Source organism: Nomascus leucogenys, chromosome 2 (genome assembly GCF_006542625.1).
Source record: "Nomascus leucogenys isolate Asia chromosome 2, Asia_NLE_v1, whole genome shotgun sequence".
NCBI lineage: Eukaryota > Metazoa > Chordata > Mammalia > Primates > Hylobatidae > Nomascus > Nomascus leucogenys.
The window spans coordinates 101,316,965-101,605,322 of NC_044382.1; the positions used below are offsets into that span (position 1 = coordinate 101,316,965).

General features: G+C 36.0%; 1 pseudogene; it reads right to left on the reverse strand.

Moving 5' to 3' along the window:
• Positions 1 to 150,772: 150,772 nt before the first annotated feature.
• LOC100597628 lies at positions 150,773 to 155,710 on the reverse strand (annotated as a pseudogene).
• Between the last annotated feature and the right edge of the window lie 132,648 nt (positions 155,711 to 288,358).

Here is a 288,358-nt window from a genome sequence, read left to right on the forward strand (position 1 = left end):
AGTGCTATAAATTTTCCTCTAAACACTGCTTTAGCTATGTCCCAGAGATTCTGGTAGGTTGTGTCTCTGTTCTCATTGGTTTTAAATAACTTATTTATTTCTGCTTTAATTTCATTATTTACCCAGTAGTAACTCAGGAGCAGGTTGTTCAGTTTCCATGTAGTTGTGCGGTTTTGAGTGAGTTTCTTAATCCTGAGTTCTAATTTGATTGCACTGTGGTCTGAGAGACTGTTATGATTTCTGTCCTTTTGCATTTGCTGAGGAGTGTTTTACTTCCAATTATGTGGTCGATTTTAGAATAAGGGCTATGTGATGCTAAGAAGAATGTATATTCTATTGATTTGGGGTGGAGAGTTCTGTAGATGTCTATTAGGTCCACTTGGTCCAGAGCTGAGTTCAAGCCCTGAATGTCCTTAATTTTCTGTCTCATTGATCTGTCTAATATCGACAGTGGGGTGTTAAAATCTCCCACTATTATTGTGTGAGAGTCTCAGTCTCTTTGTAGGTCTCTAAGAACTTGCTTTGTGAATCTGGGTGCTCCTGTATTGGGTGCATATATATTTAGAATAATTAGCTCTTCTTGTTGCATTGATACCTTTACCATTATCTAATGCCCTTCTTTGTCTCTTTTGATCTTTGTTGATTTAAAGTCTGTTTTATCAGAGACTAGGATTGCAACCCTTGCTCTTTTTGCTTTCCAGTTGCTCAGTAAATATTCTGCCATCCCTTTATTTTGAGCCTTTGTGTGTCTTTGCACGTGAGATGGGTCTCCTGAATACAGCACACCATTGGGTCTTGATTCTTTATCCAATTTGCCAGTCTGTGTCTTTTTATTGGGGCATTTAGCCTGTTTTGTATGTATATGGCTAGCTAGGTACCCTGAAAAATTGAATGAATATTATATTTTCCCCCAGGTAGTTTAAATGCTATTCTTATCATATATTTATTCCCCATATTTCTTTTGTCTATATTTTTCCAAGGGCCAGAGTTTTATGGATTAAATTTTATTACTTTTTGGTTACTCCTCCTTCAATATTCTCACTTATTGAAATTGTCTTATATATTTCTTCATGTTTATTCATATATGCTCTATATATTAGAACATACATTCATATATTATCTAGCAGTTTTCTAATTGCTAAAAAATTTTCATTGATGTTTTCATTCATAAACATTGAATTTGTGTACTAATTTAGAGATTATTGCTATGTTTATAGTATTTTTGTCTTGCTATTCTCAAATAAGGTAACATTTCCATCTATTTAAGTCCCCTTATTTTCAAATGTTTATTTCATACACATTCTCTACTAATTTTACTCCTAAATGTTCTGTATGAGCCTGTTTAGGCTTTCATTAAAAATAGCATAAACCAGGTGGCTTCAATAAAGAAAATGTATTTTGTCATAATTCTGGAGGCTAGAAACTTCAACAGCAAGGATTCAGCAAGGTTTGGTTTCTAGTGAGGACACTATTCCCAACTTTCAGACAGCTGCTTTCTTGCTGTATCCTCACATGGTAGACAGAGAGAAAGCAAGGTTTCTGTTGTCTCTTCTTATAAGGACACTAATTCTATAGGACTAGGCCCTAATCCTTATGATCCATTTTAATTTCTTTCTTACACCAAATAAAGTCACACTGGAGTTAGAGCTTCAACATATGACTTTTGAAGGAAGACAATACAGTCCATAGCATATTCATCTTTCATGTTACTATTATAAATGGAATATTTTTCCATTTTGTTTATATAAGAAAGCCATAAACTTTTTGTATCGGTTTTGTAATGAGAAACCCTGCTCTGATGTCTTAATGTTTGTAATAGTTTTGGGGTAAAATATATTGGCTATTCAGGTATAAAGTCCTAAAATCAGATGATAATATTTCTTTCTTATTCAGCATTTTTACCTTATATATTTTCCTTGTCTAATTGCATTGCTTAGTACTCCAAGACCATTATTAAAACATAGTGATGGAAATTGATACATTATTCATTATTCATAATGAAAATATTAATTCATTATTTTTTACATGAGAAGAAAATTAGGGCTGGGGGTGGTGGCTCACGCCTGTAATCCCAGCACTTTAGGAGGCCAAGGCAGGTGGATCACTTGAGGTCAGCAGTTTGAGACCAGCCTGGCCAACATGGCAAAACTCCATCTCTACTAAAAATAAAAAAATTAGTTGGGTGTGATGATTCATGCCTGTAATCCCAGCTACTCAGGAGGCTAAGGGAGGAGAACTGCTTGAACCCGGGAGGTGGAGATTGCAGTCAGCCAAGATTGCTCCACTGAACTCCAGCCCTGATGACAGAACGAGACTGTACCTCAAAAAGAAAGAAAAGAAACAAAGAAAGAAAGAAAGAGAAAGAGAGAGACAGAGAAAGAAGAAAGAAGAAAGAGAAAGAAAAAGGAAGAAAGAAAGAAAGAAAGAAAGAAAGAAAGAAAGAAAGAAAGAAAGAAAGAAAGGAGGGAGGGAGGGAGGGAGGGAGGGAGGGAGGGAGGGAGGGAGGGAGGGAGGAAGGAAGGAAATTAGATCCAGACAAATTATTGTATGGTAAAGAAAATATATAAAGCTATTTTCAATAAAGAAAAAATACTGCGTTATTGGACACAACTTATTAAATACTTTGTTGTTAATATTATATTATACTTGGAAGAAAAATAATGAGTAGAAAGCAAATACACATAGATTTTGATGATATTTGTAGATGCAGGGTTTTGGACTTTCAGTTTTAAAACCAGATTTTTAGAAGCAAATATACTTTACAGATTAAGAGAATCAGAACTACTAAAACAGTTCTTCCTCACTCATGAGAACAGTAAATATGGAAAATGCTTAGGTTAGACCTCTATTCAAAATCCATTTTATACAAAGTGGTTTTTTTTCCCCTGTATAATAATTATCTCTCAATTCTTTCAACAAATAAAAGTTAAGGGGATAAAAATCCCACTGGGGTACTAATTCTCCATTGCAGAACAATTCTTGTACCAACCCAGTTCTCTCCCCTTTCTCGCTTGTAGTTCTCAAGAATAGCTTTAGATTGTGGTGAGAATGCAACATCCTGAGATGAGGCAAGCTGGTCAGAACAACTCAGGCTCTCTTCCAGTCCCCACCCTGGAATCAGTATGTCCCTCAAGGCTTTAACTCAGCATATCTTGTGACCCCCAAGGTAAAAAACCAGAGTGGACAACTTTCCAGCACCCCTCAGCTTCAGTACCTGTAGGGTATGCACAAATGAAACTCCATCTGCCTTGTAAGACTGGTTCATAATGTATCCTATGATTCTATTGTTCCTTGCCACCTATCTGTAAATAATAAACCTTCTTTAGGTAACTTACGTATGTGGGTGTTCTGTCTTACTGGATTCAGACAAGTTAATAACCAGTGCACACTAAAACTGCTTAACACCCATTAATCCCTCTATTCAGCATCAGTACTATTCTTTTCAGGCAACATTTTGTAAATCTATCTATAATTCATTCAACAAATAAATGACACTTGATTCTTGCTGTGTGCTAGGCACTTGGACCAGGTACTAGATATATCGATAAAAATAAAAAGTGGTCCACAAACAACAAGAGTAGTTGTCTGAGCAGTGGGAGTAGCCATGACGACAGGGAAAAAAAAAACAAAAAGTGTATTACATTTCTCATAGCCTGTTAGTGGACACTGTGAGTATTTGAAATTGTTAAATCCAAATAAAGAGAGGTCTTCATGTACTGTAGAAATGTGGGAAACCACTCAACCTTTCTATAACTCAAAAACAAAGACACTTGTGAAATAGTCTGTAACATGATTCCCTTTCATGTTTAATCTTTATCCATTGTTGAATCTTATTATTTGTTTCATCTTACCCTGTGAATTTCAATAGTCTTTGGTTGGCTTGGCTTGGCTTGGCTTTTGGTAATGCCCATTTGATCACTTAATACATATAACTGGAGGAAGAAAAAGAAGTAGTTGTATAATCAAATAAAGGGTTATAGGAGAAACGTTTTTGTTGTTGCTGCTGCAGTTTAGTTTTCTTTGTTTTCTTGTATATATTATTTAGTGCTTCCTTTGTAAAGCCAGATAAAGATGGAAAATGTATTAACCTCACCTATTCCTTCTTTGTCATTCTCCTTTACCCCCCAGGCAACTAGTTGCCAGCACCACCTATCTCAGCTATCTTCTCTGCCAATGTACTGGACAGTCATAATTAAAATGTTATTAGTTTTCCAGATTGTGTGGGTTTGTAGTTTTTCTACTAATTCTCAAAGCCAATTGCCCATATAACCCAAGTTCTAGCTTTGTGAAATACTTGCAGGTCTCCTGACTGTTTTCTATGCCTAACTATTTATCTGCTAGACTTTCTCTGCTTAGTATGTTTTCTCTACACTTAACCTTTTCTCACTTGAATCACCTTACATCCTCCAATCCCTTTGGCTACCCTAAAGTTTTTCTCTTTTGCTGTCAAATAAAAGTTACTCATTATATAATATTAAATTCAAGTGCCACTTCATCATTAAGCCTTTGCTGATGACAATATCTCTCAGTAACAAATATTGACCACCCTTTCCTTCACATCTTACCTGTTAGTATTCCATCCCTCTTGTATCACAATGCCTATATTTTTCATTTACCCACTAGAGTGTATACTACACTAAGGCAGAAATTTTTCTGTTTCGTTTATTGTCGTATTTTCTAAAACTATGCCTGATATTTAGCAAGTGCCTAACAAATATTTGTTGGATATTGCTCTGATTTGTTTACATGTTTATATCCTATTCAACTACAAGTAACCTGAGTCCAGAAGCCTAATCAGAATATAAATAAGTGATTAATTAATGCTTATTGAAGTTATTTTCTTAAAATAACCTAAAATTATTTCATAATATTTTGGAAACCCTACCTAATTTGCATTGAGACTGTAAGACAAAGAGATTCTGTTACCAAAAAGGAGTCCAGATCCACCCCAAGAGAGGGCTCTTGGATCTCATGTAAGAAAGAATTCAGGGAGAGTCCATAGAGTAAAGTGAAAACAAGTGTATTAAGAAAGTAGAGGAAAAAAAGAATGGCTATTCCGTAGACAGAGCAGACTCAAGGGCTGCTGGTTGCCCATTTTTATGGTTATTTCTTGATGATATGCTGAACAAGGGATAGATGATTCATGCCTCCCCTTTTTAGACCATATAGGGTGAATTCCTGATGATGCTATGGCATTTGTAAACTGTCATGGCACTGGTAGGAGGGCAGCAGTGAGGATGACCAGAGGTCACTCTTGTGGCCATCTTGGTTTTGCTGGATTTTAGCTGGGTTTCTTACTGCAAACTGTTTTGACAGCAAGGTATTTATTACCTGTATCTTGTGTTGACTTCCTATCTCATCCTGTAACTGAGAATCACTAACCATCTGGGAATGCAGCCCAGTAGATTTCAGCCTTATTTTACCCAGCTCCTATTCAAGATGGAGTTGCTATGGTTCAAATGCCTCTGACATTTCCAATGAATTTTTAAGCCTCATTAGCCTTTAAAATTATTATTTTCCCCTGTTCTGCCAGGAAACACTAGAAATGCTCCAGAAATAGCCTATGCTTCCTTCTGATAAGTTACCAAGAGCCCTTTCAAGAGGCTACTCAATGCTCCATAAAGGTACCATGCTCAACAACTCAGACTCGAGGATACAATGAGAGTTTATTATGGAGACAGACTATAATGAAACTAAAGAAATTTCTCTTTTTTATTTCTTCCTCAATCCACTAGCTCTCTGAAAAAAAACATATATATATGTTTTTTCATTGCATATATATATATATATATATATATATATATATATATAATGAAATCTCTACCTGCCATATGGGGTTATTACCCAGCTATGTTAAACCAACAGAATATGACATAAAAATAAATTGTTCTTGATTAAATGCAACATCAGACATACACAAGTCAAGCAAAAGCTTTTTTACTCTTAACCTGATTTACTTGCTATGTGAATTGCTGTGTCCTTTGCATTTAAAGTTTCCTCATTTGTAAAAGGAGATAATGATGCAGACCTCTTCACAAGATCACTGTGTCACTTAACTAATTAATACTGTAATTATAAAATACTTAGGAAATATAGTGCACTGTACAAATGCCAAGTGTTGCTATTAGAATCATTTGAGTGCTCAGCTCATCTAGATTTACTACTTTAGCAAGGCAAATAATTCTAAACAGTAAGAAAGCCTCAACTATACATACTAATTAATCTAATTTAAACATTTATTATGCACTGTAAATATGCCTTGTTAAAATATGCATTTTAGTAAAGGCCACCATTAAAATCATGCTTCAGAAATTAAGTTGAGTTGCTTGAAGTCTACATAAAATGAATTCTACTTCAGCCTTTTTACAGTGACAGTTTAGATCACATTTATTTTACAAATAATTTCTCTGTTGGTTGTTTGATTAAGTGTTGATTGCCAGGTACTCAGCTAATATGAATTTTTAAGTGAGACTAAAAGGAGGGAAATTAGCACGCTCCCTTTGTCTCTGTATTGAAACATTTGTAAAGAAACAATACATTTAGCTGCTATGCTATTATTTTAGTCTAATATCCATTAGGGGATCTTTTCTGGAAAGGAAATGCCCTAGAGTGAAAGACGGAAGTTTGATGTGTGCTTTAGGGAAAACTTGATTTTGGCAGTGAAAGCTACATTCTCTCTATAGGTTAAATCTGCAGGTCCCAGAGTTGATAGAACATTAGCAAAGCTTAATAGAATCTATGTGTGGATCCTTATTGCAACAGTACGTCAACAGGCAAAACACAATGACTAATTCTCCAGATAAAACAGAGATCCTGTGAGGGTTGTTTTTTTCTTAAATGAATCCACTATCGAGAAAAAAAAAAAGATTAGATGGTTCCCGGTAACATTTTAGTCACTGCAGTCAAAAGCTGAATTCTTATTTAGCTTTCTCAATTCCTTCCAAAAACTACAAGCTAACTGGTCCATTCGATCAATACCTAAACCTTTTTCCTCATAGAACTCAAAGTAGAATTGCTATTGCTAAGTATAAAATACATTGCCCCCTATGGTATACTACTTTCCAATCCTTGTAAGAGTCCACCTTTTGTCAGAGACCCAAAGACCATATCAACAGCTGTAAATAATAATAATAACAAAATATAAAAAGGAATGACATGAGGCTGTTCTGCCTTACTTTATACTCACAAATAACATCAATGAGAATTTCCTTAAGCCTCTAATTACTCTACATTTCCTAGGGCAGATTAAACAACTGCCTACACATTTCTTTCCATTGAAAATTGCAAATAGGCCAATAAATGAAACCATCTCCCCACCTACAGACTCTTTTATAGCAAATACTCTCCTGTCACAAAACAGCTTGCTTTAGCAAATGACCACCCACTAGATATGGCCCACCCCTCTATAACCGTAAAATGAACTTTTGACTAGAGGAATCAGAATACATAGCTGGAAAGCAAATTTTAAGAAATGAAACTTTGATCATATTTAATTCTTTGTCTCTTAGTCACCAGACCCATCAGGTAATTTCTAGTTTCTGAATAATCACAATGAAAGAAAAGCAATCTCTGTCACCATTTTGATTTACAAATAAAATGCATTTTTGAGATTAAAAGACAATGTACTGGAAAATGTATTACAAGAAAAAGTACATTTTAGAAATATTAATTGTAGTTCCTAAATAATAGAATAAACATATAGATGTAATTCTTTCTGAATATTTCATAGGCACAGTAATCATAAAATAATCTGAAACATATTTACATATTTCTCTTTCCAGCTCCTCCCTATCATTTTATCTTCCGTTTAAAAGTAAAAGAATAGAATATGTCAAAAGATATTGCTCTTGTGTCATTAAAATGGGCAGAAGCTATGGTCATCCATGCATTGTTAAGTAAATTTTGAAGCCTAGCTGCAACAGTGACAATATTAGTTATGAAAGCAGTTAAGCCCTAAAATCACTGAATTTTTTAAATATTTAATTTATTTTTAAAACACAGACTTATATATCAACCTTCCTTACAGTTCCAGCTCATTCTTACAGTCTTTTATACAAGCTTTTAGTTTCATACAAGAAGATATTAAATTATTTGTATTTTTTAGCAACCTAGCATCTCCATTAATAGTCACACTCCTTTTATCAAAAGTAGTATCTGAGGCATTTAAGGAAGAATTTATCATCGAATTCAACTGGGAATTTGAAACATATTCTTTAACAAAAAACAAATTTTCAGTCAATAATAAATATTACACTTCTGTTTTATTTGTCTCTATCAGTATCTGTATTTTATTTCTATTGTGATGGCTTATGATTGGTGATAGAGATTTTAGTGTTACTGTATAGTGATATCTTGATTTACAAATTACCCGTAAGAAATCAACAGTGTCAAAAATCAAGAAGCCAAAACAATGATGTTATGTAAAATGTTACTATTTGCAATTACAGCTGTATGACAAAAATACTTCTAAGCATAGATTGGTTGAGATAAACAGGGTAGGCCATAAAGAATCATGATGTCTAATAATTTGTCTCTAGTTCAAAGCATTTTTTACCTGAAGGCTTAACTCATCTAGGAATAATCCTTATTTTATTTTCAAAATCCTATTACTCAATTAAAACAGGAATGATCTGGTCATTTTTCAAGCATTATGTTGATTGGACTCATTACTCAATGATTTTCTTCTACAGTGATTGATTAAACTGAGAACTATGTGGTATGTGACTTCCCATGAGAACTATGTGGTATGTGACTTCCCAAGGTCTTGGAGAGATCACAGCTGGGCTTGAACCCACAATTTTTTGATTCCCCCATAATAAAGTTCAGGGCATCCTCAAGTAGAGGGGCAGAAATGTTTTCGTTTGATTGGTTACATTGTTTGACAGTGGTTCTGTGGGCATTTGGAAGAGAACCTAAGGGCAAATGTGATTAAAGTTTCAGGATCATTTGCTGTAGTGGAGAACGAGTTTTAATCTTTGATGAACTTCTCCTCTTATCTATTTTACCGTTTCTCAAAACATATGTATCATGCACCTCCAATCCTACTCCTCTCTTCCCATGCCAATTCCCTGTTGAAATGACCAGAGTGATGGTACTTGGGCTGATTCTGGGGCTAACAGATATCCCCTTTTTCTGCTCCTTCAGCATTGCTGATATCTTGGCAGACATACTCACATTTTTATTTCTGTTAAGTGTCCCCTAGAAAAGAAATTTATCATTAATAATCCTCTTTGCTGAAAAAAACCATTACTCTACTGGCATTTGTTTCTACCTTCCTAGGTATCCTCCTCAAGATTAATAAAATATATTGTACAACTTTTGTAGCAGTGAGATTGTATTCTACACACTGAAATGGAAAAAAAATAATTAGAAAAGGCAGCAGCTATGGACAGAGGGGTAACACACTCAAAACATCAAAATGAAAGAAAAAAATCTATAACATATACTGAGAGTATAGACACTAGAATCTAGTTCTGATTTTCATTTCTGACGCATTTCCAAGGCAGTCAAAAATCAACGAATTATAGGCTGGTTGAGTTGGTGCACAGGTGGCTGAGGCAGGAGGACTGCTGGAGCCCAGGAGTTCGAGGCCAGCCTGCGGAGCATGGTGAGACCCAGTTTCTTTAAAGAAACAAAACAAAACAAATTCTAGAGGTTTATCCTTAATTTCCCTAAGCCATTTTTAGGCCTGGTTTAAATTACTCTTAATTAAATCTATCTCATATACCTCTATAAATCTCAGAAGAGCACATGGCAGGTGATATAACAGGAGAAAAAGACAACATGTGAAAGTGGGCTGGGAAGTAAGGAAGACTGAAAATGTCTCAACCTTCTGGAAACGTATTTAGCAAAGCTAAGACAACAGTATATTCTGCATAGCATGATCACTCTTCAAAATAGAATATTGTGAAACTATAAGGAAGTGGAAATCAGTCTAATGGTTTCTCTTCATCTTTTACACAGAGTCAGCTACAAATATCAAATACTGAACAGAACTTTGATTTTTCAAAAGTACATCAGAAGCCTGTGAAAGTCATGGAAGAGATGGCAAAATGTCCTTGGGCAAACACCCTGTAGACTGCTGACACAGCCTAATACTATTTAGGATGCAACCAACTCTTAAATTTCAAGGATGTACTTTTCCTCCAGGCGTGTTTTTGTAAAGGGGAGATAACTACTGCCTTTTGGATGGCTTTCACTTTGACTTTGTGGCCTTCTTTTTCTCAATGAAAACTTTACAATGTAAAAATATCTTTGTCTTCCTCCTTACATGTATTCGTGTATAATCCACTAAATCCAAGTTGTTAGTCTTTCTCCAAAAACCAATAGGAATGATTATATAGTTACTCAGATACAATAGTCAAGAGCTATAAAGAGTGTAGGATCAGTCAGTCCCATTGCCATAAGAAGTAAACAAGCTGGTTTTGAGAGACTTAATTCAACTTCATCCTGTATACTTAGTGTACCCAAAGCATAAACAGATATTTATTCTGTTAAAATCAGATTCCTTGCAAGTAATGAAAAATAGAGTAGTAATAACAACATCAACAATAATATTAAATATCATTTCGCAGTTCTTTACAATATGCTCATTTAACATAAGAATTTGTCTAATCTTCCAACCACCCTGTATGTCATTATTATCTTCTTTTTAAATAAAAAATACAATTTTATTTTTAAATAAAATAAGAAAACTGAGGTTTGGAGAAATTGATAGCCTGAATTCATGTACTAAATGGCAAAACCAGGATTCAAATTTATACCCTGTGTCTTCAATTTTCTAGCTTGTGCTGCTCCATCATTTTCTTCTATACTCCTAGCTTAGTAAAGATTGCTTTGGTGTCTTACAGTGATAGATACGTTGGTGTCTCTAGAAGTCAGCATCATTTCCTTTATAAATTTATTTTAAACAAATTCTATGCCAGATATGTACACAAATATAAACAGTTTATCAATGTTCGATAAATTCAATATTTGTTGAGCGCTTGTTGAATTTACATACATTGTACTTTGGATTTGGAGTTATGTAAAATTGCAGGGAGCATGAAGATGTTCAAGCTCAAGATTCAGACTTAAGAGATATTTATTGATAAATGATTATTAAATATAAGCAGGCAGATAACATCTTCAACTGAGGGAATGTAGCAGAAGAGCAAAGAGGCCAAACACCCTGAGGAGCCACAAATAATGGACAAGGGAAGAAGAGGAGCCAAGGATAGGAAGTAGCTAATAAATTAGCCAACTAATCTTCATTGGAATTTCTGTGTGTAAGTAGCTGACCATGATAGTAAGAAGAAAAGTAATAAAACTCATAGTCAGCTTGATTCATTTTCTAGTAGAAATTATCATCTATAATAGAAAATGCTATCAAAAACATTAAGTGAAAATTAGCTTTTAATAAGTATTTATAAAATATGAGTGAAGATCAATAAATAAATCTAGTACAGTTGTCGCAAACATGCACAAGAATTTGAATAAGCTAGGGTACTTAAATAGTTTCCTAAGCTCCAATCCAGATTTATAGAATCCAAATATCTACTTAAAGATTTTTCTGTCTTTCCTTCTCTTCTTTTCTCTTTTTCTTTCTTTCTCTTTCCCTTTCCTTTCCTTTTTCCCTTCCCTCCCCTCCCCTTCCCTTCCTTTCCTTTCCTTTCTCCTTCTTTCTACTTTCCCATATAATTCTGATGATGAGACAAGTTTGGGAAATGCCAGTTTAGTGACATATACAGACACATATTTTGACAGGAATGGAATTTAAAATATTTTTAATATTATCTAAAGTATTCATATAGCTTGTTGGAAGAAATGGAATTTCACAGTTCTGGAAATTAATTGTTAGGGAAATAGATGAGTGAGCTTAAGTGAGAGGAAAAAAGAAGAAAGTTTTACAAATATAAGCATGCAATTAGGTTTCCAGTTTCCAATGCATTATTGATGGCATGCTATCTAGTGCTTACCTAAAAGAAGAAACACAGATGATAGACTGACAGACTGGTAAGTCCTAATGATTATGTATCCAAACGTAGAAGATGAGTTCATTGTGTGCTCATGCTCCCTGTTCTGATACCTGAGGAAGTCCACCATTTTTTAAGTTGAAGTTTCCAGAATACTTGGCCTTTAACTGAAAGCATTTAGGGAACATGGTTGTTGTTTTTGTTTAAAATAATTTTACCAGTGGTTCAATTTGAGATATTCTAATACCTTTTCTGATAAAATTCAATACCTATGTCAGAAAATGTCACTGTGAGACCTATGCAGAACCCCAGAAACTGACTAATTTTGTGCAGAAAACTTGACTTGCTGTATGGTTGCCAAATAGTGTCTTATAAAGTATTAGATGAAGCAAAAGACAAATAAATTTCTTTATATATTCTTGCTTTTAGAACTTATATAAATACTGAAAAGAAGGTGTAAATGTTCGTGATACAATTCAGAGAACTGTATCTCAAAGAGATTACTTATTAATTTCAGAAATATATTTATGTGTAAACCATGGTAGAAAGTGTCAAGTAAAATCCTGTTGAAATGAAAAAAAAAAAAACAAAGTAAAAGTAGAAGATTTACCAGAACTAATACAGGTAAAATAGATGGAGTAATTTTGGGAAGAACATTCATGAACTGTGGAATGTTTAAGATAAAAATGCTATTTAGCAAGAATCTGGTCCTTTTTAAAAAATCATAAATATGAGCATTAACAAGGACTATCCTATAAGTCCCTAGTGGTTAATTGGCTGTGCTTCAGGAATCCATGCATTATTTTTTTGGAAAACCTGTGTCCTATAATGTTGACAGTATAAAAGAATGGGGGACTTAGTAGGTAGAATACTTACTCAGCAGATAGAGTCAAAATGAGAATATTATCCCATTCTATTCCAATCTTCAAAATATCACCCTCCCCAAAAGTTTCTGAACCAAATACTTTTAAATTGGATTAAATAGATTACTATACAGGTTTTTTCATCTTTAATTCTAACAATAGCTATGGATCTTAAAAATAAAGGCTACTGGTTGCTCTTTCTCCAAAATACTGGAAGTCTGGAAGGAGAAAATGGCCAAGTGGAAAGCTGATTCTTTCTGCCCAGATTTGGGACATGAGTGCCCCATGTTTAACTCCTAAAAAAGAGAAAATAAACTTTCTCTACTATAGCCACTCTCATCTCATATTCTGGTGAAAATAAGCAAATAGCCTTCCTTTGGAGACTCGCTGAAGAAAAAACTCTAAAGCTCTCCCCCTACCACTCTTTTGTCTTCCTCAGATTAAGGAGCTCTTTGTGTTTGTTTTAAAGCAAGATGACTCAGAGACTACAAACAGCATTTGAGATAAATTCCTGACAGAAACATCCACCCACCAGTGCGGTCCCTTGATGCTGCCTTAACCTTGCCTCTTTAGGTGAAAGTCACACCAGAATCCCTGTTCTACTACAACTTCTTTAGTTAGATGAAAAGCAAAAAACTAACTAGTTCAGAAATTAAGTCAAAAAAAAAAAAAAACCTGTTTTAACAAGTATATACTTGAGTACATGATGCTGCATGCAGAGATATAAACAAACAAACAAAAAATTATAATGAGACAACTCACGGTGGGATACTGCAAATCCTTGTGGTGGATTGTTTTCCAATCCCATGAAGGAATAATATAACCTCTATTGGTTTTTATTCTTACTTTTGTTCCTGTGTCACACGTATGAAAGTGGAACTTGAAAACAATATGTTTTTTAATTAAAGCAACAAAAACTCTACACTTTTGTTCCCAGTGGTGATTCTAACATTAAGTCAGTATTTAGCACAGCTGTTCACACTCCATAAAATAAAGTTACCTGTCTGATAGAAACAATGCATTTTAAGCTTACATTTTGGGAGATTTAAATGTGTAACTCACAGCTCAAAAGACTTTAAGACATGAAATTAAATATAGTAACTCATGGTAAAAGGTGAAAAGTCCCTAGAAGCTTGAACCATAGAAAGGAAGCGTTAAGCTTTCAACTTACATATTTAGAAATGAAATATCTAGACATATGTATTAGGAGAAGTATAATTATTTCTTAGAAGTTTTAATTATTGGTCACGAAAACAAATTTGATTTCATAAATTAAAAATGTAACAGATTATAAGTAGATACTGCCTAAGTGAGTCTATGCTTATTCTTATAAAACATAAATATAATACTATTTACTTATTCAGAAGTAATTTTCATATAGAATTATACATTGTTAAATTCAATCATCAGAAGTTTTGTGGTGGGTGTTATTTTTGATTATTTGTTTTTATTTTGTTTTGCTTTGCACTAAGTCCAAAACAAGGGTTATGTGAAATTAAAAACATCTGGATACATATTATCATTACTTGCAGAGATTTAAATTAACATTTTATATTACTCTAGATAAAACAATACACATTTTCATTATTTTTTGAATCCAATATTTTTAAGTTTTTGAGCAAATTATAATCCTATTATAAAGTTCAGAACATCTATTTTCTGTAGGATTATCCTAAATGCATTGAAGCAATAGATCTAGAATTTAAAATTTAGAATTAGAATTTACTATATGGATTGCCCATGTAAATTAGATACAAAACAGAGATTAGGTGTCTCCTATCTCTGTTATTCCCATGTTGTACATTATTTTACAAAAACTTAGCTCTCAAAAATATTTGTGAAATTAAATATTTTTCTATTAATATATATTTCATACTTGATGGGATATAGTTTCTTTCCTAATGAGATCTTTAAATTGAGCTCAAGTGTTTTGTGTTGACTTGTTTCCATGAATTGTGTAGCTATAATTTAGTTTTTTGAAAGGAAACAATTTTAAAAACCAAAAACTGCATGACACATAAATTACCAAATGTTTTCATATAATAACTTAAAGTGTAGAGATCAGATATGGACAATTCATCTACCTATCCCACATAAAAATGACTTTAAAAAAATAGATACAAGCCATTTATACAATGTAAGTTTACGACGACTAAGAAAGCAGTCCACATTTTTTGTAGATTTCCATCACAGGTACAAACAGTGAATATTGAATGAGAACAACGAGAAATGTAACGATAACTCTGGAGACTCACAATCTTGTAGTTATTTTATCTAACGTATTATCTTGGCTCCTTATAACCAATATATGTTCAAGATACACTACTATGTAGTATATTTCTCAAACAGGCCATGTGCTTACTTTACCCTAGCATCCATCTGAAACCTCATTTTCATTACCTAACACAATAATCTTTATTTTCTTTTCTGTGGAATCCGTTCTTTCTCCAGCAGCAGGAATAAACTTCCTCGTACACCATTTACAATATGTCAGTCCCTTATCAAGAAATATGCTGCCCCTCATAGTACAATAATATTACCAGGAAAGCCTAAAATTTATAAGAGGCACTGGAGGGTATATAAACTAAAGTCACAAATATTCTGGCATTGATTGATTCATTCACTTACCAAATATTAACTGAGGTCCTGATATGTGCCTGGCAAAGCCAAAGTTGTGAAAGCTTCTAGCAATGAGGAAGTGAGGAAGAAAGCCTAGGTCTTTCCCTCAGGTAGCTTGCACTTCCAAATAAGCAACCTAGATTACAGTTAACTCAGCCCACGATTACCAGGAACACCTGCAGGTAAGCACGTTGTGTGTATCACTTGTTGCAGGGAGGGAGAGTGTACGCATTAGGGAAGTGTAGTGCATCTCAATGAGAACACATGAGAGAAAAACTATTAAGGGATTTGTGCTCTAGTTGGGTAACACTGGGAGGAGGTTACGGGAACAAGATCACTCTAGATTGAGTTCTGTCATAGAGCAGGGGTGATTTTATGTCCTTGAATATGTCAATAAATCTTATCTGCAGAAAGCGCAGATTAGAGCAGGGTTAAAACTGTAACTGGTTTAGAAAAGTAGTAGCCACTCAGTAAGAAAGGGGATTGGTTGTTGTTTTGTGGATTCCCAGTTACCCATTTGTCCAGATGGGAATGTTTTGTGAGAATTTTATGTTCAACAGGAGAACAACATGCCTTAGCTACAGGAGTCAGATCCGTTTGTATTAATAATATTCTAATAATAATATTGAGGCCTAGGTTTGAGTGTCATAGCAGTTCTTAAGCATCAAAAGCTACTGCTTTTTTTCTCTCATAGATTATACAGGAAATGAACAGAAAAAGGTGATAAATATTACTAGGACTAATTTACATAATGTGGCTGAGAAGACCACTTTGTGAAGATAACATTAAACTAAGATCTGAGGGGAGGTGATATGAAGAGCTTAGAAAAGAACCTGTCCGCCGGGCGCAGTGGCTGATGCCTGTAATCCCAGCACTTTGGGATGCTGAGGCAGGCGGATCACGAGGTCAAGAAATCCAGACCATCCTGACCAACATGGTGAAACCCTGTCTCTACTAAAAATACAAAAATTAGCCGGGTGAGATGGCGTGCATCTGTAGTCCCAGCTACTCGGGAGGCTGAGGCAGAAGAATTGCTTGAACCCCGGAGGTGAAGGCTGCAGTGAGCTGAGATCATGCCACTGCACTCCAGCCTGGTGACTCAGAGTGAGGCTCGGTCTTAAAAGAAAAAAGAAAAAAACGAAAGAAAGAAAGAAAAGAAAAGAATCTACCTGACAAAGGTAATTGCAAAGATCCTGAAAGAAAGGGCTGGATTTGTCTGAGAACTTAAAAGGAGGACAGTGTGTCTGGAAAAAAAGCGAGTGGAAGGGATAATGGCACGTGACCAAAGCCAGAGCTGCAGGTCCACGTGGGTTGTAAGAAGGGGTTTACATTTTATTCCAAGAATGGGAAACATTAAAAGGCCATAGTTTGGGTATATAGAATAACTAATAAGCAACATTATGCTAGGCTCAGCCCATGCTTCATGCTAAGCCCTAACCCATGTTAGGCCCAAACTCAGTGCTATGGACTGAATTGCATTGTCACCAAGTTTATATTTTGAAGTTCTAACCCTGAGTACATCAGAATGCCACTGTATTTGGAGATGTGGTCTTTAACTAGGTAATTAGGTTTAAATGAGGTCATTAGGGTGAACCTTAATCCAACAGGACTGATTTTCCAAAGAAAACTAGGACACAGAGATATAAAGGGAAGATCAAATGAAGAAACAGGGAGAAGATGGCCATCTACAAGCCAAGGAGAGAGGCCTCAGAGAAACCACACATACTGTTACTTTGATCTCACACTTTTAGTATCTAGAATTGTGAGAAAATAAAGTTCTGTTGTTTAAGCAACCTGGTCTGTGGTATTTTGTTACGACAGCCTTAGCCAGCTAATACATTGAGATGTCAGTACAGCATCTTTAATGCCCAAACCTATGAAATCAATGCTAAGTATCCACTGAATCAATGTCCATTCTTGCTTGAAAAATAAAAGGCATCACAGTGGCATGCAAAAAGATCACTTCTCTAGGCTTCAAGTCCATGGGGAGCAGTTAGGACAAGAAAGTGACTATAACTCTTCTAGCTCAAAAGTGACAGGACTTATCAGAGGGACTATTGGAATCATACTTTCAAAAATACAACTCTGTATTTATATCTTTCTTCCAAGGAATTCAAAACACTTCAAAGACATTTTCATATCAATTCTCATAGCACCCTGTGAAGGCAAGTAGGTGGGAAATATTATCATTCCTATTTGACATTTCTATACGCCTACTCACTTGATTATAAGATCATTTTAACTGAATATATAATTTTTTTCAGAGAAAAGAATACATGCCCAAGAAAGAAAAGATGTTCATAAGAAAAAATAGTATAATTTTGGACTACAGCTACTATCATGTGCTGAATGACGTGGAAATTTGGTGATACACACAATGACCACGGAGATTTTATTTTTTATTTTTTATTTTTTTTTTTGAGACAGAGTCTCGCTCTGTCGCCCAGGCTGGAGTGCAGTGGCGCAATCTCGGCTCACCGCAAGCTCCGCCTCCCCGGTTCACGCCATTCTCCTGCCTCAGCCTCTCCGAGTAGCTAGGACTACAGGCGCCCGCCACCACGCCCGGCTAATCTTTTGTATTTTTAGTAGAGATGGGGTTTCACCTGGTCTCGATCTCCTGACCTCGTGATCCACCCGCCTCGGCCTCCCAAAGTGCTGGGATTACAAGCGTGAGCCACCGCGCCCGGCGACCACGGAGATTTTAATTTAGATATTATTTCTTCTTCCTTTTTATATTTCCTGAGAAAAAGGTAGAAATACTAGCAAAATGGCAGCTATATTTTTTAAATAGCACCAAACTCAGGATAATTAGTCTATTTTATTCTCATATTCAAAATATAGTGTTTGTTGCACATTTAAGGAGAGTATTAAGACATTCTGAAGTCCAAAAAGCTTAAAATATCCATTATTCATATTTTTTCCTCTATGTAAAGTACCAGGATATATGATGATTTATAATGAAAAATACATTTTTATCAGGAAAGGCAGTTTTAAACAAAAATGTAATTTCAAACTTTCTAACATTGAAAAAATCACTCCAATGTATATCTTCCCTCTTTGAGAGACTAAGGACAAACAGCCCTTATTTGTGTTTCTTTGTAACTTTGACAGCTTTATCTTGTCTCACTCACTCTCATGCTTCCTAGCCTTCAGATTCACTGAACTTCATTATCTTCATTTACTTAATCAATAAATATTGGCTCATACTGTAAGGCATGGAGACAAAGTAGTGAATAAGACTAAATAAGGTCCTTCCCTTCATGAAGCATACTTACAGCAGAGAAATAAATTTTAAAAAGCAAAATAGTTCAATATTATCCTAGATGTATTAGCGATAATAAGCAATAACATGAATGAAAGTGACTGAGTAGATGGAACTTTGATTAAAACCTCTCTGAGAAGGTAAAATTTCTAAGATCTTTTAAAAATGCACCACTGTTTGAAGAGTTGAATTAACAATGGTTAATTTTTAATTAACAACTTCTAATTAATTTTTAATTAACAATTGTAGGCCAAAAAGAATCCCTCAAATCTCAAGAATCTGATTTATCAGTTACAGGGCAGGTAATTGAGACTTTTAGAGAATTATCAGGGTCCAGTGCAAAATGAAAATGTGCGATCCCTTGTTTAAAAATTATTTAAATTTCAAGGGTAAAATATTTAAAATTTCAAGATGGTGGCAGTGAAGCATTAAACTAAGCACTGACCTGTCTACGCGGGGCAGGTTGTATGTTCATGAAGCTAGGCATGAAGAGCCTAGACTACTATAGATTGGAGGTCTTTGTGGATCAGAGCATTGTAGAAGTTGAAGACATTAGGCTGGGGGATGGGCACTGCATGGGATTATCCTGGTAATAAAAGACCGAGAAAACTGGGACTTCCACAAAATGTGTGATGAACAGAAATGTACATTCCAAGGAAGAGTGTGCCCTCAATGAAAACAGGGAGGTAGGTCAGCCTCAAGGCTATATTCCCTCCTGCACCCGCAACTGTATCCATGGCCCTGGAAGTAGTTTTGTAAAAGCATCACTTTCTTCCTTGCTTCAGAACTTTTGCAAATTTGTAATAAACCCCATCCACCACCTGACTCCATCCTGACTATGAACTCCAGGAAGGTAAGAGCTGAGTCTGACTTATTTTCTCCAGCTTTTAACCCACAGTAGATTTTCAATTATTCATTAAATCACCAGTGATTTAATTAATAGATAATTTCATCATACGGTAGGTGACATTGTGGAAATTTTTAGAAGAAAATATAGCTGACACTTTTATATTACAAACTTTTGTTTGGGAAATAGATGATTAAAACATTAAATTCCACCTTCTCACCCTTTTTTGGTTTTGTTTGTTTACCTTGTAATAGTGTGTGAATAAATGTATTTAGCAACTTAAGGACAAATAGCATCAAATATCAAACTTATTGACTAAGTACCAAAACTAATGCCTAGTCTTCATTCCCTTAGTTATTTTTCTCCCACAAATAGGGCAGTTAGTAATTAGCACAAGATTATAAAAATATTCCATTAGTGCCTAAGAGCTATTAAAATGTGATGACAGATCACCGATCCGATTTAACATCTTTCATGTAATTTGGTTGACCAGAGAAATGCAAGTCACTCGGAACATCCGCTAAAAATTACATAGTGAGTCCAAAGAAGGACAAATCATTTTTCTCATAAATTGCACAAATAGTTTAGGTTATTCAGAATTTTTGACCTAAATTATGTTAGTATTCAACAACATAATTATTAACATAGACTGTCACTGTCACCTTCAAGGAATCAGCCCCTACATTGCCTTCAGTATAAAACAAGATTAAATATATTTATCCAATATGTGGAATTCTGACCACTCACAGGTATTAGAAAAAGGTAATAATTTGGGACTTTGTTTCCCTAACTTGTCTCAGAATCCCATTAGGGATTTTTATTTTAAAATATACAGATTCCCGATCAGACGCAGTAGCTCATGCCTGTAATCCCAGCACTTTCGGAGGCTGAGGTGGGTGGATCACCTGAGGTCAGGAGTTCAAGACCAGCCTGGCCAATATAGTGAAACCCTGTCTCCACTAAAAATACAAAAAGTTAGCTGGGAGTGGTGGCATGCACTTGTAGTTCCAGCTACTGGGGAGGCTGAGGCAAGAGAATTGCTTGAACCCAGGAGGTAGAGGTTGCAGTGAGCCAAGATTGGGCATGGCACTCCAGCCTGGGTGACAAAAGCGAATCTCGATCTCAAAAAGAAAAAAAAAAAATACAGATTCCCAACCCCCTTCTTGGAGATACAATTTAAACATGTATAAAATGAGCAGGTTATATGGTTTTCAAACACTAATTTAAAGTGTTGCTTATGACTGGATATTTATGGGAATAATTGAGTTAGGCACTCAAAACGAACAAACAGTTCACATATTGAAAGGGGGCTGATTTGAATACACAGGTCAATCCACTTCTGATTTGAAAAAAAGTAAAAGAAAGAAAAGAAGGAAGGAAAGGAAGGAAGGAAGGAAGGAAGGAAGGAAGGAAGGAAGGAAGGAAGGAAGGAAGGAAGAGAGAGAGAAAGAAAGAAAGAAAGAAGGAAGAAAGAAAGAAAAGAAAGAGACGAAAGAAAGGAAAGAAAGAAAAGAAAAGAAAAGAAAAGAAAGAAAGAAAGAAAGAAAGAAAGAAAGAAAGAAAGAAAGAGAGAGAGAGAGAGAGAGAAAGAAGAGAGGAGAGGAGAAGACCCACTAAAAAGATTGTAGGCAAAAACTTCTGGTTCTTTGACAGAATAACTATACTAATAGTTATGATTAGTTTCTATTTAGAATGTCTTATTTTCTTATACATTATAACTTTTCCCTACCTTCTGTCAAGAGTTAACTGGGTTCAAATTTCCATGAATGTCTGTGTTTCCTGGGTGGACTGCAGCGTATATTCAAAAGTAAATTATCTTGCCTTACCAGGCAGTATTCTCTGGACATGGCAGCCTAGGAAGTCTACGCGGTGCTTTCTAAGCCATATGAGACAATAACTTGTCACTACTCAAAATATGCAGTTGGCATGGATATGCAGGCATAAGTGACTTCTCTCTTCTTTCCATAAATATATTCTAACAACAATGCTTGTTTCCAAACCTTTTCTACCAACTCATATTAACCAGTGAAGAATCTGGTTCAGTTTGTTTGTTTGTTTGTTTGTTTTGAGACGGAGTCTCACTCTGTCGCCCAGGCTGGAGTGCAGTGGCACGATCTCGGCCACTGCAACCTCCACTTCCTGGGTTCAAGTGATTCTCCTGCCTCAGCTTGCTGAGTAGCTGGGACTACAGGTGTGTGCCACAACACTCGGCTAATTTTTTGTATTTTTAATACAGACGAGGTTTCACCATGTTAGCCAGGATGGTCTCCATCTCCTGACCTTGTGATTTGCCCGCCTCGGCCTCCCAAAGTGCTGGGATTACAGGCATGAGCCACCGCGCCTAGCCTCATTATGTTTTTTATATGTATTTGTGAAAGCTTCTAACAGAATTGTATCCTAATATACTTCTCTCAAACTGTCAGCATCCTGGACACCCCTGTTGGACAACACCTTGAAGGGCTATACAGTAAGAATAATTAATTTTCAATTTATAGGCATCTGTTATCAATGAAAAAGGAGCAAGAACAAACCCCAAAACTATAAGCCTCATTCCTGTAATATCATTCCTAGTGCTAGTTTAGGCACTAATCACAAGAATTTCATTAGGTAGATTCAACCAATGTCTAATATTTTATAGAAAATGCTGACAGAAAATAAGTGGTTTGCCATGCAACAGTTATTAGTAAATCTGGTATTTATGACTCAGAGGTCTCAAGTTTCCAGTATATTACTCAGCAACTATACATTTCTTTCTCTTTTTGTACGTGTCAGTCACATGCTGATGTTGTTGTGACTGAACTTCTGCAGTGAAATCAATGTATTTAACCTTCAAGGACTGACAATCATATCCTGCTTCCTCCTAGACTTTTCACTTTTGAAAATATACTATGGGCTTCTCTTACATATTTTCTCTGTACTATAGTAGGCTCTTTTCTGGTAATTTCACTTCTTGGGAATATTAGTGGCATAAAATTATGACAGTCGCTGCCATTTTTTTCTTAAAATGCAGATCGCCAGGTTTAGCAATTGCAGATTGGATTTGAAAGAGAAGAGATTCAAATGCAGTAATCCTGCCAGAAGACATAGCTCCTTCACTGATTTAGAATCAGCGAAATGTGTGACAGGAAAGACTATGTTGGAAATAGGGCTTGATACATGTTTCAAGAGCAAAATTGAAACTACCCTCTCATGGATTGCAGCTATAGATCACTAAAAAGATCTTCACATAAGCAAAAGGCTGCAGGCCCTGCCTTCTCCTTCATCCTTCTCAGGGTGGAAACATCTATTTGAAAATTAGATGTGTCAAATCTTTCACAATTCATTGCTGAAGTACATGCCTAAAACTGTCTCTTATTGAAAAATATATTAATTATATTTCTGCCTTTTTATCATGTAAATTTAGAGCTCATGAAAGGAACCAGATGGACAGCTTTCGGGAATGAATCCTTCCTTTGATTAAAAGACAAGGAGTAAAGTTTCTACATGCTCCATCTCTGAAAAGCTTCCTCCTGAAACTGTTAGCACTGTTGAATTAGTTGGAAATTGTGAACGCCATGTTTTTGTTGTGTGTTTTGAACACCAAGTTTTTGTTGTGTGTGTATATGTGTGTTGGTGGGAGGGGCAGGGACAAAAAGGGAATAATTGTTAGTGCCAACAGCAATCTTAAGTTTTCTTATAAGTATTATCTTGATTGGGTTTCTGGACCTTTAAAGATGAAAGTATTTTAATTAATTAAACAGCATCCCATACATCATGTGGATGTAAAACTATAAAAACTAACAGAATACAACTCTTAACATTTCTTCTTCCTGTTCTGAAATCTCTAACTCATCTTACTAGATTGAATTCACTTTTTCAAAATATTAATCACTAATAACACATCAGACTACTAGGAATATGTATTTATTAAACACTTATTTTATGTCAGCCCCAGTATATGATGATGATGCAATGGTGAGTAAAAAGGCACCAGTTATACTCTGAGGACATTGGTATTCTAGTCCAAAATGCAGACAGGCCAATATCAGGAAAAGCATAAGATACTGAGATACCAAATTAAGGAGTTAACCTCAATCATATTTGGGAGACAGAAAACATGAAAATAGTAGATATGAGAATTGAAGATCTTGGAAGCTGATGACTCAGCTAATCCAGTTTGGATAATGGCTGATGTTGATATTTGGGGGTGTTTTTAAATGAGTTGGTTTTAATATTTCATATTAAAATTCAGAAATTCATAGCTTAACCTTGTTCACTAGATTTTGGTGTTAAGACGTTACTGCTGGGGTATCTAGAAACATACATACATTAATATAGAAATGCATATAAATGAACTACAGTAAGGAAGCCCGTGAGGAGCTAAGAGGACAGACTCCCTACCATGTAGGACATCTCTTAGCAAGATATTAATATTTAAAAGATTACTAACATCTTGCAATTTGTCTTGGAGTATGGTTTCTACTTAGCTTCCTTCCTTTTATGGTCACATTGGTTTTGCAGTACTATCTAGCTAAGCTGACAACTATAAAATAAAACCAAAGACTAGGCTTAGATTAACATCTTCACTTACTGATCTTGCAGTAAAATAGATCTACTGGTATTACAATCCTATTTATCTTACTCGATAGAAGTTCTGTTGTTTTTCCTGGCTAATTATTAAGATTAGTTGAATCTAATATTTTGTTCTCAGGTATTGACAAAATGCTTAATTGGCAATTTGGCTAATTCTGTTGCCTGCTTCCTCCAGAAACAGGAAACTGAAAGTTTTTACTTGGTTACTGCTATCCTTGGTTTATAGTCAGGCTCAAAATCTTAGTTCTGAAGTTATTAGCTTTTAAGCCAGCACTAAAATAGAAAAAATTACACACTGATATTACACAGTATTCAGTCTTGGTTTTGTTGTTAAGAATCTTTTTCTAGAGTGACATAACTTTCATCAATAGTGATTTGAGATGTAGCAGCTTTAAAACATTTTTCCGTGTTAGAGAATTACTCTGCTTTCTAACATGATATGGTTTTAATTTTGAAAAGAATTTCATAAAATTTTTCTCCAGTTGAATTGATTTTCATGGTATTAAGTATAGAAAATTATGCTTCCTTTGGATTAATTTAATCAGCATCATCTTGGAACTCTACATTTCTTAAAATGTTGATTATTTTCTGCAAAGCCCTCCTCTCCTACCCAAACTTCTCGAAAGCTCCATGTGAGAAGGGACTTTTACTATCTTGTTCATCACTATATTTTCAACACTTACAAAGACTGACTCATAATAAGCTCTCTTTTTTTATTACTTGAATGAATGATAGATGAGTAAGTGTGGGATGTATATGTAAGTATAAAGTCTACAGCCATTACTCTGGGCTTTCATTATGAACAGCATAAAATGATTAGGAATTTTTTTTTTTGTAATGCTGATAGAAACTCGTCTTTTGCATTGTGTTTTAACTTATTAAGAGTATGTTCAGCATTTTAATTTGTTTTTTGTATTTATACTGTGAAGAAATCAGTCTGTATATCACCCTTTTGAGTAAAAGCTGAAACTTAAGTCTGCATAAGCGGGTGACATTCCAAGAGCACAAGGCCATTAAGGATGCAGAGCTGGGAATCACTGGAGTCTTTGGAGAGAGGCAAAGTAGTGGTTAAGGACGTGGACTTGAGAGCGGACTGCTTGGAGTTAATCTGGACTCTGCCTTTTATAAGTGTGAGCCCTTGAGCAAGTTACCTAATCTCTGGTGCTTCAATGGACTCATAATAGAGTTATTGTGAGGATCAAAGGAGTCAACCTGTATAAATTGCTTAGAACAGTGCCTACCAACTAGAAAACACTCAATAGATACCAGTGTTTATTATTTCTAGCCAAGGGCCCTTTCTACCCTGGGCTAGAAGGCAAGTGGTTTCTTCACATTTTTCTTTATAATTTGTCTTCAAATACATGTACATATTCTATGATACATCATAAAGCATGGCAACCTGTGCTTGCTCTAAATGCTATACTTTAAGTACCGTATTATTTTATATAAATATAAAATAAAATCTATTATTTTATATAAATATAAAATAAAATCTATTATTTTATATAAATATAAAATAAAATCTATTATTTTATATAAATATAAAATAAAATCTATTATTTTATATAAATATAAAATAAAATCTATTATTTTATATAAATATAAAATAAAATCTATTATTTTATATAAATATAAAATAAAATCTATTATTTTATATTTACAGTTTTATTATATCTACCATAATTCACAGGGATTTGTACATTTTCTTTTAAATTAAAATACCCCCTATCCAGAAAGGAGTAATACACAGAGAGAATTCACTCCAAATCAGTGATGAAGCAGAAGTTTATGTGAAGTAACAAAGGGCATTGCATCTCTCCTATTAGACAACTCACTGTCAAGTGCCAATCTGCATCCCTAGGGACAAGGTTCCCAGTTCATCTCTGAAATAGAAAACATTGCCATAAATTTTTATTGATTTTGGTGACAATAACTAACAGCTGCAAAATTGTCTTCCAGGAATGAGAATACCATGCCAGAGGTTTGTAATACTTGTACTTTCTCAAAATTAGCTGAAACCCATATGCTGACTTCAAACTAACTTAGGGAAGAAATAGATTATTCAGTCACTATTGCTAAGACTGAGTCATAAAGGTAAGAAGTAGAGTTGGATTTTTTTGCATAACACTTATATAGAACTAAATTAAAAATTTCTTTATTTTTTTGAGACAGACTCTCGCTCTTTCACCCAGGCTGGAGTGCAGTCGTGCACTCTCGGCTCATTGTAACCTGCGCCTCCCAGGTTCAAGTGATTCTCATGCCTCAGCCTCCTGAGTAGCCGGGATTACAGGTGTGTGCCACCTCGCCCAGCTAATTTTTGTATTTTTAGTAAAGAAAGCGTTTCACCATGTTGGCCAGGCTGGTCTCAAACTTCTGGCCTGAAGTGATCTGCCCGCCTCAGCCACCCAAAATGCTGGGATTAAAGGCGCAAGCCACCACAAAAACCTTAAGTTATGAATTATTGAAGTTAAAATTAACATGAAAACCAAAGAAGTACTGAAAAAAAATTAGGTGAATGTTTTTATAACCTTGGAAGAGGGAAGATTTCCTAAGCATAACATCAAAAAGAAAAACCAATTCAAAAATTTAATAGATTTGATTACATAAAAATGTAAAACTTTCATATCGCAAATATTTAAAATGTCAAATAGAAAAAATTATAAACAATATTTGAAAACTATATGAAGTGTGTATTATTAATAATGTTAATCAATAAATCTTACCAAGCAATAAATTAAAAACAACTCAATTGAAAAAGTGGTAATGGTAAACCAGTAGGCAATTCACAAAAGAAGAAATGCAAATGAACATGCAATATGTAAAGAGATGTTTAACCTCTCCGTGTAGATACTAGAAATTAATGTAGCACTGCATTAATATTTTAAAGATAGGCTTAGATTTAATAAGATTGACAATATCCATTTCCTTCTAAGGGTAAGGTAAATGGCTATTCCCACTATATAAAGATGAAATAAAAATTGGTACAATGTTTCTGAGGACAATCTGCTAATAGAAAAATAGATATATATATATACAGGAATAATACATAATTTTATATATGAATATGTACATAATTTTGCTACTCAGAATTTCAAATTATAGGATTTTAATTTATGCAAATAAACAATGTGTAAAGATATATAGATGTACATATAAGAAAAATTGAGAAAAATGATTTACGTATATACCTTCACACATTGGTTTGGTTATTTGCATAAATTAAAACATTCTTGTTATTTACAAGAATGTAAAAGATGAAACACTAGAAAAATAATAATTATTGTATACCTGTACAATAGTGTTTTATAGTTCATCAAAAATGGTGATGTAGCACTATGCTAAAGTAGAAAATGTCCATTGTATATGCTCAATAAATATGCGTGTGTGTGTGTGTGTATGTGTGTGTGTGTGTAGTAAACCAGCATATATATTATGGGCCTTTATATGCATTAGAGAAGGCTGAGAAAGTTTTACATCAACACATATATGCTTAACCACTTTATCGGGTATTTATATCATAAAATTTACTGATTTCAAATATACAATGCAATGGTTTCAGTAACTTTACCAGGTAGTGGTAAAGCCATCAGTATACATCAATTTCAGAACATTTTATTACCCCCAATAACCTTCCTCTTGCCCTCTTAAAGTTAGTTACTCCCCTTTCCCATTACCAGTCTTTAGCAACCAACAATCTACTTTCTGTTTCTATAAATATAGCTTTTCTGGACATTTTATATAAATTGAATCATGCAGTATGTGATCTCTAATTCTGGCTTTTTTCACTTAACATGTTATTTTTGAAGTTTGTTTATGACTTAAAATATGTCAGTGTTTGTTCCTTTTAATTGGTGAATAGTATTCCATCATATAGATGTTACATACTTTGTCTAATGGACATTTAGGTTGCTTTTGGTTCGGGATCATTATTTACATGCCAACATGTTAATAGCAATCATCTCTGGGAGTTGGGATTATAAATGCTTTTCACTTTCTTTTACATACATTTCTCTGTGTGTTTATGCCTTAATAATTCAGGAGGGGGAATTAGGATTAAAGCACTATTTTTAACAGGGCTTAATATAAAATGATGAAACAGCAGGTTTGTTTAGAAATTTAGATCCCAATTGAGTTGTTTTGCATGGCAATTATTTTCTGCATCCTTACTCCCCTGCATGTTCAAGACATTCTGCTGATTTTTTGTAGGCTAAAGAACTGAAAAATTTGTAAATTTTCCAAAATTTATCTTAAAAATAGTACCATAATAGTTAATTTACTTGTTGAAGAGGAATTGACCCAAACACCATTTTTTAAACTTAGCTGCTACTTTAACTTTTACTTGTAATTATTCTATTAAAAGTTTTAGTATTTTAAGGAGAATAAGTTGAATGTATATACATAATGAATATATATAACATATATGTACATAAACATATTTATAATGATTTATATCAAATATATAATTCATAACACATTATACCCTATAGAAACATGTAACAATAGAAATATGAAATACAGAATTTTTCTTAATAGTGGCAATTTGAAGAGATATCATGATTCAGTTATTCTCAATGGTTGTGATGTATTACAGCATTTAAAAAAAATCAGCTATACTTCTTATCCACAAATACTAATTCATCACATACTTACTGGTTCTTTTATATGATAGAAATTTACTATGGGAGTGAATTCACACTGTTACTGCTCTCAGAGAACTTTAAAGAGCTAAACTTGTAAAAAATTAAATTTCAAAATGATGAGTTAAGGTTAACAATAATAAGAAATAGCAAGATTTACTTGGCTCTCACATATTTTGTGTTGTGCTGAAATCGACTACAAAAATCTAGTTTATACAGAATCTACATGGTAAGTCAATAAATTCCTCACTAAAAATGAGTGGATCTTTTGTGTATTGTTACATTTTTTATTATATCATCATCATCATCATTTTAAAATTTGAAGAATCTGCATGAAGTTTGGAACAAGTGTTTGTTTTGTTTTGTAAAACCTGCCTTAATTATGCAACATTGAACTGGGAACCTTCTGAAGTCTAGACGAATACAGCACTTTTTATAAATCACGGCAACTGTGCAAGTCTCATTGGGCCCTTACTGTGGAAACAGAAATTTCAACTACTAGATAAGAGACACACCTTTTGGGGTAGCTGATGCTGCCAATAGTACCTCATTCTAGAAATCTGAACTATAAACTGGGCTGAATGCATTAGTTTCATTGATGAGCGGGAAGAACCTCGTTAGTTGAATGTAGTGCTGGAGAACTTTGAAAAGTTGCAGTGTTTTGTGGGCTAGCCTGAGATGATGATGCTGTTTCAAAATAGACAATGCGGACGTTAGATCAAAGTCTACACTTTAGTAGATACAGGTTAATGGCAAACATTTAGAACCCTCAATACAGTGCCTACAAAGACCATGTTTACAAAGAAAACCTCAGCCATATTTATGCCAATCTTGTGTTAAAGTTGAAACATTCTTCAGATTGTGTTGTATTCTATTGCTCCATGAAGAGTACAGTAAAGTTTTCTCTTCTATTTATAACACCATTATTTTTTCTTTAATTGGTTAATCAGTAGGAAAAACATTTTCAATAGAACATCTATAAAATTAACTGAGAAGAGATATGCCCCACATTCTACATGTTTGCTTTATAGACATAATTTTGAACATGAGAATATAGATTTCTTTTATTCTAAAGGTCTCAAAGAGTTTCACCAGGAATTTGGTTATATCCCTTCATAGATGCACCTATAACTGGGCATAAATGTTAGAGTTGGTTAGTGAAGAATGGTGACTTTAAATATTTGCGTCACTGGCTAGATTTGTTTTGCAGACTAGAAAGACCTAGATAGAAGTTCTGACACCACCATTTTTCTAGCTGTTCTGGCTCCGTAATTTAACTAACTGTTTGACCTACAGATTAATCTTTTATACTAACCGTCAGTTTCCTTATTTGTAAAACTAGAATGACAATAACCTATCATCTCGCTGGCTCACTTTGGGTATTAAATGAGATAATTTATAAAGCTTTCAGCACAATCCCTGTTACTACAATGAGTACTCAATAGATGTTACCTATTTATTGTCATAAAGTACATGGAAAAGTTACTGTCGAATATTGATGGGACATTCTCCATAAATTACATCACATACCCTAAGGAGATGTGGAAATAGCCTTTTGAGAATGTGTGGCACAGAGTCTGGATGTTCTTGTAGTTTCTTCAGGAACAATGGTATTACATCTGAAGCAGCCTCACACTCATCTAGATTAAGACATACGTGAATTGGAAACCTTACATTCTGTAACATAGAATAGAATAGAATAGAATAGAATAGAATAGAATAGAATAGAATAGAATAGAATAGAAATTTTTACACAATTATAATATCAGATTAAACTCAAAATGTAGGAAATTGATTTCAAAAATATTTAAACATGGTTCCTTTATGTATTTATTCCTGTTTGACACATAGGTCATTTTCTTTTTGTTATGTATTAGGTCATTGCCTACTGAAAACAAAATCACCAAAACCTACCATACTTTCTCAGCTAACATAATTACTTTAAAAAAAAAAAAACACTTTTTATTTGAAATAATTTAGACTCACAAGAAGTTACAGACATACTTTAAAGAAGTCCTGGGTATTCATTACTCGACTTTCCCCAGTGTTGACATCTTACATAAGTAAAGTGCATTATATAAAGCAGAAAATAATTGGCATAATACAATTAACTAGACTACAGGTCGTACTTCATTTTCACCAATTTTTGAATGCACTTATTTTCATGTATAACTATATGACATGTTACCACATGTATGTATTCTTATAACCATTTCCACAATCAAGATATAGAACCGGCTCATGATCACAAAGGAACTCCTCATGCTGCTCATTGATCATCACAGCGGTCTCGCCTGTCCTAACCTTTGGCAACCATTGTCTGTTCTGCATCTCTATAATGTTAACTACTTGTCATAAAAGAAATTATTTCAGTTTAAGACACAGCGAGGAAAGGTTCAATAATAATTCTTATCCATATTTTACATGCATTAAAAGTATAGTGTAAAAGAGAGTGTAGATTATTTGTTGGAGATGTTTGGAAATGGGTTACATAAGTATAAGGATTTACAATAATAAATTTTAAACTGTCAAAAATACACAGGAATATAACTTGAGTTTATGAAATAGTAAGATGCTAATTGTCACTGTTTTATTTTCAGGGTACAAATTAATTGTTATGGGTCACGATCTCACAATCACTGTCTTGGATGACTGTTACTGTACAAAAGCACAGGGAAACAAAACTTAGGGAATATTATCTATTTTGAATGGCCAAAAAAGGAACTCCCTGCTTTGAAAAACAGATCTTTTTAGGCTTAAATGAAATATATTATGTTTTCAGTTGCAAATTCCTATTGAATTTATATGGTGTTTGAAAGTATGTTTATCATAAAATGTTTGATGCATTAATAAGCATGTATGTGACACAAAACAATGAAATGTCTTTCTTAAAGTTAGTAAACTAATCTTCGAATAACAGATTTGTAATGCTTTTGAAACTCTATATGCTTGTATAGTTTTAGAACTTAGCATTATTTCTCTTTCCCTAAAATGAGAAATTATTCATTTGGGCAAATGTAATATCTCTCCACCACCTTATTTCTATAGTCAAGTGCCAGTCATTTGCAATTTTGAACAGAAATGAAAATAAAATCTGTTTATATTTCACAGCTAAGGTTGTAAGTAAGTTTTAAAGAACTAAAGCGTAACAATCAAATTACAAGACCCAAGACCTAAATTGCATGAGAATTTTGGGAAGCTCATGCTAAATAGGGCTAAATCCATATATATAGTGATATTTCTGAGATACTATGAGTTCAGTTCCAGACAACCAAAATAAAGCAAATATCACAATAAAGTAAGTCACATGATTTTTTGGTTTTCCAGTGTAGATAAAAATTATGTTTATACCATAGTCTATTAAATGCATAATAGCATTATGTCTAAAAAATCTATATACCTTAGTTAAAAAATACATTCTAGCTATAAAATGCTAGTGATTCTCTAAGTATTTAGCAAGTCATATCTTTTTGCTAGTGGACAGTACTGCCTCAATGTTAATGGATGCTGACTGATCAGGGTGATGGTGGTTGTTGTAGGTTGGGATGGCTGTGGCAATTTCTGAAAATTAGACAAAGATAAAGTTTGCCTCATTGATTGGCTCACCCTTTCACAAAAGATTTCACAACGGCATGTGATGCTGTTTGTTAGCATTTTATCCACAGCAGAACTTCTTTCAAAATTAAAGTCAATCTCAAAAATTTCCACTGCTTTATTCACTAAGTCTCTGTAATATTCAAAGTTCTTTGTTGTCATTTCAACAGTGTTCACAGCATCTTCACCAGGGGTAGATTCCATCTCAAGAAACCACTCTCTTTGCTTATCCCCAGGAAGCAGCTCCTCATCTATTTAAGTTTGATCATGAGATTGCAGCAATTCAGTCACATCTTCAGACTCCACCTTCTAATTCTAATTTTCTTGCTGTTTCTAATACATCTACAGTTACTTCCTTCACTGAACCCTTGAACTCCTCAAAGTCATCCATGAAAACTGGAATTAACTTGTTCCAAACTCCTGTTAATGTAGATATTTTGACCTACTCCCATGAATCACAAACATTCCTATGGCATATAGAATGGTGAATTATTTCCAGAAGGTTTTCCATATATTTCACCCAGATCCACCAGAGAAGTTTATGGTAGCTATAGTCTGATGAAATACATTTCTTATATAATAATGCTTGAAAGTCAAATTCCTCTTGATCAATGGGCTGCAGAATAAGTACTGTGTGAGCAGACATGAAAACAACATGAATCTCCTTGTACATCTCCATCAGAGCTCTTGATTAACTAGGTGCATTGTCAATAAGCAGTAATATTTTGAAAGGAACCTTTTTTCCTGAGCAGTTAGGTCTCAACAGTGGGCTTAAAATATTGAGTAACCATCCTGTAAATAGATATTCTGTCAACTGGGCTTTGTTGTTCCATTTATACAGCACAGGCAGAGTAGATTTAGCTTAATTCTTAAGGGCCCTAGGATTTTTAAATGGTCAATGAGCATTGGCTTCAACTTAAAATCACTAGCTGCATTAGCCCCTAACAAGAGACTCACCCTTTCCTTTCAAGCTTTGAAGCCAGGAATTTACTTCTCTAGCTATGAAAGTTCTAGATGATATCTTCTAACAGAAAGCCGTTTCATCTACATTAAAAATCTATCGTTTAGTGTAGCCATCTTCATCAATTATCTTAGCTAGATCTTCTGGATAACTTGCTATTTCACTTTGTGTTATGGAGATGGCTTCTTTCCTTAAGCCTCATGAGCCAGCCTCTGCTAGCTTCCACCTTTTCTTTTGCAGCTTCCTCACTTCTCTCAGCCTTCATAGGTTTGAAAAGAGTTGGGGTCTTATTCTGGATTAAGCTTTGGCTAAAGGGAATGTTGTAGGTGGTTTGATCTTCCATCAAGACCACTCAGACTTTCTACATATAAGAAATAGACTGTTTCACTTTCTTATAATTTGTGTGTTCACTGGAGCAGCATTTTTCATTTTCTTGTACAAGTAGAGGACATTGTAGGGTTATTAATTGGCCTAATTTCAATATTGTGTTTCAGGGAGTAGGGAGGCCAGAGGGGAGAGAGATATGGGGTAATGGCTGATTAATAGAGCAATTAGAACACATATATTTATTTATAAAGTTTACTATATTATAAATATATTTATGGTATGGTCCGTGGCACCTCAGAACGATTACAATAATATCAACAAAGATCACTAATCACAGATCAACATAACAGACATAATAATAATACAAATGTTTGAAAGTGTGAGAATTACCAAAATGTGACACAGGGACACAATGTTGTTGGAAAAATGGTGCCAATAGACTTGCTTGATGCAAGGTTGTCATAAATCTTCAATTTGTAAAACACACAATAATTGTAAAGCACAATACAAAGAGGTATGTCTATGCAAATGGATTTGGGTCAAGGGATTAAGAACCTCAAAAACCCAAGTTCTTATGTCATCATTAATATTTAATGCATTGCATGAGCTTCAAAATCTTAAGCATTCAAATATGTGAAAGTTTACTTGGAACAAGAATTCTCTTTTTTCAATGAAAACATCACTGAAAAAATAGTAGGCATTTTTCTAGCTGATGGTGTATGGCCCAAACATATCTAAAGTGATTGTGCTTGCTTAAAGTCTGGGCCAGGCGCAGTGTCTCACGCCTGTAATCCCAGCACTTTGGGAGGCCTAGGCGGGCAAATCACAAGATCAGGAGTTCAAGACCAGCCTGGACAACACGGTGAAACCCCGTCTCTACTAAAAATACAAAAATTAGCCGGACATGGTGGCGCATGTCAGCAGTCCCAGCTATTGGGGAGGCTGAGGCAGAAGAATCTCTTGAACCCGGGAGGTGGAGGTTGCAGTGAGCTGAGATCACACCACTGCAGTGAGCTGAGATCATGCCACATGGAACAAGACTCCATCTCAAAAAAAAAAAAAAAAAATCTGGATCTGAATTTTCCAACAGTCAAATAAAAATGAAAATCATTGTGTCTAAGTCCATTTTATGCTGCTATATATAACCCAAAACTCAGACTGGATAATTTATAAAATAATAGAAATTTGTTTGTCATGGTTTTGGAAGCTGGGAGGTCCAAGATCAAGGCACGCATCTGGTGTCTAGTGAGGGCCTTCTTGCTGCACCTTCACATGGCAGAAGGTGGAAAGGCAAATGGAGAGGAACATTGTGTCTTCACATAACAAAAGAGTGGAAGAGAGGGAATCCACTCCCAAAAACTTTTTTGTAACAGCATTAATCTATTCATGAGGATGGAGCTTTCATGACCTAAACACCTCCCAGTAGGCCCCACCTCCCAACACTGTTGCACTGGAGATTGTTTTCAACACATAAATTTTGGGGACACATTCAGACCATAGCATATAGTTATGTGATCTTATTAGAAAGGAGGAAGAATTTAAATTTATCAGGGAGAGACAAGGTTTATTCTTGAGATTCATGTCCTCAAAATTTGTACGCCCAATTCAAACAGAAATTTTATTATGAGTTTTTTTAAATATCCTCTAAGAAAACTTAGCAATGTAATATTAAAATACAACTTTATGAATATGATTCCAGGGAATATAGCAAACACAATACTCTCCAAAATGAGTTTATAGCCAGTTCTAGAATCAGTGTGGCCTCAAATAGCAATGTCCTTCTTGACTGGAAGCATGATGAAGCACCCCATATTTATTCTTCCTGACTTGAACTAATTTCACCTAATTAGGTACTCTTTGGTGATTTACAGTAATCAGGTTTTGAGTTAAAAGTATCTTAAGGAGTGACTGAATGCTTCCCTGAATCTAACTTTTGAAAAGAGCCCAACTTCTATGCTTTTGTGTTGCTGTTTAGTTTCAAAATATTTACATCTCTAAAATAGATGCAAAAGCTTTCTCCTTTTAAATCATAATGATTTTAACTAATGTTCTAACCTGATTAGAAGAAACTTTACCACCAAGGAAGGGGCACCTAAGAGCAAAGGCATTAGTTTCTTCCAGATTGGGCACTGAAAATGACACAATTCTGTGTGTTAAAGTAACCAATTACTTCAGCTTTAATAGCTTACTGTGACAGGAAGATACATGGAAGATAACACAGCGTAACTAGAGAGTAACTCATTGGAAATCAAATGAGTTTTCTTTTTCCTTTTAATTCGCAACATATTTTATTAGCTTATGATAGACTTAAAAGTTTATAAATTTATTGCTGGACTTCTCTAGTGCAATTCTTCTGTTTACAATGTTAATCACCTTGATAGTTGTGGATTTACATTCTTCTCATGTCATAGATGTCTGGGACAGAAAAGCACGAATTAATTTATGTCTAGGAAGAAAAATGCATTTATTTATTTCTAAATGAAAAACGAGCAACACCTTTTTTCATAAATAAATTTATCACTTGGTGACAATACAAGATGTTCTTGCTTGATTTAGATACTAGGTCCTGAAAGAAAGTATCGAAAAATACCATCTCATACCAGTCAGAAAGGCCATCATTAAAAAATCAGGAAACAACAGGTGCTGGAGAGGATGTGGAGAAATAGGAACACTTCTACACTGTTGGTGGGACTGTAAACTAGTTCAACCATTGTGGAAGTCAGTGTGGCGATTCCTCAGGGATCTAGAACTAGAAATACCATTTGACCCAGCCATCCCATTACTGGGTATATACCCGAAGGACTATAAATCATGCTGCTATAAAGACACATGCACACGTATGTTTATTGCGGCACTATTCACAATAGCAAAGACTTGGAACCAACCCAAATATCCAACAACGATAGACTGGATTAAGAAAATGTGGCACATATACACCATGGAATACTATGCAGCCATAAAAAATGATGAGTTCGTGTCTTTTGTAGGGACATGGATGAAACTGGAAAACATCATTCTCAGTAAACTATCGCAAGGACAAAAAACCAAACACCGCATGTTCTCACTCATAGGTGGGAATTGAACAATGAGAACTCATGGACACAGGAAGGGGAACATCACACTCTGGGGCCTGTTGTGGGTTAGGGGGAGGGGGGAGGGACAGCATTAGGAGATATACCTAATGCTAAATGACAAGTTAATGGGTGCAGGAAATCAACATGGCACATGGATACATATGTAACAAACCTGCACATTGTGCACATGTACCCTAAAACCTAAAGTATAATAAAAAAAAAAAAGGAGGAAAAATAAGAGGAAAAAAAAAAAAGAAAGTATCAAAAAATAAGTGACTCAGGTTATGTAAGACTATTGAAAACAAAACTTTCTTAAATCTGTTGTTGACAGGAAGGTGAATTCTCTAAATTTCACTGAAAAGATTCACTATGGTTGAGTGCCAATAAAGCTTCTGTTTATGGACTTGTGCAAACAAAGAATGGAGGTCAGGTAAAGAGCTTAGAGAACCTCCTTAAAAAGTTGTCTGTAATGCAAAAACAAAAAAGGATGAAACCTCAGTATTTTAACAATAGCTTCAATTTGTATTTCATAAGAGCTAATATCAATGCAACTTGCCTATACAGAAACTTGTGATTCCTGGACAGATGTGCAGCCAAAGAGGTTTATTTTAATTAATAAAATGGCTATGAGTAGCATAATTGCAGGTTAACAATCTAACATTAAGAAAACACTATATTCCTTTAAGTTTATTTCCTTTTACTTTAAATTTTCTCCACATAGCTTAATTTTTCTCAATGCCCCTTTTTCCTCCTTGATTCACCAAAAAAAAAGAAGTCACTGTGATGTGCTTCAAACAAGTAAAACCATCTGACAATTTTTGCTTGAAATCTTACAAATATCATTTTAAGCTCCTGTTCAACGACAAACTTGCGATTACTTTGAACAAGTTACTTTATTTCTTTGCCCTTTTCTCATCTATTAAAGGAAATTAATACCTATAGGGTAGAATGGTGGTAAAAATTAGACATGTGATCAAATTGCCAAGTGCCTAGTAAATGCTAAATAAGCAGTATTATAATTAGTTTTAGTTTTGATTTTTGTTTGTTGTAAATAAACAAACTTCTACTTCTGGTGATTTACCAGCCAATAGTGCTTAAATGAAGTTGCCCTCTGTTGATGGAGTATTTAACGCCTAAGAAAAAGTTTCAATCAGTCTCTCTTGTTCTAGTTTTTTTTTTTTTCTTTTTTTTTTGAGACAGAGTCTCACAATGTCACCAGGCTGGAGTGCAGTGGCATGATCTCTGCTCACTGCAACCTCTGCCTCCCGGGTTCAAGTGATTCTCCTGCCTCAGCCTCTCAAGTAACTGGGATTACAGGTGATCGCTACTACACCCAGCTAATTTTTTCTATTTTTAGTAGAGACAGGGTTTCACCACGTTGGCCAGGCTGGTCTCGAGCTCCTGACCTCGTGATCTGCCTGCCTTGACCTCCCAAAGTGCTATGATTACAGGCGTGGCCACCAAGCCCAGCCTCTTGTTCTCTTATAGAATCCATGAGAGAATCAAAAGACATATCTGTGACTTTAGTTCATACCACCTAAGCTCCTTTCCATTAGTGAATTTGAGCTGTAAGATTGAAATAATAGCTAGATATGTTGGGAGGCAGGGAGCAGGAACAATAGAGAGCTACAAAGAATGTGAAAGACAATTTAGTGCTTCCCCCTAGCCTGCATTTCATCTTACCCTTTGCTGTCTATGGACTATTCATCAGAATTACCATGAGCTGAAATCTCCTTTGAAATTTTAGTCAATTTGACATTGGTGTGTCTATAGATTAGATGAAATAACTTCTGCTGTCTCTTCTAAGCACCTTTGTCATACGAATGACTCACAGCCCTCATATTTCTCAACATGAATTTCTAGATATCCTTCTATTTCAATCTTGTTTTCAAAGGACAAGGTGGAAGATGACAATGGTAATGAAGAGTAACTGAAAAACTAATTATTTAGTCACTGGTGGGGGGACGAGGCATACAGCTAAATCTTTCTGTCAAGAATATTCATAACTAGTTCAGTTTAAATGCCAGATTTATGAGAGCAAGTGATCCATCTCTATCATGTGCCGGATGCTTTATTTAAGGTAGGTTCAGAAGAATCTTAATTTTTCGTGCAAAGCTATTCACTGTATATCAATCCTAAAACATTGCTCTCTTTCCACTTCTCTATGTGTTATGCCCTACTTATATGTAACCACAGACATTTAGATTGAGTCTTAAATGATTATTATATGTTAGGAATCTATATTTTGGAATACTCACACAGCACTTATTTTTTTCTTTTTAACCTGGCAAGATTCATTTGATTGGTGACAAGTTGTGTGCCATAAACTCAACATGAATAGATTGCCAGTTAGTAGATTTAGGATAGATAAGGGAGAAAAATCACTAATCTGATATTTAACTATGGCCCAACAAACACAATCCAAAGTTCATAATTGTGCCACTTAATCTTCAGTTTTTCTTTGGCCATATGCCTTTTAAGTTTGTGATACTTGGTAGCTACAAAAAGTTGCTGACAGTAGTTTTATCAATGGTAATAATGAGTAAAAAAACTCATGGTTTTGAACAGTCTGTAAGTCTTCTTGAGCCAAAGGGACTCTTATGCATGGATTACAGTCGGCTAGAAACCTTGAAGGCTATGGAAGTCTGTTATTCAAATACACAGTGACATGCACATTCTTAAGCAAGTCATGAGGTCCAGGACATACCATTCCAACTAATCTCTAAGAAAAAATATTTGAAATAAGGCAAGATCTTTCCCTTCGGGTACTTCACTCACCATTTACTCAATACCTCCAAGATTCTTTATAAACTCTAAAAGTTCCCGATGACTCAATTCTCCTTCATTTCTCTAAAGTGGGCCTTCTCACTCTTTCACCTCTGGTTGTGGCATTGTTTCCATCCTCCCGGGCTCATGGCAAATATTTACATTGATAATTGACCACAGTGCTTTTTTCTACTGAACCTCATCACGGCCTCAGAATCTTTCTGAAACTTATACTTCAAGATTACACTAGCATTTGATCATAATCAGCATGGCAACTGAAATGAAAATCCATCTTTTGCCTTAAATGAACTAACACTGAGAACATCAGAGATCAGGGTTGGGGGTAGGGGGTTGGGGTGACAGAACATTGCATGTTTAAAGCATGCAATGCAGTGATTGGTGATTTGATTATCTCTTAAACAGGGTGGCTGGTAATAAAGTTCAGTGAAGTATGCATTGCCCAAACATTCCAAGTCTTTTATAGAATATGGGGCAGGGGAGGAAAAAGGAAGGAAGGAAGGAAGCAAGGAAGGAAGGAAGGAAGAAGAGGAAGGGGAAGGGGAAGGGAAGGAAGGAGGGAGGGAGGGACAGAGGGAGGGAGACTTTCTGGTAAAGATTTTGCTTTGGGCCTATATATTAGTTTTCTATTGCTGCTGTAACAAATTACCAAAAATTTAATGACTTAAAACAACAAATCGGACTGGGCAGGGTGGCTCACACCTGTAATCTCAGCACGTTGGGAGGCTGAGGCGGGCAGATCACAAGGTCAGGAGTTCAAGACCAGCCTGGCCAATATGGTGAAACCCCATCTCTACTAAAAATACAAAAATTAGCTGGGCGTGGTGGTGGGTGCCTGTAGTCCCAGCTACTTGGGAGGCTGAGGCAGGAGAATCACTTGAACCTGGGAGGCAGAGGTTGCAGTGAGCCAAGATTGCACCACTGCACTCCAGCGTGAGCAACAGAGGGAGACTCTGTCTCAAAAAAAAAAAAAAAAAAAAATTATTCTCTTACAGTTTTAGAGGTCAAGAATCTGAAATGGCTTTCATAAGACCAAAATCAAAATGTTGTCAGGATTCTGTTCCTTATGGAGACTCTAGGGCACCGTCTATTTCCCTGCCTTTTCTAGCTTCTAGAGGCTGTCTGAATTCCTTGGCTCATAAACTTTTTCCTCCATCTTCAAAGCCGGCAATGATGGACTGGGTTCTTCCCACATTCCATCATCTGACTCTCTTGCCTCCCTCTTTCACGTGTAAGGATCCTTGTGGTTACACTGGACTCATGAGGATAACCCCGGATAATCTCCTCATCTTAAAATCCTTAATCACATTTTCCAAGTCCCTTTTGCCTTGTAAGGTAAGATATTCACAGATTTGGTAATTAGGACAAAGACATCTTTGGGGAGCTGCTACTCTGCCTACCATACTATATCTACACAGCAGCAACAAAAGAAATAAATCAGGGCGAGGAGACCTAATACTCATAGTGGATGAACTATGTTTCAAATCTCTCCTTAATTACTTTTGCCTCTAGTTATGTTTCTAAGAATATAGCTTATTATATTTGAGAACAGGGCAGAGGGTAAAGTATGCTGGGATTCATCCAAATTCCACCATCCATTTACTAATCATGTGGCCCTAGGGGGCCCAGCAAGTGAGTTAAGCTCTCCGTGCCTTCTCGGTATTTTGCACCTGGAAAGGGGGTGATAAAAATATGTTTTCTCTAGTACTTCTGAAGATTAAGTGCTTTATTCCATGCAAAGTGCTTAGTACCATCTTTGGTATACAATAAATGTTGCCTCCTATCTTTCCTGGAACTTTTTTTTGTATATAACATATTCCATAAAATGCTGTTAAATGAACATTGTAGGAAAGAAGTTGCCAGTGATATAACTTTTGGATGTAATCATTTCATGATGCAACTTCTTTTGATTCTTCATTGTATAGTGTAAAAAATACCTGAAAATGCTTAAGCTCTAGCACTTTAGCCATCACAATAAATTCTATATAGTGAAGACAATTACATATTTAACTCTATTCTAGTCCTCACACATCTGATAGACTAAATAGGAGGTTGCAGATACTTTCAGATCAGTCTGACCGTCTTAATAATGTTAAATTGTTGATGTTTTAGATGTGATAAAACATTGGTAACTGAGACGCAGCCTTCATATTATTAATTGAGATTCTATAAAGTGCTTTTCATTATACGTAGTATTTGCCAGTCAATATTCATTTAGCTAACCAAAGCTTTTAGAGTTCATGTTTCAGTTTCTTTCGGTATGACATTTTTATATGACATCCAGTTCCAGGAGAAATTTTTTGTTTTGACACGTGCAATTAATATTTAAAAACTAGATGGAACAAAATTAATACCTCCATAGCAGCAAAGCAAAGTAAATCAAGAGAGGGAAAAAGGAAGGTATTGCTTGTCCCTAGACATATTAGAGAGATTAGCTCTAGTTTAGTGACTTTTAAAATTGAAATGTTCTTATAATTTTCTTAAGGTAGGTTTTAATGTATCCAATTGCATTAAGGCATTTTAGATCATATAACCAAGTCTAATTTTACTTCATGCTTTACTCTCAGGCCTTAAATGCCAGCCCAAGGAACCAAAACAGACATGATGTAGGAGAAGGTCAGTAAGGGCAGGATATCAAACAATTATATTGAACTACTCTATGGGATAAAAATACTGGAATTTCTAGAGCAGACCTGGATTCAATCCAAATACATCAATGGTATACATCCTATTGTACTTCACTGTGCTTCATCTCTATCTTTCAGCAAATCAAACCTACATTGCTTTCAGATAATACAGGTTTAGTCCCCTGAATTTAACTGTTTTAAGGTTATTTTAGAGTTGTTAATTTTTGAAAATACTACCAGTAATCTGAATTAATTTTAATTCAAAAAAAATATAAAATTATCAAATAATGTAATAATAATAAATATCTCAGTGACAAGAAGCCAGACTACATTGTGTCAAGGCTTTTACAAAGAGAAAAAGTAGCCACCATGTTTCATTCTGCAATTAACGTGTAGTGGAAAAAATTTTCCTAGTACTTTTTAGACTTAAAACTGAAACTTAGAAGCTCTTTGTCCAAATGATTTTACTGATAGTGTTGTACCAATATGAAAAAGAAAATGTTTAAAATATGCTATTCAATACTTCTCCTGTACAAGATACAAAAACCCACCTTCTTATTTTGGGTTGGATATGCTATCTGGTAGGCTTTCCTAAGGATTTAAGTGATTATATTCATAACTTTAGACTGCCAGTTGTTGAAAATTTTTACCATTTAAAATAAAGATGTTAAATTCCAACCACTTGTCTGAATATGAATTCCCAGAAATCACATCTATCTAAATGGTTTTTAAATTGATTGCATTTGATCCTAGTGAATGTAATATTATAGGGCCAATGAAAATATTATTCACATGGAAAAATCTAACATATATAAGCTATTTGAGAATACAAGTTAAATGTAAGTAAGATGAACTAAGATTAATCATATTTATAGAAAGCTCGCTAGTTACTGGAAATTAAAGGTGTTTTCTGAACTGGGCAATGTGGCACACACCTGTAGTCCCAGCTACTGGGGGGCTGAGGTGGGTGGATCACTTAAGCTCAGGAGATTAAGACCTCTGGGCAACAGAGAGAGAGAGAGAGAGACCCTGTCTCAAAAATAATAGTAATAAAATTTTAAAATAAAATAAAAATTAAATAAAGATGTTTTCTTTTGTTGGAAAGAACTAAAATCAAGTTAAAATTATTTGTTTAAATAAGTAATTATATGATATATAATTATATAATAATAGCATTTGATATGTTATTAAAATTATATACACATAGTTGTAGGAATTGACTAATTTAGAAAGTGCACAGCTAAGACAGGCCTATGGAAGCCATGTGCCACCTACTTAAAAATTATTAACTTATGCTTTTGTGCCAGTGGCCAGAGATGGTGCATACAGACCAAGAGAGCTATAACTCTTTCTTCCTATCAAGTAAAACAACAAACCTCATTGACAGTGAAATTTTCAATCTGACTTCATAGCACAGCTTTCTAAGCAATTACTACTAATCTAATAGAATTGGTACATGAGATGAAAATTATTTCTCATCTCTGAAATCAATTATTCCAGAAATGGTTGAATTACCTAAACAACCACCATCCAACCAATTGTTTTTTCATGAATGATCAGGCATTCATCTTGGATTGCTGCCAATAAGTAGAATGTTATAGAGACAGAATGGCATATGAAAGAGATATCAAAAGAAGGAAATGAAAAGGAGATTAAATGAAAGTAGGGTTATTTGACAACTTTAGAGTGTATATATATATGTATTTAAAATAACATAAACTCATTAAATCAATAAACATCATTGAGTAATATTATAAAACAGATACTATTCTAAACTTTAAGGATACAGCAGTAAAAATCTTTTAAAAAGACAAAGTCATGCCTGTACTAAACTTTTTATGCCAATTTGTGGGGGAAAATACTATAAATAAATAAATGGATAAAACCTGTTAGATTGTGATAAATACATAAGCAAATAAGCAGAGAAGGAATATCCAGTTTCAGCTGTGAAACACTGGTAGTGCTTAGAAGTTGTCACTCTCATCTTTAAGATAAAATTTGACAAGCTGAAAATCAATCTTCTTTTTTGCCCCTTCCCAGAACTGATGTCACAAGGCAAGTGGCCACCTTGAAATCTGGTTGAAAAGTCACATCCAGAAGGACAGACCAGCTGAAAGGTGCTGATGTGGAGCAGAAGCCAATTAAGCCTTGAGCTGGTAAAAACACTTAAATGGTAATTTTGATGAATGACTGGAGAATGAAGGTAAAATAGCAAGACAGTAAGAACCCTCCAGGGGCTGCAGTCTCATAAAGAATGCAACACTTTTGTGGGCTTTTCCCCTGAGAACCCCACCAGATTTTCAAAATGAGAATCCAGGAAAGAATCCTTATAGCTCTGGCAAAGGAGAAGAGTAACCATTGGGAAATGTGCCTAGAGTCTTCTCTATAATAAAGGCCTTGCATCCAGGGAAAGGACATTGTCAGAGCTCAACTCCAAAGCATTATCCCAGCAGAGAGAAGATAATTCATCCCAACTACAGCTCTCTCTTATCTTTCTGTGTAACCTATGGGGGATCATCACAGGGACCAGAGCTTCAAGGAAATAGATGGTGAACACTGCAGCCAAGGAAGAGAATAGAGGAAGGAAACTTTTACCAGTGGGGAAACACGTATGAAGGTTACAGCTCCAAAACACAGACTGCGATTTATTCTGAAAAGTATACAAGACTCCCTTTTCCCATACTTTAGGACCATGACAACAAGCTTCCAGCAAAACATCAGTGGGTTACAGCTGAAAGAGCTGCAAGACACAGACAGAATTTGAGGAGCAGAACAAAGGCAAACTCCAAGCAAAGATGGGAGCCAAAAATAAGGATGTTAGGGGAATTTGAAGGTTTTGGCACCTACAGCTACAGCACACATTAAACAGTCAAACTCTTAGCTAGATTACCATAAAATCTCTGTTAGTCCATTCTCACACTGCTATAAAGAACTACCTGAGACTGGGTAATTTATGAAGAAAAGAGGTTTAATTGACTCACAGTTCCACAGACTTAACAGGAAGCAAGTTCCACAGGCTTAACAGGTTAAATTGACTCATAGTTTAAAGTCATGCTTTAAATTCTGAGGCAATTAAAGACTCACAGGTCTTGTGAGGCCACATAAGACCTGAGAAAACTTACAATCATGGCAGAAAGCAATGGGGGAAGCAAGCACCCTCTTCATGGGGCGGCAAGACAGAGAGACAGCAAAGGGGGAGGTGCTACACACTTTTAAACAGCCAACCCTCCTGAGAACTCACTCGCTATCACAAGAACAGCAAGGGGGACATCTGCTCCCGTGATCCAATCACCTCCCACCAGGTCCCTCCCTCAACACTGGGGATTACAGCAGCAAATCATATCAAAATTACACACAAAAGGCTTACTTACTTCAGTTTCTATTACACAATTCAACATTCCAGCTTTAAAAACAAATTACAAGGCATGCTAATTCGGCGCAGAGAAAACTGTGTCCCAAAATATGGCACTTTCTTTAACATGCTGAGCTAAAGAAGCAACCTCAAGGTCTCTCTAACCTCACCCCTACTCCTGTGTCTCAACGCTTTTGTCTCTCCCATAGCACAAGATAAGGCTGTGAACTAACGCTTCCTTATCTACCTAAGTAACAGACCCCCAAAGAACACAATTGCCTTCCATGCCTTCCCTGAAATCTCATTATCTATCTCAGAAAGCAAGACTGAGGAATGCAACCATACCTAGACAGCGTTTTTCAAGCAATGTTTGCCTCTCAGCTCATTCAAAGTCCAAAAGAATCAATTACAAGTTAATTTCTGTCTACTCTGTCTACTGGGTTCCTATTACAATAAGAAAACTGGGTTCCTGGTTTCCTGTTACAATAAGAAAACCCACACCCTTGCTCAGCTCCCTAACAACAGGTGCTATCAACTTGTTTAAACCCAGACCACTACAACACTGATTGGACAAAGGACTGACCTTACATTCTTTCCTGATAAGCTATTACAGTTCTTAAATCAGTTTCAGCCAGCTTATAGAGGCTGCATATACAATTATTAACTATTCCTCAAAAGAATTGCTTACATTCCCCATCTCCTTCTTCCTCTAAGAAGGTAATATAAGCTTCTGTACTACACCAGCTTAGTGGGTGATCATTCCCCCGCAATTCCCCCAGGCTGTGAGTGTTAAAATAAATTTTGTATGGCTTTTGTTCCTATTAATCTGCCTTTTGTAAGTTGATTTTCAGCGAACTTCAGAAGGTAAAGGAGGAAGCTTTCTCTCTTGGTCCCTACAGTTTTGGTCCTGCAAGCAGGGTAACCAAACAGCTCTGCTCTTCTAGAAGCCACAGTCTAGAGAAACTGGGACCTGACAAGTTGGCCAAAAAAACAAAGTAAAATTTTCTTACCAGTCAGACTTCTGCATGTATTTTTGTGGAATCCAGTGAAGCAGACAGTAAAAATTACTGATTTTCTCTTTTTCCTTTCCAAATTTAAGATTCATAGTGAGAGGTGACAGCATGCTGGCAGTCCTCACAGCCCTTGCTCGCTCTTGGCACCTCCTCTGCCTGGGCTCCCACTTTGGTGGCACTTCAGCCCACCGCTGCACTGTGGGAGCCCCTTTCTGGGCTGGCCAAGGCGGGAGCTGGCTCCCTCAGCTTGCAGGGAGTATGGAGGGAGAGACGCGAGCGGGAACCGGGGCTGCGCGCGGCGCTTGCCGGCCAGCTGGAGTTCCGGGTGGGCGTGGCTTGGCGGGCCCCTCACTCAGAGCAGCCGGCCAGCCCTGCCGACCCGGGGCAATGAGGGGCTTAGCACCCAGGCCAGCGGCTGTGGAGGGTGTACTGGGTCCCCCAGCAGTGCCAGCCCACCCGCGCTGCACTCGATTTCTCACTGGGCCTTAGCTGCCTTCCCACGGGGCAGGGCTCGGGACCTGCAGCCCGCCATGCCTGAGCCTCCCACCGCCTCCATGGGCTTCTGTGCGGCCCAAGCCTCCCCGACGAGCGCCACCCCCTGGTCCACAGCGCCCAGTCCCATCAACCACCCAAGGGCTGAGGAGTGCGAGCGTGGGGTGCGGGACTGGCGGGCAGCTCCACCTGCAGCCCTGGTGCAGTATCCACTGGGTGAAGCCAGCTGGGCTCCTGAGTCTGGTGGAGATGTGCTCCACCTGCAGCCCCGGTGTGGGATCCCACTGGGTGAAGCCAGCTGGGCTCCTGAGTCTGGTGGAGATGTGCTCCACCTGCAGCCCCGGTGTGGGATCCCACTGGGTGAAGCCAGCTGGGCTCCTGAGTCTGGTGGAGATGTGGAGAACCTTTATGTCTAGCTCAGGGTTTGCAAACACACCAATCAGCACCCTGTGTCTAGCTCAGGGTCTGTGAATGCACCAATCAACACTCTGTATCTAGCTGCTCTGGTGGGGCCTTGGAGAACCTTTGTGTCGATACTCTGTATCTAACTGATCTGATGGGGACGTGGAGAACCTTTATGTCTAGCTCAGGGATTCTAAACGCACCAATCAGTGCATTGTCAAAACAGACCACTGGGCTCTACCAATCAGCAGGACGTGGCTGGGGCCGGATAAGAGAATTAAAGCAGGCTGCCAGAGCCAGCAGTGGCAACCTGCTCGGGTCCCTGTCCACACTGTGGCAGCTTTGTTCTTTTGCTCTTTGCAATAAATCTTGCTACTGCTCACTCCTTGGGTCCACACTGCATTTATGAGCTGTAACACTCACCGCAAAGGTCTGCAGCTTCACGCCTGAAGCCAGTAAGACCACGAGCCCACCGGGAGGAACGAACAATTCCAGACGCGCCGCCTTAAGAACTGTAACACTCACCGCGAAGGTCTGCAGCTTCACTCCCGAAGCCAGCGAGACCACGAGCCCACCAGGAGAAACGAACAACTCCAGATTCGCTGCCTTAAGAGCTGTAACACTCACCCTGAAGGTCTGCAGCTTCACTCTTGAGCCAGCGGGACCACGAACCCACCAGAAGGAAGAAACTCCAAACACATCCGAACATCAGAAGGAACAAACTCCAGACGCGCCACCTTAAGAGCTGTAACACTCACCGCGAGGGTCCGCGGCTTCATTCTTGAGGTCAGTGAGATCAAGAACCCACCAATTTGGGCACAATAGTAGAAAAGCATTTCTGTGACTAGTCTTAGGTGTAAAAACTCTGGTGTCTTTTTGGTATAAATATTCACACTGTCTGATCCCTTTTCTCCCAGAAATACCTTTGTTTTGTGATCTGAGAGACCAAAATAGATACCCTTTTATCAAGTAAGATGGGCCCTAAATTTAAGGGAAAAAAAGCCATCTACAGGTCGAGGGCTCAGGGACTGGCTGGTATGGCAAATTCTAAGTTCCTATTACAATAAGAAAACCCACACCCTTGCTCAACTCCCTAACAATAGGAGCTATCAACTGGTTTAAACCCAGACCACTACAACTCTGATTGGACAAAAGACTGACCTTACATTCTTTCCCGATAAGCTAATACAGTCCTTAAACCAGTTTCAGCCAGCTTATAGAGGCTGCATATACAAATTGTCTTTGTGTCCTACAGTTTGCCTTTTTTTTTTTTTTTTTTTTTTTTTTTTTTTTTGTGATGGAGTCTTGCTCTGTCACCCAGGCTGAAGTACAGTGGCGTGATCTCGGCTCACTGCAACCTCCGCCTCCCAGGTTCAAGCAATTCTCTTGCCTCAGCCTCCCGAGTAGCTGGGACTATAGGCGTGTGACACCACGCCCAGTTAATTTTTTGTATTTTTAGTAGAGACAGGGTTTCACTGTGTTAGCCAGGATGGTCTCGATCTCCTGACCTAGTGATCTGCCTGCCTTGGCTGGGCCTCCCAAAGTTCTGTGATTACAGGCATGAGCCACCACGCCTGGCCTACAGTTTGCCTTCTAATGTAAGGAGCCAAATTCCACCTCATGTTAATGCTAAAACACTGCCCAAATAAACATGGCGTATATGTTACACACGTGTTTACCCATTGCACATGCATTCAGCTCCCCTCATATACAAAAAACATGTATAACTTTCCCCCCAAACCTGCTAAATAAGTATGATACAGGCCCTGAATGGCATAAAACCCAACCTGTCCTTCCCCTCTTCAAGAAGAGAGCACCTTCAAGTTCATGCTGGAGATTTCCTCTTCCTGGCTTGCAAACCGATATTGCCAGTAATAGCCATCTTATAGCACTTTTTTCTATTTAGCTACTCTAGTGGTCTTTTGGAGGACAGATTTTCCTTTGTCTTTGTCTTCTTTTGTCATTTCATCATAAAGAGGATTACCACAGAATAAAATACAGGCCTAAAATCCCTGCCAGTCTGTTGTTTGAGCCAGCCTCTATAGACTGTGAGCTTTACAGTTCTTATCAGATCAGCACTTGTTTAAGACAAACTGTGCTGTGGGTCACTGAAATAAAAACTGGATAAGTTTCTCCTCTTGTCTTGTTTTACCTCTTGTCTTGTTTTATGTTCTTGAGGGCTTGACTTGTGACCAAGTGGGAGCACTCTGTCCATCTCCACCTTAAAATAGAGGTTTTTTAAATAAAAACCTCTGTTAACAAGGTCCCCAAAGTATCTTGAGGTCCTTGGGCCACTCAAAAAATGACAATTTTTGCTTAAAATCATGGGGCGTGATTTTTGGGTTTCATCCGATGGCCAGTCTGAAAGGACTAAAAACCTCAAGATATTCTGAAAAGACTAAAAACCTCAAGATATGTGCAATTTTAAACAACACTCTCTTTGTTTCATATGTGCGAAGCTCTCAGGGGAGTTTATATTAATAAAAAGTACCATCCATAAAGGGCTTTTGCTGTCTCAACTCTCGTTGCCCGATTAGTACTGGGAAAGTCCATTTCTAGGAGGACCTGCCCATATTACAGATTAACGGGTCTGTAACTGGCACCCCCCCAACAAATTTGTGAGATACTGGAGATATTGTACACAAAAACACTGTTCTCAACCATCTGTGACTGTAACCATCTTTTTGCTCTCTTAGTCTATTTATAGGCATTAATTTTGGGTGATCATGGGCACTGTCTCTTTGACATCCTTTCCAGGAACTCCTTTTGCTTATATGGTAAAACTTATTCTAAGCCTAACAATTACCTCCTGGTCTTTCCATAAAGAGCCTTATTAGATTGAATCACTATTAAAATAAGTACATCATTACATATTCAAGTCATTAGTGGCCAGACAATGGATCTTTAAGTTAAAAAGACTCCTATGTAGGAAAAAAAATAAATTACAGATGTCTCTTTCTAAACAATTACCTTATTTTTATTTATGGAAAGAAAGATCAAGTTAAATAAAAGATACAAAATTAAAGAGCATAAATCTGACCCAGAACAAAAGTTAAAATCCTTTGAAAGCTCAAACTGCCTGTTTTGGATTTTCTGTGGGATTTGCAAGAAAGGCACTGCACTATGTAGCCTCATGGCTAGGATTGGGCACTTTCACCACTGCAACCCAGGTTTGATTCCGGGTCATGAAATCAGTTCCTTGGAAATGTGAATCCTTTGACTCAGGAAAAGAAAAACATTCATACAAATTAGTTTACATTGTTTTTAATTTATATTTGTATGACTCTTGACCTTTGGGGGTATCTATTTGTTTATAATCCTTTTTTCTCCCATAGACAGCTTTTTAATTTCCTGTTGTCAAACCATTTGTCTCCTTAATTTTCTGTCCATAAAGCACATGGGTTGTCAGGCCTTTGTGTACAGATGGTCAGCTGAGACACTGGGGTCCTGGAAAATGAGACCACACAGAGATGTGGGTTGTATCCCATTTGTGGCTAGCAAAATTTTTCTTCCTTTATACTATCATTGGGAGTTATCTGAATTTTGGAACAGCTTTCGCTCCTTCTTTGGAAAACTTGGCTAAGGCCATAAAGGTCTTCTTGATTTTAGTCTCATGTGTGCTTATTTGTTTTGATTTTGATCATTTGTGTAGGTATATCTCTGGTTTAAAATCGGTTTGTATTCAGGCTGTGATACAAGTGGTTCTTCAGGTTTTTTGGTTTTTTGGTTTCATTTGTCTTTCCCTCTGTATTGAGCTGGAGAGACACACCCCGCAGCACCACTGACAGACAAAGTAGTGAGCAAGTGTGGTAGACCCCACTTCAGGCAGTGCAGGGAAACACACGGCTCCTGCTGCTGCCACCACGTCCTCTTGGGTCTAGCAAAAGGCTGGCTGGTTGTGTGACAGAAAGTTTGCTGCTTGTATATTTAATTATTTATTTATTTATTTATTTATTTATTTTTAATAGAGCTCTAAGGTCAAAAGTCAGCTTAATTAAAAGCTTATATTTTTCTCTGTTCTCTTTTAAATACTTTCTTCCCAGGAAGCTTCTTAGGAGATTAGAACCCTTTCTCTTAAACCCTTGCTAACTAGAACTACATTAGCCTTTTGAAATCTTTAAAACTCCCCAAACTGACTTCTAAGACTTGTTCTTCCACTTGCTCTGCCCCTGTTTCTTTTCGCCACTTTTGATACCACGTGAAGGGATCTAGCGGGGACTTCTAACAACTCTGAGATTCCTTGAAAAACACAAAAATGTGCCACTGACCTCCTTATATTGGGACACCCTGTCTTCTTCATGGAACCCCAGGAGTAGTAGGAAGGTTCCTCTTAGCTCTGGTTTGTGTTATCCAGCATCATTATGATTATTATGCTAAATTGTTGAAGGCCACAGAAAATAACCAAATTTCTTTGTCAATTGCATCTTTAACCATGGCCATTTTAAGCTGTGTTGCCCGCAGTCAAATGCATTATTCTGATGCCTTTTTTGTTCTGAAAGCTCTTTGCAAATCCTAAAATGTTGTGTCTTCATGGAGGTTCAGCGAAGGGATAAAAAAAATGACAAATACAGGTTTCTGACAAATTTGAAACCATACAATTGAACTGGCTAAAAATTCTAAAACTCTTTTAAAAAATCCCCTTGGATTGTCTATAGCTTTACAGCAATTTGGTAAATTATAATTTTGTGAGCAGAACTGAAACATTTACCTTTTTCTCTCCTGATTTCTCCAGAATTCAGAAACTGTTTATGCATCTTTTTATTTGATGGCAATATAGTATTTTTACATAAGTTCAGTGAGAATCTGCTCTCTTTTGTAATAGGACACAATTGCAGACACTGTTTATTTCACCAAGGTTATGACTGGAATCATACTTTTAGATATGACCAAACTACTTTGAGGGATTGAGGTTTTCTTTAATGGGGACAATAAAAATCCCCTTGGAAAAACTGATCTAGCACCTTGTCTACATGGTTCCTTTACGGGGTTCCTGCCCTTGCAGTAAGCAAAAATTGCCACTTTTTGAGCGGCCCAAGGACCTCAAGATATTTTGGGGACCTTGTTAACAAAGGTTTTTATTTAATTTGTATAAGTTTTACAGACACGATCTGAGAGCGAGTTTAATCCTAGGCAGGCTTCCTAAATTCAAGAGGCTTTTAATTTCTTATACAAAGTTCCAAAATTGCCACTTAGTATAAATCATTATTCTTACTGCACTTTATGTAAATAATCAGGCTGAGTTAATGAAACTGAACTTATTTATGAACAAATTAGTCTTGCTGAAAACATCTTTGGTAGAAATGAAAGACTGGAGAGAGAAAAATTATGTTACAGAAGACCTATAGTATACATGTTACTCGGTTCTAGTACCATCTATTTTTTAATTAGTTTTCTAATTATCGGGACTGAATCCCAAATTTTTAGTTTCTTCCCATATCTACCTTAGATTCACCAGACTAACATTTCTAATTTTTGTTCCCCCTTTCTCACTTGGAAACACTAAAAATTAAAGCTGCCTTTTTTTCTGAGGCCCTAAAAACTGAAGCTAGTCACCCAGGCTTTAAAGAGAAATCAACACGGAGCTTATATTTGAACAAATTTTGTACATGGAGAGAATAAACCAAAAACTCTGTTAGATTGCCATTAATCTTTTCAACTGACTGCCCTCCAAATGCTAAAGACCCTATAGATTACTCCAGGCATTAATCTTGTTTTTCTTCTGTTCCTATGGAAATGCCATTTATTAAAAATCTGTTTGCCTACTTCATATGGAGGCCTAGCTGTGAGAGCTCATCTGCAATGCCATCTCCTTAAAAGAGACACAACTATTTAACTGAACTGACTTATTCAAAGAAAGGGGAAACTAGTTTAATGGTATCCTTAGCCATTATATTGCTAATTTGGTATTTTTCTCTCCAAAGACACCAACTCAGCTTTACGTGTGTGAAACTTCTAGGAAAGCTTCAGACAGGGAAATGTTGGGGCACAGAAAGCAATGCCCCAAAATATGACACTCTGACATGTTGCACTGAAGAAACAGCCTTAAGCTCTCTCTGACCTTCCCCTGACTCAAATCTCAACCCTTCTGTCTCTCCCAAAGCAGAGGATGAGGCTGTTCTCTAAAGTTTCCTTATTTACCTAAAAACCGGACTCCCAAAGAAGAGCACAACTATCTTCCATTCCCTCCCTGAAACTTCATTATTTACTCCAGAAAACAAGACTGAGAAATGTAGCCACATTTGGATGGATTTTTCAAAAACTAAGGTCTGCCTCTCAGCTTATTTAAAATCCAAAGAGAATAATTTAAAAGTTGACTTCTGTCACCTGGGTCCACTCATTGTCCTTAATAATCATTTACTATCCCTCAAAAAATTGTTGACATTTTTCAACTCCTCCCTCCCCTGTGAAGAAAAGAATATAAGATTCTGTATCCCATTGGATTATTGAGTAATTATTCTCCTGTGATTTTGCCATGCTATGTATCTTAAAATATATTTTGTATGGCTTTTGTTCCTATTAGTCTGCTTTTTGTCAGCTGATTTTCAGTAAACTTCAGAAAGTAAAGAGGGAATGGCAGACACAAAACCACAGATCCAGGAAGCTTAGAGAGCACCAAATAGAGTAAATGCAAAAAGAAAAAAAATACCTAGATATAATAAATTATATATTCAGTCTTCAGAAAACCCAAAAGAAAGAAAACCTTGAAGGAGGCTGAGGGTCAGGAGATAAAGGTAGGATACCTTGCCTGTAGAAGAACAAAGATAAGAATTAAACAATTTCTCATCAGAAACCATGCACACAAGACAGGAAAGTCAAATATTTAAAATGTTGAAAAAAAGAAAACCTAGAATTTTCAGCAAAATTATCTTTTCAAATAGAGAAATAAGGACATCCTCAAACAAACTGGAAAAATTATGTTACCAGATGACCAACCTTATAAGAAAAGTTAAAAGAAGTTCTTCATGCTGAAGCAAAGCTAAATAGGCTAAAAACATGGATCTACATTTAAAGAAATAAAGAGAAGTGTCAGAGAAAAAATGTATTAAGATAAAACAAGATTTTGTTTTTCTTATTTTTAACTGATCTGTAAGACAACTGTATTTTTAATCATGGTAACAATGTATTAGGTAATTATAGGTATGAATAAATGAAATGTAAAACAGCATTGTCACAGGAATTAATTGAGAATGCTCTGCTGTAAGTTACCTGCATTACTTATAAATGAGTATAGTGTTATGTGAAGGTTAAGTTAGATTAATTAAAATGTACATTGTAAACTCTAGAGCAATAACTAAAATCTTTGTTAAACAAGAATAATTGATACACTCTGAAGGAGATAAAATAGAATCATGTAAAATCCTTAATATCAGAGAAGGCATAAAAAGGGGTAGGATAAGCAACAATTAGTATGATTAAATATGTTATAATTATAATACATATTATCACTTATTACATATTAATACATATTAATAATCGCTGTATAATCTAAAAGTACTAATTAAAAGATAGAAGTTTAATGAGTAGATGAAAAAATCATCGAGGCAACTTTATCTCACGTAAAAGAAACTCACTTCAAATATAAAGCCTCAACACTGTTAAAAATTAAAAGAGGATGGGCGTGGTGGCTCATGCCTGTAATCCCAGCACTTTAGGGGGCCAAGGCAGGCAGATCACAAGGTCAGGAGATCGAGACCATCCTGGCCAACATGCTGAAACCCTGTCTCTACTAAAAATACAAAAATTAGCCAGGTGTTGTGGCGCACGCCTGTAGTCCCAGCTACTTGGGAGGCTGAGGCAGAAGAATCACTTGAACCTGGAGGGCCGAGCTTGCAGTGAGCTGAGATCCAGCCACTGCACTGAAAGAGCGAGACTCTGTCTCAAAAAACAAACAAACAAACAAACAAAAAAATTAAAAGAATCCACACCAGGAAAGCTAAACTAAAGAATGCTGGAGTAGCTATATATTAATTTCAGACAGGCCAGGCATGGCAGTTCATGCACAGAATCCCAGCATTTTGGAAGACGAAGTGGGAAGGGTTGCTTAAAACTAGGAGTTTGAGACCAGCCTGGGCAACATAGTGAGACCCTGTCTCTATAAAAAAAAAAAAAAAGGACAAAAAATTCAGACACAGCAGAATTCAGAGCAAGGAAGATTACCAAAGAGAAAAAATAAGTATGTCATAACGATAAATAGGCCATCTTCATAAAAGATTTAAGGATCCTATATATGTATGCATATAACATTGTCAAAATGCATGAAGCAAAAACTAATAGAACTAAAAAGATAAATACACAAATCCAACATTAGAGTTACAGACTTAAACCCTTTCTATCAGTAACTTACATGTCAAGCAGGCAGAATGTTAGTAGGGATATGATATCCAGAACGGAATTATCAATCAACTTGATCTAATTGACATTTATAGGTTGTTTTTACCAAACATAAGCAGAATACGCATTCTTTTCAAGTTCCCATAGAAAGCCCACCAAGATAATCTACATTCTCAGCCATGAAACATATTTAGGCACATTTAAAATAATAGAAATTATTATCTAATAACCTTCAAAAAGCCTATAATTAATAACTTTCCAAAACAGAAATAGATAATAATCTTCAGAAAAGGCTAAGATGGTTTTACTAGTGAATTATATCAAATATTTAAGGAAGAAATAATACTGATTCTTGTTTTTTTGTTTGTTTTTTTACTTGAGACGAGTCTCGCTCTGTCACCCAAGCTGGAGTGCAGTGGCCCGATCTCAGCTCACTGCAAGCTCCGCCTCTAGGATTCACGCCATTCTCCTGCCTCAGCCTCTGGGGTAGCTGGGATTACAGGAGCCTGCCACCACGCCCAGCTAATTTTTTGTATTTTTAGTAGAGATGGGGTTTCACCATGTTAGCCAGGATGGTCTCCATCTCCTGACCTCATGATCCACTCACCTCGGCCTCCCAAAGTGCTGGGATTACAGGTGTGAGCCACCATGTCTGGCCCTATAATACTGATTCTTGACAGTTTTTCCAGAAAATAGAAGCAGAGGGAACACTTCCTAACTCATTTATAAAGTCAGCATTACCCTACTATCAAACCAAGCTATGACATTGTAAGACAAGCAAACCAAAACCAGTATCTTTCATGAACATACATGGAAAAAGCCTCAACAAAACATAAGAAAATATAATCCAAGATTTTATAAAAAGAATTTCATACTATAACCAAGTGAGATTATTCCAGTTAAGCAAGACTGGTTTAACATTCAAAATCAGTACAATTGCTATGGTTTGGGTGTTTGTCTCCTTCAAATTTCATGTTGAAATATAATCCCCGATGATTAGAGGTGGGGCCTGGTAAGAGGTGTTTGGGCCATAGAGGTGGATCCTTCATGAATAGCTTGGTGCCATTCTTATGGCAATGAGTAAGTTCAGGAGAGATCTGGCTGTATGAAAGAGCCTGGGATCTTCCTTGTCTCTCTCACTCCTTCTCTCACATGTGACTCACTGGCTCCCGTTGACCTTCTTACATGATTGTAAGCCTCTGAGGCCCTCAACAGAAGCAGATGCTTGCACCATGCTTACTGCAGAGTCTGCAGAACTGTGAGTCAAAAGAAATCTCTTTTCTTTATGAATTAACCAGCCTCAGGTACTCCTTTATAACAATACAAGTGGGCTGATACGCAATCTACTATATCAACAGGTTACAAAAGAAAAATTATATAATCATATCAGTAGATACAGAAAAAAAGCATTTGACAAAATCCAACATCTACTCGTGATAAAAATTCTCAGAAAAATTGATATAGAGTAACTTCCACAACTTGATTAAAAAAAATACCTACAGAAAACCTACGGCTGACATTATAACCAGTGATGAGATTCAGAAAACTTTCCCCTTAGGATCAGGAACACGAATGACCTCTTTTACCATTCCTATTTAACAATGTAACAGAAATCTTAGCTAATGCAATAAGATAAGAAACAGAAATAAAAGATATACAGGTAGGAAGAAATAAAACTATCATTTTTTTGCATATGGTATGATTTTCTATGTGGAAAGGCCCAAAGAATGTACAAATTAATACCTGGACCTAATGCATACATCAAGGTTGTAGGATACAAGGTCAAATTAAAAAGTTAATTGCTTTCTTATACATCAGCAATGAGCAATTGGAATTTGCATGGAAAAAAAGTAAATAACATCCCAAATTTCCAGGTCCATTTGTTGAAGAACTGTTCATTGAATTTGTATTGCTATTGTCAAGATTCTTGTCTACATGTGTGTGTGTTAGTCTATTTCTGAGCTCTTTATCATGTCCTATTAATCCATGTCTATTCTTTCATTAATACGATACCATCTTGACTATTGTTCTTTATAATAAGTTTTCAAATCAGTAGTGAACGCCCACGGTCCTCAACCTTTTTGGCACCAGGGACCAGTTTCATGAAAGACAATTTTTCAATGGACCGGGGATGGAGTGTGGGTGGGAGTAGAGATGGGGTGGTAGGACTTTGGTTTTGGGATGACACTGTTCCATCTCAGATCATCAATCATACTCATAAGGAGTATGCAACCTAAATCCCTTGAATGCACAGTTCACAATAGGGTTCATGCTCCTATGAGAATCAAATGTGGCTGCCAATCTGACAAGAGGTGGAGCTGAGTTGGTAGCTGCTCACTCACCTGCCACTTACCTCCTGCTATGCTGCCCAGTTCCTAACAGGCCACAGACTGTTAATGGTCAGCCACTTGGGTGTTGGGGACCCCTGATGTAAGCCCTCTATCTTTGTTCTTCTTCAGTACCATATTAGCTATGCTACAAAGTTTTGACTTTCCCTATACATTTAAGAATTTTTTTGTTGTTATTTACATAATATCTTGCTGGGAATTTGACTGGGATTGTACTGTGTCTGTGTATCAACTTGGGAGGCATAGCTGTTTTAACAATTTAGAATCTACTAGCCAATGAAGGTGGAAAAAATATCTCCATTTATTAGTTCTTCCTTGATTGGTATTGTGTAGTTTTCCACACACAAACCTTATACATATGTTGTTGGATTTATACCTATGAATTACATTTTTGGTGCTGTTGTAAATTAATTTTTTCTAAAGGTGCTGCACCGTTTAAAATTTCTACCAACAATATATGAGAATGCCAGTTTCTCCAATCTTCACCATAACTTGTTTTGTCTATCTTTTTCATTATAGCTTTCTTAATGTGTGTGAAGTCGTACCATACTGAGGTTTTGATATGCATTTCCCTATGGCCTAATTGTGTTGAGCATCTTTTCATATGCAGATTGAACATTTGTGTATCTTTTTTGGAGTAATAGCCTACTCAAACCCTTTGACTATTTTTAATTAGGTTATTTGTACTTTTTATTACAGAGTCATAAGGTCTCTTTATATATTGGGTGCAAATTCCACTATGATTTGAATGTTGCCTCCAAGAGTCATGTTGAAAATTAATCTGAAATATGGCAGTATTGAAAAGTAAGGCCTTTAAGAGGTGATTGGATTCACAGATTGATGGACTAAAGGGACTGAGACAGAAAATTGAGACCTAGAAGTGGGGTGTTGCTGATAGTAAATACCTAAAAACATAGAAGAGGCTTTAGAACTGGGTAATGGGCAGAAGCTAAAAGAACTTAGAGAAGCAGCCTAGAAAAAAATTTAGATTCTGGTGCAGACTTAGAATACAAGAAGACTAGGGAAGGTTGGGAACTCTGTAGAGATTGCTTAAGTGGTTATGACCAGCATACTGATAGAAAATATGGACAGGAAACGCCATTCAGACAAGGTTTTAGATGGAACTGAGAAACAAAATTTTAGAAACTGGAGTAAAGACTATCCCTGATATACATGGATAAATAACTTGGCTGCATTGTATCCAGGTCCAATGGCTTTGTGAAAGGCCAAACTTGAGAGGGATGAACTAGGATATCTGGTGGAAGGAATTTCTAAGCAACCAAGTTCTGAGACTGCTGAGTGGTTACTTCTAACTGCTTATGGTGAACCTCTAGAGACAGGAGAAACGGAGGGGGAAAGTCCATATTTTCCATATAATATTCAGTCTGGCCATGAGGTGGGGAATAAAAGAGCATTTTCAGGAGAGAAATCCAAGAGTGAGGCCCAGCTAGTACTTGCTAAAGAGATTAGCATGGCTAAAAGAGAACCAGGTGCTAAAAGTCAAGACCATGGGGAAAAGGCCCCTGAAGGCATTTCAGAAATCTTTGAGAACTAGGAGGACAGAAGGGTTTTAGGGAACAGGCCCAGGCATGGCTGCCATGTGCCAGCTCTGAGCAGTGCTTGCTTCTCCCCACATCACTGTCACTCTGGCTCAAGCAGCCCTAAGTGCAGCTTGTGCCAAAAACTCAGAAGGTACATGTTCTAAAACTTGGTGGCATCCACATGGTGCTAATTCTGCAGACTTACAGAAAGTGAGAGCTGTGGAGACTTGGCAGATTCTACCTAGATTTCAAAAAATGTCATCAAAAGCCTGAGGGCTCAAGCAGAGACTGGTCACAGGGGCTGACACCCCCACTAAAGTTATGCTGAGCGGGTATGTGGGGATGGAACTACTGCAGAGAGTCCCCACTAGGGCAATGCCTAGAAAGCCATGGGAGTGAGACTGTTACTAAGACCCCAGAACTGTGGAGCTATCACTGTGCAACACAAGCATGGTAGAGCTAGGTGGGATGAGCCAAGAAACCATCAGATTGGGGTTGTTTAAGGCCTTGCGGGCTCAACCACCACACCAGTATGCTGAGGATGCCAGACATGTAAAAAGAGATGATTCTGGGGTCTTCAAACCTAATGTCTGCGTCTCTTAGGTTTTAGACTTGCTTGGGGCTTGTTACCCCTTTCTTCTTGGCTGTTTTTCCCTTTTGAAATGGGAATGTGTTCCCTATGACTATGCCACATTTGATCCTCAAAGCAGATACCTTGTTCTGATTTCACAAGTTCACAGATGAAACTTTGGACTTTGGACGTGTCAGTTGGTGCTGAAATGAGATAGCAGTTTGGAACTATAGAGACACAATGAATGTAATTGTATTTGAGAAGGACATAAGTTTGGAAGGAGCAGGAGAAGAATACTGTGGTTTCAGTGTCCCCTCTAAAACTCATGTGAAACTTACTTTTACTTTTATTTTAGGTTCAGGGGTATGTGTGTAGGTTTGCTATACAGGTAAACTTATGTCACAGGGGTTTATTGTACAGATTATTTTGTCACCAAGGTATGAAGCCTAGTACCCAATAGTTATTTTTTCTGATTCTCTCCCTCTTCTCACCCTTCACACACAAGTAGGCCCCAATGTCTATTGTTCCCCTTTTTGTTTCCATGTGTTCTCATAATTTAGATCCCCCTTATAAGTGAGAACATACGTATTTGGTTTTCTGTTCCTGCATGAGTTTGCTAAGGATAATGGCCTCCAGCTCCATCAACATTCCCACAAAGAACGTGATCTCCTTCTTTATTATGGCTGCATAGTATTCCATGGTATGCATGTACCACATTTTCTTCATCCAGTCTTCCGCTGATGGACATTTAGCCTATTCCATGTTTTTGCAATTATGAATAGTGCTGCAATGAACAGATATGTGCATGTGTCTTTGTTGCAATTGCTTTTGGAGTCTTCCTCATGAAATATTTGCCAGTTCCTATGTCCAGAAAGGTATTGCCTAGGTTTTCTTCTGGGGCATTTATAGTTTTGGGTTTTACATTTAAGTCTTTGATCCATCTTGAGTTGATTTTTGTGTATGGTGTAAGGAAGGGTCCAGTTTAAATCTTCTGCAAATGTCTAGTCAGTTATCACAGTACCATTTATTGCATAGGGAGTCCTTTTCATTGCTTGTTTTTATCAGCTTTGTCAAAGATCAGATTGTTGTAGTTGTGCGGCTTATTTCTGGGCTCTCTATTCTGTTCCATTGATCTACTATCTGTTTTTGTACCAGTACCATGCTGTTTTGGTTACCATAGCCTTGTAGTAGAGTTTGAAGTGGTAATGTGATGCCTCTAGCATTGTTCTTTTTGCTTAGGATTGTCTTGGCTGTTTGGGTTTTTGGTTCCATACTAATTCTAAAATAGTTTTTTCTAGTTTTGTGAAGAATGTGATTGGTAGTTTGATAGGAATAGCATTGAATCTGTAAATTGCTTTGGGCAGCATGGCCATTTTAACAATATTGGTTATTTGTATCCATGAGTATGGAATGTTTTTCCATTTGTTCTTGTCATCTCCGATTTCCCTGAACAGCATTCTGTACTTTTGATTGTAGAGATCTTTCACCTCCCTGGCTAGCTGTATTCCTAAGTATTTTATTCCTTTTATGCTAATTGTGAATGGGATTGAGTTCCTGGTTTGGCTCTCCACTTGGCTGTTGTTAGTATATAGAAATATTAGTGATATACGTATGTTAATTTTGTATCCTGAAACTTTACTGAAGTTGTTTAGCAGGATCTTTTGGGCCGAGACTGTGGGTTTTTTAAATACAGAATCATGTCATCTGCAAACATGGATATTTTGACTTCCTCTCTTCCTACTTGGATGCCCCTTATTTTCCTCTCTTTCCTGATTGTTCTGGTGAGAACTTCCAATACTATGTTGAATAGGAGTGGTGAGAGAGGAAATCCTTGTCTTGTGCTGATTTCCAAGGGGAATGCTTCCAGCTTTTGTCCATTCAGCATGATGTTGGTTGTGGGTTTGTCATAGATGGTGCTTATTATTTTGAGGTATGTTCCTTTAATGTCTAGATTATTGTGAATTTTTAACATAAAGCGATGTGTAATTTTATCAAAAGCCTTTTCTGTATCTATTCAGATAATCGTGGTTTTTGTCTTTCATTCTGTTTATATGATGAATCACACTTATTAATTTGCATACGTTGAACCAAACTTGCATACCATGATTTAAAGCCTACTTGATCATGGTAGATTAGCTTTTTAATGTGCTGCTAGATTCAGTTTTCTAGTACTTTGTTGAAGATTTTTGTATCACTGCTCATGAAGGATATTGGCCTGAAGTTGTCCTTTTTTTTTTTTTTTTTTTTTTTTTTATCTCTACCAGGTATTGGTATCAGGATGATGCTGGCCTTATAGAATGAGCTGGGGAGGAGTCCTTCCTCCTAAATTATTTTGGAAATAGTTTCAGTAGAAACAGTACCAGCTCTTCTTTGTAGGTTTTCTGACAGAATTTGGCTGTGAATCTAACTGATCCTGGGCTTTTTTTTGGTTGATGGACTATTTATTACTGATTCATTTTCATAGCTCATAATTGGTCATTCTGTTGAGTTTAATTTCTTCCTGGTTCGGTCTTGGAATGGTATATATGTTTAAGAACTTGTCCATTTCTTCTATATTTTCTACTTTTTGTGCATAGAGGTGTTCATGGTAGGCTCAGATGGTTATTTGTATTTCTGTGGGGTCAGTGGTAACATTCCCTTTGTCATTTCTATTTGTTTACTTAGGACTTCTCTGTTTTCTTTTTTATTAATTAGGCTAGCTAACAGTCTATCTGTACAACTAATTTTTTCAGAGAGACAAACTCCTCAATTCATTGATCTGTGTAATGGTTTTTCATGTCTCAGTCTTCTTCAGTTCAGCTCTGATTCTGGTTATTTCTCATCTTCTGCTAACCTTGGGGATGGTTTGCCCCTGCTTCTCTAGTTCTTTTTGTTATGACATTAGGTTGTTAATTTGAGATCTTTCTAACTTTTTGATGTGGATATTCGGTGCTATAAACTTCCCTCTTAACACTGCCTTAGCCAGAATCCCAGAGATTCTGGTATGTTGTATCTTTGTTCTCATTAGTTTCAAAGAATTTCTTGATTGCTGCCTTAATTTCATTATTACCCAAAAAATTCAAAATGAAGTTAATTTCCATTTAATTGTATGGTTTTGAGCAATTTTCTTAGTCTTGATTTCTATTTTTACCACATTGTGGTCCGTGAGAATGGTTGGTATGACTTTGGTTCTTTTGCATTTGCTGAGGATTGTTTCATGAGGATTGTGTGGTCTATCTTAGAGTATGTGCCATGTGACAATGCAAAGAATGTACATTCTGTTGTTTGGGGATGGAGAGTTCTGCAGATGTCTATCAGGTCCATTTAGTCCAGTGGTGAGTTCAGATTCTGCAAATCTTTGTTAATTTTCTGCCTCATTGATCTGTCTAATACTTTCAGTGGAGTGTAAAGTCTACCATTATTATTGTGTGAGAGTCTAAGTCTCTTTGATGGTCTCTAAGAACTTGCTTTATGAAGCTAGGTGGTCCTGTGTTGGGTACATGTATATTTAGAATATTTAGGTCTTCTTGTTAAATTGCGCCCTTTACCATTATGTAATGCCCTTCTTTGTCTTTTTTGATCTTTGTTGGTTTAATGTTTGTTTTGTCAGAAACTAGGATTGCAACTCCTGTCTTTTTCTGTTTTCCACTTGCTTGGTAGATTTTTCTTCTTCCCTTTATTTTGAGCCTTTTGGTGTCATTGCATGTGAGATGGGTCTCTTGAAGACATTATACCATTGGGTCTCCCTTCTTTATCCAGCTTACCACTCTGTGCCTTTTAATTGAGATATTTAGCCCATTTACATTCAAGGTTAGTATCCATATGTCTGGATTTGATCCTGTTAGCATGTTGTTAACTGCTTATTATACAGATTTGTTTCTATGGTTGCTTTGTAATGTCATTGGTCTGTGTACTTAGATAGGTTTTTGTAAAGGTTGGTAATGGTCTTTCCTTTCCATATTTAGTGTTTCTTTCAGGAACTCTTGTCAGGCAGGTCTGATGGTAACAAATTCCCTCAGCATTTGCTTGTCGGAGAAGGATATTATTTCTCCTTCACTTATGAAGCTTAGCTTGGCCAGATATAAAATTCTTGGTTTGAATTTCTTTTCCTTAAGAATGTTAAATATAGGCCCCCAGTCTCTTCTGGCTTGTAGGGTGTCTGCTGAGAGCTCTGCTGTTAATGTGATGTCCTTCCTTTTGTAGGTGAGTTGTCCTTTTTCTCTAGCTGCCTTTAACATTTTTTTCTTTTATTTCAACATTGGAGAATCTAACAATTATGTGTCTTAGGGATGATCGTCTTGTGAAATATGCAAAGGTTCTCTACATTTCCTGAATTTGAATGTTGGCCTCTCTAGCTAGTTTGGGGAAATTTTCATGGATGATATCCTTAAATATATTTTCCAAGTTGCTTTCATTCTCCTTATCTCTTTCAGGGACATCAGGAGTAAGATTTGGTCTTTTTACAAATCTTGTGTTTCTTGGAGGTTTTGATCATTATTTTTCATTCTTTTTTTTTTTATTCTTGTCTGACTGTCTTATTTCAAAAAGCCAGTCTTCAACTCTGAGATTCTTTCCTCAGCTTGGTCTATTCTGCTATTAATACTTGCAATTGAATTATGAAATTCTCATAGTTGTATTTTCCACTCTTTCAGGTTGGTTTCATTTGTTTCTGTGCTGGCTATTTTGTATGTAAGTTTCTATATGTTTTATTGTGATTCTTAGCTTCTTTGGATTGGGTCTCAACATTCTCCTGAACCTTGATGATCTTCATGCCTATCCATATTTTAAATTATATTTCTGTCATTTCAGCCTCCTCCTGGTTAACAACCCTTGCCGGAGGACTAGCATGGTTGTTTGGAGAAAAGAAGATACTCCAGCTTTTTGAGTTGTCAAAGTTTTTGCACTGGTTCTTTCTCATCTTTGTGGGCTGATGTTTTTTTTTTCTTTTATCTTTTTTTGATGACCTCGGGGGTTTGATTGTGGTATAAAGTGGGTTGAGTGAACTGGCTTTGTTTCTAGAAGATATTAGGGAGCCAAGACACAGCTCAGGACTCCTGACACACGGTGATGGAGAGGGGGAGGCAATGTTTGCCCATGCACACACATGCTGGCAAAGTGATATAGGGGGTGGCCATGGGTGAGGGCATGCAGTCAAAGAGGCTGCAGTTGAGGGGAAGGTACAGGTAGGCTTGTGCATGTACACGGGCCTCCCCTGCTGGACCTCCCAGTGGGTCACTCCACTAGTGTAGGAGCTCGGATGTGGGCCCCAAGGAAGTACTCCCCACAGCAACCGGAACCCAAGGCTGCACTGCAAGCAGGCCTGCCAGGTTGCAGCCCTAGGAGAGACCAGCAGACCTAGGAGTGCTCAGGTTAGACTGGCTGTGTCTCATGGGCAAGACTGCCCTGCAGAGTTCAGGTTGGACAGTTCCCCTAGGGTTCAAGTCTGCTATGGGAGCAAGTGAAGCTTAGAAAAATTGGCATCCCAGGTCATGCTCCACTACAGATGCTGTTGCACCAGACCCTCTGGGCTTTGCACCAGCTGGTGTTCTACCCCTACCATTTCTCTAAGCAGCTCTCCCAGCCAACTCAAATGTCCAAGGTGGTTGTAAAGTCTTCCCCTACCAGGACTTCAGAGGCCTGTGGTGAGAGTGGGTTGCCCTTTACCTGTTCAACTCACCTCTTCACCAGGAATCACTGTGGGCCAGGAACAGTCCTGGTGCGCAGTAGCCCCATGCAGGGTTCCCAGCTTCCTCCCCTACCAGCCCAGCATCTGTGTCTTCCCTCTGTCCACTTTCAATGCCTTCCCTCTGAAGAACTCCTAGGAGTGTGCCAGTCTTCTCATTTTCCCAGTGCCTTTGTGAGAGATGTTTCTTCTGGCTGTATCTAGTCAGTCATCTTAAGGCTCCAACGCATGTGAACCTTAATCTTCCATAAGGCAGTATTGAGAGGTAGGGTCTTTAAGCAGGTCCTGCCATCATCATGGATCAATGAATTAATGGGTTAATGGATTCATGGGCTATTGTGGGAAGGAAATTAGTAGTTTTATAAGAACAAGAGAGGAGACCTGAGCTATCATGTTAGTACATTCATGTGATGCCCTGCACTGTCTCAGGGCTCTACAGAGAGTTCCCCCTAAAAAGAAGGCTCTTTCTTACCAGATGTGCTCCCTCAACTTTTGACTTTCCAGCCTCCATAACTGTAAGAAATGCTATTTTTCATTCTTAATTACCTGGTTTCAACTATTTTCTTATAAGAAAACACATTAAGACAAATCCCTTCTCAGATATATGATTTGACAATATTTTATTTCATTATGCGGGTTGTCTTTCACTTTCTCAACAATGTCATTTGTAGCATAAGTGTTTCAATTTTGATGTAATTTAATTTTTTCTTTTGTCTCATGTGCTTTTTGTGTCATATCCAAGAAAAATTGCCTAACCCAAGCTCATAAAGATTTACTCTGTCTTTGGCTCTATGATTTTTATAAATTTAGCATTTATAGTTGGTCTATAATATATTCTAATTTAATTTTTGTGTATTTTGTGAGATAGGAGTCCAAATGCTTTCTTTCCATGTGGATACCCAGTTTTCCCAGGACCAATTGTAAAAAGACATTCCCCATTGAATTGCATCAGCATTCATGTAAAAACATCAATTCACCATTGATCAAAGAGTTTATGTGGAGATTCTTAATTTTATTCAACTGACTTATGTGTCTATCCCCACTCAAATACCACACTTTCTTGATTACAATAGCTTTGTAGAAAATTTTGAAATTAGAAAGTGAGAATCCTCCAAATTTGTTCTTTTTTCTAAAGTTTGTTTTATCTACTTCAAGTTCCTTGAATTTTGATATAAACATTAGGATCAGCTTTTCAATTTCTGCAGAAAAAGGCAGCTGGGGTTTTGATAGGCTATAATGAATTCATAGATCAATTTGGGAACCAATTTATCTTAGCCATGTAAGTCTTTCACTTCACATACATTGGTTTTTTTTTTTCCTTTTATTTAGATATTCTTTAATTTATTTAAGCAACATTTTGTTTTGGTATGCACATCTTACACTTATTTTGTTTAATACATACCTAATTGTTTTATTATTTTTGATGCTATTGCAAATAGAATTGGTTTCTTAATTTATTTTTGGAATGATTTCTTCTAGTGTATAGAAATACAATTGATTTTGGTATTTATAATTTATCCTGTAATCTCTCTGTGTTCATTTATAAATTGTAATATGTTTTTCATTGCACTCCACAGGAACTTCTGTGTACAAGATCAAGTTATCTATGACTAAATAACAATTTTCCTCTTCCTTTCTAATCTAGATGCCTTTTGTGTTTGTTTGTTTGTTTGTTTTATTTCCCTGCCTAAAATCGTAAATACAATGTAAAATAGAGCAGGTAAGAGCTGACATTCTTGTCTTATTCCTGATTTGGGGGGAAAACAGTCAGTTTTACACCATTAAGTACAATGTTACCTCAGGGTTCTTTAGAGGCCCTTTGGTAGTCTGTGAAAGTTCTCTTTTATTTGTAATTTGTTAAGTGTTCTTACAAGATGGTGTTGAATTTTCTCAAATGTGTTACTTTTATCTATATTTTTCCCCAAATTTCATGACTGTAGTATAACTAATTAATGGATTTTTGGTTGTTAAACCAACTTCACATTGCTGTGATAAATGCTACTTGATCATGCATGTTGTGTAATGCTTTTACATAGGTTGTTGGGTTTGGTTTGCTTGTAATTTTGTTGAGAATTTTTGCATCTATACTCATAAGAGATGTTGGTCTGTAGTTTTCTTGTGATATCTTTGTCTAGTTTTGGTATCAGAGTAATATTAGCCTTATATAATGAGTTAGAATATTTATCCTCCTCTTCTGTTTTTTGGAAGAGTTTATGAAGAATTGATATTAATTATTTTCTAATGTTTGATAGAATTAAACAGTGAAGCTATCTGGGCCTGGGCATTTCTTTGCAGGGAGTTTTTAAATATCCAATTCTATTTTTTTCTTATTATTATAGGAATCCAGGTTTTCTATTTCTTCTTGAATCATTTCTGGTATGTGTCATGCTAGAAATTGTTCATTTTATTTAAGTTATCTAATTTGTTGGCATATAATTATTTATGTATTATTTCCTTATAATAATATTTCATAATATAAGAAAATTTTCATAATCATTTTTTAAATTTCTGTAAGGTCAGTAATGATGTGCCTTCCTTCATTTCATTCCAAAATTTAACAATTTTAGTAGTCTCTCTTTTCTTTCTTAGCCATTCTACCTAAAGATTAGTCAGTATTTTTTATCTTTTCTTTTTTTTTTTTTTTCAGAGACTGTCAGGGGAACTAGCCCCTAATATTTCAACATAGGTTATTTTCTATTTTCCCTAAGTGTTGGCCATTCTGAGAAATAAAGAGAAAGAGTACAAAAGAGAGAAATTTTAAGCTGGGCCTCAACGGGTGACATCACTATTGGTAGTTTCTGTGATGCCCCTTAAGCCACAAAACCAGCAAGCTTTTATTAGGGATTTCAAAAGGGGAGGGGGGTATAAACAGGGAGTAAGTCACAAAGATCACATGCTTCAAAGGGCAATAAAAGATCACAAGGGCTGAAAAGCAGAGCAAGATCACAAGGCCAGGGCGAAATTAGAATTACTGATGAGGTTCTGTGTGCCGCTGGGCATGTATTGTCTTGATAAACATCTTAACAGGAAATAGGATTCCAGAGCAGACAACCAGTCTGACTAGAATTCACCAGTCTGGAATTTCCCAATCCTAGTAAGCCGGAGGGTACTGCAGGAGACCAGGGCGTATTTCATCCCTTATCTTCAAGTGCATCAGACAGATACTCCCAGAGTGGCCATCCATAGACCTACCCCGGAAATGCATTCCTTCCCCAGGGTTATTCCTTGCTGGGAAAAGAATTCAGTGATATTTCTCCTACTCACTTTCCACAAGAAGAAAAATATGGCTCCATTCTGCTGGACCCTGCAGGCAGTCAGACCTTAAGGTTATCTTCCTTTGTTCCCTGAAGATCGCTGTTGTTCTGTTCTTTTTCAGGGTGCCCTGATTTCATATTGTTCAAACACACATGTTTTACAATCTGTACAGTTAACACAATCATCCCAGGATTCCAAGGTGACATACATCCTCAGCTTACTAAAATGATGGGATTAAGAGATTAAAGACAGGCATAGGAAATTATGAGTATTGATTGGGGAAGTGATAAATGTCCGTGAAATCTTCACAATTTATGTTCAGAGATTGCAGTAAAGACAGGCATAAGAAATTATAAAAGTATTAATTTGGGGAACTGACAAATGTCCATGAAATCTTCACAATTTATGTTCTTCTGCCACGGCTTCAGCCGGTCCCTCCATTTGGGGTCCCTGACTTCCCACAACAAGAGACAAAAAAAAAGGTTGCCCAGGTTGGAGTGCAGTGGCATGATCTTGGGTCACTACTGCCTTGAACTCCTGGGCTCAGGTGATTCTCCCACCTCAGCTTCTCAAGTAGCTGGGACTACAGGTGCATACCACTATGCCTGGGTAATTTTTTGATATTTTGAGATAGAGTCTCCCTATGTTGCCCAGGCTAGTCTCGAACTCCTGGGTTCAAGTGGTCTTCCTGCCTCAGCCTCCCAAATTGTTGGGATTATAGGTATGAGCCACTGCACCTGGCTTGTTGAGTTTTTCGAAGTCATCTTTTGTTTTTATTGTTTTTCTTTATCATTTTTCTATCCTCTATTTTATTTATTTCCTCTAATCATTGTTGGTTTCTTTTTTCTTCTTGCTTTGAGTTTAATTTACTCTTCTTTTTCTAGATTCTTCAGATGAAAGATTATTGATTTGAGACGTTTCTTCTTTTTTAATATGCTCATTTATAACTGTAACTATACCTCTAGGCATTGTTTTAACTGTATTCTATAAGTTTTGGTCTGTTGTGGTTTTGTTTTAATTCTTTTCATAGTATTTTTAAATTTCCTTTGCAATTTCTTCTTTGACCCATAAGTCTTTTAGGAGAATGTTCAATTTCCATATATTTGTGGTTTCCCCAATTTCCTTTTATAATTGATTTCTAATTTTATTTCATTGTGATTGGAGAAGAGAACATACTTTGCATTTCAATCATTTTAAGTGTATTGAGGCTTGTATTATGGTTCAGCATATGGTTCATCTCACAAAACATTCCCGGTGCACTTCAGATTATATGTTCTGCAGCTACAGTTTGGTGAAGTACTCCATAGATACATGCTACATCTGGTTGGTTAAAAATGTTTTTCAAGTCTCTTATTTCCTTATGAGACTTCTGCTTAGTTAACTGAGAGCTTAAAAAGTTGACCTCATGGAGGTAGAGAATAGAATGATATTTACTAGAGGCTGGAGAGTGAGGCAGAGTGTGAAGAGAGATTGGTTAAGTTATAAACATACTGTTAGGCAGAAGGAATAAGTTCTAAAAATTGGTAGCAAAGTAAGGTGACTATAATTAGCAACAATATATTGTATATTTCCAAATAGCTAGAAAGCAAAATCTAAAATGTTTCCAACAGAAAGAAATGATCAATGTTCAAGGTGATGGATATCCTAAATACCCTGATTGGATAATTACACATTGCATACATGTATCATTTGATACATGTATCAAAATATTATATGTACCCCATAAATATGTACAATTATTATGTATCAATAAAAAATTTTAAAAAGAAAATGAACTATTAAAGTCTCCCCTTATAACTGTTGGATTGTCTGCTCCTCCTTTCAATTCTGTCCGTTTTTTATTCATTTATTTAGATGCAGATAATTTAGGTTTATACATGTTTATATGATTTCTTTATGTCTTTTATTACTTGCCAACATTTTCTATTTTAATATTTAAGTGTGTTTATAGCTGCCTATTGGATCATTTGTATAATATTGCTTGGAAGTCTTTGTCAGTTAATCCAACATTTCTGTCATCTTGTCATGGGTTTCTCTTAATTTCATTATCCCATATGAATTGAGAGTACTGTGGCTCCTCATGTGCCAAGTGATTTTTGCTTGATTGTGGTCATTTTAAATACCATATTATCATACTTTGGGTTTTACTTATATCCTGTGGAAAATGTTGATAATTTTCCTTTAGCCTTCTATAGGCCATGGTTCCAATGTCAATTCAGTTTTCAAAGCCGTTGAAGTGCATTTTTTTTTTTTTGGTCCTGCATATGCAAGTGGTCAGCCTGAGATCTGACCATAGGTTAGTTCTTCAAATCTTTCATATGCTAATTAGGATCACATTAATGGTCAAATAAGTCAAGAGTTAACCCAGGAGTTCGTAAACAGAATCATTGCTTTTCCTAGCTATTTTCTCTATTATCTCACTGGTACTTTTCAGACCACTGGATTTCAGTCCCCTGGTCAGAAACTGTCCTCTTCTGTGATTGCACTGCCTCTAGAATCAAGTGGCAGGTGGAGAGAAAGACAGGAGAAAATCCAACAGAGTCTGCCCCATCCACTTGGAGACACACACACCTCCACCTAAGGGAAAAGAAATTTCTTATTCCTTAAAGTTTTTGCTGCAGGGCCACCTGGGTGTAGGGTGCAATAGAACAGAAAAATAAGGAGAGGAAAAAATCAAGAGATTTCTCTCACTCTCTCTGAGGTTTCGGAATTGCCATTTTTGCTCCTCAAGCCTGAACTGGACAGTTTCTTTTTGATCTGTCTGAACCACAATGCTGACTTCCAACTTCCAAATTGCATTGTGTTCAGGTCAAGAGATAACTAGGGGAAAAAAAAAAGGCAAACTTATGGTCTATTTAGTGGTACAACAAATTCAGATGCTTTTCCCTTTCTTCCCCACTTATACTTACGTTTCAGTATTTTCAAATGCTATTCATGCAATCTGTGCAGCTTTGATAGTTGCATTCACTGAGAAAAGAAGGATTGGTGTGTATTTTTCCTATTTTTATTGGAAATGGAAGATAATTTTTTAATAATTTGCATATTTGACATTTCAGAACATTTTAAAAGCATCATTAAACTTTAGTCATTTGTTTTCTTACCTTTTGTAAAACTTTTTATGGTGGAGGGGTTTCAGATTGACTTCATTTGGACTGGAATAATCAAGAAGGATGAATTTCCACCTGATAATATGCTTGAAATAATACACCAATCTTATGAACTAATTCCAAACTAATATGAAATATTTTCTATAATAAATTATATCTTCTCAATTTCTTGTTTCAACTCCCCAAGACTGCTGTTCCTTCACATAAGCTCATTTTGAGTATAGTCCAGAGATCTAGCCTTCAAAAATGTCTGCTGGGAAGAGGAAATTTCGTAGGTTTTCATCTCAGAGCATTTCTACTCTTCTTTTTATAAGAATTAAAAAAAATAACACACATCCATTCTTTCCCTCCACCGCAAATTTCACTATTATTTATTTTTAACTATTTTTCTTTCTTTCAAATTTGAAGTTGAGTTTAGATACACTTATCTCCATAAGAAAGAATTCAGGTAGCCACTAATCAAAAATTCTAACTAGCACCTGATAACTATTTCTACTCATATCTGAAATCAGATATATAATAAATTTCTCTGAGAAATTCATTAGAAACTTTAATTCCAGAGATTCAGCCCATTGTTGTCCTTTTTCACATACAGTCATATGCTGCATAATAATGTTTCAATCAATGATGGACTGCACATAAAATGGTGGTCCCATAAGCTTATAACGTTGTATTTTTATACACTTTTTCTATGTTTAGATACACAAATACTTACCATTGTGTTACAATTGCCTGCAGTATTCATTACAGTAACAGCTTTGTAGCCCAGGAGCTGTATCATATAGCCTAGGTGTGTAGTAGGCTATACCATCTAGTTTTTTCTAAGTACATTGTATGACATTTGTACAATGAAGAAATCCCATAATGACCATATATCAAGTTCATATATCAGAGTTTTTGGTTTTGACTGTATATATACTTTTTTGATGTCAGACATTGTCTTACACATTCTATCTAATTTAAACTGAATTTTACAGGAAACTAGATTTTAGAGGGGCACAACAATGTGGCCAAGAGCATATAGATATTAACAAAAGCTGGACTATATTTTAGATCATTTAACATCTGGGACACAAATCTCTCCATGCAACACTGTGTCTTTTAGAAGTTCAGGTTTAAGAAAACTGGCTTATATCATCAGTATATAGTTTCCAGCATCATTTATTTTGTTCCATGAAGAAAATTATGACAATGTATTTATCTATATGATTATGGTTAAATGTATGTTTGATTTATGTTAGAATCAAATATATATGTAGAAAAATGATATGGTGAGCCTGACCCAGGGAAAATGCTAATAGCTGAGGTTTAATCAATAAATACATTAAAGCTTCTCCTGATCCTGCTCTTGCAACAAATTCCAAACATAAAGTTGCTTGACAAATTCATTTGATGAGTTAAATGAGAGTACACCTTCTAATTTGTTTTTATATTTAATTATCCATTTATTCTTTTGATTCATAGGCAGTAATTTCATACTGTTGATTCCCTCTTGACCTTGTGCTTGTAACTGAATCCTGAGATCTGGCTTGTGGCCCAGGAATATGTAGAAAATTGTTTATATTAGCAGCAAGCTGCCTTGAGCTGCAATGCTTTGATTTAACATTATAACTGTACTAAAAGTAGCATAGCTTTCCCATGTACTCTCTATTCTGTTCAAATCCCTTGTCATTATAACAGATGTTTGGATTATTGTTCTGTAAACTATGTCAGAATTTCAATCTCTAGTATCTGTTTATTATTCTCCAAGGGTGATATTACAAATGTTCTCATGCAACAGTTAATACTTATAAAACAGGCTGTCTTATTTCCCATTTAGAAAAAGTCTCAGCAGAAAATATTTTTTAAATCAGAGTAAATATACCTAATTTGGGGAGAGTGTTTAAGTATGTATGAACAAATGATTCCAACTGAAAATGGCCAATATTTCAGAAAGTGTTCCAATCATTTAAAAAGACAAAACTACAGTTTTGTCTTAAGCCTATGCAATACCGAGTTTTAAAAATTTGTTTAAGTACATGTATAGTTAATTTATCTATAAATACTACTTATATTTAAATTTTATATTTAAATACTATATTAAATAATTTTATTCTGATATTGAGATATAACAATTTATACTGAAGTCTGTAAAAGCCATATGTACTGATGAAACCTCATGGATTTGAAGTGTGTAATATTAACAAATGAAACAGTTATTGGAATAAAAGAATGTAAGCCCAAATGCTCATGAAGATACCAGAAATATGTGGTGAGAACACCACTGGTTAAAATTTGTACGTGAGTGGAAAACCTCATTACCTTAAAAAAAAAAAAAGGTCACTGGCAGCTTTTTAACATACATTTTTAAAACATGAACTGTTACTTTCCTTCTGTTGTTTGAATGGGTTATGGCAGCTTTTACAAGGGCATGAAATAAGATTTCCTGAGGTGACTTGGTCCAATTGGATGTTGAGGAAGAGCAAAGTCTCTGAAATATTGTTTCTTCTTTACATTTTTATATTTTAATTATTGCCTTAAAAATTAGTATATTCTAAACTGAGCCTCTGTCAGATATAGGAGCATTATGCCTGAGGAATAATCTTACTGTATCTAGAAAACAAGGTTAGTAGCTAGAACTGTTTGTAGTTAGAACTATTTACATAAAAATAATTTGCTTCTCTCATTTACTGCACATATATTTTTAACTTTCTTGTTATTTCTAATTTTTAGCCTTTTTTTCTTTTGAACATAAAAATGTCATAAAAATCAGAAAATGAGGAAAAAGAGGAAACTATTCTTTTGAAATGATTTAGAAGGAGAGTGACAGAATTCTTCTGGGAAATAAAAGGAGAGGGGAAGGGAGAGTTTAAGGAAAAGGGTCAATTAGCTACTCAATCAGCCCCATAGAAAAAAGGTGCTGTAGCTTTTTCTTCATTCATTTTGCTTTAAAGAGTGGATACAGCTACAACAGGGTTCGGCGGCTGCAAGAATACTAACATGCATTACGTTTGCATGTAGGATTTTAAAAAACGAAGGAAAAAAAGAAAAAAAAAACAAGGTCAGCTTCGGAAATGATGAATGCCTTTTTGCTGAAAGCTGTACCAAACGTCCTTGAGTTTAATCAAAACTATTTGTTTTTAGTCAGCTTTGCTGTTGTCTCTTTTACTCTTGTCCACTGATAGCTTGACATTAATGACATCATAAATCATGTGAAGTGGCGGCTTGGGTTTGGTAGCATTTCAAGTGTATGTTGAGATGTCCTGGACTATCTGAGGGGCTGGTGCAAGGTTGGATATCATCCTGGACTGAGTCTTTAGTTTATGGCATTATTTGGTTGGTAAAAGTATGGAATGCATTATTAGTGTGATGGGCTGTCATTAAAGAGCATCTGGCTCCTTATTAAATACAGACTTTAGAAAGATTATTGAATGGGTGGATTTATCTTTAATTCTGCTTCTTAAATGTTTTAAAACCTAATTTTAAAATCCCACTTTAAAATAAAGACCTGCTTTTCTGGGCTTGTCAATTCCTATCGTCATTCAATGGCTATAAAGTAAAATATCAGAGTCCCTTTGCACAGTTCAAGTTTGCACGCTGTATAGCCAATCGAGACTTGAACAGTATGTACAATTTGAGAAAATCTATCACTTACACTTTGTAAAAGGCTCTTGTTAAGTATAAAGCATCATCCGTACATTGGGAAATGTATTCTTTGAAAAATGCCTAGCTTTTATCAGTTTTTTGTTTTAGAATGATTTCACTGAATCATGCTATGTTTTATGGCTTGTTATCTGTGTGACTGTGTTCTTAGAACATGCTTTTTATTATCATTGTACTTTACCGTTAAGGGAAGAAAACATTTTTCTTTAACTGTTATTTATTTAATGGCATTTTTTATATTACAAACTGATATACATATATACATGTGTGTGTTATGTATATAATAAGAATAATATGTAGATCGTTTACTTTCTTAACAGGTCAATACATAAACAAGTTAAAGAGCTTTCTTTGTTTTATAAGCCAGCTGACAAAAAGAGATGTCTTTTCTTCAGTCATGGCAAAGTACAGCATCTTCAAATGTGCATTGCATATTGTAATAGAGTAGTTCTCATAGTTTTGAGAAAGTTTAGCCAAAATATATAAACAGTTGTCCAGGTTTTATCACAAAATGCAGATTTTCATCTACAAGCAAAGTGGATTAAATTAAATTATTGCCACACAATCCTAGGGCAAAAACTGAATAAAATGACATCAAACAAAACTATTTTACACTTTGGATAATTTAATCCTTTATTTTTAACTGAATTTGAGGGGGAAATGTTGAATATGGGTGCAAATAGATTCCTAAAAACTGTATTTGCAGATATTTGTTACCTATTTTTAAATAAAAGCTAATAGGTTATTTCTCCATATATCAATGAAGTTTTTTTCACAAATTATTTTAGTAAAAATAATCTAACTTGATATAGTATCAGAAGATTTTTTCTTTTCTTCAACTAGATTATATTGACAGCATAAATGAATTCAAACAATATTTTATTCTTCCTTCAAATAGAATTGGTTCCTGTTATAAAAAAGGATTTCTTTTTTTTAATGACTCAAATGTAGGTGTCTCTGACTATATTCTGGAGAATGTACTCAAGGACTAGTTATTTATACACCTTTTCCTACCCAAACTTCTCCTCATCTCCTACCTCTTTGTTGCACATCTGTCTCCCCTTTTCTCCCAAAACAATGATTTTTGTTTGCTTTTTCTCATTGAGTATTTACTCATTTTTGCTTTCATCTGATCTATACATGATAGAATCAGGTAGGCATTATTTCTCTTCAGATTCTATGTGCTATGGTGAAAAGAACTAAGTGTTTCTTGGTCCGTGCAAGTTCTCCTGATTTAGGTACAGCAGATAATTACTTTCCCCACAAAAACAGAAAGACTGAACTTGCTCCAGAAAACAGAATGCACATCCCCAATAAGACACAAAATGTTTTGATATCCTGGTGTGCAAAAGGGATCAATTCCATGATTTGTTCCAGAAAAAGTTATCTTAGACTCGCAAGTGTGCAAGTTTCATTTTTCTCTATCCATTTATCTTGTAAATATTTATAATGCATCAAATATATACTTAGCAGACCCCTTTTGCCTATTAACAAAAATAACATTAGTCATAAGTGGGCAAATAAGGTTTTTCTAGTAAAATAAAAATTTAATAAAGAACAACATCAATGTGATTCATTACTCTTATTTGCTGAAGGGTTGATTCTAAAGAATTTTACTTTCTAGACCATTAGCAAGAAAAAATTGGCACAACAACTTGGAGAATCTACCTCGTGCAGAACCTCTGTTACTACCCCTCTCTGAAACATGGAAACATATGTTTGCACATACCTACACGTGTATGCAGCCTTTATATGTCCAAGTTTATTCATATACAAAATTATACCAAGCTCAGGTAAAATAGCTGGATAAAAAGTTTCATTCTTTCTGCAGATTTTCATTTTAATCTAAGCTCCTGTTAGAAGCCTGATGAAAAACTATAAGCTCTGAGTCTATTCTAAGATGAACCAAACTCCAGGTCATATATAAATAGTGAAAGACAGTAATTACAGTGAAAGATCTGCGGCATTATTTATTTCTAAATAACAGACACCCCTGGCAGCATTGTATATCAAATTATTATTGAAATCCTCTGTCTGGATGTTACGCTAACTTACTTTACAACTAATTGTCTTTTACCACTAAGCATGAAGTATATATAAAGTTTGGTAAGTAAAATCATCTAATTTGGCAAGGGACATATTAAAATGAAAGCATTTGTGTCATAAAATACACTACAGCAGCTTGTTCACGATTGTCAAATGCAATTTCATAAATACATTGCCATAAAGATATTTTGAGTAACTTTTTTCTATGGTAAGATGGGATTTATAGAAGAATGCATCACTCAAAATTTCAAAAATGTGTTTAGAAATGGAAAAATACCCTTATTCTTCGTGTTATGACTCCAGAAAGACAGTGCAGGTTAACAGGAACTGCCATGATGAGGGTCCTTCAGAAGCATTCTTCCTGTACACAAGTGAACCAAGTGCAGATTTCCATTCTCTAAGAGTGACAAAGTCAAGTCTGGCAGATAATCAGCATTTAGACATGTTCCATAGAAAAATTCTCCTTTATCAGAATTTTCTCCATATTGTGTTCCTAAATTTTATTTAAATTCAAGTTGACTTTTAAACAGATACTAAATGTGGTCTAATGGTAACTGATGGAAAGCAAGGCAGATTTTCCATACAGCTTTGGATATTCATAGAAAGCAAGTCTGCCGCATATACTGGTACAAGTTGTTCACCATAGAAGGATACCTAACCGTGAGCATAAGGAGACATGAAATGCACCCTGGCAAGGTGTTTCTTTGTCTATACCTTCGTAAGATAAAATCTTACCAAGCTGGGCATGCAGGGTGTTGTGTTTGTCTAAAGGGCATGCCTTTTCCTAGTTCACATAATTATACACAGGGATTATCAGAGGCCTTTGTAGAAAGATCTATGTTTCATTTGTTAAAACAAAACAAAATTATAGCCAATCTCAAAAGTGAGTTTAAATTTGTTTTAGGTGAGACAAAGCTTGAACTTTAAGTGGCATGGAATTAGGAAATTTTAGAAAGAATGTCTTCTAGGATACCCAACTTCTGAATGAGGCATTACCACTTCCCCAGTACTGAGCACCCTTAACTAAATTGCTTTAAGATTTTGTAATTGTCTTTTCATGATTATTGTAATTCCATTATATTTAAATTGCTTTCAAATGGTCACATATAAATGTGTCAACAGCTTATTCATACCATATTAGAGCTGTTAAAACAAAGACACTCACTTTTTCTCTCATGTTCACGAAGACTAAAAACAAAAACTGAGCTAAGGCTATCTCTGTGGGAAAAGATAACTTCTAGAATATACCAGAATTTTCAAACTGAAGAACTAAAGAACGTAATTTGACCTTATTTCCTTAGGTTATTGATATGCTAATGTTAATATTACACTAGGTCAGGGTTAACCCCAAAGAATAAGTTATTGAGCTTTGCTAATATCTTCATGGTACTTGTCAATAACAGTCTGGCTGTAGCACTGGTCTTCAAGTCTCAATCTCAAATAGTGTTTTCTATAATAATGTAAAACAAATATGAATAGTTTCCCAGGTCTCATATAAAATACTTTTTATTTTATTAATTTAATTAATATTTATTGACCTTCCATGTGAAGCATTTAGAATAAAAAACTGTACGTTGAAATTGATTTTATAGATTTACCGATCCTTTCCCCTTATGCAAAGAGATGTCTAGCACCATTTAATAGAAAATATGCTCAGTTTTAGCTGTATCTTCTTGAGATAATCTTTTATAGCTTCAATGAGATAGTCATAGGACATATTTTTTTCTACGGAAAACATATTGGATATTTTAAAAACATCTTTTTAAAATATGGAAACCTTTTATATGCTTGCTTGTCTTGAGAGTGCTAGTGAGTAACAGAAAGTCACAAGAGGTATATGACGTATGGACTCCAAAGCAGTATTTTACTATAAAAGCATGGAACCCTGCTGGCATATGTAATTTAATGTGCACCATGCCTCCCCTAATTCAATCAGGTCTCTACATCCCTTCTTTTATATTCCAATTGGATTCCATGTGCTAAAGCCATCAAGATTTTCAGGATGAAATGAATGCTTGTATTAATCCTGCAATTTCCATTTAAAACACAGCATCGATTTGATTAATAAGGTTTGATGCTGAATAATTATATGGCAAATATGTAGGCTATAGGAAAACCACAGATGTGACCACCAGCAAAAGCCTTGTGGGAGAAGGGGTCAAAGGAAAGCAATGGCCATGACTGAGGTGATGAATTCTTTGGCTTTTCTTTTATGCAATTAACAAGCAGGGCTTCTATTAATTTGCCACCCCCAGAGCCTTGACTGGTCAGATGCGTCTGGGTCAAGGGTCACAGGGGCAGAGTTGAGGTCAGCATCAGAGCAGACTTGAAACAAAATGGGAAAACTAAAGAAATCCAAATGATATAGCTGAATATACATTCTGTAGTATGAAGGGGATGGGGAGGAAGTGCATCTCCTTAATGTTAAGATTGCTGTTTTAGAATAATAAAAATGTTCTCTGCACATTTAATTCAAAGTAATCAATCTAAGGTGCAGTGGTTGAGCATCCAATAAAAGAAAATCAATGTGGTCTCTACAAGGGAAGACAAACAATGCTCGCTTTCACTAAAGGGATTATAGGTTAACATTTATTCAGTGTATTGTAATCTGATGTCAAGTGGTATAAAATCAAGCCAACAATCCATTACTACCCGTTATAAGCGAGGTGCTGATCTCATGCAAATTGACTTTTCATAGAACTTATTAAATCATTTCTGCATTCTAGCTAGGAAACATTTTTCTACAGTGGCTAAACCTCAATGAATTTTACTTCACATCTTGAATGAAGACATGTCAAAAAGACAAATATTGTTTATCTTAAAATAAATATTTTTCAAAAGTTCATTATGCTTGTAGTCATTAATTTATTATATAAAATACATATTATTTTGTGTTTCTGTTAAAACAAGGAATTTGGTCATGATACTGAATCTCAATATTTTTCCTCCCAAGCCCTTTCATTTCACCACTACAAATGTCATTGTATCAGTTCAATAATAAAATTTTATAATTTTTATAATATATAATATTTTGAGATTTTTATAATACCTTGAGAATAATTGTAATGCATTTTCAAATTTTCATAGAATTTAGATTTCTTTACAATTTAAGAGAAATAATTCTTGCTTTATCAGGAATATGCATGCTCATAATTTTGAGTTTGTTTTATGTAGACTAAAGTCTACATTTTATACTGTAGATATTGTGAGAATAAGATATTTCTTAATCTGTTTCATACAATAGGTTATAAAGATTCCACAGTTTGGGAATTAATAATTGTCAGCATTATAATTATCTTAAATATAGGTAGCCTGGTTCATTAGCTTATTAGCCTAGTGTCCCCATTATTTGCTTGGGCAATAAGGTTTTATCATGATTACAAACACCTCTTCATCAAAATGCAGTGATCTTTTGAAGTATTAGAAAAAGTTAGTGACCTCTCATTAAGCATAACAGAAAAATTGCTAGCAAACCTGTCAAAGTTAACATTTTTTTCTAAAGCACTGTGCTTATTGTTAGAATTGGGGCCACTTTCAAGTGTGAGAAAAATCATTGCCACATGTTTGAAAATATTGGTGATATTTTGCAGATTGCATTACTCCACAGCCTGGTGCTACTTCAAAACATTTCAGAATTAGTTGGTAGTAGAATGGGAAATTGAATTTGACACTATTTTTATTATAAAAGCTAAGTTTAGTTTTACCACCCTTGCTTTGATGGAACCTTTAGCTTTTATTTGTTCTGAAATAGAAGTTTGCCTATTCTGAATGCAAGACATAAAAAAAGGCTTATTATTTTAAATCTTATCTATAAAATCTAATCTATGTATAAAATATTTTATCATATTATTGAACTAGTCATGCATTCATATTTTTTGGAATAGTGAAATTTATGAATTTTATCATGAGAATAACTTCCATTATTATCTTTCTTACATATTGCAAATGTTTTGGTATTTAGATAAAAATAGATTATATAGTTTTGCTGATTCTGCATAATGAAACCTTAAAAAATTTTAAGCCATGTTTGTTATATTATGCTAACCAGTTTGGGCTTCTATTATTGTTGCTTTGTTTTGCATTTTACATAGAAAAAAATGAATGTTTCAAAGAATCCAATGAAATCATCCACAAAGCCCATGGATCAAATGGAAAATAAATGAAAAATGAGTATAAGCCAATTTTGGTGAGTAAGGCAAAGGTAATTATGTAGGCCACTAGCTTGCCTGCCTATCCAAGATCCTATTTGGGTCAAATGTATCTCATTTGCATGAAGCACACAGAACTGATCAAATTGAATCTTAAAGTTTAGCAATATAATTTGATATGACCTTGTAACATAGCTTGAATTGACTAAATGTTCTTGTTTAAATGTTGAATTAACACCGAAACAATAGATTCTTGGTATTTAAAACTAAATTGAAAACCAAATGAAAGCTAGTAAAATAAGGAGATGTAGTTATCCATATTCAGACTGTGAATTCTAAACCTGGATGCTCTCTAGAATGTGGATTTTTACCAGGATTTTTCATGAGCCCTTAATTTCTTGTCTCATTTGCATTAAAAGAGTAAATTAGAAACACTTGCTCGTTTCTACTGTGCATAAACTGCATTTGTTAATCTGCTTTTTATTCTATAGCAAAAAGAATGCTTTAAGGAAATAAAAAGTAACCATATACCCCCCCACAAAAAGCAAGTAGGCCTTGAGAAAAAAAAAAATGGTTTCTTCATTTTTATTTGTAAAAGATTAGCTTGCTTTAGGGCATCTAGATAGCACAAAATCACTTCACAACCAGGACGATGAAAATATGAACTCTAGGCTAACAGTAATGGCAAAAATAATTTCCAACTGAAGGGAAAACCACTTCATTCTGTGCACAATGTCTGAATGTCTTCCACTGGACTTTAAATAAAAAATGGAAAACATTTTAGCAAATATAGGGAAGCACTGAGTATATGGCACTAAGAGGCATTTTTGATGTTTTTGCATTTTTGTGCAGAGAGAGCCATAAAAGGTTGCCAATGGGGTATTGTAAAGCCACAGTTAACAGTGAATTTTAGATAGATATAACCAGTTAAAGGTGATTGAATATCAAGGGTTGAGTAGTGCTTATTATACCTGCTGTTGGGAGACTTCAATTCATTATTGTAACAGAATGAAAACAGCACTGCTGCTGTCCAGGACATGCTTGTAGTATTGATTGGGTTTCTCCAAAGTCTTCTCTTAGGATGCAGACTGCAGTCAAACATGCACAAACATCACTCAGTTCCCCTGATTCTGTCATGTGCTCCTTGTACCTCAAACTAAAGCAGCCTTAAGACACGGGAAAATGCTTTTTTATTTGAAGGCAGACAGGGCTCTAAGCCTGACTCCAGGGGCTATGCAGATGTGGTGACCTTTCTTCCAGAGACCAGATTTTACACTCAAATTGTCATTAAAGCTCGTTTTTCCCTAGAGGTTCCCAGTCAACTTGTGTGCTCTCTCCATTAGGGTTGAAAGTCAGAGTGGCACCATGCCCACTACACATACTAAATGAAATGGAACATAAATAAAAAGGGGACATGACCCTCCCTCCTGGATATATGGCATCATCCACAATCCAGCCTGATGTAATCAGGCTTGATCAGAACTGCACAGATCTAGGGTAAACACTTCAGCCAGAATTTCCTAGGTTCCTAGGTCTCTAGAAATGTATCTCTGAAGTAGAATATCATCCTCTCCGTTTAATTTTCAGAACCAGTAGTAACTACTGACTCAAGCTGTGTAATTCTACTGACTCAACCTGTGTAATTCTACTGACTCAATTGTGTAATTCTGGAAACCCTTTGTTACAACCTCTGGCAATATCTATAAGCTTAAGATAATTAATCTAATAGTTTAGGAAGAAAGAATTTTAAAAGTAAGAAGAGAAAAGAAAAAAATGCATATATAATGCAAACATGAACTTTTGGGGGGGCCTTTAATTATTAGATGATAGAGTAACAGTATACATCATCAGACTGAATGGTTAAAACCTTTTTTTTAGTTTTCCCTATGTAGGTTTCCTGAGAACAAAATGACCTTAAAATATGACATGATTCCTCAATCTCATAATGCAGCTCATTTTAAGGTACCACATAAATGATATTTGGAAACAGGAAATTTTTCTAATGCCCCAAATGAATCCGGTTACTGTCTCAAGGATGGGAAATATTCTTGACCTATTGATATGCTGTTTTCTCCCACAGGTCTATGCCAAAAAAAAAATTCACCAAAGTAGAAGTCTTTCTCCTAATTAAGTACTTTTTGATTTAAAATGCCAATGCAAAGAGTTCTATTTTCTCCTTAAAAGGGTATGGGTTGGGGTTGCAGGGGGGAGCAGAAGCTGAAATTCTTCATAAAAACATTTATTGGGACTTCAGGAAACTCCTTTATTGGGAAATTGAGAACCGAAGTATATCTAGATCATCACAGACCTGTACATTAAAATATAAACAAGAGGTCTGAAACTGGGATATACTGCAACGTCTAAATATAAGATCTAATCCTAGTATCTAAATTTAGCCTGATGTGTTTAGTTTTTCTCCATAGATTTTAGGTAATTCTCTTATTTAAAGTCATGTTTTGTATCTGAGTAGAGATGCAAGCCATATGTTGTATTAGGAAGACTTGGATTGTTTATCAGAAGCCCTGAATTCTAGTCCCCACTTCATTATTTATGATGTGACCTTGTGAGCAAGTCACTGGCTCTCCTTGAACCCTTTATTTTTAACTTGCAAGTTGACTCTAATGACATCTGCTTTATCTACTTCTCAGGATAGTCCTGAGATTAAAATGACATAATTTATATGAAAATTATTAGAAAGTGGTGAAGATAGGTAGGTAGATAGAGAGAAAGAGATAGATGCCATTATTATTATTATTACTATTCCAGTTTGCTTGTAAAAATCTAATCTGCCCAAGATGCACAAAATTCTTCTTGCTAGCCTTTAGACCAATCATGGTTTCCTAGCTCCCTCTGGCCTTTTCCCAAGCTCCAGGTTTTTCAGAAACAGATTTTTCTTACAGGGTACAAAAACCATCTTTAATTAGCTGATTCCCAAGGGGATCAAGTTATTTCCCCCTTGGTTATTTGATTGAAGCCTGACCCTTCATGGGGCTTCATCTCTACATGCTACCCTTCACAATTACTTAATTGCAGGGGGAAGTCCTATATTGTTCAGTTTGAGTAAACACTCTGCTCATTGCATTTTGTGTGTGTTTGTTTTAGTGACACTATGATCTCTACTCTGTCCCAATCTCACCCTTCTAGCTTGCCTTTCATCTGAACCCTTTCTTTTATTGCATAGTAATAGAACAAAAATTGCCCTTTTTCCTTTTAATAATATGAAGAATAATTTAAGGGTTTGTTTGAGTGGGGAGGGGAGTTTTTTTTTTTTTTTTTAAATTCTGTCCCACTAGATTGTAAGCTTATTCCTGTTCAGGTGCTGAGACTGATCAGATGCCACAGTGAACCATTCAAGCCTTATCATTGTGGGGTCTGTGCAGTCCTCGTCTTTACAGCTTGTTTTAAAGATTACTCCATATTTTGCCCATGCCTTCCCAAGACACAGAGAGAGGACCTAATTCAGTTCTCCTTCTCCCCAAATGATTGTTTTGATTTTGTCTTCACGTGACAATTGCAAAGATGATATATAGTGTTTCATTGAACATTACAATCCTGTGACTTACCTCTGTGCACATTCCTGACTTTTCCCACATTTTTATCTGCCCCCACCTCTCCACCTGTCTTTTTAAAGTGGTTAACAGCCTTTGAGAAGAAAGAAGAAAGGAAAGGAAAAAAGAGAAGGAGCAAAAGGAAGAAGGGAGATAGCGAAGAAAGAAAGATAAAGGAAAAGAAAAGAGGAAGGAAGGAAGGAAAGAAGGAAGGAAGGAAAGAAGGAAGGAAGGAAGGAAGGAAGGAAGGAAGGAAGGAAGGAAGGAAGGAAGGAGAAAAAGAGCAAGCTATCATTTATTGGTGATATGCCCAAGTCCCTTAACACTGGTAATTTCTAATCTTTACCATAAATTAATTTTGTAGATGAGTAAGTTCAGACTTAAAAAGGTTAAATAATTTTGTTCTTATTCTGAAGACTAATATATTCACTCACATCTCTGTATATTGACTTCCTTCATTCACTACATATTCACTTCCATACCCCCTTGGGGGAAACTTATTTTGACATAAATCTGCATTCCATGATGCCTGTGAAACTCACCATTGTTCATATTCTAATTCATAATAATTTCCTGTGATCATATTATACTTTGTAGTTTCTCAAAGCATTTTTACATAAACACATTTGATGCTCATAGGAAATCTAAGGTGAGAGTTATAATGCACATCTTCCCATTAAAAAAACACAAGTCTTTAGATTAAAGGATTTACTCAAGCTATCACAATTGTAAGCAGCAAAATCATGACTAGACTTCAAGTCTCCTGACGGTACTTCTAGAGCTTCAAAGCTTAAAGTTTCTTATGTTATTATGTACATCGGTAGTAATAGTTTAAATGTTAATAGCACAAATTTCAGTCAAAAAATTCAGAGGTTCAAAAGTCCAACTTTATTTTGTCATAGTTGAACTTATTTTTTTCCTTGAAACCTAATTTCTGCCTGAGTATAGAAAATGATCTAGTAACATTTAGAAAAATGTAGTCAAATTCCTGATTACTCAAACAACACATTCGGAGTAAACATCTTCCAGCTGTCTCATTTTTCTCTGGGCCTTTTTGTCTTTCATCCCGTGGCGTGGTGGCCTATGTGCTCTCACGACAAGTGTGAAAGTGCTTGGCCCAAAGTCGTTGGGCCCTGTCTGCATTGCACTGGAGAAATGTGGCTTAGCCAGCCTAGGCTTTGGACACTGAGCTTGGTCTCACTGTCTTCATGGCTGATTCCTGAGACTCTTCTGTGGCTTCTAGCCGCACAGTCCACCCTGTACTTGTTGTGTCCCTTTGGTACCTATTTGACTTTTAACCCCTTCTCTGGACGTCTAGGGAGCAAAATAACTATTGGGTGTTCTCTCATGATGCTCATGGCTGCAGGAGACTTGAGAGCTATCTCAGGTCCTCTTCTCAAGACATACTGCATTGTTGTTCCATACTGCTTTAGAGGACCATAGCATCAGGTTTGCTGCTACCCCAGAGTTCCTCTAGGAATCAAACCATGGGTCCCCTGTGCTTCTAAACCCAGTAAACTTACCAGGTGTTACTATTATCAGATGTCCCTCTTCCAGCAAGCTTTTTTCAATATCAATTGCATTCATTAATTGTTTACTTCAATAAACGTTTATATAGTACTTACTATTTTTCAGGCATTGTTCTAAGATATATGTCATTAACATTATTTTACAGATGAGGATATGAGCCAAAGAGAGGCTGAGTCACCTGCCCAGAATCATATAACTAGTAACCAGCAGAGCTAGAATTTGAACCTTGACAATTAATACTGATGGATGGTGAGAGTGATTCACATGCATTATACTGACCACACCAGACTAATGAGGACCTTAACAAGATGACATTTATAAAATTTACCCAAATGGCCTCCATGCCTCATGTCCCTCTTCCAGTGCTTATCTGGACTATTTGATGTCCCTATAAACCTGTTCTTATGGGCATGGCTATACCTGTATGTCAAGAGATATAGATGGCTTTTAAATGGTGAATTTGTTCTGTTCAGAATGATGAATACACTCTAAAATATAATAATATATATAATTATATAATATATAATAATACAGTATCAAGGCCATGTGTATTTCAATAGCAAATATTTTATATTTAAATTAAATGTAGTCATAAAGGTGGTTATAGTATAGATATTTCTTCAATATATTTTACTCATTATTAGTGGGGTTTTGGAAAAAAGAAATAGAATATTCCAGAGAATAGACCAGAAATTTTTATTAAATTAATCTGTAATATCTTAGAAAAAATCAATGTTGTATTATTTCTAACACATTGCGAAATTAAGCTTGGAGTCATAGATACTTCTTGCAATTAAATTCTCTTTCCTCATACATGAAGTAATTTTTCAAGAAAACCAAAATGCTAGAAATATACTTAAATAAGGAAAATCATCCATTATAATATAATTGGAAACTTCATCTTCTCACCAAGATAAAGTAACAGGACCAGATTTACCTTCCCCATGAAATAACAACAACCACCACCAGTGGTTTTTAAGATGAAAAAGGACATTGATCCTTAAGAGACAGGAAACAAATGAGGCAAGCCCTTTGATTGCCCTGAGTCACTGCCTTGAGATAGGTTCTAGCCTAGGGTGCAGAAATGGGGAGCCCAGGAGTAAATCAGCAGACGATCTGACTTGAGATGATGGAGCTGAGAGTCTGCAGTCAATGCAACCAAAGGTCACAGAAAAGAGTACCACAAAGGAGGGAACTGAACAGAGAGAGAACCTTGGAGATATGCAGAGTCTGCCTCACATACTCACTTGGGTTCTGAGCCATACAGCATCGGAGGAAACTACAGTAGGCCAGGGGAAAATACATCCAAGAGTAGAGATAATCGCGCCTGGAACTCCCACAAAACCAGGTGACGGAAAATTCAAAATTCACAAGGCGTTGAGTAGAATAATTAGAAGGGTGCCTCAGTAGTGGAGCTCCTTAAACTTAGCATTATTTGGGTTCTGCTTTAATAAATCTTAAAAGCTGAACCCAAAAGGATCAAACTATTTTTAAGTAATACAAGGCACAAAGATATTTATAGGAATACAAAAATATGCAGCACCTAATATGGTATAATTATGTCTAGCATCTAATTAAAAAATACCAGACATGCAAAAAAGCAGGAAAATAAGACTCATAAAGAGGAAAAAAAATATATAATTGAAGTCAACCCAGAGCTGACAAAGGTGCTAAAATTAGCAGATAGGGATATTAAGATAGTTTATTATAACTGTATTACACATGTTTAAAAAGGTAAGTAGAGATATGATGATATAAAAGACCTAAACTAAACTTACTAAGATGAAAGTACTGAAAAAATAATTTAAAAAATAAACAAAACTTCAATAAGCCATGTGGCAACGTTAATCCACCTAATATGCATGCAGTTAGAGTTCCCAAGGAGAGGAAAGGAACAGAATATTCCAAGTGTTGGCAATAATATACAGGAACTGAAATTTTCATACATGATTGGTGGGAATCTAAAATGGCACATTCACTTTGGAAACCAATTTGATAATGTAATAAAAATTAAAACATATACCTACCATATGATCAAGCCATTCTACTCCTAGGTATTATTTGTGACAAATGAAAGTATATGCCCATGTGAAGACTTGTACACAAATGTTTGGAGAGATTTTATTTGTAACAACCCCAAAATGAAAACAACCCAAATATTCATCAACATATAAATGAATAAAGAAATTATGGTATATCAATGTGGAATACTACTCATCCATCAAAGGGAATTAAATATTCCTTTACATGACATAAATGAATGAAAATAATTATGCCACTGAAAGAAGTTAGACAAAAAATAGTATATACTATATAATTCCATTTAAATAAAATTCAAGGAAATATAAACTAATCTGTAGTGACAGAAAGCCGATCAGTGGTTTTCTGGAGACAATATGGGGGTCAGGGAGAGTTGGAAGGAAAAGATTACCAGGGGGCATGGGAAGAATTTTAGGGGCAATGGAAATGTTCATCATCTTGATTATCATAATAGCTTTATGAGTGTACATATTCATGAGAACTTTTCAAGTTGTTTACCTCAAGTACATTCAGTTTATTGTGTGTCAATTATATATGAATAAAGCTGCTTTAAAAATTGCATATAATTGAAGGATACAAGATATAATTTCCAGTAAGAAAAGATTTTTATAATATGATTTGATAGCACATGATGAGGTCAATTAAATTTGGTTTCACTCTTCACCTCTTTCTCTAACTTGCACTTGCTTCTTTAATAATAAAAAATCAAGATTAATTTAAGGGATTTTTGACAGTGAATATGACACTAATTTCTATTGTATTGGTGCTAAATTTATATAAACTTTCTCCCCATTTATTTTTTTAAGTAAATGATTAACTATGCTCAGAAATAACTCACGCTCAATATTTCACACTTGAGGCTTTTCATCAGAATGTAGTGACCTAAATTATCATTATTGTAATGTGCATTTAATATGTACATCAAAATTTATTGAAAAATAATTTAATTAAATCATACATACATATAAAGAAAAAAGAAAACAAATTCAAAAAATTAGATTTAAAATACAATTATGGCATTTCTGTGATAATTTTGAGATTTAAATATTGCTGTGACAAATTTTTCTCTAAAATACATTAAAGCAATTTAGAGTTGTACATTATCTCAGGACAATTAGCCTAGGCAATTGTAAAATCTTAAGTGTGAGTTGTCCATAGGGACTTTCCCACTCTTTACCAGAAGGTAATAATGTTGTGAAAAATGATCAGCTTTAGACTGTTTCCAATGAACAACAGTCACTTCTACAAGATCAGTAAGAATCTATCATGTGAGAAGAGCCTCCTAATACATTTTTCCTTTCTTTGGTCTCTCCTTCCTCCAGTTCATATTTCACATTGCTTCCAGAGTTTCTGAAGTAAAGATCTGATCATACCACTCCTCTTTTCTAAAACTGTCTGTGATTTTTCAGTGTCTAAGTTCTCATTTAGAATGTGTGCATTACTTTCTACCACTACCTCCCGTGTACTACATCTTTTAACTACAAAAACTCAGAAATATTTTTCTTTAATAAACACTTATGTGTATACATTATTCTCCACAGTTCTTAACCATCACTCCTCTGCTGTGTGGAGCTTGGACTAAAGGAGCATAATGACGGGAAAATGTAGTGTTAGCTTTTGTGAAAGCTGACGGTGACTTGAGGTAATGTGATGGCAATGAGCGTTCAGGGGAACTTTCTGTGGACCCTGCTTTTCTACTTTCTAAATATTATGCAGGGCCCTATGGCAGTCACCACACTGGTAAGTCTTTCTTTTTTCTCCCCACTGTGTTCCCTTATCACTCTGTACATAGTCCTATCATAGTACCTGTCCCAATTCAGAATGATGATTTGTTACTGATGGTGACAGAAGACAGGCAAATTCCTAGGCAGACAGAGGTGGGTTCCTGGTAGAGCTCAACCTTCAACCTGAGGAACAAACTGCCAGTTCCAGAAGAATCCCTGACCAGAGTGAGAACTTCTATCCCCATGTTACCCACTGTCTCTTGATTGGTTCCTTCTGGATGATGTCTTTTAACCAACTGAATGGTGCTTTTTCCAAGATCACCGATGAAACAATCAGCACGCACTCCCCATTCTAAACCCATGAAAACCCTGGACTCAGGCTCACAGACAGCTACCCACTTCAGGTCTCCTCTTTTTGTCAAGAGGTTTTCTGTGGCTCAGTGAAATTCTACTCTGCCTTGCTCACTCTCTGGTGTGGTGTCAGTGTGCCTCATTCCTCTTGGTCACAGGACAAGAACCTGGAACCCACTGAACAGCAGGAGTGAAAAGAACTGTAACACTCTCTCCTGCTTGCTGAACTATGGGAGTGGAAAAGCCACTGGATGCCACTGCCTCCCACTCATTGAACTACAGGAACAAAAAGCCATGACATTACTATCCTTTATTTTCCAAGGCCTTCTCAGAAGCCACTGTAAGGCTACTCAATATGCTGTTCAGGGTCCCATCAAGAAAAACATGTCACACTCGAAATTGGTATCTGAAGAGAGCTTAACCCATGGGACTCTTAACAAGATATGGGCAGAGTTACATAAATGGGGGCAGTGCAGCTCCGTGTTGACAATATTAAGAAGTTGTCAGTCACCTTGGCCTGAAGAGGCAAGATAAGGAAGTGGTTACCAGAATCCAGCATGTGCTATAGCTATAATGCCTCCTACAAAGTATTTAGTAGAGGAATTCAGCCACTGACAAACTGTGGCTAAGTTGGATGGGAGCATGGGAAAATAAAAACCCTGACTTCATGCTCCCCTGGTCTTCTGAGGGCAAGGGATGCTAGCCAATGCAGTCCATTCAGGCTGGCCTCCTGCAGTCCATACAAGGCAGGCCAGAGAAGGTGGAGAGTGGATCTGGAGGGCAAATGCAAAGCCTCCAACAATTCAATGCATGGAAAGGAAATGAGTTATGGACTGAACAGATGGAAACATGAATGATAATCCATGCATGGAAAGAGAATGAACAGTTGGAGTTTTCATGTGGATCTTACTGTCTGAATATAACAGGGCCATGATGGTGACTAAAGCTTAAATTCCAAGTCTCTTTCTAGAAACTTTGTCAGTATTTCTTGAAGTGTTTTTCCTAAGAACATCTGCATGGGAATCATTACATGTTAAAATGCAGATTTCTAGGCACTATGTCAAGTCTACTGAATCAGAATCTCTGAGGGTAAGACCCAGAATTTGAGATATCAACAAGTTTCCTAGTGATTCTGTTTTACTTTTTTTAGAACTACTGACCTAGAAGTTTTTGGAGTCATAAAATTTAGAAAGTTCTAGGCAATTTTCTTCAACTTATCACTGTACACTGGTTTTAACCTTCATGATAAATGCTACTCATAGTTAAGGTGTTAGTTTTCATCTGGAGATAATGTGAGACAAGCAAAATACTCATTGAAAAAAATTGCCAGGCTGTGAGCCCCTTGGGTGTAAACTGTCACTGACACAGAAGGAAATCTGCATTGAGAGGCTTATTCCTCTCCCTCCTCATTTTCTGTGCAGAGTGTGTCTCGGGGAAGTCTCAACTCCCCAGCCCTTTGTCACAGACAGCTGGTTTGGAACCAAACTTAGTCATTACTATGCACCCTAATCCCAGAGGTTCCACAGCCCTTAGACTAACAAAGCAAGCTCATTTTCAAGAAGCTTAATGTTGGTGATACTTCATCAGGTATTAGCAAATGTTCCCCCTAACAAACACATCCTCAGAAGCAACCCTGCTGAAAGCAGCGCATGCCAACAGGAGGATGACAGCCCAGTTCCTAACCAAGCAGCACCAGGGACTCATTACAAGGTGTCGGGGACAAGGATGAAAGCACTCATGGTAGGTCGCATGCATGGTTGCTAAAGCAGCCAGCCTCCCAACCACGGCTCTGCAATCCAGCACATGGAGGAAACATCCAGGCTGGGGATTAGAACCGTGTGACTTTGATATCTGAATATTAAGATCTTTTATTTTCCTTTTTGCCATGTAGATGAAAGAAAAAAAGATATAAGGAAATTGTTTAATATGAGGAAAAATAGTCTATATTATCAAGGAATTAGCAACCTGTGGTGAAAACTGAAGCACCAATAAAATATATTGTGATTTAAAAAACATACTTTTAATATGTTTAATATTATGAAAAATATTTTAGTCAGGAATGTCTTTATTTGCTATCTCAGTGAAGTATTCTGATGACATGTAAAATTAACTGATGCTTGGAAGTATTTAAAACTTTTTAAAAGATAGAAGAATACAATAATAATTTTAATAGTAATAATATTAATACCTGGTTCATATTGAGTAGTTACTATGTTTTAGATGTGCTAAGCATTTTGCATATATTACTTCATTTAATTATTTTAACAGCAACCTAATGGCAAATGTATGATCTTATTTTTTTCCCATTTTCAAATGAAGAAAACTGAGACTCACCAAAACTTTGGCTTAAATTCCTAAGATCCCATCATTTGTAAGTGGGAGAAGAAACTTTTCAGAAGAAGAAAACTGATACTCACCAAAACTTTGACCTAAATTCCTAAGATCTCATCATTTGTAAGTGGCAATGTTAAAGTTCTAACTGAACAACTACGAAGCCAGTATTTTTGGTTAAAACACCTATCTAATACTATTTGATATATATTCGGTTTAAGTTCCCAAAGATTAGTAATGTTCTAGAAATGTTTACACTGTCTTTTAAATAAACATTCCAATGGAATTTTATTTATATATAGAATTATAAGGTAAAAGCCCAATATCTAGAATCAGATCCAGGTGCAAATAATGATTCTGTATTAATTATCTAGATGATTGTGCATCTCTGAGGTGTAATTTTGTTATCTACAAGCAGTACTACTAGGGGGAGCTGACACAATGTGTACTGAATGCCTATTAATTAAAATGGTGACTGTTATTACACTGTAGGTATTTATTAAACATCCAGAGCATTCGCACCTATTAACAGCTATTATTAAAATGGATACTGTAGTCTTCATACTGAAATTCAGGAGAACATTTTTACAAATAACATGCATTCACTTATATTCACCAATCATCTTACTTACATATTGTCATTCAGAAAAAAAGGTGTTGGACTTTTAGATGACCTGTATTGCAGAATAATTATTTTTCTTTTTTTTTTTTTTTTTTTTTTTTTTTTTTTTTTTGAGGCGGAGTCTCGCTCTGCTGCCCAGGCTGGAGTGCAGTGGCGTGATCTCGGCTCACTGCAAGCTCCGCCTCCCAGGTTCACGCCATTCTCCTGCCTCAGCCTCTCCGAGTAGCTGGGACTACAGGCGCCCACCACCACGCCCGGCTGATTTTTTTGTATTTTTAGTAGAGACGGGGTTTCACCGTGGTCTCGATCTCCTGACCTCGTGATCCGCCCACCTCGGCCTCCCAAAGTGCTGGGATTACAAGCGTGAGCCACTGCGCCCGGCCGAATAATTATTTTTCAACTTAAAATATGTGATATCAAATTTCAGTGCCATCTCTTACCCAAAAATTAAAGTATATTTTTACTTCTTAATTGTGACTCTTAAATATGAAGCCACAACTCAAGAGTAGGGTAGAGAAGCAGCTGTGAAAAATGACAGTGATATGTGAGATGTAGGTGTGTTCATAGGTTGCTTGGGTGGAATGAAGATAAAGTTAATTAAAACTGAGGAAGTTAAGGGACTTTGAAGCCAGAGTGTTAGTAATATGGATCATGAAACAGTGGGAGGATGAGGTCAAGATGTAAGGAGAGAAAGACTGAACGACTGTGACCCATTTACTAAAATCACAGAAGCAGATCTGTTGGCATTGGTAGACAAGCACAATAAAGATAAAGAAAATAGTTGAGTTTTTGAAGGTACTGAAAGAAGTTTGGAACCAGCAGTCACTCTGACTGGCATGAGATGGTATCTCATTATGGTTTTGATTTGCATTTCTCTAATGATCAGTGATGTTGAGCTATTTTTCATGTGTTTGTTGGCCACATAAATTTCTTCTTTTGAGAAGTATCTGTTTATGTCCTTTGTCCACTTTTTAGTTGATTGTTTGTTTTTTTCTTGTAAATTTATTTAAGTTCCCTGTAGATTCTGGATATTAGACCTTTGTCAGATGGATAGATTGCAAACATTTTCTCTCACTCTATAGGTTGTTTGTTTGCTCTGATGATAAGTTTCATTTACTGTAATAAGCTCTTTATTTTAATTAGATCCCATTTGTCAATGTTTGCTTTTATTGCAATTGCTTTTGATGTTTTCATTATGAAATCTTTGCCCATATCTATGTCCTGAATGGTATTGCCTAGATTTGCTTCTAGGGTTTTTATAGTTTGAGGTTTTACATTTAAGTCTTTAATCCGTCTTGAGTTAATTTTCATATAAGGTGTAAGGAAGGGATCCAGTTTCAATTTTCTGCATATGGCTAGCCAGTTTTGCATGGTACTGGTGCAAAAACAGACACATAGACCAATGAGACAGAATAGAGAACTCAGAAATAAGACCACACATCTACAACTATCTGATCTTTGACAAATCTGACAAAAATAAGCAATGGGGAAAGGATTCCCTATTCTGTCCCATTGGTCTATGTGTCTGTTTTTGCACCAGTACCATGCCGTTTTGATTACTGTAGCCTTGTAGTATAGTTTGTTATCTGTATTTCTAGGTATTTTATTCTCTTTGTAGCAATTGTGAATGGGAGTTCATTCATGATTTGACACTTAGCTTGTCTGTTGTTGGTGTATAGGAATGCTTGTGATTTTTGCACATTGACTTTCTACCCTCAGACTTTGCCGAAGTTGCTTATCAGCTATAATTTTTTTGCTGAGACGATATGGTTTTCTAGATATAGGATCATTTCATCTGCAAACAGAGACAGTTTGACTTCCTCTCTTCCTATTTGAATACGCTTTATTTCTCTCTCTTGCCTAATTTCTCTGGCCAGAACTTCTAATACTATGCTGAATAGGAGTGGTGTGAGAGGGCATCCTTATCTTGTGCCAGTTTTCAAGAGGAATGCTTCCGGCCTTTGCTCATTTCGTATGATATTGGCTGTGAGACTGTCATAAATGGCTCTTATTATTGTGAGGTGTGTTCCATCAATACCTATGAGAGTTTTTAACATGAAGGGATGTTGAATTTTATTGAAGGCTTTTTCTGCATCTATTGAGATAACCATGTGGTTTTTGTCTTTAGTTCTGTTTATGTGATGAATTACATTTATTGATTTGCATATGTTGAACAAGCCTTGCATCCCAGGGATGAAGCCAACTTAATTGTGGTGGATAAGCTTTTAGGTATGCAGTTGGATTTAGTTTTCCAGCATTTTATTGAGGATTTTTGCATTGATGTTCATCTGGGATATTGGCCTGAAGATTTCTTTTCTTGCCGTATCTCTGATAGGTTTTGGTATCAGGATGATGCTGGCCTCCTAAATTAGGAAGGAGTTCCACCTTTTCAATTGTTCGGAATAGTTTCAGAAGAAATAGTACCAGCTCTTCTTTGGACCTCTGATAAAATTCAGCAGCAAAACCATCTGGTCCATGGCTTTTTTTTGGTTAGTAGGCTATTTATTCTTGCTTCAATTTCAGAACTTGTAATTGGTCTGTTCGGGGATTAAACTTCTTTCTTGCTCAGTCTTGGGACACTGTATGTGTCCAGAAATTTATCTATTTCTGCTATATTTTCTAGTTTATTTGGATAGAGCTGTTTATAGCATTCTCTGATAATTGTATTTTTGTGGGGTCATTGGTGATATCCCCTTTATCATCAAGGGAAGACAGCCCCTTTTTGTTGTGTCTATTTGATCCTTCTCTCCTTTTTTCTTTATCAATCTAGCTAATGGTCAGTTTTATTAATTTTTTTCAGAAAATCAGCTCCTGATTCATTGATTTTTTGAACTGTTTTTATGTCTCCGTCTCCTTCAGTTCTGCTCTGATCTTGGTTATTTCTTGTCTTCTGCTAACTTTGGGGTTTGTTTGCTTTTGGTTCTCTAGTTCTTTTAGTTGTGATATTAGAGTGTCAGTTTTAGATATTTCTAGCTTTTTGATGTGGGAATTTAGTGCTATAAATTTCCCTCTTAACACTGTTCTAGCTGCATCCCAAAGATTCTAGTACATTGTCTCTTTGTTCTCATTGGTTTCAAAACACTTCTTTTTATCTGCCTTGATTTCAGTATTTACTGGAGTCATTCAGGAGCAGGTTGTTCAATTTCCATGTAGTTGTGTTGTTTTAAGTAAGTTTCCTAATCGTGAGTTCTAATTTGATTGCTCTTAGGTCTGAGAGACTCTTTGTTATGATTTAGTTTTTTTGCATTTGCTGACTGGTGTTTTACTTCCAATCATATGATTGATTTTAAAGTGCCATGTGGCACCAAGAGGAATGTATATACTGTTGTTTTGGGGTGTAAAGTTCTACAGATATCTATCAGATCCAATTGATCCAGAGCTGAGTTCAAGTCCTAAATATCCTTATTAATTTTGTCTAGATGATCTAATATTGAAAGTAGGGTGTTGAAGTCTCCCATTATTATATGGGAGTCCAAGACTCTTTGTAGGTCTCTAAGAACTTGTTTTATGAATCTGGGTGATCCTGTATTGTGTGCATATATATTTAGGATACTTAGCTCTTCTTATTGAATTGATCCCTTTACCATCATGTAATGCCCTTCTTTGTCTTTTTTGATCTTTCTTAAAGTCTGTTTTGTTAGAAACTAAGATTGCAACCCCTGCTTTTTTTCTGCTTTCCATTTGCTTGGTAGATTTTTCTTCATCCCTTTATTTTGAGCCTATGTGTGTCTTTGCTTATGAGATAGGTCTCCTGAATAGAGCACACCAATGGGTCTTGACTCTTTATCCAGCTTTCCATTCTGGGTCTTCTAATTGGGACATTTAGCTCATTTACATTTAAGATTAATATTATTATGTGTGAATTTGATCCTATCATCCTGATGCTAGCTGGTTATTTTGCAGACGTGGTGATGTGATTGCTTCATAGCATCATTGGCCATTGTACTTCAGTGTGGTTTTGTAGTGGCTGGTAACAATTTTTCCTTTCCATATTTAGTGCTTCTTTCAGGAGCTCTTGCAATGCAGGGCTGGTGGTAACGAATTCCCTCAGCATTTGCTTGTCTGAAAAGAATTTTACTTCTCTTTCACTTATAAAGCTTAGCTTGGCCGGATATGAAATTCTGGGTTGGAAATTCTTTTCTTTAAGAATGCTGAATATTGGTCCCCAATCTCTTCTAGCTTGTAGAGTTTCTGTTAGGAGGTCTGCTGTTAGTCTGATGGGCTTCACTTTGTAGGTGACCAAGCTGCTAGGTTGGGGAAGTTCTCCTGGATGACATCCTGAAGTATGGTTTCTAACTTGGTTCCATTCTCTCTGTCTCTTTCAGGTACCCCAGTCAGTCATAGGTTCAGTCTTTTTACATAATCCCATAGTTCTCAGTGGTTTTGTTAATTCCTTTTCATTCTTTTTTCTCTAATCTTGTCTGCCTGTCTTGTTTCAGATATATAGTCTTTGAGCTCCAAAATTCTTTCCTCTGCTTGGTCTATTTGGCTATTGATACTTGTAGTTGCATTGTGAAGTTCTTGTGTTGTGTTTTTCAGCTCCTTCAGGTAAATTATCTTCCTCTGTGAACTGGCTATTCTGATTAACAGCTCCTGTAATATTTTATCATGGTTCCTAGCTTATTTGCATTGGGTTAGAACATGCTCCTTTATCTCAGTGCAGTTCGTTATTATCCAACTTCTGAAGTTCACTTCTCTCAGTTCATCCAGCTCAGCCTCAGCCCGGTTCTGTGCCCTTGCTGGAGCAGCGTTGTGATCATTTGGAGGAGAAGAGGCAGTCGGGCTTTTTGAATTTTCAGCATTTTTTGTTGATTTTTTTCTCATCTTCATGAGTTTCTCTAGCTTCAATCTTTGAGGTTGCTAACCTTTGGATGGTGATTTTGTGAGAAAATTTTTGTTCATGCTGTTGTTGTTGTTGTTGCATTCTGTGTGTTTGTTTTTCTTTTAATAGTCAGGACCCTCTTCCCCAGGGCTGCTGCTCTTTGCTGGGGGTCCACTCCAAAACCTATTCTCCTGGGTCCCTCTCGCACCTGGTGGTGTCACCAGTGGGGACTGCAGAACAGCAAAGATGGCTGCCTGCTTCTTCCTCTGGGAGTTCTGTCCCAGAGGGCACCGACCTGATGCCAACGGAAACACTCCTGTATAAGGTGTCTGGTGACCCCTATTGGGGAATCTCACCCAGTCAGAAGGCACAGGATCAGACACCTGCTTAACAAAGCACTCTGGCTGACCCTTGGTGGCACCGGGAAATCCCACTCGTCAGGGACTGCCTTGATTCCTCAGAGCCAGCAGCGGGAAAGACTAAATTCTCTGATCTGTGGAGATCACATCCGCCCCTCCCTCTAGGGACTCCATCTCAAGGAGATCACAGTTCTGTCCCTAAACCCCTGGCTAGAGTTGCTGAAAATCCCACAGGGAGGCCTGGTCTGGGTCCAGCCTAAAGAATCAGTCTGGCCACAATCTGCCACAGCCACTGTGCTGCTCTGTGGGGAATTCTTTCTGACTCCACACCATCCAGTTTCCCCAGCACCACCAGGGGAAAACAGCAGACTGGAGTTGCAGTGATGGCTGCCGCCCCTCGTTCCAGGAGCTCAGTCGTCTTAAGCAGCAGGCAGCTGAAGTGATGGTGGCTGCCTCTCTCCTGGGAAGCCCAGTCGTCTTAAGTAGTTGGCAGCTGTAGTAATGGCAGCTGCCCACCCCCGCCCCCGCCCCCGCCCCCGGCCAGGAACTCAGTAACTCAGTAGTCTTAGGCAATCTCCAGCCCAGCGGCCATAGAGAATTTGCACAGCTCTGTTCTTGGGCCCCAAGGCGCTGGCGGCGTGGGCTCACCAGGGGATCTCCTGATCCACAGGTTGAACAGATTTGTGGAAAAAGCATGGTTTCCCAGGTGGGGTAGCACACTTACTCACCGCCTCTCTTGACTGGGGGTGGGACCTCCCCTTGCCCCTTGCCCCTTGCCCCGTGCAGCTCCCAGGTGCGCTGTCACTCGACCCTGCTTTTCCTCCTTCTCCATGGGTCGTGCCAATCACCTTGTCAGTCCCAGTGAGAGAACCTGGAGACCTCAGTTTCTGGTACAGGATTCACTCACAGTTTTCATTCTTTTCAGTGGGAGCCTCCAACTGCAGGTTTTTCTAGTCAGCCATCCTGGCCCCTCCAACAATACCTTTTATACAGTATTTCTTTAAAGCATATCATTTGATATCTGAATATGGCAAGCAAATTTTTAAAGCTGGAGTTTCTTCATTTCAGCATCCACTCTGAACTCCTTTCCAGTCTCACATGCTGGCCTCACATAAACAGCAAGTTTGCATAAACATGGCAAGGAGAGAACATTATGAAATTCCTGGAAGCTTTTTATTCTTCATCAGTTTGTCAACATTCAGAGACTCTCTTAGACTTTGTGTTACCTTGTGGCTTGCCAGTCTCTCATCTGGGTCTTCCCCCTCTAATCATTTTTCTTTGTTGTTTCTCCAGTCCCTCCTTAAAACTTATTTTTTTCATCATGGCGGTGTGGGAGGAATTTGGGATTTGGAGTCAGAATACACTAATAGCAAATCCCATCTCTGCAACCTACTCACCCTAAGACTTGAGAGAAATGTAATATTACCGTTTGGGGTTGTTCTAGTTTTAGTTTAGTTTAGTTTAGCTTTGCTTTGTTGTTTGCCATGTGTAAAGGGCTGATAACACCTACCTGAGCATGATTGCTAAGGATTAAATGAAATAATACATACAAGGCACATGCCACCCAATGTAAACACTAAAGAAACAGTAGCTGCTTCCAAGTTGATATCAATGTATATTAATGACTAGTACTATTTAAAGGCATCTCTATAGGACTAACATGGTTCTGCAGACAATATCTAGGTGAAGGTAAATACTTGGTGAACACAGCTGGCAGGTAAGAAGCTTCTTCCTACCACCCTTTAAAACAACTCCTACTTTGCTTCATTTTATGTGTCACATCATATAACATATGGAAAACTATCATTATGTTCTAATTTGTTTATCAAAATGTTCTAGTGTGTCATTTTTTCTAACCAGATTAAATGAAGAGTGGGAGCAACTTTGAAAGAATGGCCATGCCATTGAGGTTGGCTGAAAGCTGGAGGGCATGGCCATTGGGTGAGAGATGGCAGTGCTGTTGGACAGATAGTAGGGGAAAATTGAGAGGCACAGAGGATGGGCTGGCAGCTGCAGTACCCCTTTTTCTTAGCCAAGATTCAGGGAGATGTGGGGGTGTTAAGAGGAGGGTAAACTCAGGTGGACAGTCTTTCCTAACTAGCACTAATTAATCAGTCTTGGCTGAAAAACCTCAGTTGTACATGAAAGAACACTACAGATCTGATAGTGTTGTTTGTTCAAAGATTTTGGATTAGGTTTGGCCATTCCGGAACTCCACAGGCACTATATATGCCACTTCATCTCAAAGTTTCTAAGATATGAGCACATGATTCATAACCTAGGAGTTGATAGCCATCAGTAAAACTCTCTTAGCCTAATGTTGATGTTACGGCATTCCAGATCGGTTACATTTCTGTAATTGTAGCTTCACCACTTAATTTTTCCCCCTCACGGTCATGTTCTAAATGTTATCTAGAATAGCAGTTTTTGAAGAATCTTGGGCATAGCGGTCAGGATCATGGACCAATGGTATGAAGCCAGTAACGCTAACTCTAGCACTTACCAGGTGCATAACCTTGAGCACTTCATTTAACCTCTTCTTGCCTCAGTTTTCTCATACGTAAAATAGGAACAATAATGCCAGCCTCATAGCACTATTGAGAAGAGTAAATAAATTAATCTACATTAAGTGGTTAAATAGTGCCTGGAAAATAGTTTTGAGTTAACTATCAGCCTGGCACATAGTAAATGTTATATAAATGTTAGATATTGCTGCTGCTAGATGCTGTTGTAGTAAATTCCACATGCTATAGTATTACTTTAAAACACAGTACACTGATCTATCATCCCAGAAGAATTTATTCAAGTTTGCCAGATAAATGTCTAAATACACTTACTCATCAAACCGAACATGAATTTACCCTGTAAGATGAAGGGAAGCACAGTGAAAACATTTTTAACAGAAAGTTGTTTAAATTTTAGTAACAATATAGAATGTAAATAGTTTATAAAAGCATTTGGCAGACTCTGACATTGATCAAGTTCAGAAGTAATGTGAGAACTAAATAGAATGATTATTTAATGGATTATTGATTCATCCAATAAGCAACTACCATATGCTTTGCCCTGTACAGAGGTTTGAAGGACACACACACACACACACACACACACAATACTAGTTTCCTATATTTATGAAAGTTATAATGCAGTAAAGAGAAGCTGAATAAATAAATACTTTAAATCATGGTACTAAGCACAATAATGAAGTCAAACATGAAATGATATGAAAATATACAGAAGCAAGTGATTTGTATATGGAGAGCATTTGGTGATGGTTTGAGGCAGGCTATACGAAGGCAAAAATTTATCTCTACCCTTAAGTTGGATTGTTGGTGCATAGGGAGAAAAAACTAATGGTATCAATATTCTCTCTGGTTCTCCTACATAAACTTTTTTCAGCTAAGCCCATGAACAAAATATAATAATAAGCATATAGGATTGACCCCAAAACACAAAATAGTCAGTCTTCAGATTTAGTAGGAAACATTAACTATATCAAAGAATATTAGTGCACTGTAAAAATGCAATACTATAGTTAATATTTTGAATGCCTGGAAGAAAAAATGTCTCAAATCTTTACCTGTTAACCTTAGGCAGATCTTTAGGGGAGTTATATGAGAATGCCTCTCCTTGACTCTTGTATTCTCCCTGGGTTAATGTGAACTGTCAGAGCCCCCATGTGGTAATTAGTGTCATGGAAATCCACAGGTAGATACTCAGTAAGACAGAAAGATAGATGGCTCCTGGGGATTGCTCCCACAGTTAACAGTTGATCATACAGCCTCTGACACCCTCCCCAGCCAAGTGCAAAGTTAGAAAGCAAAGCCAGTTTCTCAGTCTTCTTCAGTGTTATCTAGTCATGATGAATCAACCTTTTCTTCTTCTTTAAGTGAAAATCTATGTGGAAATAAATTCAAAAACTATAATACAACTTGGGTAATATTAAGTGAGTGTTTAGAATGTATAAATACAATTTTGAAGTTTATTAATTCTGAGTAGAAACCAAAGACACAAATTAAGGTGTTTGATACAAAGAGTAAGTTTGTTAGTATAATTTCAAGAAATAAGCTATCAAGAGACATAAGCTTTTTGGTCATCAACAGGTTCTCCAACTCTAACACCTCCACACCAAATATGAGCTTAGGAAGTTAGGGAAACAGAGTCCTGGGACTCACAGAAAATTTTCAGTACTGCTCTGTGGTAATTCGCTCACCCTTATGCTAACATTGGAATAATAGCTCAAATTATCAATATCGTACTTGAAAAGTCACTTGCTATAACCAGCTAGGAGACATAATACAAAGAGACCTCACCCAAAAGAAAAAAATTCACAAGAAATGGGCAAGACCTAAATTTGGAAATCTATAAAACTATATATCTATTTAAAATAAAGACTTGACAGGAGTCCAAGACCAGCCTGGCCAACATGGTGAAACCCTGTCTCTATTTAAAATACAAAAACTAGCCATGCGAGGTGGTGGGCATCTGTAATCCCAGCTACTGAGGAGGCTGAGGCAGAAGAATTGTTAACCCAGGAGGCAGAGGTTGCAGTGAGCTGAGATGGCGCAATTGCACTCCAGCCTGAGTGATAGGGCGAGACTCTGTCTCAAAAAATGAAATAAAATAAAATAAAAATAAAGTAGAATAAAGACTTCAGAAACTAGAGAACTTTACCATATTCTGGCCACATTAGTGAAGGCATCATCACACTTTTTATCCCACTATCTAAAATGTCAGATGCAAAGGAATATGTCAGAAACAAAAAAGTCTTGTTTTCTTGTTTGCTTATTTATTTTCTGTCTTTGAATGCTAAAATAAGCTTTTGGAAGTAAGTCCTTTTCCTTTCAGCTTTATTCAGGTCTAGCACACCCATTGTAAGAATCCTTAAATGTAAAGAGTTCTTATAACCCAATACATAATATAAATTCTTGCACAGAAAAATAGGTAAAGGCATTAAGACTCAAAAATAATAAATACGAATTGCTAATAAATAAAAAATTAAACATCAATGAATAGTCAAAAATATAAGTGGAAAATACATCAGATAGCTTTTTGTAAATAATTTAGTAAATATATATCAAAAGAATTTAAGTTGTTTAAGCCCTTTGATCCAGTAATTATACTTCTCATGAAAGAATAAGAGATTCATACACACAAAAAAACAGTATGTAGATCATTCTCAGTACAGTTTTCTCTACTACAAAAATGGAAAAATCACCTAAATATTCACCATTGGGCTAGTGAGTAAATAACATAAGCTATATCCATATGAACTACTCATATGAGACTATTAAAAATGGAGTTTTCAAAGAAAAGAGTTGAGAAAATATAGAGAAAATTGATGACTAAAAACAAAACACAAAACAATACACCACTGCTTCTATAGTCCTGTCATTATTCAGGAGTATACGTTTGTGAACATATTAAAAAAATTGTGAACCAATAGCAGTGGCTCTCATGGTCTTACAAATTTTGTTTCCCTTAGTATGCTTTTCTTTACATGTTTTTTGCTCTACACTAAAAATTACATTACTTTTATGATTTTGAAATTCAACAGTGATTATTTTCATTGAAAATTTGTTTATTTATAAAAAATAACCCAGAACATGCTGTTAAGACCAGAGACACACATTATAAAAGGGAATGTTGTCTGGTGTGCATATTCTGATTGTTTCATTGGAGGGAGTTTACTTTCCTGCATATTTCTACTGAGATTTAGGTTGAACCGTGCAATTTTTAAATTTTCTATATTGTTGTCTTTCTTTTCTTCTTTTTTTCTTTTTTTGGCACATATGCTACCTAGTTTATGTTTTCTTAGGTTAAAATGAAAGTATTTTATTAATGTATTCTATTACCATGGAACCAATCTCTTGCTTTAGAAAGAAATGTGATTCATGAACATGAATGGTAACTGAATGTCCAGTTAGTCACATTAGAGTCCTTACATTTATTCACCAAAAAATGTAGATATTATGGTTGTTTTCGACCTTTCTGGATGTCAAAATATCTTTACCATCAAATTCCTGTTAATAACAAAAGATAATCTTTGAGCATTTAGAACAGAAAAAAGGCTCAGAAGAATTTTTCTCAGTGCCATATAGACCTTTCATTATTATTGATACTAGTTGAACCTGGAAATTGTTTTAAATGTGGCTTCAATTAGCTAAGCCACACTTACATCAATAACAACATTTATGCATTCTTTCTGTTTTAACACCTCATAGGCACTTTCATTCACCAAATTATAGACTATCTCCTAAATTTAATTGTCAATGTTTATACTCATTTCCAACTTCAATTTTTATGGCAAAGTTATTGCCACATTCACTTAACTTCACACAGCCACACTTGAGTTACTGTGATCTTCCCAAATCGATCCAGGGCAGCTACTGGGATTAATGCAAATATTTTCAGATATAAAATATCCCAATGCATAGAATCCAGTTTAAACTTGCTTATAATCACAAAGGTCTTGGGTTGTTAACTGAGTTTCGGACAATATATATAAGATCATCTACTGAGTGGAAAATCTCAATTTTCATGCAATCTAGACTGTGCTATACAATCTTCAAAATAATGAATTTGAAGGCAATAATGTTTCTCTAGGCCATAGTGGGCTAACTCTCTTTTTCTTCCTGGAAGAGTCCTGTGATTACTACCACAACCTGAGAATTGACTGGGACAGAATAATCTTTTCTGTCGCTATTTTCGGTATCTAAAGAAATAAGCTCCTATTCTTCAGATCTTTTATTTTCCCCTTTATCTTCCAAAACAATAGCAAGGGCAAGTTTAGCAGCAAAACTTTTTCTCCAAATGCTGATGGCCCAAGCCATGCCAAGTCTACATGTGGTAGGAGAAATCATCTAAAGGGGAAAGTATCTTAAACTGGTTCTTCAAGAAAGCAAAGCACAAGGCAATGATTAAAACTTTTTGGGAGACGCTAACCCTGATGTCATGTGAAGGTGAGAGAAAAGAAGTAAGACAAAGGAAAATGAAACTAGTTTGCTATGATGTTGTACCACACTCGTTACTGTTTACCAATGAGCTTCAAAAAGACATGGTGACTTACCTAGTCTTGTGTTATTTGGCACTCAGAACTTGTCTCTAACTTCCACAAGAAAAAAGTAAGTATTAGAGGAGCCCATGGCAGAAAGAAAGAAAAAGGAAGAAGTTTATGTACCTTGACTGCTTTCGGTCCCCTGTTACATACTGGTCAAGGTTCACTTCACAGACAGCAAGTTCCTCACACTTCCAAGCTACATCTTCCAACCCTTGCGTAGCCATACAGGAAGACGTGTGGTGAGGATTTTCATTCAGGTCAAAAAGTGAATGGGAGAACAACATAGGCAGAATATTGATCAAGGAAAAAGAAGGAACATGTGGGAATCTGAAAAGTGATCTGAGCTTTGTGTCTCCATACAAAGACAATGCTTTTCTATGCAGTTTTCTCACATGCAACGAGCTGCAACTTTTCATGTTCAAGTACTTGAATTCCAAAACACTGTTCTTCATGTTAGGCATATTAGAAAGGCAGGGATTTAAGATTTGTAGGGAATGAAATATGATGACTGTCTAAAGAACATAATCAACTATCTTAATGTGTAAAATCTTATATATAAAATAATATATCAGTAAAAACACATTTGTTTTTGACTAGAAAAGATTCAAAAGTATTTGAAAACACTTTTTAAGAAACTACAGCAAATCTATGTTTTTTTGGTGAGATCGCTCATCTAAAGCTGTATCATTATATAAAAGTATAGTTTTAAAATAAAGCTTGGAATTAGTGTGATAAAATATATTGAATTATGGAATTTTAGGTGTGTTCTATTATGCTAGCGTTATCAACATGGTAAGTCAAGAAAAATACTGTTGCTTGTTGACTCACCAAAATAAATCACATCATATTTTGTGGCTTCCAATTATTAGAACAATACAATGTTAATTTAATCTGAAAAATTTAGAAAAGTAAAATGAAGTTATTAAATCACCCATTCACACTCCAAACATCAATTTTAACCCTTGTTAATATTTTAATGTTTCAATCTTTTTATCTAAGTATATATATATTTCATATGGCCAGGAATACTTTAAATTGATATTACAGAAAATATATAATTTTGCGTCTTTGTCACTTAACATTTTTTATCATATGACCATATATAATCTCCAGAAATAACAATTTAAATAGTTATGTAGCATCTCTCCAATAACAGATATTCTATAACATATGTAACCATTCTCTTATTAAATACAAGTCATTTATATATATTTATTATTAGAAATAAAATTACAATGCATCCTATTGTCTGAATTTTCATTAGTTTTCTAGGGAGTGGTTTATAGAAAGAAAAATAAAAGGCCAAAGAATACGAGTTTCTGGGGAATCGTTAATGTACATTACCATTTTTCCCCCAGAAAGATTGTTCCCATTTACATTATTGTAAGCAGTATATAGAAATGCCTCAACAAAAGTGTTAGACAGATTCCCCAGATTTTAATATTATGTTTAGATAAAAGTCCATTCAACCAAAAATCACCTAAGTGCAAATTTCTATGAAAATTTACATTTCTCTCTAGCTCACTGAAATCATGAGATAAAGAGAAGGAATAAACACTCTCCATTAGTGAATGAATTCTCCCTTAGTGAATTCTCCACTCTTTCATAAGGAGCTTTGCAGGTTTTGAGAAGCTTCCTGCAGTTGGCTGCCATTGACTCCTCCTCCAAGGACCTCTGTTAGTGTCAATTCAGCCTCTGCATTGTGCCTTGCCCCACAGGTGGTTCTGTGAAACGGTCCAATACCTCGAGAGGGAAAGGCTCCCTTTGTTCCCATTGGCCCTTGTCACCAGATGGAGTTGTAGCTTACTTTCTATTCTGCCCTTTCTCTAGTGCTGTGCTGCCTTCTGAATTCTCCTACAAAAAGCAGTGGCCAGGTCGTATGGTCCTTACATTCCAGGAAATTGTAAAGCTCTTCAATCTCTTCAAATTACAAAACTGTCCTCTTGAAGACAACCCCTTTGCTTGGCAAAGAGGTAAGAGAAAATACCATAAAGAGGAGGGGTGGGATTAGAGGACCATTTGGACCTTACAACTTCTCTTTTGTAACCTAGAGATTAACAACAGGCTAAAGCTTGCAGATCCAGTTTTACAATGTTTTTTTGCACATGCTGTAGAGGTGATGCAGCAGCTTCCTGATGTCCAGGGTTTTGGTGTATATTAAATTGAGACTTCTGTTTAATCTCCAAGACAACAGGAAGGGTAACATTTAGCATAATCTTAAACACCTACATAGTAGTTATTTACGTATGAACGATACCCATATACATCTATACATTTACATACAAGAGCACTCAGAGTTTATTATATCTATTTATCATATTATAGAGATAGATACATTTGGAGGAGAGGAAGAGCCCAGGACAGGGAAAAGTTAACCAATTTCATACAATATTTAAAACCTAAGATATGAATTGGTGCAGTATTAAATCTTCAACTGGTGTTAACTTAATTATATCTTTTACATACATTAATTGTAAGATTTTGAAAGTTTATTCTAGCATCTCTATCTGTTGCCACACTCTCACTTCTCATATAGGACCTAACTGAACGTGTTGAGATCTCCATGAATCTGCTCCTCTGATCACAGTTCTGATGACATGCAAAAACTACCTTGTAAGTATATTTCTTTAGGTAGTGAAACTATTGAGAAAAATTGAAGAAGCATCATGTACTAAAATTACCCTCAAATTCTGGGTAACTCCAGTTCAAATATCTAGTTTTTTAAAATCCATGGATCAAGAGAAGCATCTCCATGAGGGCCTAATGCCTATAAGAAAATATCAGAGCGGGGACATTCTGAAGGTTTGTATCTGACCTATCTTTGGTTTTAATCACTGAAGTTCTCGACGTTTTAATAAGTTGAAGGTGCTGGGTCACAGTCTAACTTAATAAGGCCCACCACAGAGAGTTGGTCACCTCTGATTGCTCCCATAAGTCTCAGCACATCTGGTACACTGTCCTTGGTTGAGAAATGTTTTCCATAACTTTTCTCTTGTTCACTACCCTGCATATAAATTGTTTTTATTAACCTGAGAATGATACAGCACTGTATATTTGTGTGAGCTTTTGCCATTTTCAGCTTTATCCTACGGAAAGAGAGTTGATTGTTTCCTCCAAAATGGAATTAAACACTGTTTATCACCAATGTCTTCTCTTCTATTTTTCTACCCTTATTTAATATGGGTCAAACTAACCTTCAGTCTGACATGAGATTAAAGATCTAAACATTGTAACAAGACTCTTTGAGACAATTTACAATATGCCATACTTGCAGGAAGAAAAGAACAGAATAAAAACAATAGATCATTTTAAAAGATTTTTACACAAGACGACATATCCAGATGTAAATATCTAGGGTATTCAATTGTATATGGAGATGTATACAGTTGGATGATTGGCACATTCTTTTGTCCAAATGATAAACAAATTGATAGATAATCTCTGCTTTATTTTAATATATATTACAAATCTAATGAAAGTCATATTTCTGCTCTCTTTGCAATTTCCCATATGGGTAATAGTAGCATGGAAGTTTATCCAGATAGATGAAAACTACAGTTTTATAGTACAGTGTTCCATCTGTATCCCCCAGCTTAACCTTAGTCGTGGAGAATGCATCTCAGAGCCATTATACTGAAATAAAGAAAATTGTGTCTTTATAAAAAAAAGTGAGCCAAAAAACAATATGACTTTATTTTTATTAAGATAATTCTGCAAGTGGAAGTAGTTTATGCTGGAATTCATCTTGTTTCCATGAAAGCCAAGATATTTGCATACCAGAGTCATCTGCCATCCCATCACTGACACATCTTTTGAACAAAAACAGTGTTTGAACTCTTCTCTGATTTAATGCCATCTAACCTGAATTCATGCACAAATAAAATATTGTTTACACAGTATTACATCAAAAATATTAAAAAGAAAGAGGGGGCAGCTAGTGCTGTGCAAAAGATAGCTAGTCATTCTATTAGACATAAGATAAGACTAGTTCAGATCACAATCAGGTCAGTCTCATGATAGAATAGTTAGAGGACCTCCCACATCAGACTGATAGCAATTTTGGAAAGAGCAAAAGCAATGTTTTAGATGTGCTACTTTTAATTTGCATACTGAAATGTTGAATAAAAAGCTGTCTAATTTTTTTTCTGTCATACTATCTGTCAGTAATATAAATTTCTGTATGAAACAATGGTTTTGTCACGTCGCTTCAACCTTAGCAAGACTAAACTATTACTCTTGGGTGTTCTTAAGCCCCTCAGTCGCCTAACAGCTCCACAGTTTTTTGTTTTGCTTTGTGTTGCTGCTTTGACTACTCAGTTGCTCTTTCAGGATTTCCTTCAACTTCACCTCATACAACTCATTTGTAAAGGAAGTTTCATGTGACTCCAACTTAAGATGCTTAGGTCAAGATTTTAAGCAGCTTGAAATACTCATGTGGATCCAGGTACCAGATACATCTACATGCAAATATCACCAAAATCTACCTGCTATTCTTCACCTTTTCTCTCATTCCAGTCAAATGGAATGCCTTACAGACATCCCTAACCAGACATTATTAAAATACAGTTTTTTGTAGTTCTTACCCTGTACACTAATGAAAAAGATTATCTCCATTACACTATTTGCTGTCTAATCACTTAGCTATCTAATCTCTTGCACATTTAATTAATTTATTTTATGTTTTACATAGCATTGCTCACATCTCACACCATAACTGTCTTTTGTCAGACTTTGAGGATGCCTGTTGGGGATATTCACAGAATCCTATGGTTCTAATTTGCAATCATAACTGCATAGTGGCTGAGCATGAAAGAGGGTTGGAGTCCTTCTATGCTATCTCTCACTGCCTCTCACATTTGTAGCTCCCTGCCCCCCACCCCCCTGCAGGAAAAGAGAAAATCTCAAGGTGGCAAAGACAGAACTAGAGCACTTGTAACTAGATTTGAAGTTTATAGCTCTCACTGCAAAAGCTTGTACTTAGAATCCATAAGAACTGCTATAAATTAGTTCTCAGCAAAAAAGCAGTCTTAAGAGTGTCACTACTCTCCTCGCTCCTTAGGTCTCCCAGGGGATTCTGTGCCATGTAGATGTTTACACTCTGTTTCAAAACTGTCAGAATTCCCTGTCCTCATCCCTTGCCCTGTTATCCCTCCTTCTTTTCTCGGGCACAGTTGCTTACATTGACTACATCTGTTGATCATGCTTTGCCTAGAAGCCCTCCCATAAGCATTCTCTTCCAATCTCCTACAGCCATCTTAATCTCATCTCCCTCCATTTAGAAAGTTCCTAAAGATTTACTTTCCTTAACATCTCAAAATAGTACATTTTCTCCATCAACGTTGATGGTATCCTGCTGATAATAAAAACAACAAACGTTGTAGTACTGCCTCCCAGTCGGTTGCTCTGAATGGGCTCTGACCAGCATCATGTATGTGCATCCTGACAGCACTTTATACATCACTTGTCCTTCAGCTCACTATGATCTATTGCATGGGTAAGGGTTTGCTACAACCAAATGATGAAGAATACAAGAATGTGGGGCTTTTCATATATATTGGTGGTAGTCAAAAATGGACTGCCATTGTATTACATTTCCACTTAGAATTTGTCTAAAGGACAGTGTTAAGGGAAAGCTTACACTGGCAGAGATGAAAGCAGTAGGCTTGGTCATTCACATAATAGAGAAAAGTGACCTGAGGTATGGTAAGACATGAACTCATGGATAGTGGGAAGTACCTTGGTCATAGGCAGAGAAGTAAAGTTGGAGAATGATAGATAAGGAAGGCTTGAGTATAGATAAAGATAGACTTCGAGGATAGGTAGAAAGCTTATAGCTCTTTGTGTCCCCCATTAATCCTTACCTAAAAATGTCCACCATATTGAGTGCAGAGTAGACACTCAGTAACAGATGGATAGGATATCAGCCAGCTTGCTTGTTTCCTTGACTACTAAATGTGCTTGTGCAATGGAACCATGAACAGAATAGTCATGGTGGCAGGGCTGGAGGCTATGCATGACCTTCTCCTCACCAAGGCTATTCTAGTTATTGTCATTTCTTAATGTCTACGAGCAGTAGGAATTTAACCTGAACCTGTGGTAGAGCACCATTTCTTAAAGCGACCACCCACTCAGGGACAGGTGGATTAAACTGAATCTCTGTTTCCTTCAGGTATAAGCAATTACTTCTTATTAGAATCTAGGAGAGGAATTAGAGAAGAAAAGAAGGTGAGGGAAATATTCTAGGCGGTAATATCAATATGAGAGAAGGTAAGAAAATGCTCCCTGGTTTCTAATTCTCCAACTTTACTTCTCTGCCTGTGACTGATACTCCAAATGTAAAAAAGCTCATGGTCTGTTTCAGCAACTGAAAATAGTTTGGATAAAAGTTCAGAGAGATGGTAAGAGATGAGGCTGAGAAGAGAAGCAAAACCAGTTCAAGAAACCTGAAAGAGTCCTTCAAACCACAGAGGAATTTTTGGGTCCCCTATCACACTGACAACCTGAAAGAGATAAATCTCATTTTTCAGTATGCCTCTTTTTTTAAGCAACATAAAATTCTAAGATAAAGATGAAGATTCCTTCATTTGAAGGCGGATTTGTTTCAGGCCTTCAAGGCATAAACCTCTTCTTTTGTTTGTGTCGCCTGCATACCTCCCTCCATAAAAGTGATATTAGAGACCTGACAAATGTACTAAACTAACATGAGGCTTTTATCCTCAGTGGCCTCATATATTTCATAGTTGGAGGGTATGTTAAAGGACATCTATTTCAAGTTTCTTCTTGATATTTCTATTTTTTAATCTCAAAAATTTACTCCATTTCCTGTAAGAAATATAAAAACAAAATAATGAAAAATAAGGATCAAATTTAAACCTTCATATAAATTGAGAGTCTCTCAAAACTTTTAAGTTATAAGCATGTAAAATTCAGGAAATGGAAACCAAAATGTCTTCAGTGGCCAGATAAAGAAAGAAAATTAATAAAATGGAACTAGCGGACAGTGAAAGGGTGATATAAAAATTTAATGAATCAGATTGAATGTGCTTCTTTTAAAGACAATCAAATTCTTTTTTTAAATGAGATACATGTCTGTGAACTTATTTTTGGATTCTAATACATGGTACCAAGCTGTATAATAGTTGGTGGTTACTGAAATTAGACAATGACCAAAATTACTGGACAATCTACTAAAATGTTCAAATTTCTGTGATCCGGATCTGCCTCTGGAATTCTTGATTTTGTGTGATTTTGTTTTATTTGGTTCGGTTTTATAGTTTATCTCCTCAGTCAGAGGAATCACGGACTTAGGTGCATTTATTCAGCAAATAGCTTAATGTTTAATATTTGTCAGGAAGTGTTCTGAGTGCTAGAAATACAGTAGTGAAAAAGCTTGTTTTCCTAATCTCATGATGTTTATATTCTAAGCAACATCGTAAAAATCGTTATGTTTCTATTCTTAATGGCAACCTGGTCAACTTAGTTCTGTTCACCATATAGCCAAGGATGAATTATATGAGGAAAACCTACAAATTAATTATTGATTAAAACAAAACCATCAAATCAGATTCTTCCAATCTTTCATTAGTTTTGAAGTAGTAATTCTACTGGATATTTTATTTATACAAGTCAGTTCTGTAAATCCAGTCTTATAAAATTACGAGGATAAAATAGCTTGCATAAATTTATTCAATTAATAGCAAATTATTCATTACATTTTCAATACCACTCAAAATAGGGTGGAAAAAACAAACCAAAATTGACTAAGAGATGAGACTCACCCATTGTCTTTATTCTGTGAACTTGACATTAGTTTAATACATACTTTTCCTGCAGCATCTCTCAGTGCTGGCCTTCTATAATGTTTTTCTTTCCAAAGAAGGGGTGTTCATAGGAGAGAGATTTAGAAACTAGAGTAAAAAATAAAAACAAATAATTTAAGACCAGGATTTTATGGTCTTTTTCCATTATACAACTTTCCCCAATAAACTGGCAATTTTTCTTTTGAGTCATTGAACAGTTTCTTCCACTTCCACCCATCCCAGTCTTATCCCCTGGGTGGTCAGCATACTGTCTGCTTAAAAACAGCTGGGGAAGAAAACACCCTGAATAACTTCCATTTTGGTATAAAAATTACATCTCCCGAGAGACTTGAAGCATTGTAGTCCTGACTTGCTCACCTAGACCAACTGTTGTGGCTGCTCACCCCAAAGAACTCACCAATAAGAAAATTAGAAAAACCCTGGAATGTGTTTTGTGGCCAGGATAAACTTATCTAAAGGGAGAGAAATAGACTGTCCATTTCATTTTTCAGGCTAATTCCTACCACATGCAAAGCCTATTCAACACTCAGATGTAACCAAGATTTCTTTTTTTTTTTTTTTTTACATTTTTGGTTACACACAAATTTCAGGTGGACACTCCTTTATCCAAGGCTCTTGGTGGAAAACAGAAATAAAATGCTTTTCCTTTTGAAGTGGTTGATATAATATACAAGGAACATTAGTTCCTTATATATTGAAGATGGAGCCATGCAGCATTAACTAGAATTATTCTCTTCTTAGATCTAGTTCTTTCTTCCCATGTATTTTGTTTGTTCAGACACTTTATTCAGTACCTACTATGTGAAAGACACTAAGTAAAGTGCTTCATTTGTTTGTTTGATCTAGAAAAATAAAATCTTTCAATAGGTGAGTCATTCATAGAAATTACAGTATTATCATGCTTATTCCAGGAGATTGTTGCCTTTTTATTTAGGGAAGAGAATTCACTGGAAAAATTCCAATGCATAATCTACATAAAATGGGATACTATATAATCACATAATGGGAGAAAAAAAGCTCCAGGGTTCCCAGAGTTAATAACTCATCTTTTATAGGAACAGGTTGGTTTTTAGATTGCTAAAGCAAAATAATTTGTAGTGACTTTTCTTTCAAATCTTTTCTGTAAGCATGGGTCTGCTCCTTTGGGGATTTATTCATATATATTGCCTATATTGCCCAAAAAGAAAAATATCTGCGTTCTCTTGAAAATACCTCCCATTTGGCATTTTATCAAAAGACTTACTTCGTTTAACCTCAGTTTCACATTAAGAGTCTTCAGATTTCTATTGAAAGGCAACAGGTTTACCAAATATAAGTACTAAGGGTTTTGGGTGACTGTAGGGGAAAATTTCAACATAACTTGGAACAGAGTATTGGGCAGTGTCAAGCACAGTGTTGTGCTGGTGTGCTTATCTTCCTTATTGAACTGTTTGCCAAGGAAATCCAATCCATGATAAATAGACAAATGTCTGAGATCACTGTGGCTCATTCTCTGATGAAACAGCTGCCTCCATGCTGTGTTTGTTGTTACGAGTTATTATAAATACTAATATTTTATAAGCTCTGGTACAGTTTAGAAATGAATCTCATAAACATAATTCACTATTTCCAAGTTTTCAGCAACACACAGCCTGAAAGAATTCTACTCTTGGTCAGCCTGCAGATTTAGCTGTCAGCTCCAGAAGCTGTGATGAGCAGAGGAAATTTGGGATGTGCAAATTCTTAACCACTCTGTCTTTTAGAATGGCAGAGGAGGTTTGAGTTTACCTAACCAAATATAATACAATGACTTAACACAACAGAATAGAAAAGAGTGCCTGAATTTAAAAGATATAAAAGGTATTACAGGATAAGTTAAGGGGACTAGTATAAAAAAGATGCTTTAAACATACACACACACACAGTGTTGATTATGAAGAAGGCACCATGATTATTTACTTTCTTTTCTAGCAGAAACAAAGTATGTTATGTAATATTGTATGTAAAGCATCACTTGATGCTATTCTGCTAAAACACTAAATAATTAATTCTCTAGACTCACATTTTTTTCAAATTCTCATCTTATTTTCGAAAGTTTTGGGATCTGACCTATATCTATAGTCTCTTTTTCACTTATACATTTATTTCTATATTCACAGAGCAAAGCCTCTCTTGCTCTTTTCCCATAACTAATTGCTCTTTCATAACTAATTCAAGTCTTCTTTGAAGGTGGTGACTTTTCTTCCCAGTAACCACTTAGGCTTGCTTTATCAATGAGTACCAATCCTTATAGTATATCTCTCAGTGAGCTCATTTTCTAGAAGTGTGACAAACAATAAAGATGTTAACTTCCTTTTATATATATTGGAAATTGACTTAGTTAGTTGTATGCAATAACTTAATGGATATGCAGGCAAATGGAGTAAAGACTGAAATAAAATCTACATCTTAAATCATGTGACCAATAAAAACATATTGATTTATATGTGTCTATATCAGACACTATGTAAAAGTAATAAAGTAGGTGAAAATATTTTGTAAATTCCATGGCACTGTCCACACATTACTGTGATTGTTTTCCCTTTAAGACATCGCACTGGGAGTGAGTTAAATAAGATGCCAATTACCTATTGGAAACGTAGTCTTAATTAGAGTTGGGAACCCCCCTCTTTGTATTAAAGGGCAATAACGATGGAAAGACCTGCTACATGTGGGATCTTTCTTTTCTTTATCCTAAGTCCGTGATGCTATTTGGGTAATAACTGATGAAAGGACTAAGGTGCCAACCAATTTGCAGTTAAGTGGCTAATTAAGACCCAAAGCAAAGCTGCCAGGAGGTTGGGTCTCTTAGCTTTAAAGTGACACATAAAAGCAATTACGATGGGGCTGGCTTTGCTAGGACATATTTAAATTTGGACAAAATTTGGGCCAGTTATTATTTTACGTTAATATATTCCCCTGTAAGACTCCATCAGAGAAAAAGGGGAATTATTTAGGACATAAGAAATAATTAGAACATTACTTGAATTCTTTGAAATTCAGATATGAATAAAAAGCAAAACTGTAAAATTATTTTTATGTTTGCAGTTATAACAGGGATACTATATGTAGTTAGATTTCCTAGTCTCAGAGGAAAAGGGGATAGGTGCATGAAGCACACTATTATTCAAGAGGAGAAAATCTCTTAATTCTTGGGTGTGTTGTCACCTGTCTGTCATATTGCATGAGTGTGACACCTAGCCCAGAATGGCAAGATTTTTAGAATTGTTAGATTTAAACTTGGGACGCTCAGGTATTACATTTAAATATAGCTGCTGTAATAGCACAGGGGGGAACAACAGATTCTTTCTGGGTTTAAAAAGGTTTGAAGTTGGTGAGAGAATTGGAGAAGATGAAAATTATAACACAAATTATCCATGTATAAGGGAATGATGGTTGGGAGAGTAGATGAATTTTAAAATCATAGCTCCAGGAGAATCTTAGAGTTGTGGGGAACCGCAGTCCATTTAAACCTTGCTCTGTTGATTTATGATGTCACCATTAAACACCTTGATGGCATTAAATCCTTGTAATTTGCAGTTGCCTAGCATATTTTCCACATACAATTCAATAACTCATTGTGTAGCTATTTCACACACACACATATAAACGCACACATTAGTGCGAATATGTGTGTGCTGAATATGTAGTCAACGGAAACCATGATTTTGTTGTGATAATAAGTGAGGTTAATAAAATACATGAAATCATGGGCTGTATGGGTAGTCATTGTATCACCAACTTGTCATCAGGCATCCTAAGGAGACAGCACTCCTTGTTATTATAAACAGATTTTACCTAAATTTTGTATATATTATTTTTAAACATCGAAGAAGCAAAATTGTAGGGTCAGCCAAAAGTCATTATTGCAGGAAATAAATGAGATTGCACAGAGATAAATAAGGAAATATATTCAATTCACCTAAACATTACAGTAATAGGATTAGAAAATAACAGAGTTATAAATACTAACGCTTCAGGGATACATTCTTCTGCCCTAGGAGGTATGTGGATGGATCTCCTCACTGTCCAGGGAATCTCTGTTCTCTTCCAAAGAGCCTGGGAATGGCCAGTAATTTTGACACCATAAAGCCAGGAAAGAGAAGGTTTTGGAACCTTTTCTTTAAGTCTATAATACAACTAGTCATTAGCATTTCTGTGGGGGTGAGAGGTGGTGTTTCGACATCTCTTCTGCTAGCTTTTAAACTGACTTCTGTAATTATTCTCCAACGGAAACATGAGTGCCAGCGACTTTCTTGGGAGTTATTTTTATTTCTATTTGAATATTTTAGCTACAATGCTGGATATGCACTGCTGGATCTCTGAGAATGCTGTTCTAAAATGCTATATTTATAAAATGACCAAAGAGCACATGCTGCCTGGATTAAATTTATCCCAAGATGAGAGGTTTTATCTCTAATCATCTGCTTGTTGACTAATCTGGGTGCATCTTGGGCAGGTTTGATGGTTGAGATGTAACAGGCTAACGTGATCCAGATCCTAAAGGAGTATTCCTTTGTCTTTGTCTTTGTCTTCCTGAAACATGGAGAAAATGAATCTGGCTGCTCTGAATTCATCATGACTTAGAGTAGCATCCTCATTGAATGAGACTGCCAGTTTGAGATGAAAAAAGTGGGGTGCTCTTTTTAAAGCAGCACAATATATGAGATCACAGAATTACATAGACTCTCAGAAAGATATTTTTAAAAGAAGTAGGATAGCTTTTCCACAATGTGTTTAAAATCCACATTGAGTATAATTCTGAAGATTATACTCAATGTTCCAGCAACATTATATCCTCATCTATACTGTGGCCCAGGTCACATGACAATGTTATTATTTTCATCAGTGTCCTATACCTAGACTGTGAGCTCCTTGAAAAAAAGGAAACTTTAATTGCAACGTTTTTATTCTCACCAATATTCTAAACAACACCAGGCACATTGTAAGCAATCACTAAATATAGCTTAAGAAAGATTGAATGCTATGCTGTGTTTAAGACACTTACTAGTGAGACAGATTAGATAGATAGACAGTTACATGATGATAGATAGATGATAGATAGATAGATAGATAATAGATATAGATAGATAGATAGATGATAGATAGATAGATAGATAGATAGATAGATAGATAGATAGATAGATAATTCCTGTTACTTGTAATAAATTCTACCGTGGGATTGCCTTTCTTTGCACAGGTGTTTACTTATAAGGTCTAAATTAAGGCTAGATCTTGTGTCTTGCAGATCTGCCTTTTATGAAGTCAGGTAATTAGTAAGAAAGTTCCCCATGATAGACTTAATATCCCAACATTTCTCTTTGGAAGATTTTAATGCCAGCAAATAAAAATTAAAGAATTTTTTAATTTTAAGAATCTAGAAATTCCTAAGAAGTTTTGGAGTGAGTATAGAATCATTTGCCTTTCTACTATATATATTAGGGCCCATTAAAAATTATAAGCAGCTTTACTGCTGGCTACATTTTCTTCTAGGGTTTTTTTCTTTTATATTGAGTAATTCCTTAATGCCCAGGGAGTTAAACATTCTGATGGGAAGGAAGTACTTATCATTTTCTAAGATTTAAAGCCTTGCTGCAATGTTTTTCTTGATCTTGTAATTTTAAAGTGCTACCTGTGTAGTTAAATGTCTCTCTCTTGATAAATTTATTTCAGTGATATTTCTAAGGTTACACATATTTACAAACAGATGTTGCATAAGAAGACTCTAACTCTGAAGCACTTTCCACTTCATTTTGCTATGTTACCTTAATATATTTTTAGAAGCTATCTGAACTTTTGGCCTTTTCTAATTCTCATTGCAATACAAAATCATATAGTATCTAAAGAAAAAGAGAGAATCAAAGATATGTCAAGCTTGGTTTCGTTTGGTTGGTTTGGTTTGGTTTACCCCTTGGGATGACATGAGCATCATCTTTCCAATATCCAATCAACATTTTCAGAGGCACATAAGAATGTCCACCAAAAAGTGAGATTATTTTAAAACTTTTTATGGCTGCTTTTAACATTTCTTCACTAAAAAAAACATGTATCACAGCTATTACTGAAGACAGAGAAAAGTATTTTCTTGATTATTAAATGGTGATAAGGTTCAATTACAAAATCTTGAGATTAGTACACAATCAGAGATAACTTAAAAGTTCTAAATAGCCATTTTTTTCTTCTCTTGCTTTTGTAAAAAATCATAGACATGATCTTTGAATCTTCGTTAATTCTACTCATCCAATGCCTTATTAGCCTTGCTCCAGATGAGAGCAACCTTTGGAAATGGTCTGCTGTTCTTCAATACCATAGTGATGTATTACCTAACAGCTAACACATAGTTTCAGCAGTTTGGTATTTTAAAGAAAGTTGCCAAAACGGATACAGCATACAGAGACTTGAGTGTGTGTGTGTGTGTGCATGTGTATGTAATCCTAAAATGACGAGGCATCTATTCTGGTAATAGCTGTGTACTTGAACCCATCTACAGTTTGATTGTACATCAGTTATGATGTGTCTCTTTCTAACAGGAAGGATACAGATCTTGATGAATAGCTAAAAGGTAAGATCATTCTTAAAGGTGTGAGTGATTAATAATGGCCATGCATAGATTTTTTTCTAAGAGTGTAAATAAAATATATCATTCACATGAAGGGCAGGAGTTTGGCAGGATGATTCATAGTGCATTTGAAAGCATAAAAAGTCAAAGCTAGGGTCTCTTCTAAGCATGTCAAAGAGGAAGGCGGTTTCACCATTTAAAATATATGAGTGGATGTTGGTACAGAAATCACATGCCTTATGAGCTACTGAAGACTGGTTTAATTTTTTAAATTGTCACCAATTAAACAAAATCAAAATTTTCTCTTTTAGCAGCTAAAAAATGATAGTAGTACAGGCACAAGAGATAAAAGATGAGGGTGGCTCTTCCATACTATATCACTTGGGCCATATACTTCAATCCAACCAAGATTTGCTATATAGCTTTTAGATTAGTGGTTATTGTGGAAAGAAAACACTTAAGCTGCAGTATTAGCATAAAGCTTCACTCTAATGTGGTTAGCATTCATACCAAATACGGTGGGGCCCTACCTATTAAGGTGTTAACTAACACAACAAAAACCAGAAAGCTATTCTTTGAAGAAAAAAGAATTACTTCCAGTGGTGATATCTAAGTACAGTAACATCAATGTACATGATTGATCTTTGTTTATTCTCTGCCAGCAGCCTAGAGCTCATGATATTTCAAAATGTATAAGAACAAGCTTCATGATGATAAAATACTGCACATCATGCTCCTCCTATGGCCCAGTACTGCAGAGGTTGTACAATGCCACAGAAGGAAAAGGTCTGGACCCTGGGGCTGAGCTGTGACTCAGCTTATCTCCTTTAAGTCACAAGTGAATGGAGAAGCATATTTGTGCCTTTCTAGCATGAAGTGCAAATAACTATCATTATAAACTGTTATAAACAAAATAATTTTTTTAAAGAGGAGTTTCTCTCTCTGTCACCCGGCTTGGAGTGCAGTGAAGTGACCACAGCTCACTACAGCCTTGAAATCCTGGACTCCAGAGATCCTCCCCACCTCAATTTCAGTAGCTGAGATTACAGGTGTGAGACATCATAGCCATCTATTTTTTTTTTCCTTTTTTGTAGAGATGAGGTCTCACTATGTTGCCTAAGCAGGTCTTGCAGTCCTGGTCTCAAGCCATCCTTCCACCTCGGCTCCCAAAGTGCTGGGATTACAGGTGTGAGCCACCATGCCTGGCCTAAAAAGAAATGCTGATGGCTGTCTAGGATACTGTGTCCACTAGACACAAAAACAAGAGTCATCATTTGTACTCCTTTAAGAATGAAGACTTAAGAGTCACTGATTTTTTTTAATTTATTGACTTAATGGCCTATAAAAGATTTCACTAATGTTATTTTCTTCATTTAATTTCTCTCCCTGTGAGAACATGGGGCATATAGCCTGGATATAATAGAAAGCACAGTGAGATTCTCTCTCTGTAGTTATCACAGCCTTCTCCCTGTGTTCTTTGACTGCCAATGTTCCCTGCAAGTCTGTCTTGTATAAACAATCCAAGCATGAGCCTTATTGATGGACAAAGATATAATAAATACACTGACACCATCAGAAACATGACTTTTGAATGTGAAGGGCAAAAATTTTAAAATACCAAATGACCACGTCAGAGGTGAGACTTCACTATATCGAGGTCTTCACAGTATTTTGGAAACGTAACCCCCTTTGAGAACATCTAAGATGTCAATATGCTATACTGACTTAAATACAGCAGAGTCTGCCCCTCCCCCTGTTTCTCATTATTTCACTCTCAGAATACACATTTTGAGGATCATTCTGCTTCTGGATGAGGGAGTACAGGTATGTGTGTACATCCTAGGCATGGATCTTATGACTATCTTCAGCTTTCTGTGGAGGTAGGTTTAAAATTAGTTCAGTTCTATTATGTAATAAGTTTCAGGATTTGGGAATCTTTGGGTAAATGTGGAACATGTTGCTTATAACACATATTCAAACACAGAATTCAAAGGTGTGTCTCCAGAATAGAAATGTTTAAATTATTGTCTGTATCTGGTAAGCACTCTCGTGAGACACTTCCATGTGTTGTACCATAAGTTCTAACTCCAAGTTACAGTCTCTGGGCAAGTAAAAATGAAAGCATCAAATGGATCAGATAAATCAGAACTAGGGAGGTGGTAGTTAGGAAGGTAGCTAATTGTAGATGTATCAAAATGTTACAATATCTTTTCTTCCTCTAGAGTCCTTTTTTAGGAGCTAATCATGGTGATGGGAGACTGTAGTACCATCTACTTGGGAGGCTGAGGGGGGAAGATCGCTTGAGCCCAAGAGGTCAAGGCTGCAGTGAGCCGTGATTGAGCCACTGAACTCCAGCTTGGGCAATCTTGTTTCAAAAAAAAATCATTTTTAGAATATATCTATTTGCAGATTTAATACAGACACTTTATATATTCTTTCATCAAATTTTAAGGAGAATGCACTAATCTGAAAGACAAATGTCATTTCTATATAATGTGGGCCATATATAAATAATTGCATTATGGTCTGTGGGAAAATGAAATATACTAATTAGTCATTAATCAATTCAGTAAATACCTAAAACTTTTTCAGAAAATTTGGCTTTTTTCTATGACCTTTTCAGAAAATGAGAGTGAGCAAGTCATTTCCTTCTTTGTCTCTTCCATTTGCTGTCCTGCCATGGTAGTGAGTGAGTCTGTGTGATTGTCTTATTCATCCCGTGTGGCTTTGTTGATTAGGGATTTTGCTAATTCTCCAGATATCATCTATTTGGATCCTTCCCAAGCTTCTCTTTTTCCTGTCAAGATGACAACAAGATGGTGTATATATTTGCAGATAAGAAGAATCAAATAATTGAAGTTATAAGACACACAGCCATACTTACCTTGGATTTTCCTAAAGGGGATATTTGTTAAAGTCGCTGATTTCATGCTTTGTGTGGGGACACAGGAATTCTTCCATGTGTTAATATTTTCCTTTTTATCTTGCTCTGACCATCACCACCTGTGTCCTTCTGCCTAATTTCTCAACTCCAGATTTACCTGGGCAAAAGACTTTCTGTGCTGAGGTTTCTGACTATGGAGTCTCTAACAGTCCACAATTTTAGAATGGCTGTTACTCCCTTGTTTTGTTTTCTTTTACTTTTACATTCTTCTTTCATCACTATAGTACCATTTGCAGACTAGCTCTCATTTAAGAGGCAGCCAGCTCCATAACTTAGCAAATCAATGAATCTCTCACTGAATTACCAGTATGGAGATAATCCTGTAAAATAGTGAGATAAGGAATCAATCTCTTTCTACTAGAATGTGCTCAGGTTTAGTCATTGATGCAAAATACTGTGCAAAAGTGGGAAACTGTTATCTCTTAGAATTGGAATTAGCACTTCCTTTCAGAATGTAGCCTTACTTCAATTTTAATTGTTTTAACTGTGTTTTGTTTGATTCCTTTGACTCAAAACATACAGACCAAATAGGTGTTTCAGTGAGAAAAGTGTTCACAGAACAATTCAGATAAGGTATGCCCAGATTGACTGGATGCAATTTTAATGACACAATCATCCTCAAGTGTGCACCAACTCCTAGTGCATTCCAGTGACTTATTTATCAACATCACAGAACACAAGATTTTTTTCCCCTTACTCTCAATATTTTATAGTAACTGTTTGGAATCACTAAAAAAAATTTAAAAAGAGTAACACTTCAATAAGAAATATAATAACATCATAGGAATATATTCTAATGTTACTAAATTCTGCTCCCATGAAACGTAGTGCTTTCTACTTCCAAAATCATGAGCCTCCTTTGGTGCTATCATATTCCAATATACATTTCAGAAAGTTTCAAAGAACTCATAAGATATTAAAATTCCAGAAAAATTATTTGTTGAAGACCAAATGTAAATAGATAACATGTTCAGCATCTGAATATTGCAGAATACGTCTCCAAAATGGCCCATATGTTCTTCTAGAAAAAGCAGCAGTCCTGACAGTAAACCATGAAATATTCTGGAGGCAATGGCAGAGTGCCAGTGTCTTAAGGGACAGCATTTTCCACTTTAAATAACAGACAAAATAAAGCTTTAAAATGTTCTTGATGATGTAGGATTTAGTAAACCCTTCAGAGGGATGCAAGGACAACCTTTTTTTCTTAAGATTGATGCTGAGAAGAAACAGATAAAAAGTAAGAATCGCTTTGCCAAGCAGCATAAAGAATCAATTGGTCTCTTTCTGAAATTTAGGAAATTCAATGAATCGATAGACTGTTAGGAACTGGGCCACACACACTGAAAGTGATTCCTTGTAAGTACTAGATACCGGAGATAACACAAAGCTCTTCAGAAAGCGCTGAGCACAAGCATGGATTTAAAATGACTGAATTGTGTACTAGCAGGAAAGGAAAACAGCTTATTATTTAGTAGGCATCTGTAAATGGGGATATTTCTGCAGAGGTAAACCAATGCTTAATTGAAAGATAAGCGATTTGCAGGTAAATATCAAACTTTATTTTTTTCATTTCTCATTTTATTTTTGTTACTTCTGCTTCACTTATTCTGTCTCTAAAAATGGCAAAATCTCTGTCATAAAATAATTTGGACTTAATTAACATTCCCCAAGGCAGGCAAGCTGGAGGTATAATAATTCTTTTGAAAGCAAATACCCTTTGATGATTACAAGAATCAAGTATGATCAGAGAATTTTTTTCTTGGCCATTTTACAACAGCCTACCCATCTTTTTGTGGCCTATGGCACAAAAATTAAAATGTGAAAAATGGTCATTTTAAAACGATGAATAATTAGTGGGGCAGCTGGGTGCCTAAAAAACTTCTTTACATTATGATAGAAGATACGTAAGACTGAACCACTTATTTCACACACAATTTTATTTTGTCATTTACTTTCCCATTAAAATATGAAGTTTATAAGCTGAGATCACAAATAATTTCTTAGGCTTTCTTCCAAACAAGAAAAGTAAAACAGAAAAGGTAAAAGGAAAGACATTTTTAATTTAATAAGAAATGTAAATATTAATTATTGTAAGAAGTTGATTTCAAATTTAGAGCTATTACTAAGTTATTAGTTTATTGACATTACATTATCACCATATTCATTCACTATCAGGCCAGGATTCTAAAACATGCAGAAAGCATATAGGTTTGAATTCACTGGGTGATAATATCAAAGATTATCGTTTCTTCTTGTGGTAGAATATTAATTATATCTAAATAATTTTGGGGAAAAGACTTTCTTAATAGTATTTAAGATAGGTAAAATTTTACATTTGCAGTAAGGTAAAGTATTAAAGTAATAATAGTGATAATTACTCAAAGAGCAATTGCAACTTTTGTAGTAAACTGGCACAGAAACGAGCAACGCTGTATATTCCACTAATTCTAAACAATTTAAAATTGTCTAAATATGGAGCATGAAGCATGGCACTCAGTGCCTGAACAATGACCATCCTGAATGCCTGAATTATGTCACTACCTTGTGGTTATTTATGCACATATGTTTGTGGGATTGGCCTATCTTGGCAACAGCAGCTCCTTTCAAAAACAGCCTTTACTAGCCAAAGGACATTGATATAGGTATTCTAGTTATCCAATAATTCCCTTCAAGTTTAGAAATTATTCTAAATATTTCAAAAATGTATGAAAAAATATTATGATCTAGGCTCATAGATCTCGTCTAGGTGGCACTGCTGGCTTCTGTAGGTCTTAGCTCCCAGAAAGCACCTTAAAAATTTTGGTTGAAGGCATTCCAAAGGGCAGAGCTCCCTAAGATGCAGGCCAGGAGCAAGGGCTTTGCTTGCTAGTACTATGTTTTCCTTTGAAGTTTCTAAAAAGCCCTTATAGAGGCAAACTCTGTCTTCCTGTAGCAATAGCACATGCCCCTTTCCATATTATGAGTAATTGTATCTTCAAATGTGTTGCCAGAGAGTGGACTACCCAATAATATTAGAGTAGCCTTGCAGAAAGAGATCCATGTCTTATATTTCTGCTATGTTGTATAAAACCTGGCCCAGGGCTAGTAATACAAAAGTCAACAAATACTTCTTACTTGATAATAGCTGTTTACCAAATATAGTTAACAAGTAAACTGTAGCAGTGTTACACAAGAAAAATCAAGAGTCATTGACACTGTAAAAGTAATTGCTGCTGGAAAATAAATTTATAGTAAGAGCAGTCATTTTTCATTATAAATATTTCAGCCTACAGAAAATAGTACCATATGCCAATTCTTTGGATGTAGTGAAAGTACTGGGTGAATTTTACAATTCCTAAATTTATCAACCAAATTAAGTCCTCTGTATTGTTTCTTTTACCTTTCCCTGTTTTTCTTATTAGGGACATACATAATCCTTCTCCTCTCCTTTCACTAAAGCAAATTCAATATTTCATTTTACATTGAATTTCTTTTTTTGCTCTTTTTTTTCTTTTTCTTTTTTTTTTTGTTTGAGACGCAGTCTCGCTCTGTTGCCCAGGCTGGAGTGCAGTGGTGCGATCTCATCTCACTCCAAGCTTCGTCTCCCGGGTTCACGCCATTCTCCTGCCTCAGCCTCCTGAGTAGCTGGGACTATAGGCACCCGCCACCATTTCTAGTAGAGATGGAGTTTCACTGTGTTAGCCAGGATGGTCTCGATCTGCTGACCTCGTGATCCGCGCACCTCGGCCTCCCAAAGTGCTGGGATTACAGGCGTGAGCCACCGTGCCCAGCTACATTGAATTTCATATCATCTTTCCCTATGACTAACACCAGTCCACAGTGACGTATTATTTAGATTTGAGGTAGCACTTTTTAAAAATGGTCTATACCACATGATTCACATTGATGTATAAATGTGCATAAGTATGTGTGTGTATATATGTGTATTCTATATTATCTGGAACTAATATATATGCATGTGCCAACCCTACAAGAAAAGCATATATTTTATGTTAATGAGCATATTTTATAAAGCACGCCTAACACTTTTTCAGAGAGGAGTAACTAAGAAAAGTCTTCTACATTTGCTTGAAGTTTGATCCCACCATTCTATGTCTGTCTTTTGAAATCTTTTGACAACCTAGATGCTCTCTAAAATATAAATAGAATTTGGGTGATAGGCATCAATAATTAAGCAACATCACTTTTAGGTAAAACTGTGGTAGTAGGCGAAATAAGGTAAAAAATCAGCCTAGTGTGGATTTCCCAGGTGACATATATACAGGTGTCTGTTGTTTCCTACTAATTCTTCCCTAAAAGAAACCAAAATCATCACTAATCACCATCTATGCCATTTCTACCAGTATAACAAAAAAATGCTACATTGTTAAATCCTTCAGGCTGACGCCGCACATTATTCATATTTCTATCATCAAGGAAATAGAACGTAGTAATGCTTAGTAAATAGTTATAGGGAGAATAAATGAGAATCTACATTGATTTATCTTCTTACACTGATCTAGATATGTCTGAGTCAATACATAACAGCTAATAATGTAATTTCTATTATTTCACAAATTCTACCAGAAGTGGTGCGGCAATAATAATTACTTTGCCAAAGCTATGAACATTGTACAGGAAATCTGTTCCATGGTTACAGGGCTACACAGCTCACTTTAATCATTTTTCTCAAGGGAAACTAAGCAAGAGGATATAGGTGGCTTTTCAATCATCACTGTGAGAAAAAAAAAAAAAACAATGAAATCATGTGTCATCTACATTTGTGAAAATACTACATTAAGCCAAAACAGGGAGAGAGGATCTTATTGTTTAGATTTATTTTTTAAAAAGGAGATGACTATGGTATGCTGGAAAATATATGGATGAGGAGGAAAAATAAAGTGAAGATGCAAAATTTAGAGTTTATGCTCAAAATTAAGCAATGACAGAACGTCCTCAGCATTATCAATAATAAGTGTTTAGAAAATGGTTACAAGATACTTCAGATAATATGATATTGTCACCGGATTTTTAAAATTAGAATATGTTTAGAAATGTGAAGTACATCTTCTTTGTGTTTAAGTGATATAAGCATGTGGAATATAGAATACTAGGGCTTACAAGCGTGTTCTGATTGCACTAAAATAAAGAGCCATTGAAATAAAAATGCATTATTTACTCCTTATTACCAGTTCAAAACAAGATAATCTTCCATATCCTCACCATCAGATGGATTCTGGAAGATAATTATTTTGCACACTCAGTTCAGGTTCTTGATTCCAATGGAGGAGGTTACTACAGGTTTTAGAGCAATGAGAGCCAAAATACATAAACTTTATTGTTATTGTTGCTCATTTGACAAGATAGTATCCCAAATGAATGGGCACTGGCCATTCAGATGGAAAACAAAAGCCTGTTTATCAGCTGGTTAATTGCACTCAAATATGAAATAAGATTCCCAGCAGTGAAGCTCTCTCACATTTCTATTTCTCACCTGAATGATAAACTATCTGTGAACAGAACCATTTCCAACATCCAAGTGTTTATCATAATGAGGCACATCTGCCACAGGTGAATACTGACCTTTCAACTTTGGTCAGCACCCTGACAGCAGGTGCAGTCATAGGAAAGGAGGATGGAGGCAAGTTTCCTGGCATTGTCATCTTCCTCGTATTTGTTTGGCTTAACTTGGAAATGAGGAAATAACTAAGTAAAGCCAGAACACGGAAAATATTCCTTACACAATGTGTCTAGTGAATGCTTTTACTTCCTATCAAATTTTCTGGGTTGGGGAAGACTGGAATTTTGTTGTAGTTAATATATTTTATTAGCAGTTTATTTGTTTTTCAAACAGTAGTTGGACAGGATTATTCATTGTATCATTTTTAAAATGGTACAAATACTTAACTGAGCCTGCCTGATACCTGCTACATCACTCAAGAACCACTGATTCTTACTTTACCAGTGGGAAGATCTTAAATATAGGGCCACATCATTCCTCTGTGGAGCTTTTGGAAAGGCTGGGTGATCAACAAAGGGGATATTTTTTAAAGGTCAGGATAGTACGCTCCTCTGTACCAGTGGAGAAGACTTAACTCTGATACTAAAACTAACTGTAACTTACTGAATACCTTTAATCATGTACTATAGTAAGAGCATTATTACATGTATTCTTTGTTAATGTGTGAACTTTCCAGTTTGTGCAGTCTCCGTGCACGAGTCTCATTAAGGCAGCCTTCTAGAATGAGTGCTGCTTACCTGGTTTTGACTTACGGGCATCAGAATAATGACCGCATTCATGGACCACATGTAGCCCAGTCATATGATTTCAGTAAATAATACCACCTCTGTCTCCATCCCTCTTTTTCTCCAGCTAATACCTGACCTTCTACTTGTCCAAGGCATTATTGAATCCTGCTGAAAAAGTAGTGTGAGAGATTTTCCTGGCTAGGCGCTGTGGCTCACGCCTGTAATCCCAGCACTTTGGGAGGTTGAGGCGGGCGGATAGTGAGGTCAGGAAATCGAGACCATCCTGGCTAACAAGGTGAAATCCCGTTTCTACTAAAAATATGAATTAGCCGGCAGGAGAGGCAAATTAGAGGCAGGAGAATTGCTTGAACCTGGGAGGTGGAGGTTGCAGTGAGCCAAGATGGCGCCACTGTACTCCAGCCTGGGCGACAGAGGAAGACTCTGTCTTGGGGCGGGGGGAAGGTATTCCTTGTGCCTCAGGAACTAATAATCTAATTAAAGTTTAATAAATAGATGGCTGCTCCTCATTTATGTTTCTTCATAATGACCCCTCCCTCCAATTTTCTTTTTGGAAATCCTCTCTCTCTCCTCATGTGTGTGAATTCCATGCCTCTCCCTTCCTTTTAGAAAAGCAAGTGGGGACTTTTCTAAAAGGTCAAGAGATCTAGAGATCATCCTGGCCAACATGGTGAAACCCTGTCTCTACTAAAAATACAAAAATTAGCTGGGAGTGATGATGGGCGCCTGTAGTCCCAGCTACTCGAGAGGCTGAGGCAGGAGAATCGCTTGAACCTGGGAGGTGAAGGTTGCAGTAAGCCGAGATGGCACGCCATTGCACTCCAGCCTGGCAACCGAGTGAGACTCCCATCTCAAAAAAATAAAAAAATAAAAAAATAAGGAAAAGCAAAGCAAACGGGTCAAATCATTTTTTCTCCCCCAGGCCACTAGTAGAGGTTTTATCTGTGGCCCGAATCCACCATTATGGGTCCTCGTTTTTCAGATATTAAAAGGAATTTGAGTGACTCAAGAACAGCCATCACCATGATGATGTTCTCACCTCTGTTCTAGCTATTGGATTGTTACTGTGATTTCTGCTACAAAATCCTATCCTTCCCGAATTCTCTTGAATCATGGTCTGAAGCCTCATCTACCAACTTCTTATTAAATTTTATGAGCCCCCACCCCTACCCTGATATTCTTCCAATAAGTTTCCTTTCACTTTTGTTAACCAGAGTTGGTTTCTGTTGCTTGCAAGGGAGAAACATTATGATGCATAAAGTGTGTAATTATAAAAGATAGTTTATAATTAAGATAACACATGTAATATTGGGAGTGAAACAGACAAAAATACCAGTATTAAAGAAAAAGGAAATGATGGTGGTCTCAGCTAATCAGTAAAAGAAACTAGAGACAGTGACCCGGGGAAGAACGAGGTTTCAATAGGCACAGCGGAATGGATAAGAACTGGTTTTGTTTATTTGTTTGTTTGTTTGTTTGTTTGAGACGGAGTCTCGTTGTGTCGCCCAGGCTGGAGTGCGGTGGCACCATCTCGGCTCACTGCAACCTCTGCCTCCCAGGTTCAAGCGATTCTTCTGCCTCATCCTCCCTTGTAGCTGGGACTACAGGCATGCACCACCATGCCCGGCTAATTTTGTATGTATGTATGTATGTATGTATGTATGTATTTATTTATTTATTTATTTATCTTTAGTAGAGACGAGGTTTCACCATATTGGCCAGGCTGGTCTTTAACTCCTGACCTTGTGATCCACCCGCCTCGGCCTCCCAAAGTGCTGGGATTACAGGCATGAGCCACTGCACCTGGCCTGGATAAGAACTTTCTCAGCAGAGAAAAGGGGCAATTGTACTCAGGGAACAATGAATACATCAACTTCTTTATGGAGTGGGGATTATCTCAGAGTGGTGTTTGCACCACACGCATTTGCTTAGTATCTTCAGCTGTTGGACACTCAGGAACGTGGAGATTGATAAGATCAGATACCCGCCCTTGCTCTTTAAATAGAGGGGGATACACTTGGAGTGTGTTAAAAATGATTTTTGACCACTGCCCTAACTCTGTTCTGTAGAAAAATAGCATCTTCTCCAAAGTGAATTTTTAGTGTTACCAGTGTATTATTTACAGGTAGAAAAAGGAAAATAAATGCTAGACTTAACTAAATGCATTTAAAATTGTAATGAGCAGACGCTTGAAACCTTCAAGGGTAGCACTCCATGAAAATTGTGAGAATTTCTAGCTTCAATTGATTCTCACTTTAACACTTTGAGTAAGTGTAAAACCATTTGTAAAAAATATATATATATAACCTATATGCAAAGTAAAACTTAATCTTACAATTGTGATTGCTTCACATACTTCTCTGAAAAATCCTTACTCATAACTCTGCTTCTTTCTGACAGATTTTAGCTAGAATTTTTTCATTTTTTCTGTTTAGGGCACAGGTAAAGCAATGATGATTTCTACAGGCCATCTTAATGTTAACACTATTTACATCTTCTTTTTATATTTTACTATACTACTGGTATTTAAATTCCTCTTGCTGTAAATAGTGATTTTCTACTCCATAACCAAACTGAACTTTTCCACTGTAGGTACGAGGATGGCAAACAGTCATATGTAGCATAGTGAACAACTTCCCTGCCTGACATAATCAAGAAGATATACCTGTTTAACCATCTCATGAGTAGAAGTCTAGACGACCCACATAGACTGCCCATATATGATCCAAAGGGTGCTGATCAGGAGGAACTGTTCCATTTCACCTTAACTTTGAAAAACTGTCAACGTTGATTTGTGTGTGTGTGTGTGTGTGTGTGCATGTATGTGTGTTTGAAATAAAGCAATGATGGCTCTCTGAATATAACATTATTTATTTAATTAAACTTTTACAGTTCACATTTAGGTTGGTTCCCTTTTAACTACCTGGGTTATTTGATTATCTTTTATAAATGCCAAGCAGCAGAATTGCTAGTATATACACATGTTCAAGGCTTTTAACCTGTAGAGAATTTGTTAGCTTTTATTCTTGTCAGAATATTTGTACCAATTTATATTTAATCTAGTACTGCATAAGCTACTACTACATTGTCTTTTGAACTTGAGTCCTGGAGCCCACGGGAAGGAAGAACATGAGTGGGTCATTTTAGTTGTTGCAGGAATGTCTAATCTGAATTTCCATTTATCAATCAGAAAAGTTATTTATTTATTTATTTATTTATTTATTTATTTATTTATTTATTTATTTTGAGACAGGGCCTCACTCTGTTGCCCAGGCTGATGCGCAGTGGCATGGTCATGGCTCATTGCAGTCTCGACCTCCCAGGCTCAAGTGATTCTCCCATTTCGGGCTCCTGAGTAGCCAGGACTAGAGGCACACACCACCACACACAGCTGATTTTTGTATTTTTTTTTGTAGCAACAGAGTTTTGCCACGTTGTCAAGGCTAGAAAAGTGGGGTTTTTTTAGTTTAAATTGCAAGACTTTTAAATATCTATTTCTCAGTATTTGTTATAAGATAAAACCTCTCCTTTGTAAAATTTATTTTTAAAATGGTTTTAATTTATTTTTTGACACATTGCAATTGTATATATTTATGGGATACAATATGATGTTTCAGTGCTTATCTATATTGTACAGTGATCTAATCAGACTAGTTAGTCTATCCATCACCTCATGCATTTATAATTTATTTGGGGTGAGAACGTTCGAAAGCCTCTCTTCTAGCTGTTTTGTAATATACGATGTTTTTCTGTTAACCATAGTCACCCAACTGTGCAATAGATTATGAAAACTTATTATTCCTATCAAATTATAACTTTGTACCCATTGAATAAACTCTCCCTTGTCCCCCATCCCCTCCCTTCTCTAATAGCTGGTAACTACTATTCTACTCTTTACTTCTATGATATAAAAACATTTTAAGATTCCACATATGAATGAGAATATGTGATATATGTTTCTTTGTGCCTGGCTTATTTTACTATACATGATGTCCTCCAGATTCATCCTTGTCACAAATAACACATTTCATTCTTTTTAATGGTTGAATAGTGTATATATATCTCACATTTTCTTCATTCATTCATCCCTTATTGGACACTTAAGTTGACTCCATATATTTGTTATCGTGAATAGTGTTGCAATAAATATGGGAGTGCAGTTATATTTTTTTACATGCTGATTTCATTTCTTTCGGTATATACCCGGTAGTATGATTGCTGGATCATATGGCAGTTCTATTTTTAATTATTTGAGGAACTACCATACTGTTTTTCATAATGGCCACACTTGTTTACAACCCCAACAGTGTGTAAGTGTTCCCTTTTCTCCACATCCTTGCCAATACTTCCTGACTTTTGTCTTTTTGATATTAGCCATTCTAACTGGAGCGAGGTATTATCTCATTGTGGTTTTGATTTGCATTTCCCTGGTGATTAGTGATACAGAGCATTTTTTCATATACCTGTTGATCATCCATATGTCTTCTTTTGAGAAATATTGATTCATGTCTTTTGCTCATTTTTTAATCGAATTTTCTTTTGCAGTTGAGTTGTTTGAGATTTTATATATTCTGCTTATTAATCCCTTGTCAGATGAATGGTTTTCAAATATTTTCCCCCATCTTGTAGGTCATCTCTTCACTTTGCTAATGTTTCATTGCTGTTTTGAAGATTTTTAGCTTGATATAATACCATTTGTCTATTTTTGGTTTTGTTCCCTGTGCTTTTTGCAACTTACCCCCAGATAATATTTGCCAAGAGTAATGTCCTGTAGCATTTCCTCAATTCTCTTTCAGTAGTTTCATAGTTTCAGGTCTTAAATTTAAATATTTAATCTATCTTTGTTGACTTTTGTATATGGTGAGAGATAGGAATCCAGTTTCATTTTTCTGCATATGGATACCCAATTTTTTCGCACCATTTATTAAAGAGACTGTCCTTTTCCCATTACGCATTTTTGGCACCTTTGTCAAAAATGAGTTTGCTATAACTGTGTGGATTTATTTCTGGCTTCTCTATTTTGTTCCATAGGTCTATGGGCCTATGTGTCTGTTTGTATACCAATACCATGCTGTTTTGGTTACTATAGTTTGGTAATATAATTTGAAATCAGGAAGTGTGATGCCTACCTCCAGCTTTGTTCTTTTTGATCAGGATGTTTTTTTCTTTTCTTTTCTTTTCTTTTCTTTTCTTTTCTTTTTTTTTCTGAGACAGACTCTTGCTTTGTTGCCCAGGCTGGAGTGCAGTGGCACAGTCTCCACTCATTGCCACCTTCACCTCTGAGGCTCAAGTGATTCTTGTGCCTCAGTCACCTGAGTAGCTGGGATTACAGGTGTGTGCTACCATGCCTAGCTAATTTTTGTATTTTTAGTAGAGACGAGGTTTCACCATGTTGGCCTGGCTGGTCTCAAACTCCTGGCTTCAAGTGATCCACCTACCTCAGCATCCCAAACTGCTAGCATTATAGGCATGAGCCACTACCCCTGGCTGTTTGGGATTTCTTTAGCTACTCAGAGTCTTTTGTGGTTTTCTTACAAATTTTAAGATTATTTAATGTTGGTAGTTTTATAGATGTTGCATTGAATGTGTAGACTGCTTTGGGTAGTGAGGACATTATTCCAATCAATGATCATGGGATATCTTTCCATTTTTTGTGTCTTCAATTTCTTTTATCAGTTTTTCTTGTAGAGATTTTTCCCTTCTTTGGTTAAATATTTTTCTATATATTTTTGGTAGCTATTGTAAATGGGATTACTTTTTTGATTTCTTTTTCGGATTGATTGCTGTTAGTGTATAAAAATGCTACTGATTTTTGTATGCTGATTTTGTATCTTGCCCCTTTACTGAACTAATCAGTTCTAAGAGTGTTTTAGTGGAGTCTTTAGGTGTTTCTAAAGATAAGATCACATTATATGCAAACAAAGATAATTTGACTTCTTCCTTTACAGTTTGAATGCCATTTACTTATTTCTCCTTCCTAATTGTTCAGGCTAGGACTTCCAGGACTATGCTGAATAAGAATGGTGAAAGTGGGCATCCTTGTTTTATTCCAGACTTTAGTGGAGTTGAGTAGTGTGAAGCCTTCAGCTTTACTCTTTTTGTTCAGAATTGCTTGGGCTATTCAAAGTCTTTTGTGGTTCCATACGAATTTTAGGATTTTTTTTCTATTTATGTGAAGAATATCATTGGTATTTGGATAGGAATTGCATTAAATTTGTAAATCTCTTTGGGTAGTACAGTCATTTTGGACAATATTAATTCTTCCAATCCATGAACACCAAATACATTTCTATTTTTTTGTGTCTTTTTCTATGTCTTTCATCAAAGTTTTATAGTTTTCAGGGTAGAGATATTTCACCTTCTTGGTTAAGTACCTTAGTTTTGTACCTATTGTAAATGAAATTGGCTTCTTGATTTCCTTTTCAGATCGTTCAGTATTAGAAAATAGCAACACTACTGATTTTTGTATGTTGATTTTGTATTCTGTAATGTTACAGAATTTGTTAATTAGATCTAACAGTTTCTTGGTAGAGTCTTTGGGGTTGTTGATATATAAGATCATGTCATCTGCACACAGGGACACTTCAGCTTCCTCCTTTCCAATTTGGATGCCTTTTATTTCTTTCCCTTGCCAGTTGCTCTGACTTCTATTACTGTGTTGAATAGGAGTGGTCAAAGTGGGCATCTTTGTCTTGTTCCTGATCTTTGGGGATTAGCTTTTAGCTTTTCCCCATTCAGTATGATGTTAACTGTGGGTTTGTCATGTATCTCCTTTATTGTTTTGAAGTACATAACTTACTAGACTCAATTTGTAGAGAGTTTTTATATTAAGGGATGTGAAATTTTGAAAAATTGTTTTTCTGCATCTACTGAAGTGGTCATATGATTTTGTCTTTCTTTCTGTAATATGGTGTAAACACATTTATTGATTTCTGTATGTTAAGCCACCCTTGCATCCCTGTGATGAATCTCCCTTGATTATAGCGAATGGCCTTTTTAATGTGCTGTTAGATTTGGTTTGCTACTATTTTGCTGAGGAATTTTGCACGTATGTTTATCAGGGATATTGGCCTGTAGTTTTTTGTTGTTGTGTTTTTTTGTCCAGTTTGGGAATCAGCGTAGTGGTGGCCTTATAAAATGAGTTTGGAAATATTCTCTGTTCCGCAATTTCCTAGAATAGTTGGAGGAGAATTGATCTTCTTTAAATGTTTGGTAGAATTCAACAGGCCCAGGGCTTTTCTTTGATGAAAGTTTTTTTATTACTGATTTTCTCACTTGTTATTGGTCTATACAGATTTTCTATTTCTTCGTAATTTAATCTTTGTATATCCAGGAATGTATCCATTTCTTCTGTATATCTAATACATTGCCACACAGTTTTTCATAATAGTCTCTTATGATCTTTTGTATTTCTGTGGCATCAGTTGTAACATCTCCTTTTTCATCTTTGATTTTATTTATTTTCTCTTTTTTCTTTAATCTAAAGGATCATTGTGTTTATCATTTCAAAAAACAAACTCTTCATTTTGTTAATCTTTTAAATTGTTTTTCTATAATCTACTTTATTTATTTCTTCTCTGAGCATTTTATATTTTCTTCCTTCTACAGATTTTGGATTTAGTTTGTTCTTGTTTTTCTAGTTTCTTGGATTGTACCTTTTGTTTTTTTATTATTATTATTAGACATCTTTCTTCTATTTCTGGTGTAGGCATTTATTGCTATAAACTTTTCTCTTAGAAATGTTTTTGCTGTGTCCCATAGATTTTGATATAATGTGTTTCCATTCTCATTTGTCTCCAGGAAATTTTTAATTTCTGTTATAATTTCTTTATTTATTCAGAGGATTTTTAGAAGCATATTGTTTAATTTTTGTGTATTTATAAAGTTTCTGAATTGATTTTTATTGTTGATTTCTAGTTTTATACCATCATGGTCAGAAAATATACTTGATATAATCTCTATCTTCTTAAATTTCTTCAGACTTGTTTTGTGGCCTAACGTGTTTTATCCTGGAAACTGTTCTACATGCAGTTGAGGAAAATGTGTATTCTGCAGCTACTGGATAAAATGTTCTGTAAATGTCTCTTAGGTTAATTTGGTCTATAATGTAGTTTAAGTCCAATGTTTTTTCATTCATTTTTTTGTCTAGATGATCTGTCCATTTTGAAAGTGGGGTGTTGAAGTCTCCTACTCCTATTATCTTCTTCTCCCTTTAGGTCTAATAATATTTGCTTTACATATCTCAGTGCTTGGGAGTTGGGTGCATCTATATTACAATTGTTATATTACCTTGTTGAATTGATCCCTTTATCATTATATAATGAACTTCTTTGTCTCTTTTTATAGTTCTTTACTTAAAGCCAATTTTATCTAATGTAAGTATGGCTATTCTTGCTCACTTTTGTTTTTTGTTTGCATAAATATCTTTCTCCATCCCTTCACTGTCAGTCTGTTTGTCTTTAACAATGAGGTGAGTCTCTTATAGGAAACATACAGTTTATTCCTATTTTTCGTATCTGTTCAGCTACTTTATATCTTTTAATTTGGGGAATTGAATCCATTTACATTCAAGGTTATTAATATATAAGGATTTACTCCTACAATTTTGTTAATTGTTTTCTGGTTGTTTTGTAAATATTTGTTAGGTTAATTTACTCTATGGTATAATTAAGTCCAATGCTTCCTGGTTGATTTTTAATCGAAATAATATGTTTACTGTTGAAACTGGGAGTGTTGAAGGCTCCTATTATTGTTGTATTGCAGTCTAGTTCTCCCTTTAGGTCTAAGAATATTTCTAGGTCCTTTGTTCCTTTCTTCATCACTTATTTACCTCAGTGGCTTGGTGGTTTTCTTTGGTGCTAATCTTAGTTTCCTTTTCTCTCATTGTTTATCTGCTGTAATTTCTTGCTTTCTGGTTATCATGGGGCTAACATCCAGAGTCATATAGTTATAATAGACTATTTTAAGCTGAAAGCAACTTAATTTTGCTCACATTGGAGTACTCTAGACTTTTTTCCTCCCACCCTGTAATTTGTATTTTTGTTGCCTTAATTTACTTTCTTATTTATTATATATTCCTTAGCTCCTAATTGTGGCTGTTGTTGTTTTTCATCATGTTATTTTAAACCTTCATACTACAGTATTGAGAAATTTTCACTGGGGTATTCTTAGTTTGATACATGGATTTACTTCTACTGGTGATTTCTATCCTTTCCTATATTTTCATGATAGTAATTATAGTTCTTTTGTTTACAGCTATAATGCTCCCTTAAACACTTTTTCTAAGGCCAGTCTAGTGATTATATATTTCTTCAGTTTTTGCCTATCTTGGAAGGTCTTGATTTCTCCCTTACTTCTGGGATAGCTTTGCTAAATTAAATACATAATTTTGAATATATAATACTATTCTCTCCTAGCCTGCAAGATTTATGCTGAGAAGCCTGCTGATAGTCTAATAATAATTGTCTTATATTTGACTTGATGCTTTTTTCTTGCTGCTTTTACAATTCTCTTTCTTTCACTTTTAAAAGTTTGATTATAATGCACCTTGAAGAGGATTTTTTTTGGCGTTTAATATAATTGTGGGTCTTGGAGCTCCCTGAGTTTGAATATCCATGTCTTTCTCAATACTTGGGAAATTTTCGCTATTATTTTGTTAAATAGGTTTTCTGTGTGTTTTACCACCTCTTCTCCTTCTGATACTTCTCTAATGCAAATTTTGTTTGCTCAGTGTTATTCTGTACATCCAATAGGCTTTCATTATTCTTTCTTATTCTTCTTTCTCTTCTGACAAGGTTATTTTGAAAGACCTGTACTCAAGTTCAGAGACTTTTTATTCTGCCTGAGCTAGTCAGTTGTTGAAGCTTTCAATGGTGTTTTTATTTTATTCATTGAATTCTTCAGCTCCAAGATTTTTGTTGGTTCCTTTTTATGATCTCTATTTCTTTGTTGAATTTGTCACTCAGATGATGAATTGTTTTACTGATTTCATTGAATTGGTTGTCTTTTGTTTATGTTCTTGTATCTTTCTTAAGATTTTTATTTTATAATAATAACCTTTTAAAGGCATTTCATAAATGCCTGAATTCCTTTATAGTCATTTTATAAATGTTCTTTCTTTGAAGTCTGTTACTACGAGATTTATTGTGTTCCACTGAGGTGTCATGTTTCCTTCTTTTTAAACTTTTCTTATGTTCCTACATTTTTATGTGCACATTGAGAGAAACAGTCACTTTTTCCAATTTTATGGAGTAGCTTACATAGGGAGTTTTTCTGTAGATAGGTCTTAGGGTGTCAATTGGGTATGATGCATTAACTTTCATTCTGGTGGACTCAGTAGCATGGTCTCTGTCTGTTTATTTAACTATAATCCTGGTCAGCAACACCTGTGATTGCTTCAGTGGCCTAGTCTGTGTGAGTTTATGATGGTTGTGGTGCAGTTTTGCTGGGGGTAGGGGAGATATCAGGCTGGTTGCAGGGGCAGATGTGGGCAGACAAAGAAACTGACAGGCTGTCCTGTGGGCTTTCCATGAAGGCAGTGGCTCCTGCTAGACTGGCTGTTGGACAGGGTACAGCTGGCTGAGCAGCTGTGTGGCTATCTTTCTGGGAAAGTGGAGATACCACTGGACTGGCTATTGAGTCAGGTGTACATGAGCACAGCAGGGCCAGGTGGTTCTGCAGCAGTCTGTCAGGGGAATGAAGCTGCAACCAGACAAGTAGTTATGCTGGGCATAGGTGCATGTGAGCATGGCCATGCCATGCAGCCTTGAGGAAGTCTGTCCACAGGTTCAAGCCACGGCAGCACTGGTTGTCAGGCCAGGTGCCATTGTATGCAGGTGCAGCAGGACTGGGTGGCCTTGCAGAAGTCATTCCAGGGACATGTAGCCACCACTGGACCAACTGTCAAGCTGGACACAGGTGAACACAAGTATGGCAGGGCTGAGTTGATTTGCAGTGGTCTGTTGAGGGGATCAGATCACCATAGGACCAGCTTTCAGGCTGGACATGTGCAGGATAAGTGGACCAGTCAGTTGTTCAACACAAGTGTGCATGGGTGAGGGACCCAGTTGGCTGTTTAGTGGCTACCACTCTGCTTGTTCCCTGAAGGGGTGGTGTGCCACATGGGTTTACATGTTGGGGTCTTATTCATTCCATCTGGCCTAGGCTCTTGGCAGCAAGGGTCATGGTATTGCAGACACCAGTGTGAACATGATAATAAGACAGTGGGGCTTCAGCCATAGAAAGAATTGGTTGCTATTGACCCCCAGGGAAGAATGCACTCTAGTAGTGCATCCAGTTTCAAGATGAAGCTGAGCCATAGCAGCTTAGGCCATGGGGGTGGAGACTGTTCAAGGTGGGCTTCTAATCTGAGGCAATGCAGCTGCACAACTCCTGGCTACTGTACAAACTGGAGTAAAGGCCTATGAGGACTGTGGGACTCTCCTGCACCCAGGATTGCTGATGTTTGTGGCTGCCATGGGGACCTCTGGATAACTCCAGCTTACCTTTCCTTCATAAGAAGATATCTCCACTGACTCTGAGCTGAGCCCAGTGGACAAGGCAGTGTGGCAAAGGCAGAATGTCTTGCTCACCTCTTTATGTTGCTATTCTGGTTTTCTGTGCGACACAGGGATTTTTGTCATTACCCTGGTGTTCCCTAGCATACTTCCTTAGTCATTGTACTCAAAATATAGTTGTTTACTCATTTTTTGGTTCCTCTTTGTGGGGAGGACAAGTACCAGGTAACTCTAGTCAGCCATTGTTGATGTCACTCTATTATTTATAAAATGTAAATAATATCAATACAGAAGAATAGACTTTCCTAAAATATCATCACAGAATTTTCCTTCCACCATGAGGTTCTCCATTCCGTACATATCCATCTCTATCTGTCTATCTACCTACCTACTTATCCCTACAAAGGGAGGGTCAGGGTTTGAACATTTTACACCTATATTCATCCTCATATCTGTGTCTTTGCTCATTTCATTCCTCTTCCACCATGCTCTTCCTCCTTTCCCAGACCTATTCTTAACTTCCCATTCTTCTATCCAGAGGACAAACCTCACCCCTGCCATGCTGCCTCTCTATCTGGCTCATAGTAATCATTTCTCCGCTTCTTATCCCTGACACTATATCATTACAACCTAGAAGATAAATATTGGCTAAGATACAGTTACTAATGCATTTAAGCTTAATTGCTTTTAGAAGGAAAGCATTTATTACCTACTATTTAAGAATGATTATCAGCTGAGTATTTCATCCCTTCTGACCACATTGTTCTTTGTTATTAGAAAAAGAAATTATCAGTCTTCATAGATATAACTAGCTCATAGAATAATTATCTTTTAGAAAATGTGTAAAACTTGCTGTCATCACATGATGATGGTGATCTACTTAGATTTCTGTATTTTTAAGACCCTGAAGTTTTCCTTGAACCCTCATCAGGAGTTGTCAAGATGTGACTGACCCATAGGTCATTATTTTTCAAAATTATTGGGATTCCCTCAACTGTATAGTAGGTCTTGTTAAATATAAATGAAATGCAGAATTATGTATCTTCATTTTGAAAAGTCTCTAGTATGAAACAGTATTATTCCCAACATAACTCTTCCTACTTTCTCACTGTCATTCCACCACAGACACACACACACACACACACACACACACACACACACCCCTACACACACATCCCTATACACATACACATTACACAAAAAAAAACCCATCGGTTTAAAAATAACAATTTTTCTCTTTTCATTACAAAATATTTTCATGCAACTACTCGATAGCAAACTTGGATTTTCGGTCATTTGATCCCCCCTCAAAAACACACAATTTAAATGTGCATAGATTTAATTTTATTTATTAGAAATTAGCCTCCAATTTCTTCTCAAATGAAACCTTTTCCTCATATCACTTTCATATGTAATTTTCATACCCATGTATTTTCTATTAACCAAAAATAATAGTAGACTATAATCCTGAAGTTTAAAACAATTTTATCTGTGACTTTCAAGTTTAGTTTCTGTAAACCTGTCAATATCAATTATAACAGGAACATTTTTTAATTACTGTTTTCCCCAGGAGATTTTTTTTTATCAGAACCATCATAAATAAGAGGTAGAAACAGAATTACTACAAATAAGTACAAATAATTACAACTACTATATGAAGACATTTTCAGGTGTTAGACATAATCATTTATGCTTGAGCTCCTGAAATAAATACTCAGATGAAGCAGTTTAAGTTATATCTACTGTAAATCGGGAAAAAAAGAAAAATAGAATCCAGGAATCTTGTTCACTTTTGTGCAAAAATAAATTTTATATGAAATCAAGGATGGTTCTTATATTATCAGTTTGTCAAATAATCTACAAATTAATTTCTTTCTTTTTTTTTTGGTTGTTGTTGTTGTTGTTGTTGTTGTTGAGATGGAGTCTCACTCTGTCACCCAGGCTGGAGTGCAATGGCATGATCTCAGCTCACTGCAACCTCTGCCTCCTGGGTTCAAGCCATTCTCCTGCCTCAGCCTCCTGAGTAGCTGGGATTACAGGCGACCGCCGCCACGCCCAGCTAATTTTTTGTATTTTTAGTAGAGATGGGGTTTCACGATGTTGGCCAGGCTAGTCTCAAACTCCTGACCTCGTGATCTGCCCGCCTCAGCCTCCCATACAAATTAATTTATTGAAGACTAAGATGACTGTTTCCTATCAAGTACTTTTAATTTCCAAACTTTAAAAGTAGGAACACGAGAAAATTCTGTGTATTTCACTGTTAAATATGAACAAATTATTGTACATATGAGAGAATTCTGTGTATTTCACTGTTAATGTGAAAAAACTATTGTTCATGTTTAACAGTGAAATAGAATTCTGTCATGTTCTTACTTTAAAGATTTATTTTTCCTTTATAGCAAGGAAAAGGAAAAAAAGATATAACTTACTCCTGTTTTCTTTTTTTTTAATTCATTTCAGTTACACACTTTCCCTTCTTAATTTCTCTCGAAAGGCTTAGAACGTTTAGTAACAGCTGCTGGGGTGATACCACCAGCGGCACTTCCCCAGAATAGTGCCATGTGTTTGCAGTGATACAGATTACTGTCTCTATACTCCTCTAATCACCTGGTTATATCTGACATCAGAAAGCTGGCCACAATGAACTTTCTTCATGCCCACCGTGGTAAGACGTAGAAACTTGGGGCTCTGTGTAGTTGTGTCTCTTACCCAGCCCAATGGAACTCAGAATAGAATCTTTGTCCTACTACAGATGGTCAACAGACTGGAGTTTGCCAGTAATCTGAGAAGAGGCCAAACTTATTTTAATTACAAATTACTCCATCACTCCACATTTGTCTCTCTGTACCTGTAGTAAATGCAACAGACAAGTTAATATACATTATTTAAATAACCATCAAAACCTTTCCTGCTTCAGCACTCTCCACCTTTCTCTGGAAACCCTGTAGGTTTGTAGAGATTTATAACTGCAAGTGCCTGAAGTCAAGTTTCAGTTATAGCAAATGTGGGGTAGAACAAGCTGATCAGACATTGGAACAACAAAGACAGGAGGATTAAGGCAGTCTGCAAGGATGAAAGTATAAAGAGATCTTGGGGGAAAATAGCTTGAGAAGAGCCTTTTAAAAATCAAACAGAAAAACTCTCATCAGTTGGTTCTTATTTCTTTTTTAAAAATGTAGCAACATGTGCAAGGAGTTTTATATATCAAGTTATAGCTCCCATTCTTAAAAAAAGAATTAAAAGGCAAGCAGTTTAATAACCCTTCAGCATTTTCCCTGAAGTTATTTAGCATTCTTGTCATTAGAAAAACAATAATTTCAGAACATTTTCCAGGAAAAATACACAGAACTGGAAGGAAATGTATGTGCCCATGTGGAAATACTTAAGTTCTTCTCCCATATTGAACCTGTCTGCGCATTTATAGAGAACTTATGACATATTTCCTTGTTATGTATACACTTTTTTTGTTCAACAATGCCAAAAAGTGATAACTTGGAGACTGAGAATTAGACTGACAGTCACCTGTCATTCATTGTCCTCTATTCTGACAACCTCAGGCATTCAGGCATGGATTTATGGGTATTTCGTCCCTTTCTCTTTATTTTTAAAGGAGTTGGGGGATGGGGGAGAATATCACAGGATTCAGTTCTGAATAGACTTTTGTTTTGCTCTTTCTTTTACCTCTTGACTGTGTCAAATGCAGTGTGTCTCCCATGCAGTTTCTCTCTTTAGAGAGCCTTGGCTTGGCCAGCTAGTTAGTATTCAGAGACAAGGCAAAGAGGATAAAATTCTTCTCTCTGCTTGCTGAGACTGCAAATAAGCAATTAGACTAAAAGCAATGTATTGGAGAAAGAAGGACACTGCAGATATCATCGTTGACTGGAACCTGCCAATATAACTTTAAAATTATAAAAACTTCATAGCAGGGAGAAATAGTCACTTAGAGGCATGTAAGTTGGTTAAGACACTAAGTCAGTATTTGCTACAAACATTTCTGCAGTGTAATGTATTCTGTGAACTGTAAAATTTTCCATTTAATCCTGTTTCCTTATTATAATGAGAAACAAATGGGTGAAATTAGCAATGGTGATAGAAAATTCAACCTTTTATTGTATTGCATGTTATGAAAACATTTTCTAGATTGGCATGTTACTCCCATTTTCATTTGAGCTCACTTTAAAGGATTGTAATAGAAGGCTGAAGGTTACAAATTGTTTTATGTCTGACCAAGCAATATCATGTAGCTCTGCTGCATAGTTCTATGAAAGGTTTAAAACAATATATGCCAGCCATTTTCTGGTTATCAGTGATGGTATGTGAGCTAGTTCTTAAAACTCTTCTTACTCCCTTCTTTAATATAGGTATTCTATGCTGGGTTCTAGTGATTGATGCACTTCCCTTGCAATGCACAAATGCATTACTCTGTTAGTAAAACTGGGATTACCTAATTCCATTATGTAACAGATAGTTCAGTCTCAAGTATGCCTTCAAGATTGCCCAATTGATGGGAAGAGGCATGTAGACCTTCTTGATTAGATATCCATTCCTTTTCCTCTTCCCACCCCCATCCTTCAAAACCACGTTTCTCGAAAGTTGAGAAATGCTAGCCTGATGAATTTATTTTTACACATTCTAAGCCAGGAAAAAGAAAGGAATCTGGATTATTGACATTCTTTACCGGAACTACAGTAGACTAGAGTTAGCAGAAAAAACTGCTAATCATCACAGTTTTCGTGTTGGAAGCAATTTGCCTATAATTAGTAAGTTGATAAATACCAACAAAATGGGTGCTAAAACGAACAACTCTTGTGCTGAGAGACATTTGACTCTACATTACACTTTGCATTTTTATATATGCAGCATTACATTTTGTTACAAAGAGCGACAACTTTAGTGGCAGCTGAAGCACTCTAATCTGTCTTCTGAAGAAAAGCAGACATACATCTTAATATAACAACTTCTTTTATAAAACGTATCTGTTTTTTCAAGGAATAAGCAATGCATGGATAAGAAAAGAAGTTGGTCTTTTATTTATTTTATATAAAATGGTAACAGATGATGGAGGACTTGTTTTGCTAGATAAGAAAATGCTATCGCACATAAGATTAAATGGTACCAGTGACTTAGGGTATATTCTTCATTGGTAATACCAAATTCACATTTGTTTGCAGATATTTGTGTTCTGCATTTCATATAAAACAGCTATTTTACTAAATGTTTAACTCCATATAAAATCAAACCCATGACCGTTTTTGTTTAAGTCAAACAAGGAAATGCATCTGGTGTGCTAAAAAGTGAGACAAACATTTTATTCAAACAAACAAGATATATATTTTATCTTTGAAACCAAACATATTTAAATATATGAAATGTTTTAATAAATGCTAGCTTTTGTAAGGGTCTAAATCATGATAGATGCTTTGTACATAATAAATAAAAGAATATGATGGCTTTATCAGTGGTATACTGAAATTCTTGTTCTTTCATAGCTAGCAGAAAACATAATTTCACAGCAAATTCAATCTGTACAATCTGATAGAACAAAAGAGATTATCCCAAGAAAGAAATAGTGAGGGTATAAAGAAACTTCTTTGTTTGAATGCGGTAGAAAAGACTACATCTTTCTAGTGCTTTTTAAATGGTAACTAGTATTTATAGTCAATTTCAGGAGCATCCTTATCTACAGCCCCTTTATTGGTAACTTGATTAGCAGATGTGGGTATCAGAGAACTTGCAGTGTCTTTATACTACAGATCATGTGGTGAATGGATTGATTACCTCTTATCAAGTAACTTCTAATATAATTTTTGATACCTTTGATTTATTTTTTTCTTTCCCATTAAACAGTACTTCTTTGGTATTCCCGAGTACTGGATCAGACAGTAAGAAATGGCCACAGGAAAGTAAATACATGTTTTTCTTCCCCTCTTCAGAATGTTCTACAGTGGGTGGTAAAATAATTAAGCCATCTCAAAGTCACGTAAAGTATCCCAAATATGTCAGAGGAAGAAGAAGAGGCTGCAATTTATTATTTTTCTGCAATAAATCAACATGAAAGAGAACATTTTAAAGGACCAAGTAGCTTTGTTTTCATTTACAGTTCATATCAATAATTTTATACCATGAGCACTTTGCTTGTTTGAGATGTATCTTCCATCAGGAACAGCTTGATTATTATGAAACAAAAAAGCAAACATTTTGAGGAAGCATATGTTGCAGTTATTTGTGAAGTATGTGTTTCATCTCATTTATCATTATTATTATTATTACTATTCATCCTAGTTGAAACTTGGGCTTCAATTCATGGGGTATACATGCTTTTAATGATGATTTATGTATAAGATTGAATCAAAATTCATTTTGTACATGTAAATTCTTCACAGTTTAGTATCGTACTAACAAAACAAAGTATTTTCAGATCTTTCAAAAAGCTTTTCCAAGATCAAGAATAATACATTTGCAGACAGTCTGAGATTAAAGAGGGAAGCTATGCAGCTTGACCTGGTCAATTTTGCTGTCATTTTTTTTGGCCAATATTATTTAATTTATTTCTTTCAACATATAACTCCATTTAAGAGATCCCAACATTCTGCAAGTGTCATATAACCTATCTCCTTGGAATATTTCTTTCTTTCTCAAACAAAGTTGTATATAGTGAGCTGCAAGAGCCTTTCTTTGTGCTTGGTTTCTTCCCAACCATTTTCCCATTCAAAAACAATGCTGACATATGCACGAAATGACAAATAGCATGAGTGTAATAAAGGAGATAAACCAAACCTAAAGCACAGTCATACATTAAATTGTTTCTAAAAATACTGACCTAAGCGCCTCTATGAGTTGTTATAAGTAAAATTTGAAGGAAAAAAAGACATTTGGAAGTGAGATGTGCTCTCCTTTGTAGCCTACATAATTGCTGGCTTGCCATCATATTTGCTTGAGATGCCTTTGTCAGATACTATTTCATGTCTCTTTGTCAAAAGGGGAGGTTTTGAAGCCTTTTTTCTCCATCTGTATGACTGCTGTCAGGGCTCAGACCAAGCCTCCCAGGGCTAGAGCACTGTGTCCAAAAAGCTTTTGGTAAAAAGCCTTTAAGCAGTCCAGCCCCTCATTTCCACTCATCAGATCAACACATATGTTTTATCAAAAGAAAAATTCTAACATTTCAACCTAAGTTTCAAACACCAGAACTGTAACTTAGTGACTATTTTGCATTAAGACCTAGTGTTGAATAACTCTTAGCATACAGAACTACCCATGCAGAATGTAATCTAATACAACAGTTATGTCATCTTCCTTGTTAAAGTGGTGATTTTCTAGAATTTGATGACTTACAAGGCTATTCTAAAAATGGTTGGTATCTCTAAGTAAATGGTTTTCCAACACATAGTAATACTCTATAGGATAAGATGGAGTTAAAAACAAATTTATTTTTCATTCATTTACTTCTTCCAGAGATTCAGTATAAAGATCATGGTAAAGCTTATCATATCAGCAATCAAAAACAGGAAAAGAAAGTAATTGTAGGACATACAATAACAGAACTATTTTCTGCACACATCCAACTATGTGGAGAACTGTTCAATTAGGACCCACAGTTACTTTTAATGACAGTTGTTGTGGAATAAGTGGAAACATCTGTTACCATGAACCACCACAGTGGCTATACATGAAAAAACAGTTCTCTCTTCTATTGATTGGGACTGGTCTTTGTGGAATATTCTTATTAGTATGCTTAGAACAACCATGCAGATCTCTAACAAATTAATTATTCTTGGCATTCCCAAGAAATGATCTTACAGTCATTTTTTAACCAAAGGCAGGGAGCAGGGTAACCCTTCTCTGTGCGTATTTTATGATGGTTCCTCATGCCTAATTGTCCTACTGTATGTTGCTCTATTTTACCAGCTACAGTCTGAATTCATTCCCATCCTCTCCTTAAAAGTTTGAAACCCCCTAGTGACAGGAATATTAATGTGCCAACACTGTCATATCTATTTCAGCTCATACATATGCAATGTCTTTGTTTTCAAAGATTTATGTCAGACTTTGCTGAAGTGAGGTATTCTACCATTTTAGATAATAGCATGCCAAAGTGATGTTATCAGCCACATTCAGCACTCACTCAAGCAAACGGGAGGAGCATCCTTCCTTCATGGCTTAAACTCATAGAAACTGTTATTTATCCTTTTTGATGAGAAAATCTTTCAGGGGGAAATGGTGTATTTTTAGAAGAAGATTATGGCCATCCTGTGGATTATCTTTTAATTAAGAATGGATGATTTGTGCCCACTCTGCTGTAGCAAACGTCTTGCTGCTAATGAAGTTTAAAAAGACTTACTTTATTTAATTACAGCTAATCACCAGGGTAAAATGTGGAATTTTCTTTGATCCTACATGTATTGTGGTAATCCCCATGGCAGATAGCATCTCCTCAAAATGTTTTGAGTTTTTCAGCTGGTCACAACTTGGCAAAAGGTGGAACAACCTTATGCTAAAGAATTTCTTTCATTCCCTCTGTAGTTGCCTACCCTGGCATAAAAAATACATGAAATTTTCTTACAAGCTGAGATGGTCCCTGAGACAGAAAGCGTTGAAATATTCAAATATTTGAATATTTTACTTTGTTCAGTATTCAGAACAGGGTTCTTTACTCTTGTTCAATGATTCAATTTAACCAACATTATTGGACACTCTCAATGTGCCAAATGCTGTTCCAGGCACTAGGAATGGAGAGAGATGAAAAGAATGTATTGAGCCCACTATTAAACAACCTTTAAGATGAACTGTGTTTACTTTCTACCGTATTTAGTCCATGTGGACATAAATAGATGAGTGTGCTTTAAAACCAAAAATTGTTTTTGTTATTGGTTTGATTTGTTTTTAAATCATCGGTTTGGAATTACTTACTCAAGCCTTGTAACATCAAGCAGGACTGTCTTTTTTATTGTGTATCTCTTCTGTCTCTTTCCTTTGGAAAGTACAATATGTTAACTCCCATTTTCTGGCCTTATTCATTCCTGAATCTCAAAGAAAATTATTTTGAGAATACATATTAAGCCACTCTTCGTTCTAGGTGATATCTATCCATGAGTTTTCATCCTTATAAACATACAGACTTAATCATTTTCACCAAAAGTAGAGTGTCATTCTTTGGTACGCTTTCTAATATTTATTCTTTCCAATGTAAATTACATGTTTTTCCCTGAAGTAAAAGCCCATCGCCAAAATTGATTTGTGTGTTTTAGTGTGTTTTATGTTTTTAATCTCATAGAGGTCATCTTGTTCTTTTTAAGAATGTACCTCCCTTCTTCTTTTTTTGTTTTTGTTCTGTAGTCTTCGGTCCATGTGACCCAGCTGATGTTGACTGGTTCTGAATAAAGGCCCTGAAGGGCAAGGTCATGCAGGCTCCTTGGGAGAGAACAGAACTGCAGATGCAGAGCAGAGCGGACAGAGGCCAGCAGAGACCTGTGTCGGACAGAAGAGGGCACCAGCAAACTGACCTACTCACCCCAGCGGCTGACCCCCACTTCGACCTGGGATCAAACCAGCAGCTGAGCACAATAGATGGGCTGGGTTCTTTTTGGAAAACAAAATTTTCCTGGAACATGAGTATGTCTAAACTAACTAATCAAAATGAAAGAAATATATGTCTTAGTATACCTTTTCATGATTTGACAATTGGCCATTTTCAAGAACATAATGAAAACCCAGCTGTCCCACTAAAATAATTCTCACTAAGGAGGGGCAGCTACTGAAAGATAAACAATTCCTTTGAAAACTAAATAAATTATCTATCAGACTGTTACTCTATCTATAACTTTAAAAGAAAAAAAGTCATCTGGGCAGAATTATTGGCTTCACATCTTCGAATGTGTTCTACTTTGTTTAACAAATTGAAGTTTCAATGAGTTCTTTTGGTTTGCCAGGATTGAAGCAGATTTAAAGTAGGTTTGTTGTCAAATCAGTGTATGGGTCTCTATCTCACACCTAGGCTTCCATTATCACACAATGATGAGCACTCTCTTCCCACCACCTCCATATAAATGCTTAAACACATCCCTTCCCTGCATACTTCCCACTGCCCACACCCGTGTAGTAATTTATATGCCACTTTCCCCAGAACTCCCTCCATTCTAGTAGGAAGCATTTAGACTTACAAAGTGATTGAGGTTGGAGGAAGTTCTTCCAAAGTGCAATTCATGTGTCTTTTTAAAAAAAAATTAAACACTATAAAGTAGGAGAAGCAAAACAGAATTTGCGGTTAGTTCCTGTAATATGTTAAACATCTGCAGTTTTGTCTCTTCATCGGGATGCGGGGTTGTGCTGTAGTCACATCCTGATAACATCTGCACATTACTGATAGCTTTTGCTTTATTCTTTATGGTCTGCTGATGAGAGATTCTTTAACATTCCTTCAGTCATCAAGACCCCAGTTGGATTTCTTTGCTTGTGACAGCCTTAAAGGTGGTTTCATTTACATTTGCTAAAATGTCACAATATAGGAAGATATTTTCAGTTTGATGTTTCATCCCTTCCTTTTTTTATCCGGATGCTAGTTTTAGCTTTTCAAATGAATGTCGAACTCAAAATAGATTTTCCATGAAATATATTTTGTCTGATTTTTGGAACACCATGTCTGCAGCAGAAGACTTTTTTTTTTTCCAAAAAAGTTTTCAACAAGGAATGGCACCTCTCTACTCCTGCTTGCATTGCAGCAACAGCTACCATGCCATGAAAGGGCTAGCTTGTTTAACATCCAGTAACACAGAATGTACGACTAGTTTAAAGGTCAGGTACTGACAGGATGGGAGCTGTTTTTGCTTCCCTAATGACCCCAATTACATCAGAGCTGAGCAAATAGTCAATAAACAGTGGCACTAACATATGTAGAAAAATTGTTTATTTCACATTTCCAAGACAATTAACAATCCCCTCTCTGGTTCCAGAAAGACTTAGAGATCCTAGAGGTTTTAAATAAATGAGACCATGAAAAGTAATATAGAATATTCATGTAAATAATCTTGGGCTATATGAAGCATTATTTATATTGCTGAATACATTTTTCTTGATGTAGCAAGCGAGTGGTCAATGGCAATACATAAGACAACTGTAAAGAGCTCTATAAACAATAAATTTTAAAAAGATTAATTGGTTTTCAGAGTTAATTTTCTTGAACAATTTAGTGGAGATTTTTCGTTACCCACTTGGGATTCGTAGAGTTGAATAAGAGCTTTCACTGACATTCATTTTTAAAGTTGAGATGATAAAACATATTTTTTTCCATTTTTATAATATTTGGAGATTTTTATATATTGTATTGATTTCTAATGTAATTCTATTGCAGTTAAAGAATACTCAATAAGATTTCCTTTTTTTTTTTTTAATTTGTTGAGACTTCTTTTGTTCTATCCTGCTGCCTATATTGGTGAATTTCTCATGTAAACTTGAAAAGAACATGTATTTTGCAGTGTTGGGTGAAATGTTCTGTAAATGTTATTTAGGCCAGATATGTTGACAGTACGTTCAAATTTTCTATCTCTTTATCAATATTCTTTGTCTGGATAGTCCATCAATTACTAATAGTGGAGTGTTAAAAATGCTCAACTGTGATTATTGATTTGAGAATATCTTGTTTTGCTTCACAGGTTTTGAAACTTTTTTATTAGGCACATGCACATTTAAGATACGTCTTCCTGACGAATTGACCCTTTTATCATTACGAAGTGTCCTCTTTATTTCTGGCAATTTTCCTTGTCTGGAGGTCTACTTTTTCTGATATTAATATAACCACACCAGCTAGGAAACACAGATTTTTTTTCCACTGTCTGGCTACATTTGTGGGTCAAATAGTTAAGAAAGAGTGCATCAGCTTACCTGTCAGCTTGCATTCCCATAAATATCAACCACAAGAGAGAGTTTATCGTTTCTCATGGGTAAGCCATAGCCTTCTGAGACGGGGGCAATGAAGGAAAGGAAATTAAATGAAATGGAAAAAATGAGTTAGAAGGTGACAAAAAATAAATCAGAATATAATTTTTATTACTTAGAAAATTCAGATCTGTAATTTTTAGAAGTATTTTAATATTCACTGAAAATTTCTACTTCACTATCAGCTGTAGGGGATTGAATAGTATCCTCCCAAAATTTATATCCACCTAGAACCTCTGAGTGTGACCTTATTTGGAAATAGGGTTTTATAGATATAATTAAGTTAAAATGAGGACATACTGGATTAGGGTGAACCTAAGTCCAATGACTAGTATCCTTATAAGAGAGACACACAGAGACATGCACAGAAAAAAAAGCCATCTGAAGATGGAGGCAGAGAATACAGCGATGAAGCTACAAGCCAAGGAACATCAGAAACTCAGAGAGTGGCAAGAAAGAATACTTCTCTAGAGCATTTAGATGGAGCATGGCTCTGTCAACACCTTGATTTTTGAACATCTAACCTCCCAAGCTGTGACAGAATAAATGTCTGTTGTTATAACCCACCCAGTTTGTCATATTTTTTGTGGCAGCCCTGTGAGTGCCCTGAAAACTATCAGACTTATCTCAATTAACAAATATTCTGTTGTGTTAGTCAGCTTGAACTGTCATAACAAAATACTATAGACTGGATGGCTTAAACAATGGGAATTTTTCTCTCACAGTTCTGGAGGCTGGGAAGTCCAAAATCAAGGTGCAAGACAATTCATTTCTCTGATGACAGTGTTCTTCCTGGCACTTAGCTGGCTCCCACACAAAGGCCTCAGAGTTGTCAGCAATATCCTTGTCATTGATGTCCACGCCATAGCATATGCCTCTCTGGGCATGTTATGCCCACAGCTTGTTGAGAATGTTTGTGGTATCAAAGCCAGTATTGTCACTTAGCTGCCATGGGATAATCTCCAAAGCCTTAGCATACCCCCCAATCTAGCTGCTGTGTTCCTGGAATAGTCCTTGCTAATCCCACAGGTACTTGGAGAGCTTTATCTCAATGGCCCCACCACCAGCCACCACCAAATCATTTTCAATGGCCCTCCTGACAATCACGATGGCATTAGGCATGAACTGTTCTGTCTCCTCCATAAGTTGTGGCATCACTGTGGAGGATAAAGGTGCATGTCTTGGCCTTGGGAGGCCAGTAAAGAAATTGTGCCTCTCACTTCCAGTCAGGGTCTCCTCAAACACCTGGCATCTGCCCAGCATGTCTGCTGACAGAGCATTCACAATGGTCTGGATTGACCCTCTGTAGGCCATCATTGTCCTATTCAGATCCTTCTCAGGTACTCGGCCAGCACAGAACTTGCCCCTGTCAGCAAAGTACTGAGTGACCACATCCCCACTGGAGAGTTTGGACAAGACAACTTTGGCTCCAGAATGATGGATCCTTGCTTACTTGTCGTAGAGAATGTTCCACTCAGCATCAACAATTGCCTGGTAATTCCCCATTGTGAGGACTCTGATCTCAGCATTATCTCTCCTAACTTTCAACTCAAGCTCAAAATTTAAAAGTGCAATCTTGGGATTATGGCACTTTTGGGGTTGCATTTCCAACCCAGCATAAAAGAAATTCTTGAATGCGGCACCAGCTAACAGATGGGAATCCTCTACGGCTCCACCCTGTATCTTCTTGATTCCAATCACTTTAAGCTGCAGCAAACCATCAAGCATCATCACTGCATCAACCACCATCTTTGAAAAGAAGGCTTTCTGCTGGGAGATGAGCTTGGAGCTCAGAGCAGGATGGCACACTTCTCCAAGCAGCTTCTTCTGCTCCACTATTTCTGTCTTCTTCATGGTCACAGTGATCTCTTTGTTATCATTAACTGCCAATTGGATGGCTGTGTGTAAAGCTTGAATGATGATCTTTGGGTGCAAAGCTTCCTCCACATAAGGTTTCACCTGCTTCAGAAACTCTGCAGCCAGCAAAGTCACTGAGGTGGTGCCATCACCCACCTCAGCATCTTGATATTTGGCAATGTTCATTGAAGTCTTTGCTGCAGGATGGACAACTTCAAGAAGCTTCAAGAAGATTGTTGCTTGCCTCTGCCATCCATAATTAGCTTGTCTGTGCCATGAGAACCCAGGGTGGTTCTTCTACCCTCAGCAATCATCTGTCAGGCACTGATGTTACTCACAAGCTGGGGGATACCTTGGGGGCTATCAGTCCCCTCTTCCAACAGGATAACTGGTGTGGGCATCATTTAAGAAGCTTATTTAGTGGCCAGCTGCTCATTCTGTCTTCTCTGTGTCCTGGCTACGCAGCAGTCCACAGTGCCCTGCACCCACATGCACTTTTTGTTACAGCGCTTATCAAGCAATTGGATTAACTACTGGATTTTGCTATCATGTAAATATTTGAGATTATACCAGAAGTTGCCAACTGCTATGACTCAATTTTGAGGTATTTGGCACGCAAATTCTCTCAAGGACTCTTCCGGTCTCCAAATCTACAGCCTACCTTCATGATTCTGCCAAGATTATCTAAATGTAACCCTCTAGAGTTTTATTGGGGATTAGTAGTTCTAATGTTGAAAGAGCAGAACGATAGCTCCCAAGGACAAACCTACAGATATTCTGAAAGAGAAATTACCTGGGTGCTCTTGATTCTTTTAAGAGAATATTTACATCATACACTCTTTTAGTGTCCACTGTGCTGACCTGTTCCAGTCTAAATCCTCTTTTTTTTCGCTCTAGGTTGCTGTTTTCAAACAAAATACTAACAAGGGCCTGATGATGAATTCTTCATGTCATTATCTCTATTAATAAGGTCCTTTTTGACATTCTTTCTTCACCAGGCGTCTCTGGTTTTCCAATTCTCTTCCTATTTCTCTGGCTACTCTTGATTCCTTCTCTGCATATCCTTTTTCTTCTTTCCCCTAATATTGGATTTTCTCTCAAAGATTTTTCTAGGCCAGTTTCTTTCTTTTGTCCTTTCTGCAATGACTTTGAGGGCACGCAGGTAACTCCCAAATCTGTACATCTCTCAATATGAATATTTCACCCTGATCTACTGGGCACATTCCTCTGGAAGCTGCAACAATCAATAATCAATAATTGAACATTATTTCTCGTAAGTCTTTTCTTCTTGTTCTTTATATTTCTCCAAACTACATGTGTCAATAGGCCTCAAAACCATATTTACCTCTGCATCACATTTAATCAGTTTTTACGCCTCCAAGTATTTTTAAAAGTATCCTTTTCCCCCCATTTCTACTACCAAGGTCATATTACAAGCAGTGTGATGCTAAATGTTTAACTGTCAGCGTTCCTGCATATGTATATAAAAACATATATATGATCATTATTGTTTAATTATCCAGATCAAGATTTCTGAACGGCTGGGCTCGGTGGCTTATGTCTGTAATCCTAGCACTTTGGGAGGCCGAGGCGGGTGGATCACCTGAGGTCAGGAGTTCAAGACCAGCATGACAAACATGGTAAAACCCCGGCTCTACAAAATTAGCCAGATGTAGTGGTGCATGCCTGTAATCCCAGCTACTAGGGAGGCTGAGGCAAGAGAATCATTTGAACCCAGGAGGCGGAGGTTGCAGTGAGCCAAGGTGGTGCCATTGCACTCCAGACTGGGCAACAAGAGCAAAACTCTGTCTCAAAAAAAATGACAGCTATAATAATGTTTTATTGATGTAAAGGATGTGTAGCTCACAATTTAAAAATTATGATAAAATACACAATACTGTTTAATGTAAATTTTATAAATCCAATTTATTCTCATACAATGTTTTTGTTAATTTTTGCCGAGTCCTTGTACCTATAGCAACCAACCTATGGTTGCAATTGATGAATAAATGCAGTCCTAACATAAATGTTGTGCAAATGTAAAGATATGTGTTAAAATTTTGTTCATTATCAACATCTTGATAATAATTTTTGACATTATAATAGAAGACTTCCATAAATTTTTGTGCTACTCAGAAAGGAATGGCTATAAACATGACACAGTTTTAAATTTAATCCATATTTTTATAATTGTCTTCTTTTTTCCTTAAATCTAGACTATCAACAAAACAATAGTTGTAGCAGTTGCCAGTTGCTATAGTGTAAATACTCTCATCATGACCAACTTCAAGCTTACCATCATAATGTTACAAAACACTGAATTGGGAAGAAATTACATTAGTACCCCATTTTATATTATTTCCACCATACAGGTACATGTTATCTTGAGCACATAGATAACAGTAAAATATAGTAAAATAATTATAAAGTGAGTAGTTCAGGGGTATTTATTACCTTTATTTTTTATATAAATTATTTAATTATAAATTTACATAATTTAGCTTTTAATAATGATTGTGTGTAAAAACTGGCTCACAACGCTTCCAAAACTTAGCAATTGGCTCTCACAAACCAGCACAAACTGGTTCCAGGACAGCCCTGCTTACTGTTCACCTAGCTTGTCCAATAATTTTCTAACTAGGTTCCTTTTTTCCTTCTGTGCAAACCATCTCACATATAGTTCTATGTGTTGACACATGATTCCTATTCAAAAACTCAGAATATTTATCATTATTAAGAAAATAATGTCTAAATTTTAGGATAGCTGTCATTCAGGAATCTTGATCTAGATCTTTCAAATATTTCTCACCCTCTTTCCTCCTAACTGGAAATATCCCTTTGCTTCTTCAAATATAACACTGTACCTGTGCCTCAGGACTTGAATCAATCTTGAATTACCTTGTATTCAAGACATATTTATTTCATGTCTCTGATGTGTAAGGGAATACTTTTAGTACTGGGAATGTGGAAGGAATGACAGACTTTGTGTTCTCATAAAACTCACAGTTTAGAGAGGAAGATAACAAATTCATGACTCTAGTGGAGTTAAGTACAGTACATATTGACTGCTATGGTAGAGGAAGGTAGCTTATGGTAAGAAATACAAGCAAAGAAGAAGAAAAAATATACGTATAGGCTAAGCATATTTCATCTGCTTCATGTCCTAAAGAAGAATAATGTATTTGATGCATAGATAAAACAGGAGTAAAGGGTACATGGAGGGAAGAGGCAAGAAATAAGCTGTGGAAGGTAGGCAGAAACCTTCTCTGACAGGAAGTTTGAACTTTATTCTGTAGGAAATTGAGAGTTTTCAAAGGATTTTAAGGAACTATCACTTTGACAGAAGTATGAAGGATGGGTTGAAAGGATGAAAGATTGGGGATGGTGAGACTAGGCAGAGGTCTTTTGAAGTAATTTTGGAGATAAACGCTAAAGCATTGAACTCAGATAGTAACAGAGAAGTTGGAACTTAGTTCATCAAGATTACTTAATAACTGCAAGTTTCAGTGAGGGGAAAGAGTCTCAAATGACTTTCAGGTTTACGTCTTGATTCAATGGATGGGCAATACATATGCTTTCTATCTAAAATTGGTAGAATAACCATATAACTGATCATCCAAACCAAGACAGATTTGACAGCCAAATAGAATGCTAAAAATAATGAAAAGTCTAGAATTTTAAAATTATTTCACATTGGTGAATTAATTGTTTTTATTTTGTTGGTGGAACCATAAAATAGTTCTCTTCAAAAATGAACTTCAAAAATAAAATTATTTCTAAAAATTACCACTTACGTTTTGATTTATAGAATATTTGAGCCTATTTATACATAAACATGAATGTATCCATGATCAATTCAAAATATATTTCTGCCCTATAACTTTCTTAGTTTGTTCAGAACATGGTTTTTATTATGATGCTGCACTACTCCAAGTTTTGTTGACTTACGATCACTGCAAAACAAATAATTTTATCTTTACTGTTTGTAAAATATTGTTGTTCTTTGTAAAATATTTACAATTGCATTTCCAATAATGTCATGTGTTTCATCTATGACAAACGTACTTCCAAAAGCTTCACTTAGATTCCATGAATTGAATGAAAAAACAATCAAACCACTTTTGGAATGAATTTTCTATTTGAAGTATCTGATGACATGACATAAAATTGACATCATTTAGTTGTTTGTGCAATTTTGCTTCTACTAATGGGTCAAAGATAATAGCTATCACTTTATTTTATACGCAAAAGGAATGTTGGGATCACAATAAGTGAAATTAGTTGGGATGAGCAGTCATCTAATCTAAATGAAATGTCATTTTTCAAAGAGTGATACAAAAACACACTCGACTGCATGTGCTAATGTTAAAGAGTTTTCTTTGGACACAGTCTCTGAAAGAGATGTATTAACTTTTGTAGTACACACTGATGCTGCCTTAGCAAATTTGTCATCTTTTATTTACGTATGTTCAATTATGTCTCCTGATGATGGTTGATGCCAAATGTCAACATTTTGTGCAAGTTATATAGTCAACATCAAAATAGCTTAAGATATGGAAAACCAGTATTTATCTGTTCAATAAACATGTACTGTTATTTTTTCATTTTAATTTCTTGCTTAAAAGAGAATACATTGCAACATTTAAAGACATTACCAAAAGTAAAACAATTGAATATTTAGATTTGCACTGTACATAAATGCCAAATTCATTCTAGAAACAGTGTTTAAATTACTTTTCATGTCCTCCATGTCTGGGCTACTCAGCCTTTATTACCTGCCTATGTTTCATGTATACCCAGCTTATAATTTCCATGTTTTCCATTGACTCCACTGACTGATGTCTTTTTACATCTCATCAACCGCTCTATGGGCCCTAGCACAACTGATAAATATAGCAAGTGTCATCAAGGGCATTAGGGTAGAATACCTGCTCCCATTACCACTTGATACCACATGGAGTTATCTGCCCTGGGAAGAAAGGAGAATTTAGCCATACTCTGTCTGGAAAAAGTTTAGTAAAGAGAAATGGGTAATCACTAGCCGTATCTTATTTTACCACATATTAGAGTGAGAACTCTGTTCACTGTACATGCATGTTACACATTAGTGGGCAAGCTTATGGCAGAAGCTTGAAGAAAAAAGTGAAGTTCTGCTAAGCCCAGCCAAGACTACTTTAATTAAACTGCTAATAATACTTCATTGTAAATAAAACATTGGAAACAAATATGAAACCAGACAGAATGCTAGGCCATCATAAAATAAATTGGAACTATTTCAGAAGACTAGGATATACAGTCACTCTGCTACCAAGGTTTACTCCAATGGCCAAATTAATTTATTTGGACTCCCAATTATACATTGTTTTCAGACTACGTATGGATACACACTTTATTAATGTGTGGCATTACTGGCAGTTTTCAGATTCTAGTTTTCTGTTCCAATTTTCAAGATGCTCTTTTTGGACTCCCATATTTTTGCCTCTAATGAGGATGATTTCCCAATATTTGCTATGGTTTTTGCTGTGAGTTAAAAAAAATTATTTTTACGTGCTAAAGAGAGAGAATACTGAAGGAGGCACACATTTTGGAGGGAAGATGATTTCAGTTTTGAACATACGGAATTTGCGATATCTTAGAGTCATGCACGGGATATTGTTCTTTCCTGGAGCTCAGGAAAGAAGTTTATGCTGAAAATATAGATTTAAAAATTATCAGTTTATAAGAGGTTATTAAAAACATGGGTGTGAGCAGCATATTTGCAAGGAGAATGAATACAGTGAGATGTTTCAAATGTAGAACACTGAGAAACAGTATATATTTATGTACATATCCAAAGGCTCTGCTTACTGCCGTGTCCACTTTTAGTTTGGAATAAATACTTTCTAAGTTATTTGCCAAGTCTGCAATAAACATCACCCTCAGAACTGCTTCCTTCTCTCTAAGGTAAGCCTCCAGCAGCCCTATTTTTTCCACATCTTCTCACACCTGGCCACTACTGGTAAGCCAACTCTTATGACTGGGCATCCTCTTTGAGCCTATTAGAATGACATGCAGTTAAGGATAGGCGGATTGCAATATCCAAGCTCCAGGCATGGTAGAGCAGTCATATTCTCTATCAAGTGAGTAGAGAGATTACAAATGCAAAGGTAAAGAGATGAAACCTGGAAATTGGCCACTTTCTGGGTTTCCTGCTGCAGACTTTTCTGTTCCTGGGTCAGCCCTTAATTTATTCTGCAACTCTAAACAAAGTGCCAAGGCACCAGGTTGTTATTCACGGCTACAATAATAAAAGGAAAAGTTCCATGGACTATTGGAATATCCTTTCCTCAGCTTTTGTATACTTTCTTTCTCAGGTTTCCATTTATCCTTATAATGAATAGCCCTTAAATCAATGTTAGCTTCAGCTAGTTTCTCTTGATACAACCAGGAAAACTTAGCCTTTATATGGCCAATATTTGTATCTTCCATAGATCAAAGCATTGTACATTTTACATCAAGTTCATCGATGTTCAATAAATGTTTGTGTAATTAGTAAGCAAAGTAATTAATAAATTAATGGCTACTTTTCAATAACCCTTCAATGCCCACAATAACTGTAGATTAGCTGAAGTTCCAGGAATGAGGCTGTTAAGACAAAAATATTGCTTCCCTCAAAAGTTCTATCAGGAGTCTAGCCTACTTCTAATCAGAGCCTTCTAGCTTGTTTACTCATGAAGGATAAAATCTTGAAAAGATCCTGAGAAAAGCAGGTTTAAATCAAACTTTTTTGCATGCTCCAATACTTTGCATTTCAAGTAAGTGGTTCTGCTTGGTTTCCTATAGGGAGACTATATTCAGTTTCTTGTTGCATTCATTTATTGCTAGCCATGTTAAGGATAGTTTTGTACCACTTATTTTTATTCCACTTACTGAACAGTCATATCAGCTGAAAACATGTTATACTGGGAACAGTCAAAGCATAGGTAATAATGATGCTTATCTAGTCATCCCTTTACTGTTGCAAAACACTCTCTTCAACCCAAAGTCCTAAAGCAAACAATGACATGAGCAGAAAACTACAGAGAAGAAACCACCAAGTACAGCCCTTACTATTATGACTAGTGGGGAACAGTGAAAATTTCCATAAGCTTTCATGAGATCAAATTGCCCAGATTAGAATTCTGGTGCTGTCGGGTTCTCTCTGTGACCTTCAAATGTTAGTAAATTATCTACCCCTCAGTTTCCTCAAACTTGTTTCCTAGGGTTGCTATAAGGATTAAATAATGTAATCCAAGTAGCTTGTTTAGCTCAAGACTTTGTTCAAAAATTGTTAGATACTATGATTTTTATTTTATAAAAATGGTTTACCCTAAGCTGCCAACTAAAGACAATAGCAGATAATGGGTAACTATTCAAAGAGTAGCCACAAGATCTTTAGTCACGGTACCACAGTTGAGGTTCCATGCTTTGGTTTGTGACTTACCCACAGACTCCACACAATATGAATAGCTGCTTTACATCTATGCGTTCATGCTTCAAAACGTAAATCAGGCCGGGCGCGGTGGCTCACGCCTGTAATCCCAGCACTTTGGGAGGCCGAGGCAGGCGGATCACGAGGTCAGGAGATTGAGACCATCCTGGCTAACACGGTGAAACCCCGTCTTTACTAAAAATACAAAAAAAATTAGCAGGGCGAGGTGGCGGGCGCCTGTAGTCCCAGCTACTCGGGAGGCTGAGGCAGGAGAATGGCGTGAACCCCGGGGGGCGGAGCCTGCAGTGAGCCGAGATCGCGCCACTGCACTCCAGCCTGGGCGACAGCGAGAATCCGTCTCAAACAAACAAACAAAAAAAACAAACAAAACGTAAATCAAAGATATCCATTGCCTCCTGGCTGCGGAATCTGTAGTGTAATATTCTGTTCTTCAAACATGATGGCATCACTGACTAATCATCCCTAGATTATGTTCGTTGAATCCTATGTCTTTAGAGAGATTGTGTGGCCCTTCCACACTCAGTCTGGTAATGACAAGGTGGGCAAATCTGTGAAGTTTTCAGTGTTCAACTTTCCATTTAAATTACTCTTTCCCCATCTCAGTGATTAGTCTACCCGTATATGCAGAAGCTTTGATTTTCTAAGATTCTTTCTATTATCTACCCCCCACCCACTCATCAAAACAGGAAGGGCTCTAATGTCTGCCAGTTATAGGTGTTAACTGGTTGATTGACTAATGACCCTTGATTGTGAATGAGCTTCTGTAAGTGTCTAATCATGGTCAGGTCCAGTTATATTAATCCTTTTGTCTCTAATTATGGAATAAAATACTACATCTCCATTAAAGGAATTTTGGGCATCTCAAAGTAAATTGGACTTCCTTTTGAGAGTAAGGCCAACTCTGAAGGTAAATCTGCTGGACTTCTTTTAGGATAATTGTATATATGCTCAGAAAGGACAAAAGTCCTCTTTTTGAATTGGCCTTTTAATGACTTAGGGAGAGTAGGTTCAGAAGGCACTGAGACCCTGTTAAATCCAGGTCATCAGAAGAAAGAAGTGGAGACATAATCTTTAGAATGAGGGTCTCAGGCAAAACTTAGTCTCTGAGGAGAACACAGGAGAATGAAAGTGCTGGTTTGAGAACAAAGACTAGGATTCTAATTCGTGGAAACAAGAAAACTTGTACTGCCTGGGTGCGGTGGCTTACACCAATTATCCTAGCACTTTGTAGGGCCAAGGCAGGCAGATCACTTGAGGTCAGGAGTTTGAAACCAGCCTGGCCAACATGGTGAAACCCTGTCTCTACTAAAAAAAAAAAAAAATACAAAAAATTAGCTGGGCATGGTGGCGGGCACCTGTAATCCCAGCTACTTGGGAGGCTGAAGCAGGAGAATCACTTGAACCAGGAGGTGGAGGTTGCAGTGAGCCAAGATCACACCACTGCACTTCAGCCTGGACAACAGAGTGAGACTCCATCTCAAAAAAATAAAAATAAATAAAATGAATAAAACTTTATACTGAAGCAAGAAGGGCCTGTGCCCTGAATCCTGTGCTTTAGAGAACTCCTCTGGGCCTTCCTCCAGCCATGTGGCTTCCCATGGAGTAAGGGGTACATTCTGCTAAGACAAGTCATCTGGGGCCTGTGTCTAGCCTTCCAGACCATGCTAAGAAGACATGTCCATTTAGAACCTGCAGTCATCCTTCTAGACTCTGCTCAAATGACCTTGAGCCCACTTCTGGGGCCTGAATAGCAATATCTTGGTTTATCCTAAGGAAACTGACAGCACCACCTGTGTGGGCACCGCTAGTCCTGAGCTGTAGCTGTGAGGTGGCTGTTGGAGAAAGGGGAAAGACGAACAGAGCTCGAATTTGGATATGTGACTATAATATCCATCCGTGGACACACAAGACCCTTCGAGGTGCAGAATGATGCTAGGAGCGGGAAGAGAAGCAGGGATGGCCAGGGGAATTCCATCTGTGCTCTTGGCCTGGTGCTCCTCAAACTTCCCTGACCAAAGAGAAATTTGACCCCCAAGCCTGAGGTGTGCTTGAACTTCCACGTAGGGATTAAGCGGCTATAGTTCATAAGGTTAGTGTACTCCAAAAATCAAGAATCAATAAATCCTTTGTTTCATACCTAAAGGATAAATCCTGTACTCTCCTTCTTTTTAAATCATAGCCCCTTTTTCAAAAGAATGAAAAGAATTCTCAAATTTATGAGGTTTTACTTGTTTAATTTGTGCTTAATGTTTTTGGAAAATTCCAATTTGGAAATTGCAAACTCAAATACCTTGGGGGCCAAGTAAGGGTCCAGCTGTGGCTTCATGGTATAGGGCTCACTCAATAGCATTTACATTAAAGAAAAGTAAATTTAGGTGCACAGGAAGAATTCAGCTCCACTAGTTTGTCATCTTTGAATAAAACTTCTCTTTCCTTTCCTGAAATCCTAGAATATATCCTATGCTTTACTTAATATTTCTGGAAATGAAGTTTCTGCCCCAAAAAAGTATTGTTAGAATACATATTTTATTAACTAGCTTTACCTATTTTTTGTGTCCTATGTTTACTGCTGTTTCTCATTACTAAATGTACTAGAAGAAGAATATATGTTTAATAAGAATGTTGTTTATAATTGTATTCCTATGTGTGAGATACTGTGCTATATATGTCCAAGATCTACTGGTTAAAACACACACACATACTGATTTTGGTATAAATATGTTTTGGATTGTTTTGTTTTTTAAAAGTATATTGACATCTTAAAATCACACAAGACATGTTTAATACACAAGATTGCTCACTTAGCAAGTTGATTCTTAGAGGATATATAAAGAGTAAAATTATTAAATAATGAAAACAAAGTTTAAACAACAAAACCAGAATGGATACAATAAAATGAGTATTGCCAATTTCAAGTTAGTCACTATAAGAGGGCAGACCCTTATTCCACTGTTCCGAATATTTTTGGAAGTCTTCTTTCAGGAATTCTTAGGTATCTTTGGTACAGACCCTTTGAAATATTCTTAGTGATGGTGCATCTTCATCAATTGAGGTCAGATTTTATTTTTAGAGAGAGCAGAAAGCCAATCAAAGCCAAGTCTGCTGAATGAGATAAGTGATCAAGCTGAGTCTTTTCACTTCTGATCAAAATCAAAGCATGGTTATAAATCCCAGAGTGATGTGTTTATGTGGCTTTATAAGTTTCTACTGGCATTAAAGAAAATTTAGAGAAAACGTACAAATATGTTCTGAGTATCATTAAAATATGTTATTAACTACCTAAGGTAATGACTTTGAAGAAAAAATTCATTTGGATGTATAGCTTTTAATTTTTTTAAAAGGAGAAAAAACTAGGTTTTTTTTCAAACACTATACATCAAAATGAAATCTAGGTGAACTGAAAACGTATTTTTATAATTAAACCATAAAAATCTAGAAGAAATTATAGCTGACTTATCATAACAACAAAGTGAGAAACTTTAAGGAACATATTAAAATAATTGGTTAAAAAATAATGTATCAGAAAAAATGCATTTAGAAAATTAAAAGACAACACATGGAAGAATGAGGTTTAGTAAATTTACACATTTTTAAGATAAGATATTTTTCACATTAGAAAAAAGCCTTAAATTGTTATACTCACTGGAAAAAAGTACAAGTGCTCTCAGGCTATAGGATTATAAACTGGCACAACCTTCCTCTAAGGCAAATTGGCATACGTAAGAAATGCCTGAAAAATGTGCCTTTGACCAGTCAGTTAATTTATAAAAATATATTTAAAGAAAGTATTATGAATGTGCACAAAAATTTTTATTCAGTTGAGTTCTGTGTACTAGTGAAAGAAAGAAAAATAATCTATGCCCAACTAGTAGAGGGTTAAATTAATAAATTTTGATATTTCCATATAACAGAATAATGAAAGAATAAATGTTGATAATACCCATGTTGTCAAACAATAACACAACTACAGCTATTTTACTTCTTTCAACAAACATTGAATCTATTTTCAAGCATTCTTAGTTCAATTATTTAATGAAAAATAGACCATTGACATTTGGGGGTGTGTGTGTGTGTGTGTGTGCATCACAGATTTCTACTTTTGAAACACTCCTATGCTCGCTATGTTGTAATTTCTTTTCATTTCTCCTGGATAAAGCATTATCTCTATTTGTAGAAGCTTTCTCACTAACAATGCCATGCACTTTAGTCTACATTAGAATGAAGCTGCACAGGACTCTGCTTCTTCTTCTGCCTATACAGAGCTGTCTTCTTCAATGAGCACATTGTACTGCTTTTCCTTCTCCTCCTGAGAGAGGAGGTTTCAGATAAAGTGATAAAAGTCTGTGATTATCACTTCAGAATTGAAACTGTTTTTACTGGCACTTTAAATCACAGCGAACGATACTGCCCAAGCCACTGATACCCTATCTATATCGGGTGGCCACTTAAATGTTATTTTTCTGCAGATCTTTGCACCTTTTCACATGTGTTTTCTTTAAGTTAAAACAAAAAAAATATGTTTTTGATTATTCATTTATTTCGGTCTGTTAAAACTTGAGCTCCTTCAACTTATTTCACATTGATTTAATTGCTTATAGAGGTTAAAATACTTTCAATGAAATAACCAATCTTGTACTCATTCTACTACGTAACCGAGGGTATTTTCTTAGGATTTGTAAGGAAAATTCCCGAAAGAGTACCTTTTAGAAATGTTAGTATGTCTCAATTAAAATAAAAGATTATTTTTTTGAAAAAAAGCTGAAATGTGGCAATTAAAAAAATGAGACTTACTGAAACTTCTGTAAAATAAATCACACATTTATATTACTTTTCAGAAATATTGATAAAAGAATTTTAATAATCATATTTATACTGTGGACTCAAGACAAGTTAAAAATATGTGCCCTTTTATTTACTTACTAAGTATCTAAAAATTAAAGGATTTATTTTGAATTTTGTTAATATGAATCAAGTTCTATGTAAGCTATGGATATAATACAGTTATATTTCTTACTTTGGTGAAAAGTGATTTCACAGGAGTAGTGTAGAACCCCTGTTAAAATCATGAGTCACACATAGTCTGTTTGAGTCATGGTCTTGCCACACTACCTGTGTTACCTGGGAAGCTGCTCTATTTCCTCCTAGGTACAAAAGGCATGATAATTCGTATTTTGAAAGTTCATTAAAAGGCAACTGAAATAATATATAAAGAACTTTGGAGAGTTATTTGCTCATAATAAGCACTAAATAAGTGGTTGCTATCATTGCTACTGTTAATAGTATCAGTTTTAAAGTTTACTAAATATCACTGTTTTCTTCTGAATTGCTCCATCACTAGGGCAAATTGCCTCTCCAAGATCCATTTCAATTTTGACTTGTTCCTATACTTCCTTGATTTTTCTGGCTCTTATTGATCTCTCTAATTGCTTCATTAGTGATTCTTACCCCTTTCCCCCAAGTGAATTGTAAATTCATAGAGATCAAGGATCATGCCTTCTATTACTTCTATTACTTCTGAATTCCTTAAAATATATTTATTATCTCACTGTTATGGTTGTTTATTGCTATATAATATACAATCCCAAAACTTAGTAACTTAAATGACAGCCATCTTATTAAGTATCGTAATTTCTGTGGGTCAAAAATTTGGACAGAACATAGCTGAGTGATTCTTCTATTCCAGGTCACTGACAAGTGACAGAGTTACTTGGTGGCATTCACCCAGCAGATGGACATGGAAAGTCAAACTTTACTCACATGTTTGGTGCCTTGGCAGCACTAGCGGGAATATTGGGCATGGGTGGGTGTGTCAGTAAGAGTGCCATTGCCTACATATGGAGTATGTGTCTTATTCCTCCAGCATGGTGACATCATGGTAGTTGGGATTCTTACCAGCTCAAGTTCCCAAGTGTGTGACCTTACATTACTCAGCCTCAGAGGGAAAGTAATTGTAGGCCCACTCAGGTGCATGGGAGGGGACATAGAGCCCATCTTTTGATGGGTAGAGTGTCAAATAATTGTAGCCATGGCTTAAAACTGCCACAATCCTCTACAACACAAAGAATCCCTTGAGAGTGAACACTATATGCTGGTCACAGTTATATCATCAACAACATCTTATAGATCAGAAGATACTCAATAAATAATTTTTAAAAGAGCCAATAAGGCATTAGCTTTGAAAAAAATTATTAAAAACTTAGGCTTTTTTTCATAGTCTTTGTAGTTAAGAAAAATTAAACTAATGATTTTGAAGGTTTTTTATACAGAATCTAGTCTTTACTAAACTTTTCTACCATGAAACCATGACTATATTGAAAATTTTCTCATTTCTGTTTCCTTGAACTCCTAGCCTCAAGCAATCCTCCTGTATCAGCCTCCCAAAAGTCCTGGGATTACAAGCATGAACCACTGCACCTGGCTGCATTAGTGTTTCCTAGGCTTTATTAGTTTCTGACTCAATCTCTTTTCCTTTTGTCATCTCCCCTGTGTGTGTGTGTGTGTGTGTGTGTGATGTGAAGTCAGAAGATATGATGTTTTCTGCCAATAATTCTGTGTAAGCCACTTCTTCAGAGTCACATTTGCTCTTTTGTAACAGTAATGTGGCTAAGTTAGATGATATTTAAGGCTTCATACAGCTTTACAACTCTGCAACTATAGGCTTATTATTCTTATAATAACATGGGAGAGAGGTACAGCATGGTACTAAGAGTACTGGCATTGTAGTCAATAGGGCATGGATGTTTGTTCCAGACCTGCCACCTGCTAGTAGTATAACTTTTAGAGATAATAATTTCTCTATTAAGTTTCCAGGGTCGTGGTAAATCTAATGACATAATGAATATGATAACCTGTAAAGAGTCGCATGTAATGGCCGAGAAACATTTCTCTATCCTCTTAACGGGCCAGGGAAGAAGAAAGTTATAAAGGGTTTTAAAGAGGATGTGTCATTACACTAAATACAATTTTGGAGCACTTCTATGAACAGGCATCTATGCTGGAACATGTCCGGCTCCAAAACCTGCAACTAAGCACAGCTTATGCAAACATTATCCTTTTTCCTTATTTGGAGGCTGCATTTCTAATCATTGAAAACATGCACATTGTCAGGGAAAGACACTGATAATTCAGCCACTGAGCCAGTATAGAGAAGTTATTCATTCCTGGGTTCAACCCAAGGTCAAAAACATCAAACCCCAACCATTAAGCAAAATGGTGACAGGCATGGTAGAGACGACCTGGAGTAAATAAATTGCACAGAGGAAGCAAGGTCAGGAATACAACAGGCCTGAAAAAATGTTGCAGAGTCAAAGTTAGGAACAACTAGTTTAGAGTTCAGAGGTGTACATGAACAGAATCTTCCAGATGGAATAGAAGAGACCAGCAAAGGAGGAGCCAGCCACCAACAAACTGGAGATGCAATGGAAATCCTCTGTGTCTAACTGCATTTATAAGCTGCATATCCTTCCAGACTCCATCTTCTCCACAGTCCAGACCTCCTTACCTTGACAAATCTGGTGAAGACATAGAAAGAAATTTATTGTTACTCTCTTGCTGAAGAAGAGAGTTTGTTTTGGCCTTCCGGGCTCAGAGTAAAGATAGGGCTCACTTCTTAAAATACGTCTCTTCAGTCGGCTTGAGCCCAACACTGTTTTGGACGTATTATATTTTAACGTTCCCATTCAAAGGATGTTGAATCCAGTAGGTTTAAGAACAGTCACTTTTTTTATAAGTGCGTACTTTTGTTCTCAGCAATGAGAATTTCTTCCTAATATTGTTTCAGTTCATCTAGGCTTAACAGAAAACATTACTTGTACCAGGGCAACATAAAAAATACCTTTGTGTCTAGGGCCTAGGTGTGAATGGCACTATAATGGTTTGGTTGTGGGGCTATAATGTGTGATAATTTATGAAAATATAGAAAGGAATGGCCAATTTCTACGTCCTGTTGTCCATACGGTGAAAGTCAAGAAAGGGTCAAGCTCCGCCTTGCCTTTGTTTAAAACACCTTTTTGAAGCCCAGTTCTTGGCCTGCCACTATGGAGACCTCTTCTGCAGCTCTGGGTGTCTGGGAAATGCCTGTTTCATTAGGACTCCTGACCCCTATCATGTTACACTTCAGAAGGAGTGACCAGCTCACTTAAAACAAAGAAGCTTTGACCTTTCTCCCCTTCTGAAACCAAAAACAGATGAAGTTAAAGTGACTCATTTCCGGTTCTAAATATACTCTAAGAAACATCTTTTTCAAGTAGTTTTGAGCTGCAAGTTTTTTAAAAAAATTTTGCCTTGTTTTTATTTTATATTTCCACATAAGTATCTCATTCCCTTTTTGTCAAGGTCAATGTATTTATTACTTATATTCATGGTGTAACTCACTATACTTTATTTTTCCTTCCAGCTTTCTTACTTTCCTCCTCTTTTTTCTTCTTTTTTTATCTGTGTTGTTTATAACTGTGACCCTTGATCTTCCAAGTCTTAAAACAGCTTGGCTTTCAGCAGCTAAATCTGACAAGGTCAGCATTTTTCTGTTTATTCTGAGAATACTGTTTACCCTCTGGGGTTTTTAAAAGCAATTCTGTAAAACATCACTTGGAAAAGTTTGTAGCATTCATTGAGACTTCCATAAAGTCAGAACACAATAAATGACTATTTCTTGCTCTGATTTTTGAAGTTTCAGACAATTATCACTACCTGGTCATTTGGTGTCTAAACAGCTGCACTGACCAACATTTTAAAAATAAAATTATTAGATTAAAACAATCAATATTATGTAAATATAATTTATTTTACTTCAGTAGAATGCCTTTAACAACTTTAATCAAAACTAAACAAATAATTCTTGAGTTTTGCCTTTCAGAAAATATTTCCATTAGAAATTGCATACACATACATTATAGTGTTTATTTTAAGTTTTGAATGAGGATACAGAGGAAGCAGACCTTTTCGGCAGCCAGGCTATAGAACAAATCTACTTTTGATCAGAACTTAAGTTGTGAGACAGTTGGGAATCATAACTTATACTTAAGATACAAAATCTGTTTCTGAGCTGGTAAAATTGAGAATGCTATTCGAGAAAGACTAATGCATTTTCAAAGGTTCAAAGATATTCTACCAGGCCTGGATACAGCTCTACATTCACTAGAGCTACTGTGGACACCTCTGCATCCCTGTGAACAGAAGAGTTTACAAACTTTGAGATCAAGCTAAAAATATAACTTCCTAGCTGTGCAGTTTCAGTTCAGAAAGTCTCACCACTGCATCCAGAATTCTCTGCAATAGGCCTGATGGAGAAGCCAAAGTATGTAATATGTTCCAATCTTGGTAAGAAGCTTATTCACTAGAGTATAAGGGAAAAAAAAATTAACTCCAGAAAATGTACTGCATTAACAAACCGAGACTCTCTGGTGGTAGACAGGATTGGAGAGGGGTGAGAGGGTAAGTGTGCCATTGCAAATGTTTTGTAGTGTCTTCGGGAAGAGTGGGGCTCTTGAATCCCTAGCTCAGGAGAATCAAGGAGCAGGTGGTGCCTGGGAGGCTAAACACTGCTAAGTCTGCATTTATTCCTTTAGCTGTATCTGTGCATTAATTCAATAAGACGGTCTAATAAAATAATGCATTTTCAAAATGCTTAGCTGGCATTTGGGGAGGGGGTTGGCATTTTTATTATTTACTAAGGAATGCATCTTGAAGGAATTTGTGACTGAAGACAGCTTGCGCTGTAGGCTGCTCTCGCCTCCAGGGGTCACCCTTCCCTTTAATGACTATACAACAATAGTCTGAGACCTCCACCCTCAGGGACTTAGTCTTTTAGCAATTTCTCGTGCCCTAGTAACTCTGAGAATTCCAGAGACTGCTTATATGTCTCAGAACCTGTGCTGGTGGTCGCTTTCACCCCTCCCAGCCATCTGTCTCTGTCTACAGTCACACCCTCCGCCGGCACCCTCTGGCTGCCTTCCCTCAAGCCATTTCTGCTCCCTTCATGCCATTTTGTGCTAAGTGTGGACATGAGTCTGTCTCATTATTCCCCACAGCACAGTCAATAGCAGGTTCAAATATTTAACAAAATTTTGCTGAAGGCTTAGGGATAACAGTAAGAAAGAAATAATAAGAAAAAAAAGAAAGAAAATAAATATAGAATAAAACACTAGGTTTATATGACTTCCCCAAGTGTGCACACCTCCAGAAGCTTCCTACTAAACGTCTCTCTCCTTTATGCACACACACACACACACACCCCCCCTTCTTACTTCATGTTATACTGGCTAGCCTGCTTCTGTCTCATCTAGAATTAAGACTCTCAAATTATTTGTGACCTCCACAGCGGGAAACTTTATTTTCTTGAAAGAAAACATGATGTGATCTGCAAAGAAAATGATTATTTGTATTATCATATATGGCAGCTTATCTCACCAATATATCAAAATTTCTCATTCAAAATAAAATATTTGCTTTATCTTATTTTGATCAAGACGGGAAGAAAAGCTGTGCAGTTTAAAAGACAGGATGTTCCTTTCTTCCAGTAGTTAATTTTCAAACAAATTTTGGTGACCACCTGGGTACCCTGTTTCACTGGTAAGTTCGTGTCTAAAATGAAGCACCCAGTGTGATTTAAGGAGAGGTCCTGGAATCTTGAGATCACTCAGAATCAAAGGCAATATACGAATATCAAAGTTGCAAGTATAAAGGGATAAGGCAAGAACTGGAACATACAGGCTGATGAGTCCCCTAGTTCTAGCCTTAGCCAGTGTAGACTAAGGATAGCAACACTTTTGGGGGAAAAGCGAGTGACCGTGTATGGAGAGACATGAGATGGAAAAGAAAACTGCAAAAGTGATCAGAAACTCAGATTTTTAACATATTATGTCTTCTTGGTGGAATGGAATTTTCTTTGTAAAGACTAGGGGTTGATTAGAAAAACCCGGGAAGGTTAACTCTGAGTTAGCCTGGGGTAAAGATGAGAGACATGACATAAAACGTTTCTCTGAAGTCTGGCATTGTGCTTTTACCTCCCCTCGTCTGCAGGGACTTAAACATGTAGGCACTTGGACAGGGCAATAATTTGGTTTCTCTGCAAACCAGTATAGTTAAAATATTTGTTCCCGTTTATTCAGAGCAGGGCTTCATGAGGGAAAGATTAAGAAAGAAGAGTCCCATTGGAAGCAGCTTTCACCTCTGACCTAGAACTCAAATACCCCACTCAGTAAACTGAAGACAATTCTGGGAAAATATGTTGTTGACCAGCTACTGTTACTTGACCAGTTCATCCTCACTCTGAGTGGCTTTTTGAAGTATTTCACCCAAAAGTGTACATATATTATGTTCCTTGGAATTTTTCTGATAAATATAATTCTTCCATCTTGTTAATTTTCTAATAATGTCCTAGTACCCTTAAAGACAGCAGCCCTGGGCACTGCCCAGCTGGTTCACCTCTCAGTATGACTTGGCCAGTCTCATACCAGTGCCTCCTGGAGTTATTGATGTTAGTACCATTGAACACATATACCTTCTTCCCTGCTTATCTACATGACAGAAAACAAAAAGTGCATCTCAAAGCACAGGATCTTGGCTCAGGTGGACTCCTACTAAACGCTGTTCAATTGAAATGAATAGAAGTGGTAGGTCTAAGGGCACAAAGAACTATTGTTTTTTAGAGGCCAAGATGCATAAGATGTATATCTAAAAATTCCTGAGCTTCAGTCATCTGAGTGTGGTAAGTCAAATGAAGTTTGAGGACACTTCTTTGTACCACTGAGTCTTAAGGAAATATTTCTTAAAAATTTCCCGAGAAATATGCTAACATTCTAACTTATTTAATAAATAGAACTTTGTGGACTTCACAACTCTGCCACTTCATTAACGTGTTTTGCATGTAAACTTCTAATTGGTTTCTTTATACTCACTTTTAAGATGAGTACATTCTTCTGTGTTAACATTTTATATAAAATCATGGTCTAGACTTGTACATGTACTGCTAAAATTAAATCATCAATAATCACTATCTAAAATGAATTACATTCTAAAAGCTCTGGCTAATGATTTATCTCTTCTTCGTGGAACCGATCTCTATCAGATTGATTTATGTAGCAGCCAATCATGTTTCAGTAAACTGCAGCATGCACATGCATCTTTAAATGATGATAAGCTGTGACTGTCCATTTATTTGTACAACACTAGCAACAACACAAAAAAGAAAGAAAAGAAGGAAAAAGAAAGTCCCCACCTTTTACAAAGGCATCACAGGATGACCAAATCCTCTAAGAAATGATAATGGCCAATTCTATATCAAATTTCAGAATTACTGATATAGTATCATGCATATGCAAAAACAGTCACAAAAATGGTGAACATTAAAATGGTGACATTTGATACAGAGAATTCTTTGCCTTTGCATGTTTACATTATTTGCTTTGATAGCAAGGTACCTTTTTGCACATTTACATTATTTGCTTTGATAGTCAATGCTTTTGTTAGTTGTTGAAGTGATTGACAACCTCATGCTGTTCTATTTAATTGCCTTTTCTGCAATGCAAGGTTCTGTGTTTAGAAGATGCTGTTTCATAAATAAATCCAAAGTGTGTGTGTGTGTATGTGTGTGCATGTGTGTGTGTATGTGTGTGAACTACAGAGGTTTCATTTCTCAAGCTAATTCTGTAACTATTCAGCAACAGCTGTCGCCATATTTATCTGTATTTACACTGGAGTTCATTCTCATCTTTCATGTTTTTTGCCTTTTCCATATTTAAGGAAACTCACAGATGTCCTTACGTGAATGAACACCTTTTTATGCAGCTATACATGTTTGAGGGAAGAGTAGAGATATTGGACATATCATGTTTTAGCAAAACGTGTAGAAGGTCTAAATTTTCAAGACCTAAACAATTATTTCCCACAAGTCTATTCCTAAGATTTAAAACCCCTCAACATTTTACATTGTGCCTAAATTTACTTTCTATCTTTTGCATTTGTTCTCTAAATTAATAAAGTAAAGTAGCATCTTTTTCTAGTTAACAAGTATAATACAGAAACACTTCTGCTAAAGGGTTTGCCACATGATTTTTAAAACTCTCTCATTAAGAGTTTGGTCAACATTACTGAGTTAGACAATATATGTAATTTGATATTGTTAAGATCTTTAACAAATTTTTATTATTTAACCTAAAAATTAAGTTCAAATAATTCTTAAAAGTAAGTTATAATTAAGACATTTTATTATAGTTGTGTTCAGGACATGTTTCAAGACGGTTATTATGCTTTTTTGAAAATGTGGTCAACTCTTGATTTTTTGTTATAAAGCTAGATGATTTTTAACACATTGGATAACAAATTCTGTAGGATTCTACAGCTCAACATGCATGGAATAAACGCTATGGTAACTTGTTCCTCATCCTTTGCTGTGAGCATAAGTTTAAAAAAACAATGAATTCAGTGGTAGAGAAATTAATTTCAGACTAATGTTTCTAACTATATCCAATAAAAGTTGGATCACTTGTGATTATCCAATTGTTAAATGAGGCAGAGTGATTTTTTTAAATGCTGAAATATAAATCCTGACAGTGCCACTCAATCACCGTTAATTGTGTAAATCTCTTAACCATTTTTTGTTTGCTTTGAGATAGAGTCTCGTCTGTCACCCAGGCAGGAGTGCAGTGGCGCAATCTCAGCTCACTGCAACCTCTGCCTCCTGGGTTCAAGCAATTCTCTTGTGCCTCAGCCTCCTGAATAGCTGGGACCACAGGTGTGCACCACCATACCCGGCTGATTTTTGTATTTTTAATAGAGACGGGGTTTCGCCATGTTGATCAGGCTGGTCTTGAAATCCTGACCACACACAATCTGCCCACCTCAGCCTCCCAAAGTGTTAGGATTACAGGCGTGAGCCACCGCATTCAGCCAACCATTCTGAGTTCACTTTTTTCATCTGTAAAATAAAAATAAATAGTAACTACTTTACAGGAAACAACCAACCCTGGATTAGGTGGAGGGAAGGGAGCCAGGAGAATAAATGCCCAGCCCTCACTCTCCACTTTCTGTATCTCACCTCACAATGGACAAATCCAACCCCAGTCTGGAAGGCGGGAGACCATGGATACAGTTCCCAGGGAGTCTCCAGAGCAGAGAGCAGGATGCAGAATGGTGAAGAGCGGATTCTGAGACATAAATGGAAAATGCTAGAATAGATATGAAAAAAAAAGGAATAAGGCCATAAGATAAAGAGCCCAGAAAGGATCTCATTTTTATAATAAAGTCAGAGAAAAATATAGAGGAGATAACATTGGTGGAACATTGAATAACAGAGCCAACCATGCAAAGACACAGGCAGAGAAAATTCTAAGCTGAAAGAAGAGTATTGGCAATGGCCCTATGGCAAGAAGTAGCTCATTGTATTATGTGATTTGAAGGAAGACTCATGTGGCTTCACAAGTCAAAGTAAGAAATGTAGACGTAATTGTGTATGCAATGTGTTTTAAGCAGAAGAGTGCCATTTAGAATGACCCTTCTGGAAGCTGTGTAAAGAATGATTTGAACCAGAAAAATGGGGAGAAAATAAAGAAAATAAAAAGAAGAAAAGAACAATTTTTAAAAATCCAAGCATGTAATCAAATAGATATCACAAGGCAAAACCAAATGATTAAACACCAAATGAATCACACAGACCACAAAGCTTGTAAGTGTTCAGAGACAGAATAGTGCCTTTCAACTTGAGTTGGTAATAAAGGTTTTATGGAAGCTGGGCTTTAAACTGAAATTTAAAGGCTGATGTAGAATGGTAACAAGTGGAGGAAAAGGGAGAGCCAATTCCAGAATAAGAAGAAATGGAAATTGGATAGTTACAGGAATATATGGGGAAGAATGAAAGAAGCTTTTTTTCTGGAAAGGAGTAAAGGGAAGGCCAAGGAAGGGAGGGAGAAAAACATTTGCTGGCCATTAGTGACTTAATTTTCTGCTCTTCTCTGATAAAGTTATAATTCATAACCAGTGTATTAGTCTGTTCTTACACTGCTATAGAGACATGTACCTGAGACTGGGTAATTTAAGAAGAAAACAGGTTTAATTGACTCACAGTTCCACATGGCTGGGGAGGCCTCAAGAAACTTACAATCACGGTGGAAGGAGAAGCAAGTACGTCTTACATGGCGGCAGGTGAGACAGAGAGAGAGAGAAAGAACATGCAGGAAAAACTACCACTTATAAAACCATCAGATCTCGTGAGAATTCACTCAGTATCATGAGAACAGCATAGGGGAAACCTCCCCCATAATACAATCACTTCTCTCTATGGACATGTGGGGATTACAATTTGAGATGAGATTTGGGTGCAACACAGAGCCAAACTATATCAACCAGGTAGGTATTTCAATGAGTTTTGTGAGATTTTCAGGTACTATGTACACTAGGGAGATACTTCGGGATTTGCCCCCTCAAATTACATCATATAACCAAGCTATCAACTGCTGACCCACTTGTGGAAATCTGGTTCTGACTAATAATTCTCCAAAGTTCAGAAATACCTGAAATGAAATGTGATTGCAGCAAGGCTTGCCAAGCCAGTGATAACAGCATTACTTGTGTTATCTGCTGTTCTAGAGTGTTCATATCATTGTTTCCTTGGTGAAGATAATTGAGAAAAAACTATATATTTATTTGTTCTCACTAGTTTTTTAAACCAAGAAATCTGATACTATTAATAATTGAAAATGAGTTGTCATTTTACTGGCCTACAAAACACTGGACAAAGTAGAGATGGCAGTTAGATAAATTTTGATGAATATAGTTTTAGTATTAAAAGATAAATATTAAAAATTATTTTTGAGACATTAAAGCCTCAACTTCATTGTTATACTGTGCATGTATATTTTATGTTGAATTGTAAGTTTGTTTTTCCTGTAAAATGGCATAGAATTTTCAAAATTGGGGTATTTTTCTTCGGGAATGCATTTATTTCTCCCCTGAAGTTTAATGTAAGGAATGTAATTAGCAATATACTTAGTTCTACAAATAATTTTTAAAAAACTATTATTTTCAATATCAACATTAAGCAATCAAAATGAATATTATGTATTCACGTATGAATTGAAGACTCAGAGAATTTAAGACATTTGCTCAAGGTCACATAACAAATAAAGGACACAACTGAAGCTTGAATTGAAAAACAATTGGAGAAAATCATTTTCTCATATCCCTTGTTTGCAATACTTTGAACCTCCCTCTGAGGGCATCAGAGTCATTAATAAACTCATAGTAATCTCAATTTCCTTGTAAGGAAGGCAAAAATTTGTACATATGTTAGTATTTCACAATAAGGCTAGTAATGACCGAGTGAAATTCAGATAAAGAGAGTAACCAGGACTTTTACCAAGACTCATGCTGCAAAGTGGCTTCACTTACTACGCTCAAAGCACTTCTTACAGTTCATAATGCTATTGTGTCTGTGATTGTTTGATTCATGCTTGTTTCAATAGACTGTAAGAAAACGAACAATTGAACGTTAGTATTCCAGATTAATTCATCCTTGAAATGCTTTTGGCTCTCTTTCTACACCAATCTGAAACCCACACTTTCATCAAGGCTATGGTATATTTCCACTGGCTCCATGTACACTTCCTGATTATAGAACCCATTCTTTATCCCCCTTTGTTTACCACACTCCATCTTACTTTTGCAGATTGTCTTTTCCCTAATGAGTGCAGTTTTCATGGAAAAAACCCAGGTTTCTGTCTTACCCATAAGAAAATCAGGGGTTCCTGTATCTCTTTCTTTTCCAAAACTCTCCTCTCACCTTGCTTTACCTTCACGTGAGCTTGGCTAATTGAAGCCTCTTTGCTGGGGCTTTAAATCTTGAACAGGAAAATACAAGAACAGAATACAAGAACAAGCACAGAAGAAAAGACTAAAAGCAATCATTTTAAAGGACCACATCAGAAGCCTATACACAAATTCAATCAATGTCTGTTGAATTAATTTTGAATTCAAGGACTACATAAGAAAATAAAGTAATCATCAAATAAGGAAACTATTCATTGAGTTCGACTTTCCTAATAAGATCTGAAAACATCAAAATGCAGACAATTCATTAACCACAATATCTTCTATAAAATGAAGTCTCATTCATGTTGAAATTCTGCAGTTTTTTGCCAAACACTGGACTGAAGACTTTTATCTCATTGTTAAAGTCCATTAATAAGACCAATAGAAGAGAGAGGAATGTGGAATTAATAAGCAAAAGAAAGTGAAGTAATAAAATGAAGTCCGTCATGGCCCATGGCCTTTTCTGCAATATTTTAGTACATTCCTTTGATAAGCAAATACCAAGATCGCATTGCATTCATAACATACTAGGAATTTGCACAAGTAGAGGTTGATTTCATTTCTTATGATTCAAAAATTCTAAATGATTCTCAATGCTTGCAAACATCATAGTTGGTGGTATTTGAAAATTTCACTGTGTTTTCGATAATTGTTAAAAATAAAAAATTATAGCAAATGCAGAAAACAGTCCATAGGGGTGTAAATAAGCTATAGAAGTCATGGCAATACTGCCTGCTTATATAGAACTTTACTGTTTAAAAGCACTTTAACAATTGTGATTCAAATAATTTACATTATATGAAAGGAATTACTATGGAGGAATTAAATATGTTTAAATACCACTCACACATACAATACATAGAGACATAATATTTCATTTAAAAATTCGGTTTATTAGAAAATATATATATATTTATATATTTTTTTCAATGACTTTGCCATAAGAACATATATTATTTCTCCCAGAGTAAGTAAATGTTGGCTTTTCACACACAAAAGATGATAAGGATAATGTTGAAATATTATTTTTCACAGCAATGTTTAAAGCATTTATATTGTGTAAATAATTCATGTATTTTTTTCTTGTTAATACCAATTTGTATAACTATGTATGATGAATGTTAAGAAATGCCTTATCAGGAGGAGATGAAAGGCTGGCAAAACTTGAAAAATTGAAAGCTAAACAGAAGTGATGGTTATAGTCCTCCTTCCACATTAGAAACTATAAAATTTTCCTGTTTTGTCCCATTTCTCAGTTGGAACATACTCTCATGGAGGAAACATGGATAGATAAAAAAGTAAGTTCTTTTCTTCTTTAAGAAAACATAAGCAGAATCACTTTTGATTTCTTTAAGTAGTTCAATAAACAATGAGTACTATTTTAAAACTACAGGCATTCCATGGGAATTTCTCTAGAAAGAAATAACTTATATTGCATGTCATGAGTTGAGCTTATGGAAAGCTATAATGTTTCTGCAATACAGAGTGTAACATAAACTAACTCATGCATGTTTCTTTTTATCTTGGGTATATACAGGAGGCCCAAATTATATGTCAGAAATGACCTAACATGATTTCTTTTTTCTGAGAGGAACAAGGGAATATTAAAATTGCAGGTATTTGCCAAGAGTTTGCTTAATTTATAAATGATCTGCTTGACTCTGGGTGCACTGGGATGTCTTAGTTCTGTCCTAATAGGTTTTTCAGATCATCTTCTGGAATGAGAGGGTTCTACACCAGAGACAGAAAGAGTATTGGGGCAGGGAGAGAAAGGACAAAGGACAGCAAGTAGGAGGTTCCTCAAACGACGTTCTCTTCAAGAACTGGAAATCTTTCATTGACATCTTTGGGAGAACCAAGCCCAAAAATAAGGAAATAAAACATTAAAGGAATAATAACATCCCCAAGACCTTCTAAAGTTAGGGAAGAGATCATGGAAAATGGTGAAGGGCTAACCACATGTACACTTCCCTACAGTCCAGGCCCAAATGTCCTAAAAATATGTTGAGGTGTCTTAAGTGTTGGTAACTTCAATATGAGTTATATTTGCTTTTAGTGTTTATTTCCAGGTAGTCCTTAACAGTAAAAGCCCAAGACAAAAGGTCCCTACACATTTATTTTGGGGTCACATAGAGAGAACCATATTTTTATCATATTATAGAGGTACGTGGGGAGGAACTCTAGAAGATCTAAATGTTTTGGGGATGCTGGAGAAGAAAAAAAAAGGATAAGTGATCATCGTGATCTTCCAGAAGAAATAATAAAGGGGAGGAAAGTAAAAGTTTCAAAATGAAATTATATTACTTTATTAATAATACTTATTAATATTTGTTTTATTCTACCTCTCTAGAATTTCAGGTTTTGTAATGATTAAGGATACATGGATAACAAGCCATTTATAACTTCACACTAGAATAGTATTTTCTTTTGTACTGTACATATTTGTATATGTCAGCTTATTTAAAATTTATTTTAGCGCACCACATTTTATGAGTCAGAAAAATGAGGCTTACAACTACTACTTGATAGACCCATTAATTGGAGAAGCAAAGACTAGAACCTGAGTTTCTAACTGTCCACTTTTCCTTGAATGGTATAAATGTGTTTGTTTTTACTTTTTCTTCTTCATATCAGCATGAGTAGAGAAGAACAGAAACGATTCCAAAAGCAATGCTAAATCTAAAATCTTTTTTAAAATGTGTATTACAGTATAGATATTTAAACATGAAAAATTATAGACTGCCTTATTGAGATGGGCTTGTATTTGTTCAATCTAACAACAAAATCCTTTAAACAAGTGTAGACATTTATTTTGGCTTTCTTGAAATAGAGGGGACAATATATATGTAGTGCTTCATCCTGAAAATGTTATGAAAACTCATAATTCTTCTTTCTCTCCAGTGTCCCATATACAGGACAGATGTCAAAATATCTCTCTCGCTCTTCCTCTGTCCCTTTCTCCTTCGTTTTTTGCTGTCTTCTTTATTCCCTCCTTCTAGACAATTGCTGCTCATAGTCTACCCCTCCAAAAGCCCTACTTCACCTCTGTGTGACCCCCTCTGCTTCTCCTGTCTTCAGGAATTAACACTCGAATATTCTACTCTGACCTCCCTTAGCTTTGGAAGCAGCTTTCCAGAATTCTAGTGGATAAAATTCCCCATTGTCATCATATATTTACCACTAAAACTTCTTTCCAATTTTTCTTTAGAATCTTCAAGTCATTCATTTTAAGAGTGTAGCACATCCTTCTTTCCAGAAGTGGCTATTTGATTCATAACTGTCAAATCAGGCCTTTCCTCTGGGATATAAATGATTGGTCCAGGATGGTTGATTGATACAAGAGTAGCGAATCCAAGCTGGTAGAATCAGCTTCTCTTTCTCAGAAACTTGAAACTTATAATCTAGAGACACAGACTGAGGTTTGCCAGGGCTCAACATGAGCAGAGATGCAGTAAGAGTAGTCACAAACTCCTGCTTCTGAGCTCCCCAGAGCTTCCTTCCCTTGCAGGGCCCTGGTTCAGCTCATGCTTGGATACAGTAAGATTCTTAGTATTATTCCAGTAAATCCTCTAGCCGGAGTCAGTTCTTGCTACCATACAAAACTATTTTCCAAAACTATCTAGATCAGTAGATGATTGATTAATCTAAAAATCATTAATTTCAAGTGAGAAGCCGTGAAAGTGCTGAACACTTCAAACCTTTTATTTTTATTTGAAATATGAAAATGTATACATAGTTTCAAATTAACTTTATATATTCTAATTAAAGTTTCCATAGTTATTCTTGTGTAAACCACAGTCAAAATACAATAATTGTGATTTCCAGTTTAAATTTCTTCAAAGTGTAATGGGAATTTTAAGCTAATTATAAAGCAATGTGGGTAAAGAACCCTTCCAAATTTTAAGGATTATTTCCAGATTTATAATTGTTTTACTTACACCCCGATTCCTGAGCATTTTTCAATGATTTGCCATTACCAAATTTTCCCAAGTACTCACTTAGTTTTAATACCCATGACAACTCTTTTTCACAATGATAATTCATAAGGAAATAGATATTAAATTAAATTACATAATTATTCATTCTTAAGCATTCAGCTCACTGGTAGGAGAAACAGTGCATCAGCATATTAGAGAATAACAACCTAATTCTTGCACTTAGCATGTGGGTGGCATTAGTGCATTTTATAAGGGAAATAGAGGGTACCTATCAATCTAGATATTTGGTTATGTGGAGGCAGATTAAATGAGTATCCACTGGACTTAACCAAAAGAGGCCTAGTTAATATAAGTAGGACATTCAACACCGGGTCAAAAGAAGAATTTTAAGTAGATTAAAATATTGCATATTTAGCCTTTTTCACAATTTCAAATATGCTAATAGTTTGATATTAAAGAGATAGCACTGCTCATTGAAATAAATCGAAAGCTCACATTTGGATTTAACATTTAGAATTATCCAAGCTGAACACATCTTTCCTGACAGAACAATTACATTTGTCAACTACCAAACAATGACATACTTCAACCACTTCACTGACTCAGACAGGAAAATGAACTTTGTGAAATATAGTAAATTCTCTGGAAAAACACATAGTCCTGAATTTCATAATCAGTGATGGCACTTTCTGACACTGATTAATTATCATGGCTGAAAATACCTTTAATTAGTAAATGATCATTAGAAATTACAAAATGATCCCAGCACTTTGGGAGGTCAAGGCGGGTGGATCACGAGGTCAGGAGTTCAAGACCAGCCTGACCAAAATGGTGAAACCCCATCTCTACTAAAAATACAAAAGTTAGCCGGTCATGGTGGCATGTGCCTGTAATCCCAGCTACTCAAGAGGCTGAGGCAGGAGAATTGCTTGAACCCAGGGAGGCGGAGGTTGCAGTGAGCCAAGATCATGCCATTGCACTCCAGCCTGGGCGACAAAGCAAAACTCTGTCTTGGAAAAAAAAAAAAATTACAAAATGAGATTTTTAATTAAAAAAATATATATAATTGAAGCCAATATTAGTAGAGACTGTGGTTATCAGTGCTATTATGTTTCTGAGTTAGATTTAGTATGACCCTTACTTTGATACCAAAATGGCACCAGAAAGTGAAGTGCAGTTTTTGTTGACTGTGCTATAAGATATGACGAAGAGCATGGAAATGCCACTTGAAAATTCATCAAGTGATCTTCCATATCATTAGGGTGTGAGTTTCTAAAGCTCAATGACCATCAATACATATTGATTAATCTCCAGAAAGAGAGGAATCAATCCGTGACTATGGATTGTTTGTGAGGTTTACAAGGTGTTGTTCTTCAAAAATCTAAAGGAAATAAATATTATCTGCATTCATCAGAGGAGTAGCATATATTCAGAATACCAATAGGCAATTCAGAGCTAATTAGATCCTTTCAAAAGATGCACTGATGCACAAGGTCCAAACTCCTAACTCCTGGAAAATGGAATCACCCCCAAATTCTTGACTAGATCCAGCCTTGCAGTGAATAGCACTTCCAGAGTCACATTCCAGTTCAGGATATCTTGTGTTCATTTTGTCAGTAACAACTGTGTATAACCTCAAAAGACAAGAAGGGGTCAGCAGTACTGAGTTCCTACTCTGCAAGCCAACTGGCATCAAAGCCAAGCCCATCGCCACCAAGGACTGCTGAACTAAGAGTGTGAGGAGGATTGACAGAGACAGATGTTAAAGAAACAGTAGGAAGGGGAGCTAAAGCTGTTGATCACAAGCGATAGGGATGCTGTGAGACACCACCAGAGGCAACAAGGAAAAGCTGTCATTTTCTGGGTAGCAACAGGAGTGCGTGCTGGCATGTAGCAATCAGAAATGGGGTGGCTCACACTATAGAAATAATGTCACACTGCCCAAGAGTGAACACACAGTAGGATTGCTAACAGCAAAAAGATTCCCCACCAGCAGCTCCTAGGCTAGGAAAGGACTAAGTCATTCATGCTGTGCCTGTGGAACTCTCTGCAGGGCTCCATTGATCTTGTGGTCTGCACTCATACACATGGCTTGAAATTCCTTCAGCTCTGTTATCTGTAAATACAAGCCAAGATCGCTCCCTCTCCCTGTGGTTAGGAAGGACAGTGACAATGACTGCACAGGCTTTGCAGGTAGGTGAAAGTTGGGGCAATAGTTAAGCACAGTTTGTTTGTTTTTTTAAACATTCCCTGCCTTCACGTCATGAGATGTTTTGGGGACTGAAGCATGAAACCTTAGTTTTAGAATGTTTTTGGAGGAAGGGTTGGGGTGGGTATAATCTCAATATAATTAAGTCTATATATATGTAACATATATAATTAGTAGATATCTCAAATGACACACTCACAAATTCCCACCCTAATAGGTAAGATGCTTACTTTTGGATCCCAGTACTTCGTGAGTATTTTTCTCATAAAATGTCTATTACTCTGCTTTGAAATATAGTAATTTTTCATCTACTAATTGATTCATTCTGTGAACATTTTTTGAACTTTTTTCATGTGCCAGTCACTGTACTAGGTGTTACCTGTTGGTGACAAGACAGAAAAGATTCCTGCCTTCATGGAGTCACAGTTCAGAATGATAGACATTTCAAAAATTAACTAAATTGCTGTGAAAATTATAATTCTGATAAGTGTGATGAAGAAATGCCAGTTTCCTAGACTGTAGTCCTTGTCTAGACTGACTCATCCCATCTATGTATATCCAGTGACAATCAGGACTATGTCTGGCACAGAGCAGATGCCTAATAAACAATAGTTTCTTAAATTGAGCTAATGAGTGTAAGAACAATTTCTTCTAAGATTGTTAAACCAATTTTAAGAATAATTTGATTTGTGAAATTTCTGTAATACTGCCTTTTCCCTCCCATCAACATATTTGCTTTTCATTTTTTGGGTAGTATTGAAAGTTTAGAAAAATGAATATTTCTTGGTGAAACAGACTATTTTTAGTGTGCTAGATTTTCAGATTGAGCTATACTTTTGGAAATCTAGGGCAAACATTTGGTATAGTTCACTGTAACAATGATCCTAATTCTGAGGCCCCACTCTTTGATACGGAGGCTGCAATCCTATACTGCTTCTCTCATTTTAGGCAATGTGCTTATGAAACCTGCATTTATTGTTTAAAACTATCAAATATACTTTTAAACAGAGTACCAGAAGCCAGAGAGAAAACTGAAGCCACCTATTGAAAAGCCCTGACACCCCATAGGATTCCACTGGCCTACAAGGATAAATGACACATCTGAAGGGCTCAGTAACACTTAGGAAAGTAGTTTGAATACCCATTGTAATCTGAGCACATATCGCCATGTTTTCTTGAGGTTTGCCTCAATTGGTACTTCCAGTGCTGATAATGAGTTTCCTAAGTCAAAGGGTTAATGTCTAGCACAGCAGGGGACCCCCAAACAAACTCTGCTCCAGCATTAAAGACTGTATTTGTTAGTTCCTAGGCAGCTATGGCTGCAAAAAATTTGGAATATCACCCTTGGATAAATCTAAAATTACCCATAATGGCAATTCCAGAAATTTGGAAAATAACATACATGTGGATTGTAGGTTTCCTTAAGAATGACACAAGTTTGATACATGCATTATTATCTAAAGATTGTCTTCCAACTATGTATTATATTTTGCATTTTGTTGTTGCTTACAACCATTAGAAATAGATGATCTGTGGAAAAACCAAGGGCTGGAAGCTGGTGGTGAATAGTTTACTAATAAACATTTAAATCTACTTGTCTTTGCTCCTGTTACTCTTCATAAAGGGGTGTGATTTAATCTACTGAGGATTACTCTATTCTAGGATACAATAATATATCACTCTTCAACCCTCAAGGAGCTTATATTTCAGTGAGAGGAAACCCATATTACCCAACTAATGTTGATGCAAGGCAGAAGCCAAATATAACAGCAGAAGCAAAAACGCACAGCCATGAGGGCACTGAGGATGAAAAAAGGGATAAAATTGAAGGCAAAGAAACAAGTCCAGTATCAGAGCAGAGTGGTGCCTGATATCTAAACTCTGTAGGTTTGTGATACTAGAATGAAGCTATGGGGGCTAAAAGCACTGGAGAGGCAGAATCAAAAGGATGATGTGTTTTGTTGCGTACAGGTGGGGCAGCGACGAGATAGAGCCAAGGTTAGCAAGGAGTTCTGCAGCCTGCTTAACTGCAGCAGACACAAAGTTCATCCACCACCTGTATCTAACCTTTGTAAAGCTGTACATGCAGGGATTATTTATTTAGGTTTAGGACATTATCCTTGTGAGAATCCAGATGCTTTGGTACATTTTATCTTCAGAATTTAACAGAAAAGTCTATCCTTGCCTAGGGTGGCATTTGTTGCTATAAATCATGACATGCTGGGTTTTAGCTGTGGCTCTAAGCTGAAATATGTCTCCTTTTAACTTCCACCCAGTGGTCCCAGTTCTGCCCTCAGGAACTAACACAGATTAAGTTGAATCCCTCTTGTGTGGCAGCCCTTGAACTGTCATTATAAGGGCTCCCTTGAGTTCTTCAGCGCCCCCTCAGTTCCTTTAGCTATTCATGTTGATGTGGAGTCTGCTCCCTTGCACTGTCCTGGTCATTTTCCTCTGCCCAGGCTCTAACTCCTCAGATCTCTCACAGCATAGAAAACCCACCCACAACACAAGGTTCCTGAGTGCCATGACTGATAGAAAGCAAACAGGAACTACTGCTTCCCTCACTCCGTGCACTCTGTGTTTATGAAGACACCTTCAAATTGCTGGCCACATTTTTAAGCAGACTTTCATATTACTGGTGCTTCCTGAGTTTATAATGTACCTACATTTGGAGACATTTATCAAATGGGCTTTGCAAATCCATGTGTCTCCATGCAGCCTTCTTCTTTAACTTCAGAATCAAACTTAACATAGTTATTGGAGCAGCTGCAAAGACATCTATTACATTCATGGAGAAAGGAGCAATGATTATTGGCGTTATACAAAGAGCCAACATTGATTGAACTCTAGTTATGTGCTAGACAATGTGTTAATCTTTTTAAGACATTGTACCCTGTAAAAAATTAAACTATTAATTTTATTATAAAAGTAATATGAACAAATAGCAGTGCATCAAATAGCCTAAAAGGACATAATATGAAAATATGTCTCACCTTCCTCTCCCACAGAAACTGCAGATTTCTGTGTTTCCTATATCTTACCAAAATTTCTGTGCATATATATTGTATATCTTGTTTATATATTATATGTATAGTACTCTGGTCTTAAATGTTTTAATCTAACTAATTCTTGATAATCATTTTGTACATCACACATAGAGCCATCTTAACCTGATGAGTATCTGCCTGCATGTCATTGTGTGGATGTACCACAACTTGCATCACATATAATTTAAGAAAATTTCCACAGATTGGATCTTATTATCTTCATTAAACATGTAGAAAACTGAGGTTTTAAAAAATTATTACCTTGCCTGCTGCCACTCATTTGAAAATAACTCAGTAAGGTTTGAAATGCATATCATTCTACATATATGTGCTATTAATCACCTCTCTAGAAAAATAATTTTCACTGGTGAATTTCATAGCACTTCACAAGCAGATTTTTCTAAGTACATAACAGGTCTTCCTCTATATCTTAACATTGGAAAAATGAGATTTAGAAAATGGTTTTAGCATTTGGCAATTGCCAGAAATATTAAAATTGCTCAGATTGACCTGCTCTAGTTCAGCTTTTAGAGTCTGCGGACACAGTGATTTGCCAGATTCTAACTGCTAATGAACTAATGTAGTCCATATTCCTGAACATTGTTAATTTCTGTACAAAGTTTCATTGCACAGGTGCCTTTTGTTTTTGTTTATTTTTAACAGAAATTGTTACAGTGTCCAGAAATATCTCATCTTGTATTGAAAAATCTGTGTTTTATTTAGAAAGGTTTAATATTTTTATTTACCCTATTTCAGAAAGCCATAGTTGGTCCTATCCCCTGGACTCATATGCTATCATTGTTTCTTGAATCAAGCTGCTAATTGAATGCAGAAAATATTAAAATATGATTATGAGTCTGCTAAAAGAATAAACATGTCAAGTGTCAACAAAATACTGTAAGTCTGCTGTGCTTCAAAGTAACTGAGTTAAAATAGATTCCTAAAATTTGTTCTTTCCAGTGCCTGTCTGAAAAAGTGAAAGAGATACACCTGTTATATTAACACGTTCACTGATCACCAAGGCTGTTCATCTTTACAATAAATAAGTTAAGAATTTGAGTTCTCTGGCAATTCTCAGTTCAATCTGACTGACTCTGGTACCTCTCTAATCAAATATATCCACATGATATTTTAAGCTGCATTATAGTACATTAATAGCTTGTAAAGTGAAATTGATGCAGCATGATGGACTGTATTCCTGAAGCAGTGACAAATTTATCAGTGATAGATTCACTAATGGAAATGTTGAATTGCAATAAATATAAATGCAGAATAGCAATTGCAAAGCATTAAAAATGTCATCTGTGAGTTTAGGTATTTATGAGGCTGAGCCAGCTGGAAACATGAGTGGCGCGTTCCTATGAGCCACTGCAACTCTGGGGTTCCAAGAAAAGCAGAGGCCCTTTCATCAAATAGGCCAGGCCGCCGGCAAATTGTTGTCACAGCTGTGCCATTGTCAATTAGGCCTCCAATGACTCAGTCCTTTGTTTTTCCTGCTTGCACAACTCACTGCACCTTTTCTCTGGGCTTGGGTGCTTCACTCCTGCAACCTTTCCACCACCTTTCCCCTCAGTGACTCTCCTCACATGCTCCAATTCATCTTCCAGCCATTGATCTAAAACTCAGGGAAGTGACATCAGGGAAGCATCTCAGCTACTTCAAAAGGCACTGCTATTCCTTCTGGGCTATTTTGGCATGTCAAACCCAACAGGCCCAGCAGAAATGCTCCATGCTGTTACACATTTGCCTCTGATGTGTCTGGTGCACCTGCCCAGCCTTCCTGAACTCTAAAGACTTTGTTTAATGTCAGCAAAATCTGGCTGGACATCAGGAGCCAGGGTGCAGTGGAGGACAGAGCACCTCACTTGGGTTTTTTTTGTTTGTTTGTTTGTGTTTTGTCATACTCTTGCAAGAACAGCAGCATCAGGATCAACTCACAGACACGTGTATTAATAGGCAGAAAGAGATTGGACCTAGAAAGTTTTTCCTAAGCTAGTGATTGGTTATGCAATATTTTGAAACATACTGGCATGGAAGATTGAGTTAGCAACATTTTTTAGTGTGTGCCAATCTCAGGTTTGATAATGGGGTGTGTTATAGCTACCCATATATCCTCTTTTCATTTCTGGAGCTTTCATCTGCTTCCAGCATTTTCAGCAATTGGTGCACATTTGTTGTCAGCATATTAAAGTAAATCACTCAATACTTTTCGGAATCAGATGTCACAACGTGCTCTTAATGGCAATAGAAGGTTATCAAAGTGAGGTTATTTTAGAAGGTTACTAGATTTGCCAAGAATAAATAAATGTTTGGCAATTATAATTCAGTTTAGTATGAAAATAAGTTAGCTTGCTTGTCACTGATTCTGCTTATCATCACAAATCCATGATAACTAAACTCTGAATTAAGCTTTAGTGACATTCCTCTGTCATTGTCATTCAGTAGCAGTAAACAACATAAGTAATAAAATTAAAAGAAAAGCAATACGCAACACAACAATATACAAACAATGGCCTGACAGTCTTAGTACAAAGGTGATATTCCTAGTCTAAAAGCCTAGCCATATCAAAAAAAAAGTAAGGGATTTTTATAAACCTGACTCTTCAATGTTGTTCTGGTTGATTGTTTAATCAACTATAAAATATGTAGAAACTATCTCAGCCTTAAAATCACATTTTTAACATGTTGCTAAAACTCACCAAGATGTAAGAATCACTTTGGTGTTTTTAAATAGCTAAGACCAAAAATCAAGGCTGCTGCATACAAATGAGTAAATGGAAAGAAAATGCCAAAAAAAAATTATGAGCGTTAAAGGCAGATAACTTTATTGGAATTCTTCTGATTCTCATTAGACCAAAAATTCAGTTAAACTACTTTTCGTTAAACACCAGTTATAATCCCAAGCAACTTTTTAACCTCTCGTGATGATGATAAAAAATTTATCCACTGAGTAAATATATTCATTGGGTGTCTTATATGTCAACCAAGAAATACAAAAGGAACAAGCAACACTAAGCCTTCATGGAGCTTATATTATGCACAAGAAAAGAAAAGTTAAGAAATAAATTTTTTTAAAGATAAACAATAGAAACGGCTAGATATCAATAACTACAATGCAATGCAAAGAATTAAAATTGGATGATGTCAGATGAGTAATCAGCTACCTGTTTTAGGATGGGCAAAAAAAGCCTCTCTGAGGAGGCTGATATTTAAACTGAAAATTACAAATGATGGGAAGAAGTCAGCCATGTAAAAATAGAGAAAGTATTTCAAGTAGCAGAACAGTTGAGGCAAAACAAGTTTGCCAAGTCCAAGCAACAAAAAGAAGACCATTTTGATAGGATCATACGTGGAGATATAAAGAGTAATTGAGGGGTGGTTAAAGAGGCAAGCAGGGGTTACAATAAAGCTTTTTAATTCAGAGAAGGCTTTGGGTCTGATGATGGAAAGCCACTGGAGGATTTAAGCATGGTAATGGCACGATCTTCATTATTCTAAAACATCATTCTGGGTGCTCTGTGTAGAAAAGATTGGAGGTTAAAGGAGAAAATCATTTAGGAGACTATAGCCAAAGTGGCTTGGACTATGATCATGGTAGAGATAGAAAGAAGTGGGAAATTTTGGGATCTTTTTAGAAATGTTTTAAAAGGAGAATTGCTAGCACTTGCTGATGAAACTGACATAAAGGAGGAGGAGAATAATAAGAATAATTTTTAGATTTTTTTGTCTGTGTTTTGTTTATTTGAGCCACTGGATGGATACTAATACTTTTTACCTAAGTGGGAAAGACTCATGTAAGAGCAGGTTTGGGGGAAAATGATTTGTTCTGGATTTAGCCATGTTAAATTGGAGACGCTGTTCAGTAAAGGGTTAACTCAGACTTGTGGTGTTCAAACCCTTCACCTTCCAAAAAAGGACTGGTTCTTGCCCAGCTTCTGAGATAGATCTATAAGCTCTTGAAATATTCTGTGTGATAACAGTGTCTTTGTATACCTGGGGCCTGGCTAGCAATGTGATTTATGGTAAACACCTGTTTTTGTTTCCTGGGTCCCTGAGACTATATCCGTTTGACCAAAGGTTAATCATATAGGTGCTGCATGCCTATATGAACGACTCACAGTCAAAACCATGGACATCAGGACTCAGGTGAGCTTCCCTGGTTGGCAGTACTTTTCATGTATTATCACACATTATTCTTGGGAGAATTAAGTGCTGGCCATACAATGTTACCTGGAGAAGACAACTGGAAGCTGCATCTGATTTCCTCTGCACTTTGCCCTGTGTACCATTTTTTTTTTCTGATTGCAATCTGTATCCATTCACTGTAACAAACTGTCACCATGAGTACAAAAGCTTTTCTGAGTTCTATGAGTCCTTCTAGAAAATCATTGAATCTGAGAGTAGCTTTGGAGACCCACACAACACAGATGTTTATTGGGTATCAAAGAGGAGATATTTTATAGGCTGTTGGCTAAGTGAATTGAGAATTCTAGGAGGAATCAAAACTGGAGATAATGATTTTGAGAGTCATGGGCATATAGATGAGAGTCTAAAATGTGGGAGGGTCCCCTAGGAAGTGTCTCTAGGAATATCACCTACAATGTCTGCTATTTTTAAAAAGCTGAATTGGATTAAGTCCCTGTTTTTAGGAGCTCCTGTTATTCACAGGAGCCCAGAAGACGCATTGGAGATAGACACAGAAGCTACCACCTATAAATGGAGAAGAAATTCAGAAGGGGCAGCAACTAGATGCAGTAGAGACAGAGGTCCCAGAGTGCGGCTCACTGGCCCAGGACCTTGAAGAATGAATGAGTAGTATCTTCCTGGTCACCTGGAAAGGGCTCACATGCAAAGAGGAAATAAAAGACTCATACTTTATTTAATTTTATGAAGCTATAATACATTTAGTGATTTAGCATTTTGGGAAGGAACTTAAAATACTCTGATAGGCAGAATAATGGATTCTTAAAAACGTTCACATCCTAATCCCAAGAATCTGTGAATATTACCTTTCATGGCAAAGGAGACTTTGCAGATGTGTTTATGGATGTAGACCTTGACATCCTGGGTTATCCAGGAGACCCAGTGTAATCACATGAGTTCTTCAAAGTGGAGTTCTTTGCCTGGTTGTCATCAGAGAAAGATGTGACGAGGGAGGCAGGGTCAGAGAGAGGCAAATTTACTAGTCTTGAACATGGAGGAATGAGTACACAGGTGAAAGAATGCAGGAAACCTCTAGAAGCCAGAAGAAAAACAAGGAGAAAAATTCTTCCCTAGAGCTTCTGGAAGGAAAATAGCCTTGCCAAAGTTTTTATTAATGGACAAGTAAGACCCATGTGAGATTTCTGGCCTATAGAATTATAAAATAATACATTTGCATTGTTTTAAACTGTAATTTGTTACAATAGCAATAGAAAACCAACACAAGTTTTTTTAGAAGTTGTCATTCTCTTCTTATTTATGCACCCTTTACTTTAAAAAAATTTAAGGGAACAGCTTATAAGAGAAATCTCACTTTGTTTGAATCTTCAAAAATTCACTTCAAGAAGCCTGACAAGTATAACCCCACTCTATAATTCTTGAACACTTGCTATAACATAGAAACTGTTTATTGCAAAAAAAAGAATCAAACTGAGTCAAATATTTTATAAAAATAACCCTTGCCTTTTGGTGCTTTATTAACCAAAATAGTTAAAATATCCAGAATATTGGGTGGCTCACGCCTGTAATCCCAGCACTTTGGGAGGCCGAGGTGGGCGGATCATGAGGTCAGGAGATCGAGACCATCCTGGCTAACACGGTGAAACCTCGTCTCTACTAAAAATACACACACACAAAAAAATTAGCCAGGCGTGATGGCAGGCGCCTGTAGTCCCAGCTACTCTGGAGGCTGAGGCAGGAGAATGGCTTGAACCCGGGATGTGGAGCTTGCAGTGAGCCGAGATCACGCCACTGCACTCCAACCTGGGTGACAGAGCGAGACTCCGTCTCAAAAAAAAAAAAAAAAAAAAATCCAGAATATTACAGCATTAGGAATTTTTTTTATTGAGGAGAACTTTATGCAAAATTCTTGTAATTGCTGATCTTCGAATATACAAATCACAGACCACTATAGAAGCCAGAAGACCAAAGCCTATTACTCTACCCCCAAATCAAACCAGCCTGCCTTTTATCTCTTTTGCATATTGAATGTCTGTAAAACAATGTGCTTAAATAAAAGGTCTGCTGCTGCTTAAGAAAGCTGAAATACTGGTAACCTAGGTTGTCTAAGTTCTGAACAACTCATTAGACTTCTGATGGTCTATTCTGAATAAACATAGAGATCAGTAGTGATGTCATACTACGTATACAGTCATAACAATTATCAAATTAGGACTCCCCTTCATGGTATTAAAATGTAAGCTCCACACAAGACGAAAAGATGTCTTGGTTAACCTCAATTCCTACTGCATTGTTAAATGATGGAAGTCACTACTTACTAAGTGTGTTTCATGGAACACTGGTGCTATGAGATGCTTCAAATCACAAAAATTTCTGTAGTTGATACAGAAAATTCTGCATCTTAAAAACTTCCCTTACAAATTTACAATGATTTTTTTAAGCCCCAAACCAAAGATGGCTATTTATCTTTGTTGAAACCAATATTTCCCAAAGTTATGTGATCACCAAATTCTTAGAATGTGGGAGTTGAGGCAGTATTGTAGGAGGACATTCCATAAACCATAAAGCTGGTGTTCCCACAGTACAGATATTCAGAAATGTTATCTCAAGCTAGATGCAAAGGAAGAAAATATTTTCAAATATTCATTCTTTGAGTCAAGATAGTTTTATTCTAATCATGTTACATATTTTTAAAGAAGTTAGTACCTTATTAAAGATAAAGATGTCACTGCCATAGTATATCTCCTTCTCTCCATAAATTGTCTGTGTGTATGTATGTGTGTGTGTGTGTGTGTGTGTGTGTGTGTTGCTTTTCCTTCCGTGGCTGTCTGTCAGTGTCTTAGGCACTGTCTTCCTGTGCTTGATTCTGTTTTTTTTCTCAAGTGGCCTTGGGTCTTGAGCCACTGTGAGAGCTGACTCTCCTCTAAAGACCGGTTCTCAACCTTAAGGACACCTAGGATAAACAGTCTTAAGGACGTCTAGACATGTTAACTTGAGACTATGGAAACCTGACTCAGAATAGACACCCCAGAACCCTATGCACATCTTGATTCTCTAAAAAGAAGGAAGTCCTTAACTCTGTCTCTTGTTCAGCTATACTTTGAGCTAGCTGAGACATAAAACAGCCCTCTTTCAGCCACATATAGAATATATTGTTGGGATTTTCATCAAAGGCATGACGGGTGATATGGCCCTCATGTTCTTTGAATACTGGACATTTCCTTGGAAAGAATTTTCAACTTGATGAATTCCTTGTTTGAAATTATGATAAGTAAATCTCTGTTAACTGAGTAATGGTATTGCTGCCTTTATATATTCTTAGATTTTAATGAAGTTATTAATTCCATTTTTAAAAGAAGATAAAGCCAGATATCAACTCGACCTTGAATGTCTCATTGACAACCACTTTTCATATAACTGAAAACATAATTCTGAATGACAATTTTCCTTCATTTTTCCCTGAAATAAAACCAATAAGTTAATCACTGTATCATTCGGTTCCCTCAACTGTAAAAAGAAGGGAATTTATTTAGAATGCTGCTAAGGTCCCTTACATTGCTAACATTTATGACTAAGAAATCATAAACTGTTATATAAATGTGAACTTCTATGGTATTCCTCATTAGTAATAATAATAAAGTAATTCTATAACTACATGCTCCACAAAATATACTGTATAATGGTAAGGAGTTTACCTCAGCAATTTTTTGAGAAAGAGCAACAAGGAAACTGCTATTGAAACAAACAAACAAACAAACAAAAAGAAAGAAAGAAAGAAATAGGAATTTACATAGCTGAAATTTGTCATTTGATTTCCCAGTTTTTCACTTTGTTATTCTATTAATCTAGACTTTTCAATTTCATAGAACAGTATTTTACTTTATGTAAAATTTTATTTTATCATAGTATTTTATTTTATTTAGGCATTTTTCCTAGGCACTGTTGAATTGCATTCCATGAAATTAAATAGAATTTTTTGATTCTCCCTTACAGTTGTGTTCCTGTGTAACCTTAGAGGCAGGCTTTAAAACTGACAGCTTCAGAGGTCCCAGAATGGGGCTTAAAGACTTCCTCCTGTGATTATCCTCCCCTGAAAATGTCTCAGAGAAACTCAACGGTTTGAGGGATGTTATTTTAGTTACTTTATGAAGTTGGTCATCTTTCTTCCTAAAAATAAAATGGGACCTACTCACTTTCTCCAAGCTGCCTTCTAATGGCATGTAGTCCAACTTTGTTTAGTGTATTCAAGTATTGACAAAGATTAAGTATATACTTGCGCCAAGAATTATGCCAGGTCCTAGAACCACAAAGAAGCATTTCAAAAATTCACCATGTAGATTCATTTATTCAGTAAGTATAATTTGAATCATAATGCATCTACACAGCAGGCCTTCAATAAATATTGTTGAAAGAAAAAAATACAAATAAGAAAGAATCCTTGGTACCTGAATAGAGCATAAAGAATAAAAGAAAACTAAACACCTATCTAGAAAGTAGTGTAATTTTGTTCTAACTCACTATTACTGTAGTGTTACTTATTGACATAGCAGTTACGTTTGGGGTTGTGCTTCTATTTTCATCCCAAATCAGTTTGTGCCACAATTGCTTTACATGTTAAGTAAAAGACCAACTAAGAAAATCCATGGGGATAGCACAGCTGTCTAACAAGTTTATCGTTAGAACAAGACCTATGCAACTAATTAGTGCTGATTTTGGTTTATTGCACTGTAAGGAGGATATAGAACCTCAAAAGGGGACTCCAAGAAGGGTCTTATGTATATGGGCAGCAGGAGAAGATAGAGCCACATGAGCAGAATCTGACAGGAGAAAAAGCAATGAAGCGGTGAGTACCTGCCTCTAATAAGATATTTTCCCTCTTAATGCTTTTCTAGTTATAGCAGCAGAAAAGACCCCGAACAACACAGGTGCTAAAGGAAAGTGCAGGAAAGAACCTCGAAACATAAGCTCTTGTTCTTTGAAAACATTTTTTTCTTTCAGAGTGCAAGAAATTTAAGATTAAAGCTCCTGAAAGCAGCTCACTATTGATAGGGAGGGGATAGAGAGCATATCTGAGTTCTCTACATTTGCTTATTCAAAAATATGCAAACCACATTAAAATTCCAATTCATATTCAAAATGTCAGTGTAGCATGGGAATTTTCTTTTTAAACTATCACAAAAGACTCCGCAAAGTGCACAACCTTGCACAAAGGCTGTCACAACCCCACACCAAAAATACTTTTGCCAGGGCATCTGCCCAACAACTGCCTGTCCAAGTTCAGACTGGTGTCACCCTTGTTGTTGACCTTTGTAGCCAAGATCTCAAAACAATTACATTAATCCTCATTTTTTCCTTTAAAATTCTTGTCTTGCTTTACCTCACTGAGTATAGCATGGAAATTTTTAAAAGAGTCTCATAACACAGTTCAATATTTCCATAAGCAGAGTGAAATTATTCATAACAACACTAATAACCTGATATAGTATTTTGGAGGTATTAATCTCATTTCCTAAGACCACATCTTTACCCCCAGACTGATACAATCATTCTAAGCACCATTACAATCATGACATCCAAGTACAAGATTCAGCATAACACCTCCACAAAGAAGAGTGAACAGCAAAGACCCAGAACTTTCTTACTACCACTTTGGTGACATAATGGGCCACATAGTTTGATCAAAAATTTCAACAAAAATAATTCATTCTTTACTGGAAAAGTACTATTTTAAAAATTATGTTTAAAATTAAAAGCACTATAATGAATTCTCTTATTCCAGCTAAATAGCATAAAAAGACAAAATAACAGATTTTAACATTTAATTTAAAAGATCAAAAGCCACATCCACAAGTTGTACTTATGGACGTTCTTGCCTTACCTTTCATGAATCCATGTCTTTATATCAACACCCCTGCATGATATCAGTACCCACAAAATGAACACAGAGTTGTAAAAGGAGAGGATTCCTACCTGCTCACTAGAACATCCATGTATCTATTAACATTTATTATGCACCTTCTATGTGGTAGAAATTGTAATTCCTAGTTAATGAAAAAAAGATATAGCCTCTGTTTTCAAATAATTCACAGGGGTTTTTTTTAAGGAAATGACAAGCCGACCGACTAAAATTTGAGCCAAGATAGACCTACGCACAGTCCTGGGTACGGAGGAAGGTAGGTGAAGCTGGAATCAGAAAAGTCTTTTTGGCAGCTTGAGCTCAGTGTTGAAGGTTAAATTCAAATTACACAGGTGGGACCAAAGAGTAGGTGTTCCAGGCAGAGAGACCAGAATATGTGCCAAGACTCAGGAGTGTGAGAAACTGAAGGGGCATGAGAGAAGAGCCTTATATCCCACACTAAAGAGTGTGAGTCTTTAGCCAAAGGTGATGGAGAGCCACTCTGTGGAAGTGACACAACCAGATTTGCTCTTCAGAAAGCTATCTCTGGTGGCTTGCATGGGATGCAATAAAGAAACTCAAAACTGGACACAGTGAAGGGCTAATGTAAAAATCCACACAGGCCCTGGAAATGTCTGAATTTCTTCAGAATCTCATCATTATCCCCACCACAATCATCATCATCATCATCATCATCATCATTGTCATCATCATCATCATCATTACCACCACAATATCATAAAGCCTTGCATACATTATCTCATTTGATTCACATAATAACAATAGTGCTATTATTATCCCTATTTTACAGCTGGGAAAGTGAGTAAGAGACTTGTCCCCACGAAGTGGTAATCAGCAGAGTTAAGATTGAAACCCAGGAGGTTTGGTATTTCATGCTCAGCTTTCTGTTCATCTGTGTGTCCACATCCCTTCATGTGACAGTACTTCAACAGTAGTTCAGAGAGTGTTTTGGTTGGGGATCTGTCACTTTCTAGATAAAAAGCATTTAGGTACTAGGCAGAGAGGAGACTGTGAGAACTTCTTTTAATTATCTGGCAACCTCAAAAATAATGTATTCTCCAACTGTATGTACATAAAGAGACAAAAAGGATCAATATTCAAAAATACATAATATAAGAAAATGTTCTGTGACCAATAAATGCTCTTTGAAGACTAAAAATATCAAACTCTAACTAAAAGCCTAATATAGATTTCATCTGATAAAAAGAGTCAAAAGTAATCAGTTGTTCTTTTTTATTATGTGCCTTTGAACTACTATGTTATTTCAGTGTTAAAGATTCTGTTCCTAATAGTTGCAGTTATATAACTGCAACTTGTTTTATTTTGACTAACTCATTCTCTATGACAAGAATACTATATTCATATTATTGTGCATATGTTGCATTATCAAAATATTGGCTATCAAATTTAGTACTTTATTATTTGGAAAAGATACAAAGACAGTGCTCTCTTATAAACACATTTTATTTGAAGTGACAGTTTCCAGACCCACTGGTCCAAGCAAGAACTTCATTATTTCTGGCAAGGATCCCAGAGAGGATCTTCATAACTCAAAAAATTAAATATCACTTTTGTTCAGGATAAACCATGACAATACTGCCAAAAATGATAGAAATGCACATTACCCAAAACTAATTGTAGGAATAACAATGAATATAGTAGATAAGAATCTATTTTCCAATTTTAAATAGGCAATATTTAGAGGTTGGTTTTTACATAGAAGAGGACATTTTGTTGCACGAGAATTCTTGTCCTCTTCTATGTAAAATCTAATCTGTTTCATGTTTATTAAAGAATTTAATGAGAACCCAAGAGCAGAGTAAATAATGCTCAGTCCTTGCTACTTTAAACAAATAAAAAAATACTGGATTAAGAAAATGTGGCACATATACACCATGGAATACTATGCAGTCATAAAAATGATGAGTTCATGTCCTTTGTAGGGACATGGATGAAGCTGGAAACCATCATTCTCAGCAAACTATCGCAAGGACAAAAAACCAAACACCGCATGTTCTCACTCACAGGTGGGAATTGAACAATGAGAGCACATGGACGCAGGAAGGGCAACATCACACACTGGGGCCGGTTGTGGGGTGGGGGTAGCGGGGAGGGATAGCATTAGGTAGGAGATGTACCTAATGTTAAATGAAGAGTAAATGGGTGCAGCACACCAACATGGCACATGTATATATATGTAACTAACCTGCACGTTGTGCACATGTACTCTAAAACTTAAAGTATAATAAAAAAAAAATCTATCTGAAAAAAAAATACTAAAGAACAAATAAAACCAATGTACTGAAAGTCTTGAATTATAATGTTAACATAGATACTTCCTATTGCTGTCACTTACCTTCTGTCAACCTCAAATTCATGTTGGTAAAATAGATTTAAATTTTGTTTGTTAAATTATTATGAAGCTAAAGGGAAACTTTGTGTGCAGTGTATTGGACTATAAGCCCCTTGAGAGCAGGGACCACATCAGTTCATTATTTCATGCCTAGCCAAATGGTGCCCTCCACCTGGACATTATTCACTGAATATTGGTTGAATGAGCAGGTAAATGGAGGAATGAATAAAATAATTAAATAGAAAGTAGAATTTAAATAATATTCTGATAAATCAGGAAAAATTGTTCATTTGTAGGAGAGGAAGGAAGATTCAAAAGCCTGGGTTATTAAAATTAATTGTCCACTCTAATTGAATTCACAGAATAACTTGACTTAAATTCACAGGTTAATTTCTCTCCAATTACAAATGCAATAATCTGCTATGGGCACAGTGCCAGCATGAACACTGGATCGCTGTGATCAGCCAGACTTAGCACTGTGTGATTTGACTTTGTGTTCTTTCCCAACAGATAAGATTTATTTCTTCTCCCTGTCTAGAACTTATGTTTATGTCTGCACATCTCCATTTCCTTAAGTAACCAGTGACTTAAGGAGAATATCTCTATTTTGATCAATGCAAAATAAAATTTAATTAAAGCATGTTTAGTCCTAATTTCTGAGTAACAATTTCTTACCAATATTATAAGTTTAAAAACATTTGTATATTAGCACAAGACATAACTTTTAACATGTTTATTTTATTGCATTTAAACAGACAGCTCTCTTTCTGACAAAATTCTGAAAGAAAAAATGCATAATGCTTATCTAATTCTCAGGATAATAAATTTGTGATATTTCTTCCTCCTTTATAATCAACATTTTTTCTCACCTTAGAAAAAAATAAAATCAATCACCAAAGGAAATAGAAATAATAATTATTAAAAAATATAGAATACTACCATATAGAAACATAGATCAGGAAATGAACTAAGATCTATTTAGAATCTTAAAATTAAAGTATCATTTCCTGCCATGATTCTAGAAACTTTAAAAAATATGTTTCTCTGTTATTAAGTCTTGTAACTTTCATGGTCATATGGTTTTTAATTATTTCACAGCATGGCATGTTCTTAATTCTCAAGAGGTAAATAATCATGAGTTTATCTTGATTACTTTTTAAACGACATTTATTTTGAAGAAATAAGTGAAAATAGCATGTTAGTACAACATTTTATCTAAATAATATCTTGGGCATTTTCACAACCTTCAAAGATGCAAGATTTCAAGAAAAATGACATTTTACTTTTCCTCAACTATTTCTGATCACCTTCTGTAATATGACTCATAAAATTAACATTCATTTTCTCATTAGTGCCCTTAGTATAAAACGTTGTATTATGGAAAATTTTAAGAGTGTAGTACAACAAAGTTTAACTTACCTTATAAGGAATTTGTTTTTGTAAACTCTTTTAAATACGACCTCACTTCTCTGGTCAAAAGCAATCCAGAGACTTCCCTGTCTTCTCTTCCTCTTCCCTGAGTACCAGTGGGTGGATGGTTTCCTCTCTGTCTGTGATAAGCACTGCAGAGGACTCTCAGAGTTTGTCCTCACTCCTGATGCCACACACCTTTTCTTGGCACTTTATCTGGTCCCAGGGGAAGATTCCTGCAGAAATTTCCTTCTCTGTAATCTCTTGACAGATGGCTCTGCTGGCAAGAACCTCAACTCTTAGGAGTGCATTAATAGGCTTTTATTCTCCCACACTGCCTTCTCACAGGTTTTATTTTTTAATTGCACATTAGTTGATACCTCATGTCCTAACAGGCCAGGGGATCATTGCACCCTTGTAATATTCCCAGCAAATCTGTTTTTCTGTTTTTTTTTTAATTTCTATAAATTTGTGAAGCTAGTTTCTTTTTAATATTTCATAAATTTCCTTCTCCTATTCTCAGAGGCAGTTGGGAAAAAAGGCTCAGTAATTTATTTTAAAACACAGACTGAATATTGAGTTGTTCAAATACAAATAAAGTAATTTTTTATGGCTGAGAAAATTGTAAACCAGACAACCAAAATCTTTCAATTACCAGTTTTCTTGACATCACACGTGTTCCTCTGATAAATGCTTTTGCTATGTTCTCTCTCTGTCTAGCCCCTGCTTTCTGTATCTCTCCCTCTTATTATTTTTAGGGAAATAAAATAGAAACATACTCTGAAATTAGACGGCCAATTGTCATCTGGATGATGTTACTTAAGATGATAAAGAAAATACTCATCAAATTATCTTAATTTATTAATTTCATCTTAATCTTTAAATATGATGAAAATAGGGGTGATCCAAAAAAGAGACAGCAACAAAAATGCCTATAAACTTAGACAAGGAATTTCCGCCAAAATACGGTAAAGTAAGGAGTGGCTGCAGCCATGGCTAACTGGAGCATGTGTGCCCATTTATAAAGGAAAATGTCTACTAGTCTCCAGCTAATCACTGGTGGAAATTCAAGTTCTGCATTGTAAGGCCTATCTGTTTTTCGAAAGAATCCTCATATCTGGATTTTTATATGAAATAATCTTATACTTTTTAAATATTAGAGAACACTACGGGAGCTAAGCCCAACACCTGTGGCCCAGCCTCAGCCTAAGCACTGCCACATAATGACCTCTGATCTAGAATAACATTCAAATAAAACAAATACCATTGCTGAATCACTGCCCTTCATTAATTGTGAGATCTAAGCTGTTTTCTCACAGGTGAACAGGATGGCAATAATGTAGACTAGTCAATTTAAAAAACCTATAATGTCCCTTAATAAAGACCTTAGGGAGGGGTATCAACCAAAGGACGGGTAACTGATGTGGGCAAATTGTAGAACAAATGTGAATGCGAAGGGCCAGGTTTATTTAAAAATAATAATAATAAGTGATGTTATGAAAAGAGTGAGGTATTTTATTTTATCTGAATTTCTTACTCTTTACCTAGTAACAATCTTATATAGTAATTACTTTGTTCTAATTGCTAAATGCAGATTTTTAAAAATTCTCATAATTCCATTACTAGTAAAATGTTAGCCAGTAATTTGCTAAACTAAATCTATTTATACACATACACACATATTTATCTATAAGTACAATTTTATATGCCTATGCATTTGCATTATATATATATTTACCATTCTTTATAAAAATGATATACTGCATATACTATTTGATAGTCAATTTTTAAAGTCAGTACTAAATACATAATTAACTCTTCCCCATCAATAATCTTTCACAATGTGAATTTCAACTCCTACATGGTATCTCATTGTTTGGAGATAACATAATTTAACGGGCCAGTTCCCTATTACTAGGTAAATTTTCCCAATTTTTTCTTTACAATAAAGTATCTGTAATTAACAGCTGTTCATTGATCTTTGTGCACATCTATTATATCTCATTATATCAAAATATATCCCCATTGTTGTGCCAATTTACAGCTCTACAGCTGTGACAAGCAAATTCATTTCCCTGCATCCTCAACAAAATTGGGCATAATCATTCTCTCTAATTATTTTAGGTGAAAAAATAGATTGTGTAATAATTTAAACGTCATAAAATAAGTCTTGCTTTCATATATACCAGGTAAACTTTCACACATATGAGCTAGATAGTCTTTTTTTTTTTTTTTTTTTTTTTTTGAGACAGAGTCTTGCTCACTGCTGCAACCTCCACCTACTGGGCTCAAGCGATTCTCCTGCCTCAGCCTCCCAAGTAGCTGGGACTACAGACATGCACCACCACACCCGGCTAATTTTATGCATTTTTAGCAGAAACAGTGTTTCACCATGCTGTCTAGGCTGGTCTCAAACTCCTGTCCTCACGTTATCCACCGCCTCGGCCTCCCAAAGTGCTAGGATTCCAGGCATGAGCCACTGCGCCTGGACTGAATAGTAACTTTTCTTAATGTTTTTTCTTGACTGCGTTTCTCTAGCAATGCCTCAGAGTCAGAAACTGTAACAGGAAGCAGTGGGAGCCATCCAAAGATGCCTGTGGCATGGCAGGCGAATACCTGGACGTCTGCTAGCGGCTCTGGGCTTCTCCCTCTTTAGGTCCCTGATAAAAGGTGCTCTGATCAGATGCTTCATGCATCAGGATTGATCAAGATGGGATACAGAGGGAATTTGTCAGTAATTGAGCTCTTTTCAAGAAATAATCTTTAAAAATTACTAACTGGGACCTACTAATAACTGGGAAGAGAAATGTGATGGCAGGACTAGTATCCATGGCAGCCTTCCTCAGGAGTCCAAGTGATATTCTGGACTTTCCGGATAAAAATGCCCTTCCATGGGGCATGATTTTGGAAAGATCTGCTTGGCTCAGTGGTTGCCACACACAAGATCCTTTGTAACTGAAATCTCTTCCCTGAGATAACTCAGTCTCCACTCTGTGAGAAGTGATTTCTCTCAACGGACCCAGAATCCACTGACATTGGACAGGGACCCTCCTGTGCTTCAGTTTTCCACCCGTAAAATGGGAATGACCGTTGTAATTATTTGCCTCATACTTCTTATCGTAAAGAGTAAATGTAAACTGATTAGAAGATTGCCTGGCATAGATAAGACCTATATAAATCTTTGTTACTGTTATCACCACTGTACTTTATATTCCTCTAGTTTCACAAATCTGACTAAATAATTTATATCTTTATAAATTATATATATTACATAATAATTTATATCTTTCATGTATCTTCAAAAGATGAATTTCATGGGACCAACATTTGTTTTCCTAGGAAATGTTAGGCCCTGAATAAATATTTCTTTGATGCTGTATGGATGAATAGATGGAAAAACAAATGAATACATTTTTAACCAAACCAGCAGGCCGAATCTCTTCCTGGCCTGGTTCTTCTTTCTCATTTTTAGCCCCAGTTCTTCTTTCTAGTTTCTAGCCTATTTTCCCTCTCAGATTGGTTTGGATAGTCTTTAATAAACAGATACACTCCAGTTAAATTAAAACCAACAAAGCTTACACCTAAAGTCAATAGAAATATATTGAACCACAACCATAAACAAGGCATTCATTGTCTTAGAGCTGTTTCCCTCATAGAAGGCATATTTGTCACAGAGGACCTATAGCATGATAGCTAATACTTTAACTAGAAAAGGCAATATTGGTCTTTCAGCTTAAGGGGAAAATTTTTTGTTTTGTGTGAAAGAACATGATTTATCTTTTGAATAAGGGCATTATCAAATTGTGATGATTAGGCACTAACACTACTGTTTTGTAAAACAGGTATCAGTAGGAAGGTAGAACCATATGACCTAAACAATTTAGCTGTTGCACATCAGAGACCTGTGGAAATGCCAAAGGCTAAAAGAAATCTAGTGTGTGATTCAGATAATTTTAGAGCAGTTTTTAAGGTTTAAGAAGAAATTACTCTTTCTTGTTTGTTTATTTATTTAGTTTGGGTAAGGATGGTTTATACTACATATTAATAGTTCTGTTCCTGGTAGTCTAGTGACTAAGATAAAAATAAAATCTAAAAAAAGTAAAAAACAGTTCTGACTTTTTTTTGATGATGATGAATTGATGAATGTGAAAAATAACTAATTCTGCCATTGTTCTGAAAATGACAAATGCTATCTTAGCAATGCTCTTTCAAAAAGTTCAACCCATTCTTAAAATGAAATAAACATTGAAAATTCTGTCTTCCATATGAGACAGAGGGAAGAGTTTAGGATAACTACACCTTCGTTGCAGAAAGACTATAGTGATGCTTCAGAAAATAATTGGATGCTAAGCATATAGAGAAAAAGTATTTTATTTTATATAGTTATTATTTGCCTTTGTATACAAATAAAAAAATGAGTTTATCCAGACAGTCTTTAAACACTGTTGGAAACCTATGGAAAGAAATGAATAAGTAGTTATCAGGAATGGATTATATGCCCAGAAGTTTGTCATGCTGTACCTTTTCCTGCATGTCCTGAAATGTAAGTTGATTTGTATTCAATTATCTATTAAATATCAGGCAAAAGAAGTCTTCTTATTGGTATTTAAATAGAATTAGAGAATGCTACATCTTGAAGGGAACTTAGAACTCATCTGATCCATTCCCCTCGCTTTTACTGATAAAGGATGGTGAAAACAAAGTTACTAAGCAATTGCCCAAAATTACAGTTAATAACTTGTATGGCCAAAACTCAACCTCAAACTCAGTGCATTTTGAAATATATATATATAATTTTATTTCGATAGACAATGGTAGGCTCTGATTCCCATAGAGTTGAGAAGCTCAATTAATAAAAATCTAAACTTGACCTGCACACAGGATTTCACTAGGAACCACTGTAGAAAATCGCATGCCATCCCAATAGTGTCTGTGGGCCAATCTAACACAATGTATAAATTGGAAGGGATTACTGCATTTGAATTGAACATAAATCAACAACGAGCACATTCTCACCCAAGACTAACATGTAGCCACTTATTAAAGTATCAAGATAATTCCACACTAGCTCAAGGCCCTTAAGTGCACCCTGTGTTCCCCACTGCTAAGACCCTAGCCTCCCAATAATTCAGTGAACAAGGTGGGAAGTACCAGCATGACAAAGGTTTCCAACTCCTTCTCTGAGACTGGCTTCCATTCTGATTGTTGGTGCTTATAATTGTTAAATACGTTAATATTATCCCTGGATCCATCCCATCCCTTTCCCTTCTGTAAATGTTGAAGAGCAGCACTTAAGTACCCTGATACATCCCTATTTATCTAAAGATAAGCTAGGCATGATGAATAAGGTTTGTTCAATTACTTAGGAAGAACTTGATATTTAATTATTCAGTGTTCCATTGAAAAGTCAGCTAAGATGCTATGCCGAAAAAAAGCCTACTGTAATTTTTGAAAGATTAAAACACTTCCAGTTAGAAATAGCACTCAAGTCCAGATAGTGTAAGGTTTCCACAGCAGATCACTTTCTCATGGGCACAATTTTGTACCCTTAAGTAGTAATATCATCAAAAATTGCTGCTGCTTCAAACCAAGAGCACAGTGGACAAGTTAGAGTCTTCAAAACTAGGCAGGAGTACAACTCCTAGCTTCACAATTGCCCCTGAACTCTGTAAAAATTTAGCCCATTACGTTGAAGAAACATGTAGTTTAATAATTGTCAAAACTTATAGTGAAAAGTAGCCATTGAACCCCTTCCTCCTGAAAAAAAAAAAAAAAAAAGAAAGATAACAGTTGAACCAAGTCAGTGGTGAAAATTAAATAGAAACAGGAAATTAGAACTCTGACAAAATATTACATAAAAGGCAAACAAGCACAGAACAAATAAAATAATGCATAACAGGAAGGGATCCAAACCAATACAAACAACTGCAAAGGATCTTCCTGGCAGACTTTCAGACACAGAATTTGAGGAGGACAGAAACATTTAATTGTTGAGTAATACTTCTTAAATGATGTTTTACCTCAAGAAAATCATATCAGTAAAGAATGTGAAAACGGTTGGGCAGCTGCGTCCACCCCTTCTAACCAAAGCCCAGCTGCAGGAAGAAAAGCCAGAAACAAGAGAGGAGACAAAGAATAATGAATGAGAGGATGAAATCCAGAAAAAAGAGAGAAATTATAATGAGACAGTGAAAAATTAAGCTGCAACTCAGAAAGATAGGCCAGAAAAAAAAGCTTTAAACAAACTGTAGTAAATGTAATTTAGAATGTTTTTAAACTCAACTATTGAAAACAAGTCTTTCTGAAACGATTTGTAAGACTGGCAGATCCTTGAAACTCTTGTCCCAGTGGTGGAATGACTGAAAGACAGCACTGTGCACTCACCATGTGGGCCCTCTGTGCTGCCAAGAGTTGTTTATAAAGTGGACTTAACTGAAAAATGGGTGAATATTTGACTAGTGGTTTTCTCTCTGATATCTGACAAAAACAAAGTACGAAGCCTCGATACTCCTCTGATAAAGCAAAAAGGGAAATTTATTATTTGTATTTAGCAAAGCATATAGGGGAACTTTGTATTCAAATTATGATAGTGACCTAGGTCTTAAACTTTTACAGTAAACAAATGTAGACTATGAGAAAAAATTCTGCTCAGTGTATGGGCTCAGCTGTGAGACCAGTTATATTTAAAACCCATTCTAACACTTCCTAGCTTTGTGCCTTGAGAGGGTCCCTTTGAATTTCAGGTTACTTGTAAATAAAATGAGAATCATAATGATTTCTAACTCAGGATTATTGAGAAGATTAAATGAGCTCACCTGTGTAAAATCCTTAGTAAAGCGCTTGCCAAGTGACCAGTAAATGATAGCTCTTCTTATTCTGTGTATATTGAATATCCTCTCTGGCACTATTCCAGAAAGATCTACCTCAGTTTGTTTAATATTTAGTGATTTGTTAATACACATAATGTGTTTAATAAGTCAATAACTATTAGATTAGCTAAGATCATGTCTACAATTAGTCAATAAATAAATGTATGTTGAGTACTTTCCTTGAGCTAAGAGTACAATGGAAATTGAACAGTAAATATATGGACCCTACCCAAAAAGTACTTATTAAGTGAATTAATTTGTGACCAATTTCAGAGAGTAAAACTTTATGTTAAAGTAGGTAGTACAAAAATCTATTAGAGGCCCTGTGTGGTGGCTTATGCCTGTAATCCTAGCACTTTGAGAGACCAAGGCAAGTGGATCACCTGAGGTCAGGTTTTTGAGACCAGGCTGGCCAACATGGTGAAACCCTGCCTCTACTAAAAATACAAAAATTAGCCGGGATTGGTGCCGGGTGCCTTTAGTCCCAGCTACTCAGGAGGCTGAGGCAGGAGAATTGCTTGAACAGGGGAGGTGAAAGTTGCAGTAAGCTGAGATCACACCGCTGCACTCCAGCCTGTGCGACGGAGTAAGATCCTGTCTCATTAAAAAAAAAAAAAAAAAAAAAAAAAAAAGACTATTAGAGTGCAGGGTAAATCAGTGAGAATGAGATGATCAGAGAAAGCTTAAGGGAGGAGGTAGAAAATAAAGGACGCCTTGGAGGATGTGTATGATTAAGACAGACGTCAAGCAATGAGACATACTTTCTATTAAAGGAAATGATGTTAGCAGGATTATGGGTGAATATAGAGTATTTTGACATTGGCTTGACTAATATGAATGGAGTTTTAAAAATATTTTTATAGATACATTATATTTATACATAATTATTGGGTACATGTGGTATTTTGTTACATTCATAAACTGTGTAATGATCAAGGCAGGGTGTTGGGTGTCCATCACCTCAAGTATTTATCATTCCTGTGTTGGGAATATTTCAAGTTCTCTCATCTAGCTATTTTCATATTTACAATACATTATTGTTAACTACAGTCACCCTAGTTTCCTATGAAACATTAGAGCTTATTTCTTCTATCTAACTGCGTTTGTACTCATTAACTAAACTCTCTTTATCCTCCTTCCACTCCCACGACACACACACACACACACACACACACACACTCTCTCTCTCTCTTCCCAGCCTCTGATATCTATCATTCTATTCTCTTCATTTATGAGATTAACTTTTTAAGCTCCCACATATGAGTGAGAACATGCAATATTTGTTTTTCTGTTCCTGGCTTATTTTGCTGAACATAATGACGTCCATTTCCATCCACGTTGCTGAAAATGACATAATCCCATCTTTCTTCACACCTGAATAGTATTCCATTGTGCATGTAAACCACATTTGCTCTATCCTGATGTCCGCTGATAGACATTTCGGTGGATTTCACATCTTTCTTATTGTGAATACTGGTGTGAGAAACACACAAACGCAGATATTCCTTTGATTTACTGATTTCTTTTGGATAAATACCCAGTAGTGAGATTGCTGGACCATGTGGTAGTTCTTTTAGTTTTATGGGAAATATTCATATTGTTTTCTCTATTGGCAAAACTAGTTTGCTTTCCCACCAACAGTGCGTGAGTTACCTGTTTTCCACATTCTTGCCAGCATCTGTTTTTTTTATCTTTTCAATAGTAGCCATTTCAACTGAGGTAAAATGATATCTCATTTTGGTTTTGATTTGCATTTCCCTAATGATTAGTGATGTTAAGCGTTTTGTCATACACCTGTTGGCCATTTGTGTGTCTTCTTTGGAGAAATATCTATTTGTGTCCTTTGTCCACTTTCTAATGAGAAATTTTCACTGTTTCATTGTTTGAGTTCCTCGTATATTTTAAATATTAGTCTCCTGTCAGATGAATAGTTTGCAAATATTTTCTCTCAATCAACAGGTTGTCTTTTTACTCTGTTGATTGTTTTCTGTGCTGGGAGAAGCTCTTTAGTTTAATGTTATCCCATTCATCTATTTTTGTTTTTGTTGCCTGTGCTTTCAAGATCGTAACCATAAAATCCTTGCCTAGACCAATGTCCTGAAGTGTTTCCCCTATGTTTTATTCTAGTAGTTTTATAGTTTCTGGTCTTACATTTAAGTCTTTAATCCATCTTACATTGATTTTTGTGTATGGTGAGAAATAAGGCTCTAGTTTCCTTCTTCTGCATATGGATATCCAATTTTCCCAACCAGTATTTATTTATTGTCCTTTTCCCAATGTATGCTCTTGGTGCCTTTGTTGAAAATCAGTTGGCTGCAAATACATGAATTTATTTCTGGGTTCTCTATTCTATTCCACTGGTTTTTGTGTCTGTTTTTATGCCAATATCATGCTGTTTTGGTTACTGTAGCGTTCTAATATATTTTCAAGTCAGATAGTGTGATGCCTCCAGCTTTTTTTCTTTTTGCTCAGGATTGCTTTAGATATTCAAGCTCATTTTTCTTCTATATAAATTTTAGGATTGGTATTTTGATAGAGATTGCATTGAGTCTGTAGATTGCTTTGTGCAGTATGGTCATTTTAACAATATTAATTTTTCCAATCCATGAGCATGAGATATCTTTTTATTTGTTTGTGTCTCCTTTGATTTCTTTCATCAGAGTTTTATAGTTTTTCTTATAAAGGTCATTCACCTTCTTGGTTAAATTTATTTCTAGGTATTTTAATTTTTTGTAGCTATTGTAAATGGGATTGCCTTCTTGAGTTCTTTTTCAGCTAGTTCACTATTGGTGTATCAAAATGCTATTTGTTTTTGCATGCTAATTTTGTATCTTGCAACTTTACTGAATTTACTTATCAGATCTAAAAAAATTTTTTTTGCTGGAGTCTTCAGGTTTTTCTAGATATAAAAACATGTCATCTACAAAGAGAAACAATTTGACTTCTTCCTTTCCAATTTGGATGCCTTTTATTTCTTTCTCTTTCCTAATTGCTCTGGCTAGGACTTCCAGGACTATGTTCAATGGGACTGATGAAAGTCAGAATCCTTGCCTTGTTCCAGTTCTTACGGGTAGGTTTTCAGCTTTTCCCCCATTTAATATAATTTTAGCTGGGGTTTGTTATATATGGTCTTTATTGTGTTGAAGTACATACCTACTATACTTAATTTCTAGGGAGTTTTATCATGAAAAAATATTAAATTTTAGCAAATGCTTTTCCTGTGTCTATTTAGATGATTATTTGACTTTTGTCCCTCATTCTGTTGACAGGATGTATCACATTTATTTATTTGAGTATGTGGAACTACTCTTGCATTCCTGAGATACATTTCATTTGGTCATGATGTATTATCTTTTTGATTAGCTGTTGGATTCAGTGTTGTGTTTTATTGAGAATTTTTGCATCTTTGTTCATTAGGGATATTGACCCATAGTTCTCTTTTTTTGTTGTTGTGTCCTTGTCTGTTCTTGGTGTCAGGGTAATGCTGGCCTCATAGACCCAGCTACAGGGTATTCCCTCCAAATTTTCAGAATAATTTTAGAATTATTGTTAGTTCTACTTTGAATGTTTGGTAGAATACAGCAATGAAGCCATCAGTCTTGGACTTTTCTTTATTAATAGACTTTTTATTAGTGAATCAATCTCATTGCTTGTTACAGTCTGTTAATGTTTTCTATTTTTTCCTGACCCAATCTTGGTAGACTGTATGTGTCCAGCAATGTATCCATTTTATCTAGGTTTCCCAGTATGTAATAGTCTCTGATGATCTTTTGTCTTTTTGTAGTATCAATTGAAATGTCACCTTTTTCATTTTCGATTTTATTTCTTTTAGTCATCTCTGTTTATGTCTTGATTAGTCTAGCTACCAGTTTACTGATTTTGTTTATATTTTCAAAAAACCAACTTTTCATTGAATTGATCCTTTGTATTTTTTGTTTTAGTCTCTATTTCATTTAGTTCTGCTGCTATCTTTATTATTTCTTTCCTTCTACTAGTTTTGAGTTTGGTTCATTCTTGCTCTTCTGATTCCTTGAGGTACATTGTTAGGTTGTCTATTTGGAATCTTTCTTCTTTGATGTAGGCATTTATTGCTGTAAACTTCCCTCTTAACACTACTTTTGCTATATCTCATAGGCTTTGGAATGTCGTGTTTCAATTCTTATTTGTTCCAAGAAAATTTTTAATTTCCTCCTTAATTCCTTCCTTGACCCAAAGGTCATTCGGGAGCACGTTGTTTAATTTCCATGTATTTTGTACAGTTTCTCAAATTCTTCTTCTAATTGATTTCTTGTTTTATTCTACTATTGTCTGAGAAGATACTTGATGTGATTTCAACTTTTTAAAAAATGTTAAGGCTTGTTTCATGCCTAACATATGGGTCTATATGGGATAATGTTCAATGTGCTTGTATTAGTTCATTTTCATACTGCTATAAAGAACTACCTGAGACTGACTAATCTATGAAGAAAATAGGTTTAATTGATTCACAGTTCTTCAGGCTTAACAGGAAGCATGACTGGGAGGCCTCAATTAGCTTACAATTATGGCAGGAGGTGAAGGGGAAGCAAGCACCTTCTTCATATGGTGGCAGGACAGAAAGAGAGAGAGATACCAAGGAGGGAAGTGCCACACACTTTCAAACCATCCGATCTCATGAGAACTCACCCTATCATAAGAACAACATGGGGGAAGTCAGCCCCCATGATCCAATAACCTCCCACCTGTTTCCTTCCCCCAACAATGTGAATTACAACTCAATATGAGATTTAGGTGGGGACACAGAGCCAAACCATATCAGTGCTAATGAGAAGAATGTATATTTTGAAGCTATTGGGTGAAATGTTCTGTAAATGTCTGTAAGTCCATTTGGTATAAAGTGCAGTTTAAATCCAGTATTTCCTTGTTAATTTTCTGTCTGGATGGTCTGTCTAATGTTGAGAGTGGAGTGTTAAATTCCCCAAATATTATTGTATTGGAGTCTATCTCTCCCTTTAGGTCAATAATATTTGCTTATATATTGGGCTGCTCCAGTGTTGGGTGTGTATATGTTTAGATTGTTCTATCATTTTATTGAATGTATTCCTTTATCATTATACAATGACTTTTTGTCTTTCTTTTTTTCTAATGCTTTTGACTTAAAGTCTGTTTTATCTGAGTATAGCTACTCCTGCCCACTTTTGTTTTGTGCTTGCATTGAATAATTTTTTCCATCTGTTTACTTTCAGTCTACTTGTGTCTTTACATATGAGTTTCTCGAAGACAACATACAGTGGGGTTATGGTTTTTATTTTTTAATCCATTCAGCCAGTCTATATCTTTTAAGTGGAAAGTTTTATCCATTTACATTCAGGGTTATTATTGATATGTGAGGGCTTATTCCTATTATTTTATTAATTAATTTCTCATTGTTTTGTATATCCTTTGTTCTTTTCTTCCTATCTTATTTTTATCGTTGTGGTTTGGTGGTTTTCTGTAGTGGTAACACTTTAGTCCTTTCTCATCCTTATTTGTGTCTTTGCTCTACCAGTGGGTTTTATACTTTCATGAATTTTGATGATGGTAGATGCCAACATTTTGATTCCAGGTGTAGGACTCCCTTAAGTATTTTTATAGGGCTGGTCTAGTGGTAAGGAATTCTCTCAGCTTTTGCTTGTCTGGGAAAAACTTTTTCTCCCTCATTTATGAATGGCAACTTTGCTGGGTATAGTAACTTTGGCTGTCAACCTTTTTCTTTCCACACTTTAAATATATCATCCTATTCTCTCTGGGCTTGTAAGGTTTCTACTGAGAATTTGCTACTAGTCCAATGGGGGTTCCCTTATAAGTATATATTTTTCTCTTGCTGTTTATAGAATTCTCTTCTTTTTTTTGACATTTGACAGTTTTACCATAATGTGCCATGGAGAAAATATTTTTGAACTGCATGCTTTTAGGTATCTTTGATCTTTCTGTATCTGGATGTCCAAATCTCTTGCTAGTCTTGGGAAATTTTTAGCTATCATTTTATTAAATAGGATTTCTATCTTTTTTGTTTTTTCTGTGTGTTCTGGGAAGTTTGAATATTGGGTCACTTTATTGTGTTCCATAATTATGTAGGCCTTGCTCATTCTTTTCAATTCTTTTTTATTTATTTGTGTTTGACTAGGTTATTTCAAAATACCTTTTTTCAAGTTATGAAATTCTTTCTTCCATTTGATCTAGTCTATTATTGAATGCTTCTAATGTATTTTGTATTTCACAAAATGAATTCTTCAGTTCCAGAATTTCTGTTTGGTTCTTTTGTGTGGCATCTCTTTGGTAAATTTTTCATTCATATCCTGAATTATTTTTCTGATTTTTTATTTTATTTTTTTTCTATTCTCTTGTATCTCACTGAGATTCTTTAGTATTATTTTGAATTATTTTCCCCAGGTTTTATAAATGACTTTTTGATTGTAGTCTGCTATTAAATTATTGTATTCCTTTGGAGGTGTCATATTTTCTTGGTCTTTTATGTTTCTTGTGTCTTTAATATTTGTGTATCCGGTATAACAGTTGTCTCTTCCAATTTTTTGAATTTGCTTTTGTAGGAGAGAAGTTTTCCCTGAAGATATATCTGTGGTGTTGATTGAGTAGGGTATATTTGCTTTGATTCTAAGCCCATGCAGTAGTGTAGTATCCATACGATTTATTCAGCTATAAACAGCATCAGTGATTTCCTCAGTGGCTTAGGGTGTGGTTGTCAGTGAGGCTGTGTGAAGTTTATCTGAGCATGTGGATGTCAGATGGGTTTGTCCTTGTGCTCCATTCATGGCAGCAGCAGGCCAAGCATACTTGTCCTTAGGCCCTAGTGTAGCATATGCTGTAACCAGTGTTAGCAGGACTAGGTGACCTGATTCTTGAGCTTAGGTAGTAGGAGCAGCAATGGGCCAGGCAGGTGAGTGAATTCTCTGGTTCCCAAGCAGTCCGCACTGATGTTGACAGTGGCTGCAATGAGCTGAGTGGGCTAATCCCCTGGACTGCAGGTGGCACACATGTAGATGGATGCCAGCTGTGGTAGTAGAGGTAGGTTGGGTGGGACCAATCTCAGGCCCCCAGGAGATGTACTCAAGCACTAGTGATGGCAAAGTGGCCTACGTGGTCCTCATGTCCCCAGATGGCATGCTCAGGCACTGGGGAGACAGAATCAGGTTAGGTGGACCTGTCCTCAGGCCCCCTAGTTGTGCATGCAGGTATTAGCTATGGTAGGCAGGGACACAGTGATCTCCACACCACCATCAGAATAATCCAGTGGGAGTGGCAGAAGCTACACTGAAGCCCTGCTACTGGGGAGGGTGATATTGCTTTTAGTGGCAGCAGCACATTTAGGTGGCTGGGGAGTTCATCCTTCTCTCATGCTTTGGCCCTGGTGGTGGCAGCCAGCAGCATGATGGCTGTGGGTGGGGAAGTTTGTTCTTGGGGCACATAAAAATGCATGGTGGCTTTGCTGCTGGAAGGAGCAGTGCCCTTACCAGTGGCTCACACTTCAGCCCTGGCATCAGCAGTCAGCCATAGTGGTGGCCATGGGCAGGGAATGTTAATAAGGCTTCAGGGTTGTGGAGATGAAAGTGCTGTTGGGTCTCTGGGAAGAATGTGTTCTGGTAGGGGCTGGGATCTCAATGTGGTATTTTACTGTAGCTGAGTAGGACTCGGGGGGCTGGGAGGTACGTGAGACATGGTATGAGCTTCCTCCCTGCAGCAGTGCCTTCACACAGTATTCAGGCAGATTCCTATGTTAGTCTCAAAGCCTATGAGGTTTAGGGGCTCTCCTGTGGCTAGGATTGCAGGAGTTTATGGTGGGAATTTAGACCACTACAAAGATACTCTCACTTACCCTCTCCCGACATTGAGGAGTCTTTCCAGGTTTTAACTAATCCCTACCAAGCAGGCTGCCTCACTTTCCTTTCCGTCCACACTTTAGGTGTTTTCTGTCACTTAACTGTTGGATTTCAGTGTTCTCTTAGATAATCTATTCAAAGTGTCATTATCTACTTACTTACTATTATCTACTTACTTACTATTCTTACTATTCTGGTTATTCTTTGGGGAGGAGCTAAGTACCAGATGCCTCCAGTCAGCCATGTTGAGCCCCTTTCTTTATAATAAGGGCTTCTATGACAAGATGCATTGAAAGCAATATTCCCTTAGCTCCCATCTTGCTCAACCCAACACAGTTGTAGTTCTGAAGCTGTGAAGTCAAAGATTAAGATGTTGGCATCTTAATCTTGTCTCATGACATGGTAGAAATGCCGTCTTGTTGTCTCATTACAGGGTAGAAAGTACAAGAACAACAACCTGTGTTTGATGTCTTTTGGAGAAAAAAATAGACAATGGTATTCTTTTGTAGAGTTGGGGTAGGCAGTGGAAGACTTATGAGCCAGAGGAGATTTTGCTTGAAATACTATGAGATAAGGATTGTGTATTATTAAATGAGGTGATGTAAACAGTGTTTTATAAAGATTGGCCTTATTAAGGCATCCAGGCAGATCAAAATCAGAATGGAGTAGAATAAGTAGACTTGGAAGATACTGTAGTTATCTAGATGTGAAATTATGGCATACTAACTTAGGATGCAAAACAGAAATGGAGGCTTCACTTTGAGTGAAACAGGAGTCACCAGAGAATACTGAGAAGACAAGTTATAGGATCTGACTTATCTTTTAATAGGTCACTCTGACTTCTCAGTTGAGAATAAATGCAGAGGGTCAATGGGGGATCAGGAATACCTGGTAGGATATTATTTAAATAGTTCAAAGAGAAATGATGGTGGCTTTGGGCCCCATGATATTGGAAAAGGTGAAAAGCAGTTGGAATGAGTGTATTGTATACAGGTTTTTATAGAAAGGTTTCCTAGGCAGTTGCAGAGGGCTCTGAACTTAGTTTAATGCTCTGCTGTCACAGTCTTGAAATTCTTAGTGATTTTTGAATAGATAATCCTACATTTGTATTTTGCATAAGACCCCACAAATTATGTAGGCAGTTTTGATTGCGAATGTAGATATGACAGGATTTGCTGATATATTGGAGTTGGGATGATGTGAGAGAAAAGAGAGGAGTCAATGATTGCTCCAAAATATTTGCCCTGATCACTTGGAAGAATAGGTTTACTAAGATGGAAAAGAACGGAAGACACAAAATTACGGAAGAAGGATCAGAAGCTTGATTTTGGATCTATAAAGTGTGGGATGTCTAGAGCATCCAAATAGAGATGTCTGGAGTTTGAAGGAGCATTTCAGGTTGGAGATGTAAGTTTGGAGTGTTCAACATTTGAATGGTAACTGGAGCCATAAAACTGAAAGAAAAAAATCCACATATGAAGTGTAAATTATAAAAAAGAAGTCTAAACACTAAGCCTACCTCCAAACTATAGGTGTCAGGTGATACACACCAGCTTAGGTGACTGTGCAGGATCAACCAGAAAGATACCAGGACATTCTAAAGAAAGAAAACATATTAAGATTCAGATGAGAGTAAAATGAGTCAGGATTTGACCACTGAATTAACAACATGGAGGTCTTACATGATAGCTGTTTGCTTGGAGAAGTAGAGGCAAAAGCCTCATTAGGTTGGATTAAAGAGAGAAAGAGGCAAGAAAATTTGAAAACAAAAAGGATGAACAACTCTGAGGAATTTTGCTTAAAGGTATGGAAGAGAAAGGTGTGAAAGGAAAAGTGAAGGTTGGTACCACAGTGAAGCTAGCTGGTTTGGGGTCAAAAAATGAAATGTGATTTTTAGATTACCAGTTTGATTTTAGGCACATGGACCTCAAGATTGTGATAAGCTATTTAAAAGGAAATGTCCAGTAGACATCTAGAAAGATGGGAATTGATGTTGTCTGAGAACATAAAATTGAAATTATCCATAGTTTAGACTTTATTCACACAAAGGGGCAATTTGGAGCTGTAAAAATAAATTAACCTGGAATAAAAGTGTAAAAAGAACAATAGAAGATTGAACAAACCAATGTTCTGAGTAAGGTAATAAAACAAAACCAAAAGCACCGGCCTATATTCCCAAACTTAACGCCATTTAAGCATAGCTGAATTTCCATTGGCAAATTAAGGTAATTATCTGAATAATTAAATATCCACATAAAAGCTTTAGTATAAATTAGCTAGATCTTTTATACAAAAAGAGTCTCTATTATATATGAAAAACTCTATTATTGGATTCATTTTGTCAGCTTTTCTCAGTTGACCGACACAGACTAGCTACAGGTGATTTACCTTCTTTAAAAGAGGCTATTTAAAAATAAAGCAAACTAGAAATCACTACTTGCTAACTGACCTCTGGGACTTTATCTTGATTTGGATTTTTTTAAATCTAAATTTGGGATTTTAAGCATAAGGTGAAGGAGCAAACAAGACAACATAATTTGGGCTAAAGCATCCTCTTTGTTTATGTAAGCATCAATGAAGGAAACTGACCAGCTATGATTGCCTTTTACCAAGGATCTGGCAAAATCTGCAGTTCTTGCCTAATGGGCCTTGTAAATTTAAAAAAAAAAATCAAAGGGGTAATAGCTTTCTTAGCAAAAACCTGCCACACACATATACACAGAAGAAAAAAGGAAGGCCAGTCCAACAGCCCTAGAAGTGAAGTAAAATCTGGGCCTCTTTGATTGCAGAAGAATAGTCAATCACGTTACTCACTGAAAGGACGCTGAAGACAGCAGGTTAACACCTTAGCAGGCACACACTGCTTAGAGCAAATGGAACACTTCAGATTTGGAGCTTTGGATGCTCATGTTTTCCTTTGTTTTCAAAGATGATCACGCTGACAATGATTATTGTCTAAGGATCGTAATCTAAGAAGCATTATATAGAAACATAAGAAATGTCACATTGGAACTGACAAATGAGCCTTATTACAGCTCTGACAGTGGCACCAAGGGACATTTTGTGGCAGAGCGTGAATGTTACTCTAGCAACCAACAGAATATTACTACTTTTTCACCTCAAAATTCCCCCCCAACTTTTTGAGGCGCTTCAATAAAGAGCTCAAGAGGAGGACCTGGGAAGCCAGCCAGAAGAATGTACTTGGCATAGCCCTGCTTCTTCCGTGCCTGGGGAGGTAGGGATGATAACAGCTTCACTTGGGGGTGGGGTGGAGGGTGGCAGGGAATCTTTACAGGAGAAACCAACACATCAATGTTCTTCGAGGCACACAGACAATATTCTCTAAAATGTCATCATCTAAGCATAGGTGGTATTTATTGTTTTTTTGGATATCCAAGAAGATTCCTGAAACTCATATTTCTGATTATCTCTCTGACCTTGGCCTGTGTATTCACAACATGTGCACCCAGCTTTTCTCAGAGTTCCTCACCTGGGCCACAGAACTCAGAAAAAAAATAATTAAGGTGACAAAATTGCCCCATTTTAGAAGCAAAAGAGACAAGTTCATTTACTACATGCAATGGATGCTTTAGGGTTTAGTACTCCTAAGGAAAGCTGGCTGGACTGTGATTGGGGGTGAGGGAGAATCCCAGCAGATTTAATCACAAATGTCAGGAAACAGCAACTTTCTTTCCACTGTGTCAAGTTGGAATGATGTAAACCTGGAACCGGTGGTGTGTTCCCTACCTACATGGAGGGTGTCTGTCTGCATAGGAGAGAAGGAGACCACTTTACAAGAAGCAGAGAAGAACAAGTGAGAGAAGGGGAGCTAGAGCCAGAGCAAGAGAGCTAGAGCAGCCTGACAACATTGTTTGAGTCTCTAGGTCCACAGAAGCCAAATGCAATCCCGCGCTGAGTTTACTGGTTACATGAGCCAGTGGATTTTATTTTTCCTAAAACTACTTTGCATTGGTTTCTATCACATACAAATGAAGACTCCAGAATAATATCATAGAAATGTATTGTTGCAATAAACCAACATAGGAAAAAATGTGACTTTTAAATTCTGAAATCATCAGATTAAAATAACAAAGATGTGCTTTCTTCCTCTTGCCCTAATTTCCTTTTATTAATAGTAATAGCTATAACATTTTATGTACCTACTATGTATATGCTCTCTGCTAGGCTCTATGCAATAACAAGCCTGTGGCAATTCTATAAAGTTAGAATTACGTCCATTAGAGAGAACTAAGGTTCAGAGAGATTATGTAGTTTGTATAAAATTACACCTCTAACAAATTCTAATCAGAGATGAGATTTTTATCCTAGCTTTATCATAACCATTTAATTATAGGACTCAGCCAATAGGTATTAAAAATAAGTATGTGTATCATGGTAGCTATCAATCTTCTATCTGCCATTGGGTCATTTCGTATGTACATGGAATTCTAGACATTCAATGTCAAACTCATCTCAGTCCCCTCCCCCACCAAATCTGCCCCAGCAACCTCTCACTTATTCTGAATCTTAAGGGAAATAAAGGTATCTACTCAGTGTTTGAGCCAGAATCCTAGAAGTCAGTCTCATTCCTCTTTTTTATTTTTTGAAGAGTAAAGCAGTGTTTTTTAAAAAACTTCTTATTTATTCATTTATTTTTGTTTTATTTTTAATTTATAAATAATAGTTATACATATTTATGGGGTACAATGTGATGTTTTGAAATAGGGATACATTGTGAAATTATTCTATTAAGCTAATTAACATGTTCATCACTTCACATACTTATCATTTTTATAGTTAAAACAGTTAAAATCTATTCGCAATTTTGAAATATACAATACTTTATCATTAATGTTTCCTCACTCTTAACTTGCACAATTAACCCCTGAATCTATCAATTCCACCTTGCCAAAAAGTTCACATCTACTCTGTCTTGACAGTCATCAGCACACAACTGGGTTGCTCAGATCAGACTTCCTTCCTGGTCTCTCGAAGTCTAATTTTCCCCAGCCAACTCCAACCCTTACCTTCAACTTACCTTTCATTCTACCATTAGGGAGCTCTTTCTAGTGTGCAAATCTGATCTCCTCCAAACACTTCAGAGGCTTCTAATGACAACAGGCTCCATGACATACTAAAAACCTTATGAAGGAGCCCTGCCTATCGATCCAAATTCATTTCTAATCATTTTCCTTTCATGCTTTAAGCTCCAGACGCAGTGAACTCATTTCCTACATACCCCATGCTCTCTTATGCCTTCTGCACTTTTGAAATTAGGTTCCTTCTGCCTAGAATGAAAATTTAGGAGAAAACTCCTCAGGTCTCAACTGAAACGCTACCCCTGAAAAGCCTTCCATGTCACTGCTCTCTACTATAAGCTTTCTAGTGTGCCCCCAATCAGTCTTGTCTGGTCGGCAAGCAGTGACCTCTTTGAAGTCAGGGGATATGCCTTTTCTTCTTGGTTTTCTTGAACCCATCCCAATATCAGACACATTTATAATATTTTGGGGATAAGATTTTGAAAATATTAAATCCGTACTTTTTATCTTACTAACAGCAAGCCAGAATGCTTAAAGGAGGGGATTTCAAAGAAAGTGATGGGAGAAAAACTAACATGGCAGAGGCAAGTTCCCACCTAACTGGAAGACAAAAGAGAAAATTACTTTCATTCTAGAGAGAGAAGAAAGAACCTGAGATTAGGACTAAAAGCCAGGCTGTTCACTAAAGGTCAAAATTCAGGGTGGAGGATTATAAAACTATCTAGATATAGTGAGAGGAAGGTAACCATCGTGACACTATGGAAGCCACAGATAGTCTGAAGACATCTGCAAACATTCAAGGTAGGGATTGTCCTCTCTTTAGTGTCCCATCAGAAGCAGGAATATCAACTCTTTATACTGAAATGCATCATCTTTATAAACGAACTGTATCAGATTAAGATTTCTAAAGCAACCAAAATGTAAGAGAATTTGGGAGATGGACTTTAGGGGAACCTTTTGGCTCTTTTAATAAAACACATAATGTAAGAGAACAGAGAGGTAAAACCATAGCATGTGGGGAAATTTTAAGTTGAAAAATTCCAGTCACCGCATTTAGCCATGATAAATGTTTGGATACTGGTGATCAAACTGACATTTTAAAAAGTTTTGCTTTGTAATGGCTACCAGAAATCTCACGAACACTTGGGTTATGTTTATAATTATCATGCACTACTTTCCTACTAAATTATCAATATAACTAAAAATAATTGGGAAAAGTTAATTACATTTATTGTAAAATATTTATGGCTTATTTTCAGATCTCCCTATTTTTAATGTCAGCTGATCTAAACAAACACTCCTAATTCCCCCTCAAATGATGCCAGTTTAAAACTAAACTAGAATATTTGTTTTAAATGATCAAAAATGATTTCTGTGGAACTGGAATGTGTCTTATTAACATAGAAAAGGTTTTCTGTGATATTTTGCTGGCTGCTTAAAAATGTGTTATCAATTAGAAATAGAAGTTTCATTAGAGAGACTTGGAATAACAAGCAGAAAATGTTTTTATCCCCATTATAACTTACTACTGAAGTTTTTTATTTAACTAAAGTAAGCCTCAAGTCTTTGTAATCAAATCTAATCATTTCCTGTGCCTAAAACCTATACTGACATTAGTAGTTCTGTAAGAACTTTTTGTACTTCCAAAGATAACAGGTAACTTAAGAAATAACTAGAATGCTAATGGCCATTTTCTTTAAAAAACTCGCTGTACTATCCATAAAGCAAAACAATAATGTCTATTTGAAACACTCTTATTTCTAGTGCACACTCTTTAGATACAGCCCGAGGTAGACATTTGCGATGTTTTCCATTTAAAATATTTTTATTATTTATAGCATTTTTCTTCCAGATATTGAAAGCATGATAAAAAAGCTTTACTTTATACAGCACTTACTGGGCTACATAGTATTTGAGCTCAGCACAATTTGCAGTTCACTTAAAAAACAATGTTTTGTAGTATTGATGAGCTGGTTGTTTCTTACAACCTCAATCCTGCTTCCCAATAAAATCAAACAGTCCATGCCCAGTCAACAACCATGTTGAAATGGGTGTCGGTACAAATACCTTTATTTAGTTGCTTTGGATAGACTTTAAAATTCATTTGTGAAAACACAACGTCATGGTGGTTGAAGGCTTGAAATACTGTACCCTCACATTTAATATTAAATTGAACATTTCATTTTGTTTGGAGAATTTAAACAAATTAAAGAACACATAATATTAAGATTATATTTAAATAATTTTATACCTAAATGTGTTGAATATGTTTTCATATAGCCACTTTTTTTTTAACACTGTGTGCAACTTTATTTTACAGTGTTGAGTGATTGAATAAGCTGGATTACACAGGGTATTTAGGGTTATTATTTTCAACAAAGAAGGCAGAGAAGAAAGTTCTTAGTTTAATCACTGTAAAGTATCCTTCATTAATACTTCCAGCACTTTCTGAAGTAGTTAATGTTCTAATATCACTGACGCAAAGGGAAAAAACTGTGAAGTCAGACAAGGTGAATGATTTACCCATGGTCTCACAAACGGTAAGTGTCAGAGGCAAAATTTGAAGCTAGTTGTGTCTAAATCTTTACTCCTTGTTTTTAACCTCCACACTATGTGCTTCAGTATAGAACTGGCTCTTTAATAAGATAACATTTTATGTTACACATTATTCTTCCCCATTCCTAGAAATTATTTCTTTTTAAATTTCCATTATTGTTTGTCTTTTTGTGCCTTTCCTTGTTTCTTATCAAGATATACTCTAAATGAACTTGCAAAATCCCATATGAACTGTAGCCGTGAGGAGAAACTTTTACAAACAGTCATGTTACACAGATCAATGTTCCCTTGCCATGAGCAAAACAATTTTTGGCAATCCACCGATTTAAAAGCTTTTCACTGGTGATGGGAAAAGAACAATGTTGGACCATCAAGAAATACCGATCGCTCACCATTTACTAAGGACTTAATTAATGCCTGACACTGAATTTCGCTGTGTAGATACAGTATCTGTATTAGTTCCTTTTCACATATTGATAAGGAATACCCGAGATCAGGCAATTTATAAAGAAAAAGAGATTTAATGGACTCATAGTTACATGTGGCGTAGGAGGCCTCACAATCCTGGTGGAAGGCTAAAGGCATGTCTTACATGGTGGCAGGCAAGAGATAGTATGAGAATGAAGTGAAAGGAGTTCCCCTTATAAAACTATCAGATCTCTTGAGACTTACTCACTGCCACCAGAACAGTATGGGGGAAACTGCCCCATGATTTAATTATCTCCCACCAGGTTCCTCCCACAACATGTGAGAATTATGGGAGCTATAATTCAAGATGAGATTTGAGTAGGGACACAACCAAACCACATCAGTCTCTAATTTAATCCCCACAACCACTGTATAATATAAACATTATTACGATAATTTAATGAGGAGAAATTTAAGGCTTGGAGACATGACACAATTTACCCACCCTCATACAGCTGAACAGTGTGAGTGAAAAACTGGACTCACATTTGATTGATTACAGAGATTGTGCTACATTAACCATTTGGTCACGCTGCATGGAGGCCATTCAGGTATGCTTCTACTTGAAAAGACATCTTGAGTAGAGCGAGAGAATGAGAGCTATGTGACTCAAAATAACTTTCTCAGGACAGGTATAACAAATTTTTACTAATCACTTCCTAAAAGGTATCAAAGCACCATATGAAAGAAAAAAAAGAGAGAAACAAAGAGCAAGAGAAGAGAGAAAAAAAAATTCCTCCTGACTTCCTTGGTTTATTATCAGGCCCAATGCACAGGCAATTTGTCAAATCAAAGCAGAATTTTCCTTTTCTCTACAGTGGAAGGAGTTGTCTTACCAAAGATTATTATTCTTTTTTTTATTTCCTTCAGTTTAGTCACTGTACCACCGCTTGAAGCAGAAGCTGAAGTCAGAGGAATACCAAAGGCAAAGGCCACTTTGCAATGACAAAGAGATTCAAGTGGCAACTCTCCCTCTCTTGCTGACCCTGGTTGGGCCATGGGCCAGGAAAACACTCCTAGATCCTCACAATGACAACTGAGCCTGAATAGATGTTGAAAGCTTTCACTTATCTCATCATTCTAGATTGCAAGCTTCTGCTCTGCGTATGGACGGAAAGGACAGAATAATAAGTACAGCCAACAGCCTAAAACTTTTTGTTGCCTCAGTGCATATCTGTTTTTTAGCTGCATTGCTTATTTTTTCGTTTTTAATTCCTTTGTTTGGAGTGCCTCTTTTCTCGTGGCAGTTTTTAAATACCATTTTGGAGAGCCTTTTGTGTTCAGAACAGTGGCAGTACCACAAAGCTCTCAAGCTCAGCAGAAAAGCCTGTCTCTAGTATCTTCTAGTGAGATATCAGATAATTTCATCCTGTCTAATAGGCCTGCTTGCATATATTGCTACTATGATATTAGGACCTACATGGATGCTTACTGAGGAAAAACTAGAAATGGCATAAAAGCAGACAGGAATGAGTCCTCATCAGAACTCTGCTGTAATGACTCATCAAATTGCACACACATCACACATTAGGCACCCAGACAGTCTACAGTGGTGGAGAGTGTAGTCAAGAAAGTAAGAGATGAAGAAAACTGGCTTCTGAGCCTGCTTGGCCAGCTGTGTAATGCTTTCTAGCAGGAAAAAGATGTAAGAATGGATTTCATCTTGTCTGTGGAGTGCTTTGAGGCATTCTACAAATACATATTTTTAGGTACAGAAGTGTGCGTGTGTCTGTGTGTGTGTGAAAGTGTGAGTGTGTGTGTGTGTTTGTGCTCTTTCTCTTGAGTAATAGGATGACAGCAAGGGAAAATTTCCTACATAGTGTGCCAAGACATTTCATAGTCTTTGTACTATATGTGCTCATATATCTAAACATTTTTACAGGTAAGTTACTTTCTGTCTTATGAAAAATGTCAGTTGGCTGTATTGGGGTCTTAAATACGCACAGTACAAACTGGCAGCTTAGTGCTTTCCATGCAGTATCCAGCAGACAGGCAAATCCCAGGGCTGAGCTATTGATCCAGCTGAACTCACAAGCAGTATGTCCTTATTCTTCTGGTTCAGTAGCCTTGGATGTAGTATACAAAATAATTTGCTGCTTTCTTCAAAGTGATTTTCCCCTGGGGTAGGAAAAACACACTTGGAAGGACGCAAAGATATTTTATTGCACCCACAATAAAAGGAACATTTTAAATAAGCTTACTGATTTAAAGAAGGCTATTTGTTTCATGTTTCAGGTCGTCCTTGTTTTATTTTGTGAGTATTGCCATGAAAAATCCCAAAAGATTACAACTTTAATGAAAATACTTTTAAAACAATTTTAACCTGCCTATCATAAGTTAACCCATTACTCTTTTATCACTCAGGGTTTTGGGGAAAGACTTAATCTTCAAATTAGCTTTTATTAATGCTTATTATCACACTATTATTTGTATATTGACTTCGTATTCCTTTTCCTGATTTATGTACTATATCATCCTCAAGATGTAAAACAACAATTTTCTGTTTTACATGAAAGCTAAGAAAGAAGAGAGAAGATAGAGAAACAGCTCATTGGAACCATGACAAATCAGTAGGTTTCAAGGTCCTTATTTATTAGTCTACTCTCTTTTTAGAGACACAGGGTTCAAGTGTTCAGGAAGAAAACTTGAGTGTTTGGTTTCATGAACCCTATTAGCCTTTTGCATTGTAATCAGAGCTTGACCAAGACTTAAAGCCTACGTGTTCAGTGCCGGCTTCTCTAAGGCTTAGTTTCTTCAACTGTAAAAGGATGCTACATCATAAAGTTGGTGTGAGATTCAGGCTAAAAAATGTATTGAAAGCCTTTTGTATTATCCTGGTAAATAAGAATCACTCAAATATAAGTACTTATCATTATTAATAGTATCATATCAGTAGCAGTAACAACAGAATCATGGGGACACAAAACTACAGATCAAACTCAAATCGCTCAAGAAAAATATTGACTGCCTATCACATGTTAGACACCATCTTAGACACTGTACAGGGCATTGGAGGATATCAGTTAGGAAGAGTGAAGCATGACTCCTGCCTTTAAAGAACTGTCTAGTTAAAATAATTCATAGCAACTATATTTAACAGAAGACAATTAAGTATCAAATGAATAATAAAGGCAATCAAATAAGGGGTTTAGAGGAGACAGAGTTCATAGAAGGGAATAGTAATAGCATTCATTAGCTGATAAAAATGCAGAACTAGATATGTATATGTGTGTATAAATGAGAGAGATGATTTCTTTAATATTTTATCTACAATGTCTCACATTCATACATAAAGATAAATAGTAAACTGTCAGAAAACACAGCCATTTTACCACTATCTAAATATTCAGTAACTTCAGAAAATCAATTTATATTTGATGAGCTGAAAAAAGCCGATCATAACAAGAGTTAGTACAAGCAAGAATCTGAACAGCCTCAGAAGCCCAATGTCAAGTATTAGATTACAATTTGTTTCTGGGAAATAGCTTATATCAATAAGCTATGGGAGAGGTGGAGATCATTTTAAACAAAAGTAACAATTGAGCTATAATTGTATAATCGATAGCCTCTTTTAGCAGATGCGTGGATAGTGCCCAGAGCAGTGAACTGACAAAGAGGAGTTTAGGTACACAAAGAATGAAAGAATTATTTGCTAAAAATCATCTTGATGATCTTATCAAGTAGATGCTAATGAATTGTTAAGATAACATTCATTATTATCATTAGTTGCTATTAATGTGCGTAATTTTACTATTTTATATGACATATGTTTTTTATAATTACATTAGATATAATAGGCTGAGTTTCAAGGCATCAAGATAAATTTATACTCAGGATTTTCACACTTCTTGTTCAGTTCCCTTTTGTGTTGATATTGTCTCAAACTGGTAACACTTGAAGTTAAAGACCATAAGAGATTATATAGAATTTAATTTTATTCCTTTTGATCTGTTTATACATGTTAACTCAACAAATATTTTAGGAACTGGGGATACCACAGTGAATATAACATAGAAAGATAAATCAATGTATATAATAAATCATAAATTACATATTATATCAGAATTGTTAGGCAATAGAAAGTGCTTTGAGAAAAGTGAAGCAGAATAATACACGGGTAGACATTCTTTTTAAAATGCTCTAAGGCAGGAGTCCGTGGCCTGTTAGGAACTAGGCTGCAGAGCAGGAGGTGAGTGGCTGTCAAGCAAGCATTACTGCCTGAGCTCTGCCTCCTGTCAGATCAGCGGTGGCATTAGATTTTCATAGGAGCACAAACCCTATTGTGAACTCTGCATGCAAGGGATCTAAGCTGCATGCTCCTTATGAGAGTCTAATGTCTGATGATCTGAGGTAGAACCATTCCATCCTGAAATCCCTCCTAAACTCACTGCTGTCCATATGTGGAAATATTGTCTTCCATGAAACTGGTCCCTGGTGCCAAAATGGTTGGGTACCACTGCTCTAAGGAATTTCTAATTCAAGCAGAGACTTCAGTGAAATGATAGGTTGAATCATGCAACATAAGTCTAGGGGAAGATCGTGGAATAGCAAGTGCAAAGGCCCTGGTGCTGAAGTGCATTTGGATTATTTTACAAATAATAAGAAGGCCACTATGCCTTGAGAAGTTGTGTGAGGCAGCTAGTGGTCAAAGTCAACAGCATATATGTCCTTGAATGAATTTTATTCTGAGTATTATGGGGCTTCACTAGACGGTTTAGGATAGAAGAATTGCATTAAATAATACGGTTTTCTAAAAGATCAGTCTGGCTGCTGAATGGAGAATGGACAATAATGTGTCACGAGTGGGAGCACCAAGATAAATTAGGAGAATATTACTACAGTCGAGATAAGACTCCCCACAAAAAGGTTGTCAAAAATTAATTTAAAGAAGTCCCGAGTTGGTGGCACTGGGAAACTGCCACTGTTAAAAGCAGAACCAAATGAACCAAACAATAGTCAGCCAAAACGTAAGACTGCAGAAGTAGGCCTACAATATTTTCAGCTACTAAAATTATGGGTTACAGAGTATATATTCTTCCACAAAAGATTCCAGAGCCAGAATGATTTTCTCAAGATTTCTTCAAACTTACAGAAGAGTTAATTCTCATATTAGCAAACCTGCTTTAGAACATTTTAATGGTATTTAATTACAAATCCAATAAAAAGAGTGCAAAAACTAAAACCATGTAAGAAGAGTATAAATAGGTTGTTTCAATTTGTGTAGAAACTCTAACTTTTGATGGTTACTGCCTGACTGATGTGTTGACAATGATCCCAAAACTTTATCTTGGTAAACATCTGCAATGTCTTTTTAAAATGTAAGAGTAACAAAATTTTCAACAAATATAATAAAGGGTTAATATCGTTAATATATTGAGACCTCTTTCAAACCAATAATTCAAACTCTAACACCTCCATGTAAAGTGAAAGAGTGGGCAAATATAAGAAATAAAATCTAAAGAGGCAGAAAAATAAATGATCAATTGGCACAAGAAATATTTAACTTCTCTAGTAATAAAAGAAATGACAATTAAATCAGCCATCGAACCCTGTATTAGCCTAGCAGATAAACAAACGAACAAGAAAAAAAATCACTCCTCATCAGTACTGCTGAGTGATTAGTGAGACAGCGATAATCTGCTGCCATAGACATTGCTTCCTTAGAGAGTTTCTCTCATAAAAGGACGGCTCTTACCAAATCACAGTTCCCTCAAAATAAAGAAAAATCCTCCACAACCTTATCCTTATATAAAATGAAATTAATTTAATGTGACTTCAATCAATATTTTAGTCTATAATGGGTAAAGATTTAATTATTATCTGAGTCATTTGCCAGTACTTCAGATAATTGATGCTACTTTTCCTAAATTCATTTAAAAAAAGAATTTTTTAAAATATGTATTTCTTTATCATAATTAGCATAGATTACAGGGCCCGGGGAGTAATTTCACAAAATAAAGTCCAGTGATGTCCTGGATCTCCCCCAGACCTAATCAAGCCTGGGAACCTGAATTTCTAACAAACTCCCAGTAGTTGCTGATACATACAGTTTGAGAGTTACCTTCCCAGGGGACGGAAACATAAAAATTTAATCCATGACTGGCATACATCAGGACTCATAGACATGACTCAAGAACATACATCTGTAAAGCAGCAAGCACATGAAGTAAGGCATTGCCACTTATAAAGTCCCCAGGGAAATCAGCCTTGGAGCCCAGAGGATGGCCTCCAAGAATGGACCTTATGTTTAACCTTGGCAGCTGACTTCCCAGATAGCTCTAAGCACTGAGGCTAAAGTGGAGGCAGTCAGACAATGCCAGAGGTAGAGGTAGTCACCAGCCAAATCTGGTAAGGATGGCAGGAGACCAGATGTGCCATCCCCTATAGGCAATTCATTCACGGCTGTCCCTTTAGGGAGGCACAAAGCCACTTTGGCTTCAGCCTTTTGCCTTATTCTCTCAAAAGTCACATGCAATCAATTTTCTGAACTGCTTATTGCCACATCTTCCTGCTGTTCTCTGTAACCATGAATTGCATGTCAGTAAAGATGAGGACGTATTCAAACTATTGCACAAAAGAAAGAATGAATTCAGACTTGTATTTTTAAAAGCTGTACGTTAAGAATCCTTTTTCTTGAAGATGTAGACAGGTGAATGGGGAATATGATATCTGACATGATTGTAGGACACTGGCGGTAATAAAGTATAACTGAGTATCTGTCAACTTGGCCGTGGCTTGTTTGTTCACACTTCAGGCCAGTTTCATGAACGAGAATAATTGAAGTGTATTTTTCCATTTGCAGAGCTGTAAAAAGGAAATGACATTTTTATTTGTTATCTGAATAGTTTTCTATTATTTCTTAGTTTCTTTTGAAGCCAGTTTTAAAAAATTTTTCTGAGAACTTTAATAAATTTTCTTAAGTAATACATTATCTTTTATCTACATTTCCAGTTTTTCAATATACCAAAAGGACTTGCAAAATCACTTCGATATTTCTGTTAAAAGCCCAAATGTAAACAAAGAGTAAATACAAATGCCAGGAATCTGTTAAAATTCTACAAATGTGTCCGCTACCCACTATGCTTTGCTTGAATTGGGTTCTTTGTGTCCCTGTTTCCCCCAAACTTGGCCAAGAGCATTTTGTCTTTCACTATTGCCCTGACGATGATGATACAATGGTGTGCATTCATTGCAGTGGCATGTACAGAGCTGTAGTTCAAGATCTCTTCATTGTTTCCTTGGGACAACCATTCCAAGGAGTGAGTTTGTTTGCCCTTAAGGATGGACATCACAGAATTTTGACTCTCTCAATAGCTAAAAACTCTTTAGTCGAAGAGATGTTTTAATGTAACCATTTTCTTATTTATAGGCTAGAAATGCTGCATGCCAATACCGGACATTTTGAGTAGCACATTAGACAAAAAAGGATGACATTATCTTTGCCCCTCCCCAAGATATTCATAGCTTTGGAATTTTGAGCTGGTATTTCCATGTATTATAATTGTTTTAAAGAAAAAAATTGAATTTAGAATCTGTATAGAATGATAAAGTAATTCCAAATAGCAGTTGTATCCATATTCATCACCAATCATCAAATGGGACTGATTATAAATGTACTGGGAGACTATCAGAAAGGCACTGTTGATTTACTTTACATAGATAAACAAGCCACATAAAAAATGAAAGCACAATGCTTTCTGAATTGTAAGTGATTAAACATTAATGACTGTAAAGCTTAGTCAAACACTGAAAGTCTTAAAGTCTTCCACAGTACATCATGTTGAGTGTCAACGGATAAAACAGAATGCCAATATTAGTTGGAATGTTCTTGAGAAGAGTTAAGCTTTGTCAATAGCTATAAATGTACATGTGCCAATATCTAAAAATCTATCAATCTCTACACACTGTTTGTAGACGCTTGATTACTCTGACCATACCAAAAATATTCTGGCACTAGCTGGCATTGAAAATAAGCAAATCTGAAAGTGATTTTATATTCACTTATAAGCATTTGTTTTCTTTTGTGCCACGTGTGTAGATTTTGATATTGATATAGTGAAGTAATTATTATCTACACTAAAGGAAGGTAGAGAATGAATAAATCAAATATTTTTTTCAATTACCACATTCATTTTTCTGTAGATGTATTTTAGTGACTATATTTAAATATTCATTTATCCAGCTAACATTAATTTTAGCCTGATGTAAGAGAATACTTTTAATGTGACATCTAAGACCTGGATCTAATTTTTGCTCTACTGTTGATTAAGTCATATGACCTTGTAAAAGTTCACGTAACCTGTTTCGTACAGTAATTGTTGCTTTAAAGTAGTACATGGTTGTCAATTACATAGTTATTTGAAGGATCCAAGGAGGCAGCAAATGCAAACACACTTAATGGACTGTGTTACATCTATGCAAGATATTGTTGAGAAGCTCCACATAAAGCCCTAAGAACCTTGCAGATGAGAAATACAAATAAAGGATAAGTTTACATGCACAGAGCTGAAAGTATAATGACTTGAACAACTGACACCAGAATTCTTCTGAGGCACTGGGTTATATTTCTCTGGGAAAATGCATTGATAGGTTTTCTAAGTTTGAGAGTCAGCAGGAAAAGGGCATGGAAGGAAGAGGAAGCTGTTTTGTGTCATAGATAAGACGAATACCCAACTGCAGGTGTAGGAAATCTTTGAAGGAGGGAAAGAGGAGCAGAGATTCAAGAAAAGTTTCAAGATAAAAAATTATAAGACGACAAGCCTACCTCTCCATTACCTTTAGTTAGTCTGTGGAATATTTTCAATTTGCCAAAAGCTATATGTGTGTGGATCTTTGTGGAAACCAGTGAAAGAAATAAATTTTAAGCTCAGTTTGGCTCAGGGTGAAAGAGAGATATCACATGCAGCTGTCAGAGCAGGCAAAGATAGAGGAGGCAGTACTCAGCATCTTATCAAAACGCAAACCCTCAGAAATACATGAAAGTTGGATTAATTTGACCAGTCATAGGCTCTGGAACTTAGAGTTCTAGTCAAATCTACTAAGATGGCAGAGGAAACAGGAGGCTTCAGCTGGGCCAGCTACATGCACAATTAAGTCTAACACATGGTAAGTAAGAAAAAACGCATTGAGAGAAATTCACAATACTATATGATATTAAAGCAGGGAAGAATCACTTCCAGCTGAAGCTATCAGGGAGATTTCAAAGAGGCGGGGTGTATTAGTCTGTTCTTGCCTTACTATAAATACCTGGGACTGGGAAATTTATAAAGAAAAGAGGTTTAATTGGCTCATGGTTCTGCAGGCCGTACAGAAAGCATGATGCTGGAATCTGCTTGGCTTCTGAAGAAGCCTCAGGAAACTTAATAATGATGGCAGAAGGTGAAGGGGAAGCAGGCACATCTTACATGGCAAGAGCAAGAGCAAGAGAGAGTGAGTGGGGAGGTGCTACATACTTTTAAACAACCAGATCTCATGAGAAGTCTACCAAGAGAACAGCCCCAAGGGGATGGTGCTAAACAGTCATGAAAGATTCACCCCCATGATCCAATCACCTTCCACCAGATCCCACCTCCAGCACTGGGGATTACAATTTGACATGAGATTTGGTGGGACACAGATCCAAACCATATCAAAGGGGATTTGAGATGTTTTCATTGTGTTTCAATTTGCAATGTGTTGCCTTTTGTTTGTTTGTTTGTTTTTATCTATTGTAAACTTTTTTTTTTTTAGATGGAGTCTTGCTCTGCTGCCCAGGCTGGAGTGCAGTGGTGCAGTCTCGGTTCACCGCAAACTCTGCCTCCCAGGTTCAAGCAATTCTCCTGCCTCAGCCTCCCAAGTAGCTAGGATTACAGGCATATGCCACTACACCCAGCTAACTTTTGTATTTTTAGTAGAGATGGGGTTTCACCATGTTGGCCTGGCTGGTCTCGAACTCCTGACCTCAGGTGACCCACCCGCCTCGGCCTCCCAAAGTGCTGGGATTACAGGTGTGAGCCACCGTGCCTGGCCTATCTATTGTAAATTTTTAACATAAGACAGATATTTTTAGCTGTGGATTCTCTTTAAAGGGGATGCTTTAAGCCCAATATGCATTGGAGTACAGGACAGCAAGCCCTGTCTCTGGAGTGCAAGTTCTGTGAGGGAAGGCATGTATTTCACTCATTTTATTGCCTTTTTGTTGTTTTGTCTTACTGTATGAGCAGAATTTCAAAAGATAAAGACATTCCAGAGAATGTATTCCCCTTCAAATTAATATCCAAATTTCACTGTGGGAACTTGAAATTCACTCAGAAGTTCCATCTAATTTTTTTCTTTAGGCAGAACATCTTTATTCATTCTTTTGTTCAATAAGCCAAAAGGATTTTGCTTTGGTCCCACTGTGTCTAAAATATAGTGCTAGATATTGAGCTTATTAAAATGAGTGAAATATGTCCCTTCTCTCACAGAGCTTGCACTCCAGTGACAAGGCTTTCTGTCCTGTTCCCCAATGAATATTGGGCTTAAAACATCCCTTCTAAACAGCATCCAGAGCTAAAAATATCCATCTTATGTTAAAAGTTTGCAAAAGATAATGAAGATTTTTATTTAATGCCACTCATCATTACTGACAAATATTTTTTGAACATTTAGAAAGGATCACCTTTCAAAGGTAATATGAATTTTATACTATTTTGTCACTCTGTTAATAAAATACAATTTGAAACAAAACATCACAAGTCTCATTTAAGTCATTAAGAAAACACTTTGGAATGAAATTGCTGAGGACATAAAAGTTTACATAGAGGATAATTATAATTTCAATTCCTTGGCTAATATACCTATAGTACAATACTATAAACTACAAACTCAAAAATGTAGTATTTTTATAGTTATATATTTCTCATGGTAAATAAGTAAACTGACATTCTAATTTTTTTTGTTAAGGATTCCCTGCGTTTCAGAGATATTTGGTTAAATTCATTGTCTCTTAATCTCTTTTGGATCATGGAATTCTGAAACACAGAAGAAAGTTGTGGGTCCTCCTCTATAGAATAGTGCACATACAGATTTACACACAAAAATTTTATATAGATTAGAAATTTTTTTCTTTTTTTTGATGGAGTTCCCCTCTTGTTGCCCAGGCTGGAGTACAATGGCATGATCTCGGCTCACTGCAACCTCCGCCTTGTGGGTTGAAGCAATTATCCTTCCTCAGCCTCCCAAATAGCTAGGATTACAGGCATGCACCACCACACCCAGCTAATTTTGTATTTTTAGTAGAGAAGGGGTTTCTCCATGTTGGCCAGGCTGGTCTCGAACTCCCAACTTCAGGTGATCTGCTGACCTCGGCCTCCCAAAGTGCTGAGATTACAGGTGTGAGCCACCGTGCCTGGCCAATTAGAGGATTTTTGAACTGCTATTCTGGTTAATACAGGAGGCAATCAAGTTCACTAACGATTACAGAAAAATACAGTAAATGCTATTACTTGCAAGACTGTGATATTTAAAAGACTTGGGATATACTACACACACTTTAGGATCTTAGTCCACTTTATAATAACCATAAAGGTAGGATTTGAAAATGTCCTTTTTTAAAAAGCCAATGAAGAAAGAGAAAGAGAATTCTGTCATACTCAAGGGCAAGGATCATCTTTTTCATTTTAATATCCCTGTGTCCAAAAGCAATCCCCAGCATAGATATAGGTGCAAAGTGACTTTCACTGAAAAAAAGCAAAGGTCCAGGATAAGCCACCAACGAAATATACATGTCCATGGTTCTTTGCCTCCTGCTAAATGGTTCTTATAACACTATTAAGGTAAAGAGTCTCCACTGGATCCATTCCCTTGCATTCTCAACTGCCACTGGCTGGGCCTGAGTAGTCTTCATATTGCTACTGTTGGTTTGGCTCAACCCTGAGGTCATGAGACCATGCTCTCTTTTGTCTTAAGGCAAAATGTTAGAGCTTAAGTATAGCTGTAAAATGAAATAATATCCTTGGCACTGCGTTTAAAATAACAACCTGCCTAAAGGCAAAATTCTCTTCCTCCCATCACACTCTGAATGTCTATTTCACATTCACACTTGTTTAGTGCGTGTTGCATCCCCAGACACTGAAAGAGGACCGTGAGAACGTAATGAGTACAGAACCTTCGAGAGAGGCAGTGCAGGAAAGATCTAAATGCTGTGGATTTCAAGAAAATTTGACCCAAAAGCACAATCATTAAATATACACTATTTTGACAGGGAAGTTGGGAAAGGTGAGCTGAATTATGCATTTTGATATTTTAAAGGTAGTCTTCACATCATCAGACTGTTTTTATTAAAGAAAGTCATTCTTATAAACAGGAGGGATTTGCCTTTTCAGACGTATTATTTTGAATACGTCAGAACAATCTATATCATATTAGTCAGAAAATTTAAAAATATTTACATTTTACTGGTATATTAAGAGTAATTGTTGGCAAAATACCCTGAATTATTTAAACTCTTATGGTAATTTAGTATTAAAAGTCTTTGGCCTTAAATGTTTGTTAAAGGAAAATTCCGAAAGTACAATACATATGGTGTAATATCTTAGTTATTTTACCTTAAAGTGAATTGAAGAAATGTTTACATAGAATTTTTCACTTTGCAGCAACATGGGAAAGCAAAAGTCCTGTGGAAAGCTGTCCAGATGCCCAATCACCATCACAACAACAAATTTATTTTCCAATAAAATAATATCATGTATAGTAAGATACAGAATAGCAGTTTGGGATTGTTGTGAATAATTACTGGAAGTTACATTTTTTAAATTCCACCAGTTAGAATACCTCCATTGAGCCTTATCAATAAAAATATCCTTGCATTAATCATAGCACACTATAAAATCAACTCAGAAAGAAACCCTGAGCTTGAAATGAGCATCTGTAAAACAACCATGTCTGAGAAAACATGTTTTGCTACATTAAACAAAGTCTTAAAACCTTAGATTGGGGTTAACAAACTATGGCCATCTCTGAATCTGGCCTGTAGTCTGTTTTTGCATGTCCCTCAAGCTAAGTAAGGTTTTTAAATTTTTAAAGGACTGTAAAACAAAACAAAGAGGGACATGTGACAGAAACCATATGAGGCCCCCCGACCCAAACCTTAAAATATTTATTATCTGGCCATTTGCAGAAATACTCTCCCAACCCCAGGTTTACATTCTAATGGACTGGTAGCTAGCCTTCATGTGCAGTTTTGGATTAAGTTGGAAATGCCATGTTATTTTACTAAAAACAGCTCTCTTCTGGTACAGTCAATTTGTACTGAAAACATGAAAAATTTCCCTAGCAACAAATTAAATGTTCAAAATCACACTAACTAGATTTGCTCCTTTATCAGAAGTAATGCCTTAGAAAAGAAGTCGTCTAGGGATATTCTAGAATTGAGCAATTTATTCGACATATTTAGAAGACACATGGATCTGAGGTGAAAACTGATATTTGTTGAAAGCAATGAAAAATTCTTATACCCAACTGTAATATTCTTTTTCATTAATTCATTAATTCTTCTTCAGGAAAAAACACAAATCTCTTCATATGATTTTTAAGATGTAGCTTTACATAAAAATACCTAAATGCTTTGAATCTAAGAAATTTTAAATACTTGTTGAATAAAACAAAATCCTTTTACTATGCTTATCTATCTTGTGAACTAACTCCATGTAGTTCAAAATTCAAGTTCAATTAATACAACTTTATCATTAACATGATTATAATTAATATTCATATTAAATTAAATGCATATTAATCTAAATTATAGCATGAAACCAAAAAATAAGATTAGTCTGGCCATGGGTAGCTAAAGATTCCTGTATTACAATAGGAATATAAAAGATACGTATCTTTTATATTGCAATACAGGAATCTTTTATTATATTCAAGAATTATCTTTTATATTAAATAGAAATTAATAAAATAACTTTAGAAAAATTATTTTTCTTTTCTAAACAAATAATTGTGCTTATAATGCAATGTCAAGCATAAGTCTTATTTCTTGTAATGTGTAATTATTAATTGTGAACTGAATATTAAAAGAAGTTTAATATTTATTAGAGAGATATAAGTACCATAAAAGAGAATTCAATTTAAATGTGTACTCACAAACATAAGAAAAAAGAAGCAATTTTTCCCTTAAAGTGCTTTAAGAACTATTACAAGAATTAAGAGAAACAGAATGCATTTTGATAAATCCATTTAATGTAAATAAGAAATTTGGCCCTATTTAAACTTTATGAATAAGTAGATTATTTTGCTACTAGCCATAATTTTAATTTGAGGTTCACCATATCTTGTATACCTTAAAACATAGTAACAATACTTACATCAAATACTTAGACATTTTTACTGCTATTTTACTTAGGGAAAGATGTGTTTGTTGGTTGATTATTTAGATCTTTGACAAACTCTCCACATCAAACAAGGTCAAGCCACAAATAATGCCCAAGATCAGCTAAAAATCTGGTAAAGATCAATGACTTGAAATATGGATTTGAAAGGATGTGGGTCAACGTAAAAGCTGCAAGATTTTTTTCTTCATTATTTTAAAACGAATGCACATCTTCTGCGGGTAAAACAGCCCAAAGCAGTGTCTTTTAAACCATCTATACCAAAAGATAAAATACCTTGGAAACAACAAGCCTTTGACATCTGTGACACAGGAGACATGCAGAAGTCATTAAGGGTATCCCGAGGGGATTCCAACAGTTGCTTCACTTTAGGGTGGATGTGAGAAGGCTTAAAATTAAATTACTTTAAAATAAAGTTAGAGCAGTAAGCATTTCCTGCTTTCTACTCAGAAGGGTTTCCCGTGAGAAAAGAAAGTGGGCAAAAAGCTCAGACAGACAGACAAACATATTTACCCCTAGGTGGAAGGTACAAATTAAATTAGCCTGCTACAAAAGGGAGATGTTTTCTCCTTCTGTTCAGATGTCATGGTAGTGAGGAAACATAGTCTGGGGCCAAGAAAAATGGCACAAATGCATTCATCTGAGCTACCATTCATCCTGATCCAAGGTCTAAACAGAACACATAAAAGAACGGCACTGTTGAAGGACTTCCTCTCCCTAGTTACCAAGTTGAGACTTGCAAAGGCACATGGGAGCAGGGGGTGGGGATCTTTCCAGAATGTTTCAATGTTGATGGAGTGTCAGAGGATGTTATGGAGTTAATGACTGAATCTGAAATCACATCAGTATAATTTGATTCCATATTTCATAGAAAGAGCTGTATTTTATGGTGCACAGTATGGTGTTTAAAGGTACATTGTGAACTTTCTTTCCCTCTGTAGCTGGAAACCAATATAGGCACTTCCAAAGAGTCAAGTATCTATTATAGTGCCTCATTAATATGCATGTTTTTGGCACTCAGTTTGGTTCAGCTGGTATGCTTTCCAGTATCTCATTCTTTATTTATATGAGACTGGGAGGTGTGACCTATGGAGCCAGTTGGCTGTCATGAATTGGAATATTCATTAAGCCTCATGAATTATGCATTAGCCTGCTTATAATACTGAGATCCACATTTGATCTAGCCAGAACTCTCTGCTTTCCATTCAACGAAACGATCCACATTTTGGTCAAACTGTACATGTGTTCCATACACTGCAGAAGGACTGCCTGTATATTTGCCACCAAAAAGGCTTGGAGATTTTGCACCTCACATCTGACTAAGTGGGTTTCATATTTTTCGCTTGTTTGAAGGGCATTGCAGACATGGTTCTCCTCTGTAAAACGAGGTTAGAGTAGCATTCTTCCCTAGCCTGAGTACTATTTCCATCCATTACTGCCCTTGCCTATAAAAGTCACCAATGACTGGTAAGCAGCCTGGATTACAAAAGATATGTAGCTATCTCCTGGCAATCCACACACAAAAGCAAAGCCAAATATAAAAAACATGGAAAGTGCTTTTAAGAATTTAGTTTCTCTCATCTAAAACAAGGAAACCCTTTTACTGATAACCTTATCATTTGTGATACCTTTTTATGAATAGGTATACTTGGCTACATAAAATCTAATTTGTAGATCTTGTTGATGTTATAAGATTTTATCAAAATTCAATGACAGTATTTATTAGGCATTAAATATTTTAATTTTTAAATAATATGCATCAATATTAAATTTATGCCTTGCTTAAATCCACACCTTTCACAATAGAAAGGAAAAAACAGCTGAAAAAAATCAACTGGTAAAGATTAGTAAAATCTGTAATACACTGATGTGTAAACTAAAGCTCTGAAAGCATTTCACCTTTATTCATTCTTTGTACAAGCTACTCAAGTTAAAATTGCCCCCCCCAAAATATCAATTCTTCAGTAAAAATATCATTTTATATAGCATCGATCTCAAATATTTGATCACCATCCACTTTAAAAAGTTTCTACTCTTTCTTTCTCAATGTAGACCTGCTGTGGAGGGAACTCCTATTCAGGTAAGTAATTACTATAATTTAAAGCCTAAAACATAATTTGAATTTAGTCCATTCCATCTGCTATATTCTGGAAGACTGGACTAAGGAATCTATAGCCAGCTCTACAAAAGGTCATGGGTGAGTCCTGGGTAAAATGGCATTGTTTACAGATTTCTTAGTGAAGAGATTAGCTGTCATTTATTTTCACATACCTAACTGAGGAGATTTAGTGGTTCCCAGCGAGAGTGTGTTCTCTTCTCTTTCTTAGCCTGTCACATCCTTGTCAGTTTCAATAAAATTACTTACCTGAATTATGCAAATGAGGTTTTGTTATGTCCAGCTCCCATCATTGTTCATCTCCACTACAGCTGAAAATTCTAGCAGACCCCTTGCTTACACTGTCTGATTCCAGGACTCCTTAGGTCAAGACCTTTCAACCTCAGAGCTTGACTTATACCACAACCATTTGACAAATCGCCCAGACCCTCACAAAAGCTGGTTGAGCTCCAGAGTGGCTGCTCTCTCTATACACCACTGTTTCTCTGTTTTGACATTTCCTTCTCACTTTTCCTCTCAGTAATTAGACAAAGGGAAAAAAAGACATTTGTGTTTAAAGAATGCTTTCATTTAGGACTGTGATAAATGGCTCCCCTTTCCAAGAAGCTGCAATCCCACTACAGGACAGAAGGTTCCTTCACAAGGGGCTTGGACAGCAAAGGCCTCCCACCAAAGTTTTCCTGGACTTCAGCTTTGCCTCTAAAAAGCCTGCAGAGAGTTTCCACTGATCTATTCTGTGTTTTCAATAAAACTGAAAAATGGAAAAATGTAGCATGAACTTCCACATCAAAAGTATCATGGTTGTAAATGCAAGGACATTGAGATTATGATTTAAGTATTTCTAGGAATGTTTGGTGTTGGAAAACACATTTGGAACAAAAAGGCACTATGCCTTTTTTTTTTAAGTAATCTTAGTGCCTTAAAAAAGTCTCTGTTCAAGTACTAAATTCCAGATTATAATATACCCCACTCTCCAGTATGTTTCATATATCATCTTGAAAAAGAATGAATTGACAGAACTATCAGAGGTCTGACGTTTTAGTGGCCCACAACAAATCTGAAATATTTGTGGGGAAGTTTAATCATGTTTCTTTTAAAATAAAATACAACTCTATTGTGTTGCAAAAAGGAAAGTTGGCATTATAATCAAGAAAAAATTTTAATAGAGAGTAATGTATGTCAGCCAGATTTTCTTAAGGTGCTTTCAGCGTAATGAGTTAATGTTTATTGTTCCATTAGGGAAAAAAGATTGCAAAACATGTAAAACAACTGAATCTGCATGTGACTCAATTGTTGAGAGTTTCAGTGAGGAATTAGTGTGTTACTGTTCATGCTACAGTTAATCTGTCGCCTTTGCTCATGGTAGTGCACTAATCAGAACATCACCAAATGACGTTCCCAAGCCAGGCAAATCACCTTTAATCTGATATCACAGTTTAAGTAATTAACCAACAAGTTTACCTTGGAAGTTTAAGGCATGATATATGCCTTCATTCACAAATTAAGGAAGGAAAAACAAAACAGGGATTTAGAGAAAATAATGAAATTGATAATGAAATTGAAACATGGCGTTTATCTGATTTACAGAACACTATTGTTATACTCATTAGTCTTGTGAAATCATGACAGTTTAAATGTTTGCAAGAGAAGATTATTTTTACATTATTTTTAATAATTGGTAGATCATACACATAGTTCCTACTAATAGATTTATAATACATTTATTTTAATAAAAATGAAATGTGGCACGTGATTTTTAAAAGCCATGATTCATGTAAACAAACCATCTGTGGTCCCTTCCTCTTCCTTGTGGTTAGTTATGGGAGCTAAAACAGTATAAATGAATAAACATACCAAAGTTTCTATCCCCCAAATCAAAACAAAGCCAAACGCAGAATCAATTTTATTTGGATTTTTATTAAAATCTTTGTGAGGGAACAAGGTCTTTAGATGTTTCCCATGTAAAAGGCACTAGACCAAGCAGCCTAATATGCTTGAAATAATATATCCCCAGGCCTAAAGGCCAGGATGCATTCCATTTCAGAGACCTTTTCCACCATGCGGGCATGCATTTAGTGAGAAAAGGAAACCATGGGAACTCATTTGGTAAACCTGTAACTGATACAGTATATGCTTAGTTTATCGTTTCCATTCATTCCGTGGATTAAACAAAACAGAGGTGAACCTGCTGATGCATAACTGAAAATGAATGTCAGTAAAACCCTACACATCTGTAGCTCCGTGTAAAAGGGAGCTCATTGTTGTTGACAAATATGAAGTAATATTAGACATATAAGTTCTCATTATAGCACAAAAACCTTTTAACTTTAGGTGTAAATATGTCCATAACTGACATTGTGTTTATGTGTTAGTGTATCACTCTGAAATGAGACTTATCTTCTTGACGACAGTTTGTGTGCTCCAATATCAGCACTCTCAAGTTTTTAAAAGTTTATTCTATCTCTTTATAATGACCCATTATGTGCTTCTGTTTGCATTTTGTCAACAAAAATTTGTCTATTTTTAAAAATATGTTTATTTTTTAAAACAAAAAGGTCTACTTTCTCTGGTGGATCAAAATCAAACGATGATTTTCTCAATTTCAAAGAATGAGAATCTGGTTTAATTATTTACTTAATATGATCTCCTTTAAAAGACGGCATTGATTATTTAAAAATGTCACAATCAAAATTTACTTACTCAACTCACTAACATGCCATTCCATTAAAGGCATATTTCTTAAGCACATCATGAATAGTCAGTAAATGTTTGTTTAAAAGATTACTTTTAACTAAACACCTATTATGTGTTACTCATTCCTTCTCCTAGGAAGCTCATAGTCTAAAAATGAAAATAAGACTAATATACAAAATAAACATAAAGCAAAGAAGAAAACTCAAAATGCTGTATGAGCAGTATTACAATGATGGTTACCAGGGAGGTTGGTTGGTAGGAAATGTACCTATCATTGACTATAAAAAAATGTGCTTCTTAAACTTTATTCTTTAATCAGAAAAAAGTCTGGTTTTTCTAGATTAGATGCCCTTATAGAGTTTTAGTTGGATTTTTCACAATTCTGTGTATTTGATGGAATTTTTGCCAAAGTCAGAAATTTTCTTATCTAGTTTCCCTCATTAATCAGTCAGAAAGTAATCAAAGAAAGTATTTAATCTGTAGCTGTTTCCATTGCCTATTTTTCTTACCCTTTTAAGCAGGTCTTCGAGTCCAGTAGTATGTTGTTGTCCAAAAGGGAATTCTTCCTGGAGTTACCATAGATGAGTAGGACATGATCTCTCTGCGAAGACATGGTTTGAAATAAGACCCTGCGTTTGATTTTGGAACTTAGTTATGATAATGGTTTCCAATTTCCATTCAAGAGTAGAATATAGTGCAACTTGATTCATCAAAATGACAGCAGCAATTTCACACCTCTTCTTCACCCTATAGTCTATTTTAGAATACTTACATAAGAAATTCTTATTGTACTCTTGAAATATATAGAAATAATATTGCAAAGGCAATAGCATGCCTTTCTTCCTCACTTTCCAAACAGAACCTGCTCCTCCTCCTGTGCCCCATCTCAGTGCATGTCACTATGATATCCCCCATCACTGAAATCACAGAAACCTGTGACTCACCTAAACCCCTATACACGTTCCTTTCCCACTTCCCACACATATACAATATGTGCACCTTAATATCTTATATATTTGTCCCTTATTTCACCCCCTTGTCACTGTCTTAATTCAGACCCTCTTGAATTCTCCACAAAGGCCTTGGCCCCTGAACCTGCCTGTCCTCCCTTTGATAGGCAGTCTTCAATACAAGATGCAGTGTCAAGCATACTGCAGCTCAGTATCCTTCAATGGCTCCCACATAGATTTCGGGATAAAATTCAAATGCCTTGGTGGAGCCCACCACTCTGCCACAGATAGTACTCTTCTTCACACTGTACCTAGTGATTTTCATGCTTCTTTGTTGATCCTTCATGCTTCCATATGGTGTTTCCCCAACCTAAATGTTTATCTTCCCCTCTTCCTCAACCTTCATTTTACCTACCTAAGTTCTACTCTTGATTCCATCAACTTCTTCCAGAACCCTTCCCTGACCTGGAGTCTAACTTATATGCCTTCTTGCTCTCTTAGCACCCTACCCATTCATTTATCCTGGTACTTGTCTATTTATAACACTAGACCTTGAACTCTTCTAGGGTAGAAAACTTGTTCCAGTTTGTGTCTCGCCTAGAATTTATTTAGCTGATTTTTACCTATCAAATGAAAAGACTTCCAGAGCAAAGAGATTAAGTCTTATGGAGGTTCTAATGAGTAAATATTCTGTTTCCAACAAGGGCAAAGAAAAAAAAAGTGAGAAAGAAATTACAACCGTAGAAATAATGATGCTGGTATAAATCCAACCTATATCACTGAGGCCATGCATTACAAATATAGAAAAAATTAAATTAATACATACAGACTTCTAATTGCAGCTCCAGTATATAAGGACCATAAAAGTCATCACTCTTTCCATACAACAGGAAAAAATCTGGCCAATCTGAAAATCCATCACTTTCCTCGGACTTCTCACACAACCAAGATTGCAGGGAAAATCATCATCCTGATATCTGAAGAACAGCATCCTGAGATATTGCAACTGAGATGTACTTAAGCAGAGTAGAAGCCACTGGAGCCATAAACTAATACGAATTCTTAAAGGATAATTTTCACGAATTAAATCTGGATTGCCGGAGAGTAGTCAACTTTTGGGAACACTTTGATGGGATTTACTTCCAAGAACCCCATCAGTGTCTCACTACAAAGATCTGAAAGTCACACTCATAGCTCTGGCAGCAGGAGGAAGAGCAATCATTATGAAATATTCTTAGAGCCTTCTTTGTAATAAAGATCTTGTCTGGGACTTATCCCAGTCAGAGGCAGGGCATTCATTCCACCTCAGGCCCTATAGCCTCCCTGTTTTATTTAAGAAAGAAAACATTTCAAACAGTTAGGTCTTCAAGGAAACAGATTGGAAACTCCTTAGTCAGGGAAGAGAACAGAGGGGAGAGGATGGGGGAGTTAGAGCACGAGAGAAACACTTCTGAAGGCCACATCCCCAAGACAAAGGCCCACTGACACACCAAGCCATTATCAGAAAACAGTAGAATTTTTCACCTTCCCCACATTTTACCACTATACCAATAGGGCTTTGGTATGATAACAATGCATTACAACTGAAAGACCTGCAAGATACACACTTTCTCTGAGGAGGAGTATTAGGAAAGCCCAAAGTCAAGGAGGAAGAAAAAATAAATAAATAAATAACAATAGAGAAATTTGAATTTCTGGTACCTCTGGTAACAGCACATATTAAACACAGTCAAACTTATAGTCAGATTTTCTAAATCCTCACAATGAAAGCCTATTGATCTCAGTTGCAAAACAACATGTCCAACTTTGAACAAAAAATTACAAATCACACCAAAAAGCAAGAAGAAACACAATCTTAAGAGAGAAAGCAATCATCAGAACCAAACTGGGAAATGACACAGATATTGGAAGGATCAAACAAGGAATTTAAAATAATTATAATTAATTTGTTAAGAACCTTAACAGGAAAAATTGATAGCATGCAAAAATAGGTGGTTTATCTCAGTGGAGAGATGGAAATTCTAAGGAAGAATCAAAACAGAATGCTAGAAATTTAAAACATAGTAATAGATGTGAAGCATGCCCTCAATTGACTCACTTTAGACTGGACACTGTCAAGTAAAGGATCCGTGAACTTGAAGATAGATCAATAAAAACTCAAACTGGAATATAAAGAGAAAAATAATGAAAAAAAATCTAAAAACTGTGGGATAATTTCAAAAAGCACAACAAATACATAGTTGGAATACTTCTGAAGGAGAAGAAAGAGAAAACAAAGTAAGAGAAATATTTGAAGTAAAATTGCCAAGATTAATGATAGATCTTAAACTACATATTAAAACAAAACAATAATAAAAAATCTTAGGCATATTATTTTTAAACTACAGAAAAAGGAAGACAGAGAAAATCTTAAAAGAAGCCAGAGAAAAAGACAACTTACCTATAAAAGAACAAAGATAAGAATTACAAACTTTTAACTAGAAACCATAGAAGCAAGAAGAGAGTGAAGTGACATATTTTAAAGAGTTAAAAGAAAAAAACATCGCCAATCTAGAATTCTAAATTCAGTGAAATTATTCTTCAAAACTGAACCAGGAGGCCGGGCGCGATGGCTCATACCTGTAATCCTAGCACTTTGGGAAGCCGAGGCAGGTGGATCACCTAAGGTCAGGTGCCTGTAGTCCCAGCTACTCGGGAGGCTGAGGCAGTGGAATCACTTGAATCTGGGAGACAGAGGTTGCAGTGAGCCGAGTTCACACCACTGCACTCCAGCCTGGGTGACAGAACAAAACTCTGTCTCAAAAAAACAAACAAACAAACAAAAAAAAAACTGAAGCAGGAATAATGAGTTCCTCAGAAACGCTAATTGAGGGAATTTATTGTTAATATATCTGCACTACAAGAAATCTTGGAAGTTTTTAACTGGAGAAAAATAATATTTATGAAAAACTTGGATCTACATACTTAAAAAAGAAAAGCATTGGATAAAGACAAAGTGAAGATAAAACATTTTTTTTTTAATGATTTAAAATGTAAACATTGGCCGGGCGCAGTGGCTCACGCTTGTAATCCCAGCACTTTGGGAGGCCGAGGCGGGCGGATCACGAGGTCAGCAGATCGAGACCACGGTGAAACCCCGTATCTACTAAAAATACAAAAAAATTAGCCGGGTGTGGTGGTGGGCGCCTGTAGTCCCAGCTACTCGGAGAGGCTTAGGCAGCAGAATGGCGTGAACCCGGGAGGCGGAGCTTGCAGTGAGCCGAGATTGCGCCACTGCACTCCGGCCTGGGCGACACAGCGAGACTCCATCTCAAAACTAAAAATAAAAATAAAAAAGAAAAGAAAATACCTTGCTAGTTGCAAATAACTATAGGAATAATCACTTTATCACTTAAAATGTGAATACCATAAATGGACCAAATGTCAGAAATTAAGAAATAAAGAGAAAAGTACAGAGTTGATAAGAAAACGAGACCCACTATATGTTGTCCACAAGAAACTTGCTTTTTAAAAGACTCAGGCTAGGAATAAAGGGATAGAAAAAGATATAATATGACAACACATACCAAAAAAACCTTGGAGTAGCTATATTTATCTCAGAAAAAGCAGAATTCAAAGCAAAGAAGGCTATCCGTAATAAAGGGGGACATTAAATAATGATAAAGGAGCCAATTCTCCAAAAATATGTAACAATCCTAAATGTGTATGTAATTAACATCAAGATGTTAAAATATATAAATCAAAAACTGATAGAACTGCTAGGAGAAATAGATAAATCCACTATTATAGTTGGAAACTATACACCATACACCACATTCCTTTTTAAATCAATGCAAGATAGCAAGCAAAAATTAGTAAGGATATAGATGACATGAACAGTATTATCAATCAACTTGATCTTGTAGACATTTTTAGAATTCTTTTTCCAACCATAGCAGAATACTTATTCTTCTCAAGCATACATAGAACTTTTACCAAGATCATTCACATACTGGGCCAAAAATACATCTTAAAAGGTATAAAAGTATAAATTACACAAGGTATATCCATAGACCACAATGGAATTAATTAAACTGTAAATCAATTACAGAAACAGACAGAAATTTCTATGTATCTGGTATTATACAGCACTCATTTAAATAACCCACCACAAGCAAAAGAATAAATCTCAAGGAACATTAAAAAATATTTGAGGTAAATAAAGAAAAAAGTACAGCTTACTAAAATCTGCAGAAAGTGACAAAAGCAGTACTGAGAGGAAAATGTGTAGCACAGAATGCATATATCAGAAAAAATCTAAAGTCAGTAACCTAAGTTTCCTCTTTAGAAAACTAAAGAAAGAAAAGCTATTTAAGCCTAAAGCAAACAGAAGACAAGACATTTAAAATTAGAGTAGATATTGATAAAATCAAAAACAAGAAAATCATAGAGAAAATTAATGAATCCACAAGCTGATTTTTAAAAAGATTAATAAAATTGATAAATTTCTAGCTAGTCCAAAAAGACAAGTAAATTAGCAATATCAAAGAGGAGTTCTTACTATTGATCCTATAAACATTAAAAGAATAATAAAGGAATACTATGAACAACTCTACCCTCACAAATTTGACAATTTAGATGAAATAGGCCATTTCCTTGAAAGACACAAGCTATCAAAACTCACACAAAGAAAAACACATAGCCTGAATAGCTCTGTGTCTATTAAAGACTGAATCATTAATTAATACTTTCCAGAAAAGGAAGCATCATATCCACATGGGTTCACTGATTATTCTACCAAATATTTAAGAAATAAAACCAGTTATGTCTTCCAGAAAATAGAAGCAGAGGGAGGACTTTCTAACTCATTCTATAGTGTCAATATTACTCTAACACCAAAATCAGACAAAGACATTACCAAAGAAGAATATTACAGTTCAATATATTTCATAAATATGGTAGTAAACTGAATAATGATCCCGACCCTCCAAATTCTAATACCTAGAACCTGCGATTATGCTACCTCATATATATGGTAGCATATAGACGTAATTAAGAACATTGAGATGAGAGTTTATCTTGGATTAGCAAGGTAGGCCTAATATAATCACAGAAGTCATTTTAAGAGAGAGGCAGAGGGAAATTTGACTACAGCAGAAGCTTATGTTACACAGGAAACAGACATTAAAGTTGTTTGGCCACAAACTGAGGAATATCTGCAGTCTCTATAGCTAAAAGAGACAAGAATTGAATTCTCTTCTCTGAAAAGGCTACATACTATGTGATTTATATGATATTCTGGAAAAAGAAAACACTACAGAGACTCAATAAACAGACCAGTTGTTGTTCAAGATGAAGAAGTAAGAGTTCAAGATGAAGAAGTAAGAGTTCAGAAGATGAAGTACAAGGCATGTTTTAGGAAGCTCAAAACATGAATCTTAATGTGTGTGATGGTTTAAAAATCATTTAGGAGCATGAGGATAAAAGGATGGCTTGCAGAATGTGACAAAAGAATTTCACTGTATTACAAATCAGAATCACTGAGGAGATCAAGGTGTAGGAAAGGGCTCACCTAAATGACTTTGGAAATGGGTCAAGTCGGTAAGACCAAAGACAAAAAGGACTGTATGTGGACAATGTACTCTACTCGATAACGTTATTCTCCATAAGGCTATGAATTAATACTTATGAAATCATTATACATATGTACATAAATTAAACAAATAAATAAATGGTGAATGGTGGAAGACAGTTTTCTTATTAGTGAAGTGATAATTTACAGTCAAGCAAAGGGAAAAGGCTCAAATGGTCCATATAGTAATGGGTTAAAGTTGGAGACCTCAGTATGAATTCATGTTTACCTTATATGGATGCAGATAGTGATGATGGTTACATACAGAAATACTTAAAGATATGTGCCTCAATATGGGTTAGTATACACCCATGTATTTCTTTTCCCTGTCAGCTGAGAGGGCCTAGTAGCAATGACACCCCAGTAGCAACAAGCACACTTAACAGCCAAATCTTGGATTCCAGTACTATTCTTCAATTTAAAAAATCTAAAACTCCTTGAAGAAATGTCTAATTCTAGGCTTCAGCATTTTGTATCGCCAGGAAGTAAGAAAGTTCTCAAAAAACCCACAATGATGGGGATACGTCAGCAGGACCCAGACGCCAATTGAAAGAGCACCCAATGGCCAAAGTTGGAACAACTGGAGCAACAAAATAAATAAAGTAGGATTAAATTACAAACCAAAGCATAAAATAAAAATACTTGAGTCTATATTGATATAAATAAATGATTGAGTAAGTAAACAAATGGGAAGAATAGACAAACTCCCCATGCAGAAGAGTTCTGAATCATTGATGTAGTTACTTTGCCCTCAAGGAGAAGAAGCATAACTCGCCGCTCCTGAAACATGGGGCAGTAGAGCAGCTTCCTTCCAAAGAGTACCTACGCTAAGAATGAGGAAAAAAGAGTAACTTGACAGTGGAGGAACCTGACAAACGCCACCTCAGCCAGGTGAGCAACATCAACACCAGCAGTGATAACTCATTTCGATAGTATTAACACTTGATATAATGACAAGAATGTCACTTTACTTCTCTGGTCTTCTTCCAAAATTCCATAACTCTCGTCTAACATGAGAAGAACATCAGATGAATCCCAAGCGTGGGAAATTTTACAAAATGCCTGAACACTACTTCTCAACATTCCAAGGTCATCAAAAGCAAGGAACGTCTGAGAAACCATCACAGCCAAGAGGAGCTGAAGAGGAAATGACTAAAATGTAACATGGTTCACTGGATGGGTTCCTGAAAGAGAAGAAAAAAAAATAGGTAAAAGCCCAGGGAATCTAAATAAAGTAATACTTTAGTTAATAATATATCGATATTGATGGACTACATGTGACAAACATATCATAATAATGTAAGAGGCTAATATTAGGAGAAATTGGGCCTGGGGTATATGAAAACAAGCTCTCTGTACTAGCTTTGCAATTTTTTCACAAATCTGAAACTATCCTAAAATAAAAAATTTATTTAAAGTGTGTATAAAAATGAATAGATACATGTCTAAGATTGCAAGTGTACATGGATAAGGGGAATTTTCAAAGTCACTTTCAACTATGTATGTACCCTATTTTTAAACATAATCATTTTAACATACACTGTAATTCATGATTCAGTTAGAAAATGCTTCAGAGCCTCTCAACAATTTCTAACATACAGCTTGACCTTTAAGATTTTCATACATCTTGCCATAAGAAAAAATGTTTCTATGTAATGAGCTTGATCTTCTGCTGTACTGGCTATGACTGTGCCTAGCAAGGACTGACAAGGAGGAATTCCCCTGCCTTTCCCCACTCTTCCAAGCACTAGCCTGCCCCACCCAGTTGACTCCTGTCCTCCACTGCTCACCCTCCTGAGGCTACAAGGTGAAACAGCACGTGTAAGTGCTCAAATGAGTATGACAGAGAGGCTGGGATACGAGAGCAAGCAAAGACCATTGTGCTAGAATACTTTCATCTATCCTGTGTTCCTGAGAAAACAAGTCTATAGTTGCCAGCATGGAAAATTGTGTCTCTCAGTTTCAAGCTAGGGAACTCTAGGAAAAATTGAAGTGGAATAAATTATCATTTCACGTATCTATTTTTCGGTTTTCCCATTTGTTAAGTGATAAGACTTGAAATCATACGTCACTTCATCTCCTAACGAGACCAGCCCCTAAGGTAAGGCCCAAGTCAGATGTTCATCCCAGATCCCGCTCGGCAAGGTCAGTGTTATCCAGGTGCTAAATTACTCTCGTGAGATGCAGGTGCTGAACTACTCCCAGAGTCACAGGTTCCTGGAGCAAAATATTCTTAGCCATATTCATACCCTCTGTTCTCCCTCTCAATGGGGACAAAGGGAGGTCAGGATAGGTCCCTGGAGGGCAAGAGTGGGAAAAAGACGTGTGCAGCCTTTCTTTGGCAGACCAATATTCATTTTACGACTTGGACGCCTCTGGCTCCCTGTCTTGAATCAAGGACTGCTGCAGCTCAGGCTGCTGCAGGATGTATTTGTCTTTCCCTGCACATTATTATTTTATTGTTATTACTCTCATTCCTTCCTAACTGTGAGCCAATGAACAGAATTATTTTTATTTACTCTGATTTTTTGGATGCTTAAATATATTACTTCAATATAGTTTATAATCCCTATAATAGCACATAATGATTATACTTTAGACATTTAAAAGCAATTGGGCACATTCAATATGCTCATGACATATAACTTTATAATGCCCTCTCTCTTTGTGTATTAAATGTTTTATGTTAATAAATTCTAGCCTATTTTGTATGTTTCATATTTGTGTGTATAAACTCATAAAAATAATAATAACCAGCATGAATTTTTCTGGCAAGCTTATAGTGTGAAAACGTAATCAAAAATAGTTGATACCAAAGGTAAAGCTCGATAATTGAGGAAATCAAGTAGAACATAAAGATGTCTTAAAATTCAATTTCAATGGGATTCTGACTAGATCCAAAAATAACATCTTGGCGATCTATTTAGATAAAACTCTTCCTGGTGTCAAGCAAGTAAAACACTCTGCTTTATGGCCAAGGGTGGTCTGTGTGCTGATGAATCATCCTCTGTCTGACTCAGACTCCTGACAAAGAACGATTTTCATTGTAAACTAATTTTTATAATGTCCTAGTTTCAATGTCATCTGTGTCACTAACACAACCTTCGTCCAAAATGCTGGCTCTGCCTTGCAAAAGCTCTGCAGCCTCTCTTTGACAAGTCTAAAGAGGAGGATTAATAACCAGATATAATGGAGCATGATGACATGACATCATCCTCAAAGGTGACCCAGGGCCAGACCAGAGCCCGCACCCCTGGAGCACATTATTGTTGACTGTTGCAGCTGTGCCTATTGTCCTGTCAGACATGTGCAGGGTGATGGAAGGAATGCATGCTGGTGGCCAGGAGAAGGGGCTAATCATCTTTGGAAGTTTTTATGAGTATGTTAGACTTCTTTTTATTTTTCCAGAAGAAATGCATAATTCACTGTACACATGTAAGTAGGGTGTGAAACTTAGGGAAAAGGCACTTAAATAAACCAGGCTGCAGGGTTTCAGGAATTTAATAAACATAATTCCAGTAGCTTTAGGTTTAATCTCTTGTGACTGGACAACTTAATCCTTTATTTTTGTGCTGGAAGATATTTAGCACCTTTTCTCTCTGTCCCCTTATTATTTATAGTCATCCCATGACAATGTTCTTTTTCTCAAAAGCTAGGCTGACTCATAAGAAAAGAAACTATTTTCTATCAAGTCCCTCTGTAGGTAATAGCCAACTTTGGTCTAATGTAGTCCGTATAGTTCTGACCCAGAATTTTTTTTTCCTCACCTGGGACAACTCTACTGGATTTCTTTCTTGTTTTCACTTCTGTATAAGATATATAGCACCATGTTCAAGGAACTACTATTCAATATTATATCAGTCATCTATTATAAAAGAGTGGTTAAAACAGTGGTAACTTTCAGTAGGTCTTCAAAAATGTTTGTTCTGTTAGATAACAGGAATTCAATTTTTAATGATTTGATGTGACTTAACTGGACTTTTTAAACTTCTATAGCTAAAATCTCCATGGATAACGTACAAACCAGAGTTAAAACATTATCAAACTTTAATAGCAAGTCTCCAATGTATTATCAAATGATTTTAATGGAATCCTAAAGATTCATTTTTACTGTTTCTTTTTCTATTGGAAAGGGAGGCTAGCTTACACTACGTCTGGAGTATTCAGGATCAAAGAATAAATGTAAGATAAGGAAAAGCTGCTAAAGTCAGAGAGTAATGTCTAGACTCCATATTTCTGTCTTTTTTTTAAGCTTTCAATTTGTTGCTTTGGATACCAAAAATCATTTAATTGAAAAAATCATATTTTACCTTTTGAAATCATATTACAAAGGAAGACATAATTTTACAACTATTATTTCCCTCAGAAAAACTGAAATGTTAGAAATAAATTATGTGTATAAATACAGAGAATAAATTCTTACATTTAAAAAATAATGTCTATTTTCAAACATTTAAATGACAATATTTAAATAATTTTAATAAAAGTGCGAATTCTTTTCTATTTTTATATGTTTTCAGTTTGGCAAAATATATACAAATTTTTAAAATATTAAAATTGTAGGTGATTTCTTTAAAGCACATTATCACTTACAGATGCACATATTTACAATCCTTTATAAAGCATAGAAGATGTTTAAAAGCAGTAAAATATGAATCATTAATAAAAACAATAGCATATAAATACCCAAATAAAGTAAATACGGTAAATGCATTCAAAATATTGATTTGAAAATTGAATTTGTGGGACAGAATACTACAGCAGAGCAATACCCGGCTTAATTAAAAATCCCAGCTTAGTCCTAATTCCATCTGGCTCACAGTGCAACCTGGGACAAGTCACTTAATTTCTCTAGACTCAGTTTTTAATTTTTACAGGATTGATTTTTAAATTCTGTATTGTCTTTTGTTCAACTGCATTTTTTGATACTATGCATTAATTTCCATTATTTTAATGGCTACCCTTGAATCAGGGCCAATACTTAACTGTTAAGCATGAGAATAGCAGTCCTAGTTGTTCGTGGTACCCACCCACTCTGATTGGTCAGTGACCCTTTATAATTAGCTCTTGCCCAGACCATATTAGTTGTTAAACATTTTTGTCTATCTCTTCCTTAAATATTTATCACGTTTTTATCCCAAATCCATCTTTAAAAATGACCTAACCTCTTTGCAAACAATACTAGAAACTTGCAAAAGTTTGAATGCAGTAATCTCCATCCACCTTTCACATTATTATCTATCACTTAGGTCTCTAATTTGTTTAACTTCCTATCCTTCACATATAGGTTTGCCTCTGACATGATTGTCAATATATTTTGTATATTTGTATTACATAAATATAAACACATATACTTATTGTTTTGATCATCACTACTTTTATTATTCCCATTCCCTCTTTCTATGTTTGATTTTCTTCTTACTAAAATGTATTATTTTAAAATTCTTTTAAAAAGTGTCTGTGAGTTATAAATGTACTCAGTCATTCTTGTCTGAAACTGTCTTTATTTTGCCCTTACTCTTGAATGATAATCTGGCTAGCCATAGAAATTGAGGCAAAACTTAATTTCCCTAAGTTATTTAAAGACATTAGTCTACTGCCTTCTGAGAAAAACTTGTCACCCAGCAAGTCGTCTGTATTTTCTGCTTGCATTTAAGATTTTCTCTTTGTCTTTGATGTTACACAGTTTCACCACTATGTGTCTTAGAGTGGACTTAATTCTATTTTTCATGTTTTGGATTCACTGTGTCTAGAAATTATGGATTTACATGTTCTTTCTTTCATGGAAAATTTTCAGAACTTATTACTTTGAATGTTTCCTCTCTCCATTTTTTCCCCTTTGCTCTATATGAAAATCCTCTGAACATGTAGTGGATCTTCATAATCCATACTCCATATCTCTTAAATCATCTTTCATATTATTTACCTATTTACCTCTCTAGTCATCGTTTTGGGTGATTCCTTCAGATCTACCATCCAGGTCACTAACTTTCTCTTCAGCTGTGTCTAGACCCATCCATATAGTTTTTATGTTGAAAAATTTAGTTTTTAACTTAGAGATATTTTATTTGACTCCTTTTTACATTAATCTGTCTTTTTTTCTACATCTTGGGTAAGACTGTCTAATATTGGAGGTCTGGAATGGGAAGTCCACTGTTGCTCTATACCCAGAACTTATCTTTTAATAGCTCTGTCAGTAATAAAGCCACCATTTTAATCTCCTACATCACTCTTAAACTAGATCCTAGTGTGTTTGTTTCTTAAATAGAATAAATTAGCATGTGAAAACATGTAAGAATGCAGAAATCTCAAACTCAAATGCCTGTGAGAATAATGCAAATAGCATAAACAAGTGGAGCCAGCCAGGGAAAAACTACATCAGACTGGAAAGATAATTGCCAGTGTAAAATAGGTCATTACTACTCAGTTTTAGCCAATTGTTGCTATGTGGAATGTAGGCCTACTGTTGCCATATTTTCTGTTTTTCTTTTTCTCAAGAGAATCCAAATATTTCTACTTTTCTGTGAAATCTGCCAAAATTTAAGTGTTTGAAACTGATTTATTTTTATAGAGTTTCTGGTGTCCATAAAATCATGTCAAAAGGCCATATTTGCAAGCACAGATTTGGGAAACAGACAGCTCTTGGTTGAGGTTTTGGCTTTTGGAAGGCAATTTACTTAACATCTTTAAGCATTAGTTTCTATACCTGTAAAATGGAGATCATAAACTGCTACAATAATTAAATGAGAAAAAAATAGTCAATGCACCCTAAACGGTACTTAAAACATAGGGATATTTAACAGAGTTCTAGAGAATAATTTCCTTGAGGAATATGAACATTAAATTTTATCCCCAGTATCCAATCTAGAGTGGTACCTATTAGGAAACTATTAACTCAAGAACTGTTTGTTAGTTAAATAAATTATTAATGTTAGTTAAATAAATTTCAGTTCATGAAGTTGACCACATTCCACATAGATGCACTAGTTATATTTTCCATAAAATTTCTAAAATTACTGTAAAACATTAGTAGCTACATTCACTTAACTTACTAAAATATTCTCTGAAAAAAATTAGGAAGAATTATATACTTCAGAAAATATCTTAGATCTCAGGAGTTCTACTTACTAGTGTTCCTTCATACAAACATGTGTTAAGCAGCTAATATACACAAAGAACCCACAATATAGATCCTGGAAAGGGAAAGTACAGAGAAATAGAGCTAACACTGTAGACCATTTTCCCTGGTTCAAGTGGGCTTATTCTTTGGTAAGAGAGAAAATAACACACATATACTGCAAAGGAAAAAAAGTGTATTTAGTGGGAAAATAGGGTTGTTTAAAGCACAGATTGTGTTAAATTGATACTTCCAGGATTCCAAATAATGCATTGATTTTCTGAAATGTGCCTTTTTAAATCATCCTCCAAATGCATAATTGTTGGCAACATATACCAACCAAATCTCAAGGCTAAAGAACAGGCTGTCAGAGTCCTTTTAATCCTATCTTAGCTACATATCTGAAGGTCATGGTTCTAAATTCATTCAGGTTTAAAATTCAAGAATATTTTGAGGCTCATTCACTATCTTTGGCTCCATTTTGAATTTATTTTTATTTGTGTTATAGTAAAAGCAGCACATTATAGGTTTAGTTCCAGGTTTAGTACATTTGTACAGTTCAGTGTCAAGTTCTATCATTTCTCCATGTGACGCAGGTTAATATTTGGGTGGATTCAGAAATATATGAACCCTGTAATTATCTAAGGTTCACCTTCCATGATCCAGTCTTCTCAGAACTAACCCTCTTTCTGAGAGTTTCTGGTATGTGACTTAGCTGAATTATCTGAAATGAGTTCAGGCATTATCAGCATACCTTCTCTAAGGTCAAGACACCAAATTATAAAGTTCCTGTAAGGTTTTCTTAATTTATGAAAACTAGTTTGAATAATTGCATCTCTCATTCAAAACTCTGGCCCAAAATTTATGTAATTGCCAAAATTTTATAATGTAGACTGCTAACTGAAAATAAGAAATCAATATATTTTCTGTACCCCATATCTATATTCCTTTGTGTTTAGCTTCCATCTGTTTGCCTTTTGTTTTTGTTTATGTGATGTTTTACATTTTGCCATCAATATGTTATGTTGTGCTGTGTTAACTTGTAAACTGAGACATAAAGATAATAAATTATACAGATTCACCAGCTTTTTAGTTGACCGACTAGTAAACTCTGATTTGAAAATTCAGTAAGTATGTGATAAGTTTAATAAGACTGCATTACAGGTACCTGCTGAGGACAAACTCCTTTTCATAAAGGACTGATAATTTCTTAAAGGGCAGTGGCTAAAGAATGATGTCTTCATATCGCAAGTGAGAAGTGAGTACACTCATGGGATAAAATGTCCAACTTCCAGAGAAGGCTTATTCCCAGTGTTGTTTTTCTTTCCCCTCTTTATAGAAAATGCCTCCAATTGGAAATTCTCTAAGGATTTCAGCTAGTTGAAGGATTTTCTATATCTTTATTTTATGTAGACCACAAGAGGAGAGGATCATACATAAAGCTAGTAATAGATGAAGAATGAAGCTTTTTGCATATAATAATAAGCAGACTCACATGGTTTAAAGATATATGTGAGACAACTAGTTCTGCATAAAAATATTATTTTTATAGTATAGTAGGTAACAAACTCAGTTTATTGTGGTTGTATTAGTTGCCATGTTCACACAGACACATCTTCAGTCTCTTTATCATCATCTATTTTTTTCTGCAGACAATGACAATAGCTTTGGCTCTAAGTATGGGCCATTTTAAGGTCATATTAAAAGACTTTAACTATACTGTAGTCAAAGGATGGTATTATCAAAGTAGCAGCATTGCTTTCAACCAAAGAGTGACACAACTCGAATGCACAGGGCAGTGAAGGAAGGTTTCCTAGAATAGATGGCATCCAACTGTCACCCAAATTAATTTTTTCAAGCTTCAAGTACAAGATCTTTTATTCCCACATTTTTTCTATTATTCTCTACTTTTGGATGATTATTTTCCTGCTAAATATAGTGCATTTATTAAGTAAAAGTAAATTCATGTTCCTTTTATTAATAATTATATGGAGAAAGACTTTCTATGCTTCTGATCATTGCACTGCACTGATTTATTATAATTCCAGCTGTGTCATTTTAGCTATCTCAAACCATCTTAAATATGATATATATCCACTTTTTATTTGATTTTAAATATATATGTATATGTGTGTGATATGTATTAAAAATGTGTTCATAAAACACTTTTGTAGACCCCCAAAGGATATTGATTCTAAGTTGCTTTATAACAAATTCAGATGCAGATGAGTCCTTAGCACATGTATAAGGACATATCTTTCAAGGGGGGAGAATCTGCAAAACAGAATAGCACTTATGGTATTATTTATGAATTTGTACAGAAAGCATACATGTACAATGTCAAAAACAACCAGAAACCTATGAGTAGTCTAAAAACAATAATAAGCATTCCAAAAATTAACAATGATTTTAAAACATTTTACAACAATCAAATGTACATGTCTAGAAAGGGTTTGGTAGCACAAAAATCAGCTAATATGATTCTTTACTTGTAACCACTGCTCACAAACCAGCTTGGATGTTATTTTTCATCAAGGAAATAAACACTTCTCTTTGGACTAACTCCCATGTGGCAGAACCAGAGCAAAGCATTTATTGCTATTAGGCAGCTCTTTGAAAAATCAATCCAAAAGAGAAACTCTGTGGAAGACCCATCTTCTTCTTGTTTCTCTGATACTCTGCATTCTGAAAATGAACTAAAGTGAAAAAAGAAAATGAGAGAGGCACACCGAGAAGCAAAGATGGACGATAGAGAAAGCAAAACCAGTGCTTCCAAACATCAAATCAGAGAATGTTGCCCTTGTGCCGGAATTCCCCTAGAGTTACTTAAAACAAGAGTCTGGTCCACTGAGATCAAAGCCAGGAAGAACAAAGAAAGTCAGAGTGATAAACAGCCTACTAGAAAGAGATCTCAAACAAACACTGACAGTTTGTGGAGTGACTGGGATAAAAATCAGCTGTTCAGTTTAATCTCTCATTTCCTCCATCAAAATGAAGATGGAATTTGCTGTGTTCCCTGACAAGTGCTGGGCACCCCCAGCCTGAGTACTTCCCTAAAGTGGAGGAAATGTAATTTTTCAGCTCATTTATACTCACACTCAAACCAGGTCTTTCTTGCTTCACTGCCCGGGGATTATTCTAAAATGAGATTCTGGGTCCACTGTCACTGCAGACCCTCTGAAACTATCAATAGATCAGAATTTTTAAACAGTATCAGCCATGGAGCAATGAGGAGCAATACTTATTGCTCCATGGTCCTAAGTCTTTTCTGTACTATGCAACACTAGACATGCATGATGTTAATACAAAAAGTTCTTTGGATTGTCCCATTTCCTAATTATCTGGACAAAGATAAAATACAGTTAAGAACAGAGTCTCCAATACACTCACATCCCAGTGTGCAAAGAAAATGCCTTTATTTTTCTATAACTGACCCAATCTTTCTTAAAAATTCCTTATTCTTCTAGGCAATGGAGATATGGTTAGAGGTGATTGCAATTTGGTCCAATTAATTTTAGTCCAGCCCAATGATTAAAACAACCTTTATAGGTAACTGCTTTTCTGCCTGGATAACTAAAGAAAATATTACGTTTTACAAAATTCTACTCCCTACCCCTGCTCCTCTCTGAAAGGGTATCTTGGTGTATAAGGTAGCATGTGGTCTTGCACTAGTTAGACAATAAGAGGGGTTTTCCAATGTGTGTGGTTCATTCTGGATTCTTGAAGTCTCTGGCTGCAGAGAGGTTGGACTATCTGTTCCCTGGGCTGGTGACATTCAAAAAGCCACTGCAGCCATCTGGCTCTCTCATTATGATGTGCTGGCACCCACCCACCACTGTGGTGTCAAAATCCTCCACACATGATGACTTCTGTAATCTGCCCCAACATCTGATGGCTCACCAGCCATATCAGCAGCCATTTCTCCTCAATGAGGCACACAGTCTACCTCCTATGTACACGCTATGGAGGAGGAGTAACATTGTCCCAAGCTAATAAATCTAGCCCTTTTTGCCCCCTCAGTGTCACATTTGAAGTGGTCTGCTTTGAGGCTTCTCCTAGAGGGTAGTAATACCCCCTTTAGTATGCCAGTAAAAGCCCACTGCTAGTTCCTTTGTTCTAAAGCTTCTAATTCTTGAATTTCCAAAACTCCTCCCTCCTTTGGAGCCAGACCCTGATTAAGGTAAGGTGGAAGATGATAAGGAGAACTTTGATTTTTCACCCTTTTTTCCTCCGTGTGTCTCTCCTTTCCCTTCCCCCTAATTTCTACAGACCATAAGGAGAAGTATTTCAGTTCTATCATGTCTTCCTTTTACTCTAGGGAAGCCAAGCTTGTGGTTTAGAATCCTAGCCAGAAAAACATAATTTCTACATTATAGAGAATACTTCATGGTATGGATTCCAAAGGCTTGATTTGATTTACTAAAGAAATTTTCAAAATTATATCTCTTCTCAAAAAGCTGACTTTCTTGATATGTTCTCAAATAAAAATGTAAGTGGACAGTAAGTTCTGAATAAAGACCCTCTTGTTCTAGAAATTATGCACCATTCCCCTGCAGCACAAAAACTCAAAGTGTTATTTGGTGGGAAGTCTCCAAGAAACTAGAGTGATAAAATATAGCAATATACATATATATAGGAATACTGTTAAAAATATTATCCACATTATATTTTGGCCTCAGATTTTGAGAATGTAAGAGTGTCAGAAGCTTTGACATCATGGCTTTATCTTCTTCACCACACCTTCCAGGCTGAAGAGAATCATGAGACTCATGACAACTCACACTCTTGACTCACCATGCTGCATAATGGAGAGCGGGCATCTGGAAAGTCTTTTGAAAAGCTAAGCTGTGTCTTCTAGTAATGGGCAGTGTCATCTAATTAGTGACACATAGCCATTTAAAGCACAGGAAACAACTGGACTGCCTGTAAGAATGAAGCATGGGGCCGGGCGCAGTGGCTCAGGCCTGTAATTCCAGCACTTTGGGAGGCCGAGGCAGGCGGATCACGAGGTCAGGAGATCGAGACCATCCTGGCCAACATGGCGAAACCCGGTCTCTACTAACAATACAAAAAAATTCACTGGGCATGGTGGTGCGTGCCTGTAGTCCCAGCTACCCAGCTAATCAGGAGGCTGAGGCAGGAGAATCGCTTGAACCCAGGAAGAGGAGGTTACAGTGAGCCAAGATCACGCCACTGCACTCCAGCCTGGTGACAGAGTGAGATTCCAGCTCAGGAAAAAAAAAAAAAAAAAAAAAAGAGGAAGAAGAAGAAGAAAGAAGAAGAAGAGGAAGAGGAAGAAGAAGAAGAAGGAGAAGAAGGAGAAGAAAGAAGAAGAAGAAGGAGAAGGAGAAGGAGAAGGAGGAGAAGAAAAAGAAGAAGAAGAAAGCATGGTTATTTGTATCTTCACGTAAATTACTATATGAGATGGTCACATGAGAACCATCATCAACCAGATGCAGTGAGAGTCCTTAGAAAGCATCTGCGGGGGGCAAGGCGCGGTGGCTCATGCCTGTAATCCCAACACTTTGGGAGGCTGAGGCAGGCGGATCACAAGGTCAGGAGATAGAGACCATCCTGGCTAACACGGTGAAACCCCATCTCTACTAAAAATACACAAAATTATCCGGGCATGGTGGCGGGCGCCTGTAGTCCCAGCTACTCGGGAGGCTGAGGCAGGAGAATGGCGTGAACCCAGGGGCGGAGCTTGCAATAGGCAGAGACGGCACCACTGCACCCCAGCCTGGGCGACAGAGCGAGAATCCCTCTCAAAAAAAAAAAGAACAGAAGGGAAGGGAGGGGAGGGGAGGGGAGGGGAGGGGAGGGGAGGGGAGGGGAGGGGAGGGGAGGGATGGGAAGGGGAAGGGAAAAAGAAAAGAAAAGAAAGAAAGCATCTGGGGATCAGTGTCAGCTGCCAATTACAAGGGCAAATAGACACAAAGGTTGGTGAGGATGGAGCAAAGAGAATTTTTTTCTTTGGAATTGCTAAAGCCTCTGTTGCAATAAAGTATAGTCACCTGCTCCTCAGGAAAGATTTACAAATCTTTGAAATTGCAGAGAAATGCTGTCACTGTATCAGGGAGAGATAGAGAAGAGATGGCAAAGGAATGGCCTAGGACTCAAGGACATTAGGAATATCTGGTAAAGCTCTCTTGTATGTATGAGAGAAGAAAATGTAGTAGTTTTTTTATCCCTTTCCTTGGAAAGATTTTGGCATTTAATACACATTATATGATTTTTTTTTCTGTCTTTTCAAATCAGGATGCTACAAGGTCATACATGTAGTCATAATTTATGTAGCCATGCTAAGTGGGCTCTGAATCTAATCCTCCCCTAGCAAATTATCAGCTGAATTTGGTTTTCTCTGTTTATCTAGCAGTTGCAGGGCCATTCGGGAAGGCTGCACGCTCACAGGAAAATAGGAAACAGGAAAATGATGCAATGAAAGCACTGCACAATATCTTGACAATTAGAATAAGCAAGTTTGATAATTATCCTTTTTGTCTCCATGAATTGTGAACTTAGAATAAGCACCTTCCTTTGAAAGGTATTTCTAAGGTCATTCATGAAGTAAAAGCCTCATGAGCAAATATTTCCTGGGGCATCTATGGACAGGCCAATATTAAGGGTAAAAAATTATTTCAAGAAAATCTAAATCCTCTTCCCTTCCCAATGTGAAAATGATATTGATCCCTTGTGGACAACTGAATCAACCAAATATTAAGGTCCTTGGAATAAAAGATTTATAAGTCTATCTCAAACACCTAAATATTTTTGCCTACGGGAAAGAATTATTATCAATAAAATTATTTAAGAATCTATGAGTTATTTTATGCATTCATTCAACAAATACTACTGAAAAATTACTACATGTCATACATTCTTCCAGGTTCAGGGAACACAACACAGCAATATACAAAACATAGAACTCCATGCCCTCTTAACACTAATGGAGTTCCTTATCTCATGGTTGCTGCTGCAAAGCTTAGAGAAACATTGCCACTTCATTTTAAACAACTGTATAAGATGTGTGGCAATACATTTTGTTAACCAATTTCACTTGTGGCTCTCTCTAATTTTCCTACCTTTGTTTTCTTTTTTTGTGACATTTTCATTCCTTATTTTCACTTTATTTTATTGTATTGTTCATAAACCACTGAAAATTCTCTTTTGGAAAAAAGTGAAAAAAAATACTAAGTAAATTTGCTCATCCTAAGATATTACTCCTGAGCTTCATTTGAATCAGTTTGTCTAGATGTGCCTTCCTTGATGGCCCACAAGCATCTCAAATTATGAAGACAAAGTCAACCATCCTTTTCACAAAATTCTATTAACTTATCACTTATGTTCCATAGACTGCTAAAGCCACCATCATCTACTAAATTGACCCAATACAGAAACGTATGTGTCGTCAAATCCTTCCCTTCTTTATGCAAACATATACTATCAATTCAACATTCTACACTTTTATAAAATCTATTCTCTTCTATTTAATAATCACTGCCACTGTCAGGTTTAGAGACCATAGTCCTTAGTTATGTAAATGCCTGAACTATACTTCTTACTTCCCTTCATTATTTAAAAAGATAAATCCTTAAAATATGTATACACAGATTTGATCATGTCACTTCACTGTTCAACATTCCATTGAACACGCCCTGCCCTCTATCATTGGGCCTCATATTTCTCTCCAATGACGTGTATACATTAATGTTTTGAGCTTGATGTATTATTTATACATTTTAATAACATGGTTATACTTTTATTATTAATATCTTATCTAAAATATAATTGTAAATGTATTAGAGAACTGAGAGATTCAGAAAAATGATGATAAAAGAAGAATTTTTTAAAACTTGTCAATACATGAGTCATGGTAACTTCCTTAAAAAAATATGTAACTAAATTAGATCAAGTTCCACTGGTGATAGTCAAGTCTAATAAATCACCTTTAAACCAACCAGCTTTTACTTTCATATCAAAGCTAAAAATAGATTATAAGAATCAATATGTTGGGAGAAAAAGAAAAAATAAAACTAAAGAAAACAGAATAGTAGATATGTAAGATTATAGCCAATGGAGAACTTAAAAGACATTATTTTTTGAAAAAGAGGGGAAAATCCATCAAGGAAACAATTTAGGCATGAAAGAAATCAACATTATCTCATGTTCTTTTTCATTTTTCTTTTACACCTTCAATAGTAATTTTGATTCCTCAGAATTGTTCAACTGAATACATTTGGCATGCACTCAATTTTCTATTATTATCCCATCAATTCATACATGTAAAGTTTATCAGGAAAAATATTACTTAATGTAATTTTGTGTTTTGGCCAACATAAGCCATATTTAAGAATAATATAGGACAAGTTGGGCTCTAAATCCAATTACTGGTGTCTTTACAAAGACAGAGAGAGATTTGGACAAAAAGAAACAGAAGCACAGGATAGTACTATGTGACAACAAAAACAGTGACTGGAGTGATGCCTCTACAAGCCAAGAAATGTCAAGGATTGCCGGTTACCACCAGAAGTGAGGAGAGAGGCATGAAACAGCTTCGTTCCTAGAGACTTCAGAGGGAGCATGGCCCCGCCAACACTTTGATTTAGCTTCCAGAACCGAGAGAATAACTTTAAGCTACCCAGTTTGCAGTACTTTGTTACAGCAGACATAGGAAATGAATATAGTAATAAAATTCTTGTTTATATTAACTTATTCTGAGGGTAAAAGAGGTTGTAATGACTTTGGTTACAAAAATCAGACAGATATTCTTTAGAAAAATGTGTGTATCATTTTATGTACAGGTGGATCACCAACACCCTCAAATTTATCCTCTTTTCTGCCCTAAAATGGTAAAAATAAATCAATTCAGAAGATGATTTGTAATACTTATGTAATTAAAAGAACAAATGGATGGAGTAATCCAAGTATACCAGACCCCCTTAACTTTATCCCAGTCCCACCACTATACCTGAGAAAATGGGTAAAGCCCATAAGGGTTATAGGGTTATAAACCGGTGGGACTCAATCCCATGTCTGAGCCATTATTAACATTGTCAGAGTCTCTTTACCACTCCTTATGAAAATGGGCCAAACTTCAGTCTGGTGTACTTACCTTGGAAATATTTCGAAATAAATAATTCTCAATAAACTAATTTTTTAAAGAAAGGGAGGACCTTGGAAAACATCTGCTTCATTCCTCTCATTTTAAAGACAAGAAACCTGAGATCAAAAGAGCTCAAGTGGCTTTCCTTGGTTATAAATATCATTAGTGATAGAATCATAGCTGGAACCAGCTCTCCTAACTTTGCTGAGCCTTCTTGCCTTTCCAGTCCAGTGCTCATCTGAAGTGTCTAACAAACTTTCCCTCACCATTTTCATTTTATGAGGAGTTGTCAGATGTGTTTTCTTTTGTTTTGCTCTCAGTGAAACCTCTATTTTAGTAGTCTTCCAATTACATTTTTAATATGGCAAAATATGCTTATAGATAAATAATAAATTCGGCATAACACTTCTTTCTCTTAAGAGAATTGTAGTATTTGTAGCAAATGCTAGATGACAGACTGGAACACTTGCTTTCAAATTTCTACCAGAATATTTAAGTTACAAAAAAAGTACATGAAATAATTGTATTTATGCTTACCATCCTGGAATAATTTTTTTTAACAAGTTCATGGATTGAAAGTAGCTTCTAAGACAGAGATTAAAGACAGTTACAACCCATGTCTAGATCCAACAGAGATGTTAGAGTAAAACATACACACATAAATGTGATAAAACACACACACACAATACATACATACACAAATACACATGTATATAAATGACAGAGGCAAAACAGGCTTGAAAAACAGAAATGTTCACTTAGAAACCTACTATAAATTTAAAGTTATGATCAGTGGCCAAGTACTGGGCCAGCTTGATGCCAAGAAGAAAAATAATGGCTAAGTGAATACAATTAATCACTGTATTTACACAATTATCATTTTCCTATGTAAAGAGCTACCCTGGTGAGTGTTATAACACTTGTCAATTAGTTCTAATTAGTGTTTCTGCCTCTAAATGCTTGACTCCACTTTCAATTACAGTTGTTTACGTATCTTAACAACCACTGTACTAGATATACTGGCATGAACTCTGATACATTTTTAAGCTTAAACTATTCAGTCACAAAACCCCTCCTCAGGTAAGTAGAGCCATGCTGTTCGCTTGGTAGATGTGATAATTTCTTGGACTTGAAGTGGATATCCATGAGTGACCTAGTTATTGGCTGCCATCATGAATATAAACTTCTTCCCCAGATAGCCCCTAGACAACTGAAATCTCCATCGAAATAATTTTGGAACAACTCAAGCTTTGACTTGGTCATTCCTTGGAATATCTACAACAATTATGAGAACAGAGATTTAAAGAGATGACTGAATGAAAATACATAGGAAAGCAATTCCACATGTAATGTGCAATACGCTTTCTCATACATGAGTACATTAGCGGTAAGTGATGAATATTTAAAGAGACGAATAATGTACTTTATATGCTTTTCTATATTTTTCTTACCAATAGAATCCTCCTTTTCTTGGAGGTGTCAACAGGTACAAATTTTTAAAAATTGTTTTGAAAGTGTAAATGTTTACTTTCTTTTACAAGATATATGAAAAAGTCAAATGATTAAGAAAATAAGCTTTGCACCTAATTAAATGGTAATTCCCTCTGACTTGCTCTGACCCTACAGAAGTGCACGTATGCCTAAAGACTCTGCTATTTTAGTCTTGTGGAAGCTGAAGGGACAGTATGGGGAAGAGATGGAAGTGAACAGTATTTCATTCACTCTCTCAAGGGTCTCAGAGTGAAAGTTTGTCAGCTGTGTAGCTGGGACTTGGTCTTTTCAATCGTTATGGATAGTCCTAACTCCCAGTGCCTGGCCCACAACAAAGCCTGAGCACATGATCTGCCAAGAAAGACTGTAAAATTAAACCTTGTAATGGTTCCAAGAGTTCAATAAATGTGTCCTCTTATGGAAAAGGGAAAGAGAAACCCATCAATTTTATGTGGGAACAAAACTAAAATATATTTAGTAGTACCTTTTTGCATCAGAAATGCCAGCCATACTTGATAGCATATATTAATTATTGGAAACAAAAAGATTTTGTAGAAAGTTGAGAAGATTCAGAATCTTTCTTTCAACATCTTCTTGTGCCTATAGAACTATTCCTAGGTTCTAGCATGAAAGTTAGGAAATCAAGAACTCCTGAGGTCTGGTTCTAAAAAAATCCTAAGAAAATGATCTCAAATAGGAGATGATTCATGAGAATATAACAGGTGGAAAGTGTTTTGTCATCCCTTTATGGAAACTTTTTTTATTTCTCTAATTCCTGCCTATAGCTGTTTAATACCCCTACATTTGGAGCAAAAACTTAAGTAGGGAGTAATAATTCCAATATCTGAAAGCCAAAATGTAATATCAAGTTTGCATGGATGAGGAAACTGAATCAATAGAGGGCCAGGTCTCAAAGAGAAATTGCATGGAAAGCTGACTCACTTCAGATACATCAAAAATACTCCTGAATTTGGTTATATACTATGTTTTCATTACTTTAAAAAATATATGCAGCCAAGAAATTTCCTTTACCATTTTCTTAATTTTTTAAAATACAGTCAGTCTTCCATATCTGTGGGTTCTATATCCATGAATTCAACCAGCTGCTAATTGAAAATACTCAGAAAAAAAATAATGGTTGCATCTGTACTGAACATATACAGGCTCTTTTTGCTTCTCATTATTTCCTAAACAATACAGTGTAGCAGCTGTTTACACAGCATTTACATTGTATTAGGTATTACCAGTAATTTAGTGATTATTTAAAGAATATCAGAGGATATACATAGGATATATACAAATACTGCACTATTTTATATAAGGAATTAAACATCCATGAATTTTGGTATTTGCAGCGGTCCTGGAATGAATCCTCACTGATACTGAAGAAAAACTGTACAGTTCATCTGTTGAATAATAATTATTATTATCTAGAGGTCAAAGGGTAAAAGTATAATCTTAGTTCCTATATGAAACCCAGAAGTTATAAACATCTACTTGAGAAAACAATTGGTAGAATCTATTATGGGACTGTGTCAAAGGTGTTTTTTTTTTCTTTTAGACTTATCTGTGCAGAAGTTATACAGTCACATATGATAGTTTGAGATAATAACTTTGTTTTCTTTGATGAAGAATTATACCAAATTATGTTTAGGTTATAAATTACTGTAATAAAATTGTTAATTTTGTTAGTATTATAAATAGGATCATCCTTTTTGGAAGAAAATTTGCAATTTCTATTAAATATTTTTAATAACTATTATTTATAAAATACTCTTCTCATACTAAGCACTGTTCTAAGCATTTAGTCATTCTTATAACAACTCCATAAGATAGGTACTAATATATTTTATTGAATCTAAAATGCCATCGATTGGGAGAAGTACCTTTAAATTATATATTAAGAGAAAAGAAAAAATGTGAACTATACTATGTACAGTATTTTCTTGTCATTTATTGTTTTTATTTTTACTTACCCAAAGAGGTCTTTTACATTTAGACTTGGTCTTTATGATGTATCACTCTTACGTACACACAAAAATGGATATATAAATTAAACCAATTGGTTGAGATTTGCAACAGAGTGAATATGTCCCCCAAAATTCATATCTTGAAACCTAATCCACATTACAATGGTATTTGGAGATGGGGCCTCCATTAGGTCATGGGGTAGAGCCTTCCTGAAGGGAATTAGTGCCTTTATAAGGGGAACCCCAGAGAAATCCCTGGTCCATTCTGCCATGTGGTGACCCAGGAAAAAGATGGGTATGAACCAGAAAGCAGACCATTACCAGACACTACGTCTGCCAGCCTTTATCTTAGACTTCCCAGCCTCCAGAATCATCAGAAATAAATTTCTCTTGTTTATAAGCCATCCAGTCTATAGTAGTTTGTTTTAGCAGCCCAAATGAACTACGACAAGATTAAACTTGAGGTCCAATTCTTCTTAAACATTTTTTTTGACACAGAGTTAAGAATATCTACGCTTTTCTGCCAAGTATTAGCCACTATTCTGGAAATACTGTTGGTGATGCAATACTTCTTTGTAGAACTCTCTACTGTCATTTATAGGGGTTTCTTCCAGACTTCTGACATCCATTTGACAAATTTTGTTACTGGTGGGTTTTTTTTTTACTTAAATGAAGATATCAGTGGAAGTTTTTTAAACAACAACCAGGATGCATATTCCTGCTTTCAACAGTCCTTACATGCTTTGTTGAAGAGTTACAGACGTCTAGTCATGGAATCAGTAATAACCACGGAATGTGCACATATGTCAGCAAAGACATCAATGCCATGCTCTTTCCTAGTTGACAATAATTGTAAGATGGCATCAATGGGGAGATAGATTCCAATTTCATAAATGTTAAAATATGTAAATAAGTATCATATCAAGAGACAGAAATAATGGAGCAGCTTAGTAGAGCACTCTGAAGTCAGATTATGCAGGTACAGTGTGGGGACACAGCTTGGATCTTCTACTGACTAGCTACATGACCTTGTATAGATGATTTAACCCTTTTACTATTTAGTTAGCTCAGCAATAAAATGGGCATAAAGCCCACTGTGGTATCATTTTGAAAATTTTAAATAGTAAAAAGCTATCTGCTTCTGGGTATTTTTTTTTTCTATAGAAATATTCACAAATATACAACTATGTAAAGATATAGAGAAGAGATATACATACGAAAGGCCATTGTTTTTAATGTTGATAATTACAAACTCCTAAATTTCCATCAGCAAATCAGTTACACAAATTATGGTACCTGAAAGCAGCAAAATTATATATAAAGATTAAAAATAATGAAATAGGTCTACATCTGCTGGCATGGAAAAATAACTACACTATATTAAATAAAAAAGCAGGTTGTCCCCATATTTAAAATAAATACGTAAACAAGCAAATGAACAATCATACATATGCATGCTTACATTCAAATGAGTTTATATTTATTTGAATTTTTTTAAAAAGCCTAAAAGATTATTATCCAAATTTTAACAGTAGTTGTATTTGAGTGATAAAATCATCAACGCCTTGTACATTGCTCTACTTCTTCAATTTTCACATTGATTTATAAAACATTTATAATCAGAAAAAATAGTGTGAGGATATATATGTAAAATATATATTTATTTAATTTGTACATCCATTATATTTTGTAAGACAAAACAATATATACCAATAAGATAATAGGAAAATAAAGGAAATACAACTGGATCTGAACAGTAACTTTTTTGAATGTGTTCATTAAAAATAAAATTGCCTTGGTCAAAACATATTTTTCTGTTGGTCAATATTGACTCTAAATATGTAAGTGTATTCCTTCAACATATTTTATTTTATTTTATTTTATTTTATTTATTTATTTATTTATTTATTTATTTATTTATTTTTGAGACAGAGTCTCACTCTTGTCACCCAGGCTGGAGTGCAGTGGTGAAATCTTGGCTCACTACAACCTCCAACTCCTGGGTTCCAGCGATTCTCCTGCCTCAGCCTCCTGAGTAGCTGGTATTACAGGCACCTGCCACCAGGCCTGGCTAATTTTTTTTTTTTTTAATAGAGACAGGGTTTCACCATGTTAGGCTGGTTTCGAACTCCTGACCTCAGGTGTTCTGCCTGCCTCGGCCTCCCAAAGTGCTGAGATTACAGGCATGAGCCACGGCACCCGGCCCCTTCAACATATTTTAATTCTTGTTCTCTAAATCCTATAACACATCGCTATTTTATATTTTAATGGAGAGTTTTCTATCCCTAACGTCTGCTATCTGGCTGTAGCAGACTCCCACACCTTTCTAGTAGAAACAATCCTAATGAAAATCATGGTCCATTTCTGAGTTCACCAGATGAAATGTGAATTCAAACAGCCACTTCTAATCACTTGCATAAGCAAGGTTTGTGAAACCCTTCTGCTCTGCCTGGACTCCTATTTTTCAATGTCCAGTTCAAGTAGCATACAAAGCCATAAAGGTATTTGATATATGGATGTTCTCAGAATCAAGCCATGAGCCCTGTCATTAAAAACACATGTTTTATTTGTATTTCATTTCCAAGCACATTTTACTTGCAGGTAAGCCAAGTTCATTGCATGGAAAAAACACAAGAAATAGAAGATACAAGATGAACAGAGAGATGAGGATGTACATTATGATTAGAAAATATTTATTTTTTTATGTTAGTCCAAATTAACTCATGAAATGTTTCCTGTACTACCATGAAGAGGAAGAACAAAGCAAGAAGTTTACAATGACCTGCAGGCAGCAGCATTTCTTCATCTCTCTTTTATTAAAGCATCTTAGCTATCAACTAATAAGAAGTGTTCTCCCATGAAACTGCATATTCCTCAAATTTATTCTATTGAGCTAGTACTGAAAGGCAGATTTCATAACACAAACATCTTGACATCTATATTGTTAGCATAAAGATAAAAATTGGTACAAGCCTTTGGAGAGGTAACCACAAGAGAAAAAAAACACTCCTATGCAGATTTCTGAATTAACATCATAATCATACTCCTAAGAATTAAGATTTTGAATTCTTAATACGGATCTGGAACTTCGCTAAGTGGTTTACAAGTGTTATTCCGTGATGTGCTACTAGTAAACCCCCTGTCTGGGAGGGAAAATAAAAACTCTACTTTGCAGCGTTTGTCAATTTCCATGGTGTAGATACTACCCCCATGGCCAATTTTAAACTACCAAGGTTTTAACAACTAGCTTGGAATATTCCTGAACCATTAACAATTGGCTAGCTCCAGCACATCATCACATTGTTTCTGCAAAACAGAGCTTTACACTAGGAATTATTATTCCCTTTTATAGATGTTTAAACTGAGAGAGAAACTGGTGATTTGTCCAAGGTCATACTTTTAGTTGGGGAAGGGTATTGTTTTTCTTGCTTTATGCTTTTGCATATATATTATAATTCTAATCTTCTTCAGAGAAAAATGCAAATTAGCAACCAAAGAATAAACTAAATCAGAAAGAAGAAAACGCAAAGCCAAACTTCCCTCTGGTGTGCTATTTGCCTAGAAAAACCTGCCACGGCAATGGATTCCAATGGGGTGTATAACACAGTAGTTAAAAAAAATACTGTAGCCTGAAAACAGAACTGACAGAGCTTTAGTGTATGCTTAACATCTTTTTCTTAAGTTTTTTTTTTTTTAAGGAACTAAGTTTAATAGCTACAAAGTAAGAGTTAATCAAGGGTCTAAAGTTGATGGGTTCATAATGTGGTGATAATTGGTTGAGAAAAAGTGAATAATTTATCCTGTAATTATTAATCATCATTTAGTTGCAAGTATCATGCTGCAATATTAGAAATATTTCTGTGAAAGAACAGAATTAGTAGCTCTCAGAATTAGTAGCCAGAAAAAAAAAAGGAGATTTAGAGAGAACTGCATGAATGCTTTTCCCATATTAATTATAAGCATTATTCTTTCAAGGAATTTATGAAAATTAAGCTATTTCAGAAGAGGTCTAATTTAGCAGAAAGAAAAATACTGAGCATGTAAATCACTCAGCACCAAAACCTTAGTTTTGGTTCCAGTATTTCTACCTAGGATCTGTATATCCATAAAAATTGCTTAGCATTTTCCTGGGCAAAAAGAGAAAGGAATTCTTATCCAGATTCAAATGATGTAATGATAATAAGAGCTTAAATTTTTTAGGCAATTTGAGTGTGCCAGGAACTGTGCTAAGTGATTCGCATGTATTAGTTCACATGATTCTCTTAACTCAATGAGTATTAATTGGGTTACTATCTTATTTTACTGATAGGAATCTGCTTTCCTTAGAGCACAGCTAATAACTGGTAGAAGAAGGACTCAGAGCCAAGGCTTCTATCCTTTATCTACCACTCTACACTTTGAATATACACAATGAAAGGGAATGGGCTCCTCGAAAACTGTGGTGACTTCATCGTCTCCGAAAGGTTGTGATTTCTTGAGATCTGCAACTATGTCTTATTCCTGTCTATATCCCTATACTAAATGCACGAAGAATGTCGGAATGAATTAACGTATTACAGACGATGAGTGAGCAGCATCAATACCATACTCTGAACACTAACATAAACTGCAAATCTTAAATATATGTGTGTTTTGTTAAATGTTTTGAGAAAATCTTGTAAGATCCAAAGAATTGGATTTAGGCGGTGCTTGGTAAGGTAATTAATAACATTTACCACTTACATTTTATATGCCAACGTATTTGTAAGGGATTAATTAGTAACCATTTTTCTCTGGAATTATAATTGAAAAATTCTTGCTTTGACTACATTAGAAAATATTTATTTATAATATCTTCCGTTCTCAAATTTCAAACATGTAAAATTTGACTTATTTCTACCTCTGACTATCATAGCCATTTACCATGATAAGGAATCATATCACGGTATTTGGCAGAAACAAGATAGTTTTTATTGTAGCCGTCCAAATTAATATTGATTGTCATAAAGAAAATACCTCAGTGGAATTTTGCTTAGCTTCATTTCCTTGTTTAATTTCTCTCTCTATTTCTAGAACTGGGATTTATCTTTTTGAGCTAATGAGACCAACATTGCTAGGATGATCTCTATTTAGAACAGCTAATATTTCTATTCCACTGTTACATCCCACATGTATGAAACCTTATGCTCCAAATCACAAGGGAGAATGAGTATAATTCATTATCTCATAAAAATAAAAACAAAAGCTAACAAACAACACATGTCCTACCATAATGGATTAAATTGGCCTGCTTCTTTTTAGAGAGCAAAAAAAAAATTCAATTTTATGAATTGTTGTAAGTTTTTAAAAAGTACTAATTTTTTCCTAAATTTGTATAGTCTTTTGTGAAAACTCTTTCCTCCCACATGATTACATTTTCATGATGTTTTCTGGTTAATCTTTTCTCCACTCTTCTTATCATATCCTTTTTCATGGGCATTTTGTTTTCCTTCTACTCATTCCATTTGACTTGGGGTAGCAACAGTACCTCACTTTCTTTTCTTTCTTTGGCTCCTTACACATTACATGGCATAAGGTAAATATGCTTAATATACATCACTGGAAAATGTTGAAGGCTATTTTCTCTGTTCAGCTCCTCACTATGTCATCTGGCATTGCTTAAAAAGACAGAGAGGGTGATTGAGAGGGAAATAGAGAATATATGTTCCTCTCTTTGGCCCTTATGCATTTATTTTTAAAGGTTTTTTTGTTTTGTTTTGTTTTGTTTTAGCATTACCCTGAGCATTGTCAGACATGGAACTACCAGTTAAGTCAAATAGAGCCCCTTCAAGGATATTTTTTATGTTTTTTATTTTAATTTATTTTATTTTATTTTGAGGCAGAGTCTCATTCCGTCGCCAGGCTGGAGTGCAATGGCGCGATCTCGGCTCCCTGCAACCTCCGCCTTCTGGGTTCAAGCGATTCTACTGCCTCAGCCTTCCGAGTAGCTGGGACTACAAGCGCCCGCCACTACGCCCAGCTAATTTTTGTATTTTTAGTAGAGACAGGGTTTCACCATGTTGGCCAGGATGGTCTCGATCTCTTGACCTCGTGATCTGTCTACCTCAGCCTCCCAAAGTGCTGGGATTACAGGTGTGAGTCACCACGCCCAGCCACAAGAGATACTTTAAAGTGATAAACATGTTTATTTGTTTCACCAGAGTAACTATTTTACAACCTATATGTATCCCATAAAGCCTTGTTGTATACACAATAAAAATCTCTTTTTTACAAAAGAGAGAATTTTGAAGAGGACATTTTTCTTCCCTCAATAACTAGCAGCATAATTTATCGACTGGATGGGGAAATGAGTTAAGATAAACCATAGAGATCCTTGTATTTTATAGAACCAGCAACACATAAACCTACCCCTTCTTCAACATTTAGTCCAGTGGCCATGTTCGCAAGCCACATAGACACAAAAGGTTAGCAGATGCATTTTCCCAAACTTCTTACACTTTACCTCACAGATGGACCATGAATGAAAGATTTGTGCTACCTCTTTCTTGACAAAGTGGATCATGGGCACTCTCATCCTAAAACTCTCTCCTTCACAGTTGGCACACCTGGAGTATTGGCCTTCACTGAACAAATCATGAGATTCTATTGCAGTCCACTAGATTCATAATCTGGCTACTCCCAGAGAAAGAATCTAACATTTAGTCAGCTCCCACTCAAGAATAACATAATTACAATTTCATATTTTTGTGTAACCCCATTTGGCTAGATTGAGAATTCTAAACTCTGGTTTCCCCTAGGACTCACTCTTCAAAGACTTGAAGCCATTTAGAAAATACAAAGATTTAACCTGAGCATTGTCAGACATAGAACTACCAGTTAAGTCAAATAGAGTCCCTTCAAGAGATATTTTATTTTATTTATTCTATTTTATTTTTTATTGTTTTGAGACAGAGCCTCACTGTCACCAGGCTGGAGTGCAGTGGTGTGATGTCAGCTCACTGCAGCCTCCATCTCCTGGGTTCGAGCAATTCTCTTGCCTCAGCCTCCCCAGTGGGGTGGGGGAGGGACCGTGGCGGCGGGTATTGCAGCCAACATGATGTCTTTGTGGAGTCATTTGACTTTGTCAGCACAGTAAATAAGGGAGTGTGATGGAGAACAATTGGGGTATTTTACCAATCCCTTAGAGCTTATCCTACTCCTAGGTGGCTGGCTGCTCAGGGAAAAACTCATAGGAAGTTGAAAAGACTGTTTACTCAGTCAGTTAAAATGACCATCCTACAACCCAGGCATATCCGGAGCTCCAGAGAAGAGAGAGGGCCCATCTACTCCAAGGGTCTCTGGCTTTGGACATGGCCAGCACCCTAGGCATTAGAACTATAATCTGATGAGAGAGCTGCAAAAGAATGATTCCCATTTTGGCAACTTTGTAAAGGATCATAAAACATTGTTGCAAGGGAAACATCCTGGCTGGTTAGCTGAGTTCTTTCCAGCCTTTCCTTGTATGATATTATTCACCAGACTAGAAAGAATATAAAACAGTGAAGTGAGATAGTCAGAGTAAACCAAGAAGTGACCCAGCAGAAGACCCAGCAGTACAGAATGCTGGAAGTCAGTTCTACCAGAAGAGTTTCTATCAGCAAAAGACAGTCAAGTAGACTTCATTTACAATTCTTGATTATAACTGTAAATAATAATGGAACCATGAGAAGCAATGGCACATCAGACATTGGTATAAGGCAGCAATGGTGCCTGAATGACAGGAGCTTCCTTGTTTCAATCTGTCCGTTGACACATCAAGAAACACAGTATGCCTTATATGTGTAGACCTGAGGGGAAATACTTTCTGAATTGCTACACTCAAGAAAAGCAACAATAGTATACTCTATAAAATAACATTTCATAAATAAGCAAACAAAAATAAAGGTAATAAAGTTTTAGAGTGGGGAGAGAGCATTTCCATCAAGAGTCTTCAGAGAAGGACTCATAAATGAAGTAGAATTTAAGCTGATCTTCACAGGTGGACAGACACAAAGAATGAGGAAATGTATTAAGTATGTTTCAAGTATGATAATGGCATACAGAAAACTAGAGAAGCAGGAACATAGAAGGCATATTTACAGTATGTGTGGAAGGAGTGAGGATATATACAATGAGACATATACAATGATATGTATCTATCAATGATCAATATATATAAATGACTTCTCTTTCTGTTCCTATTCTGTATTCCTTTTCTTAGCTGTGGCACCAATTGTTAGCTTTGTGACCTTGGGTAAGTTACTTAACTTCTTCTAGTCTCAGTTCTCTTAAGTGCAAGATGAAAATAAAAAATGTTCCTAACTCACTGAGTTGTTATACAATTGAAAATAAATGCTAATAGGCTGAAAATAGTGAGTGGGCCATCTTAAGCACTCAAAAAATGTTTGCTAATTATTATTCATATTAGCTCCTCTAGGTTGTTTTCCCTTCATCCTCTTATGGTCCTTTCAATAGACTTTGAGCTCTTTGAGGACAGAGACTGTGTCTTATTTATATTTGACCCTCCGCATCTAGCATACTTCTGGGTGTGTAGCTGGTGCCCATAAATGTCTCTTGAATTAACTGGTCCTGGGCTCTGTGCATCTATATCCACATTTGTGCATCACAGAGTCTCCAAGTTCACATGCTTTTATTCCAAGGCCTTCTATTTCTGGACTGCACTATGCTCTCTTTCCTTTCCTGGTGTCATAGGGATTGCTTCTCTGTTATTGCACTCAATCTAATTTCTGTTATAGTCCATGCTGTTAGTTTCACTTATGGAATTTCAGAGCAGATAGAAATGGTGATCTGTAATCAGTAGTCTATGGTTCTGGCTTCTGACCTCCCAGTTCCATATAATAAGTTAAGTCTACTCAAATGTGAACCTTAATTTTTTTTTTAAAGAGTACCTAGTTAACATGCCTTGTACGTTCTACTCCCAGTAACTTATATGTCCATTAAAGCCATTAGTTGCCTAAAGGATATACAGTACCATTATGCCTGCTTAAATCCTGGCAAAGATCAACCAACATCCACATACTCTAGAGGGTTATGGCTAAATTAAAAGATTGTTCCCTTCCCCGGCTACTTAGATTACCAAAAAAGATAGCCGTGTAAGATTACTTTGCCTTTTCTGACTTTAAAAAGTTGCCTGCTTGCTACCTTTTTTTATCTGAAGCCTGTAGGCAGATTCTAATTTGGCCCTGCAAAAAAATCTGTTTGGCCCTGGGCTGAGGGAAGATGTTAATTTTCATGACTGTTTTAGAACACATCAAAATTCAGTATGCATTTTTTTCAGGATTTCAAAGCAATATGCTTAAAACATGCAATTTAGAGCTAGAACATATAGAGCATTTAAAAATATTCAGGTTTTACCAAGAATCCATCCGGTCTATTATTACAATAAGTAGGATACAAAGATATCTTTATCTGGTTGTGAATGAAACTCTATCTACATAGAAAAAAGTTCAAAGTAAAAACTGTAGCTTTTCGAGTTCTACAGAGGTTCTCTAGGATGGACACTGGAAATTTGGCGTAGCTGAAATGAAAGGGATTATAAAATTGAGTATGAATATGCATAAAGCCCTCCTTTAAAAACAATTTTAAAAGAAAATGGTGTCTAGCCTTTAACATCTGTCTTTAATATATCTTAAGTAACACTTTTAGCTTGGTCAATAAATGTAACTAAAAATGAGTGAGCATATGACTCATCCCACCATGAATATGTGTTAAGACAGACACTGAGCACCTCCACCGGCTTCAGCCGCAGTATTTGTGTTCTCTTATGTCATGCAATGATGACTCCTTCCTTCCTGAGACCAGCAGGTAAGAAGAACTTTAAAAAATGGCCCAGATGCACTGAATTTGTAATTCTTCATCTCACAGATGCCAAAATGCACTTCTAATTACTATTAATGAATTTGTTCCTTTGAGGTTCATACTGTCCTGTTCTTCGGGATAGAAGTTGGAACCTCAATAGAAATGTTGCTACAGATGTAGTTTTGAGCTGAACCAAATTAAGGTTGTTGAAATTTATTTCAACTTCTTGCTTTCTGCTTCTCCCACCCAAAGTCTACATGTTTCTAGTAGCAAAATGGGATCAAATGAAATATTAAATAGCCTCCTATCCACGTAGAGACTTTGAGGAGTTTAATTTAAAACAAAAGTGGGAGAGAAATGTGCAATGATAATTTTCAGGGCCACTTTCTTGGGTGAAAACCAGCTGCTTTTGGTTTTGGCCTCACTCAAAGATAAGAGACATGAAATCCATCTTCATGTGGCTTCTGAAATTAAGTGACAACTCGCAGCTTTTCAGAGGCAACTGGATTTCTAGTCTGCATTTTTTGCACAGGAGTCAGCTATTGCTGAGGCATGCACGTTGTTACTTCCTAGAAACAGATGCTCTATGATTGCAGCAGTTAACATTTCCTGAGAGCCTACTATGTGCCAAGCTCTCTGCTAAGAGCTTGGCACATATCAACTCATTTAATCTCACAATGACCAATAATGTAGGTATCACTGAAACCCCCATTGTAAGAAGAAGAAGCTGAGGCTCTGAAAGGTAAGTAATCAAATAATCACAGATGATGGCAACAAGCAAAGCTGAGATTCGAACTCAGAGAGTCCAACCTCAGGGTCCTCACTTAACTCTCACACTGTTGCCTCCCTTCCACTGCACTGGTAGTATCAGAAACTAAGAGAAATTTTAACTGGCTTAAGTAACATAACCGAATCTAAGGAAGTAAAATTTGAAGAGAAAGGTAGCAGGATGTAACAAAGGATGGGGATAAGGAGGCTTAGAAACAGCCTGCACAGGGAGGTTAGTTGACAGACAGCTAAAATGAAGCACACCTAAACAAGGTCAGCCAAAAGAAATATTTCAAGATATTTGAAAAGCAAATGACACCATAAATCTGTGAACCCTGGGAAACACAGCATCAGCGAGATGCACCCAGCGTGCTACCAAAGGAAATAGAATAGCACCAGGGACACCTATGCAGGAGATTATGCTAGTGGGTACAAGAGCTTCAGACTGTAGGAGGTAAAACATCAAGGTACCCACTGGATCGACATTGATCCTAAGCACTCAAAACCTTTTTGAAGTTTTCTTTGGAACTGTTTCAAAGTTCATGGTGAAAAGTCATCATCCCTGGAGAGTGGATTCAATACCAAGAAACAACAAAACTTGTAGCAGTTGCAGTGAAAATTGTTTAAATGACTAAGCTGAATAACATAAACAAACAAACAAAAATGGAGTGGCTGTAATATAGTCACACTTATTTTCTTGAGTGCATAATTAACAGAGTATAAAGATAGGTCCCAAAATATTTTGAGCATCAGTTTTATTGTTGGGATAAGTGGCTTTCAAAAAAAAAAAAACCAGGCACTGGAATTTTTATGTTCTGGTATACTTATTTAAATATCCATTTCTTACATTTTCATAATTCATGTATACATTTGATCCCAATCTGAAGTAATTTACTAAGTAAATCTTTATTTGTTTCAGTTTCTATAAAATTAAAATCAAATTGGACTTTATTTAGTGTACAAAATTGTGTTAGTTGGCCAGGGCTATCTTAACAAAATACCACAGGCCAGGTGTCTTAACAACAGAAATTTATTTTTTCACAGTTCTAGAGGCTAGAAGTTCAAGACGAAGGTGTCAGCAGAGTTGGTTTCTTCTGAGTCCTCTCTCTGTGGCTTATGATGGCTGCCTTTTCACTGTGTCCCCGCATGATCTTTTTCTCTGTGTGGCCACGCCTCTGGTGTCTCTTCTGAGAGTCCTAATCTCCTGTTATGAGGACACCAATCAGATTGAATAAAGACCCACTTAACAGCATAATTTTAACTTAATAACCTCTTTACAAACCCTGTCTCCAAATACAGTCATTTTCTTAGGTACTGGGGTTTAGGGCTTCAACATATGAATTTGGGGGTGAGGGAGAAGCATAAAATTCAGCCCATAATAACAGTGGTCACCAAATCAGGAGATCCATTCTGATTTAATTTTAGGTAGGTTTAGTTTACCCAGCAAGTGATTCGTGCCACACAGGCTTAGAATATTAAAGATATATAAATAAATAAAGATAAACTGAAATAAGACTGAAAGTCATTTTAATTAAACAAATAATCCCCTAGTATTATGCTTTCAGGACACTTGCATTATTTTCTTTCTCTTTGTTTACCACATTCTGGACAAAAGACAGACCCATTGGATAGATCCTTGAAATTGCTCAAATTCTTTTTGAATGCAATTTTTAGAAGTAATTTTGTCATTGAGAAGCTATGGTGTTCTGGGCACTATGGATAGATCTTCTAAATACATCACTTAATTATCAAAAGAGCTTTATGAGATAGGGAATATTATCCCCATTTTACTAATGAAAAACCTAAGGGTTAAAAATTTTAAATAATCTGCTCCAAATCACATGCTAGTAAATAATAGAGCCTAGATCCAAAAACAAGTTTGATGGTCGCCAAGATCCCTGTTTTTCGCAATAATGTAAACTACATGAGGCTCCAGTGTCATCATTCAAATCTGGTGAAACTCAGTTCCATCAGATGAGATATTTCTATGACTGTGTAACAATATCAAGGTTATGGATGATATTACAAACATTTATTCAACATATATTTATTGATTATCTAGGATGTGTTAAGCACTGTACTAGGCATTGAGGTTAAGATGATGAACAGGACACAATCTTTCAAGAAAAAATCCGGTTTGGAAGACAAACAATTCCAAAGCACAGCAATAAAACAGAGTAAGCCCTAGAGACTTTTATTCAATCTGTTGGCCTGCCTAAGGCATTATCTGATAAAAGTATAAGAAATCTTCTAGATTATAAAATACATTAACTACAACAGCAGTTCTTCCCATAGCACATGTGAATTTCATTTTAAAATAAAAAATAATTCAACAAATGGCAAGAAATCATGCTTGCATGTTCTAAATGCACAGTTATATCACATTCTATTCCAGCAAATTTCAACAAGGCTCAGCTGAATTGTTTCATTTAACTTTTACTATAACATTTTTACAAACCACACTTTCTGATCAATGATGCTTTGGCTATGGAGCTGAGTACATGGCAATACTTATCCTTCTGTACCTTGAAATCCAGCCCTCTGTTTACCAAGCATAAAGGCAAATGCCAGTTAAACTACTTTTAGTTCCATCTTTCTGATGTTCAAGTGCAGGAACAATTATCTCCATCAATATTTAATGGCCTAATCCTATGCAGACAGTGCCACAAGTGTAGGCAATAGTCCTGTTAACATGCTGTTAATTTTCAAGCATACAGGCAGAAATGGACTATACAGTTACTGAGAATGCACAGCGGTACATTTCCCTAAGGTAAAATTCTTTCCGCACTCTCTGGTCTACCTTCCTTGGTAATAAGGGAATTAGAAACATTTCAGAGTTGTGTTCAGTGGGTTAAGCTTGTGCACTCTTTGAAATTCATGGAGAAAACGAAGCTTTCCCACTTTTTCCAGTTTTTAAATAACAAGGTTTGTGACTCTCTAATTCAAGCTAAATATCTCATGATCCCACCTACCCACAGTTTTGTTTGGTTTGTTTTGGTCCTTTTCTTAGTTATTGCTTTAAAAAGCCATTATTACAGAACACATGTCATTGTCCCGGTACTTGAAATCTAGATCGTGGATATCAGTTAGAAATATTCCTATAAAATATGAGATATTGATGCCAACGTAACAAAAGTCGTGAGAAATTTTAATGAAATACACACAGTTTTTACAACTACAACATTAATAGGGAGAACAGTAACCTAAATCATTTCATTAAGAAGGCCAGAGTGTGGACTGTGTGTGATTAGCTCTCTTTTCCTTCTGTTCTCTTGAAAAGGCTGAAGGCTGCAGACAGATGAGGGGCTGGGGGTGGGTGGGGGGTGGGTAGGGGTAGGAGGGGTACCGTCGTATAAAACCATCCTTTGGGAGAAAAACAACTTAGAGCGAGTGTAGGCAGAGAAATCATGATAGATTCAAAGAGCAAGAGTAACAGAAGAAACAAAATATCCTTCTTAATCTGTTTATTCATAAGCTAAATACATTCCTAGGAGCTGTATTTGAGAATAAAGTCTGTATTATCTTCCTTATGATCTCAAGGTTGACCTCAAAAATTATATAACCTCCTCTAAGTCTGATACAATTAAGTTTTAAACCTAATTCATTAAAATTGTCTACTGAATAGAAAATTTCAGCAAATTTCCCACTTAAATATAGTATATTAACATTAAAAAAACTGTTTTTAAGATACTTGCATTTTTTTCTTCCTTTGCTGTACTTCATAAGTCTTGAGATTTTCAGGAGTTAAATAAATATCAAATAACTAGTCAACATTAAAGATCAAAGCTTAAATACATTTTCCTAAATATCAAATTAGCCATTGTTGTTCAGTTGCAGAAAGAGCAATACAGTTTGAACAGTTTGGAAATATGGTTGACTTGGGTGAACACGGTAATAGACACTTTTTACAGATTTAAGGGAAAGGGACTTCATGTCTTTACACAATTTTCTGGTTCTTGTAAAGAAAAGTGCAGAATGTCATTGTAAGAATATTTCTTGCTCCTTTGCCAAATACAGTTCTTAAGTACTATGTTTATATAACCATCTGTCATGTTTACACAGCAGAACTCAAAGGCAGAAATCTCTCATTTGTCAGAAGCATGGTCATGCCCATAAGCCTATCTATTATATAAATTATTCTGGAGTAGATTAGAATCTTTCATTATGTTCATTAAATGAAAAGTAGGGTTGGGCCTAATGCAAAATGGAGAAGCAGATGACTGTTTTTAAAACCCTGCCTCCTTCCTGCTGCTTTCCATTGGGACTGCTTATTGCCTGGTATTTTTCACTGTACACTTCATCTGGATGAGGTTCCTGCCCATGGCCTTCCCTTCATTCATTCAACAAATATTTATGTGCACTCACTCTATGTAGCTAGGTATTGTTCCAGGTAGGTGTGTGGGTGTATCAATGAACCAAACAGAGATCCCTGGCCTCCAGAAGCTTACATTCTAAGATGGGAAACAGTAAATAAATATAATAAACAAGTTAATTGTATGAGATGTTAGAAGATAATATGGCTATGAGGGAAAAAAATAAAGCATGGTAAAGAATATGAATTATTGGCAAGGGATGGGGAGTGGAGAAAGAGGATTGTGCTTTCAAACAGGATGGTCAAGATAGGCCTCACTGAGAAGGTGGCTTCTGAGTACAGAAGTTAGCCATGCCATGCAGATGCTTGGAGTAGAGTTCCCACAAGGAAATGACCTGTGCCCCAAGACCCTAAGATCAGGGGATGCTTGGTGCGTTCCAGGAACCACAAGGAAGTCAACATGGCTGAAAGGAAGTGAAGAAGAAGGAGAGGACTAGGAGAAGAGGGAAGAGGAGAAACAGCATAAGGGAGGAGTGGGGATCCTGGGATCTTCCACTGGGAAGACTGGCTTTTAATTTGTCTTAAATCTTATTCCACAAATTTCCATGCTTTAAATCTCAGAGCTGACTAATCTGAATGATATATTTATGTATGCATTCATTTAATCCCGTATTCATTCATTCGACAAATATTTATGAAGGGCATAAGCATCATGATAGGCAGTAAGGAACAGATGTAATTCCTGTCCTCAAGGAGTTTACAATCTAGTGAGGAAGGCAGCCAGCAATCTGATAATTACATGAAGAGGGCTCTGAAGACAAGGAAATGGAGGTGCATGGTGCTAGGGGAGTCTGGATTAGGAGAACTTGACTTAGTCATAAATTAGTTCGGGGAACACTGCCCTGAAAAGGCAGCAATTAAGTGAGAAATGAAAGACATATAGGCACTAAGTAGGTAAGCTAGAGAAAAGTACTTCAGGTGAAGGGCACAGCAAATACAAAGTTCCTGCAGCAGGTGGAAGCAGGGTGATTGCAAGAGATTGAAAGAAGGCAGAGTGACTGGAGCTCACATAGCAGGAGGAGAGCAGTGGGGATTAGGCTGGAGAGGTGAGCAGGGAGGTGGAATTGAATGTACTGGGGCTCAGAGCTTGCATTAAGCAGTTTGTCTTTATTCTAAGCCCACTGGGAAGCTGCTGAAAGATTTTAAGTCAGGTGGTGACCCAATCAGATTTAAGTTTTAAAGATCACTAATCCATATCGAATATGTATTAATGAGTTTATGTATCTATCCTCTAGATAATTTGTTTGCATTTTAAAGAAGGCATTCTAGAGATAATCCTGAACTCGAGAAGGTCCTGGTGGGAATTTTGAATATTGTAGCAAGCTGATGAGAGAAAACAAGTTGGGTAGGGAGATTATTGAGCAACCCATCAATTAAGTCAGGGAAAGAAGTCAGATTCTATGTGTTAAGCCTATAAAATATGGCTTCTGTTAATCTATTAAGATGTCACTGAAGAACAAAATATTGTTTTGGTGTGAATACTAAATCCTTTTCATTTCTTTGATAAGCATTTTGAGGCCTGGTCATGTTAAATGACTTTCCCAAGGTCACAGAGAAATTTTGTAGCAGTTTTTCCAGTTTAAATTGCTTTTTTAAAAAAGCGCAATGGGCAAATTAATTTAAGACTCAAACTGAAAGATGTGGACATCTTAATAACTCCCAATTCTTTTGTTTTCACTTCTAAAACATTATGGAACACTTATGTCCATATAGCCTTAAAAATCCTGCTGTTCTCTGGGCACAGTTCATAAATCCCAGTCAATAGTCTTGTCTGCAATATCTTTCTCACAGTTGTGTATTGAGTTTTCTCAAATTAGTCCTCAGAGGGAAAGCTGTTTGGTATGTACCTTTCCTCTTCCCAGCCTTGAACGCAATCCCCTCCCACCATTACCAGTGCCACACACATTTAGTTCAGTCAACAAGTATTTATTGAAAATCAACTATATACCAGTCTGATAAGGTCAGATGATACAAAAGTTTTCTCCAAAAATTCAGTGAGATGGAGGCAACTGGCAAATAAATGAATGATTGAAAACAATGTCACAGCTTCTCTTTAGAGCTGGACACAGCATCCTGTGGACCTAAGTCTACTTTAGAACAAGAAGTCTTCATAGAAATGACCTAAGTGATCAGTTCTGATGGACTTTGAAGAGTTTACCCACCAGACATGCAGGAGAAATATTTCAGGCTTATAGAACAACACACGCCACTTCACATAGTGTAGACAACTATGGCATGGGGTATGTATAGGCAAGTAAGATGACTGGACTACAAAAGTAGCTAGGACACAAATATTAGAGGGAACTTTATGCTATCCTAAGAATTTAGAGTTTTCTCCTTAGGGCAATAAGGAAAACTTGAAGGTTTTTTTAACTGGTGTAAATTAAGATAAAATGTAATCAATAAGATTTGTCTCCTTGATACAATTTACAAGTATTGTATTCCTGGCTTAGTTATCATATGTTTTATATATTTTGGGGAATATATTCATTATGTTCATTGAGTTTGACAACTAGATTGCCATTCATCTTGAATTGTCATTGCCCTGAAATATGAAACGGCCATCGTTTGATTTCATACTGGCCCACACTAGATC